This window comes from Scyliorhinus torazame, chromosome 16 (assembly GCF_047496885.1).
Source record: "Scyliorhinus torazame isolate Kashiwa2021f chromosome 16, sScyTor2.1, whole genome shotgun sequence".
Classification (NCBI taxonomy): Eukaryota; Metazoa; Chordata; class Chondrichthyes; order Carcharhiniformes; family Scyliorhinidae; genus Scyliorhinus; species Scyliorhinus torazame.
The window spans coordinates 175,419,236-175,707,593 of NC_092722.1; the positions used below are offsets into that span (position 1 = coordinate 175,419,236).

The following is a 288,358-nucleotide window of genomic DNA, read 5'->3' on the forward strand; positions in this document are numbered from 1 at the left end:
GCTGCTTGGCCCATACTTGAATGTCTCATCTGCAGAGAGAAGTTGGCAAGCGCTGCGATGTTACCAAGTAGGTTAAAACACCATTTGCAGACAAAACATCCATCTCTTACGAGCAAAGACGTTCAGTACTTCAAGCGCTTTAAAGAACAAAACATGAAGTAGACCCAAAATCCGATGGGAGTGTGCGCGGGATTCGCAAAAAGCTCAAGAGGCTAGTTACCTGGTAAATGTAAGTAAATTGGACATTTATGAACAATTGATTCAGCTGAAAGCAACTGAGTGTGCCATGTGTTTGTTTGTCTCAGTGAACCGTGCCATGTTATTGAAAAGGTTGGGGACCACTGTCCTGGATGAAATGAAATGAATGAAAATTGCTTTTTGTCACAAGTAGGCTTCAAATGAAGTTACTGTGAAAAGACCCTAGTCGCCACATTCCGGCGCCTGTTCAGGGAGGCTGTTACGGGAATTGAACCATGCTGCTGGCCTGTCTTGGTTTGCTTTCAAAGCCAGCAATTTAGCCCAGTGTGCTAAACAGCCCCTAATGGTAGTGGTTGTGGGATTGGAAGATGCTGTTGAAGGGGTCTTAGTGAGTTCCTGTTGCTGTTTCTACAGATCTTATGATTAGTTTGATGTTCATAGAATCGACCGTGTAGAAGGAGGCCATTCGGCCCATTGAGTCTGCACGGCCCTTGGAAAGAGCACCCTAATTAAACCCACACCTCCTCCCTATCCCCGTAACCCCACCTAATATTTTTAAATTTATCATGGCTAATCCACCTAACCTGTACATCTTTGGGCTGTGGGAGGAAACCGGAGCATCCAGAGGAAACTCATGCAGACATGGGGAGAAAGTGCAGTCTCCGCACAGACAGTGACGCAAGCTGGGAATCGAACCCGGGACCATGGAGCTGTGAAACAACAGTGCTAACCACTGTGCTACTGTGCCGTCCATCTTCATTTACTTTTATCTAGGTGATGTGTTGAGAAGGTCACACGAAGGAGAGGTAGGGTCTTTAATGAGGTAAATGATTTCTGTTCACATGGTGCTTGTACAGACTGAATCACTGTCTGGTTGGTGTCTGTCTATATTGGGCATTTACATCACCACCCAGATCACCAACATTAATACATTGACGACAGATCACCTAGGATAAATAGACAAAAGAGTATCTGACCAATGCACGTAATACGCAAGCATTGGCCTTTTTATATATTTTGTGTTTTTAAACAAACAATAGCAATGTTTGAGAACGTGTGGCAGGTACAAGGAAAAGGTAAAAAGTCTTAAGATGTCTCAGCTGTTAAAGTTTTTGTTGCTATTCGGGGACAATATACAGAAAAAATGTTGCATGTCGATATTTTTAACAGCTAATTTTAAACAGTGAGAATCGCTGTCATTTGCCACAATGTTAATCAAATGCAGGAAACATTTGTCACAAGGGGGGGGGGGGGGGCGGTGGGTCATTGATTATCCTAAGGTTTTTTTCCTTGTCAGGTGTCTGCATTTTTTGTTTATTTTATTGGCACAATCGTTTCGTTTCTATTCAGAAGGCTCATGTTTTGAGCTCGCAAACAGAAACCAGGTTTTTAAAATAATCCTTCCAGCCTTGAAGAAGATTCACTCCTCCAGAGTGGCATTTCCTTGTACGCCTCCACACGGTCAACTCAGTTCCTGCACAGTCATGAATGTATATATATATATTTTTTAAATTGTCAGTGCTAAGGCGGACAGTTTTTAACTGGGACACCCGAGGTCCTGAAAGATAACAGCGAGTCTGTACGTTTCAGGCTCAAAACCGCTGCTTCTGGACTAGACCAGTTAAAGAGTAATAAGTTGAGGGAAGATTTTATATTAAGGACAGGAGCTAAAAGTCACAGTGACAACATCTGTATGTGTTAAGACGATTGACATTCACAGGGGTTGTACGTTACACTGCCCCTGGTTACATTGTATCAGTGGCAGCGCAGCAATGGTTACAGCGAGCAACGTACAGTAACAGTCTCGTTTACGTCTACAGTAGTTTCTTGTCCAACTCCTGCTGCTGAAGAGTTGTTTCAGAGGGAGTGTTACCCCCCGCCCCCCCTCACATTGATTCAATGAGCTGACGGCGAGGCTGGGTACAGACCATGGCTGAGACGCCTCTGATGCTGAGTGTGGGGCTGGTCGGTAAGGGTCGGCAGACGTGGAGCCTGCTCTGGATAATGTGTTTACCCTGAACTCTTGCTTGCTCTGTACTAACGCTGTGCTGAACGGTAGCCGCTTGTCTGGTCTCTATGGTTTGACACCACAGGTTTGCGTTTTGCATTCCGGCCTGTCTCTCTCCCGGGGTGTGCACAAAAACGCCAAAGACCCCGCTGTGCAGATTGAATCAATCCAATGCTTCTTATTCAAATATAAACAGCGTTTGCATATGTGCTCAAGAAGTACTGCAGCTCTGTTTCCGGCATCGAAGTGGTTGATCCATGTTTCAAACAGATATGTGTTCGAAATGGGATTTCCGTGTTTCCTATTCGGTCACATGATGCTGGTTTGAGAACTCAAGGCCTGGTGCTCACAAAGCTTTAGTTTATAGAACAATCTGTCTCACAGAGAAATTGAGGCATTGTCACAGCCAGATACACCTTGTGCTCGGTACTAAAACCTGCTCATCATATGTGGAGGAGCACCCCTTCATTCCTTTTGATTCATTGATCATGTCTCGCCCACATCACCCCAGGAATTTGTATAATTGTGTTCAACTTCACCGACTGCTCTTGAAACGTGGTATTTATACCCTAAGATTTTAAATTCTGTAACCACCCCCCCCCCCCCCCATCAAAATCAAATGTGGTAATCAAACTTGCACAGGAGGGCAGCAGGGTAGCACAGAGGGCAGCACGGTAGCACAGTGGTTATCACTGTTGCTTCACAGTGCCAGGGTCCCAGGTTCGATTCCCAGCTTGGGTCACTGTCTGTGCAGAGTCTGCACGTTCTCCCCGTGTCTGCGTGGGTTTCCTCCGGGTGCTCCGGTTTCCTCCCACAAGTCCTGAAAGCCGCGCTGTTAGGTAATTTGGACATTCTGAATTCTCCGTCTGTGTACCTGAACGGGCGCTGGAATGTGGCGACTAGGGGATTTTCACTGTAACTTCATTGCACTGTTAATTAAGCCTATTTGTGGCAATAAAAGATTATTATTATTAGTTTATAAAGGACTGTATTTAAAGAATGCCATAGGATTGCAATTATTGTAACTCAATGCTGATGTAGTAATTGGTCAATTACCAAGTTCATCTTTGTGTGTGTTCAGATTCTGTAAACACCTTTTATGGTCAAGGACATCAGAGATGATAAATAACATGTTTCACAGATCCTTGATAATTTAAGGGGCAGATTGATTTAAGTAGTGACAGCCATTAATCTGGGTGGCCACCTCAGCACAGTTCTGCATGCTAATCGAATCATTTCACCATAGATCATAGAATTCACAGTGCAGAAGGAGGCCATTCAGCCCATCGAGTGCACCAGCTCTTGGAAAGAGCACCCTACCTAACTGCACATCTCCACCCTATCCCCATAACCCAGTAACCCCACCCAACACTAAGGGCAACTTTGGACACTAAGGGCAATTTAGCATGGCCAATCCACCTAACCTGCACATCTTTGGACTGTGGGAGGAAACCGGAGCACCCGGAGGAAACCCACGCACACACGGGGAGGATGTGCAGACTCCGCACAGACAGTGGCCCAAGCCGGGAATCGAACCAGGGACCCTGGAGCTGTGAAGCAATTGAGCTAATCACTATGCTACCGTGCTGCCCACAGCCTGTTCAGGAATTTGTCTGCGAAAGTCCCTTGTACTATACTGTTGACACGTCCATCTAATTCTTAGCAACACATTTGATTTTCATAAAGCATACCGATGAGGAAAGGGAGAGCTGCTGCTTTAAAGGCGACTTTCCCAACAGAGCTTGTGTTAAATACATCTTTTTAACGTCAGTGCCCCTCCTCAACCCACTGACAATGAATGTCCTTCTTTCTTAGAAAAAGACACAAATGGTGATGCACTGTGGGTGTGGTGCTATCCAACTGTCACAGAGGAACTCCGAGTACTGCTTTTAAGGAAATGCTGTCTTTCTGGTGAAAATGATGTCCTTCACACCTTTGTCTTTGGCCAGTTCAAAAGAACCTGGTATTATATCATAACTACACAAGTCCAGGATCCCACCACATTGTCAAAGGTACGTAAGTTTATAGATGTTTTTTTTAATATAAATTTAGAGTACCCAATTCATTTTTTCCAATTAAGGGGCAATTTAGCGTGGCCGATCCACCTAGCATGCACATCTTTTTGGGTTGTGGGGGCGAAATCCACGCAGACACGGGGAGAATGTGCAAACTCCACACGGACCGTGACCCAGAGCCGGGATCGAACCTGGGACCTCGGCGCCATGAGTTTGCAGGGCTAACCCACTGCACCGCCGTGCTGCCCTAGTTTATAGATGTTTTAACCTGAGGACAAACTTTCTTCTCTTCCCCTCCGTCAATGTCAGTCTCCCTGGTTTATGTAGAAATTGACCTGCTCTCGGGACAGTGTTGTTTTGCTACTGATGGACACACAGACGACATAAAAGGTAGAGCTCTCTGCAGGAGAGGGGGAGGGAATTTCAGAGTCAGCCAAATAGTGCCATACTAGTGCATCTCCTAGAAGCTGGTTGACGAATGGAATTCCTGGAGGCCACGGAAAAAGTTATCCCCTCAACAACTTGGGGCAAGCAGGGATCCCTTTAATGCAGATGTGTAATAAATTGTAAACCTGTTTAAACTTTGATACATGTGGTACACAGAGGGAATCTTCCTAGCGACTAGGGGCTTTTCACAGTAACTTCATTTGAAGTCTACTTGTGACAATAAGCGATTTTCATTTCATTTCATTTCACTTGGTGCTAGTATAGTTTTGATTTAAGTGTGGAGAAAAACAAAATCCTTTTTTGAATGAATAACTTGGATAAAAGGCCACTTTTCAGCAAAGTTGAGAATCGATCATTCATAACTCCTTCTATTTCCTCAAAGTAACTTTAGAGGAGAGAAGGTGCATTGTTTCATATAAAGAACAACTTTTCATTTTTTTTAATAGCACAGTTTTGGAAAGGAAACAAAAAGGTATTCCTTTGAACACTAACAATTATATCCTTACTAAGCTGCTTCCAAATGCTGCTTTGTGTTACAAAGGCAGAGTAGTAACAATGATGTTTGGTATCCTGCTTTAGTAGAATATAAGCACAATGACTAAAAAACTGCACTGTCAGTCATGTTTCATGGTTCTCGATTATTTCTTGATGTTTGTTGTTCAAAGAAACAAGGTTAAAGAATTTACTGTGTTAGAACCCTTTCTAAAGAACAAGAAAATGACCAAACCCATAGAGGTGGTTTGCAAGGTAAACAGAGTGATTTGACTGAGTTGGAGCTGATAAAGAATCAAGTTCAGGAGACAGAGTGCAGAGCTTTGAAGAAGTCAAACTGAAAGGTGGCAAATACGTGAACAAGGCATTCAGTGATAGTCGGGATAAGCAAGGTGGAGGCTGGTGATGTTGCAGATGTCACATCCAAACTTAGCTGTGGATATTTAAAAAATAAATTTAGAGTACCCAATTCATTTTTTCCAATTAAGGGACAATTTAGCATAGCCAATCCACCGACCCTGCACATCTTTGGGTTGTGGGGACGAAAACTATGCAAACACGGGGAGAATGTCCAAACTCCACAAGGACAGTGACCCAGAGCCGGGATCAAACCTGGGACCTCGGCGCCGTGAGATAGCAGTACTAACCACTGCGCCACCATGCTGCCCTAGTTGTGGATATTCTTAAATGAATACAGCATAGACATGTTGAATGGCCTTGCTGCAAATACTGTTTAATATGCCAGTGAATATGGAGAATGTTATGATCTCATAGCCATATTAACTTTCACTCTTAAAATTCTATTTCCTATTTTGCATAAGAATTGAAATAAAAGTGTTACAATGATGCATATGAAATATATCGTCTTTTTCATTCTTACCATAGGTGACCCATTTTTCTTTAGTTCTAACTGCCAGAGACTTTAACCCAGAGAAATATGCATCTTTCGGGAGAGTGTTATGTAGGTGAGTTGCAAGTTTTGACACAATGTTGCACCTTATGTCATTGTCATTATGGATCTGTCTGAAGATTGCTTATGCAGCAATATCCTACTTTGCTGGGTACAATTCATATACTCAATTGCTCATGGCTAAAAATAATCATAAATGATCGCTTTACATACATAGAAAGAAAGCACTTATATTTAATCAGCTTCCTTGGGTGGCTTAGCAGATAAGTTCACTGTACAGTGAGAAGAAAGATAATTTTAATTCATGTAGCACCTTTCACATGACCTCAGGACATCCCAAAAGGTGTTACAACTAATGAACCATTTTCTTAAGTGTCTCATTGTCAGTCAACTTGCAATAAGATTAGATAGTAAATGCATTGGTTTTAATTTTCCAAAATTGCCGAGATTCTGGAAAGGTCCCACCAGTTTGGAAAATTGCAAATGTGACTCCTCTATTCAAGAAAGGAAGCAGACAGAAAGCAGGAAACCACAGGCCAGTTAGCGTAACATCTGTCTGAGGAACATTGCTGGGATCTCTTATTAAGGAGGTTATAGTGGTGGACTTAGAAAATCTCAGTGCAATCAAGCAAAATCAACATGGTTTTGTGAAAGGGAAATCATGTTTGACTAATTTGTTGGAGTTCTTTGAGGAATAAACAAGCAAAATGGATAAAGGGGAACACGTGGTTGTGATGTACTTACATTTCGGAAGGCATTTGACAAAGTACCCCATCAATGGTTACTATGCAAAAAAGGTTCATGGCATAGGGAGTAACAGATTAGCATGAATAGAGGATTGGTTAGTCAACAGGAATCAGTCGGGAAAAATTGGCCTTTTTCTGATTGGTAAGATGTGGCAACTTTTGCTAAATTTGCTGATGACATAAAGATAGTTCGGGGCGGCATGGTGGCACAGTGGCTAGCACTGCTGCCTCATGGCACCAAGGACCTGGGTTCGATCCCAGCCTCGGGTCACTGTCCATGTAGAGTTTGCACATTCTCCCCATTAGCCTCAGCCCACAATCCAAAGGTGTGCAGCGTGGGTGGACTGGCCACGCTAAATTGCCCCTTAATTGGGAAAAAAAGAATTGGGTAATACATTTTTTAAAAAAATGGCAACATAATGGAATGTTGTCATTTATTGCTTGGAGATTGGAATATAAAATTACAGATGCTTTGCTACAGTTGTACAGGGCATCGGTGAGACTAGAACTGGAGTACCCTATACCATTTCCGTCTCCATATTTAAGAAGGGATATAAATACGTTTGAAGCAAAGAACAAAGAACAAAGAAAGGTACAGCACAGGAACAGGCCCGTCGGCCCTCCAAGCCTGCGTCGACCATGCTGCCCATCTAAATTAAAATCTTCTACATTTCTGGGGTCCGTATCCCTCTATTCCCATCCTATTCATGTATTTGTCAAGATTCCCCTTAAACGTCACTATTGTCCCTGCTTCCAACATCTCCTCCGGCAGCGAGTTCCAGGCACCCACTACCCTCTTTGTAAAAAATTTGCCTCGTACATCTCCTCTAAACCTTGCCCCTCGCACCTTAAACCTATTCCCCCTAGTAATTGACCCCTCTACCCTGGGAAAAAGTCTCTGACTATCCACTCTGTCTATGCCCCTCATAATTTTGTAGACCTCTATCAGGTCGCCCCTCAACCTCCGTCGTTCCAGTGAGAACAAACCAAATTTATTCAACGTCTCCTCATAGCTAATGCCCTCCATACCAGGCAACATCCTGGTAAATCTCTTCCGCACCCTCTCTAAAGCCTCCGCATCCTTCTGGTAGTATGGTGACCAGAATTGAACACAATACTCCAAGTGCGGCCTAACTAAGGTTCTATACAGCTGCAACAATACTTGCCAATTTTTATACTCAATGCCCTGGCCAATGAAGGCAAGCATGCCGTATGCCTTCTTGACTACCTTCTCCACCTGTGTTGCCCCTTTCAGTGACCTGTGGACCTGTACACACAAATCTCTCTGACTGTCAATACTCTTGAGGGTTCAGGTGTTTAGTGTAGTTTCCAAGGTGGTGCGTGTGAAACTGGACCCGGGTCCCCAGGAGGCCATATTCAGGGTGTCGGACCAGCCAGGGTTGGAAACGGGTGCGGAAGCAGATATCATAGCCTTTGCCTCGTTGATCGCCTGAAGGCGGATCCTGCTAGGATGGAGAGCAGCCTCTCCACCCAGTGCCCTGGCGTGGCGGGGGGACCTGTTGGAATACTTGACCCTTGAGAAGGTTAAGTTCGAACTGAGGGGAAGCTCGGAGGGGTTCTACAAGTCACGGGCACTATTTATTATGCGCTTTCAAGAACAGGATAACATCGAACATTAGTTGGGAGGGGGGGATGGGTGGGAGGGTTGGTGGGGGGAGGGGGGCTGTGTATATTAAGGGTGACTATGGGTAATCCCTGATTCCTTTTTGTCATTTGTTCATGTAAACATGCGGGCTGATGTTTGGGGGTTGGTGGGAGGATGGGATCGTTGTTATTGTTATGGGGATTAACATATCTGTTGCTGATTATTGTTTATTGTTGATGGGTGTAAATGCGGGAGAAAATGTGAAAAAGGAGAATAAAAATATATATTTTTAAAAAATACTCGTGAGGGTTCTTCCATTCACTGTATATTCCCTACCTGTATTAGACCTTCCAAAATGCATTACCTCACATTTGTCTGGATTAAACTCCATCTGCCATCTCTCCGCCCAAGTCTCCAAGAAGCAGATCAGAGGAATTCACGGGATTGATACCTGGGATGGTGGGGCTATCTTATGAGGAAAGGTTGGACAGCCTGGGCCCGTATCCACTCGAGTTTAGAAGAATGAGAGGTGATCATATTGAAAATATAAAATTTGGGGGGACCTGACAGGGTGGATGCTGAAAGGATGTTCCCCTTAGAGGGACACAGTTTAAAAATAAGATAATGGTCTCCCATTTAAGATAAAGATGAGAAGATTTTTTCTCTCAGAAACTTATGAATCATTGGAAGTCGCCACCAGACAGTGGTGGAGGCAGGATCAATGGATATATTTAAGGCAGAGAAAGAGAGATTCCTGACTAACAAGGAAGTCAAAGACTATCGGGGGGTAGGCACAATGTGAAGTTGAGGCCACAATTAGATCTGTCATGGTGTTATTGATCGACGGAGAAGGCTTGAGGGGCCAAATGGCTTACTCCTAATTCATATATATGTATGGATAAATATTGCGCAGAACATTCTTGAACTTGAAAGGGGGTCCATTGAAAGCTAAACAGCGGAAGCATTGTGCTCAATGTTAACACCCCGTCCTCCCCAGCCGTTCCCAATGGGTCAAAGGGGATTGAGTGTGGTGGGTGGAAGGGATCATAGAATTTACAGTGCAGAAGGAGGCCATTCGGCCCATCGGGTTTGCACCAGCCCTTGGAAAGAACACCCCATTTAAGCCCACGCCACCACCTTATCCCCGTAACCCAGTAACCCCACCTGACATTTTTGGACACTAAGGGCAATTTAGCATGGTCAATCCACCTTACCTGCACATCTTTGGACTGTGGGAGGAAACCGGAGCACCCGGAGGAAACCCACGCAGACACGGGGAGAACGTGCAGACTCTGCACAGACAGTGACCCAAGCCGGAAATCGAACCTGGGACCCCAGAGCTGTGAAACAACAGTGCTAACCAGTGTGCTACCTTGCTGCCCTATGATTACATAGTGAAATGCACGCTTCTTTACCACAACGTGCTGTACATGCACCCACCGCCACTTTTACAGTGACGGATATTGGTGCATCTGACTGTTTTGCCTTGGAGAGGCTGCACATTGATTAACATATTTATCGGGGTCTTCCAATGCAGTTGGGAGCCCAGGTTGAAATTTGAACTGCTGGGCCACAAGTTTACCAGGGGTTGTAAAACCCAACAGTGAAATAGAGGCAGGAGTTGTCGACTTCCTCCGTTCAATGGCTCCCTCAGCATTCTCTCAGTGGAATTTAGTTTTGACTTCAGGAGCAACTTGGGGGAGGGGGTGAGTGGTGTAGTTCTGACCACATTTTGAACTCCCTCTGATTATGTCAGGAGCAGGGATGGTTGAGAATGGCCTTCCCACCAGGAGGACATCAGCTGAGGTCCTTAAGTGGAGGGGAGCCCTACACCACATGGGTATGTCATCCAGTAAAAGCTAGTAGCCTCCTTATGGTTGAAAGCAAATTACTGCAGATGCTGGAATCTGAAACAAAAGAGAAAATGCTGGAAAATCTCAGCAAGTCTGGCAGCATCTGCAGGGAGAGAAAAGAGCTAACGTTTCGAGTCCGATGACTCTTTGTCAAAGCTGTCATCGGACTCGAAACGTTAGCTCTTTTCTCTCCCTACAGATGCTGCCAGACTTGCTGAGATTTTCCAGCATTTTCTCTTTAGCCTCCTTATGGTCTTGGGTGATGACTTTCGACCTTTCGAAGTGTTCACAACACTTTCCACCAATGGGGGTTTTTCCTAACCTCAAGCCTGGGTCAGTTATGGACTAATTGATAGATATTGCTGACCATATTATGGCTTGACCAAACAATGTTTTCTGTGCATTGCATTATGTGGTGCACATAATTATACTGCATTTCTGAATTATGTAGTTAATATCTGCGTGGTCGCATAGATAAGACACGATTGATATAAATTGGGCTTGAAATGTATTTGCCTGGCAGGTTTTTAAAAAAAAATCACCTTGATGAATAACCTCAGCCCGTACGGGGATTGAAACTGCGCTGTTGGCTTCTCCGGTCCCCGGAGAATCGGCGCGAATCGCGTGCGCGCGGTCTACGTGGCGCGGGTCGAGGGCCATTGACAGAGACCGCCGCGGCGATTCTCCGACGTAAACTGGCCGAGTTCCCGACGGCGTAGTTCTAACCACGTTTTGCCTGTCAGGAACGGCCAGTGGCGGCTGCGGAGTCAGTCCGCGGCCGCCCTGGTGGGGGGGCGGGGGTATCTTTCACTGGGGGGGGGGCCTCACAGGCGGTCAGGCTATCGATCGTGGGCCACCGATCCGCGGGCGTGCGATCTTGGGGGTCCTATCTTTTTGGTGTGGGTCCGCCATAAGACCTTAAGACCATAAGACATAGGGGCAGAATTAGGCCACTCGGCCCATTGAGTCTGCTCCGCCATTCAATCATAGCTGATATTTTCTCATCCCCATTCTGTTGCCTTCTCCCCATAACCCCTGATCCCCTTATTAATCAAGAACCTATCTATCTCTGCCTTAAATTCACTCAGTGATTTGGCCTCCACAGCCTTCTGCGGCAAAGAGTTCCACAGATTCACCACCCTCTGGCTGAAAAAAATTACCCCTCATCTCTGTTTTAAAGGATCATCCTTTTAATTTGAAATGGTGTGCGCTGCTTCTAGTTTTTCCTACAAGTGGAAACATCCGCTCACTTCCACTCTATCCAGGCCTCGCAGTTTCCTGCAAGTTTCAATAAGATCCTCCTCATCCGTCTGAACTCCCAACGAATACAGACCCAGAGTCCTCAACCGTTCCTCATATGACAAGTTCTTCATTCCAGGGATTATTCTTGTGAACCTCCTCTGGACACTTTCCAAGGCCAGCACATCCTTCCTTAGACACAGAGCCCAAAACTGCTCACAATACTCCAAATGGGATCTGACCAGAGCCATGTCGCGCGGGGCGGCCGACGCAGGGCCCCGTATCGGCAGCCGGAGCTGCGAGGACTACATCGGGGCCCTGCTAGCCCTCTCCAGGTAGGAGAATCACTCTGGACCAAAGTCCAGAGTGAAACCCCTGCGTTTTGATGCTGGAGTGGGGACATAGCCCCATTATTGGAGAATCCCGCCCCTGGTGTCCAGCCAACTGAGCTAAACTGGCCCACCTTCTCAACCATGCTCCTCGCCAGAGGTGTGATGATCCTCAGGTTAAATCACCATCAGTCAGCTCTCCCCTCAAAGGGGCAAGCAGCCAATGGTCATCTGGGACTATGGCAACTTTACTTACTTTAAAAAAAATTCATTCATGGGATACGGACATCAGCAGCAAGGTCAGTATTTATTTCACATCCCGCACTGCCCTTGAGAAGGTGGTGATGAACCACCTTCTTGAACAGCTGATGTAGGCATACCGACAGCTAGGGGAGGAAGTCCCAGCACTTTAACACAGCAGCATTTGGTATAGAGGAAGCACAACCTCAGTATCGGGAATTCAAATCTGAAAATTGACCCGCTTTTGGCCTTTAGAAAGATTAACCTTTGGATTCCATGTTCTCACTTGGGGAGTGGGGGGACCTTTCCAGTGTGTGTCTTTCTGTACAGCTCCAGTCATTAAATACTTATTTCCTCTCGTAAAAATGTTGACAAATGTAAATATTAAATCTCATCATTTTAATTTTTCTGAAGGAGCTACATGAAATATGGTAGCCCAGCCAGGATGATGGAAGGTTATATTTCTGTTCTAACCAATGGCATCTGTCAAAGTGAAGAGAATGGATCATTTCTTATGAAGGATTACGATTCAAGAAAGGCATATCTTGCTGGATCCATTAAAGGTAAACACAAAAATGTTATGCTTTTGTTTTATGACATAAACATATGAATCAGCTTTAAGTACTGAGTACGGTTGAGGTTCAATCCAGTTCAGTCATGTTGTTGTCTGATCTTGTCTGCTCTTTCTCTTGGACTGTGATATGGAGCATGGTACGTTGTCTGGGAGAACTGCAGGAGCCCAGGACACGATAAAGCTCTGAAATGGGGCTGTTAGTTAGGAAAGAGGTTATTGGTTAGCATTGTTGCTTCACAGCGCCAGGGTCCCAGGTTCGGTTCCCGCTTGGGCCACTGTCTGTGCGGAGTCTGCACACTCGCCATGTGTCTGTGTGGGTTTCCCCCGGGTGCTCCGGTTTCCTCTCACAAGTCCTGAAAGACGTGCTTGTTAGGTGAATTGGACATTCTGAATTCTCTCTCCCTCTGTACTCGGACAGGTGCTGGAATATGGCGACAAGGGGCTTTCCACAATAACTTCATTGCAGTGTTAATAATAAAGATCATTATTCCATTTATCTACTTGTTCTTGTGCAATAGGCAACGTAGAGTACGTGCAAAAGCATTTATTTCTGAGCAAATATGATCACCTACAGGTATTAATGCCTGCTCTGTTTGAACCCTGCACTTTGTGTTCCATGCAATATTGGCCGGAATTCTCTGGCTGTTGGGATTCTTCGTATTCGCTGGCAGCTCACCCCCTGCCCGTGGGTTTCCTGGCGGCATGGGGTGGCTTCAATTAGAAATCCCATTGACAAGCAGTGAGAGTAGAGAATCCCGTCACTACCCAACAGCGCACCACTGAGAAACAGGTGGCTGGGGAACCGGGGAATCCCGTCCACTGTGTCATTTTCTTCCAAGCAGATCCTTCAAACCATTATTATCTTAAGCTACTGTGTCAAAAAAGGTAATTAACTACTGTTATGTTACTGTTATGTTAACTTCCCGTAACAGCCTCCCCGAACAGGTGCCGAAATGTGGCGACTAGGGGCTTTTCACAGTAACTTCATTGAAGCCTACTTGTGACAATAAGCAATTTTCATTCATTTTCATTTCATTTCATTTCATTACGGGCCACGGTTTAGAGAACACCAAAGTGTATCATGAAGTTCACCTCACCCACAACGTTTAATAGATTGGACTTCCGGTTGCAACTATGCGGAGCTAAGTCGTACATTCAGCGGCTCCCGCAAAAACTGACTTTTGGGCTCTTTTTAGGGCCCCCAACGGCACTTTATCGACGTTTCCCGGTGTGGGAAGGAGTTTATAACAGCTCCCCGTCAGTATATGGCTTCAACTAGGAGCGGGGCGACAGAAAAGGTGGTGGTGGACCCGAAGAAGGTGCGAGGCAAGAAGGACAAAATGGCGGCGGGCAGAGACCAGGCAGCGTGGATGCAGTGGGCGGAGGAGCAGCAGGAGGGTATCCAGCGCTGCTTCAGAGAGATTAAAACGGACTTGTTAGAGCTGATGAAGGCTTCTATTGATAAGCTGCTGGAGACACAGACGGCCCAGGGGGTGGCGATCCACGAGGCTCGACAAAAGATCTCTGACAATGAGGACGAGATCTTAGGCCTGGCGGTAAAGGTGGAGGCGAACAAGGCGCTCCACAAGAAATGGCAGGAGCGGTTTGAGGAGATGGAGAATCGGTCGAGGCGGAAGAATCTGCGGATTCTGAGCCTCCCGGAGGGGCTGGAGTGGCCGGATCTGGGGGCCTATGTGGTCACCATGTTGAACTCGCTGATGGGAGCGGGGTCCTTCCAGGGGCCCCTGGAGCTGGAAGGGGCCCATAGAGTGCTGGCGAGGAGGCCCAAGGCTAACGAGCCTCCGTGGGTGGTGCTGGTGAGGTTCCATCGGTTCGTCGATTGGGACTGTGTGCTCAGGTGGGCCAAGAAGGAGAGGAGCAGCAGGTGGGAGAACGCGGAGGTTCGGATATATCAGGACTGGAGTGCGGAGGTGGCGAAGAGGAGGGCCGGGTACAATCGAGCGAAGGAGGCGCTGCACAGGAAGGGGGTGAAGTTTGGCATGTTGCAGCCGGCGCGACTGTGGGTTACCTACAAGGACCGGCACCATTATTTTGAGTCTCCGGAGGCGGCGTGGGCCTTTGTTTAGGCCGAGAAGTTGGACACAGATTGAGGGTCGGGATGGGCGATTGGGGACTGCGGTTTATATGTTATGTTTATTTTATATTCTTCCGGGGGGGGGGGGGGCCTTTGTATTGCTCCGGGTTTCTTTTTCTCTGTGTTTTTCTCTTTCGGGTCGGTGACAGTGGTTGGGGCAGGTTGGGCACTGTTTTGGTTGGGTTGGTCGGGGGGCTCTTGGAGGGGGGTAGGTAAACGGAACAGGGGTGGTGGCCGGTGGTGAGATGGGGCCCTGCGGGGAGGGGGAGGCCCGAGTCAGGGGTGAGGGAACTGGGCCTGTAAAAGGAGCTGCGTCAGAGGTGGCAGGGCCGGGTAGGTGGAAAGCGCAGGCTTTTTCCCGCGCTGAAGACTGGAGGGGGCGCGGCCGGAGCGGGGAAGCGAGGGTTGTTTCTCGCGCTTAGAACGGAAGGGGGAGGAGGGAGAGCCTATGGATGGGGAGCGGGAGAGGAGGGTGTGCCACGCAATGGGAGGAGTCGAAGGAGAGGCAGGAGTGGCCAGGGTCAGCAGGAGTCAGCTGACTTGCGGAAGTGCAATGGGGGGAGTAAATTAGCTAGGATGGGTCTTAGCCAGGGGGGGGGATCGAGTTGATGCTGCTATGGTCAAGGAGGAGCTGGAGCGAGTGGGGGGGGGTCGAGACGGGGGTATGCCGCTGTGGGGAACGGGTCGAGGAGGGGTCATGGCTAGTCGGCGGGGGAGGGGGGCGGGTAGCCCCCCTGATCCGGCTGATAACCTGGAATGTAAGGGGACTGAATGTGCCGGTTAAGCGGGCCCGCGTGTTCGTGCACCTGAAGGGGCTCAAGGCGGATGTGGTTATGCTTCAGGAGACACACCTGAAGGTGGCAGACCAGGTAAGATTGAGGAAAGGGTGGGTAAGTCAGGTGTTTCACTCGGGGCTAGATGCCAAAAATCGAGGGGTGGCGATCTTGGTGGGAAAGAAGGTGTCATTCGAGGCGTCGAGCATTGTGGCAGATAATGGCGGTAGGTACATAATGGTAAGTGGTAAGCTGCAGGGAGAGGGGGTGGTACTGGTCAATGTGTATGCTCCGAACTGGGACGATGCGGGTTTTATGCGACGTATGTTGGGTCGGATCCCAGACGTGGAAGTGGGGTGCCTGATAATGGGGGGGGGAGACTTTAACACGGTGCTGGATCCGGCACTGGATCGCTACAGGTCTAGGACAGGTAGGGAGCCGGCGGCGGCTAGAGTGCTGAGGGGGTTTGTGGACCAGATGGGAGGGGTGGACCCTTGGAGATTTGCAAGGCCGGGGGCTCGGGAATTTTCATTCTTCTCATGTCCATAAGGCTTATTCCCGAATCGACTTTTTCATTTTGAGTAGGGCGCTGATATCGAGAGTAGAGGATACTGAGTATTCGGCAATAGCCATTTCGGACCACGCCCCGCATTGGGTGGACTTGGAGATGGGGGAGGAGAGGGACCAGCGCCCGCTGTGGCGCTTGGAGGTGGGGCTGTTGGCGGACGCGGAGGTGAGCGAGCGGGTCCGAGGAAGTATAGAGAGGTACTTGGAGTCCAACGACAACGGGGAGGTCCGAGTTAGGATGGTATGGGAGGCACTGAAGGCGGTGGTGAGGGGAGAGCTGAATTCCATTAGGGCCCACAAGGAGCGGGGGGAGAGGGAGAGGCTGGTGGGGGAGATGGTGAGGGTGGACAGGAGGTATGCGGAGAAGCCCGAGGAAGGATTGTTGAAGAAGAGGCGTAGCCTCCAGGCTGAATTTGACCTGGTAACCACCAGGAAGGCGGAGGTGCAGTGGAGGAAGGCCCAGGGGGCGATTTACGAGTATGGGGAAGAGGCAAGCCGGATGCTGGCGCATCAGCTTCGGAGGCGGGACGCAGCTAGAGAGATCGGGGGAGTTAAGGACAGGGGAGGGAGTGTGGGGCGGAGTGGGGTTGGCATCAATGGGGTCTTTTATGAGGAATTGTACTGATCCGAGTGCCCACGGGCGGAGGGAGGGATGGGCCGCTTCCTGGACCAATTGAGGTTTCCAAAGGTGGAAGAGGGACTGGTGGCAAGATTGGGGCCCCCGATTGGGCTGGAGGAGCTGATTAAAGGGATAGGAAGCATGCAGGCGGGGAAGGCACCGGGGCCGGACGGTTTCCCAGTTGAATTCTATAAAAAATATATGGACCTGTTGGGCCCGCTGTTAGTCAAGACCTTTAATGAGGCAAGGGAGGGGGTGGCTTTGCCCGGGCACTGATCTCCTTGATCCTGAAGCGGGACAAGGATCCCCTGCAATGTGGGTCTTACAGACCGATTTCCTTGTTAAATGTAGATGCGAAGGTGCTGGCGAAGGTCTTCGCCACGAGGATTGAGGATTGTGTGCCGCAGATCATCCATGAGGACCAGACGGGGTTTGTGAAGGGGAGACAGTTGAACGCGAATGTGCAGAGGCTTTTGAACATTATCATGATGCCGGCGAAGGAGGGGGAGGCGGAGATAGTGGTGGCGATGGACACTGAGAAAGCCTTTGACAGGGTAGAGTGGGGGTACCTGTGGGAGGTGCTGAAGAGGTTCGGGTTTGGGGAGGGGTTTGTCATTGGGTTAGGCTGCTGTATGAGGTCCCGATGACGAGTGTGGCCACAAACAGGAGGAGGTCAGAGTACTTTTGGTTGCACCGAGGGACGAGACAGGGGTGCCCCTTGTCCCCCCTACTCTTCGCACTGGCGATTGAACCCCTGGCTATGGCACTGAGGGAGTCAAGGAACTGGAGGGGGTTGGTGCGGGGTGGGGAGGAGCATAGGGTGTCACTTTATGCGGACGACCTGCTGCTGTGTGTGGCGGGCCCGGTGGGAGGAATGCTGGAGGTAATGAGGATTCTTAGGGAATTCGGGGACTTTTTGGGGTACAAGCTCAACATGGGGAAGAGTGAGCTGTTCGTAGTTCATCCAGGGGACCAGGAGAGGGGGATTGGCGAGCTCCCATTAAAAAGGGCGGAGAGGAGCTTCAGGTATTTGGGGATCCAGGTGGCCAGGAGCTGGGGGGCCCTGCATAGGCTTAATTTTACAAGGCTGGTGGAACAAATGGAGGAGGAGTTCAAGAGGTGGGACGCGTTGCCGCTGTCCTTGGCGGGTAGGGTGCAGTCAATCAAAATGACGGTGCTCCCAAGGTTTTTGTTCCTGTTCCAGTGCCTCCCCATGTTTATCCCGAAGGCTTTTTTCAGGCGGGTTAACAGGAGTATAATGGGGTTTGTGTGGGCGCGAGGGACTCCGAGGGTGAGAAGGGTGTTCCTGGAGTGGAGTAGAGATAGGGGGCGACTGGCGCTGCCCAACCTCTGTGGGTAATACTGGGCCGCCAATGCGACGATGATGCGCAAGTGGGTGATGGAGGGGGAGGGGGCTGCATGGAAGAGGCTGGAGACGGCATCTTGTGTGGGTACGCGTCTGGGGGCGCTGGTAACGGCGCCGCTGCCGCTCCCTCCAAGGAGGTATACCACGAGTCCGGTGGTGGTGGCTGCCCTGAAAATTTGGGGGCAGTGGAGGCGGCACAGGGGGGGAAGTTGGGCCCTCGGTGTGGACCCCAATAGGGGGGAATCACCGGTTCGCCCCAGGAAGAACAGGTGGAGGGTTTGCGGGGTGGCACAGGGCAGGAATATGAAAGTTGGGGGACCTGTTTGTGGACGGGAAGTTCACAAGCCTGGGTGGGCTGGAGGAGAAGTACGGGCTTCCCCCGGGGAACACCTTCAGGTACTTACAGGTAAGGGCGTTTGCCAGACGGCAGGTGGTGGAATTCCCGCGGCTACTGCGACACACAGTACAGGACAGGGTGCTCTCGGGGGGGGGGGGGGGGGGGGGGGGGGGGGGGGGGGAGTGGGGAAGATCTCGGAAACTTACCAGGTGATGCAGGAGGAGGAGGAGGCTTCGGTGGTGGAGGTAAAAGGTAAGTGGGAGGAGGAGTTGGGAGAGGAAATTGAGGAAGGGACGTGGGCAGATGCCCTGGGGAGGGTGAACTCTTCCTCATCGTGCACGAGGCTCAGCCTCATATAGTTTAAGGTGCTTCACAGGGCACACATGACCGGGACAAGGGTGAGCCGGTTTTTTGGGGGTGAGGACAGGTGTGTTAGGTGCTCAGGGAGCCCAGCAAACCACACCCATATGTTCTGGGCATGCCCAGCGCTGGAGGAATTTTGGAAGGGCATAGCGAGGATGGTGTCGAGCGTGGTAGGATCCAGGGTGAAACCAGGCTGGGGGTTCGCAATATTTGGGGTGGCAGAGAAGCCGGGAGTGCGGGAGGCGAAAGAGGCCGGAATGCTGGCCTTTGCGTCCCTGGTAGCCCGGCGAAGGATTCTTCTTCAGTGGAAAGATACGAGGCCCCCAAACGTGGAATCCTGGATCAGTGATATGGCAGGGTTCATTAAATTGGAGAGGGTGAAATTCGCCTTGAGAGGGTCGGTACAAGGGTTCTTTAGGCGGTGGCAACCGTTCTTAGACTTCCTGGCAGAACGATAGACAGCAGCAGCTCGGCGGGGGGGGGGGTTATTTTATTATTGTTTTTGTTATTTACACTGAAGGGTCTAAGGGGGTGTATATACCTGTTGTGTTAAGCCGGGGTATTAATGTTAATTTATTATTTATGTACGGGGGGGGGGTTTGGGGGGATGCTTTTCTAGATTGTGTTTTGTACTTAACTCTGTTGGTTTTTTTTTTTCATTTTGTTATTGTTATTTTATGAAAACCTGTAATAAAAATTATTTTTTGAAAAACTTTTAATAGATTGTGGTATCATAGATTATCATAGAATTTACAGTGCAGAAGGAGGCCATTCGGCCCATCGAGTCTGCACCGGCTCTTGGAAAGAGCACCCTTCCCAAGGTCAACACCTCCACCCTATCCCCATAACCCAGTAACCCCACCCAACACTAAGGGCAATTTTGGACACTAAAGGCAATTTATCATGGCCAATCCACCTAACCTGCACATCTTTGGATTGTGGGAGAAAACCGGAGCACCCGGAGGAAACTCACGCACACACGGGGAGGATGTGCAGACTCCGCACAGACAGTGACCCAAGCCGGAATCGAACCTGGGACCCTGGAGCTGTGAAGCAATTGTGCTATCCACAATGCTACCGTGCTGCCCACAAATGGGGAGCACATGACCCACTCTACAGGTGTGGTACAGCAGAAATGGAAAAGTATTTTTTAAAGCAAAACAATGTTTATTCTATGAACTCAAGTTAACCTTTTTAAAACACACAGTGACCATCTTAGCAACCATTAATTCAAATACAACCCCCAAAGAATACAACACTAAGTAATCCTTTAAGCTTTCCTTTTAACATCCATAAGACTTAAACCACCTTTTACCAGAAGCACATTAGGTTTACATTCACTACTGAGAACATTTATAATTCTGAATTCACCAAATGATCAAGAGATAGTCTTTTCATGGCAGAGAGATCAACAGTGCACCTGCTCTGTCTGGCTTCAGCTCCAACACTGAAAACGAAAGTAAAAGACCCCCTGCAGCAAACAGCCTGCTCAAAAATGAAAGTAAAAAGCTGACAGACAGCCCAGCTCCACCCATTCTCTGACATCGCTGCAGTAATAAACACCCATTTCTTAAAGGTACTCTCACATGACACTACAATAGTAGAAACAGCTTCTTCAAACTTATATCTGGAATTGTTTATTTTTGAACCGGCTTTATTTTAGCTTAACTATTTTACATATGATCCATTATCCATAATTTAGTAACTATTCTTATTTTCATTTTACACGCAGCCTCTCTTGAAAGTGGATAGCCACCAGCTATCCACTGATATCACACCCACGCCCACATCCACCTCGGGGTACATCAACATAATGGTTATGTCACTAGACTAATAATTAGAGATGTGAGTTCAAAGACTGCTATGGTAGCTATGGAATTTAAATTCAGTTAATGAGGTAACTTTGGACATCAATCATTCAGGGATGTCGGTGTCGCTGGCTAGACCAGCATTTATTGTCCATCCCTAATTGCCCTTGAGAAGGAGGTGGTGAGCTGCCTTCTTGAACCCCTGCAGTCTGTGTGGTGTAGGTACATCGAAAGAGCTGTGAGGGAAGAGGTTCTAGGATTTTGACCCAGCGACAGTGAAGCAACATTGATATATTTCTAAGTCAGGATGGTGAGCGGCTTGGAGGGGAAATTCCACGGTGGTGGTGTTTGCAGGTACCTGCTGCCCTTGTCCTTCTAGATGGTAGTGGGTTGTGAGTTTGGAAGGTTCTATCTAAGGAGCCTTGGTGTGTTTCTACAGTGCATCTTGTAGATGGTACACATGGCTGCTACTCTGCGTCAGCGGTGGAGGGAGTGAATATTTGTTGATGGGCTGCCAATCAAGTGGGCTACTTTGGCCTGGATGGTGCCAAGCTTCTTGAGTGCTGCCAGAGCTGCACCCAAACTGGCAAAGGGAAAGTATCCCATTACACTCCTGATTTGTGGACAGGCTTTGGTGAATAAGGAACCCACCACAGAATTCCCAGCCTCCGTCCTGCTCTTGCAGCCACAGTATTAATATGGCTCGTCCAGTTCAGTTTTTAGTCAATGGTAACCCCCAGGATGTTGATTGTGGTGGTTCAGCAATGATAATGCCAGTGAATGTCAAGGGACGATGGCTTGATTCCCTCTGATTGGAGGTGGTCATTGTCTAGCCCTTGTGTGGCGCGAATGTAACTTGCTCTATTGGCTGTTTCATTCCTTGTGAAATGAAATGAAAATCGCTTGTCACAAGTAGGCTTCAAATGAAGTTACTGTGAAACGCCCCTAGTTGCCACATTCCGGCGCCTGTTCGGGGAGGCTGGTACGGGAATTGAACCGTGCTGCTGGCTTGCCTTGGTCTGCTTTCAAAGCCAGCGATTTAGCCCTGTGCTAGACAGCTCCCCCTCTCTTTAGTGGTTTGATAGAACAGAGTGGCTTGCTCGGCCATTTTAGAGGGCATTTAAGTGTCAACCACATTGCTGTGGGTCTGTAGCCTTAAGTCTCATGTACACCAGACCACGTCAGGATGGCAGATTTCCTTCTCTAAAGGGCGTTTGTGAACGAGATGGGTTGTTATGACAATCGGCAATGGTTTCATGGTCATCATTAGATGTTTAATTCTGGATTGTTTATTGATTTCAAATTCCACCAGCTACCATCATGGGATTCAAACCCAGGTCCCTTGTGCATTCCCCGGGTTCTTTGAATTACTTGCCCAGTGACAATATCACTATGCCACTGCCTCCACCTTCTGCCATGCCCAGAAATGCCAAAGCCTCAAGTCAAATCCCAACTGAGAGCAATTAACTCAACACTGACTGGGAATCAAACCTTGGGTCATGGTGGCACCAAGTGATTCCTTTCAAGAGAGCTAGGATTCTTCGACTCCCCATGATAGCCTTATTTTGCACTATTCAATGTTCAATATAAAACAAGCTTTCTTCTGGTGATGTTGCAAAATGCTCTTTTTTCCCCCAGATGTGGTAATTCAGTTTGGAATGGAAACCATTATCCTGTACACTGCACTGATGCTAAAGAAAAGGATTGTGGTCTACCATCCTCACATCGAAGCATTGCAGGAGTTTACCAGGTAGAATTATGCACACGGAACAAATGATGACACATCGAGTGAGATTTTCCCAGAAATCAACAAACGCCAAAGCAGGCGGGAGCAGCGCATTCACGTCACTGTCAGCAATGGCGGCTTTCTGTACCGTATTGTCCGCTACAGAGAAATAAATATCAAGGGGCGGGTCCCACGATGTATTACTGGTGGGGCGGCCTCTGATTCGCTTGCCCTATCAGCAACTTTGCATCGGGCAGCAATTTATAAAGACCGCCCCAACACAAAGAAGTCCAGCCTGGAATGTACCCCCTGGTACGGCACCAGGACCGGGACCAGTGCCCAGGAATGACCACCCCTCCCCAAGTGATGCACTCATCTGAACTCCCTTAGGTCTCCTTTCCAGGCACACTCCTTGGGAGACAAGTTATGTTTCACACCTTTCTGTCCTCATGCCGACATTAATGTTTTTTTTTTATGGGGTGGGGCGGTGATGTGTGATGAATCAGGCAGGGGGACTTGTTACTGACATGTTAATGAATGAAAGTGATGTACCCGACATTGAATGTCAGCAAGCGTGCCCCCTCACTGACAGCGGGAGGGGCAATCGTTTCACACGTGTACATCAATGTAAAATGCGATTTGGCTGCTCTCGCGGGATTTTCCAATCCCGCCAAACCTGCCCGACACGAGCGGGAGCAGAAAATCCCGGCCACAGTGTTTCACAATGTTTGCTTTTATATTTCACACCTCCTAAACTCACTCTTTTGGTTGCCACACCAATTTGACACAATTTTCCGTCACTCTTGCCTGTGATTTTAGAAACATAGAAAATAGAAGCAGGAGGAAGCCATTCGGCCCTTCGAGCCTGCTCCGCCATTCATTATGATCTTAGCTGATCATCCAACTAAATACCCTGATCCTGCCTTTCCCCATATCTATTTCGAGCTGCTTCTTGAAAACATACAATGTTTTGGCCTCAGCTTTCTGTGATAACAAATTCCACAGGCTCCCCACTCTCTGGGTGAAGGAATTTCTCCTCATCTCTGTCCTAAATGGTCTACCCCATATCCTCAGACTGTGACCCCTGGATCTGGACACACCCACCATCGGGAACATCCTTCCTGCATCTGCCCTGTCCAGTCCTGTTAGAATTTTATAGGTCGCTATGAAATCTCCTATCATTCTTCTAAACTCCAGCGTATACAATCCTTTTTCTTTACTTTTTCCAATTAAGGAGCAATTTACCATGGCCAACCCATCTACCCTGCACATCTTTGGGTTGGGGGGGGGGGGGGGTGTGAGGCCCACGCAGACATGGGGAGAATGTGCAAACTCCACACGGACAATGACCTAGGGCTAGGATTGAACCTGGGTCCTCAAAGCTGTGAGGCAGCAGTGCTAACCACTGCGCCCTCGAATACAATCCTAACCAACTCAATCTCTCCTGACACGTCAGGAATCAGTCTGGTAAACCTTCGCTGAACTCCCGCTAGAGCAAGAACATCCTCCTTAGATAAGGAGACTAAAACTGTCCACAATTTGGTGTGACCTCACCAAAGCCCTATATTATTGCAGCAAGACATCCCAGCTCCTGTACTTGAATCCTCGCGCTATGACGGCAAACATACCATTTGCCTTCTTTACCTCCTGCTGCACCTGCATGCTTACCTTCAGCGACTGGTGTACGAGGACACCCAGGTCTCGTTACACGTTCCCCTCTCCTAATTTATGGCCATTCAGATAATAGTCTGCCTTCCCGTTTTTCCTATCGAAGTCTATAACCTCGTATTTATCCAAATTGTACCGTTCATTTGCCCACTCACTCAACTTGTCCAAATTGCATGGAACAATCTCTGCATCCTCCTCACAGCTCACCCTCCCATCCAGCTTTATGTCATATGGAAATGTAAAGATATTACATTTTGTTCCCTCATCTAAATCGTTAATATACATTGTGAATAGCTGGGGTCCCAGCACCTATCCTTGCAGTACCCCACAAGTAAAACGCTGAAATGGAAAACGCTGAGGAACCCCAGATGGAGAAGCATGTTAATAGAGGATAATATCTAGTTTGACACTTCAAAGCACGCTGACAGAGAAGTGTGACAGATATTACTTTGTTTTCCAGGACTTTGCCTACATTAATTTGGCACAGGCAGGACTGGTCAATACTTCATCCTTACGTGCATTTAAACCAAGATGAGATTGAGGCCTTGAAGACTTGCACCGGTGAGAAGATATTTTTCTTTTTCAAAACTACATAGAAAATAATTTTTGTTGGCTAATCCTGCAATATCTACTTCCACTTGGAACTGCAGTAATTTGATAGAAACATTTAAACTCTGGGATGTGTAAAGTGCTTATGAATTTCCGGCTGAACTCTGATATAATTTCCCCAATAATAGCGGGCAAATATCCGCAGCCTTCAATAACAGCTGTTTTCACTTCACACCTAGGTTACGTAGCTGGTTTCACAGTTTTGAAGGTGACAGACCGCCCGGACATCTATGATGTGTTTGTGAACCTGGTAGAAAGTGAAATCATTGTTGCGCCACATGCTAAAGGTATCGCTGGTGTTTTACTGCTTCACTGCAATTCTGGTTTCAGTGGGGACCAGTTTAGCTCAGTTGGCTGGACAGATGGTTTGTGATGCAGAGCGAGGCCAATTCCCGTTCCCGCTGAGATTATTCATGCAGGCCCCACCTTCTCAACCTTGCCCCCCCCCCCCCCGCCCCGCCTGAGGTGTGATGATCCTCAAGTTAAGTCACCACCAGTCAGCTCTCCCCCTCAAAGGGGAAAGCATCATCTGGGACGCTGGCGACTTCACTTATTACTTACTGTTTCAGTAAAGTCCCGTTGATCTATCACCCATGTGCTGGCTCACCTACATTGCCTCTTGGTCAAACGATGCCTCGATTCTAAAATTGTCGAGCCCCATCATGGCCTCGTCCCTCCCTGTCTCTCTAACCTTCTCTAACCTGTAATGCTGCACAGTCTCTGCGCCTCTCCAATCTGGCCTCTTGTTCGGTCTCAATTTTCATCGCTGCAACTGTTGAGGCCATGTCTTCAGCAGGAGGCCCTGAGCTGTTGGAATTTCCTCCTGCAATCTCTCTGCCTGCTTAACTCTCTCTCCTACTTTAAGATGTCCCCAGGAATGTGTCTTTTTAACTAGGCTAATGGCCACACGTCCTCACATCCGCTTACTCTGTTTAATAGCAGCTCTTGCGAGGTTTTTTGAGATGTTTTACAACTTTAAAGCCTCGACGTAAACTTTCAATGGACTTAGTGTTGGCACTAAGATTTCATATAGGACTGGACGATATGCTCCCTGACCAGTGGGTATGATGGCAGGGGAATTGCAAAATCCAGGCGGTGGCCTGCCTGCCACCTACCACGATTTAACCCTAAGTGCCCCAATTAATGCCCACTTGAGGGATCCCACTGCCATTGGAACTTAGTGCTGGTGGTGTGCAGGGGGAGGGTTCTACTTTAAGGGACCCTCTTCAACAGAGAGACCTCCCGAACGTGTTATCCCACCAGGTTCCCCTGCGCCCTCACAAACCCCGACCCCCCCTTTCCCTCGGTTGGGCCTTTGAGTGTGTCATCTGTGGAGACCCCAACTCACCTGCTGGGCTAGATCTAGCACAGCTCGCCTCCTCAGCTCTGGGTACACTATCAGCAATGGCCACCGTTCCCAGTGGCACTGCTAGTATTGGAGAGCTGGTTGCCTCTGATCAGACAGCAGATGTTTTGGGAGCTGCATATCTGTCACTGGTAGCGTTTGGAGTAATTTGAGGTAGTTGGTTAAGAATACTGTAAACATACTGGTAAAATATGAAAGCATTGGTTTAAGTGTGATTTTATTTTTTGCAGGGCATTTGTATAATCTCGCTATTGTTAACAAGATATTGTTCAGTTTTGTGTTTTTTAAATATTTGCAGCAGCTTTATACTCACTGCCATCAATATGTATTATGTTCAGAGAATTAGGCTTTGTACTTATTTTGAACCAATGTATAGCATTGGACTGATCTCAGAAGAAAGAAGTCCAGTAACACATCAGGGGTTTCAAAAAATTGAAAGTAAAAGGTTTATTTATGAGACGGAAAGAAAACTTAAGCACACAAGATTACAGGTAAATAGTTAAAATTAGTTTTCAGAACATTCCACCCCCACCCCGCAAATACACTCTACTTGGTCAGATTCACAATAAAACCTTCCAGGCAACACTCCCTTAGAGATATAAAAGCAGGTGTTGGAAACCTGATAAAAAAACCCAGAAGATGCTGAAAAAACTGAGCAGGTCTGGCAGTATATGTGGAGAGAGACAGAGATAATGTTTCGAGTTCGGATGTCTCTTTCCCAGCGCTCCACAGGTGCTGCCAGACCTACTGAGTTTTTCTAGCATTTTCTGTTTTTATTCTTTATTTTAAAAGAAAATTTAGAGTACCCAATTAATATTTTCCAATTAAGGGGCAATTTAGCGTGGCCAATCCACCTAGCCTACATATCTTTGGGTTGTGGGGGCGAAATCCATGCAACAACGGGGAGAATGTCCAAACTCCACACGGACAGTGACCCAGAGCCGGGATCGGACCTGGGACCTCGGCGTCATGAGGCAGCAGTGCTAATCACTGCACCACCGTGCTGCCCGCTCTATTTTTACTCTTGTTATAGATGTTTAACCATTAAAAAAATCCAGTCATTTTTAAAAGTAAATTTAGAGTACCCAATTCATTTTTTTCCAATTAAGGGGCAATTTTAGCGTGTTCAATCCACCTGCCTTGCACATCTTTGGGTTGTGGGGGCGAAACCCACGCAAACACGGGGAGAATGTGCAAACTCCACACGGACAGTGACCCAGAGCCGGGATCGAACCTGGGACTCTTTTTAAAAAAAAATATATTGATTAAAGTTTTTTAACACAATTTTTCTCCCTTACAAACAATAACCCCCCCTCCTCGTAACAAAAAAAAAAAACGAGAAATCGCGCAGAGCAAGATATATACATGGCAAAATGTACACTGGCCCTCACCCGTACGTGCCAGTTACCCCAACCCTTCATGTTATCTCTTGCTCATCCACCCTCCCAGGCAGTCCCCCCTTCCACCCCCCTCCCAGGACGTCCCCTCCACCCCTCGCCCCCCTCCCCCCCCAAAGTTGCTGCTGCTGCTGACCGACCTTCCTCTAACGCTCCGCGAGATAGTCTAGGAACGGTTGCCTCCGCCTGTAGAACCCCTGCGCAGACCCTCTCAAGGCAAACTTAATCCTCTCCAACTTTATGAACCCAGCCATATCATTTATCCAGGCCTCCAGGCTGGGGGGCTTCGCCTCCTTCCACATTAGTAAGATCATTCGCAGGGCTACTAGGGACGCAAAGGCCAGAATGCCGGCCTCTTTCGCCTCCTGCACTCCCGGTTCGTCCACTACTCCAAATATTGCTAGCCCCCAGCTTGGCTTGACCTGGACTTTCACCACCTGAGATATTGCTCCCGCCACTCCTCTCCAGAACCCCTCCAGTGCCGGACATGACCAAAACATATGGACATGGTTCGCCGGGCTCCCTGAGCACCTTCCACATCTGTCCTCTACCCCAAAGAACCTACTCAACCTCGCCCCCGTCAAGTGCACTCTGTGGACCACCTTAAATTGTATCAGGCTGAGCCTGGCACACGAGGAGGAGGAGGAATTAACCCTACCTAGGGCATCAGCCCACAGACCTTCCTCGATCTCCTCCCCCAGCTCCTCCTCCCATTTACCCTTCAACTCTTCTACCAGCGCTTCCCCCTCTTTCAACTCCTGGTGGATTTCCGACACCTTGCCCTCCCCGGCCCATACACCCGAGATCACCCTATCTTGAACTTCTTGTGCCGGGAGCAACGGGAATTCCCTCACCTGTCGCCTCACAAAAGCCCTCACCTGCATATATCTAAAGGCATTTCCCGGGGGTAACTCGAACTTCTCCTCCAGTGCCCCTAGGCTCGCAAACGTCCCATCGATGAACAGTTCCCCCATTCTTCCAATCTCGCCCGATGCCAGCTCTGGAAACCCCCGTCCATCTTCCCCAGGACAAACCGGTGGTTACCCCTGATCGGGGACCACACTGATGCTCCCATTGCACCCCGGTGCCGTCTCCACTGGCCCCAGATCCTTAGCGTTGCCGCCACCACCGGGCACGTGGTATACTTTGCCGGTGAGAGCGGCAGCGGTGCCGTCATCAACGCCCCCAGGCTCGTTCCTTTACAGGACGCCATCTCCATCCTCTTCCATGCCGCCCCATCTCCCTCCATAACCCACTTGCGGATCATCGCCACATTTGCTGCCCAGTAGTAGCTCCCCAGGATTGGCAGCGCCAACCCTCCTCGGTCCCTACTGCGTTCCAGGAACCCTCTCCTTACTCTCGGGGTCTTATTCGCCCACACAAACCCCATAATACTCCTGCCTGCTCTCTTAAAAAAGGCCTTAGTGATCACGATGGGAAGGCACTGAAACACAAACAGAAACCTCAGAAGGACCACCATTTTGACCGACTGCACTCTACCCGCCAGCGAGAGCGGTAACATGTCCCATCTTTTGAAATCCTCCTCCATTTGCTCCACCAACCTCGTCAGATTCAGTTCATGTAGGGTCCCCCAATTCCTGGCTATCTGGATCCCCAGATAGCGAATGCTCCCCTCCGCCCTCCTCAGCGGTAGGTCCCCTATCCCTCTTTCTTGGTCCCCCGCCTGTAATACAAAGAGCTCACTCTTCCCTACATTGAGCTTATTAGCCCGAAAACTCCCCAAACTCCCTTAGAGTCTGCATGACCTCCACCATCCCCCACATTGGATCCGCCACGTACAGCAACAGGTCATCCGCATATAGCGACACCCGATGCTCTTCTCCCCCTCGGACCACGCCCCTCCATTTATTAGACTCCCTCAATGACATGGCCAATGGTTCGATCGCCAATGCGAACAGGGGGGACAGGGGGCACCCCTGCCTCGTCCCTCGGTACAGTCGAAAGTACTCCGACCTCCGCCGGTATGTCAGTACACTCACCATCGGGGCTCTGTAAAGGAGCTTAACCCAATTGATAAACCCTACCCTGAACCCAAACCTACACAGCACCTCCCAGAGGTACTCCCACTCTACTCGGTCAAAGGCCTTCTCCGCGTCCATAGCTGCCACTATCTCCGCCTCTCCCTCCTCCGATGGCATCATTATCACGTTTAAGAGCCGCCGCACATTGGTGTTTAGTTGCCTGCCCTTTACAAATCCCGTCTGGTCCTCGTGGATTACCCCCGGGACACAGTCCTCGATCCTCGTGGCCAGCACTTTTGCCAGCAACTTTGCATCCACATTGAGGAGCGAGATCGGCCTGTACAATCCACATTGCAGTGGGTCCTTGTCCCACTTTAGGATCAAAGAAATTGTCGCTTCCGACATTGTCGGGGGCAGGGTCCCCTCCTCTCTTGCCTCATTAAAGGTCCTCACCAGTAGCGGGGCCAACAGGTCTGCATACTTCCTGTCGAACTCCACCGGGAATCCGTCCAGTCCCGGGGCCTTCCCCGCCTGCATGCTCCCCAAACCCTTGCTCAGCTCCTCCAACCCACTTGGTGCCCCCAAACCAGCCACCTCTTGCTCCTCCACCCTCGGGAATCTCAGCTGATCTAGGAATCGTCTTATCCCCTCTTCCCCCGCTGGGGACTGGGATCTGTACAGCTCTTCATAAAAGAATTTGAATACCTTGTTTATTTTCGTCGCACTCTGAACCGTGGCTCCCCTTCCATCTTTGACTCCCCCTATTTCCCTCGCTGCCATCCTCTTACGGAGCTGGTGTGCCAGCATTGGATTAGCCTTTTCCCCATACTCGTAGGTCGCCCCCTGCGCTTTCCTCCACTGTGCCTTCGCCTTCCCTGTGGTCAACAGGTCAAACTCTGTCTGGAGCCGTCGTCTTTCCCCAAGTAATCTTTCCTCTGGGGCCTCTGCGTATCTCCTGTCCACTCTCAAAATCTCCCCCACTAACCTCTCCCTTTCCGTACCCTCTGTCTTCTCCCTATGAGCCCTAATGGAAATTAGCTCTCCCCTGATCACCGCCTTCAACGCCTCCCATACCACCCCCACCCGCACCTCCCCGTTGTCGTTGGCCTCCAAGTACCTTTCGATACACCCACTCACCTTCCCACACACCACCTCGTCCGCCAGCTGTCCCACATCCAGCCGCCACAACGGGCGTTGGTCCCTCTCCTCTCCCAGCTCCAGTTCCACCCAGTGCGGGGCATGGTCCGAAACGGCTATAGCCGAATACTCCGTCCCCTCCACTCTCGGGATGAGCGCCCTACCCAGAACAAAGAAATCTATCCGGGAGTAGGCTTTGTGTACATGGGAGAAGAAAGAAAATTCCCTGGCCTGCGGCCTTGCAAACCGCCATGGGTCCACTCCCCCCATCTGATCCATAAACCCCCTAAGTACCTTGACCGCCGCCGGCCTCTTTCCAGTCCTTGGTTTGGAGCGGTCCAGTGCTGGATCCAACACTGTATTGAAGTCCCCTCCCATTATCAGGCCTCCTATCTCCAGGTCCGGAATGCGCCCCAACATGCGCTTCATGAATCCTGCATCATCCCAGTTCGGGGCGTATACGTTTACCAACACCACCTACGTCCCTTGCAGCCTACCGCTCACCATTACATATCGCCCTCCATTGTCTGCTACAATAGTCTTGGCCTCAAATGACACCCGCTTTCCCACCAATATTGCCACCCCTCTATTCTTCGCGTCCAGTCCCGAGTGGAATACCTGTCCTACCCATCCCTTTCTTAACCTGACCTGGTCCGCCACCTTCAGATGTGTCTCTTGGAGCATCACCACGTCCGCCTTCAGTCCCTTTAAGTGCGCGAACACTCGAGCCCTCTTCACCGGCCCATTCAGGCCCCTCACATTCCACGTTATCAGCCGGATTGGAGGGGCTCTCACCCCCCCCCCCCACACGCCCCACCGACTAGCCATCTCCTTTTCTGGGCCAGTCCCGTGTCCACGCCTCCCTCACCCCCAGTCGCCCAGAGGGGGGACTCCCGTCCCGACCACCTCTTCTGTGTCCCATTCCCTTTCGGCCAGTGCAGCAGCAACCCCCCCCCCCCCCCCCCCCCCCCGCTAGACCCCTGTCTAGCTTTTTTGCTCCCCCCATGTCACTCCCGTAAGTCAACTGACGCCTGCTGACCCCGGCTTCCCCCGCCGTCCCATTGACCTCCCCGCGTGGGAGTCTCCCAATCCATATGCATTCCTTCGTTCCCCTTCCCACCTTTCTTCCCGCGCGCGGGAAAACACCCCACGCTTTCCAAAGCCCGCTCCACCCCCTCTGGCGCAGCTCCTGTCGCGGCCTTGTCTCTCTCCCCCAGCCCATGTAACATTTCCTGCGCGTGATTGGCCCCCTATATACAACAACCATCACACATCAAACCCCAAAACATCCCCCCCACCCTCACAAACCCTCAGTTAGAGTCCAACTTTTCGGCTTGTACAAAGGTCCACGCCTCTTCAGGCGTTTCAAAGTAATAGTGTTGGCCCTTGTATGTGACCCACAGTCGCGCTGGCTGCAGCATTCCGAATTTCACTTCTTTCCGGTACAACGCCGCTTTGGCCCGGTTGAAACCCGCTCTCCGCTTTGCAACCTCCGTGCTCCAGTCCGGGTATATTCGGATCTCTGCATTGTCCCACTTACTGCTCCGCTCCTTCTTGGCCCATCTCAGGACCCACTCTCTGTCCGTGAACCGGTGGAACCTCACCACCATCGCCCTTGGCGGCTCATTTGCCTGGGGCTTCTTCGCCAGCACCCGATGTGCCCCGTCCAACTCCAGCGGCCTCGAAGGGGCCTTCGTGCCCATCATCGCCTCGAGCATCGTGCTCGCGTATGCCCCGGCATCAGCCCCCTCCACTCCCTCAGGGAGACCCACGATTCGCAGATTCTTTCTCCTCGACCTGTTCTCCAGGTCTTCGAGTCTTCCCGCCCACCTCTTGTGTAGCGCCTCGTTCTGCTCCACTCTCACCGCCAGGCCCACGAGCTCGTCCTCGTTCTGACTGACTCTTTTCTGTACCTCCTGGATCTTAGCTTCATGGGCCTTCTGCGTGATCCCGAGTCCTTCAATTGCCGAAAGCATAGGCGCCAACATCTCCTTGCGCATCTCCTCGCGCTGCTCCTCGAAGCAGCGCTTGATGAACTCCTGCAGCTCCCTTTGTCCCTGGCCGCCGCCATTTTGTTTTCTTTCCCTCGCTTCTCCCGTTGCTCCAGTGCCGCTCCTTTGGCCGTTACACTTCTGGTCCGTTTCATAGAAGTTGGCAGTGTTTGCTTCACCAGTCTGCCCCAAAAAGTCTATGGAAACTCCTGAAAAAGGTCTGAGAGTCGGTTCCAGACGGGAGCTGCTGAATGCGCAACCTACTCCTCCATGGCCGCCACCGGAAGCCTCGTCCCTGCTTCTTCAATGGCCTTGGTAGATCTTTTCACAGTTGTTCCCTCTGCTGCTAGAATTCACCTTTGATAGAGTCAAGTCAGATTGCATCTTTAAGCTTGCCCTTCCCCCGCCTGCATGCTGGAAGAGGCTTTTGTCTAAACCTGCAGCCAAAGCCAAATCTTTTACTGTTTCTGCCGGGTCTGGCAGCCAAAAGACATAACATTCCTGGGGGACACTGTCAGGGGAATGCTGCAGTCTTCTTCCCACACCGGAAAATGTCAAACAAATGCCGTGGGGGCCCTGTAAAAGAGCCCAAAAGTCCGTTCCAAGCGGGAGCTGCCGAATATGCGACCTAGCCCTGCATAGCCGCGCCCGGAAGCCTCAATGTGATTGACTCTTAAGTGCCACTCTCTCTAAGGGCAGTTAGGGATGGGCAATAAATACTGGCCTAGCCAACGATGCCGACATCCATGAATGAATTAAAAAAATTAACAGCTTTGAAAAAGGTCCATATGTATCTCCTGATGCAAATTTCTAAACCTAGCCTATTTGCTTATGAAACCACTTGACCGTAGCATGCATTTAGCACCTTCCCTCCTTTTCATGCCCCAGTTCCCATAGGTAACTATTACCCTTATCCCATCTTAATTAAATCATACACTCATATACACACACACACTCCTCCGTCTTCACAGAATAACACAATATTCCCCCCAAAATATTTTTTAAATAACATCCATTCTCACAACAACATCTCAGGGAGATCTACTAACACAGAATTAAATTATTACAGTTTGATGAAATAGGTGGAACTTTTTAACTCTCTCTCTCCCCATAGAAACAATGACAATGGGTAAACTGCACAAGGACATTGGACAACTCATTGTCCAGTCAGCCAGTGACTCTGATAAATCAGATGGTCAAGTGATTAAGGTAATTATTTGCTACAATATTTTTGTCTGCAGAACTTTGGAGAGTACATAGTGTCTGTTCCATTCATTAGTAGTTATTTGGTTCAGACTTATTTTCTTCTTTTAGACCCCTGCCACTGAGTATTCCTTCTTTCAGTTCACAAATGCTTTTCTGCTTGATAACCATACTTATGCTCACATTAAATGATGAAGGGAAAAGCCAAACCTCATGAGTTCGCAATCTCAACAAATGTTCAGGAGTGATAAGGAGAAAAGAAATTACAAAAGAGGGGTTGGGTAAATGGTTTTGGAAGATCTAACGCAGATAGGGAATATACAGTGGGTAGAACCCTCAAGAGTATTGAAAGTCAGAGAGATCTAGGAGTACAGGTCCACAGGTCACTGAAAGGGGCAACACAGGTGGAGAAGGTAGTCAAGAAGGCATGCTTGCCTTCATTGGCCGTACCAGCCTCCCCGAACAGGCGCCGGAATGTGGTGACTAGGGGCTTTTCACAGTAACTTTATTTGAAGCCTACTTGTGACAATAAGCGATTTTCATTTCATTTTTTTCATTTCATGAGTATAAGAATTGGCAAGTCATGTTGCAGCTGTATAGAACCTTAGTTAGGCCACACTTGGAGTATAGTGTTCAATTCTGGTCGCCACACTACCAGAAGGATGTGGAGGCTTTAGAGAGGGTGCAGAATAGATTTACCAGGATGTTGCCTGGTATGGAGGGCATTAGCTATCAGGAGCGGTTGAATAAACTCGGTTTGTTCTCACTGGAACGACGGAGGTTGAGGGGCGACCTGATAGAGGTCTACAAAATTATGAGGGGCATAGACAGAGTGGATAGTAATAGGCTTTTCCCCAGGATAGAGGGGTCAATTACTAGGGGGCATAGGTTTAAGGTGCGAGGGGCAAGGTTTAGAGATGTACGAGGCAAGTTTTGTACACAGAGGGTAGTGGGTGCCTGGAACTCGCTGCCGGAGGTGGTGGAAGCAGGGACGATGGTGACGTTTAAGGGGCATCTTGACAAATACATGAATAGGATGGGAATTGAGGGATACGGACCCAGGAAGTGTAGAAGATTGTAGTTTAGATGGGCAGCATGGTCGGCACGGGCTTGGAGGGCCGAAGGGCCTGTTCCTGTGCTGTACTTTTCTTTGTTCTTTGTTATGGTAGAGGACTAGTAATCTGAAGGTCAATTTCCAATTCTACTAAGTCAGTTGTTGTTGTGTTGCAATGAATTCAATAAATTTGCCAACAGAAAGCACAATCATGAACGCTCTGACATTATCATCAAATCAAGTAAACCTGCCTCGTTTGTTTTACATGTGATGCCTAATGTTCCTGTTACGATCCCTATAGAGAGCAGTAACGTTTAGAAAAATAATTAAATTTCCAATGGCTGACAGAATCACTTGGCAAGATTTCAAGTTTTAAAGCTTTTACTGTATAAAAAAATGAAAAGCAACATTGTCTAAACACAATTCAGTAGACAGCGTAGACTCTAAATGATTGAAAAGATCTATTTTCAATGACAGAAAGTCCCGCTCCACGATTATACTTTACTCTATTCCTCAAGTGGACACTTAGTTCTTCAGGTTTTCAGTCCAAAGCTATTCTCAGCTCCCGATGCCTTGCTTCCTTTTCCCCCCTTCCCAGCAGGATAACATCTAACCCCAGAACTGACTTTCATGGTGAAGGTCAAATTGGACATTCTTCCCTCTAGTCAAGCTCTTCAAATTTCCAGTCTCCTTTAGATCTTCACGAGCTTGGACTCTTCAATTGAAGCCCGAGCTCCCAATTGCATTTTGCATGTTGACCATCAGGGCCATAATTTTCTCTCCTAAAGATGCAGTACGAGCTGCCTGTCTCTCTCTGCTCGCTTTCAAAAATTATGGCAGACCCGTCTGTGAGTTTCAGGGATTTCTAACAAAACACCCCGAAACCTGATACTGCAGTGGTGCTATGGGCTCTTTCCCTCTCAAAGCCAATCTCCATGCCATAAGGGCCTTGTATCCAAGTAAAAATGCTAAATAGCTATCCCTATTTGACCCCTAATGCTCTTCTATCTTGCAAATAAATAGACAGTTTAAAGTATAATCGCATACAGAACTTGACATTCCTAACATCCCTCCGTGAGTTGGAGACGAAGGGCGGGATTCTCTGGCCTCCCAGCCACACCTTTCTCGGCAGCGGGATGCGGCGCGTCATTTGCTGGTGGTGGGATCCTGTTACCGCCGCTGTCAATGGGTTTTCATATTGAAGTCACCCTGTGCAGTCGGGAAATTCGCAGGCAGGGTTGGACCAGAGAATCCTGCTGCCAGCAAACAGACAAAGAGAATTCCAGCCTAACATTACTTAAAACTAATGAGTTTGTTTCAGGTTGCAGCTCCATAACTTGCTTGTAATTCCTTTCCTCCCTCCCCCTCCTGAAAGTGTTGAATCGTATGCTGGGGTGTAATTTGTATTCGTGCCTTACCCACATTGGCATTCATACATGAACCTTAATGTATTTGTCTGTATTGCTGGGCCTTTAAGGCATGGTTGACGTCACAGTCAGTATTAAGTCCCCATATGTAAACTTCCTCGGGTGGTTGCTGATCGTGACACACTAAGCAGGAGCTTATGCTGACTTCCCATGGTTCAGGTCACTGAGGCCAATTGTAGCTTATCCGCCACAGTCCCAGTTAACATCAGCCTCTTCAGTTCGGGTTCGAGATTAACTTCCAGACCTTGTTGGTTTGAATGAGTTGCACAATCCACTTGCAGAGCCACCAGGTAGCTGAGGGTAAAAATTTAAATTGAAAAGGTTAAAATAATAAATTACAGACTTATTCGTCTTGGTGCTGACTCCCATTTTGATTGTTCCTTTCAGGATATTTCACAGAAAACAAAGGAAATTTTGGCCAACTTAGCCTCGTTGGCACCAGATGAAGGGGGGAAGCCCAAAATCACTCTGGAGATCCTGAAGGGACGGCGCTTCCCACCAGCGACCGAGAGTTTCTTGTATCACTTAGCAGCTGCGGAGCAAATGCTTCAGATCTGACCTTTGCTGTTCACATTGTTACCTTTACCATATTGGACCAACGTGAATTGTTGGAGACAAACAATATCCAGCTTAAGAACTACTTTGTGTAAATGAAAAAAAAGGTTTGAATTTCAACCTGCACACATCATGTTGCTTCCTGGTTTCGCAGTAAAGCAACTTGGATTCCCAGTTGCCCCATCAGTCCAATGAAAGTGTTCATTTACATTTGTATTTGTAGGACCACATGAAGTTCGGAATTAGGGAATCTACATGCAAGTTCAAATATTTGTTAAAAATTTGTATTTTAGGGCAGCACGGTAGCATAGTGAAGCACAATTGCTTCACAGCTCCAGGGTCCCAGGTCCCGACATGCCTCCTCCACTGGCCCCAGATCCGAAGAGCCGCCACCACTATCGGGCTGGTGGAGTATCGTACCGGCGGAAGCGCCGTGACCAGTGTTGCTAAGCTAGTGCCCCTGCACGAAGCAGCCTCCATCCGCTCCCAAACCGACCCCACACCCACCATCCATTTCCTTATCATCGCTATGTTGGCTGCCCAGTAATAGTTGCTGAAGTTCAGCAACGCCAGCCCCCCTTCTTCTCTGTTCCTTTCAAGCATCACCCTCTTCATCCGCGGGGACTTCCCTGCCCATACAAATCCCAGAATAATTTATTCAGCCTCTTAAAGAAGGACCGTGGGATAAAGATGAGACACTGAAAAACAAACAAGAACCGCGGGAGAATCGTCATCTTAACAGTCTGCACCCTCCCCGCCAATGACAGTGGGAGCGCATCCCACCTCCGGACCTCCTCCCTCACTCGTTCCACCAGTCGGGACAGGTTGAGCTGGTGCAACCTGCCCCAGTCCCGTGCCACCTGAATCCCCAAATATCGGAAACTCTCCCCACTAGCCTGAACGACAACCCCTTCAGCCTACTCTCCTGCCCCCTCGCCGGAATTACAAACAACTCGCTCTTAGCCATGTTCAATTTATATCCTGAGAACCGGCCAAATTCCCTCAGGGTTTCCATAATACCGTCCATCCCCGCCATTGGGTCCGATATAGATAACAGCAGACTCTATGTTCCGTTCCCCCACGGACCAGCCCTTTCCAGCCCCTAGAAGCTCTCAGTGCAATTACTAGCGGCTCTATGGCCAGCGCAAACAGCAGAGGGGAGAGAGGGCAGCCCTGTCTTGTCCCACGGTGCAGTCTAAAGTAGTCCAATGTCATCCTGGTAGTCCTTACATTCACCTCCGGGGCCTGATATAAGAGCCTAACCCAGTCGATGAACCCCGCCCCGAACCCGAACCGTCCTAGTACCTCCCACAGATAATCCCACTCGACCCGGTCAAAAGCCTTTTCAGCATCCATGGCTACCACTATCTCTACCTCCCTACTCTCCGGGGGCATCATAATCACATTGAGCATCCTTCTTAGATTGGCCGCCAGCTGCCTCCCCTTTACAAACCCGGTTTGGTCCTCCACAATTACATCCGGTACACAGTCCTCAATTCTGGTCGCCAAGATCTTGGCCAGTAACTTGGCGTCTACATTGATCAAAGAAATCGGCCCGTATGACCCACAAGCCTCCGGGTCCTTATCCCGTTTCAGAATAAGCGAGATGGTGGCCTGCGACACGGTCGGGGGTAAACTCCCCCGGTCTCTTGCCTCGTTAAAGACCCTGAATAGCACCGGCCCCACTATCCCGGCAAATCTTTTGTAAAACTCCACCGGATACCCGTCCGGCCCCGGGGCTTTGCCCGACTGCATGACCTTCAGGCCCCCCAATACCTCTTCGATCCTGACCAGGGCCCCAGTCTGTCCACCAACCCCCTCCCCACTCTTGGGAGGATCAGTCCGTCCAGGAATCGCCTCGTCCCCCCCGGTCCCCCAGGGGGTTCCGAAGTGTACAGCTTCCTATAAAAGTCCCTAAAGACCTTATTCAGCCCTGCCAGGTCACCCACTAGATTACCCTCCCTATTTCCCTAGCCGCTTCCCTCTTCCTTAGTTGTTGCGCAAGCATTCTACTGGCCTTCTCCCCATGCTCATGAATCGCACCGTTTACCTTTCTAAGCTGCTCTACAGCCTTGTCTGTAGTCAGCACCACAAATTTGGCCTGCAGCCTCTGTCGTTTCCTGAGTAGCTCTGGCCTCGGGGATTCCACGTAACTCCTGTGCGTCCGTCGAATTTCCGTAATCAGTCGGTCCGTCTCTGCCCTGCCTGTGCAGTCGCTGTACGCCTGGATTGAAATCAGCTCCCCTCTCACCGCTGCCGAGACTTCTCCAGTATCGTTCACCTGCAGGTAATTCTGCATGCATTTCCTCAGCTTCTCACACACTGCCTCGTCCGCGAGTAATCCAACTTCCAGCCTCCATGGTGGGCACTGAAAGCTGTCCTTACAAAACTGCAGGTCTACCCAGTGTGGAGCATGGTCCGATATGGCAATTGTCGAGTATTCTGTCCCCACCATTCCGGCCAGCAGGTCCCTACTCACAACAAAGTAGTCAATTCGGGAATACATCTTGTGGACGTGGGAGTAGTACGAGAACTCGGCCGGCTAAATCTCCACGGATCTGCTCCCCCCATTTGCTCCATGAACCCTCGCAGTTCCTTTGCCACCGCTGGCAACCTGCCCGTTTTTGAACATGACCGGTCCAGGCTCGGGTCCAGGACTGAATTAAAGTCCCCCCCCAATGATCAGCTTACGCGAGTCCAATTCGGGATCTTCCCTAGCATACTCCTAATAAAATCCACATCGTCCCAATTAGGGGCATACACACTGACCAGGACTACTCTCATCCCTTCGAGCTTATCCCTCACCATAACGAACCTGCCACCCCCACCCACGACTGCGCCCTCCGCCTCAAATTGTACCCTTTTATTAATCAGGATCGCAACCCCCCTCGTCTTAGAATCAAGCCCCGAATGAAAGACCTGACTGACCCAGCCCTTCCTTAACCTAACCTGGTCTGCCACTTTCAGGTGAGTCTCCTGCAGCATGACTATGTCCGCCTTCAGAACCCGGATACGCGCTCTCTTCACTGGCCCGTTTAATCCTCTAACATTCCAGGTGATCATCATGGTTGGGGGCACATCGCCGCCCCATCCCCCCCACTTTGCCGATCAGCCATCCCGTTTCCTTGGCCAGCCCCCCAGCCAAGTGTCGCGCTTCATCTGGCCCGCCTCCTGACCGGCTCCACCCATGACCTCCTCACTGTTGCCATGCCCAGTTTCCATCCCCATCAGCAGAACGATCCCCCTCCCCCCTCCATAGCAACACCATCCTATCACCTAACCCCTGCTCTAATCTAATTATATGCACACCCCCCACCTCGGCTTCCATTGATTAGCGCCACTCAGCTAGCCTGGGCGTCCCAGCCTCGGCGCCAGCGCGTCTCCCACCCATTGTTCCCAGTCACCCCGACCCATCCATACCATTTCCCCAGATCAGCCCTACTTAAGCAAACACTCTATACAAGTCATAAACAGCCCCCACAATAGCACAATTCAAGTTAAACAAGACAAACAAAAGAAAAAGATTAGTAATAGGCACTCTCTGTCCTTCCTATACAGACACAGAAAAGATTGCTCAAAGTTTCCGTAAAGCATCCCTCTTAACCCAACCCTTTTAACTGTTATCTTTATTATTTTCCCCCCAGCCAAGCTCCAACTAATCAAAGAGCCCAAAACAGAAACATTCAGGTAAACCACGCAAAGAAACGACAAAAACAGACCCAAACATACAGGCAATTTTCAAAACGGGAGAGACACCATATATGCTTACAAGTTCTAACAGGAGTCCAAACGCCCTCAGCTCAGGGCCAGCCCTTGCTTCTTAATGAAGTCCATCGCCTCCTCGAGTTCCTCAAAATAGCGGTGCTGACCCTCATACATAATCTAGTCGCGCCGGAAAAAGCAGCCCGAATTTCACCTTGTTTTTATACAGTATCTCCTTCATCTGCCTGTAGCCTCCCCTCCTCCTGGCCACCTCAGCGCTCAAATCTTGGTAAACACGCAGGGTGGTATTGTCGCAAGTGCAGCTTTGTGTGCTCTTTGCCCATTGCAGCACCCGTACCTTGTCCAGGTGCCTGTGAAAGCGTACCACCATCGCTCATGGGGGACCCCCTCGTCGCGGCTGCCTCACCTGCAGTCTGTGTGCCCTGTCCACCACGGCGGGCGCGGGAACACCTCGTTCCCCAGCAACTTCTGAAACATCCCTCCACAAACACGGCAGCGTCTAGCCTCTCTGCCCCCTCCGGGAGGCCCACGATTCTCACGTTCTGCCGACGAGATCTGATGTCCAGGTCCTCCAGCCTTTCCAGAAGCACTTTTTGCTGGTCCCTCAACCTCAGAATCTCCACATCCGCCACCATTTGAAAGTCAGCCTGCTCCTCCACTGACTTCTCCAACTGCTGGAGATTTTCCGCCTGATCATCCAGCCTTTTTCCTATCCGGTCAATCGACTTCTGTAGCGGCTCCTAGTTGTTATGCTTCAGGGCCGAAAAGCCCTCCTGCATAGTCTGCAGCAGCTGCTCCATTGTGGGCTGGGCTGACGGTGCCTTGCTCTGAACACCAGCCATGCTGGTCTCTCTCACAGCCTCCACTGTGCCCTTATTCAACCCTTCCTCTGCTGTTTACAGTCCCTCCGGCTTCTTAGGTCCATACAATTCTGTATGGGTCCTGTGCCTGAGTACTATTGCTTTCCAGTTCCGCGCTCAAAAGCGCAAAAAAGTCGGGGGGGAAAGGTCCAAAAGTCCGACCGAGACGGGAGCCACCAAACGTGTGACCTACTCCCTCATAGCCGCCACCGGAAGTATTTCTAATCTTCAGTTGACTTCAATAATTTAGAAAAGAAATGGCTGATTACAATGATAGCTGTGATTGATTGTTACGACCCCGCTGATGTTAATACTGGACAAGTCAGATCTTCACTCAGAGGGTGCTGAATCTTTGGAGTTCTCTGCCCCATGGGCTGTGGAAGCTCAATTATTGACCATGTTCAAGCCAGAAATTGAGGCACATCAGGATAGCGGAGTAAAATGGTGCAGAGGTAGATAATCAGCCATGATCTGTTTGAATGGGAGAGCAGGATGGTGGGCCCAATGGCCTACTCTTGCTGTTATGTTCCTAAAAGTGTTTATCATAAAAATGTGATTTTACATTTAATTCGGACTGAAAAGGCAGCAAAATTAAAAATTCATAACAGGAGAAAGATTACTCTGCTGCACTATCAAGCTGCACTATCAAGCTTACCAATGTAAAATAATGTGACTTTACAGCACTGGCTTCAAGCCTGTGGTGTGACCCCTATCCATCTCCACCATGCAATAACTGGCGATTACTCCCCTTTATTATTACCCATACAATTTTTAAAAATTGGTTCGATATTTAAATCTAAAATTTATGCTGTTAATTAAGTACATATTCAGAACTAAGTTGTTATCTCACCATTAGCCCCACAGTTTAGAATGGTTAGGCGCACCTCGGGATTAAACAGCATATACAAAACAAGGTGGTGCAACTTGCCTCCAGAGATCAGCAGCACCAAATGTGAAACGGATGCTGAGCACTATATATTTCCATTTGACTCGGGGAATGAGCATTTACTTTCAGTTTGTTGGTACAGGTTAACAATTCAGTTTACATAATTCAGATGGGTGGGGATCATACTCTCAAACCTGCAGGGATTTTGAAGAATTATATCCTCACAAGATCAGTGGTTGGGGTTGCTGTTGGTACGCTAAATCTTCCCTAGAACATAAAGGCCACATAAATAGATTCATAGCACTTATCACACACCATGAAAATTAATTCTATTTCCATTGCTGTTGATTTTTCTTAAAAAACAGAACATGTGACTAACTCCCTGGAGCAGACAAGAGTAAGGTGCTTACCTTCAGCACAGACCATCATTACTTCTTTAACCTTCAAGCAATTGTATGCGTGGTTGGGATCAATAACCCCTCTTCCAATTATATTAGAATCGACTCTATTTTACATCAGAAATAGTGGTGGTTAATCATGATTGTGGGCTGGCTGACTCGCTCAGTAGGCTGGACGGCTAGTGTGTGGATCAGCTCAGTGCCAACAGGACGGGTTCCAATCATTGTTCCAGATGATGTAGATTTGGAGCCTGCCTCATGCTGCACACAAAGAGCCGTGGTACTTTGCTCTGGTTTTTGTGACCTGCCTTCAGGCATAGAACTAAAGAAGAATCATGATTATATCAAACAACTTTAAAAGCATTGATGGTGAGACTCAATTCAAACTCAATTGACTTATTGAACCCATTTGGGTATTCGAACAATCACCTTAATGTAAAATGGATTGTTTTCAATGAGCACTCAAAGAATCAGCGATTGAAGTGCCTTTGTTAGTTAAGAGTGCCACAAATGAACTTTTACTTACTTTATTACAACAGTTGGAACTTAAAATACAACAATAATTTATACATTTTGACAATTAGAACATAGAACGATACAGCGCAGTACAGGCCCTTCGGCCCACGATGTTGCACCGAAACAAAAGCCATCTAACCTACACTCTGCCATTATCATCCATATGTTTATCCAATAAACTTTTAAATGCCCTCAATGTTGGCGAGTTCACTACTGTTGCAGGTAGGGCATTCCACGGCCTCAGTACTCTTTGCGTAAAGAACCTACCTCTGACCTCTGTCCTATATCTATTACCCCTCAGTTTAAAGCTATGTCCCCTCGTGCCAGCCATTTCCATCCGCAGGAGAAGGCTCTCACTGTCCACCCTACCTTTTGTATGCCTCTATTAAGTCTCCTCTTAACCTTCTTCTCTCCAACGAAAACAACCTCAAGTCCATCAGCCTTTCCTCATAAGATTTTCCCTCCATACCAGGCAACATTCTGGTAAATCTCCTCTGCACCCGCTCCAAAGCCTCCACATCCTTCCTATAATGCGGTGACCAGAACTGTACGCAATACTCCAAATGCGGCCGTACCAGAGTTTTGTACAGCTGCAAAATGACCTCCTGACTCCGGAACTCAATCCCTCTACCAATAAAGGCCAACACTCCATAGGCCTTCTTCACAACCCTATCAACCTGGGTGGCAACTTTCAGGGATCTATGTACATGGACACCTAGATCCCTCTGCTCATCCACACTTCCAAGAACTTTACCATTAGCCAAATATTCCGCATTCCTGTTACTCCTTCCAAAGTGAATCACCTCACACTTCTCTACATTAAACTCCATTTGCCACCTCTCAGCCCAGCCCTGCAGCTTATCTATATCCCTCTGTAACCTGCTACATCCTTCCACACTGTCAACAACACCACCGACTTTAGTGTCGTCTGCAAATTTACTCACCCACCCTTCTGCGCCTTCCTCTAGGTCATTGATAAAAATGACAAACAGCAACGGCCCCAGAACAGATCCTTGTTTTACGCCACTTGTAACTGAACTCCATTCTGAACATTTCCCATCAACCACCACCCTCTGTCTTCTTTCAGCTAGCCAATTTCTGATCCACATCTCTAAATCACCCTCAACCAGCCTCCGTATTTTCTGCAATAGCCTACCGTGGGGAACCTTATCAAACGCTTTACTGAAATCCATATACACCACATCAACTGCTCTACCCTCGTCTACCTGTTCAGTCACCTTCTCAAAGAACTCGATAAGGTTTGTGAGGCATGATCTACCCTTCACAAAGCCATGCTGACTATCCCTGATCATATTATTCCTATCTAGATGATTATAAATCTTGTCTCTTATAATCCCCTCCAAGAATTTACCCACTACAGACGTGAGGCTCACCGGTCTATAGTTGCCGGGGTTGTCTCTGCTCCCCTTTTTGAACAAAGGGACCACATTTGCTATCCTCCAGTCCTCTGGCACTATTCCTGTAGCCAATGATGACATAAAAATCAAAGCCAAAGGTCCAGCAATCTCTTCCCTGGCCTCCCAGAGAATCCTAGGATAAATCCCATCAGGCCCTGGGGACTTATCTATTTTCAGCCTGTCCAGAATTGCCAACACCTCTTCCCTACATACCTCAATGCCATCTATTCTAATAGCCTGGGTCTCAGCATTCTCCTCCACAACATTATCTTTTTCCTGAGTGAATACTGACGAAAAATATTCATTTAGTATCTCGCCTATCTCTTCAGACTCCACACACAACTTCCCATCCCTGTCCTTGACTGGTCCTACTCTTTCCCTAGTCATTCGCTTATTCCTGACATACCTATAGAAAGCTTTTGGGTTTTCCTTGATCCTACCTGCCAAATACTTCTCATGTCCCCTCCTTGCTCGTCTTAGCTCTCTCTTTAGATCCTTCCTCGCTACCTTGTAACTATCCATCGCCCCAACTGAAACTTCACACCTCATCTTCACATAGGCCTCCTTCCTCCTCTTAACAAGAGATTTCACTTCTTTGGTAAACCACAGTTCCCTTGCTCTACGCCTTCCTCCCTGCCTGACCGGTACATACTTATCAAGAACACGCAGTAGCTGATCCTTGAACAAGTTCCACTTATCCAGTGTGCCCAACACTTGCAGCCTACTTCTCCACCCTACCCCCCCCCCCCCCCCAAGTCACGTCTAATGGCATCATAATTGCCCTTCCCCCAGCTATAACTCTTGCCCTACGGTGTATACTTATCCCTTTCCATCATTAACGTAAACGTCACCGAATTGTGGTCACTGTCCCCAAAGTGCTCTCCTACCTCCAAATCCAACACCTAGCCTGGTTCATTACCCAAAACCAAATCCAACGTGGCCTCGCCTCTTGTTGGCCTGTCAACATATTGTCAGGAAACCCTCCTGCACACACTGTACAAAAAACGACCCATCTAATGTACTCGAACTATATCTTTTCCAGTCAATATTTGGAAAGTTAAAGTCTCCCATAATAACTACCCTGTTACTTTCGCTCTTCTCCAGGCTCATCCTCGCCATCCTTGTTCACAGACACATCTCGAGTCTCATTTGCAAATTGACAACAATCTGTGGATGCCAACCTGGTATCCAGAGGCAACTGACTGATTTCAACCAGCTACTTCCCCTGCAAAGGCCCACAGGCAGGCCCTGGGTGGGAGGAGGGAGGAGATTGTGAGGGTGCAGGTGTACAGGATCCAGCACCTTTTTCAGCCAGGGGCCCTGAACACCTATTGGAAGCTTTACCAATGTGTCACCCACCATTTTGGATGCTTAGGTGCACACAACCGCAATTAATTTCAAGGCCATAATGTCTTTGCCCTCGGAAAGGGAAAACCGCATACTTCTCAACAACTCCATGATTAAATAAACTGTCCAATGTGGTGCTGAGCTACACCTACAGGCCAGAAATGTCCCTCATTTGGTTTGAGCTGTCATTCAAGACAGCACTATGTGACAGGCTTCTATACTTTGAAACCAGGGAAATAGAGCACAGCTATTGGTCTTCATTATCCAGTGACCACTGTTGGTTAGTACATGCATGGATGTTGAGTGAGGAGATGATGGGGATGCAGACTGCGATGTCTCTCTGATCACGTTTTCCCCAAAATGACTAAGCACACGTACAAACGTTTCACAGTTCCGAGGTAGTAGAGGGCTCCAAGCATGGAACTGCATTAAAGCACAAGTCAGCACCTTAAAGAGAAGGTGGGAAAAATCTTGGAAACCCAACATAAGTCAAGGTATTGGACAACTGTTGATTAAAATCAGAGGAGCACGATCTCAGAACCCAACAAGATGACCATGGCCCTTTGCCTTTTAAGTGCCGAAAATAGAGAGAAGTAAAACTGACTTTTGGGTTAACGTATTTATTTAGTCAACATAATTGCAATAAAATTCAGTGTTTTACACATTATTAACAGTTCTCCATCAAGTAAAATTTCTCCTGCATTCAGGCCTCCGCGATCTCGTTTTGTGATAGCATCTGTCCTCAGTGGGATCTGTCCATGTGAACAAATTGACTCCAGACAGAATACAACTTATTTTGTGACTCTCTTTCACAACCCTCTGTTGTAATAAAGGTCCTCTTCTGTGGTGGCCGACTGGATCAAAGGTTCAAGATTGCTCCGTTTTATCTGAAATAAAATTAAGAGTGAGCTTAGATTTTAAAAAATCAGCGTTACTTTGCTTGGAGAGTGCATTTCTAAATGAGCTATCTTTCATTTTTCTAGTGTCTTTGCCCCCAGCCGCCCCAAACCCATGACTGGATAATTTCCACTGGCTCCCTGCTGCTTCACTCACAAAGTTCTACATCAAAACGGTAGCATTTTGGATAGCACAATTGCTTCACAGCTCCAAGGTCCCAGGTTCGATTCCGGCTTGGGTCACTGTCTGTGCGGAGTCTGCACATCCTCCCCGTGTGTGCGGAGTCTGCACATCCTCCCAGTGTGTGCGTGGGTTTCCTCCGGGTGCTCCCACAGTCCAAAGATGTGCAGGTTAGGTGGATTGGCCATTCTAAATTGCCCTTAGTGTCCAAAATTGCCCTTAGTGTTGGGTGGGGTTACTCGGTTATGGGGATAGGGTGGAGGTATGGATCTTGGGTAGGGTGCTCTTTCCGAGAGCCAGTGCAGACTCGATGGGCCGAATGGCCTCCTTCTGCACTGTAAATTCTATGAAACCATTACTGAGATACTGGCACTGCAACTGGAGGTGGAGCAAGGAGGAGCATCAGCGGTTTTGTGGTTAATGATGTTTTTCAGGCTGGAGGAAGGTTTGGATTGGAGCTCCCCAAGGGTCGGTGTTGGAAACTCTTGTTTTTCCTGATTTATATTAATGATATATATTATCTTGGTGTACAGGGTGCAATTTCAAAGTTTGCAGATGATACAAAACGTTTAGGAGGATAGTGTTGAAATTCAAAAGGGTACAGACAAGTAGGTGGAATGGACAGGCAGATTATGTTCAATGCAGAGAAATGTGAAGTGACTCATTCTGGTAGAACATGGTACCAATATAAACTAGAAGGTACAACACTGGGTGCAGGAGTAGATGCATACGCCATTGAAGGTGTCAGGACAGGTTGAGAGAGTGGCTAATACAGTGGGGCAGCACGGTAGATAGCACAATTGCTTCACAGCTCCAGGGTCCCAGGTTCGATTTCCCGCTGGGTCATTGTCTGTGCGGAGTTTTGCACGTTCTCCCCGTGTCTGCGTGGGTTTCCTCCGGGTGCTCCGGTTTCCTCCCACAGTCCAAAGATGTGCAGGTTAGGTGGATTGGCCATGCTAAATTGCCCTTAGTATCCAAAATTGCCCTTAGTGCTGGGTGGGGTTACTGGGTTATGGGGATAGGGTGGAGGTGTGGACTTGGGTAGGGTGCTCTTTCCAAGAGCCGGTGCAGACTCGATGGGCCGAATGGCCTCCTTCTGCACCGTAAATTCTATGTAATCTATGTAATAATGTGCCCTCAGTTTTATTACTAAGGGCCTAGAGTACAAGAGCAAGGATATTATGTTGATATTGCCTAAATCATTCGTTTGGCTTCAGCTGGAATATTGCATCCAGTTCCGGGTGCTGTACTTTTAAGAAGGATGTGAAGGCCTGTGAAGAAGTGCTGAAATGATTCATGAGCATTAAGTTCCTCATCTCACAAACTAGTTATGAAGGTAGATTGGAGAAGTTAGGACTGTTTCACTTAGAGAACACCAGGTTAAAGTCCAACAGGTTTATTTGGAATCACGAGCTTTCGGAGCGTAGCTCCTTCATCAGGTGAGTCACGCATCTCCACATCATCACTTAGAGAAAAGTAGATCGAGAGGAGATTTGTTAGAGGCATTCAAAATTATGAGGGGTCCGATCAGAGTAGTTGGGGAGAAAGTGTTCTCATTTGTGAAAGGATCGAGAATGAGGGGGCACAGATTTAAAGTTATTAGATTTGAAGAAGCAAAACAAAACATTTTCACACAGCGAGTGGTTGGGGCCTGGAATGCTCACTTTATTCCTCTTCCTCGAGGAATACTGAAGTCAGCTATGAGATTTTCCCAACACTGAACTGATTGCCATCAGCAAACTCCTCGCAAACAAAGGATCAACCGTCAGCCATTTCTAATCTGGAAACCTGGGTACCTGGGCACAGAGGGCTGCTACATGGTAGCACAGTAGTTAGCACTGTTGCTTCACAGCGCCAGGATCCCAGGTTCGATTCCCGGCTTGGGTCACTGTGCAGAGTCTGCATGTTCACCCCGTGTCTGCGTGGGTTTCCTCCTGGTGCTCCGGTTTCCTCCCATAAGTCCCAAAAGACGTGCTTTTTAGGTGAATTGGACATTCTGAATTCTCCCTCCGTGTACCCGAATGCCGGAATGTGGCGACTCGGGACTTTTCACAGTAACTTCATTGCAGTGTTAATGTAAGACTACTTGTGACAATAATAATAAAGATTAAAAAGTTTACAAGATTACATATTGAACTGTTGGGCAAGACAAATTCCATTTCTGAATTATAAACTTCGCCCTTCAAATTCAACTGCCTTGAATTATCAAAGTCACCTTGTGCCACAAAATCCGAGTGTCAACACTAAATGCTGCTATCTAAATGATCATTAGGAGACATGTAAAAGATCTTAAATAAAAGCAAATTATGTGGATGCTGGAATCTGAAACAAAAACAGAAAATACTGGGCAATCTCAAGCAAGGCTTGACAGCATCTGTGGAGAGGAAAGGGAGCTAACGTTTTGAGTCTGGATGACTCTTTGTCAAAGCTTTTTAAAAGATCTTCTTCTGACCTAATCAACCTCCTTTCAGCCCAAGGTTAAAATGCATTATCCCGCCTGATTGCCTAACCCACTATCAAAGAAGGGCAGCATGCCCCTTCAATTCTGGCCTTGGGTGACTGACTGTGTGCAGTTTGCACGTTCTCCCCGTGTCTGCGTAGGTTTCCTCCGGTATCCTCCCGCAGTCTAAAGATGTGCAGGTTAGGTGGATTGGCCATGCTAAATTGCCCCTTAGTGTCCAAAGATGTACAGTCTAGATGGGATTATGGGGATGGCCGGGGGAATGGGCCTTGGTAGGGCGTTCTTTCAGTGGGTCAGTGCAGACTCAATGGGCCGAATGTCCTCCTTCTGCACTGTAGGGATTCTATGAGCTCAAAATATGGGAATCCCCGCACTGCCGACAATACATTATGTATTAAAAGATCAGCAACATAATCATTAACACATTTTTCAATTTGATCCATTGCAAGTTTTGCAATTATTCTCAGAGTTACAACTCAAGATTATCTAGTGTATCCCCCTGCACTTAAATACCAACACACTGAATATCTTGTTATGTAGTTTGAAAAGCTTTGCAAATTTTACCTTATCACCTCAAAATTGAGCTTTCCTGTGTCGGTCACTATCTGCAAATATTGACACTCAAGGAGGTGGACAACAAGGGAGAAAAAGAAAGAGATTGCAGATACCTCAGGGACCCTCTGTAAATACGGACACAATCCAGAGATCACAAGTCCAAACCAGATAAATCCAGCATCAGCTACCGTAAGGAAAGCGAAACACTCTTGCCTGAGTCAGAAGGCCAGGGATTCAAAACCTGCTCCAGAGACTGGAGCACAAAAACCCAGGCTGGCACTCCAGTGCAGGACTCTGTGAATGCTGCATGGTTAGAGGTGCTGTAATTTGGGGGCAACATTAAACCAAGGCTCGGTCTGCTCTCTCAAGTGGACATTAAAGATGCCACTGCACTTTCTCGAAGAGCAGGGAGAAATCACTTGTGTCCTGACCAATGCTTATCCCTTAACATCTCTTCAAAAATAAAAAAAATCAGATTTACATTGCTGTGTGTGGGAGATTGCTGTGTGCAAGTTGGCGCCAAATGTTCTATGTTCAAATCTCACATTACACTACACTACAGAAGTACCTCATTGGCTGTAAAGCACTTAGGGACGCCCTGAGGTCATGTAAGGTGTTATATAAATGCAAGTTCATTCTTTTTAATTCTGTCTAAGTTACAGCAAGAAATAATAGCACTAAATCAACAAATCCAGTAAAACACAGACAAGTGGAAAACAATCTGATAACCTCAGACATCAAAAGACTGGCGATGGAACGGGAATGGCTGGCAATCTACACAATAACTAAGTTAGGAGTAGCATATACAGAAACTCATCACATACCTTCCCCGTCTGAGGATACAGGCTGAAGGCGATGGGTACCATTAGTCCGAATACAAAGGCAGTCATTATATGTCTAATAGGAGCAAGACCAAATGGAAATCTTTTTATGAAATTCGTTCTACAGGAGAAATAAAAATTGAGCACTTAATAATAAAAATGCACGATATATATATATATATAAACACATCACAAAAATGGCACTTGTATGCATTTTGTTTCAGTTGCTTGGGCCCCAAACTCGGCAATTCCCTCCCTAAATCCCTCCTCCTCTCTTTCCTCGTTGAAGACACCCCCATGCGTCAGCCTTGGTTCAGTCAGTAGCAATCTCGGGTGGGATTCACCGGTCCCCCAGCCGCATGTTTCTCGGCCGCATTAAAACCCCCCCACCCCACTGGGAAGCCCGCTGGTAGAAGTACGCTGCCAGCGGAACAGAGAATCCAGCCGGCGGAGAATTCACCCCCTCATCTTTGAGTCAGAAGATTCGGAGGTGTTCAAGTCCCACAAAAATGAAGACTGGCACTCCAGTGAAGTACTGAGGAAGTGTGGCACTGTTGGAATTGGGGGACTTCCAGTTGAGGGGCCAAATCAGCCTGTTCAGGTGCATGTAAAAGATCCCATGAAACTAATTTGAAGAATGAGGGTATCTATCCCATGACCTGGCCAATATTTATCCATCAATCAACATCACAAAATAACAAAGTATCTGGGCATTATCTCATGGATGTTTGCTACGTGTAAATTGGCTGTTGTCACAATACTATGGCGACAAGTGTAGTCACAATCCTGGCTACACTTCAAAAAGTACATTGTCAGCTCTAAAGCACTTTGGGACTGCCAATGCTTGTGAAAGACGCTATAAAAATCCCAGTCTTTCTTTGTTTCCTTGTGAATATTGTAGAAAAGCAAAAAGAGACAAAGGTAGGGAAAAACAAAATCAAACTGACTTTAAATTAATGCTAATTAACTTAAATAATTGTAATTGTCGCAACATTAAGAAGTGTTTAGCAAACAATATAGATGCATAACTTGGACTGAGTCTGTCAAGAAATCCAAGACTGTTTCAAAAATATTTCCTACCTTTGTAAATAGCTGACAAGTATGTTGGGTGCAGTTACTGTAGCTCCAACTAATACTGCTCGAGAGAGCGCCGTCTCTTTTATTGCCTTGATAGGAGTAAATACAGTTTGAAAATTTTTCAGCTAATCTCAAAGATGCAACTTTTAAAAGCCTTTTGATTTTCATGCATACCTTGACTTAACTCTTTATTATACTTAAAACACAGCAAAATCTTCAGATTACTGTACTTCAGGGTATTTAGAGGTCAATCAACAGAAATGAACTAAATATTAATTAAGATTAACCAAAGAATTTCATCCTCCCTCAGACTGTGAATAATTATGTGGAACTCAACTTGTACCAAAGATCCATATTAGGAGTCCAAGTAAAAATGTCAGAAAACATCAGTGTTAAATAGCACTGTTACTGAAAGAGTATCTGATTTACTACAATTTTAACAGCTTTTTGCACCAACAGAATACATTTAAAAACATTTTTTTAATTGCCCAATTCTTTTTTTTCCAATCAAGGGGCAATTTAGCCTGGCCAATTCACCTACCCTGCACATCTTTGGGTTGTGGGGGTGAGACCCACGCAGACACAGGGAGAATGTGCAAACTCCACACAGAAAAATGTCTTAGCACACTTCAGAGATTGAGGAAAATGGATGTCAATCCAATGGTCGAATAGGAGGATGATAAAAGGTTTGGTCAATTTCGGAGGGTCTTATAAATGGAAAGAAGAGAATGTGGTCAGAGTTTGAGAGGGGTATTGAGTGATGACTGCATAGAACAAGGTCCAATTCTGTCCTCACCCAATGCCCTTTTACCTTTCTAGTAATGAAGACTGGTCAAGTCCAGTAACTGTCTTATTCCCCTACTTATCTCAGGATGACTGGGAGCCATTGTAGCATCTTAATTACTGCTTAGGCATAGATGTATTGGCTTAGCATAGGTTGAAAATGCAACCGGAAACATTAATGTTTGTTCTGTGTCTGTCAGAACGTTTTGAGTAACTTTCCAAATGACCCTTTGAGGGAGCTTACAATTTTTCATTATTTTTTGTTCATTGCATTGGTTGAAGTTAAGTACATACAGGTGGTGGGCATAGATTGGATTCTTAGTTGTGCACTTGGAAAGAGGCACTTACTGACAAAGGCGTGGAGTGTAGTCAGGAGACATATACCTGCAATGATTCATGCTGTGAATAAATCTATTCCAAGTAAAGACTGGCTTTGGATTCTTCCTTTTCCAACTGACTATAAGGAATATAATATTCCTTGTTCTTTCTAGCTTTAATTCCATCTTAATACATTGAAGAAGGTAACCCTCAAATAGAGCCAACAATATCAGCAATTATCGAAACGTGGGACTCAAGGACAAACTGGATTTGGAGAAATTAATTAAGAAATCATTACAGGCTACTATCTCATGATCACCCTGAGAAAACATAACTTTCAAACCTTTGGCTTTGCTTATGTGGAACTGTCGACACACAGTGACAAAAGGTGCATTCTTCTTTTAAATAGGGTGGATTAAGGTCTTGGGATGTGGGTGACGATGGAAGGGTTGCCTTTAGAAAGTGAACATGCCTTCTTCTTGCGTGTAACAATTGTTTGCGAAGTCACTTCAGAGGGCACTCGGGAGAAACAGAGGTCTGAAGAGGCTTAGGGGACCAGAAAACTAGATCACTGAAATGTCACAAACAGGTACAGAAAATACTACAACAGTAGAATTAAAAAGGGTACAAATTATACCAGTTATGCAAAGTCCTGGTTCGATCACATCTCGAGGACTGTGAGCAATTCTGGGCACCATACCTTAGAAAGGATTATATTGGCTAAGGAGGCAGAACAGCATAAATTTAGAGCCAGAACTTTCAGGAGTGACCTTAAAGAACATGCCGACACACAAAAGGTGGTAGAGTTCGGAGCTTTCGTCTGCAAACGGCAATTGATGTTTAATCAATTGTTAAATTTAGATCTTAGATGGGCATATTTTTATTGCCCAAAGGTATATGAGGGGTATGGGGCATATAAGAAGTTATTGTTGCTGTCGATCAGCCATCACCTCTTTGAAAGGAGAAACAGTCTCACGGGGCTAAATGGCCTACTCCAGTTCCTATGCTTTTATAAGTAGTCAACAGACAAGAGTGAACTAGACCCATGTGTAAAGAAAACTGTGCAGAGTCCGATGGTAATTTTTAGGGTTATTTTTTTTGGTGTTAGCTTACAGATTGAATTCAACTTCACAAAATGACATGACGAGGTGTGACTTTGCAAACTCTAGTCTGTCAGTCCACAAACATAACCACTACACTTAAAACTTTACCTTAGTCCCAGCTAGTTGAGAGACTCCGACCACATTTCCATTTATATCCGCAACTTCAATTCCTTTATCAAATTCAAAGCCTCTAACTATTGCCACATTCAGAGCACTTGCAAATGCTGTTGGGAAAAAGAGCAGTGAAATCAAAACAAGCCTCGAACAAGTATCAAAATCAAACATTTTAAGTAATTCGTAGCTCATCTTATACTGCGAATCCTTCTTGAACATGAATCTTAAAACATGATAAGACACCAATAATTTGCAGCTGGTCAAGACTGGACACTTGCCCAGAAAAATTGATGGGGAAGTCATCTCTTTCTAGTAGTGATTAAAAAGTAGAGGAAGAGAAAAATTAAGACCCACCCCTTCAATCTCTGGAGTGAGACAGTCAATTTAGCATTCATTCTACCAATCCTCACCAGACAAAAGCCAAAGGCTTGTGTTAGGAAAACAATGTTTTAAGGGATTTATTATATTTGTATTGGTAAACATTAGAAATAAGGTACAGTTTGAAGGGGTTCAATTTAACGATTCTGCACCTAGGAGGGGTAAAATCTATTGTTAGATTCATTCTGGATGAAGGTGTTTGTATGAACAAAGAACAATTCAGCACAGAAACAGGCCCTTCGGCCCTCCAAGCCGGCACCAATCACGTGTCTATCTAGACCAACCGCCTGTATCATCTGTTCATGTGTCTCTCTAGATAAGTCTTAAAGTTCGCTAATGTATCTACCTCAACCACCTGACTTGGCAGTGCATTCGAGGCCACCACCACCCTCTGTGTAAAAGGTTTCCCCCGTATATCGCCACTGAACCCCCCCCTCACCTTCAACTTGTGCCCCATGGAATTGTCATTTCCGTCCTGGGAAAATGCCTCCAACTGTTCACCCTATCTATACCCCATATAATTTTATAAACTTCCATTGGGTCGCTCTTCAGCCTCCGTCTTTCTAGGGCGAACAATCCCAGTTTATTCAATGTGTGGGGGGTTGCTTTCAATTTCAGCCATATTTCTATTGTGCTTAGAGAGGATTACAGCATGAAGAGTAAATAGATGCTGGCAGAAGTTGCTTAGCCAGTGGGGGCTGTGTAACATAGAATGGCTTTTAAATTTAGTTTTACCTGAATTTGTCAGCAGTTGAAGACATTCCCCCGTGAGGGAACATCTCTCAACTCTGCCAGGAAAAGCTGGACAGGACAAGGGAGCAGCAAAGAGACAAGCATCCCAAAGAACCAGATACAGTCCAGAAAACCAGTGAAGTTAAGAGAACAGAGACCAAGGTATTGCTCAGAGGAGAATTCAGAGGGAGAAGCAGACAAAGTGTTGTGAGTGAAAGTGGGAACACAGACTTCAGGGGCAAATCAAAAGTTTGATGCCATTTCCATAGAGCCTGGGAATCGATAATTAAAGCAATTGTGAATTATCAGGTAGACTAGTGCAGATGTGAAGTAAGGAACCCTTCAACAATATTCTTTTATCTGAGCGTCCTACTGCACCAACCTGCCATTCTGATTCCCAAAGAACCCAATCCTAATGCCCTGCCTGACTGCTCCAACAACGGTCTACTTACCAAGTACAGGAACTGGCAGAATCTTTTTGAACACAGTGTACATTACAGGACTGTTTGATGCATAGCGGTGCATCACAAACTGAGGGAAAACCTACATTTAAAAAGATTTTAAAAAATAGTAATTTAGAATCAAAGATGGATGCAAACTATTCCAAATGTTTCATGCACAATGTAAAACACACTTGGGATTATTGAAGTAACAATAGACACAGGCAAATAGCCACAGTCATTTCTGAATTGTTATTTCCCATCAAGCAATCCATTCTGAAGCGTATGTGGTTATCAGATGAGGACAACATTGGACTATGCGGTCCTCCTTTGTTGAACTGCAGGACAACGTTCATTGGTTAAGCTAATAAATGAAGAACATCTTTGGTTGGCACTGCCAACACCTGTGGAGCCACTTCATAGCACAAGTTAGTACTTTTCTGAAGTGGTTGCACAAAAAATATGCGGGGGAAAGTTGTGAGACTGTTAGTGATAGGTACCAGTGTTCCAGCACTCAAGCCACAAAGGAAATAGCATGGGTACATCCTTTCCATTTGATCAAATGCCTTCACAGCATGTAATCTTTCTAAAAGCACTTTCTGCCAAAAGAAAATTGAATGGTGTTGAAGAGAATGGCAAAAATGAAATAGCCGTAGGCAGTAGATAATAGAGAAACCTATAATGAGCTCAGAGCATTTTGTTAAAAGCATTTTGTCAAGCACAAAGACAGAGAAAAAAGGCAATATGCTCACAATCTGGATTTTGCAAAAGGCCATCATTGGCATTTAGCACGAACCCAGCTCAGTGTAATCAAAAAGGAAAATATTTCTCACACTTTATCTGTTTAAGTAATGACAACAAGATTTTTCTTTCCAGCCCAACATACACTAATCACCAATATAAATGCTCCTTGAAACAATTGCTAAAATCAGATAATTTTTCATAAAACACATACTATTTTGATTACATACTCCCAAACATGTAGTGTAGGTCACAGCTCCAAACAATAGGAGAACTTGTTTTAGAGGAACCTTTTCATCCTAAAAAGAAATTTTTGAAAGCATTAGTTTGGTTTCAAACGCAGTATGCAGATAAAATAATTGACAATTGAAATATTTTTGAAGCACATTCGTATCTTGAAATAGTTTAATCGTTTTCTTAGATTTAAATGATTATAGTTCTAGAGACTCAGTAATGTAGAGTTCAAGAGCTGGGAGGTCTGAAGAGACAATCTTTCCGAGACTGAAAGAATGAATTATAATTATACAGAGTAGGTGGCTGCGTGACGAGTTACGCTGCCCTCTTTGCTATGAACATCAATTTTAATGCCTTCAGATTTCAGGTGTCCTCCACACGCTGGCAGCTAACTTCAACTTTTGTTCCCAAATACCATGGCATTCTTTTTCTACGTCTGTGGAATACCCCTCCCAACTTCGGCACTCGTCCCCAGATGTTAGCAATGAGGATTTGGTGGGGTTCACTGGGCTGGCTGCATCTTCATTGTGCCCGGGTTCGATACCTAGGTCTCGGCTCAGTGGTTCATCCAGTCTTATCCTTCTTTGTAGAGGCTCAATGAAACTGTGTGGCTTGCTAGGCTACTTAAAAGTCAACAAGATTAGTGTGGAATTCTAGTCACATACAGGCCAGACAGAAGGAGTTCACCATGTTGAATTCAACGGGAATAAGGCGAGGCTGGATGGCCTCTACTTCAATGCTCGGAGTATTATAGGTAAGATTGATGAGTCAAGGGCATGGATTGACACGTGGAATTGAGGGAGGGGCAGGACTGGCAATTCAACATTCCTGGGTATAGGTTCTTCAGGCGAGATGGGAAGGGTGTAAGAGAGGTAATGTTGCATTATTAATTAAAAAGTCAGTTACTCGAGTAAGGAAGGACAATATCTTATAAGAGTCTTCAAAAGAGGTTTTGTGGGTAGAGCTTCAGAATAAAAAGGAGGCAGTCACATTGCTGGGAGTGTATTAGAGGCTCCCAAATAGTCAGTGGGCAATAGAGGAGAGATATGAAGGCAATTCACAACAATGAAAGGGAAATTATATTAGGCGATTTAGAATTGCTGCTGTGCAGAACGTAGTCCGTACTGACCCTCTGAAAAAGCACTGGTAGGCCAATTCCCCCGACCCAGCCCCATAACTCCACCTAACCCGCAGACTTTTTGGACAATAAAGGGCAGTTTAGCATGAGGGTAGTACAGTTGATATGGATTTCAGCAAAGGTAACACATGGGAGACTGATAAAGAAGGTAAAAGCACATAGGATCCAGGGTAAGTTGGCAAGCTGAATCCAAAACTGGCTTAGTGATAGGAGATAGGGGGTGTTGGTAGAGGCTGTTTGAGAGACTGGAGGCCGGTGTCCAGTGGCATACCACAGGGATCAGTTTTAGGTCCCTTATTTTTTGTGATATGTCTAAACGTTATAGATGAGAACTTAGGCAGGTGGGGGATGATAAGTACGTTTGTGGATGACACAAAGATTAGCAGGGTGACTAATAGTCAGGAAGAAGAACTTGGGTTGCAGGAAGATATAGACAGGGTGGATAGATGGGCAGATCAATGGCAGACAGAATTTAACCCTGAAAAGTGTGAGATGATGCATTGTGGAAGGAGTAACAACACAAGGAAGTATTCAATGAATGGTAGGACACTAGGAAGCTCAGAGGAACAGAGGGATCTTGGGGTGCTTGTCCGCAGATCCCTGAACACAGCAAGGCAGGTTAATAGTGTAGTTAAGAAGGCTTACGGGACACTTGCTTTCATCAGTCGTGGCACAGATTATAAGAGCATGTTGGAGCTGTACAGGACTTTGGTTAGGCCACAGCTGGAGTACTGTGTGTAGTTCTGGTCACCTCGCTATAGGAAGGATGTGATTGCAGTGGAGAGGATGCAGATGAGATTCACCATAATGTTACCTGGGATGGAGCAGTGGAGAGGCCGGGTAGGTTTGGATTATTTTCTTTTGAGCAGAGAAAGGTTGGATAGGACGCAGCTGTTCCCTTCGTTGAAAGTGTAGTTTTATTGGTGCAGACTCGATGAGCCGAAGGGCCTCTTCTGTACTGTATGACTCAATGACTGGCTATGGATGACAAGGCTCCCTCCCCAAAGAACAATCTTTGATTATGATGATCTGACAATTTCCACTTTTGATTGTGGTGGGCAGAATCGGCAGCAGGATTTCCCGTTGCATTGGTCCCTGCCCCTGTCAATGATGAAACAGCAATTTGGATGTTCAACATGGGGATTCTTATTTCAATACATTTAAATGTCATAATTCGACCTTTACGCCAAATAATTCTCCCCGTTAGATTGTCCATTCACATCAGCGCGAGATCACACAAAATGAATCATGAACAGTTTCTCAGGGTGGGCACCTGGCCAGCAGAACACACCAGAAGAGTTCAGGGAAGTGTATCGCTCAAGGGGAGGGTCATGCCCAGGGACTACCCCCTGCCCCTGCTGAGGGATTACCCCCTGCCCAGGGATGTTCCTGAATAGGGGTGGGGAGGTTCTATTTACAATTTCTTGCATCGGGGCACACTTCTTAAAAATAAATTTAAAGTACCCAATCTTTTTCTTCCAATTAAGGGGCAATTTAACGTAACCAATCCACCTACCCTGCACATCTTTTTGGGTTGTGGGGGTGAGACCCACGCAGACACGGGGAGATTGTGCAAACTTCAACGGGCTAGTGACCCGGGGTCGGGATCGAACCCGAGGCACCACGAGGCAGCCGTACTAACCAGAGCACCCTTCTTTAAAAGTCGAGGTTGCTGGCAGCCCGCAAACCAAGGTGGCGTGATTGGATCTGCCCCTTTACTTGGGGAAAGCTGCCTTTATGGCTGGTGGTCTCTTTGCTGTTTTTCCCACTCGCTAAGTCATTCTGCCTCTTTTTGGGGAAAATGCTGGCCGTAGATTTCGGGAACCATTGTACACAGTAAAAGTACCCATTTGATCCAAGTTAAAAGCAATGGCACACTTACTTTACAGGTGGTTTTATTTCTGTGTACCAAGTTATAACCTGCACTGTATGACTGAAACAGGAACTATAAACAAAAGGAGGAAAAGAATGTTAATCTCTTTTCTTTCGGTAAGCTTTGTTGAATACAGTAAACTGAAATTTGTTTTTAAGTTTATTTAAAAAAATTCTCAATAAAAATTATACAAAACAGTTAACAAAAGTTACAAAATAAAAGGAGCAAGACTAACAAGCACATATTAACTTAACCCCCAAAACTAAACTAAACACTAACAGCTGACAGTGACCAGCTCCTTAAAAATGAATGGCTGCCATTTTCACAGAATAATAGTGCAGAAAAGGCCCTTCAGCCCATCGAGTCTGCACCGCCACATGCAAGGCACCTGCTCTGCCAATCCTAATCCCATTTGTCAGTACTTGGCCAATATCCCAGAATGTTAAAGCGTGCCAAGTGCTCATCCAGGTACTTTTTAAAGGATGTGAGGCTCCCCACCTCTACCAATGTCCCAGGCAGTGCGTACATACGTCACCACCCTCTGGGTAAAAAGGTTCTTCCTCAAGTCCCCCCCTCACCTCCCGCCACTCACCTTGAACTTGTGTCCCCTCATAACCGACCCTTCAACTAAGAGGAACAGCTGATCCCTATCTACCCTGTCCATGTCCCCATAATCTTGTACGCCTCGATCAGGTCACCCCTCAGTCTTCCCTGCTCCAGGAAAAACAACCCAAGGCTATTAAACCTCTCTTCTAGCAGTGGGGGCCCGATACAATAATCAAATCCAGCAGATAAGGTTCTTTCCAAAACCAACGCTTCCAAGAATCTCAAACAGATATTCCCACTCCACTCTATCAAACGCCTGGGAAACAATCACCTCTGGTACGGCCACCAAGGAGAGGAAAAGGACAATGTTTAGCAGGAGATCTATATTGACTGACAATTATCGACTCTTAATGAAGCCTGTCTGATCCTCGGAGATCACCTCTGGGAGACAGGGCTCCAGCTGCAGCGCCAGCACTTTGGCAAGTAACTTAATGTCTGCATTAAGTGAGATAGGTTGATATGTTGGGTCTTTGTCCTTCTTAAAAATCAAGGAGATAGAGGCCTGTGTGAGAGTAGAGGGCAATGAACCCTGGGATAAGGAATCATTAAACATATCCAAAATTAAAGTTACAAACTGCTCCGCAAACCTCTTATAAAATTCAATGGGGAAGCTATCTGGGCCAGGGGTTTTAGCAGTCTGCATCAACCCAATGCATTTCATAATTTCCTCTGGGCCCAATGGTGCTTCTAATTCCTCACTCCTCTCCCTCTCCACAGCTGGAATGGATATGCTGTCCAAAAAATCAATCATGACCTATCTCCGATCTAGAACCCTGAGAAAACAATTCAAAAGCTGCATTGACCTGGGCAGGGATGGAAACCAGGCTGCCACTTGAATTATGTACTTGCACGATCTTCCGGGAGGCTGCCTGTCGCTTCAGTTGGTGAGCTAAGAGGCAACTGGCCGTCTCCTCCTATGCATAAAACATGCCCGTCTAGCATCATAGCTGGCCCACCGCTCTGTCTATTAACAGCAGTTCAAATTATGTTGGCAGCTTTTCCTACTTGCCAACTCAGGGGGTTGGGGTAAGTGAATACTGGTGGTCCACCTCAAGAATGGAGTCCGCCAGCCTTTGATGCTCCACCCTTGCGGTCTTCACCATTTGCACTTTGTAGGAGATAATCTCCCCCTTGACCACCTTAAGGGCTTCCCACAGCGTAGAAGGTGACTCACTTTTATATATTCCCCAATGGTGGACGACATGCGTTTGCAAAATTTCTTGTCAAAGCTTTGTGTTGTGTCCAACTTCCATGGCGGACACTGGGAGTGTCCTGACTAGTGCCAAATCAACCAAGTGCGGGCGTGGTCCAAAAGTCGCAGAGTAACCAGCCGCCACCACAAAAGGGAGAGACCTATTCACCACAAAAAAAAAACCTCAAGAATACCTGATACACTTGAGTAAAATGAAAAATCTTTATCACTTGGATGCAAAAAGTGCCATGGATCTACCTTCTCCCCACCCCATTCCATGAAAAACAACAAAGCTCTGGCCATCCCTAATGGGAGTCAAGAGATTTGGGTTTGGACCAATCCAGACGAGGGTTCAGATCACAATTTAAGACCCCACCCAAAATAAGCTGGTGCAAATCCAAATCAGGGAGGGCGACCAGCAAATTATTAATAAAATTCATATTGTTTCAGTTTGGAGTACAGATATTAACTAGAACTACTGGAGTGCCCACCAGAGAGCCACAGACAATAAAATGTTTGCCATTCGGGTTGGCCAAGACCGTAGCAGCAAAAAACGGAACCCTTTTATGAATTAATATTGTCGTGCCCTGCGCCCAACCATCATAGCCTGAATGAAACACTTGCCCCACCCAGCCCTTACACAGTCATCTCTGGTTTCTGACCCACAAATGAGTCTCTTGCAAAAACAGTACTTTGGAATTTAAACTTACGGTGAACAAATACTCTCTATCTTTTCACTGGGTCATTCAACCCCGACATTCCAGGTGATCAAATGAATTGGGGGTCTCCCAACTCCCTTAATCTGGCGGTAGTTAGCCATTTCCACAAAAGAGAGATTACCCAAAATAGCAAAGCTTTGTGTTGTGTCCAACTTCCATGGCGGCATGGGTCCAGCAACCAGGCCCACCCAAGATGGCCGCCAAACCAAATCTCAAGAGTAAACAAAGAAAAATCTGCAGTCACCGTCAGCAAACTACCCCAACCCTTCTCCCTCCCCCTCAAAATACTACCACACCCAAATACACATACAGATCGTAGCAAGTCGAACATAAACAAATAAAATCTACCTCTAACATACCTAAACAAAACAAGAGCTGCAAGTTCATTAAAACTGCTATAATAAGCTGCAGTCAACCCTTCAACATTGCTGCAGTTAGTGAACTCTTATGTCAGCAGGGTGGCTCCTAACTAGAGTGGAGCAAATGGATGCAAACAACAATAACACCCCATAATTCATTGTGCTCCAACAGGTACCTATATATTTTCAGAACAAACAGAACAGAACCCCACATAAAACTAAACCCCAAACCTAAGCCCAAACATGAACAGGAAAGTGCAAACATTAACACAGACCCCCAAGAATTCAACATGCCCATCCCCAACACTCAAAAAAGCTCAAACACCCCGCGCCCAACCCGTGTTTTTTTACAAAGAAGTTTGCCTGTCCCGGCGAATCAAATAAATAGTCCTTTTCCCTTGAAAGTCACTCTTAACTGCCCCAGATACACCACACTGAAACAGACTCCGCATTTGTACAGGGCGACCTTGACTTTGTTGATTTCAGCCCTCTTATTCGCCAGCTCTGGTCCCAGGTCTTGGTAAAACCTGATGGTGTGGCCTTCCCATTTGAAGTCATGATGCTCCCTCACCCATCACAGGACCTGCTCTTTCTCTTTGAAGTTATGGAACTTCACTATTATTCCAAATGGTGAATCCTCGAGGACGAGGCCTCTGCCTCTGCACGATGGGCTCAGTTCCACTCCGGAGACGACGCAAATCCACCCTCCCCCAAAATCTTAGCGTACATCTCTGCAAAGTACTCCGTGGCCATCGCGTCTTCCATTCCCTCCGACAGCCCCATAATTCGAACGTTTTGCCTCCTGGACTAATTCTCCAATCATTCACCTTGGCCTTCAGCGATTTATTCACTTCGGTCACCAGAGATATCTTCGCTTCCAGCGAGGCAATCCGATCACCATGTCTCAAAAGGGCATCTTCCATGTCTTTTAACATGGTTCCATGGGCTTTCAAGGTTTTGTTGGTCTTCTCTAGAGCCACTTGGATGTTGGGGGGAGCAAAGCCTCCTCCATCGATTTGAGGAGGTCCTCCAACACAACCCGCCAGCGAGAATTAAACGTTCTCGCCAAGGTACTCGAAAGTACCTCGCCCCTTAGTGGAGTGGCCAGAGCCCACAGGTTGCGTCTGTCATCTTTTCTGCCGACAAGCCCCGAGAGGCCACCGATTCTGTCGACGAACTTCTACTGTCTGCCTTTTTTCCCCTGACCTTTCTGGGCATTTCACCGATATATTATTAATTCTGTGCGTTTTCAAAAGAAAATACCCCCTTAAACGAAGAAAAAGGGCAAAATGTGCAGTACTGTAGCGGGAGCCACCTTGTCCCTCTATATAGCAGCACCGGGAGTTCATAAACTGAAATTATGTTGCAGGTAGCTACTGCAAGCACTTCAGAACCAGCAGTCTAGTGGGAGAGTGCAGAAAACAGGAAATATATTTGGACTTTGTTTAGTATTTCTGTTCATTGGTTAAATCTATGTTCTGTAAAATTAAGAGTTTGGAACTAGAATGAGACTGAAAATGGTGAAAACACTCAGCAGATCAGACAGCATCGGAGGAGAGGCCACACAAGTTAACATTTCACCCGAGAAATGGAAGTGCAGGAAAAGTTTTACAGAAGAACAGTATGCCCATTTTTGTAGCATTTGATGTAGCAAAGATAATTGCTCCACAATTCAGTCACGACCCCCAATAAAGTTTTGTTCTCGGTTTTATGATTCTATACCTTTTAATGTAATTTATGTCAAAGTTTAAATATAAAGGTTACACAAACATTCAAGTGTTAAATGAATCCGTTTCACCTGTAAAGCCAAATTACTTTATCTGTGCTTCAAGTTGATGATAATGGATCAGTGTCAATTTTGTTTTCGATACTTAACCTAAATGTTACCCACAATGGTAAGACAATGCTTTTTAAAAATGTATTTTGGTTAACAGGACCATAAGACCATAAGACATAGGAGCAGAATTAGGCCACTCGGCCCATCGAGTCTGCTCCATCATTCAATCATGACTGATATTTTCTCATCCCAATTCTCCTGCCTTCTCCCCATAACCCCTGATCCCCTTATTAATCAAGAACCTATCTATCTCTGACTTAAAGACACTCAGTGATTTGGCCTCCACAGCCTTCTGCGGCAAAGAGTTCCACAGATTCACCACCCTCTGGCTGAAGAAATTCCTCCTCATCTACAACTACACAGGAAGCTGAATTCTTCACAAATACACATACAATGCTACAATTACTGGGGCGAATGGGCACTAGGGTCAAATTTCTCACCCCCCTGCTTGTATGCCTGCTTCTTGGCACATTTAGTGAGCTGTCTTTTAAACTATTTTTCACATTGTTATGTTTTCAATGTTTCACTTGAAAATGACATTTTTTTTTAATAAACGTTGCTCACTTTGATTGGATTGTATGAGAATAGCTGGGCAAATTCTTCCAGTTGCTGGCTTCCCACAGAAATGCCACGCTATTCACACTCATTTATATATTTGAATAGTGGGAAGCAAAATTGGCTCAGCCAGGAACCATCATTACCTGCCAAAATACTGCTGGTTTCATTCCTTTGTGCGGCAGAAGCATAGCCACAACCTGAAAGGAAAATTAGTTAGATCATTTGGCATTGTACAATAGGCATGTTTTATTAAGATTATATATTCATAGCAGGCTACAAGTTTAAATCCACAGAATTCAGTGAAAAAGCATCACATGCCCAAATACATTTTTCTGTTTAATAAGCAGTTTACATATTAAAAGTTACAGCTTTACAAGGCATTACTACATCATCTTAAAATAGGAGCATTGTTTACTGTGGAATTAAAAAGTTACAGCTTTACAAGGCATTACTACATCATCTTAAAATAGGAGCATTGTTTACTGCGGAATAGTCAAGAATTTGGAAACTGCTATATTAAATTGACATTATTAGGAAAACAAAGGTAGTTTTAAGGGATTTATATTTGTAAGGGAAACACCAGAAATGAGGCACAGTTTCAAGTTGTTTTGATTTAAGGTTTCTGTTCCTGGGAGGATAAAACCTATAGCTAGATTCATGCTGGACAAAGGTGTTTGTGTGTGGGGGTTGCTTAATTTCTATTGTGCTGAGAAAAGCCTACAGCTTGAAGAATAAATAAACGGCATAAGCATGAAAGGACGTTTTAGCAACTGGAGGCCTTTGTAAGGATAAAAAAAGCTTTCAAGTTTTAGTTGAGCTCATTTGTTTGCAGTTGGAGATAGGTAGTGAGAGAAAAGGCAGCTCTCACAGCTCTGTTAGAAGCAGTTGGTTTAGAAGGCTCGAGAGTTGAAGAGTCATTTGTAATGCAAACCGCTAAGGGGAAGCATAATTATGAGAAAAGACTTTAAAGGATATTTTTGGAAGTTTGGAAACTCTCCTGTGACCATCATCTGGGGGGGGATTCGGAAGAGAAAACCACAGACATTCACTTGCTTTCAGAGAAGAGTGTTCTTATCAGTCCTCTTGTGTGCTTAAAAGGGACTTTGTGTTAATGAGACCATTGTAGCTTAAGATGTACTTTGTAATGCATGTTAATGTTTAAATCTTGTGCATTTGTCAAGATAAGGGGGAGTAAAGGAGTACAGTATTATAATCAAATTTTACTGTATTATAATCCATGTTTAATAAATGTTTTTTTTTCTTGTTGGTGAAACTAATTAGCGGTCCTGTGACTCTGTTCCTCCATGCTTTAATCAAAGACAATTAATAATGTTACGGTCTTTTGAGCCAGGGTTCCATTCTGGGATCTTCTCGACCAGTCACAACGTCAACTGGTTTTGTAACAACATCTCAAAGAGGAGAAGCAAATTATTAATCTAAATGTAAAACTATTTAAGAGTAGGGAGTCCATGGCAAATTGAGCCATTCAACTGGTCACATATTAGAATTTTAGCTCTTACCAAAGGGGTAGCAAATGGCATGAATGCTGGGAGAAAGAAAGAAAGAAAACCAACATTAGAAACAAAGAAACATTTATGGCACAGCAGAAGGTCATTCAGCCACCATGGCTGTGCCAGTTCAAACTTTTTTTCCGGGGACCCATTTTTACCAACCGGCCAACCTTCGGGACCCAACCCGGCCGACCTTCGCGACCCACACCGGCCGACCTGTGCGACCCACCATTTTCTCTTAACTTGTTTGCTGCTGACAAAAGTGGAGGAAATGGTTTTGGGTCCCTTTGGTCCTCGTACACACTCCTCCAATGGAACCTGTTGGATGAAGGTGAAGCCTTCCGGTGTCGGAAAGTATGGAGTCTCCATCTGTCCAAAGTTCTGCATATTTTTCCTGTAAAATTTTATCCACTAAAACCCCCCCAAACTTGTAAAACAAAAGAATAAAATAAATGAATAAAATGAATAAAACCCCCCCGAACTTGTAAAACAAAAAGCTGCGACCGTTTTAAAAAAAGTGGCCGCACTGCGCATGCGTGCCCGATCGTTGGCGTGCATTCGCATAGTTTTGCGCATGCGTGCCGACGATCTGGCACGCGTGCGCAGTGCGGGCGCATTTTTTTTTATTTTTTTACATGATTGCGGCCATTTTCAAGGCCGCTTGCAACCGCCGTTATTTTATTTTTTAATTTAGAGTACCCAATTCATTTTTATCCAATTAAGGGGCAATTTTAGTGTGACCAATCCACCTAACCTACACATCTTTTGGGTTGTGGGGGTGAAACCCACACGGACACGGGGAGAATGTGCAAACTCCACACTGACAGTGACCCAGGGCCGGGATTCGAACCCGGGTCCTCAGCGCCGTAGGCAGCAATGCTAACCACTGTGTCACCGTTAACAGCCGGCTGCTGCGCCTGTTGCGCGCAGGTTTGCGCGTTTGGGATCGCTGCGACGGACAGCTCCGCGACCCTCCCGACACCCGCCCGCGGGTCGCGCCCCCGAGTTTGACAATGCCTGGTCTAATCCCACCCTCAAACTCTTGACCTGTAACGTTACTGGTTATAGCATCTGAAGTGTATAGCCAAGTCTTCTTTAAATGTGATGAGGATCTGCCTGTATCACTTTTTCATGCAGTGAGTTCCAGACTCCCACTGACCTCTGGTTGAAAGAAAAAATACTTAATCCATCTCCTATCCTTTCACTAATCTCCTCAAATGCATGCTCTTGACCTCTCTGCGAATGGAAAGACGTCCTTCCGAACCACCCTACCTAGACTCCGCATAACTGTATACGCCTCGATTCAATCCTTTGTACCGAAGAAAGGAACGCCAACCGACCCATCGCATTAAAAAAATTCTATTCCTAGCCACAGCCACACAAATCTCCTCTGTATCTTCTTTGTTGCAATTACATTGTTCTTAAAATGTAGCAACCTGAACAACAGTCTGACGAGTGTTCCATAAAGTTGTAACTCTTACTTTCCTTTGTTCACTGAGGTATAGAGTGCATCTCATTTTCCTCCTTAAACACCCTACCATTCTGCTATCTTCAAGGATCTATGGGCATGCACTAAGATCCACTGCTCCACTAAACTTCCCAGCATTCAACCATTTATCGTGCATTCCCTGGCCTTGTTAGCATCACCTCACACTTCTCGGGATGGTATTCCATTTGTCACTGTTCCATCAAACCGACCGGTCTCTTGATATCTTCTCGCAGTTTGTAGTTTTCTTCCTCGTTATACTTAAATGTTAGGATGTGAATTAATCACATATTGTCAGACATTCTAGCTTGCAGAACAAGCCAGTCATTTTAAACTGGTTTCTTTTGACCTTGAAGAGCAATCAGGGATTTACAAGAAGTTGCCAATCTGCAGAAAAGCATTTCCAGCAGTTAGCCCCAGACTGGTCTTCTGGGTGTGCTAACTTACAGCAACCGGACCTTTTGACTTTGAATGGGTTAGGCCAGGTTGGCAAGCATTCATCGCAACCGGGTTTCCCGTCGCAGTAAATCACTTCTGATCTTGCAAGAAGAGGAATACGAGAAAAGGAAGTCCACAAATATTGAACAAGACTGACCTGAAGCACGGAATATCGTTGGCAGCACATCGGCAGTATCTGGATGAATCGAAGACTGAAGAGACAAGGAGGTAAAGAAACGGGCATTGCATTAACAGCATCATTGGTGGACACTGGTAAAAATGCTAAGGTTTAAAGAGAGACCATTTGAGTATTTTTTGCCAAATTGCATGGTACATGTAATGAGAAGCAATTGTATTTTGCAAAAATCAGACTTAATTTAAGACTGCCATTTGTATCAGTAACAAGATGTATAAAGTCACACAAAGATTTTCACCTACACCAACATCGTATCAAGTGCTTTCTAAATGGAGAGCAGATGCTGTGACTGTTCTCTTACAGAGAAAAGAATTGTGTGTGAAGGTGAATAGAATGTTAAGTCTTTATCACAAAGTGTTGTAAATACAAAGGGGAAGAAATTACGCGTTGGTTGTATCGAGCTTTGTAGGTACCTCACCAGGAATATTTCAAGTACGAAAAACTGAAGAATAATCTAATCAAGCTTTTAAAATGCTAAGAGTGTTGGATACAAAGAAACCATTCCCTCTGGTTGGGGAATCTAGAGTCTGGTAACATAGTCTTAAAATTCAAGTCAGCCGTTCAGGAGCAAAGCACTTTCTCCACACAAAAATCTGGACCCCTTTATCGAAAGGGTTTGGATGCCCGGACCATTTGAGTTTTCAAGACTGAGAAACAGATTTTTGTTAGCCAAGGGTATTAAGGGACAGTGGGTAAATGAAGCTGAGGTGCAGATCAAACACGAGTGGTGGAGCTAATTGTGTAGTTAAATGGTCGACTCCTGTTCCTAACCCTCAACAGTTCAGACAGTGCACGTTCATTCTGTTTATCAGATTTTAGCCTCTTTTCCCAAGTAGCTCACTTTGCCAAATTTATGGAATCAGTTGACAATTCTCTTGTCCCTGTTTTGCATCACTGCTTGCATCAGAGAGCAAACCTCGTCCTCTGCCCATGAAAACGCTTCTCGGAATGATGTCTTTGAGAAATGTGAAGAAGCAGAAGAGTACAGAGGTGCAAACTACACATTTACCAATTCCCCGTGTGAAGAAACGGTGAATCCCCACACCAAAACAAATTCAGCGCTAATGTTGCAATGTGGGAATTACAGGTCCACCAAGTTGACAATCTGAAGGCCAAAATCTTTGGTTTTAAGGAAGTGAGGTGTTTAACTATCATTCAGGAGGACCAGGCCAGAATTCAAAGCATTCTATTGAAAGGTATCTTTTACCAGCTGGCTGATTGCTGTTCAAATGGGCACACTACATTTATTGCTTAGCTAAAATGACCAAAGATTGATTATCTCAATGCTGTCTGTGGGAACTTGACAGCCCATCAGCCACTGCAGAATCACAGAATCTTTACAATGCAGTCAGAGCCCATTTGGCCCATCTAAATCTGCACGGACAGTCTGAAAGATGTTTCTATGTTGCGCTTCAAAAAGTCACTCATTGGCTGGGAAGGAACATTTGAAGGGTGTTAAAGGCAGTATAAAGATGCTCGTTGATAGAAATTCTAACACAGAAACCAGCCATTCATAATTTGTACGCGCGTATCCTTTCTTTCACATGCCCATCATTAACGCATCACTGATATTCTTGTATATCAATGAGCATTGGTGGTTATAAAGAGGATCTTAGACAGAGATTTAATGTGCCCTTGACGAACTCAGCCAGCATTCAGGAAATTTTGCTCACCAGAGTAAGTTTCAAAGCTTCTTTAATCTGAAAGAGAAAAGGGTAATGATTTAAAAAACAAATAGAACAGATAAACCCAAAACAAGGTACAGAAATAAATAAACGATAAAATGAAAACCTCCGAGAAGGTGGCTATCACTAACAGCAGCGGATTCCTGCGGTCTGCCTCGCTCACCTTTTCATCCCTCACGGTTTCCTTCAGGCTCGGGAGGCTGCCCTGAAGCAGAGTTAGAGCGTTTTCTATTTCCTTCTGTTGAAGAATACACAAATACAGTTTGTAGTAACAGTTTGGATATCTTTACTTCAGCCAAAACAACCATCTATAAATTATCTCTGACAAACTTCCACTCATTAATTTGAACACTGCACAGTGTCATGCGGTATCCTCAAATCACTTCCATTAATCCTAACACCTCGAGTTCCTTTGTTCATCGTGTGGCCACAGGGAATGCATCAGGATCAAAGGTGTGTTCCATTAGGTGGAAGGACACGGGTTCATGCCACAAGATTCCACTGTGGGGTTGAAGGCAAGGAGGTGACTCGCTTTGCCAATGATGTTGCAGCAGGATGACCTGGACAGATGAGTGTGTTTCAAAGTCAGGAAAATGCCAAGGGAATATCCTGACACCACTTGGGGGTAGCATGGAAACAGGAAAGACAGCAGACCACCTGCTCCTCTCCATTGCAGTCACATGGAGAGAGCCTCAGATAGATTACAGGCAATGAATATGTATAGATAATTCTACCTACTAGATTGGGCAAAAAGGGGGAAACAGAAGTCTGTTCTTTTACCTTCCTATCCTGTCACAAAAGCCGAAAGAGCTGATAATATCACCTCTAAAGACAGCAAGTGGCAACATAATTTGATTATCGCCTCCCCTACATGTTCAAAAAGTAAATGCAGTGTGGGGAGCAAGACTGAATGACAGATATTTCCCTTGCATTGAAGGTTACAGGTTAAGAGATGAACTCTCAACAGATTTAGCATGGCTTTACTCATGGTAAATTTGGACATTGGTATCTGCGAAATGCATAGTGTCTCATACTCTTTTCAATTAGTTTATCTTTTAAAAAAAAAATATATTTATTAAAGTTTTTTAACACAAATTTTCTCCCTTACAAACAATAACCCCCCCCCCTCGTAACAAAAAAAAAAAGAGAAATCGCGCAAAGATATATACATGGCAAAATGATATATTTACACAGCTATGTACACTGGCCCTCACCCGTACGTGCCAGTTTCCCCAACCCTTCATGTTATCTCTTGCTCATCCACCCTCCCAGGATGTCCCCCCTTCCCCCCCACCCCCCCCAAGGTTGCGGCTGCTGCTGACCGACCTTCCTCTAACGCTCCGCGAGATAGTCTAGGAACGGTTGCCTCCGCCTGTAGAACCCCTGCGCAGACCCTCTCAAGGCAAACTTAATCCTCTCCAACTTTACGAACCCAGCCATATAATTTATCCAGGCCTCCAGGCTGGGGGGCTTCGCCTCCTTCCACATTAGCAAGATCCTTCGCCGGGCTACTAGGGACGCAAAGGCCAGAATGCCGGCCTCTTTCGCCTCCTGCACTCCCGGTTCGTCCGCTATTCAATGAGTTTATCAAGAGCAAAAGGGGCTCATTGTTTACTCAAAGCCTGCAAAGGTAGCAATCCTGGGGTGAATAATAATTTTGTAATAATAGGCTCAATGAACACAGTGCAAAGCCGCCTCATACTCTGTGGATAAAACGTTGCAGTTTATAGGAAATATGAGCTGTCCTTGATTCCTTCGGATTTGTTAATTGTCACGTGTACCGAGGTACAGTGAAAAGAATTTTTCTGCGAGCAGCTCAACAGATCATTAAGTACATGGGAAGAAAAGGGAATAAAAGAAAATACATAATAGGGCAACACAAGGTACACAATGTAACTACATAAACACCGGCATCGGATGAAGCATACAGGGTGTAGTGTTAATGAGGTCAGTCCATAAGAGAGGGTCATTTAGGAGTCTGGTAACAGCGGGGAAGAAGCTGTTTTTGAGTCTGTTCGTGCGTGTTCTCAGACTTCTGTATCTCCTGCCTGATGGAAGAAGTTGGAAGAGTAAGCCGGGTGGGAGGGGTCTTTGATTATGCTGCCAGCTTTCCCCAGGCAGCAGGAGGTGCAGATGGAGTCAATGGATGGGAGGCAGGTTCGTGTGATGGACTGGGCGGTGTTCATGACTCTCTGAAGTTTCTTGCGGTCCTGGGCCGAGCAGTTGCCATACCAGGCTGTGATGCAGCCCGATATGATGCTTTCTATGGTGCATCTGTAAAAGTTGGTAAGAGTCAATGTGGACATGCCGAATTTCCTTAGTTTCCTGAGGAAGTATAGGCGCTGTTGTGCTTTCTTGGTGGTAGCGTCGACGTGGGTGGACCAGGACAGTTTTTGGAGACGTGCACTCCTAGGAATTTGAAACTGCTAACCATCTCCACCTTGGCCCCGTTGATGCTGACAGGGGTGTGTACAGTACTTTGCTTCCTGAAGTCAATAACCAGCTCTTTAGTTTTGCTGGCATTGAGGGAGAGATTGTTGTCGCTGCACCACTCCACTAGGTTCTCCATCTCCCTTCTGTATTCTGACTCGTCGTTATTCGAGATCCGGCCCACGATGGTCGTATCGTCAGCAAACTTGTAGATGGAGTTGGAACCAAATTTTGCCACGCAGTCGTGTGTGTACAGGGAGTAGAGTAGGGGGCTAGGTACGCAGCCTTGCAGGGCCCCGGTATTGAGGACTATTGTGGAGGAGGTGTTGTTGTTCATTCTTACTGATTGGGGTCTGTTGGTCAGAAAATCGAGGATCCAGTTGCAGAGTGGGGAGCCAAGTCCTAGGTTTTGGAGCTTTGATATGAGCTTGGCTAGGATTATGGTGTTGAAGGCGGAGCTGTAGTCAATAAATAGGAGTCTGATGTAGGAGTCCTTGTTGTCGAGATGCTCTAGGGATGAGTGTAGGGCCAGGGAAATGGCGTCTGCTGTGGACCGGTTGCGACGGTATGCAAATTGCAGTGGATCACGGCGTTCTGGGAGTATGGAGGTGATGCGCTTCATGATCAACCTCTCGAAGCACTTCATTACGACTGAAGTCAGGGCCACTGGACGGTAGTCATTGTGGCACGTTGCCTGGTTCTTCTTTGGCACCGTATGATGGTGGTCTTCTTGAAGGTTGTGGAGACCTCGGAGTGGAGTAGGGACAGGTTAAAGATGTCTGCGAACACCTCTGCCAGCTGGTCCGCGCAGGCTCGGAGTGCACAACCAGGGATCCCGTCTGGGCCCTTCCAAGGGTTCACTTTCAGGAAGGTCGATCTGACTTTGGAAGCTGTGATGGTGGGTATGGGTGAGTTATGGGCTGCTGGAGCACTCGACAGCGGATTGTTGGTTTCCTGCTCGTACCGAGCATAGAATGCATTGAGTTCATCGGGGAGGGGTGCACTGCTGCCGGAGATACTGCTCGGCTTCGCTTTGTAGCCCGGTATCTTGTTTAGTCCTTGCCGAGAATCCGTCTGTGACTCTAGCTTGGTTTGATATTCTCTCTTGGCATCTCGGATGGCTTTGCGGAGGTCGTACCTAGATTTCTTGTATAGGTCAGGGTTGTCTGACTTGAACGCCTCAGATCGGTCCTTCAGTCGGGAGTCAATCTCGCGATTGAGCCATTGTTTCCGCGGAGTTGGGGAACGTACGTACTGCTTTCTTCGGCACGCAGTTGTCCACACATTTGCTGATGAAGTCTGTGACGGTGGTGCATACTCATTTAAGTTGGTCGCTGAGTTCTTAAATATGGACAGGGCCACTGTCTCTAAGCAGTCACGTAAGAGCTCTTCTGTTTCCTCGGACCAGTACTGCACGACCTGCTTAGCTGGATTCTCCCGCTTGTGTTTCTGCTTGTACGCTGGTAGAAGGAGCACCGTCTTACAGTCTGATTTCCCAAAGTGTGGTCGGGGGATGGAACGGTAGACACCCTTGATTTTTGAGTAGCAGTGGTCAAGAGTGTTGTCGCCCCTGGTGGGACAGATGTGCTGGTGGAATTTTGGCAGTACATTCTTGAGGTTGGCCTTGTTCAGATCTCCGGCCACGATGAACAAGGCCTCCGGGTGTTCGGTTTCATAGTTGTTTATAATTGTGTACAGTTCGTCCAGCGCCTTCCTCACTCTGCCTGGGGCAGGATGTAGACCGCTGTGATAATGGTTGAAGTGAACTCACGTGGAAGATAGTATGGGTGGCACTTCATGGTCAGGTATTCCAGGTCCGGGGAGCAGTAGGTCGCCACATCCAAGCACCAGGAGGAATGGATGAGGAGAGAAAACCCTCCACCCTTCACTTTGCCTGATGACGCGGTGCGGTCCACCCGGTGAATTGAGAAGCCTTCAGGTTGTATGGCACAGTCCAGTAAGGCAGGGGTGAGCTATGTCTCTGTGAAACAGAGCACACAGCAGTCTCTTACTTCCCGCAAAGAGGCAAGTCTGGCGTTAAGTTCATCCAGTTTGTTTTCGATCGCTTGGACGTTTGCTAGGAGTATGCTGGGGAGAGGGGTCTTGAAACCGCATTTGTACTTGGCAAATGGGAATGTGGCACAGTGGTTAGCACTGCTGCCTCACAGCTCCAGGGTCCCGGATTCAATTCCGGCCTCGGCTGACTGTGTGGAGTTTGCACTTTCTCGCCGTGGCTGCAAGGGTTTCCTCCCACAGTCCAAAGGTGAGCCGCTTAGCTGGATTGGCCATGCTAGGGTGGAGGTGTGGGCTTAAGCAGGGTGCACTTGGCAGCACGGTGGCGCAGTGGTTAGCATTGCTGCCTCACGGCGCTGAGGTCCCAGGTTCGATCCCGGCTCTGGGTCACTGTCCGTGTGGAGTTTGCACATTCTCCCCATGTGTGCGTGGGTCTCGCCCCCACAACCCAAAGATGTGCAGGATAGGTGGATTGGCCACGCTAAATTGCCCCTTAATTGGAAAAAATGAATTGGGTACACTAAATTTTTAAAAAAAGTAGGGTGCACTTTCCAAAGGCCGGTGCAAATACGATGGGCCAAACAACCTTCTTCTGCACTGTAAATTCTATGATAATTTTGTGAGTATTTCTAACATGCCAATCGAACAATTTGGGGTTTTGGCCCACAGACTGGAATACCCTGGGTGTTCCAACACTGATTCAGAGTGGCTGTCTATCAATCGATTCAAGCAGCAACTCAGAAATAAAGTCTCTGCAACTGAACTCATGCTTCCTAATTAGATTACAAGACAGGCATCCACCAACAAAGAGTTTGGTTCAAAATAATCCAATTTCCTGTGGATGAAATTATCCTGAAATGGCGATGACATAAGCCGCCTTCAGTCAACGTTACTTCAGTTCCGATTTGAACTTTCATCATCGTGACTTCCATTTTGCTCTCAGCTGAATACAGATGTGGCATTGTTCAGAGTCAGCTGATCCGTTACATTATGACAACAGGAACATTTAGCATATGATTTGCAATGCATTGTGCTGAACGAGAAAGGAAAGCTTGCGTTTATATTGTGTCTTTCATGACCTTAGTGCATCCCAAAGCACTTTACAGCCAATGAAGTAATGGTAAAGTGTAGTTGCTGGGGTAACATCAGTAATATGAAAACCAAATGATACACTGCAAGCTGCCACAACAATGTGATAATGATCACAAGCTGCTTCTGCAATGTTGACGGAGGGATAAATAATGGCTTGGCTAACTCCACTGCTCTTTTTAAAAATAGATCTTTTACATTCACCTGAGCGGGAAGATGGGGCCTCAAGTTTTACATTTCATCTGAAAGACAGCACCTGTGTCAGTGCAGCATTGAGTGATACCCACTGACCCACAGCTAAAAAAAAAAGTGCAGCATGGGAGCACAGTGGTTAGCACAGTTGCTTCACAGCTCCAGGGTCCCAGGTTCGATTCCCCGCTGGGTCACTGTCTGTGCGCCGTCTGCACGTTCTCCCCGTGCCTGCGTGGGTTTCCTCCGGGTGCTCCGGTTTCCTCCCACAGTCCAAAGATGTGCAGGTTAGGTGGATTGGCCATGCTAAATTGCCCTTAGTATCCAAAACCGTTGAGTGGGGTTACAGGGATAGGGTGGAGGTGTGGGCTTAGGTAGGGTGCTCTTTCCAAGAACCCGTGCAGACTCAATGGGCCGAATGGCCTGTAAATTCCATGATTCTAACAGGGTGCTGAAGTAGAGCTGCATGTATTCTGGGACTGACCCTTTAAGTCTGCAAAAGAAAATGTTTAAAAACATTTCAATTCAGATCTTTCATTTTATATAATAAAAAAAAAACAGAATAAAACACTGGCACAACATAAAGTCCCCAAAACATTGCCTACCCTCGCCCACAACCTAACCCCTTCTCCCCGCTCCTCCCCATAACAACTAATGGTGACCAACTCCTTAAAATAAACAATGAATGGCTGCCACCTTCGGTAAAACCACTCAATTGCACCCCTCTCAGTGTACTTAACTTTCTCAAGGTATAGGAACACCCATCAGATCTCCCGCTACACTGAGGCACTGGGCATGTGCAGAGAAAGAGACCTCCACCCCTGCAGTATTCGCCTCTGAGCAGTCAACGAGGTGACGACCAAGACATTGCGCCACCCCTCCCCCGCTCATCTGCAGCACTGGCGAGTCTGCCCCATTCCCTCCACCCCCCCCCCCCCCCCCCCCCCCCCCACCCCCGCCCTGGTGAGTCTGACACCCCAAACACGGCTACCAAGGGACAGGGCTCCAGCTCTAGCTGTTGGGTCCTTGTACAACAGTCGTTTCCAAGACACAAACTTGGGAGCCAACCCAAACTTCTCCATGACTGCAAAAAGATACCCCCATTCTACTCCATCGAATCCCTTCTCGGCATCTAATGCAATGACTACCTCTGGAACAGGCCCCTCAGACGGAGAAAGCACCACATTTAGCAATCGCTGCACGTTATGCAACAATTGCCGGCCTTTGACAAAACCCAGCTGATCTTCCCCGATAACGTGAGGAAGACATAGTTAAACCTTCAGTGCCAACACGTTGGCCGATACCTTGGGGTCCACATTAAGCAGAGAAATAGGGTGGTACGACCCACATTCCACGGGGTCCTTATCCTGGATTAATAAAAGTGAAACTGTTGCCTGCATCAGCGTCTCAGTCAGATGTTCCAGGCCATCACCAACAAAAGAGAATCTAACCCCCCCCCCGCCGACCACCCCCCCATGACATTCAACCGATGTTACCGGGCTGGATTCTCAGTCTGTTCAAGGCACCCGGGTTCTCCTGTCCCACTTCAGTGAATGAGAGATTTGGCTCAGCCCCACATTCTCCGTCACGCTAGCAGTGGCAGCGAGGCCGACTCGTAACGGAGAATCCCGATCACCATTGCTGAAAGCCCCGTATCAAAATTCTCTGGGTTACCATTGACCAGAAACTGAACTGGACGAGCCATATAAATACTGTGGCTACAAGGGCAGGTCAGATGCTGGGAATTCTGTAGCGAGTAATTCACCTCCTGATTCCCAAAAGCTTCTCCACAATCTACAAGACTCAAGACAGGAATGTGATGGAAATCTCCATTTGCCTGGATGAGTGCAGCTTCAACAACATTCAAAGATGCTCGACACCATCCAGGACAAATCAGGCCACTTGATTGGCACCCCTTCCACAAACATTCCCTCCCTCCACCACCGACACACAAGGGCAGCCGTGAGAACCAACTACAAAATGCATGACAGGAACTCACCGAGGCTCCTTAGGCAGCACTGTCCAAACCCACCACTGCTAACATCTAGAAGGACAAGGGCAGCAGACACGTGGGAACACCATCACCTGCAAATTCCCCTCCAAGCCACTCAATCCTGATTTGGAAAATATCAGCGTTCCTTCACTGTCGCTGGGTCAAAATCCTGGAACTCCCTCCCCAACAGCACTGTGGGTGTACCAGACGTTCCAAGAAGGCAGCTCCCCGCCCGCCACCTTCTCAAGGGCGATTCGGGATAGAAAACAAATGTTGGCCTAGTCAGCGACGCCCACACCCCGTGAAAGAAATTTAAATCATGAGGCCATTTAGATTTCTTGCTACTGTTGAGATAGGTTTGCAAAAAATCAGATGTTTAATCAGATGCTCCATTAGCTTAGAAGAAGCCAGCATGAAATGAGTAACTTTGATATGAATGTATTGGTCATATTTAAAACTTATCCAGTCTGGTTATTTAACTCATTAAGTTTGTGGGATCTTGCTGTGTGCAAACTGATGTTGTTCTAGATTGCAACAGAGATTATAATTAAAAAGTATTTGATTTGCTGCAAGGAACTTCCCGCGGCTGTGAAGGGTGCTATAAAAATGCATGTCTTTCCTGTGGGATTTAGATATAAAACACTGAATTGGAGTATGTGAAAACATTTACAAACCAACGAAAGCTTTCTTTCTATTTCGATAGAGAGCTGTAATAACAGTGCGATGCTTGAGGGAGGTTCTATTACATGCTATTAAGCCAAGAGATGAAGTATGGGACTGGAGCCAATCTTTACATACGTTCATAGGCATTTACTTAGAGAGATGCACATTACTCGCATGAACATCTGAACCGAACAATCACAGTATCAGTCTGCTCCTATTAATATTCCTTTCTCAGAGTTTACAAAGCCAATGCGGAGAGTGGACAAGACAAGCCCTTAATCCATCCCCTTGCTCCCTCCAAAAACAAATTCAAATTGAATCCAATTGATGGTGCCCCACAAGAGACACACTAGATCCAAGCTGTCAGGAACAGGTGTTCTCACACCAGGTCCTACGCTGGATCTTAGCCAAGAGGCCGAGAAGCACAAGTGAGTCCCCAGTTAATGGCCACCACCTGCCTACAACTAAACACAATTAATATAAAATTGACACTCACTGCCTCATGTTTCAGCAGATTAAAGGGACTCGGGCCATCACTTGCGACTTCATTTGAGTGCACTTTCACTTCTTCGACACATGTCGGGACTGTCCCATACCCAAATACTTCACTTCCTCTTTCCAGTGGTTGGAAACCAAGATTGGTGAAGTCGAGTTGTGGGACGATCACTCAACACTCTGTTTTATGAGGAGATCAATTAAAAGTCACAGATGACAAAAGGTTAGATGGGCGGCACAGGTGCACAGTGGTTAGCACTATTGCTTCACAACGGCAGGGGCCAAGGTTCGATTCCTGGCTGGAGTCACTGTCTGTGTGGAATCTGCACGTTCTCCCAGTGTCTGCGTGCATTTCCTCCGGGTGCTCCGGTTTCCTCCCACAAGTCCTGAAAGATGTGCTTGTTAAGTGAATTGGACATTCTGAATTCTCCCTCTGAGTACCCGAACAGGCGCCGGAATGTGGCGACTAGGGGATTTTCACAGTAACTTCATTGCAGTGCTAATGTAAACCTACTTGTGACAATTATAAAGATTATAGAGTATCGGTACCGTGACACCCACTGGTTCACAGCAGCAACTTGTACTTATTTAGCCCCTTAAATGTATTAAACATCTCAAGGCGTTTCAAAGGAGCATTATAAAGCAAAGCTTGACATTGAACAGCATCAGGCGTTATGAAGGACAGATGAACCAGGGTTTGATCAAAGATGGGTTTTGAGGAATGTTTTAAAGTAGACAAATGAGATAGGGAGGCGGAAAGATTTAGGGAGCTTAGCACCCAGGCAGCTGATGGTGCAGCAACTCGAATTGGGGTTCTCAAGAGACCAGAATCGGAGGAGCGTAGATCTCTCGGAGGCTCGTGGAGCTAGAAGAGATGACAGAAACAGGGAGGGACGAGGCCATGGACAGGTGTGGCAGCAACAAAGAGAATTTCAGATCATTAAAAAACATTTGAACCCCTTCAATAAAAACAAGCACATACGATTATTCATAACACTATGTGTAATCAACTCGGTTTTAAATAAAACTCTGCTTACATTTGATGCTAATAATGTTGTCGGGTCCAGAATATCCAACCATTGAAGTAACCTGTGGAAGAAGGACTGCAAAACACAACAATCAAACAAAATGCAATAAATACAACATAAGCATAAGTTAATTTATAAAATAATGATAAAAGCAAATTACTGCGGATGCTGGAATCTGAAACAAAAACAGAAAATACTGGACAATCTGAGCAGGTCTGGTAGCATCTATGGAGAGAGAAGGGAGCTAACATTTCACGTCTGGATGACTCTTTGTCAAAGCTGGAGAGAACTGGAGTAGGATCAGATTTCTACTGTAGTGGGGAGGTGTGGAGTGGTGGGGCTGGACAAGATGCTGTTCCTTCAGTTTGTGCTGGGCTTCACTGGAACATTGCAGCAGGCCAAGGAGGACATGTGGATGTGTGAGCAGGACGGTGAGTTGAAATAGCAAGTGACAGGAAGGTCTGGGTCCTGCTTGTGGATGGACCGGGGGGTCACCCAGTCTGCGTTTAGTCTCTCCAATGGAGAGTAGACCCCACTGGGAGCAGGGAATGCAATAGACCAGATTGAAGGAGGCGCACGTGAATTGCTGCCTCACTTGAAAAGAGTGTTTAGGGCCCGAGATGGTGAGCAGGGAGGAGGTAAAGGGTGCCGTAGGAAGATGGCGAGGTGTTGGGGGTGATGGAGGAGTGGACCAGTTTATCCAAGAGGGAACGGCCCCTGTAAAATGCTGACAAGCGGAGTGAGGGGAAGATGTGTTTGGTGGTGGAATCATGCTGGAGTTGGCGGAACTGGCGGAGTCTGATTCTTTGATTGTGGAGGTTGGTGTGGTGAAAAGTGAGGACAAGGGGGAGGGAGGAGAGTGGGTGAGAGCAGAGGTGCGGAAGATGGGTCAGGCATGGTTGGGGGCCCTGTCGACCACAGTGGGTGGGAAGCAAGAATGAAGACATGTCAGCAGCGCTGTTCTGGAAAGCGACATCATCAACAAGTCACTGATCTATTATTTGTGGACAGTGAACATTTCCTCCAGAAAATACAGTGCAGTCAAAAGCCAGCATCAGCATTCTCATTAAGCTGTTTTTCTTGTTCGTTGCAAACATTTGTCCTGAACACTCTTTCCAAATCAACTCAGTAGTTCATAAAGCTTGGTTGGGTGGACAGATGCCCATAGTGGGGAAGACACTGGCGTTGTGGTAATATCATCAGGCTGGTAATCTGGAAGCCCAGGCTAATGGTCTGGGGACATGGATTCAAATCCATGGCAGCTAGTGCCCACTGATCTCGTGGCAACTGCGGTCAGGAGGAAACCATCACCCGCCTCCGTCTGGAATGTGCATTAACCAAAAGAGTCTGGAGAGAGATGTAATGCTTTTTGTCATAACTCAGGGCTCTGCACTTTATGGACTATTCCCAGAGACAGACACAGAAATAAATATTGACTGCTCCAGGCAGTACGGTAGCACAATGGTTAGTACTGTTGCTTCACAGCGCCAGGGTCCCAGGTTCGATTCCCATTTGGGTCACTATCTGTGCAGAGTCTGCACGTTCTCCCCATGTCTGCCTGGGTTTCCGCCCACAAATCCTGAAAAACGTGCTTTGTTAGGTGAATTGGACATTCTGAATTCTCCCTCAGTGCACCCAAACAGGCTGCGGAGTATGGCGAATAGGGGATTTTCACAGTAACGTCATTGCAGTGTTAATGTAAGCCTACTTGTGACAATAATAAAGATTATTATTATTAGAAAGCTATTAACTCGGTGGAAGAGACCCTTGAATGCACCCGAAACTTGGATGGTCTGTCAGTACAAAGTGCTATCCGCAAACAAATGTTGCAGACTCACACATCCCAAGGTCTCGGATTGCACGTCGAGGGACACACTGAAGCTTGGTGCAGTTGCCAAAGGCCACGCTTGAATTCAGGGTCACTACACCAGAGCAAAGCCGTGTGGCCGGAACCACTGTGAAACCCTCTGGGGCTGCACACAGACAACGTTTGAGACAATGCAACCTTGGCTGATCTGTATTGCACCAAGTAACTTGCAACTTCTAAATTGTGCTGCAATGTACCTTGAACAGGGCTTATTTTGCCAACAATAGAGAGTACAAGGAGAGCAGGTACAATAACCCATGCCCCAGAAGAGTGGAGGGAGGGACGGGGCTTGTTGGTTGCAGAGATGAAGGAGTGAAGCGAAGTAATGTTGTAATGAGGAGGCAGGTTTTGTATTATTTGAAGAAAGGCGAATCGAGCAAGCGTTTAGGGGCTGGTATTGGGGTAAAGCATTAATCAGCGACACCGTTACCTGTTCCCCTCTCCATTGGTGCACGTTCACCTCCATGGTGTTTGGAATGAAGCACCATTAACCCCCTCCTGGCTCAGACTGGGCTGCCGGCTGCTCAGAGCCTGCCCACAGCCGCCATCTTGAAGTGTGAGGTAGGCCGCAAGGACACGGGAATAACACCCGCCAATAACACGGAGCGCGCTCTCCATCTCGGGGTTACCTGTTTACAATTTTAAAATGCAAAAGTAAATTAATAACTTCCAGATCCCATCAGATTAAACAAATTAAAATTAAATTGGTCGGAGCCCAGGACAGCGACATAATGCGGCTGGGAGGAGCACACACAGCGGCCCCGTGCGGCTGGGAGGAGCGCACACAGCGGCCCCGTGCGGCTGGGAGGAGCGCACACAGCGGCCCCGTGCGGCTGGGAGGAGCGCACACAGCGGCCCCGTGCGGCTGGGAGGAGCGCACACAGCGGCCCCGTGCGGCTGGGAGGAGCGCACACAGCGGCCCCGTGCGGCTGGGAGGAGCGCACACAGCGGCCCCGTGCGGCTGGGAGGAGCGCACACAGCGGCCCCGTGCGGCTGGGAGGAGCGCACACAGCGGCCCCGTGCGGCTGGGAGGAGTGGACATAGCGCCACTGTCTGCTGGGAGGAGTGGACACAGCATCGTGCGGCTGGGAGGAGTGGACACAGCATCCCGCTGCGGCGAGGAGGAGCACACACATCGCCACTATGTGGCTGGGAGGAGCGGGCGCAGCGCCACCGCGCGGCAGGGAGGAGTAGGCGCAGGGAGATCCGCCTCTTCCATGCAGTTCGGAGTGTCCGCGCTGAGTGTCAGGCAGCTCCGGTGAGGCCGAGCCGGCGGCGGCAGGATGGCATGTGGGTGAAGGGTCTGTCGGTGGCAGATTGTGAAGCTGGGGCCTTTGGCTATTGCTGAGAGCCGCAGCATGTCCTGAGGAGCGGCCGGAGGTGAGTGCGGCCTGGGCCGTGCGGGGCAACCGGGGGAATCTGAGCTCCCGGGCTGGCACCGCCGGGAGTGAGGGAGGGAGTGAGAGGGTGAGGGCGGGAGTGAGAGGGTGAGGGCGGGAGTGAGAGGGTGAGGGCGGGAGTGAGAGGGTGAGGGAGGGAGTGAGAGGGTGAGGGAAGGGGGTGAGGGGATGAGGGAGGGAGTGAGTGAGAGGGTGAGGGAGGGAGTGAGTGGGAGGGAGTGAGAGGGTGAGGGAGGGAGGGAGTGAGTGAGAGGGTGAGGGAGGGAGGGAGTGAGAGGGTGAGGGGATGAGGGAGGGAGGGAGGGAGAGTGAATGAGGGGGATAGAGTGAGAGAGTGTGTGCAGTGAAGAACAGAGATTGAGAGAGAAATAGAGGATAGAGAGAATAGAGGGATAGAGAGAGAGAGACACTCCCAGAAATGGTGAGGGTGAGAATCAGGACAAAGGGCAGACTTTGACAGAAACACAAAAAAGGAAGATATTGAGGGTGAGCAGCTGTAATTTAGAAAATCTTCAAAAGATAGGATAGAGGGGCAGCACGGTAGCGCAGTGGGTTAGCCCTGGTGCCTCAAGGCGCCGAGGACCCAGGTTCGATCCCGGCTGTGGGTCACTGTCTGTGTGGAGTTTGCACATTCTCCTGTTTGCGTGGGTTTCGCCCCCTCAACCCAAAGATGTGCAAGCTAGGTGGATTGAACACACTAAATTGCCCCTTCATTGGAAAAAATAAATAATTGGGTACTCTAAATTTATATCAAAAAAAAGATAGGATAGAGTAGAACGAGAAGCCCCAAGAAATGAGGTTGGAGAGAGAGTGAGAAATCTCCAACAATGAAAAAAGTCAATAGAAAGGCCACAATAATGGACAGGGACTGATGGGGAGAGAACCCCAGTAACCGGGCGGCTGTCCCTTAATCTCAGGGAAAATGAGAGTGAAGATTCATCAGGAAGGATATTAGAGGAGGGCCACTGACAGCATGATAACTAACACGAGTGGGGTTAAAATATTGGTGACGTTTCTAATCAGTGAGAATGACCAATTCCAAACCCATTCAAGGTTAACAAACATGCACAGAGGTGTGTATGTATGTATAAAGGGTGTGTGACACGGAATGTGTTAAATAGCGGTTAAAGTGCATCTCATTGGAAAATTGACACACACAAAACTCTTACCACCATGTGTAAGTTTTGTGAATTGCCAATAAATCTTTAGTGGTGTCGCTTGTGAAAAATCTGGAACGTTTTTTAAAAATCAGTACTTCACCAAAGATTGTTTCAAAATTGCTTGGATTTTGTTGTTGGGCTAAGGGACATTTTGATCCCAATGATATTATGTGCTTATATCACAGAAACAAAATACTGTGGATCTTGGAAGTCCGAAATTAAAAACAAATTGCTGGAAATACTCAGGTTAGGTGATATCTGTATTCAGTCACAGTCACTGTATTCAGCTTCAATTTGTCTTATCATTACCATCAAGCCAGTGGACAACCCTGTTTCAATAAGGAGTGCTGGAGGGCATGTCAGATGTAGCACTGGCACACCTAAAATAAAAAGTACCTATGACTACATAATGACTACAGAGCTGTAGGAGGCCATTCGGCCTATCGAGTCTGCACCAACCCGCTGAGAGAGCACCCTACGTAGGCCAACTATCCCTGCCCCATACGCTTAACTCCACACGACCTGCACATCCTTCTACAACAAGGGGCAATCTTAGCATGGTCAATCCATCTAACCTGCACATTTTTGGACAGTAAACCGGAGTACCCGGAGGAAACCCACGCAGACGGGGGGAGAATGTGAAAACTCCACTCACAACGCCCCAGGGCCTGTAATTGAACCCGGGTCCCTGGCGCTGTGAGGCACCAGTGCCTCACCATTGTGCCCGGTTATTTAGAATGCCGAAAACACATTCATCAAGCTGAGTCACAATGTCTTAAAGAAAGGAATCAAACCCTGAACTCTGGATCCCGTTACCTCATGGGACAACCTGCCCCATTAGCCCAAAAACCTGCGTGTTGAGTATCGGTGTGTTCAGCTGTGTGAAAACCTATGGCAGAACCTTGCATCGCTGGTCTGACGTTACCCTCGCGGGATAGAATTGGCAGTTCCCAAGACCATGCTTCATTTTTGTATGAGGTAAAGATTCCGTTTTTGGATTTTGTTGGATAATTATTATTTGCTCTTTAATTTTAATACGCCTTTACGTGATTGGAAACTCTCTCTTGAGGCAGCTTTTACTTTGGGGAATTTCTTTTAAAAATTGGAAAGCCCGCAAAATGAATTTCCTCATAGACATTTTTGTGAAACTTGCAGAAAGGAAGTGTAGCATCCGCAAGAGCAAAGCCAATAGACAATGAAAATCGCTTATTGTCACAAGTAGGCTTCAAATGAAGTTACTGTGAAAAGCCCCTAGTCGCCACATTACGGCGCTTGTTCGGGGAGGCTGGTACGGGAATTGAATCGTGCTGCTGGCCTGCCTTGGTCTGCTTTAAAAGCCGGCGATTTAGCCCTGTGCTAAACAGCCAATCAATCTTTTTTAGAAAACGATTTAGAGTGCCCAATTCCTTTTTTCCCCCCAATTAAGGGGAAATTTAGTAGGGCCAATCCACCGACCCCGCACATCTTTTTTGGTTTGTGGGGCTGTCAATCTACAATCAAGGGGTCAAATCAAAGCGCTTATTGTATTGAATGGCGCAGCAGGCTCGAGGGGCTGAATTGCCTAGTCCTGCTCCTAGTTATGTTATGATCTTGCGTTATAAAAGAACAAAGAAATGTACAGCACAGGAACAGGCCCTTCGGCCCTCCAAGCCCGTGCCGACCATGCTGCCCGACTAAACTACAATCTTCTACACTTCCTGGGTCTGTATCCTTCTATTCCCATCCTATTCATGTATTTGTCAAGATGCCCCTTCAATGTCACTATCGTCCCTGCTTCCACTACCTCCTCCGGTAGCGAGTTCCAGGCACCCACTACCCTCTGCGTAAAAAACTTGCCTCGTACATCTACTCTAAACCTTGCCCCTCTCACCTTAAAACCTATGCCCCCTAGTAATTGACCCCTCTACCCTGGGGAAAAGCCTCTGACTATCCACTCTGTCTATGCCCCTCATAATTTTGTATACCTCTATCAGGTCTCCCCTCAACCTCCTTCGTTCCAGTGAGAACAAACCGAGTTTATTCAACCGCTCCTCATAGCTAATGCCCCCCATACCAGGCAACATTCTGGTAAATCTCTTCTGCACCCTCTCTAAAGCCTCCACATCCTTCTGGTAGTGTGGCGACCAGAATTGAACACTATACTCCAAGTGTGGCCTAACTAAGGTTCTATACAGCTGCAACATGACTTGCCAATTCTTATACTCAATGCCCCGGCCAATGAAGGCAAGCATGCCGTATGCCTTCTTGACTACCTTCTCCACCTGTGTTGCCCCTTTCAATGACCTGTGGACCTGTACTCCTAGGTCTCTTTGACTTTCAATACTCTTGAGGGTTCTACCATTCACTGTATATTCCCTACCTGCATTAGACCTTCCAAAATGCATTACCTCACATTTGTCCGGATTAAACTCCATCTGCCATCTCTCCGCCCAAGTCTCCAGACAATCTAAATCCTGCTGTATCCTCCGACAGTCCTCATCGCTATCCGCAATTCCACCAACCTTTGTGTCGTCTGCAAACTTACTAATCAGACCAGTTACATTTTCCTCCAAATCATTTATATATACTACAAAGAGCAAAGGTTCCAGCACTGATCCCTGTGGAACACCACTGGTCACAGCCCTCCAATTAGAAAAGCATCCCTCCATTGCTACTCTCTGCCTTCTATGGCCTAGCCAGTTCTGTATCCACCTTGCCAGCTCACCCCTGATCCCGTGTGACTTCACCTTTTGTACTAGTTATACTGCGACATCCTTCATTTCAATGGTGGTGGACAATTAAGCAACTAACTGGAAGAGAAGCTTCCACAAACACCCCTATCCTCAATGGTGGGCGAGCCCAGCACAACAGTGCAAAGTACAAAAGTGAAGTATTTGTTAGAACTATATAAGGCATCAGTTAGACCACACCTGGAATACTGTGAACAGTTTTGCTCCCCTTATCTAAGGAAAGATATACTGGCATTGGAGGCAGTCCATGGAAGGTTCACCAAATTGATCCAGGGATTTTTATATCAGGAGAGGTTGGGTAGGTTGGGACTTCACTCATTGGAGTTTAGAAGAATGAGAGGCCACCTTATTGAGACATCTAGGATTCTCAGGGGGCTTGACAGGGTAGATGCTGTGAGGTTGTTTCCCCTTGTGGGAGAGTCTAGGACCAGAGGGCATAATCTCAGAGTAAAGGATCACCCATTTAAGACAGAGATGAGGAGGGATTTCTTCTCTGAGACTAGTGAGTCTGTGGAATTCTTTACCACAGAGAGCTGTAGAGGCTGAGGGTCGTTAAGTATGTTCAAGGCTGAGATAGTCAGACTTTTTAATCTGTAAGGGAATCCAGAGTTACGGGGGTAAGGCTGGAAAGTGGTGTTGAGGATTATCTCAGATTGGTCATCATCTCATTGAATGGCGGAGCAGCCTCGATGGGCCCAATGGCCTATTTCTGCCCTTATGTCTTATGGCCTTATTTTCAACCATCTCCAGTCAGAGGTGCTGGGTGGATGATTCATCTGGGACCCTTGAGATTCCCAGCATCACAGCTGACAATTTTCAGCCAGCTGAATTGAGTCCATTGCAAAGATTCTAAGCCATTGCAATCCCAGCTGTAATACTGAAGACTTGTGCTCCAGAACTCACCGCAGCCTGAGTCAAACTGCTCAAGTGCAATCTGCCCGGCATTGTGGAGAATTGTCTGGGTATATCCTGTTCGTAAAAAGCAGGACAAGTCCAATCCAACTAATTACTGTCCCATCATTTGACAGCATTTGACTGAGCCTTGGCAAACCTGAAGTCAGTGGAAGTCATGGGAAAAGCTCTCCACTGGCTGGGGTCAGCCCCAGGACATCATTGCAAGTGTTCCTTAGGGTCGTGTCCTAGGCCTAACCATCTTCTGTTGCTTCATCTGTGATCTTCCTGCTGTCATAAGGTCAGGAGTCCAGATATTTGCTGATGATTACAGAGTGTTCATCATTCGTGACACCTCAGAATGTGAAGCAGTCGATATCTGCACTTGGAAAGACCTGGACAACATTTGGCTGATGAGTGGCAAGTGACATTCAAACCCATGTAAATACCAGGAAATGATCTTCTCTAACAAGGGGGAATCTAACCATCTACCCTTGACATTCAGTGACATTGCTATTGCTGAATTACCCACCAATATCCTGGGGTTTACCATGACCAAAATTGAACTGGACTAGCCACATAAACACCGTGGCTACAAGAGCAGGTCGGAAACTAAGAATCCTGTGGCGAGCGACTCTTCTCTCGATTCCCCAAAGCCTGTCCACCATCTACAAGACTCAAGTCAGGAGTGTATTTGAATAGTCGTCACTTGCCTGGATGAGTGCATCTCTAACAGCACCCATAAAGCTTGACATCATCCAAGAAAAGGTATCCTATCTACCACCTTAAACATTCAGTCCCTCCATCAGCAATGCAGCAGCTTGTACCATCTACAAGATGCACTGCAGGAACTCACCAAGGCTGCTTTGACAGCATCTTCTGAGCTTGCGGACCTGGAAAGATGAGCAGCTGATGCATGAGAACGCCACTACCTGTCGCAGAAAACTGGTATGCAGGTACAGCAGGTAATAAGGAAGCCAAATGGAATTTTGGCCTTTACAGCTGAAGGGATACAGTACAAAAAGTAGGGAAGTGTTGCTGCCAACTGTGCAATGCATTGGTGAGACCGCACCTGGAGTGCTGAGTATAGTTTTGGTCCTCTTATTTGAGGAGGGATGTAGTTGCATTGCAGGCAGTTCAGAGGAGATTCACGAGATTGATGCCAGAGACGATGGATTGACTTATGAAGAGCGATTGAGCAGTTTAGGCTTATGCTGTCGCGAGTTTCAAAGAATGACAGGAGATCTAATTGAGGTATATAAAATGATAAATGGTATTGACAAAGTAGACGTAAAGCAGATACTTCCTCTTGTGGGGCAATCTAGAACGAGTGGTCATCGTTTTAGGGTAAGGAGTGACAGATTTAAAACCGAGATGAGAAGAAATTGTTTCTCTCCAAGGGTCGTGAATCTGTGGAATTCACTACTCCAGAAGCGTGGTGGATGCCAGCACATTGAGTACATGTGGGAACGTTTTTGATCGGGTGGAGTGGAGGTACCTCCTTGAGGTTCTGGGATGTCTGCGTTTGAACTAACATTTGTCTCTTGGATGAAACTGTTGTACAGTGTCCCCACGGCGAGTGACCAGACTAATGCGCGAACTCAGGGTATTTCGGCTGGGATGCCCGTTGTCCCCATTGTTGTTCGTGCTGGCAATCAAACCTTTGGCCATCGCGCTTCAGTCTCTGAATGGGGGAGATGTATTGAGAGAGGGGGCAAGGAGCATAGGCTGTCCCTTTATGCAGACGATCTGTTGTTGTCACTTATCCAGGCAGGCCTGGCAGCTTCTGTGAAGAGAGAAACACCCCTAACATTTTGAGTCATGTATGACTCCAGGTGTATTCAACTTGAAGTGTTGACTCTGTTTCTCTCTCCCCAGATGCTGCCAGGCCTGCTGAGCGTTTCCAGTGTTTCTGTTTTTATTTCAGCTCTCCAGCATCTGCAATGTTTTGCTTTTCTTTTCATCCATGTTTCTTTTGGGCAGGGTGGGGAAGGCTTCCCGAATGCTGCCCCTTTATCCTGCCTTCCCTGTGGGTAAAGAGCTTGACTCAGCCTGACAGTGGAAATCGGCACCAGCAGTCTAGAAGCTGGCGCTGAGAATGAGATTCATTCGGCAGTCGACCTGCATCCTGTTTGCATTCCAAATAGAAAAGGCTGCCGTATCTAATTAAGCTGCTGTGTGTCTGTGCTGACGCACGTTTTGTGTCAGTGACCCCCTTCAGCTGGCTCAGAGGTTTGCTTGGAATGTTGGAAATGTGACCCGCTCTAAATGTGCTCGTTTGCAGTTTTAAGATGCACATATATATATTAAAAGAAGAGCTTTGTCTTACCACGATGACCTTCCGTTTAAAGTAGCTGCATTGTATTGTAGCTTGGCTGAAGTGTAAATACCGAAGGGGGGGTTGCTGTAAACGAAAATGCTGCATCTTTGAAAGTTCCAAAGGACTGGATACAAGGAGGATTTGAAAGAAGAGTTTAAGTAAGTGAGCAAAGCGTTGATTGAAGGGGTGGGTTTATAGGTATTTTTGGAAGCTGGGAAAAGTTGTTAGTGTGCAAGGACATGCCGGTTAAAACCTGTGCAATTGATGGTGGGGATTCTGCAATAGTGAGCCTTACGCTCGTTTGTGGAGGCTGCGAGTCAAACCTTTTGCGATGACGTCTCGGGAGTGAACGTTTTTTCAACCATCTTTATGTCAATCAACATTTCGATTTAATTAAAGTGCTGGAGCAAGACTTGTTTAGGCTACAGTAAAGCTGTGATGCACTCTAACCCAATTCTCAGCATCATTGGCGTTACTGCGGCAGTCATCCTATTTATAGTTGAATGGTTATCTTAAAATATAAAAACATAAGAGTAATCGAGAAGCTTTGTCATGATTTTACGCCGACAGATTTGCTTCCCATGGCAAATAATCGACTTATTCAGTCGTTTCGAAAGGCTTTTGAGCTGCAAACAGTTTAATCTGAATTTTCTGCTCCAGTATTTCACAATGGCTGCTTTGATTAACTGCATCAAATAACTCTCAATAACTACTTGGTTTGCAGCCTGTTCATACAGCAAGTTTAGCTTTGGTATGAAGTCATTGCAGCTGTGCATTCCTGCTAAACGTGTGTGTAAACTAAATCATTCCGAGTCCAGAACACAAGACTGAAATGCACCCAGAGTGTCCTAGTGAGTTTGCTGAAAACGGGGGCTGAGCCTTGAGACCAAGGTTGTGCCGAGTTTGACCTTTCTCTGTTGCGAGTCGATCCCCTTGCAGGGTTGTGGATGCTGGAGGGCATGGGTACACTGCAGTGTGCACTAGCGGCCTGAAGGTCGTAAGAATAACAATCGAATGATAGTGGATCCAGCAATCTACAGATCCACGTGGTTCCAGCCTGTGGAGCAGTGATTTGTGGAATTTGAATGGTCATGTTAAATCCTGGAGTTTCATTTGAGCACCTTGGCTATTGGAAGATTGTTCTGAATTTCCTCCTAAAGCTGTCACCTGCGAATGTCACCTGTACTCAAGAGATTAAGTAATGGGGAGAGTATTATCGAGCAAACTAAATGTGTCATAAACCAGCTTCCTAATAGCATTCCGTGCTTCTAATTTCTGAGTAGCAAATAAAAGGGGCACCAAACCGCAGCATGGTCAGCATCCCAGAGCCAGAAAGGCTGCAAATGGAGGGCCCCATGAAGCTATGAGATTGCCAAAGAACCACAGCTGATGGGGTTCAGATGGGCATCGGACAGGCACACGAGGTTCACATCTACATTTGGCCAATTGAAAGGGGCGGGCTTGATTGCTCAAACTTTGTTTTCATTCTGAAGTAAAAATTTTATTTTACAGTAAGAAGTTCCTTCGGCGAGTTAAAAACAAAGAGTCCTTGAAGTAGGTTCCTTAAAGACTAGTCAGTAAAGGAAGTGATCGTCTTGAGTTGCTCAGGCCAAGGGAGATTCCAGGTTTCATTCTGCTCCATGTGGGTTAGATGGTCAGAAGGAGGATGACGTGGTGAGGAAAGATGTGATTCTTTCTAGTTGGGCAGCATGGCTGCACAGTGGTTAGCACTGTTGCTTCACAGCGCCAGGGACCCAGGTTCGATTCCCGGCTTGGGTCACTGTCTGTGCGCAGTCTGCACGTTCTCCCAGTCTGTGTGGGTTTCCTCGGGGTGCTCCGGTTTCCTCCCACAAGTCCCAAAAGATGTGCTTGTTAGGTGAATTGGACATTCTGAATTCTCCCTCATTGTAACCGAATAGGCGCCGGAGTGTGGCGACTAGGGGATTTTCGCAGTAACTTCATTGCAGTGTTAATGTAAGCCTACTTGTGACACTAGTAAAGGTTAACGGTTAGTTGTTTATGAAATCCCTTGACGAAGAAATGTCAAAATTAAACATACACGAGCACTTGCATATGGTGGCTATTCGATTTCATTTTACTTTTCCATTTTTCTCATGCCCCATTTCTGTATCTTAAAGAAGGATGACACTTAAGAGTAAATGTTATGGCCCGTGGTTAGTCATTATCCCGCTCTGTTAAAGTCATTTCCAACACCGAAAGAGACCAGTTATTGAAATAGCCCTATGACGCGATTGGATTTTTGACAGGAGCCGGAGGAAGGAACTTCAAATAGAAATTACGAATTGTAGATAGAGATGTGAGAGTGGCTCCAGCCAAGTCTGTCTTCATGGTTGTGACCTTCAGTTCAATGTTACTGATGTCTCTGGTACACTGAATAAACCTGATATTGTTTGAACTGACAATATGAGCTTTGTGTTGTACACCAATGTCAGTTAATCCCAGGGGTAGCATAGTGTTTAGCACGGTTGCTTCACAGAGCCAGGGTCCCATGTTCGATTCCTGGGTCACTGTCTGTGCAAAGTCTGTACATTCTCCCCGTGTCTGCGTGGGTTTCCTCCAGGTGCTCCGGTTTCCTCCCACAATCCAAAGATGTGCGGGTTAGGTGGATCGGCCATATTAAATTGCCCTTTGTGTCCAGAAAGTGGGGGTTACGGGGATAGGGCTTCAGTGCTCTTTGTAAGGGCCGGTGCAAACTCGATGGGCCGAATGGCCTCCTTCTGCACTGTAAATTCTATGATCAGCACATGTTAATAAATGAGGCATAACTAGCATAACGTCATGAGGGAACCTGGTGGAGTAAACAGGTGGCCAGCTAGTCCAGTCTGGTGCTTGGTTAGCCTTGGTTCTTGGATGCACCTTCTTCACCTCCAGAGTAAGTTGTGCACACCTTCTTAATCACTGTTGCCCCGATAAAGAGCGAGAATGTCTGGCAATTTAAAGATCCACTTCTTTCTCGTGTATTAAGCATTATTCAATTGTGTAATCAGAACTTGCTTCACCAGTAACTTGAATGGCAGTGGCCCAAAGTCACTTTACTTCTGATGGTCAAAATGTAGGCCATGGATTGATTTTCATATGCCTTGAGGTTGTCAGCATTGATTGGGAGACTGGATGCCTTCAAATTATCCCATTAGGCTGCTGTTTCTGCACAACTACTTCAGTTATAGAGTCAACAGATGTGCAGGTTAGGTGGATTGGCCATGATAACATTGCCCTTAGTGTCCAGGGATGTACCATTAGGTGGAGTTACGGTCATAGGACGGGGGAATGGGGAACTCTTTCAGAGGACCCGTGCAGACTCAATGGGCCGAATGGCATCCTTCTGCTCTGTAGAAATTCGATGATTGTACTGTCGTTGCAGGGCTCAACGTGAGCCCTTCTTTCCAGAAGTCTCTCTGAACTCCCGAGGTGGTTCAGTGAGTGTACACCTGTGAATGTCGATAATCTTTATTAGTGTCACAGTCGGCTTACATTAACACTGCAATGAAGTTACTATGAAAATCTCCTAGTTGCCACACTCCGGTGCCTGTTCGGGTACACTTAGGGAGAATTCAGAATGTCCAATTCACCTAACAAGCTCATCTTTCGGGATTCGTGGGAAGAAACCGGAGCACCGGAGGAAACCCACGGAGACACGTGCAGACTCCGCACAGACAGTGACGCAAACCGGGAATCGAACCCGGGTCCCTGGCGCTGTGAAGCCACAGTGCTAACCACTGTGCTACCGTGCAGGCATGGATCAGGAAAGTCTTGGTTTCAACCTGATCTGCAGGTGAGGCTGTCTTGACCAATGTGGTGGTCGGGGATACAACGGTACACTTACTTAACAGTACAGTGCGAATGTTTCTCACTCCCAGCTGCCCCCTGTATCAGATATACATTTTCTTTGTGGACGCTGACAAGGATGGAATGCAACTTAGTTGTGGTTAGCTCCTTGATTGAACAGCCTACTGATGTCCAGTATCTCGGTTAATAAATAATAACACATTTGAGGCAAACGCAGGTCTTTGGTCTCCTTGACACTGCACCTCGGCAATGCCAGGTGACATCTGACAAGAAGGTTCAGAAATTAGGAGATAGTGAGACAGTGACCATATCAAATTAATCTAGATTTGAAGCATGATTGTTAATTGTAGTTTGCCCATTGTGAAAAATTATGATTTGTCCATGTTCGATTTTGGATTCATTCATAATTCTCGACTGATCATCCTGTCTTCCAGTGACATTGCACAAGCTAACACTGCCTCTGTCCATTCAGCATTCAAGAGCCTGCAGCATTCTGCAGCAAACTCCTTCAGTGAACTACCTGGTCAGCAAAAGAAGATTAACGCTGCACAGAGGACTGCGAGCTGCACTGTCTGCTGCTCATCTTGCCTTTTTGGGTTGAGTCACTGAGAAGCTGCAAAACTGTCTTAGCCTTTGAAGATAAAATGATTTACCTGTGTGTAATTCATGATGTAAAAAAATGTTTCTTGGCTTCCTTTGCCTGCAAGTGCTGAATCATCCTGAGGGCTGCAGCTGGCCACCAGCATTGCACTCAATCGGTCTTTCTTTGTGCATGGGCACAGACAGTGAGGTTATTGAACTGCCGGTGGCATCACAGACAAGCTCAATCATGCCCTCAGCTCGCATCCTTAAATACTTATGATCTAACAATTGGATTGGGATCAGGAGCAGGAGGTGCCCTTAGCTGTATGTTCCCCCTCTCCAGTCCAAGGGTTGAAGCCAATTGCAATGCCTGAACTGCAGTCTCAAATCAACAAGCTTAGCGTGGATCAGGAATCGACGCCGAAATTGTGATTCGAGTGCCTGAGTGTCACGTGTAATGACTGCAATTACTCGCCCGTACAAAGCAATGGTAAGCTGAGCAATTTTGAAAGAGGGACTTGAAGTTGAGAGCTTTAAATTAAATGCAGGACAGCAGCTGCATTTTGGACATGGTGGAATTCATGGCACACAGACAAGAAGGCCAGCAAGGATTGTATTGGAATCATTGAATCCGGAGGTGGGGAAAGAAGACACGAGCGCTGAGGCAAGGCATTGCTGCGGATGTGGCAATGAGCAGTTTTGTAATGAGAAGGGTGTGGGATTGGAAGCACAGTTTCGAGTCAAAATGATGCCAACGGAGTCATTGGCGGTGGATACATGTCTTTAAGGGTTCCAACAGTGTGCATTGTTCCACTGAAAGTGATGAGATGCACTGGGGTCGGGGGCAAACCTAAAATACATCCTGATTCAGTGTCTAAGCTCAGACATACTGAGAAACTCTCATGCTGATCAGTGAGATAGCTAGCCACCATGGTGAGTTTTCAGGGAGAAAGAATTCCGATTTGTTACTCACTGGCTTGAATTCAGACGTCCATTTAAGACTTCAGCCACAATATGTGCGTGCCTTTTTACTAATTATCCTGCATAATTTGTCATGGTTTCCCAGATACTGATATCTTTGCAGTAATTCAGAAGTAAATTTAAAGTGAGCTGGACAGTACTAGTGTTTAAAATGGGAATTATAGTCGTGCTAGTACAGTATTGTTCCTGAGAAATGGAGCAGGGTCTCTGCCTATGAGCCTGTGACGATTTGGAATAAATGTGCAGGGCTGAGCTTGTGTGTCAGCCCACAGTGCTGAGGAGTTGTAAGATGTGAACTTGCAGACACCTTTCCTTTTGACTCTCCTGTAGTTTGGAGCACAGGAGGGCAATGCTGGCCGACAGCTCTCTTCGGCCACATTACTACACCAGCTGTTTTATGACAACAGCCCAGTTTTCAGCTCTTGTTTTTGCTACAATAATGGAGCCAGTTTTTGTTAGCACATGTGTTCATCCAATGTTTGCATAGGGTTGTGTAAAATAACTACCCGTGTAATCCTGATCACATGCTCTCTTCCACATCCCTCCCTTGGCGATTTCACACGAAAAAAGGTGCAAAGGTTTTCCTTCTAAGACATTGGTCACAGGTTGGCAGGCAGCTGGGCTAGGATACAGGTCAGTAAGCAGCAATTTCTAAAGTGTGCCATAGAATTCTTCTGTTAGAATTCTTTGAGGAGGTAATGAAGAAGTTAGACAAAGGACAACCAGTGGACGTGATCTATTTGGATTTCCAGAAGAACCTTTGAAAAGGTGACATACAGGAGGCTGCTAATAAGATAAGAGCTCATGGTGTCAGGGGCAAGGTCGTGGCATGGATAGAGGATTGACTGCCTGGCAGAAGACAGAGAGTGAGGATAAAGGGGTCCTATTCAGAATGGCAGCAGGTGACTAATGGTGTTTTGCAGGGGGTCAATGTTCGGACTACAGCTATTGACGATATACATTAATGATCTGGGGAAGAAGGAACTGAGGGCATTGTTGCTAAGTTTTCAGGTGATACAAAGACATATAGAGGGACAGGTTGTGTTGAGGAAGCAGAGAGGCTGCTGAAGGACCTGGGCAGGCTAGGAGAATGAGCAAAGAAGTGGCAAATGGAATACAATTTGGAAAAGTGTGAGGTTATGCACTTTGGTAGGAAGCATAGAGGCATAGACTTTTATAAATGGGAAAAGGCTTCGGAAATCATAAGCACAAAGGGACTTGAGAGCCCTAGTTCTGGATTCTCTTACGGTTAACTTGCAGGTTAAGTTGGCAGTTAGGGAGGCAAATGCAATGTTGGCATTCATGTCGAGTGGGCTAAAATACAAGAGCAAGGATGTACTGTTGAGGTTATATACGGCTCTGGTCAGACCTTATTTGGAATATTGTGAGCAGGTTTGGGCACTGTATGTAAGGAAGGATGTGCTGACCATGGAGAGGGTCCAGAGGAGGTTCACACAAATTAATCCTGGAATGAAGGAATCATATGAGGAGCGGTTGGGGACCCTCGGTCTGTACTCAATGGAGTTTAGAAGGATAATTGAAACATAGAATACTGAGAGGCCTAGATAGAATGAATGTGGAGAGCATGTTTCCACTACTAGTGAGAAAGTAGAACGTGAGGGCACAGCATCAGACTGAAGGGACGATCCTGTAAAGCAGATGAGGAGGAATTTCTTCAGCCAGAGAGTGGTGAATCTGTGGAACTCTTTGCCGCAGAAGGCTGTGGAGGTCAAATCACTGAGTTTCTTTAAGACAGAGATAGATAGGTTAATAAGGGGATCAGGTGTTATGGGGAGAAGGCAGGAGATTGGGGATGAGGAACATATCAGCCATGTTTGAATAGTCAGCAGAGTAGTCTCAATGGGCCGAATGGCCCACTTCTGCTCCTATGGTCTTATGGTCGATGCCATCATATGTAAAATTACCAGATTCAAGCATTTGTTGAGTTTAATTTTAGCCAGTTGTTTGCTAGTGCCAAATCCATTCATTGTCGCTTTGCGCCTCAACTTTAATCTTCCCTTCTAATAATAATCTTTATTAGTATCACAAGTAGGCTTTCATTAACACTGCAATGAAGTTACTGTGAAAATCCACAGTTGTCACACTCTGGCGCCTGTTCGGGTACACTGAGGGAGAATTCAGAATGTCCAATTCACCTAACAGCACGTCTTTCGGGACTTGTGGGAGGAAACCGGAGGAAACACACGCAGACACAGGGAGAACGTGCAGACTCCAGCCAGACAGTGACCCAATCCGGGAATCAAACCTGGGACCCTGGCACTGTGAAGCAACAGTGCTACCCACTGTACTTAAAATATTCAGAAGAAGCGTATCAGCCTCGTTTTGTACCTCGTGGGGATCAAGTATTAAAACAAAGGAGGGTTGTGAAATGGAGAGTCGAAGGTTCTGTTCGAACTCTGCTCTTCAGCTTCACTTGCCATTTTCTGAGTTAAGTATTTGTGTTTCAGAACTTTCATAACAGAATTAAAAGATTTTGTTAACACATTAACCAACAAGTCCTCGGCAGAACAGGGAGTGGGATAGGCGGCCAGTGGAAAATCAGAAGGAATACTTTTCAAAAAGATATTAAAATCAGTGGGCGGTGTGGGGCGGTGTCACCATGTTTTATTGCCTTAACCTCAAAAACATGAAACCCAGATTATATGTGCATGTATAAACTCCAAATTTAACTTGCAAAAATTAACAAAATGAGAGTATTATACCAAATGGACAGCTTAGTGGAGCATGAATCGGAGGCTATGATGATTGGAACATATCATGCGAGCTGTGTCTCATTCTTCTCAACAAGATAAAAAGGAAACTTTAGACCAAGGACATGATAACAGAGGAGGCTGGCCCTTTTAGCTCAGGACTGAGCTATGAGTAAGCAGCGAAGGAACTTGGGCATTTTCACCCGTAAAAGAAGGGAATGCAGAATAATTTATGGTAGTAACGTGCAGCTTTAAATTAAATCCCTGGAAGTCGGACAGAGCACACAGGTTTGGACTAAACAAAATACAAGTTTACGGTTAAAGTCTGGAAGTTCTTTACAAACCGTTATTAGCGTTTCTTATCTCAGTAGTTCAACAGCCTCGATTAGCATGTCGTCTACCTGTTCTTTTGTATCTCTCGATGACCTCACACCTCACCGTCTCTGCAACCTCCTTGAGCGTTACAAGCTTTCGAGATCTTGGTGCTCCTCTGATTCTAGCCTCTCGTGCATATCCGATTTTCACCACTGGTAACCGTGCCTTCAGCTTCTTTGATCCGAAGCTTTGGAATTCCCTCTCTGCCCCTCCACCACCCTTTCTTTCATGGAAACTCACTTCAAAACTTACCGCGCTGACCAAATCTCAGTGACAAAACGTTTTTTTTTTACATATGGTTCTTGCTAACTGTCCTGGGACTTTTCTTTTTCTGACAGAGAATGAAACCTTGTAATTATTGAACAAACATTTGGATTGGTGATTTCTGGATGGAACTCAGTTGGGCTGTATTGCCTTTCTAATCTCCCTGTGCTCTCTTCCCCCTTGACTTTCACTCATTGGTTTTATTCCATCTTTTTCCTCTATGCCAATAGTGTTTGTGTCCTAACCAAAGTGTAATAAAGATTTGTTTCGCCAATACTTTTATTCCAAAATTGACTTGCCGGCCTTAAATGTCCACTGTGTAGGAGTGGGAAAGGGTAAAGCCAAAGCTTCAGTTTATTTAGACTCATAGTTGGTCAAATGCATTTATGGTTCTTAAAACCAATTTTTTTTTTAAGTACCTAGCCAAATTGGTAGTTATTTCAAGTTGCATATCACTGTAACTCATTGAGCGAGGTCAGTTTATCTATCCTCTTTCTCAGTACTCTGATCAGTGCTGGAATGTAGACGTTAGATCCCATTGGATCGGTACAATACAATGAAAATATTTTGAGGAAATCTGCTCTTTCACAGAGTAAGTTACTTGGCGATTGTGCTTATATGGCACAAAATCATCATCTTCCAATTCAAATCGCTGACCTATTAGTTGAAGCGAAGTACAAATTAAACCAAAAGATCCCTGGGAAAAGGAGGTTTGCGTGTAGTTTTGTCCTTGTTTACAGTAATTACACACTGTACTTTTGACATACGGTCAGCCATAGAATCTTACAGCACAGAAGTCCTTTTGGCCTATTGTATCTTGTGTTTGCACTGTGAAAGAGCTATTCAATTAGTGTCCTGCTCTTTCCCTCATGCACTCCAAAATTTAGCTATTCAAGTATATAGAATCCCTACAGTACAGAAGAAGGCCATTTGGCCCATTGGGTATGCACTGACCCTCTGAAAGACCACACCCGCCAGGTCCACTACCCCACTCTCTCCTCATAACCTTGCAACTCCAATAAACCTTTGGAAACTAAGGGGCAATTCTGCATGGCCAATCCACCTATTCTACACATCTTTGGACTGTGGGAGGAAACCGAAGCACCCGGAGGAAACCCACGCAGAGACGAGGAGAATGTGCAAACTCCACACCGACCGTCACCCAAGATCAGAATCGAGCCTGACTCCCTGGTGCTTGAGGCAGCAGTGCTAACCATTGGGCCACCCTGCCACCCTAATTCCATTCCGTTTTCAATTACATTTTGAAAGTTAGTATTGAATCTGCTTCCACCTCTCCTCTGCTGTTGTCAGGTCATTCCGTAGTTAAATTTACCTAGTTTAGAAAATGTTTATATGTTATAATGACCTGTTTACAAATCGGTTCTAATTCCAGAAATTTGAAGCAATCCTGTTAATTCTTGAGAACTGACTTTAAAAGTATTCGCATTTTGGTAACTTGAAGTAAAACAAAATGTTACAGGTAAAGTAATGGTAGCAGTTTGCTCCGTTTTACCAGATCTGTTTACAATTACATTTTTAATTATTATCTGGAAGCATATTTGACTTTAAAAAAAAAAAAATTGTGTGTTTGGCAATAAGCCAGATCATTTGTAGGATGGATAAGCTCAGCAGGAGAAGGAGCCAATGGTAACTCAGTTAGCAAGGGCTGGTGCAGTTCATTTAAAAATTCCAGCAAAAGGTTATTGTAGTTTACCTCTTCAGTCAGCACTGAATTTGAAGTCTTTAAAATACACCATGAGCACATACTTTCAACATATAAACTGAGGTATTATTGGAACCCTAACTGACGATTTGAGAATTTATTTTGTTTAAGAATGTCTGACTCTGCTGAACTTTTTGAAAGCTCAATTTTCAACCTAGTGGCAAGTCTGTGGTGCTCCCTTTGATACTTCTGGAACATTAAGTGCTCCTTTTTAGACCCAGTCGTTCTGTAACCTTGTATATAGAACATTGATAAGGACAGTGGGACATGTAACATCTGTGAAGTTAATTAACAGTGGTGGCAAACGCCATCATTTAATGTAAAAGAACATCTTGGGACATTTCATAAACGGTGGAGTGGATTCACAGTCAGAATTGGGAAGGGGAGGCCCCGAGGAGAGATTTGAAGGTGCTGAGTGATGCAGTAAGGCAGAGGATTTGTAAAGAGAATTGTAGAATGCAGGCACGTGATAGCTATAGGTTTTGCCACTAATGGTGGAGGAGAGAGCGGAGGATATGCATTAGTCCAGACCCAGAACAGTGGTGTGGGGGGTAGAGAGAGAACGACACACATTGTGATGAAGGTCCAATGGAGGATGCAGAAGGAAGAAAGATCTGTAACGAGGGAGGAGAATTTCAAAATTAAAATTAATGGGGCTGAGGAGTTGAGGGCCCCAGTGGGAACCGGTCAGAAAGGATTGGTCAATATAAACATGATTTTTTAAAAAAGAAAGAGAAAGGCATCAGTAATGAAATTGGCTGTTAATTGTAATTTCATGTCACTTGACAAATCATGCCATCACTGTCAGCCAGTCAGATGTCAACTTGAGGCAGATGTAGGCTCTTGTCACTGAACATACGACCTTTCAAAAAAACCTTTTGGACAGAAGACTAGGAAAACGTGCCAACTGTGTTGAAATACTGACCGCTGTACTAAGAGCATCAGCTAGTCTGGGACAGGCATCATTTCATGTCTGGTAACTTACAGTTGAAATTCAGTTATCTGCCTTCCTAATTAGCTGCTTGAATTTGGATGAACAGCTGAGCCAGAATCATCTGCTAAACGGGAGTTTGGTGAGAGTTGGAATTTACTGGTAAGCAGTACTGATAGTTCTAGTTATTTCAATCTGATACTAGGGGCATACTGAAGTAAAAGCATACATATTGTATATGCAGAGAGACTGTTAAGCAGAATAATGGCCAGCGGTGACCAATTGCCCACAATTACTGCCCTACGTAGGAACTCCAGGACGTTTGTATGTCTCTGACATGTTTCTTCTTCCTGAGTTCTCTGCCTGAAGGCCGGTCCGACCCATAGTGCCAGGACCTCCACCTCAGGTAGGACAAGGAGGCAGGTCCCGAATCCACCCCAGCCAGAATGGACATCAAACCCCCATGCTATTGGCACCAATCCGATCCACAACTGCCCAACAAGGAGCCGGAGTTGCTATGGCAACATATACTTTTACATGCATGTTGCAACCTGTTGGTATGAATAATAATGGTGGAGGTCTAATTTCTGCCCTTCACATGGCTGAACAGGAACCTCGCCCGCTCTTGCCGCTTGTCATTGGTGTATGTTGGAAGGATTTACAAGTTAATACTCAATCTGTTCGGCGCGTTCCTTGGCCATCAAATCCTGGACTTGAACACGGAACTTTTGGCTCAGAGGTCAATAGCATGGGGGTTTGATCATACCCACTGTGCCACGAGACCTCTATTTCTTGGATCACCACATGTAAAGAAAGTGCCTTGAGGTTGAGGTCACGGTTCCTGTGTTTGAGGAGCGGAGGCATTCCTGCCGGACATATGGGAGGCTAAGAATTTTCCGGAGTGCGCGTTCCGAGGGTTAACCATCCCACAGCAACTGAGAGTTTGAGAAAAATAAGTGGGTGGCGACCTGGCAGGGTAGGAAAAGGTGGAGTTCTCTTAGGGTGTGGCACTTTTAAACCACTTTCCAGTGCTGAATACCAGTGAAAATGACAACACCTTAAGGGGTTAAAGTCTAGAGCACACCTGTGGCACTGTGGGGAAAATGACTGAGCAGAGGAGCACAGTAAATTGTCAAGATAGAGCCGTCATAGGGGATTTGATAGTCAGGATATAGATAAACATTTTTGCACCCACCGATTTGAGTCCTGCATGGTATGTTGGTCTGGTGGATGCCAGGGCGAAGGCTGTGAAAAACTTTAAGGTTGGGAAACGGGGGAACAGCCAGAATGGGGACCCATGTGGGAACCAATGATATAAAAGAGTTGAGGTCTGCAATCCGAATTTCCGGAGCACAGGAAGAAATTGAAGAGCAGTGATTGGCAAAAGAGCCAGAGGCAATATGAGCAGATTATTTTTCCACAATGAGCTATTGTGATCTGGAATGTGCGGTGTGGTGGGAGGAGATTCAGTAGTAACTTTCCAAAACGAATTGGATAAATACTTGAAAGGGAAAGACAATTTGCTGGGTTATGGGGAAACAGCAGGGAAGTGGGACCAATTGGTGAAGTCTTCCAAAGTCCTGGCACAGGCGCGATGGCCATATGGCTTCTTTCTGTGCAGTATCACTCTTACCTCTAAAGCTTGTGCAAGGTATGGCATTCACTGCAAAGCTTATTGACACAAATCATCTCCTTCTGACAGCCCTAGAAAGATTACTGCCACTTTGTGTTTTTATGATAAATTCTTCATTCCTGAGTGTAGGATATTGTTTGTTAGTTATGACAGATTATTGTAGCAGATAAGAGGTTCTGTTCTTCTAATCTCCTTTCGACCCCTTGTCTTGAAAGTGCTCATTTATGCTGCAGTGCGTCCCATGGTTGCCAGCACCCTTAGTGGCCATATTCGGTGTGTAAATCTGGATTTGTAAATGCTGGAGGATTAACAGCTGAGCCCAAGCTTTTCTTGTGCACCTTACAGCATGGTTCTCTAGTTAGCAGAGAGAGAGGAGCCCTGACTTGCGTTCTTTACTCTCCATTGCCGGGCTGTGCCAGTGTCTACCACAGAGGCACCACTGCTGCTCTGGCTGAGGTCAGTTAACACGGCACAGACTTGGGATGGATATTGGAGTGCTGTGCCAAACCATTGTGTGTGCTGAGTCTGTAATTTTGTATTTCTACTGTCCTTTGCCTGAGATATTAAAACTGATACCATGCATGCCTGTTTCAGTGCTTCTGCTATTGCACCATTCAAAGAAGAGCTGGGGATTCACCTCGTGTCCTGTCAGGCATTCAACCTTCAACAAACACGAGCAAAAGCTGGTTAAACCAGCCATTCATCTCTTTATCGTTGTGGGAGTTTTGTGCGTCCAAAAGATTCCTCCCATAACAACTACACTTTAAAGTAATTCATCAAATAAAGTATATGTAAAATATAAGTAAAGTACCGTGCCAACCATGGCTCAGTTGGCAGCACATTTACCTTTGTTCATGTCCCGCTTCCGTACTTGAGCACAAAAATTAAGGTTGACACTCCAGTGCAGTACTGAGGGAGTGCTGCGCTGTCTGAGATACCTGTCAGTCCTCTTTGTGTTATATGTAAAAGATCCCTGGCACTATTTTGAAAACAACCAGGAAAGCTGTCCCCGGTATCCTGACCATTATCCCTCAATTAACACGACAAAAAATAACGATCATTTGGTCAGTGTCACATTGTTGTTTGTGGCAGCTTGCTGTGCACAAATTGGCTGCTACGTTTCCCACATTCCAACAATGACTGCACTTCAGAAATGCTTAATTTGCCGTGAAGCACTTTGGGACGCCGTGTGGTTGTGTGAGGTGCGTTATAAATGCAAGTCCTTTCTTTTATTGTTTGTGCAATGAAGTGCCTGAAGCTATTTCTAGAATGAAATGCACTGAAAATTATGAACATTTCTTGTTAAGGAGCAAAACAGGGATTTTATTTTCTCAAATGAGTGACTTTATTACATATCTACAGTTTTACACTAAACATGATTTGAGCTTCTCACCAACTTGCTGATCACCAGTTGAGTTTCACAGGACAAGGTGCAGCAGCTACATTGGAGCTGAGATCACAGTGGAGTCTGATTGAGGTCAGTGACCAATCTTACATCCTCACAGTGCTGCAGCAGTGTCTGTAGACCAGTTCCAACGAACAAAATGTAGTCCTGAGTCCAATGGTGGAATAATGTGTGCAGTTTAAAATTATTTCCCTGGCAGTGTAAGGTAAGTGAAGTGTGAAATTAAGCCTGCCAAATGCTTGTCTGTGCGTAGTCCTGCTGGAAAACAAACCGGCCATTCATATTAAGAGCCAGCTTGAGTATTTGTGGCCCTTCTGTGTTTATGTTTGTATACTTAAAGGCACTGCCCTTCCCGCTCACAGTAGCTGTTATACTCAGGAAGTCTTTAATTATTTACTTCATAGAAAATACAGCACAGAACAGGCCCTTCGGCCCACGATGTTGTGCCGAACCTTTGTCCTAGATTAATCATATATTATCATTGAATTTACAGTGCAGAAGGAGACCATTCGGCCCTTTGAGTCTGCACCGACTCTTGGAAAGAGCACCCTACCCAAACTCAACACCTCCACCCAACACCAAGGGCAATTTTGGACACTAAGGGCAATTTATCATGGCCAATCCACCTAACCTGCACATCTTTGGACTGTGGGAGGAAACCGGAGCACCCGGAGGAAACCCACGCAGACACGGGAGGATATGCAGACTCCGCACAGACAGTGACCCAAGCCGGAATCGAACCTGGGACCCTGGAGCTGTGAAGCAATTGTGCTATCCACAATGCTACCGTGCTGCCGTTAAGAACAAATAAATCTACACTATATCATTTTACCGTAATCCATGTACCTATCCAACAGCTGCTTGAAGGTCCCTAATGTTTCCGACTCAACTACTTCCACAGGCAGTGCATTCCATGCCCCCATTACTCTCTGGGTAAAGAACCTACCTCTGATATCCCTCCTATATCTTCCACCTTTCACCTTAAATTTATGTCCCCTTGTAATGGTTTGTTCCACCCGGGGGGAAAGTCTCTGACTGTCTATTCTATCTATTCCCCTGATCATCTTATAAACCTCTATCAAGTCGCCCCTCATCCTTCTCCGTTCTAATGAGAAAAGGCCTAGCACCCTCAACCTTTCCTCGTAAGACCTACTCTCCATTCCAGGCAACATCCCGGTAAACCTTCTTTGCACCTTTTCCAAAGCTTCCACATCCTTCCTAAAATGAGGCGACCAGAACTGTACACAGTACTCCAAATGTGGCCGTACCAAGGTTTTGTACAGCTGCATCATCACCTCACGGTTCTTAAATTCAATCCCTCTGTTAATGAACGCGAGCACACCATAGGTCTTCTTCACAGCTCTATCCACTTGAGTGGCAACTTTCAAAGATGTATGAACATAGACCCCAAGATCTCTCTGCTCCTCCACATTGCCAAGAACTCTACCGTTAACCCTGTATTCCGCATTCATATTTATCCTTCCAAAATGGACAACCTCACACTTTTCAGGGTTAAACTCCATCTGCCACTTCTCAGCCCAGCTCTGCATCCTACCTATGTCTCTTTGCAGCCGACAACAGCCCTCCTTACTATCCACAACTCCACCAATCTTCGTATCATCTGCAAATTTACTGACCCACCCTTCAACTCCCTCATCCAAGTCATTAATGAAAATCACAAACAGCAGAGGACCCAGAACTGATCCTTGCGGTACGCCACTGGTAACTGGGATCCAGGCTGAATATTTGCCATCCACCACCACTCTCTGACTTCTATCGGTTAGCCATTTTGTTATCCAACTGGCCAAATTTCCCACTATCCCATGCCTCCTTACTTTCTGCAGAAGCCTACCATGGGGAACCTTATCAAATGCCTTACTAAAATCCATGTACACTACATCCACTGCTTTACCTTCATCCACCTGCTTGGTCACCTCAAAGAATTCAATAAGACTTGTAAGGCAAGACCTACCCCTCATCCGTGCTGACTATCCCTAATCAAGCAGTGTCTTTCCAGATGCTCAGAAATCCTATCCTTCAGTACCCTTTCCATTACTTTGCCTACCACCAAAGTAAGACTAACTGGCCTGTAATTCCCAGGGTTATCCCTAGTCCCTTTTTTGAACAGGGGCACAACATTCGCCACTCTTCAATCCCCTGGTACCACCCCTGTTGACAGTGAGGATGAAAAGATCATTGCCAACGGCTCTGCAATTTCATCTCTTGCTTCCCATAGAATCCTTGGATATATCCCGTCAGGCCCGGGGGACTTGTCTATCCTCAAGTTTTTCAAAATGCCCAACACATCTTCCTTCCTAACAAGTATTTCCTCGAGCTTACCAATCTGTTTCACACTATCCTCTCCAACAATATCGCCCCTCTCATTTGTAAATACAGAAGAAAAGTACTCGTTCAAGACCTCTCCTATCTCTTCAGACTCAATACACAATCTCCCGCTACTGTCCTTGATCGGACCTACCCTCGCTCTAGTCATTCTCATATTTCTCACATCTGTGTAAAAGGCCTTGGGGTTTTCCTTGATCCTACCCGCCAAAGATTGTTCATGCCCTCTCTTGGCTCTCATAATCCCTTTCTTCAGTTCCCTCCTGGCTATCTTGTATCCCTCCAATGCCCTGTCTGAACCTTGTTTCCTCAGCCTTACATAAGTCTCCTTTTTCCTCTTAACAAGACATTCAACCTCTCTTTTCAACCATGGTTCCCTCACTCGACCATCTCTTCCCTGCCTGACAGGGTCATACATAACAAGGACACGTAGTACCTTTTCCTTGAACAAGTTCCACATTTCACTTGTGTCCTTCCCTGACAGCCTATGTTCCCAACTTATGCACTTCAATTCTTGTCTGACAACATTGTATTTACCCTTCCCCCAATTGTAAACCTTGCCCTGTTGCACGCACCTATCCCTCTCCATTACTAAAGTGAAAGTCACAGAATTGTGGTCACTATCTCCAAAATGCTCCCCCACTAACAAATCTATCACTTGCCCTGGTTCATTACCAAGTACTAAATCCAATATTGCCCCTCCTCTGGTCGGACAATCTACATACTGTGTTAGAAAAGCTTCCTGGACACACTGCACAAACACCACCCCATCCAAACTATTTGATCTAAAGAGTTTCCACTCAATGTTTGGGAAGTTAAAGTCACCCATGACTACTACCCTGTGACTTCTGCACCTTTCCAAAATCTGTTTCCCAATCTGTTCCTCCACATCTCTGCTACTATTGGGGGGCCTATAGAAAACTCCTAACAAGGTGACTGCTCCTTTCCTATTTCTGACTTCAACCCATACTGCCTCAGTAGGGTGATACTCCTCGAACTGCTTTTCTGCAGCTGTTATACTATCTCTAATTAACAATGCCACCCCCCCCCCCACCTCTTTTACCACCCTCCCTAATCTTATTGAAACATCTATAACCAGGGACCTCCAACAACCATTTCTGCCCCTCTTCTATCCAAGTTTCCGTGATGGCCACCACATCGTAGTCCCACGTACCGATCCATGCCTTAAGTTCACCCACCTTATTCCTGATGCTTCTTGCGTTGAAGTATACACACTTCAACCTATCTCCGTGCCTGCAAGTACTCTCCCTTCTCCACTGCCTCATTACACGCTTTGGCGTCCTGAATATCGGCTACCTTAGTTGCTAGACTACAAATCCGGTTCCCATTCCCCTGCCAAATTAGTTTAAACCCTCCCGAAGAGTACTAGAAAACCTCCCTCCCAGGATATTGGTGCCCCTCTGGTTCAGATGCAACCCGTCCTGCTTGTACAGGTCCCACCTTCCCCAGAATGCACTCCAATTATCCAAATACCTGAAGCCCTCCCTCCTACGCCATTCCTGCAGCCACGTGTTCAACTGCACTCTCTCCCTATTCCTAGCCTCGCTATCACGTGGCTAGGAATAGGGAGGGAGTGCAGTTGAAATCACTTCAATTGCAAGTATTACAATTCATCGCTGTAATTAATGAGAATATTCTATAACTGATCCAAGTAACTGACCACACTTCAATGTAATAGCCATAAATATTCCCCGAAGTTTAATAAACGTCCCTTATGCATGCATATATAAAAATGCATTTCGATGCCAAGTTACATTTGTGAGCAACTTAGTGCTGTCCCTCAAACTAATTAGGAAGAAATTCACTTTTTTGAAGTTGTTTTCTTTTCCTAATTAAGGGGCAATTTAATGTGGCCAATGCAGCTACCCGGCACATTTTTGGGTTGCGGGGGTGATATCCATGCAGATATGGGGAGAATATGCAAACATCATGCAGACAGTTAATCGGGGTCGGGATCAAACCCGGATCCTCGGCGCCATAAGGCAGCAGTGCTAACCACTACGCCACTGTGCCGCCCCAGAAATTCACTGTTATAGTGTGCTGTAATCTAGTCCAAATAAAGATTAATATAGTACTTTATCGTGAGCCTCAGAACCATTCTGAAGTGATCTCATAGAATTCATTCATTTGAATTGCGGTGTCTGTAGTTTTGTGGTAAATGTGGCAGACATGTTTGCACAGTAAGGCTCCAGACATATAAGTTAATTAACCGTTTAGTCTATTTGTGGTAGCATTTGTTGAGAAAAGTGCATTAGCTAGGATACTGGGAGAACGCTCTGTTTTTTATGTTGTGCCTTGGTCTAAGCATTGGCCTGAACCATCAGAACGGACATTGAGACCTTGGTTTAACCTCAGACCATGCAGCCATTTCTGTTCCGAGGGGCTATTCGAATACGCGTTCACATGCCGAAACAGGATTTCAGAACCCACAAACCTCAGGCTCCGATTGCTCCCAATTGAAGCAAAGAAAACTCCCATCAATGTGTTAGTGGTGTTTTTAAAAAAAAATTTAGAGTACCCACCCAATTCATTTTTCCAATTAAGGGGCAATTTAGCGTGGCCAATCCACCTACCCTGCACATCTTTGGGTTGTGTGGGCGAAACCCACGCAAACAGGGGGAGAATGTGCAAACTCCACACAGACAGTGACCCAGAGCCGGGATCGAGCCTGGGACCTCAGCGCCGTGAGGCAGCAGTGCTAACCTCTGCGCCACCGTGCTGCCCCTATGTTTCAGTGGTTCTGACGGTGCAGATTAATTGAATTTATCTAAGACTGCTGACAAAACAAGGAACTCCAGGCTCCCTGGATTAGCTGCTTTTTTAAAAAACAAATTAAAATCTTTTCCGCTTGCACAAACATGCTAAAGTAAGACCTTAAATAACAGAAATACAACTTCTCAAATGTCAGGAATAGCTTTATTCCAATTATTTTTTTTACAATTAGAATATGCTATTAGAAATATTGAAGATTGTACTTCTCCTTGCCAGACTCTCTTCCCTTCTGTTTATTACAAATCCATTCAAAACCAGAAATGGCTGAACACTTTTACTAAAGTCTTGGATTCCACCATCCACTGTCACTGAGGCATATATTAACATTTGATGCAACTTTTATGTCAAGTACAGCTTACCAGCATCAAATGGATTATCTTGTCTGTGAAGCTCAATAATGCGTGGTCAGGTTAACTTGTCCATTGCGCTTTAAGTAAAGGTTAATACATTTTTTAAAAATTGAAGTAAATCACTTACTTTGTTGCTCTGAATCACTTTCTGTGGCTCCTCAGGTCATTGCGTCAGTGTTCTCTAATAAGTCAAAAGGCCCTTGGGTGGTTAGATTTCTGAGTTAGTATTTTACTGCTATACTTTTACACTGTAATCATATAATCTATACATATAATGGGTATAGGAACATAGTTACATATTGAGTTGTGTTATTAACAATGTTATGCACATTTAAAGGCATTACTACACATGTGGTTACCCTTGAGCAAGGAATTGTGGCCATTGAGTTTATCTTTTTAGGAGAGGCTCAAGTGAACAGTCTTGAGCAGATGGACAGCTAGATTATTTTCAATCTACTCTACAAAAGGAGCATTGAAATGTATTTCTTTTGTTCCTTTGCAAATTGGCATACTGTCTGCGTTGGCTGAAAAATGCCACCGGAATGTGCTTGCAATGTTAAAATGCCGAATGCTCATCAGATCTGAAATGAGTGACGCTGTGTTGGTGTGTTAAATTCAACTTTAATGACATTCTTTCAAACAAGGTCGGAACACGGCAGCTGGGGCAAATTTTGTATTCACTACTTTGTGTCAAAAAACAGAATTGATTCATGTTTTCTATTTGTTATGGACTTCAGTTGGGAGGGAAGCTGTCATGAAACTGGTCGATGAGTGGGGAAAGCTGCCCAGTTTGGACATCACAAATGGTTTCAAAGAATGCAGTGCGATTAGGAATAAACCACTAGTCAAAAAGGAGATGGGGGGGGGGGGGGGGTGCGGGGTAACGGTAGAAGAATTGAATTTGGAAGTAGTTTGCATCTAGTCTTTGAAATCCAAGCTCATCCAAGTAAATAAGCTTTAAATGAGAGGGTGTGTTTCCACCCAAATAAGTCACCTGTCATCCAACCTTTTAACCAGAGGATGTGTTCATGGTCAATGTGGAAAAGGATACCTGTAAGCAAAAACTTGATTGGGCAATTTTTCAATACAGTATTTATCTACCAGAACCCTGCTGACACTAGCCCCGACTGCCGTGACAACAAATGGATGCGATGTTGTTGCGTACGGAAGTTCTGACCTATTGAACAGAGGTGGCTTCCAGTGCTGTTTTCAGATGTTGCTACCTTTTCCAGGATGTAATAGTAATAATAATTGCAATGTTGCGCCGACCTGTGAAACCACTCTAAAGCCCATCTACACTATTCCCTTATTGTCCATATGTCTATCCAATGGCCATTTGAATGCCCTTAGTGTTGGTGAGTCCACTACTGTTGCAGGCAGGGCTTTCCACGCCCTTACCACTCTCTGAGTAAAGAACCTACCTCTGACATCTGTCTTATATCTATCTCCCCTCAATTTAAAGGTATATCCCCTTGTGCTAGACATCACCATCTGAGGAAAAAGGCTCTCACTGTCCACCCTATCCAATCCTCTGATCATCTTGTATGCCTCAATTAAGTCACCTCTTAACCTTCTTCTCTCTAACGAAAAAGCCTCAAGTCCCTCAGCCTTTCCTCATAAGATCTTCCCTACATACCAGTCAACATTCTGATAAATCTCCTCTGCACCCTTTCCAATCCTTCCACATCCTTCCTATAATGCGGCGACCAGAATTGCACGTAATACTCCATATGTGGCCGCACCAGAGTTTTGTACAGCTGCAACATGACCTCATGGCTCCGAAACTCAATCCCTCTACCAATAAAGGCTAACACACCGTACGCCTTCTTAACAACCCTCTCAACCTGGGTGGCAACTTTCAGGGATCTATGTACATGGACACCGAGATCTCTCTGCTCATCCACACTGCCAAGAATCTTACCATTAGCCCAGTACTCTGTCTTCCTGTTATTCCTTCCAAAATGAATCACCTCACACTTTTCTGCATTATACTCCATTTGCCAACTCTGAGCCCAGCGCATCAGCTTATCTATGTCCCTCTGTAACTTGTAACATCCTTCCGCACTGTCCACAACTCCACCGACTTTAGTGTCATCTGCAAATTTATTCACCCTTCCTTCTATGCCCTCCTCCAGGTCATTTATAAAAATGACAAACAGCAGTGGCCCCAAAACAGATCCTTGTGGTACACCACTAGTAACTGGACTCCAGTCTGAACATTTCCCATCAACCATCACCCTTTGTCTTCTTCCAGCCAGCCAATTTCTGATCCAAACTGCATTTACTACCTTTGTCGATGTGACGTGAACTTGATGGCTTGCACTAATCCTCTACAGCCATCAAGGAAGGCTAGAAAAACATACAGGATGAATCAATGCGAAAGGCGATGCACCTAGAATTATAAATCAATAGAAGGAATCAATTTGGCCCATTATGCCTGTGCTGGCTCTTCGAGAGAGAGTCCAATTTCATCCCAAACCCATAGCTTTTTCCCCACAGGCCTCCAAATTAATCCTCTAATTACATATCCAAAAACCTTTTAAAAGCACAGTGCATCCTCGATCATAACAACTTCCAGTGTGAAGAAATTTTTCAACTAATTTCCCCTCTAGTTCTTATACCAATTATTTTAAATCTAAGCTCTAGTTACTGAGCCACTTTGGACATAATTTGTCTATACCTGAAGGGTCAAAACAACTTGGGAATTTTGATATCCTCCATTAGACCTCCCCTTAACCTTCTTTACTCTAAGGATAAAGTGGGGAGGCACGGCAGCACAGTGGTTAGCACTGTTGCTTCACAGCTCAAGGGTCCCAGGTACGATTCATGGCTTCGGTAGCTGTCTGCGGAGTCTGCACGTTCTCCCCGTGTCTGCGTGGGTTTCCTTCGGGTTCTCTGGTTTCCTCCCACAGACCAACGGTGTGCAGGTTAGATGGATTGGCCAATGCAAATTGTCCTTTGTGTCCAAAAAGGTTGGGTGGTGTTACAGGGATAGGGTGGAGGTGTGGGCTTGAGCAGGGTGCACTTTCCAAGGGTCAGTGCAGACTCAATGGGCCTCCTTCTGCACTGATTCTATGATAACAATTGTAGCTTCTCTACTGAACTGAATATTCCCATCCCGGATATCATCCTGGTAAATCTCCTCTGTGCCCTCAAGGCACCCACCTTTATGCGTGGTACCTAGGATTGCACACAGCACTCCAGCTGAGGCATGTTGTGGCACTTTGAATGAGTAAAAGAGAAAGGAGATGAATTGGAAAGTTGGGATTAGGTGAATCTAATCTTTGACTTCAGAAGTCTGAAGACCGTAGGAGGAAGCATTGAGGTCAAACATTCCACGGTTGAATGGAAATGCTGAAATTGAATAGCTTGTTCTGTTAAGTTTATCCTGCAGTGTAAATAAGATGGAACAGCACGTCACCAACATCCTTGAGATAAATATCAACCCACCTTGTGCTCATTTACTGATACTTTTGGAGGCCTTAGAGCTGCTCTTCCTTTTGCGACATGCAGTCAGTTTCAGATTTAGGTCACACCCTGAAGGATTGGAGAATGCCACATTCCTTTTTGATCAGTCTTTTATTTAAAAAAAAAGCATTTTCAAGTTTTAAAGTAAATGTGTGACTGTCCTTGAAGTTTTACTTGGCCAAATTATCTTGCTGGTTGGTGACATTTTCTGCCAGGAAGTAAGATTGCATTGTAAGAAGATTTCAATGTGTTGCCACGGGATATGTGATAAATATAAAGGGTTTTTTATTGCTTAATTTCTCCCACTCAAGACTAACAATGGTATTGTTATTCTACTGTACTGCAATTAAGGATTGAGGCGAGTCGCCTTATCTTTTTGAAGCGTAAGTACAGATCACATATTCTAAGCATTTTTTTCTGTTAGGGGGAATGGTGGGTGGGGCAGGGGGACGCCTACACGGAGAATTGGCATTAATTATCATACGAATGATTGCCTGGCTTTCGTGGTTGTTTTGAAATAAACAACGTCAAGCTCTTTTACTTGCTGGGCATAATTCTAGCTCCAATGGTGTGATTCACGCAGCAAATATTTTAAGAAGAGTCTCACAGTGAGTCCAAGGTTCAGAGAAAGTAACTTGGACTGCAGCGAGTTTTTCAAAATATAACTCTCTTTTGCGGGATTGTGTAAGCATTGTTGTTACAAGACCTTTTTCTAAATATGTTTTAATTTATAGTATTTCCAAATTGGGTGGGCAGAAGCAGTTTTAACTTGAAATGTTTGCTCTCTTGAAGATATTAACTTCTTGATGGGGTAGGTTTCACAGTTGGCGGCAGAAACTGGTTGCAGAGGTTGGGCACTGAGTATCGACCAGTTTGACGTCATTGGATAGCAATCGAGACTTAAAATCCAGGCTGTTTTATTTCCCTGCTTCTCAGCCCAGAGTTTTGGCACAGTTGCTTAAACAGTTGAATTTGTTAGGTGCATTAGAAAGCGTAACTCACTATGTCGATGGATTAATGTTAAAATCAACAAACTTGCCCTTGCACACTTGGCTTATTAGTTCAGCAGAATGTTAGTACTGGTTCGTGTTCAACCAAAATGAGATTTGATTGCATAAACTCTGTCGGCCTATTTTGCAATGCGATTTGTGCTCAAACTTGTAGGTTGGCTCCATTCCAGGATCATACCCACAAAGTAGGTTGAAGCTGTATTAAACATTGTGTAACTGGAGGACCATCATTCAGATGAGGAATTAAACTGAACTCTTCACAGTTTAATAGTCAAGAATAATAACTCAATAGTCCCATGGCACTATTTGAAACCCTGGCCAACAATTTTCCATCATCTAACATCCCCAGAACGATCAACAAGCATTCATCACCGTTTGTTATTTGTTGGACTTTGCTGTGCACGAGTTGGTTGCTACATTTGCCTACATGTCAGCAGCGACTGCATTTCAAGAGTAATTCATTGGCTGTGAGATGCTTTGGAATAGCTGAAGACATGATAAATCTCTGGGCAGTTCTTTGTTACTTCTTCCCTCACTCTATCAGTGTTTTAACTTGCGTTATGGTTCCATGGATTGGTACCAGTCCACTGATACCTCACTTATAATATTAGTTCACAAATAAAACTAGACAGTTAGGCTATTTGACCAAAGATAGCATCACCTTGTGTATCTTCTCCTATCGAACATACTGCTGCGACACCCTGGGCTAGTGCAGTCAATTCCAGTCCCACTGGACCCGGAGTCACAATGCAGGTGAAATTAGATTTTATTTGAAATATCCGAGGTCTTTGGTTGAGCCCAATAAACTGCAGGCACCAGGTTTGTAACTTTAACACAAGTAATCTTTTGTTATGTGCAGTATTATAATTAAACAGACAGAAAATATAACTAACTATCTATTACCTCTTTCCTAACCCGCCCACCGTGTACACACAAAAACACAGAGGGGAAAGGGTTGTAGATCTTTGATGCACTGGGACGACTTCCAGTCAATGTCTTTCTGAGGTTCAGGCTTTTGTTTTGATACTTTTTCCTTCTAGGCTTGAGATGGTTTTCTCTGGCAAGGTTGTCTACTTTCTCTGCAGACTCAGTATCATTTCAGGTTTAAAACAAAGAATGTACCAGGCACACTCTGCTTTCAGAACAATAGAGCAGATCTTTCACTTCAATAAGCAGGAGGGAGAGTTCCTTTCACTTCTGTCCAGTTCTCTCAGAAAGCATCATGCAGGAACTAATCACTGACTGTTGTCAGACAGAACTCTGTCCCTGGCCAACCCACTGTTGCCAGTTAACCAATCAAACCAACACCCTCCAAAGCTGGTTCTTAAGATCTGCCTCGGTGCCAAAGTGTCTTGGCTTTTCTTTTCCAAAATACAAAACCTGGGAACATAAATGTCCTGGCAAGCAGGCTGCTTCAACTTTGAATCTTATGCTTAAAGGCACATCCTGATTATGACCAAAAAATTAAATAAAAGAAATGGGAACAAAGGAAATAAACAGGAAGGAGTCTTCCAATACCTACTTTTTTCAGTATTGTGCTAAAATACCACCGGACTGAGTAATGTCCTCCAGTCTCTGGAGTGGCGCTCAAATCTTCTATCTTAGAGATGAGAGTGCTCCAACTGAGCCAGTGCTAACAGGCCAGTGCTAACAGTTTTTTATCAATAACTAAGAAATCAATTGTGTATCATGTCGAGTAGAAGTGGATTCAGTTTAATGCCTGATCTGAAAAACATCAACCCTGACAAACCAGCACTCCCGTAGCACTGCATTGAAGATTCAGCCTAATTTATTTGCACCTCTGTTTGATACTGAGCTGTGCAGACCAGGATGATCTTGAATCTCACCTTGGCCAAAAAAATTACAAGACACTGCCACCCTCGCTGAGATCAATAAGTACAGACCAAGAGTTGGACTGGGAGCTTCCTGACTTGTATTGTTCATCTACAACTTGCATTAAGCATTGATGAAGCCCCTTCATTAAAAAGAAATAAATTCCAAGTAACATTTAGTAAGTTTGTAGTTGGCATGAATGTTGAATTGATAGCCGTCAGGCTCACAAACAAGACATTGGTTTAATTGTAATGGACGGTAACAGGGCTCAATGGTTAGTTCAGGTACTTTGGATAAATCTCTAGAAGAGTGTGAGCTCATTGCATTTGTTGAATACTTAAGACAATGTTCTCAATGCAACAAGATAATTTTGTCTTTTTTATTGATGAAAATCTGTTTTTCCCTCCCCAAAGGGACACGGAGCTGAGATACCTTTAACTTTTACCTCACAAATTGCTTTACATATTACCTGAAAATTGCTGTGCCAGTATTGTTGGGCAAAGTTTATTGGGTTATAAAGAGTTAAATCCTTAACAATGGAAGTGAACTTTCAACTTGATCAGAAATCTCTGATTAAGTGAACCATGCTTAATGATTATACGGTGCACTGTAGCAGCTAGTCCAGTTTGCGCAGTGCCTGTATGTAAGATTGCAATCCGACACCACCCCTGAGTTTACAATGATACTTTGATTGAATAATGTACAGTTCTAACAGGAAAGGTCACAAAGTCTGTCCTTCATGCCTTCCATGTGGTCAGTGTATTTTAATTCATACAATTGTGCCAAATCTCTGCTCACTGTGTACAGTGAACTTGCATTGTTTGATCTCTTGCAACTTCTTATCTGATCCTTGCTATTATAGCTCTCTCGCTAACAGAGCTAGCGGATAGAATACATTACTAAAGCAGTCCTTGAGATGCCATACTTTGCACAGTACAGTGCAATCTCCTTTATGCCCTTTTCCTCATGACAGAAAAGGAACTGTTACTTATAGAAAATCCCTTGCTCAGGATGTCCTAAATTGCATTACAGCTAATTAAATGATTCTAAAATGCAGTTGCTATTGTAGCATAGGCGATCTGACAATTAATTTACGCACAGCAAGGTCCCACAGCAGTCTTTTTTTTTAATTTAGAGTACCCAATTATTTTTTTTTTCCAATTAAGGGGCAATTTAGCATGGCCAATCCACCTAACCTGCACATCTTTGGGTTGTGGGGTGAAACCCATGCAGACATGGAGAGAATGTGCAAACTCCACACAAACAGTGACCCAGGGTCGGGATCTGAACCCGGGTCCTCAGCGCCGCAGTCCCAGTGCTAACCACTGTGCTGCATGCCACCCTGTCCCACAGCAGTCAGGAGCCACACTATTAGATAATCTGTTTTAACATTGTTGGCCGATGTATAAATATTGATCAGGGCACCATGGAGAACTTCCTCACTCTTTTAAAAATGCCATATGATCTTATGCATCCAGTTAAGAGAGCATTCGGGCCTCAGTTTAACCTTTCATCCTCCAAGTGTACAGCACTCCGTCAGTATTACCCTAAAGTGCCAGCCTCAGGGATGTGCTCAGGTCTCTGAAGTGGAACATTCTGTCTCAGAGGTGACAATGTTACCACTGAGTCAAGACTAACAGGTTTATCAGTAACTAAGGAATCAGTTTGTAAGAATACATGCAAGTTAAATATTTCCCGTACAATTTTTCATACCTTTTATATTGAAGACAAACATTGTTTTGAAATTTGCATCTTCATTTACAGTATTCGAGTGGGTAAGCGACATGGCTGAGTCGGTGCTGATTTCTTCTGTGATGGACGCTGCCTGTTTGCCAAACACAAGAGCACAGAGTGGCAACAGAATGAAAAATTCCAATGATGAGCAGGTAAGCAAGCGTGTGCAAATTATCTGTTTCTGCACTAATGCGTATAAGTTGTAAAATATGTCAGAATTTCAATGTAGCACAGGATTTTTACTATGGGGTCCCCCAGAAAGATAAATATTACAAATTCCACTGCAATTATTTATTTCTCCCTCTTCCCCAAAATATTGAAATCCAGAATATATTTTCATTTAATCATAAATTTGGTAATGAGTTCTGTAAAGCCCTTGCATCTCAACTCATGGTTCAGTATAAATGGGAAGAAAACCCATTTTACAGGAAGGAATGTACTGTTTGTTTCAAATGGTCCTCCAGAATTTACTTAAAAATACATTTAATTAATACTCCTTGCCATTTGTCAGAAATGTTAGTTTTCAGGTGTTCTTCCCTTCAGGCTACCCCTGGTGGTTAAGGGTTCCATTTGCCCAGTAATCATTGCATTGATTACTTCGGGGGGCTGCATTTTTGATATCAGCTGGGCATATCTAACTAGTATGATTCCCCAGACAGGGCAGGCCCAGCTAAGCTTCTGAAGTCACATGACCCCATTATAGTAGATCTCCGTGATGCATCCATAACATCAGCAGGGTGGCTTAGAGGTAATTAGATGCAAACAAAATTGGTTTCAGTGGTTGTAAAACTTGGATCATTTTCCGAAATATACACGTGCAAATAGCCACCAGGGGAAAAACTTGAATAAAAATGTACTTCCCTTAACTTTCTCTTCAAGCAAATTTCAGAGGGTGTTGTTAAGAACCTGCGAGAATGTGTCTCTCTCGGAGGATAACTTGAAACATTGGTTCTTAGTGGTGTATATTTGTTTGGAATAATATGATAAACAACGTACAACCCAGTGAGAAGCAGTCCAGTTGTAGTGTAAACAATTGATAAAGAATATTTATTAAAGTAAAAGAAAAGAAATGACAAAAAGAATATACACTATAACAGTGTTTTTCAAAGTGCGGAGGGGAGGGGGTGTCAGAAGGGTCGCAGAGTTAAGGGTCGTGGTGTTCCAAATTGATCGAATTGCTTCTTGCTGCGCGCATCAGCCGCCTGCATCATTGAGACTGAGAATTGCTGCATAATCAGCAGTGCAGGCTCTGACAATGAGCGGCAATAGTGAGCAGGTCAGCGCGTCCTGCTAGTTCACTTGGCGCCAAGCACCCTGTAGATACGTGTTTTTGGTGCAAATTCATTTGGAGGCCAGCTTCTTTCACTTTCGACCAAGGCAAGAGAACTGCGAAAATGAATTGTTTGGTTACAAGTAAGAAATGGCCAGAGACACAAATCGGCAGTGTAGCTACTATCCAGGATCTCACATTGGAATCTGCTGGGGCGAGCTGTTCAGGAGAGTCCAGGACAGGAGAGAACAGTGGTAGCTTTGTACGGAACCCCAGGGCCTCTGGTGAACATTCTACAAATCAATCTGGAAAAAAGCAGTATAAAGATGATTTTCTTAAAGTATGATTCTGTTAATTGTGCTAATGCAAAACAGGATGCAAAGACCAATAGTGTCTTATATGCAGGGAAATACTGTTGAATAAGAGTTTGAAACCCTCAACTGCAAACATCTGGAGACTAAGCATGGCGAGCTAGGAAATAAACCTCTTAAATTTTTGTCAAAGAATGTAATGAGAACTGAAATCATCAGCTGAAATCCTTGGCGGAAATGTAACATTGAATGGCTAAGCACAATTAATCTCTTACATGATAATTACCACATGGTTAAAAAGAAATGCCCCATGCTGTTGCAGAAAGATTAATTCTCCCTGCGGCATGAGACATGGCTCTCATGGTCCTAGTTGAGGGGTCAGCTAAAAGTCTGAAATGCGCCCGCTTAGTGATAACACAGTGCTTCACTGAATTTGTGATATTGCTTGAGAATTTAGAAGTACAGCTTATTTCTCATTTAAAGTTAGCACAGGAGTTCTCAATAGAACTGGATGAAAGTACAGGGGTGAAATTCTCCCGAAACGGCGCGATGTCCGCCGACTGGTGCCCAAATCGGCGCCAATCAGACGGGCATCGCGCCGCCCCAAAGGTGCGGAATGCTCCGCATCTTTGGGGGCCGAGCCCCAACATTGAGGGGCTAGGCCGGCGCCGGAGGAATTTCCGCCCCGCCAGCTGGCGGAAACGGCCTTTGTTGCCCCGCCAGCTGGCGCGGAAATGACATCCCCGGGCGGTGCATGCGCGGGAGCGTCAGCAGCCGCTGACAGTTTCCCACGCATGCGCAGTGGAGGGAGTCTCTTCCACCTCTGCCATGGTGGAGACCGTGGCGGAGGCGGAAGGGAAAGAGTGCCCCCACGGCACAGGCCCGCCCGCGGATCGGTGGGCCCCGATCGTGGGCCAGGCCACCGTGGGGGCACCCCCCGGGGCCAGATCACCCCGCGCACCCCCCCCCCCCCAGGACCCCGGAGCCCGCCCACGCCGCCTTGTCCCGCCGTTCAAAAGGTGGTTTAATCCACGCCGGCGGGACAGGCAATTTATCGGCGGGACTTCGGCCCGTACGGACCGGAGAATTGAGCGGGGGGGCCCGCCAACCGGCGCGGCATGATTCCGATTCCCCGGCGGGGGTCGGAGAATGACGCCCCTGATGTTTCAGATTGTGGAATCTTGCTAGTTTACGTCATGTATGTTTGGCATAATTAACTTGTTGAGGATTTCCTGTTCTTCCTGACATTACCTTTTTTTTTATTAAATATTTTATTGAAAATTTTTGGTCAACCAACACAGTACATTGTGCATCCTTTACACAATATTATAACAACACAAATAACAATGACCTATTTTATAAACAAAAAATGAATAAATAATAAATAACAAAAATGAAAACTAGCCCTAATTGGCAACTGCCTGGTCACAAGTAACACTCTCCAAAAATATAATTTAACAGTCCAATATATAATTATCTGTAGCAACGACCTATACATACTATACAGTATAAATTAACAACCCTGAGAGTCCTTCTGGTTCCTCCTCCAGGATCCCTGCCATTGACAGGGATACCATATCCCATCTCTTGAAATCCTCCTCCATCTGTTCCACCAACCGCGTTAAATTTAACCTATGCAATGTGCCCCAATTCTTAGCTATCTGGATCCCCAGGTAACGAAAGTCCCTTGTTACCTTCCTCAACGGTAGGTCCTCTATTTCTCTACTCTGCTCCCCTGGATGCACCACAAACAACTCACTTTTCCCCATGTTCAATTTATACCCTGAAAACTCCCCAAACTCCCCAAGTATCCGCATTATTTCTGGCATCCCCTCCGCCGGGTCCGCCACGTATAGTAGCAAATCGTCCGCATACAAAGATACCCGGTGCTCTTCTCCTCCCCTAAGTACTCCCCTCCACTTCTTGGAACCCCTCAACGCTATCGCCAGGGGCTCAATCGCCAGTGCAAACAATAATGGGGACAGAGGGCATCCCTGCCTTGTCCCTCTATGGAGCCGAAAATATGCAGATCCCCGTCCATTCGTGACCACGCTCGCCACTGGGGCCCTATACAACAGCTGCACCCATCTAACATACCCCTCTCCAAAACCAAATCTCCTCAACACCTCCCACAAATAATCCCACTCCACTCTATCAAATGCTTTCTCGGCATCCATCGCCACTACTATCTCCGTTTCTCCCTCTGGTGGGGCCATCATCATTACCCCTAACAACCTCCGTATATTCGTGTTCAGCTGTCTCCCCTTCACAAACCCAGTTTGGTCCTCGTGGACCACCCCCGGGACACATTCCTCTATTCTCATTGCCATTACCTTGGCCAGGACCTTGGCATCTACATTTAGGAGGGAAATAGGTCTATAGGACCCGCATTGTAGCGGGTCCTTTTCCTTCTTTAAGAGAAGCGATATCGTTGCTTCAGACATAGTCGGGGGCAGTTGTCCCCTTTCCTTTGCCTCATTAAAGGTCCTCGTCAGTACCGGGGCGAGCAAGTCCACATATTTTCTATAGAATTCGACTGGGAATCCATCCGGTCCCGGGGCCTTTCCCGCCTGCATGCTCCTAATTCCTTTCACCACTTCTTCTACCTCGATCTGTGCTCCCAGTCCCACCCTTTCCTGCTCTTCCACCTTGGGAAATTCCAGCCGATCCAAGAAGCCCATCATTCTCTCCCTCCCATCCGGGGGTTGAGCTTCATATAATTTTTTATAAAATGTCTTGAACACTCCATTCACTCTCTCCGCTCCCCGCTCCATCTCTCCTTCCTCATCCCTCACTCCCCCTATTTCCCTCGCTGCTCCCCTTTTCCTCAATTGGTGTGCCAGCAACCTGCTCGCCTTCTCCCCATATTCGTACTGTACACCCTGTGCCTTCCTCCATTGTGCCTCTGCAGTGCCTGTAGTCAGCAAGTCAAATTCTACATGTAGCCTTTGCCTTTCCCTGTACAGTCCCCCCTCCGGTGCTTCCGCATATTGTCTGTCCACCCTCAAAAGTTCTTGCAGCAACCGCTCCCGTTCCTTACTCTCCTGCTTCCCTTTATGTGCCCTTATTGATATCAGCTCCCCTCTAACCACCGCCTTCAACGCCTCCCAGACCACTCCCACCTGGACCTCCCCATTATCATTGAGTTCCAAGTACTTTTCAATGCACCCCCTCACCCTTAGACACACCCCCTCATCTGCCATTAGTCCCATGTCCATTCTCCAGGGTGGGCGCCCTCCTGTTTCCTCCCCTATCTCCAAGTCCACCCAGTGTGGAGTGTGATCCGAAATGGCTATAGCCGTATACTCCGTTCCCCTCACCTTCGGGATCAATGCCCTACCCAGCACAAAAAAGTCTATTTGCGAGTAGACTTTATGGACATAGGAGAAAAACGAGAACTCCTTACTCCTAGGTCTGCTAAATCTCCACGGGTCTACACCTCCCATCTGCTCCATAAAATCTTTAAGTACCTTGGCTGCTGCCGGCCTCCTTCCAGTCCTGGACTTCGACCTATCCAGCCCTGGTTCCAACACCGTATTAAAATCTCCCCCCATTATCAGCTTTCCCATCTCTAGGTCCGGAATGCGTCCTAGCATCCGCCTCATAAAATTGGCATCATCCCAGTTCGGGGCATATACGTTTACCAAAACCACCGTCTCCCCCTGTAGTTTGCCACTCACCATCACGTATCTGCCCCCGTTATCCGCCACTATAGTCTTTGCCTCGAACATTACCCGCTTCCCCACTAATATAGCCACCCCCCTGTTTTTCGCATCTAGCCCCGAATGGAACACCTGCCCCACCCATCCTTTGCGTAGCCTAACCTGGTCTATCAGTTTCAGGTGCGTTTCCTGTAACATAACCACATCTGCCTTAAGTTTCTTAAGGTGTGCGAGTACCCGTGCCCTCTTTATCGGCCCGTTCAGCCCTCTCACGTTCCACGTGATCAGCCGAGTTGGGGGGCTTCCTACCCCCCCCCCTTGTCGATTAGCCATCACCTTTTTCCAGCTCCTCACCCGGTTCCCACGCAGCTGTATCTCCCCCAGGCGGTGCCCCCCCGCCCATCCTCTCCCATACCAGCTCCCCCCTCTCCCCAGCAGCAGCAACCCAGTAATTCCCCCCTCCCACCCCCCCCGCTAGATCCCCCGCTAGCGTAATTACTCCCCCCATGTTGCTCCCAGAAGTCAGCAAACTCTGGCTGACCTCGGCTTCCCCCCGTGACCTCGGCTCGCACCGTGCGACGCCCCCTCCTTCCTGCTTCTCTATTCCCGCCATGATTATCATAGCGCGGGAACCAAGCCCGCGCTTCTCCCTTGGCCCCGCCCCCAATGGCCAACGCCCCATCTCCTCCACCTCCCCTCCTCCCCCCATCACCACCTGTGGGAGAGAGAAAAGTTACCACATCGCAGGATTAGTACATAAAACCCCTCTTTTCCCCCCACATTCGCCCACCACTTTGTTCGAACGTTCTTTTTAATAACCCGCTCATTCCAGTTTTTCTTCCACAATAAAAGTCCACGCTTCATCCGCCGTCTCAAAGTAGTGGTGCCTCCCTCGATATGTGACCCACAGTCTTGCCGGTTGCAGCATTCCAAATTTTATCTTATTTTTATGAAGCACCGCCTTGGCCCGATTAAAGCTCGCCCTCCTTCTCGCCACCTCCGCACTCCAGTCTTGATAAACGCGGATCACCGCGTTCTCCCATTTACTGCTCCGAGTTTTCTTCGCCCATCTAAGGACCATTTCTCTATCCTTAAAACGGAGGAATCTCACCACTATGGCTCTAGGAATTTCTCCTGCTCTCGGTCCTCGCGCCATCACTCGGTATGCTCCCTCCACCTCCAACGGACCCGCCGGGGCCTCCGCTCCCATTAACGAGTGCAGCATCGTGCTCACATATGCCCCGACGTCCGCTCCCTCCACACCTTCAGGAAGACCAAGAATCCTCAGTTCCTGACATTACCAACCAGTGCGACTGGCGCACAGATTTTTGAAGCATTGAATAATTGCGTGGTTGGAAACCACGGGCTTAACTGCGGTCATTGCAGAGAAATCAGAAGCGATAGAGCAACCAACATGACTGGGTAAAGAGCGGAGTTATAATAAGGATTAAGGAGGCAACTGGTCACAACACATTTTTGGAATTAGTGTTTAGTTAACCATGAAGCATTTGCATCAGAAGGAATTCCATCCGATCTTGAAATGGTGTTGAAAGGAATTGTGAAAGTTGTGACTTTAATTAGATGCAGCGCACTCAATGTTAGGCTTTCCAAGGCTCTGATCTGATATAGGTGCCGAGCACACACTTATTGTTGAATCAGAGGTACGTTGGCTGTCAACTTGGCAGAGTTTACAAACTGAGGTATGAAATCCACGCTTTCTTCTTTGAGAAATCGTCCCTTCTGGCTGATTTGTTTGGTGATGAAAGTTGGGTGCTATATCTGTCTTGCCTTGCAGACACCTTTTCAATTCTAAACAAACTTAACCTCAAATTGCAAGGAAAGGATGATGATTGCTTTCGGCACTGTGAAGAAATAGTTTTAGTAACTGTCCAGGTAAAATCCAGCAAAAGGTTACCACACAATACTGCTTAAGTGACCAAATCCAGGAAAACATCTCTTCTTTGTTCACCAAAGGCACGGAACTACTTCTTTTGAGGAGAATACCTGCAGTCTGCTGTGGCTCTAAATATTAGATGGAACAGGCCTCCAAATCAAAGATGGAACTAGCCTGTCTGACCATTGGATGGCGAACTAGCCTTCTTCCCCAATGAGGATGCTAGCAGTCATACTGTCTCTTTGATATTCCGCCCTGTGGATTTGGCTATCTACATCTCTTAATTTCCTTGCCGTTTAAAGTTATCATTTGTACAGCACCACTGACCTCTGATAAACAATGTCTCTAGATGGCTGCTAATCTTTTTACTGGGCAAACCGCATCTCATTATTCCTCTCGGTGCCTGCTCTTCTTGTTATTTGTGTGTTAACCTTGTTACTTTCCCAAATTCCTAAGTGTGCTTAGACATTTTACCGTGCTTAAGCCCTATAGGCTTTTTAATTTCAGTTGTATTCTTCGTCGAGACTCTCCTTCATGCCCCTTCTATTCTGTTGTAATATTTTACAGGTAGAGTACAGCCCTAGTTCTGCTGTGTTTCGATCTGCAGCTGCTACTGGAAAAGAGTCACTTCTGAGCAGAAAGCGACCATTTGTTGGACGGTGCTGCCACGTGTGCTCTCCAATAAGCAGGGTAATTGTACTGACTCATTAAGCATGAAGCATTGATAAAAAAATACCTTTTAACCATTACTCTCGATCATGTGCAAATTGTTTAACACTTGGATGGTTAATATGTGTGTGTTTGACCCGATCATTTAATTAAGGCATGTAAATGATGTAATAACGAGTCACCAGACCTAAGCAAGAGAATTTTCTTTTGACGACTGAGGCAGAACTGATCCTTTAAATTTATTGACTTGTTAATTTGGCTTTTTTTATTTGGGGAGCAGTATTCCCAAGGGGGAACATGGGAGTTAAAGCATAAATCAGTCTGATCCCTCTTGCACATTTCTTAGAGGCTGATTCTCAGAAGCCGAAGAACAATATTTCTCCTGCCTTTTGAAAGTAGTCTATGGAACAGAGAGAATAAGAATGCTGAAAATTACACTGTAGTACAGGAAGAATTATTTGACATAAAGTGTGTGTTCTTTTAATTGAGAAAGTTAGGAGACGGCCAGGGCCACAGGTTAGAACATAAACAAGGCTATGAGTCGAGAGAAGGGAAGATAAATTGAGAAATACCAGTTAGAACATGTAGAGCAGACTGATGCATAGTACAGTTAGTGCTGCGATGCTAGATTTTTACAGAATCATAGAATGGTTACTGCACAGAAGGAGGCCATGTGAAACCTTGACTTATTTCTGGTATGAGAAGTTATAAAGCAGGTTCATTGGGAAGGCGGGGAGAGAATATGAGCACAATCAGGGATGAGAGGGGAAGTTGAAATCACCTACTATTATTACCCTATTATTTTTATACTTCTCTGAGATTTGCCTATTTATCTGCTCTTCTGTCTCCCTGAACTAGAGTACACTCCCAGAAAAGTGATTGCCCCCTTTTTTCTTTACAGACCCAGGGATTCAGGAAACTAAAGCCCTCCCTCCTGCACCTTCTCTTCAGCCATGTATTCATCTGCTCTGTCTTCCTATACTCACTAGCATGTGGCACTGGGAATAATGCAGAGATTACAACCTTTGAGATCCTGCTTTTCAATCTACTACCTAGCTCCCTAAATTCTTGTTGCAAAACCTTAATCCTCTTTCCACCTATGCCATTGGTACCATCGTGGGCAGCACAGTAGCATAGTGGTTAGCATGGTGGCTTCATAGCTCCAGGGTCCCTGGTTCGATTCCCGGCTGGGTCACTGTCTGTGCGGAGTCTGCACGTTCTCCTCGTGTCTGCGTGGGTTTCCTCCGGTTTCCTCCCACAGTCCAAAGAAGTGCGGGTTAGATGGATTGCCCATGCTAAATTGCCCTTAGTGTCCAAAATAAATGTTCCGTGGGGGTTATGGGGATAGGGTAGATTTGTGGACTTCAGTAAGGTGCTCTTTGTAAGGGCCGATGCAGACTTGATGGGCTGAATGACCTCCTTCTGCACTGTAAATTCTCTAATTCTATAAATTCTATGACCATGTGACGCACGGCCTCTGACTGCTCCCCTCCCCCTTCCCAAGTTCAGTGACGTCCTTGATTTTGGTAGCAGGGAGGCATTTTGGTACCCTCGGGTCATGTCTGCGGCTGCATAAACGCCTGTCTGCACCCCTCACTATCGAGTCTTCTATCACTATTGCTTTTCCCCCTCTTACTCCCCCCCCCCCCCCCCTCCCCCTTGCCTGCCAGTCCCCCCTTCTTCTGCCTGTTGGTCACCCATGCACTTCCTGACTGCAGGATGACCACATCTTACAACTGTGTTATTGGTCAACCTCTCAGCCTCTGTGCCTACAGCCGGCACTCCGAAACCCGGCCCTCAAGCTGGTCAAACCGGTGGAACTTCTGCACATGTGGTCATCCAGACTGCAAGGAGGGTCAAACAATCCGGCAGGACGAACAAATCACTGAACTTAGTTCCCCAGTCATCTTTTAGCTTAAAGGATTCTTACCTTCAATTTATGCCAAATAGAACCCATAGTGTCTCCACAGTGCAGGAGGCTGTTCAACCCTTCCGAAACAGCACTCTACCTAGGCCCACTCTCCCGCCCTATCCCCGTAACCATGCGTATTGATCACAGTCTGTCCACCTAACCTGTACATCTTTGGAAAAGTTTTTTTGAAGAAGCTAGAACTCTTACCTTTCCTTTAATTTTAAAGTTGAGAAAGCAACTTGCCCGCTACCGACCAGTCAGCTGTCTCCCTTGTACTGACATCACGTTTCAAATCCAGTTTGCTGTGATGTCACGCTTGGCTTTTCTTCCCCCACTGTTTCCTCCCAGCAGCTGAAGCATTCCACCAATGACTAGCCCTCTTCTCCTGTCGCAGGGCAGGACCACTTTCTGAACATGGAACAGTTAGAAAGCAAAGGATCACCTCTTCCCCATTGCACTAAATGCCCACTTTGCTCCAAATTCTTAAATATACTCCCTGATACTTAATCTTGTGTATTAGAGCGTTCTCCAGATTTTGTGCTTGTCAATGTAAGTAATTTCTGAGTTAATGGATGGAACGGTTTCCACATTGTGCACGCTGTGACAGTGTGGAGCCCTCAGAGTTCAGGCGCAGTCTAGGTTAAATGCAGAATTAAACATTGCTTCAACTACCCATTTGTTTCCTTATAAATTTCTTTTCTCTCTTTCTCTCCTGAAGGCATTTACTCCTTGCTGTGGTGTGGATCCAAGGGCTCTGGGAACTCTGCCCTAATGCCCATTATTTGTATCTAAGCCTTCATAGACTGAGCAGGCTGGCCAGTCAGTGTCATGAAATGTAAAATGAAATGAAAATCGCTTATTGTCACAAGTAGGCTTCAAATGAAGTTACTGTGAAAAGCCCCTAGTCGCCACATTCCGCCGCCTGTTCGGGGAGGCTGGTACGGGAATTGAACCGTGCTGCTGGCTGCCTTGGTCTGCTTTCAAAGCCAGCGATTTAGCCCTGTGCTAAACAGCCCCTGTCATAGTTCTCTTTTTGCTTGATGTCCACACATGCACAATTGCAGTCGCTTTTGGTGAATATCTAAGGGAAACCTGGCTTATTTTCATTTCCTTCACCCGGGGAACCAACATCATTATAGAGTCCCGAGCACCATCCTGACTGAAATCGGGTAATTCATCACAGACCAGAGATAAAAATCTGCCTGGTTATGATTGACAGTGTGCCCTCTTTATTGTATACACCAGCTAGCTGTCTGTCTCTGATTGAGATTGCTAATTTATTACCAAATTATGGAAGGTTTGAGAATGACCAAGCTCATTTTGCTTGGAACCCTTGCTTAGAAGCCAGCAGAGAGGAAATGTTTGTATCGTACAAGTGTCTGGATTCCAACCCACCTCAGAGTCGAAAGGGTACTATGCTTTAGCCAACCTGATCAATGTGTTTTAACTCACTATTCTGAATCTTAATTTGCAGTCACAATAAAAAGTTTGAAAGAGGCTACTTTTCTGTGATTGAACAATTTGTCCAGATGTTTGAAAGCCGTGCGGGAATGTGACGTCAGTGTTTTGTTCTTTGCCATCCAGGATAAACTTTTCAATGCCAGCATCCCATCCCAGGGCTTACGGAACGTGATCTATATTAATGAAACTCACACCAGGTATGATCTGAATCTGTGATCTGGAAATTAACCAGCTTGATTTGGATGATTTTTTTCTCTTTAATTAATAGATAAGTTTTCCCCGGCTAGTTTTAATGTGCCTCGTTCCATTCTTACACAATGGCTTCTGAGACTGTGCTTCTTTGTAGGTTGTGTGAACATAGCCAGTTTCACCCACAATCTTTTTAAGAGTGGGTTGAGATACCACATGTGACTTGGGTATAATTGTGGAGCATTGAGTTGAGGAAAAGAACACAACCTCCTTTACAGTGAAAAAACAAATGGCTGCCTTGAAGGAGATTTCATGCTTGATTGACAGTGAAGAAAAAATGTACACTGTGCCCATCAGTAGTTCAGAGTAATGTTAAATGTTCGGATGACTTCAGATTTGAAATCTGAAGTGACAACATAATTGAACTCCGTAATGAGCATCACATTAAGCTTGCTCGAGCTGAACAGCAGGTTCCAACTTGTTTGTTGGAAAAATGAGATACATTGAGTTCTTCTACTGCCGAATCTTTCACCTGGCTGGTTCAGTTGTCTGAAATTTTAAAAAGAAATGCGGGCTAATTCATGATGGTAATCGGTTTGGCAGGGATAAACTGTACTAAATTTGTACTGTTGCAGATGCGTAGCATGGTGGGTTTGCACCTATGATTGCCAGAACATCTCTGCCTCTGAGGGTGGCATCAATTGGGAGGCCAGGCAGTTTCTTCTAGGTCAGCCACATTAGATGGAATCAAAAGCCAGTCTGGTTATTCTCAAGCATTTCCTAATAGTCCGTTGGGAATAACGTTATCAAAGGTTTGAATACAGGTTGTCTGCGCCCTCATTTTCTTGATTGGGAAATGGTGTGTGGCGATGTGGGATCTAAAGAGAGAAACCAAACAACTAATAATGGGGGGAAAAAAATAACCTGAATTGCAGCAGTCAGCTGTCGTATATTTGTTGCCAATTACTCTTGAGAGTTTAACAATGCGTAAGATGGAAAATATTTATTTTTTAAATTGTGGATCAGCAGCATTTTCATTACTGAAAATTGCCTAGGTGTGTCCTGTACACAAGAAACAGGACAAATTCAAGCAGGCCAATTATTGCCCCATCAGTCTACTCTCAATCATCAGTAAAGTGATGAAAGGAATCATCAACAGTGCTATAAAGTGACACTTGCTTAGCAATAACCTGCTCACTGATACTCAGTTTGGGTTCCGCCAGGGCCACTCAGCTGCTGACTTCATTACAGCCTTGGTTCAAACATGGACAACAGAGCTGAAATCAAGAGGTGAGGTGAGAGTGACTGCCCTTAATATCAAGGCAGCATTTGACCGGGTTTGGCATCAAGAAGCCCTAGCAAAGCTGGAGTCAGTGGGAATTGGGGAAACCCTCTGCTGGTAGTCGAGTCATACCTGGCAGAAAGGAAAATGGTTGTGCTGATTGGAGGTCAATAATCTCAGCTCCAAGACATCACTGCAGGAATTCATCAGGGTAATGTCCTAGGCCCAACCATCTTCAGCTGCTTCATCAATGACTTTCCTTCCATCATAAGGTCAGAAGTGGGAATGTTCGCTGAGATTGCATAATGTTCAACACCATTCACGACTCCTCAGATATTGAAATAGTCTCCTTGTCAAATGCGGCAAGGGACAATATCCAGGCTTGGAGTGACAAGTGGCAAGTAACATTTGCGCCATGCAAAGGGGTAGGCAGTAGCCATCTCCAACAAGAGAGGAAAAAGATTTTTCCTTTTGTTAAAATCAGTTTTGAAGTTGAATTCTGATGAGGCGAGCAAGAAGAAAGGCTCTATGTTGAAAGTGAATAGTGCGCGCACTGTAAGCTCCAGTATACGTTACATTGGGGAGGCGATGAAATTGCTCATATTTACCACGTGCTTTTTTGGGGATTTAGGTACCGAGGTTGGCTGGCACGTCGCCTCTGCTATGTCTTGTTTGTTCAGGAAAGAGATGTGCATCGTGACATGTTTCCAAGGAACGTGATTGAGAACGTTTTGAACAACAACAGGTATGGAAGACTTCGCGTTGGCATTCAAAAACGTTACAAAGGCACGGGATAGCATTGCACGTTGACTTACCAACTGATAACCTAACTTTTTGTTTTGGAAACCGCAAGTATCATGAAGAACTGTCACTATTACCATATAAATAATGGGGGCAGTTATGACTGGCTGGTCAGATGGGCTGGTCAATGGCAAATGGAATTCAACCCAGTTAAGTGTGAGGTGATGAACTTGGGCAGGACAAAGAAAGCAAGGAAATTCATGATGAACTGCAGGACCCTGGGAAGTACTGAGGATCAGAGGGATCTTGATGTGCATGCACATCAGTGCCTTAAGATAGCAGGGCAGGTGGATACAGTGGTCAAGAAGGCATATGGTATACTTGCCTTTATTAGCCGAGGCGTAGCGTTTAAGAGCCAAGCAGGTTATGCTGGAACTGCATAAAACGTTGGTTAGACCACAGCTAGAGTATTGTTATCCAGTTCTGGAATCCACATTATAGATGTGATAGCACTGGAAAGGGTGCACAGGAGATTTACCGGGATGTTGCCTAGGCTGCAGAGTTTTAGTTAGGAAGAGAGATTGGATAGACTGGGGTTGTTTTCCTTGGAGCAGAGGAGACTGAATGGGAGACATGTATGAAATTATGAGGGGCATAGATAGAGTGGACAGGAAGAAACTTTTCCCCTTGGTGGAGGATTCAATGACCAGGGGGCGTAGATTTAAGGTGAGGGGATGAGAGGAAACGCTTTTTCACCCAGAGGGTGGTGGGAGCCTGGAACCCGCTGCCTGAAAGGGTGTTGGAGGCACAGAACCTCAAAACATTTGAGAAGCATTTACATGTGCACTTGCGATGTCAAAGCATGCAAGACAATGGGCCAAGTGCTAGAAAATGGAATTAGAATGCTGAGGTGATTGTTTCCACAGCTCCAGGGTCCCAGGTTCGATTCCCCACTGGGTCACTGTCTTTGTGGAGTCTGCATGTTTTTCCCGTGTCTGCGTGGGTTTCCTCCGGGTGCTCTGGTTTCCTCCCACAAGTCCCGAAAGACATGCTGTTGGGTTATTTGGACATTCTGAATTCTCCCTCAGTGTAGCATTGACAACGTGGGTTTGCACGAACGAGGCCATGACAGCTCAATCAATCCTCAGCCAAACGGAGCACATTTTCAACCAGTGTCCTCTGGATAGCAATCACAAAACAAAGTCCTGGCTGATTCCAAACTTTATTATCCGGTAGCACTGTGGCCTATTGTAGCAGCCTTGCTTCACTCCAGGTGAGAACAGGTGAAGCCTGAAACCGCTAATGCTGAAATGGAGGCTTCGAAAGGGATACAGCAGCGGAGTGATATCTTGGCATAAAGGGTTAAATTATGTGACAGGTTGCATAAATCTGGATTGTATTTCCTTGCGTTTAAAAGGCTGAAGGGCTCTTTGGGATAGAAGATGGGTGTCTTTGGGGTAGAAGATGGTTGTCTTTGGTGTAGAAGATAGGCACGCAAGGTGTGTGTGTGTGTGGGGGGGCGGGGGGGGGGGGGAGCAGTGAACCATGTCCACATGTTTTGATCTGATCCAAAATAATACCAAAAATTCTGACAATATTCAGAAAGTCGGGCAGCATTAGTGGAAAGAGAAACCAGTTAATGTTTCGAGTGGATGACTTCCATCAGAACTGGGAAAAGTTAGAGGTGTAATGGACTTTAAGCGAGAGTTGGGGGAACGTGGGTAATGAGCAAAAGGGAAGCTCTGTGATAGGATCGAGAACAGGAGAGATTAAATGATGAAAAGAGTTAGTGATATAAGGCCAATGGGAGAAGTAAAGAAACAAAAGATGTGTCTAGAGGAGGTGTAAATGGCAGTATGATGAACAGTTGCTGTCCAAAAAAAATGACAAGAGAAGAACAGTAAGATGGAAACACGCAGTGAAAAAGAAACAAAATGGAGGCAGAGATTATGATCTGAAACTTGGTGTTGAGGCCAGAAGACTATAAAGTGCCGAATCAAAAGATGAGGTGCTATTCTTTGAGCTTATTTTGTGCTTCATTGGAACATTGCGGTAAACAAGTGTCCTCAGCCTGAGAACAAGGTGGAGAATTAAAATCTCAGGCGATCAGAATCTCAGGGTCACATTTGTAGGCTGAATGGAGTATTCCTCAAAGCAGTTATCCAATCTGTATTTTGTCTCTCCAGTGTAGAGCAAACTACATTTTGAGCAATGGATACAATATACTAAATTGAAAGAAGTACAAGTAAATCACTATTTCACCTGGAAGTGTGTTTGAACTTTAGAAGGTGAAGAGAGAGAATGTTACATCTCTTGTATTTTCATGGAAATGTACTATTGTCGGTGGGGAGGGTTGTGTGGGGGGGAATAATGGCGTGATGCTCAGTGGGGGGCTCATAGCCAGGGAGGCAGGAGAAAGTGTGGAGGAGTTGCCATTCGGCCTCTGCTAGATATAAGATAGAACACCAGACAACTGCCCCACCCTTGCCAGCAAGTTTGATGATAGTGGCAGGTTGGACCTGAGGGAATGGAGTGCAGCAAGTTCAGAGGCAGACAAGTTAAGAGTGAGTGAGGGAAGCAGAGAAATTGAGATCTCCATTGCTTTGCCAGCATTGCTCAATGCAAAGATCAAGAGATGGTCAGAGGCCCGAGGAAGGGTCGAGCCAAAGGGAGAATACTGCAAATGAATAAAAGGTCTACTTTGCAGAGGAAGGACTTCAGGCCAAAGAAGTGCATGGGTAACGGAGTTCATGGAAGAAGAGTTCAATCTGTTGGTTGTGGGATCACTTAGCTCTGTCTGCAGCATGCTGCTTCCGCTGTCCAGCATGCATGTAGTCTTGTGTTGTAGCTTCGCCAGGTTTGCCTGTTCAGACATGCTCTCTTGCACTCCTCACTGAACCAGGATTGGTCCCTGGCTTGATAATGTAAACTTAAGGATAAGCGGTCCATGAGGGTACAAATTCTGCTTTTAACCTACAATGCCTCATGTATGCTCATTTTTAAGCTGCTCGAACTGTTATTAGTCTATCCCATTTAACACAATAGAAGTGCCATACAACACCATGGAGCAATCAGTGTGGAAGATTGGACATGGTCTCCACATGGACTGTGCTATGGTCACTCCTACCAACACCCTCATGGACAATGCATCTGTGACGGGCAGATTGGACAAGGTCAAGTAGGTTTTACCCTTGTGCAGGTTCACTCAACCTGCTGCAGCCCAGTCTGACCGATATGTCCTTAAGGACTCAGCCAGTTTGCTCAGCAGTGGCGCTAATGGGCCAATGTTGGTGATGGATGGGGAGAATATGCAAACTCCACACGGACAGTGACCTGGAGGCGGGATCGAACCCGGGCTTTCAGCGCCGTGAGGCAGCAGTGCTAACCGGTGCGCCCTCGTATTTGAGCTTGTATCTTGAGCTGGGCTTCTGGTTTACTAGTCTAGTAACATTGCCACTATGCTACCATTTCCACTATCTATAATACGGGTAGACAGCATTGACGATATTCGTAAATTCTATGTTCCAGAGAGCATTTACAATACTTGCAAAACACACAGAAAATTGAAATGTAACTTTAGATGCTTGTAAGCATTATAATTTATTTTGTAGGACTCAATTGTGAGTATTTCCAATGCTGTATCAATGGCATTAGGGTAGAGCTTGGTTCTTTTGAAATATGTTTTTTTTTGTGATGCATTTTTATTTCTGTGAACTGTTGACTAGAGTGCAAGTGGCCATTATGGAGACGGTAGCCGAAAGGATGCCAGCGGAGACTCTTGCTCAACCAGACTCCAAAGCTGTGGGTAAAGTAAAACGAAAAGCTAGAGGAATCCTGCAGCAAATGGTGGCCAATATCTCACCTGTTGTGATCAGGTAATTAATGAGATTGTAACAAAAGCAGTGTTCAATTTTATCAGTAGTAATTAACATAGAAGTTTGAAAAATTGTTCAAAACTTTCTGCATTATCTTTCTGGTGTCCTCCTGTGTTTTGTTTAAAATGTCTGTTAGGTGGGTACCTGATCTAAAAGGCTGCACCTCTGACAATGCAATATTTTCTTAGTCCGACACTGAAATGCCAGCCTATATCATGCACTAAAATCTTTGAGTGAGGTTTCCAACTCATGCACTTCACACAGAAGCAAGAACTCTGCCAAGTGAGCAAAGCTCTCACACAAGCTTTGCACTCTTAAGCCCTGAATTTTGGTAGTCAATGGAAGTTACTTTGCATTTGGAGTATTTGGGAAATAATTTATGGTGACAATAGGTTATCACCACTTTGCCTTCACAATTGAAGATAAAATGACAGTGGCTGTTGGCAGTGCAGTTGGATTGTTTATTCTGATCTTGCACTCCAGTATTGCCTTTGGCAAACCTTCTTCAGGAATGGATTCAAGGTCATGAGCACGTCAAACAGGCTTGCTGATCATTGTTTCATTGTGTTTTGTTTCTTTTCAGGCTTTTCCTCTTGTGTATCTCTCTCTCTCTTCTCTTCTCTCCCCCCCCCCCCCCCCCATATCAATGGCAAAGCCATTGTAATAAAAATTACATTAATTGTACAAAATCACAATATTGCCAGCACAAACAGAAAACAGCGGAGCAGCTGATCTTAATCACTCCAGATTGCACACTCTTCTCATTTGTTCCCACAGAGAAAGCAAATAGATTGATAATCAGTAACTAGCTAAGAGCTTCTTACAATTCATCAGAGGTTTACTCCGGTCTCTTGCTGACTCATTGCATAAAAAGATTGGAACTGGGTCATTAGGAGGCCCCCTTTCTGATCTTTGCAAAGTTTGTTGACCTCACTCAGAACAGGAGTAAAGGGTCATGGTTCTCCTGGGTTATGGAGGGTTCCCACTTCACATTGCTAATCAGTGACCCCTCCCAAAAAGGATAATTGAAGAATGTGGGTGAATCCACAATTCTAATTCTCTTCACTGTTGAATAGACCCCTGGAACTTCCTACTTGGGCCCACGTGGAAAGGATGTCCACTTGGCCAGAATGCCCACTTGGCCAAAGCACTGAAGGATATCTCGCATTGTGAAATATGGCATGAGTCACTACATTATAGTTGTGGAAGGGGGAAACTAGAGTGAGTGAAGTGGAAGAAATGTTCATTGTCACTGGTGCAAAACGCTGGAACTGCCGACCTTGCAGCACTGCGGGAAGAACCTTCGTCACAAAGGCAGTAGCACTTCAAGAAGGAGGCTCACCGCCATCTCTTTGAGGGCAGTTGAGGATGGGCAACACCGCCACCACCATCGACACACAGTGGCAGGAATGTGTACCATCTACAAGATGCACTGCAGCTACTCAGCAAGGCCCTTTGACAACCTTCCAAACTCCGCAACCTCTACCACCTAGAAGGACAAGGGCAGCAGATGCATGGGAACACCACCACCTGGACGTTCCCCTCCAAGTCACTCACCCACCTGACTTGGAAATATATCATCATTCTTTCACTGTCACTGGGTCAAAATCCTAGAACTCCCTCCCTAATATCTCTGTGGGTGTTACTGCAACACAACGACTCCGAGCTTCAAGAAGGTGGCTTATCACCACCTTCTCAAGGGCAATTGGGGATGGGCAGTAAATGCTGGTCTGGCTAGCGAAGCCTGCATCCCAAGAATGAATGAAAAATGAATAAATGATTGCCTTCCTCGTGAAGCTTTTATCTTGAGAATGAATTAAAAAAAATAATCCACCTTGGTGGGTTAAACTCTTTATGTTCTGGCTATGTTTGATTTTCACAAAGCGTAATCGACGCTCATACCCTTTAACATTCCCATTTTCTGTCTGTCACCCCACTGAACTCTCATTGATATCCACAAGATTTTCATTTTTTTATAAATGTTTTTTATTGGGTTTTTGAACAAAGTATATTTTCCGTTATGTACAGAGGATATGATATATATAGAAGAGAAGGGCACACACACACAAATCACAAAGGGAAAGGAAAAAAAAGGTAACAACACGAGAGAAATACAAAATCAATTATTTACACACAAGTGGGAATCTGTTTGGGGGGGCTGGATGGGGGGAGCAGATATACATTTGGGTGCTGGAGAGACAATTTTTGGCTTCAGATTCTGCATGGAATGAGAGTGAAAGTGTAAAGGATAGCCTACATCGAATAGGAGTTGGCTTTAATAACCCATGTTTTGTTTTCTTAGATTGACAGGTTGGGTGCTGCTAAAACTGTTCAATGGCTTCTTTTGGAGCATTCAGATTCACAAGGGGCAGCTTGAAATGGTTAAGAAAGCTGCAGCTGAGGTAAGCAATTACAAATGAACAGAAATCTAATGAAGTGCAGTGTTGAGTCGGGCATTATATCTGCTTTCCTTGTTAGTTGCTAAGCGGAGAGTGAGAGTGATGAGGATGACAAGCCTGTTGTGTTGGGAAACATCTGGAACCCGCACGCACGGCGCCTCCTGATGAATTGTTTGCCGTTGCTCACTTGTTCTATGGGGAATCGAGAGACATTTACCATGTTGTTGTTCAGGTATCTGGTTGGTAACTGAGATGCTGACAGTTCTGCAACACTCCACAGCTACTTATTGCTTGTTGAGGGTTAACATCCCCAGAGATAAGCATTTCACAGGCCTGACACCAATGATTGTGAACATTTTCCTTGGATTCAGCATCAGTGAAAATGCCGATCTTTCAGCATACTTCAAATGAGTTCAGCTTTCTTTCACCTGGTAATTTTCCAGTGGAACTTACCAACCCTATAATACTGCCATAATAAAATATCACTCACTAGTTATTAACTAGTAACAAAGGTTCATTTTTTGACACTAAGGTTTTAACTCTGCTACACAAATGATTGCCCTTGGGTAATGATTATGGTTATAATTGGAATAGGTTTGCAAACGTGGCAGAATTACAGGCACAAACTTGAAAGTGAGCTGATTGAGCGTAGCAGGTGACCCAAATACTTTTATCTGGTGTTAATCTAAGCAAAGTCAGTGCTGTGACAGAGCGATCTTAAATAACCTGGCGAAATAAGAGGCTTTCTTAGAGTAGAGGAGGAGCGTGTCTTCCTTCAGCTTCTTTTGTGATCTTTTTATTTAAAATCTGCCCTTTTCTCTTTGTTGGGTACTAGCGCAGTTTCTAATGTCAGACTTTCTGATTGGCCAAGAGTAGATATGTGGGTGAAGCTCAAATCTTCTCAGATGCCAACGATACCCATGTTGAGTTTAACTGAAAGGAGATGTACTGGTACAACATAGATCCTTTGCCTTATCGCTTTGCCTTCTCCACTGTACAATACTCCCCTCTAATGGTCCAGTTAGAAATAGAAAAACCTCTCTGAGGGTGGGGAGGTGGAAAAGTCACTTGATAGTGAGGTTTCAGATCCTGTCCAGCCATCCATCTCTTCTCTTTCTCTCCCCCCCCCCCCCCCCCCATTCTCCACCGAAGCAGCCTAGCTTTATCAAAAAAGCTGTTTGATTTCCCAGGCCCACTCTGTTCTATTTAAAGTTGCATCTCGGTGTGGCATCAAGGCATTAGCTCCATCGTTTCCCTTTGTTAACTTGAAATGTTTTGGAGAAGCTTGTCAGTGACATGCACCTTCTTGCTGCCAAGGACAGATCTTTGCCAGCCTAGAGCAAACCGTGGATGAGGAAATGGCAAAGAGTTAAAATGAGTGAAGCTGCATTTTCTTCCGACGGGTGGGAGGGGTTGTCGGCTGATGGTGTGGGGCAGAGGAGAGAGGGAGAGCAGCCAAGGAGTGCAATGAGATTGAGCAGTTTGAATTTTTAGAAAACTGTTTTACTGAAGTAAATTCTTGGCAGCTCAGTAACATCACCTGAACTGTCTAACTCTAACCGGATACATTGAACTGCCATGAAGTAAAAGCATTGAGCTGCAAGGAACAAAATGTAGCTGATTATATTTAACTTGTAATAGTTTTCATTTGGGCATTGCAACTATTCGAACTTGAGGTAAAAATCATGGTTCTCCAATGTGGGGCTCCAGACACAGAGCACTATTTGATGGTAACCAGTGATTTTGTTCCAAACCTGATTTACCTATTAAATAAATGTTGCATTCATTCGTGTAAATGCAATTTGGGAGTTGCCAGTTTAATTAAAGGTTGTTAATTCCCAATGATTGGCGCCTGTTAATTGTAGAATATTGTACATTGGGAGCAGTTTAAATTTCTAATCTAATTGAGGTATTTAATAACATTCTAAATTGAGAACAATGCTTAAATGCCTTTTAACCATCGTCTGAATTTCAGAAGTTAAATTATTCTTATTCTCTTTAATACCATATTTATGAGGGCAGCACGGTGGCGCAGTGGGTTAGCCCTGTTGCCTCACGGCGCCGAGGTCCCAGGTTCGATCCCAGCTCTGGGTCACTGTCTGTGTGGAGTTTGCACATTCTCCCCGTGTTTGCATGGGTTTCGTCCCCTTAACCCAAAAGATGTGCAGGATAGGTGAATTGATCATGCTAAATTGCCCCTTAATTGGAAAAAATGAATTGGGTACTCTAAATTTAAAAAAATAATAATATCATATTTATTTCATTTGCTATATGTTCCCCGGCCGTAGATCATGTGTTAATTGTACAGGAATTGAGCAACTAATTATATACAGGTGGTGGTCATTAACTGAGGATTTACATCTCATATATAGGAACAAACTGAAACTATAGTTGTGGGGTTTGGAGGTGCTTGTTTGGTATGTGTCCTTCTAAATAAAAGTTTATAAGTGTAAACATTAGATTCCAGTCCTGTCCTTCACACCTGACTATCTGAAATAGAGCAACATAAACTTTGTGCTTCTACTTAATTGATCACACTGACAAATTTCTGTTGGTAGCTGGTAGGCATCTGTACCACCACCTCCCACTGGCCCGGGACCCCGGGAGATGCCTGATCCTGCCTGTCGATGATCTCGGTGGTGGGATCAGGGCAGGCCCTGGGTTGGTTGCTGGGCCTGTGTCGCCTGCCGCACTCAGTGTGGTGGAGGATTCTGGCCCGGAGGGCAGCTGTCCGAAGGCTGTCAGCCGCCCAGTGTTGGGAGCGCAGGATGCACATGAGGTTCTCTGCAGTGGGGTGCAGGGATCACTCTGCCTGACACTGTGTCTCCCGTCACCCCCTCTGGAGGACTCCTGGAACCTGGCACATCATAATTGAAGGTTCTTTTGTTTTTTCTGCCTCCGTAGATAGTTCAGGCAGTGTCCTATTGGGCCCCCCTCCACCAACACCCCAACTCCTTCCCTCCCCACCACCCTCCTTTCCCCTCTCTCCCCACCAACCCCCTTCCTTTCCCATCTGTTGGTACAGAGGCAAGGGTATCTGGTCTCCAGCATGATGTTTAGTGCTTGTACCATTTGTTTTTTGTAGAAATGTGTTGTGAACTGTTTTAATAATCAGAGTATGATAGCTGGTAGGATTTATCATTGTCATGTTAGATTGCGTAATGATTATACTGAAGTATTTTATATACACATGGATAATAATTGACATTTAGACATGAGTGTAGGGTGGTGATACTCGTCTGCAGTCTGAGATGAGATACCAAAAAGTTGAAATCATATATATATTTTGCGAAATATATCTGATGCAGGGTCAATCTATGCAATCTTAAGCTTGTTTTAATCTAGTTAATGGTGCATGATTTGCAGATCTTCATGCAGTTTGTGTGAAGATTTGGCCATTGAACAATTTGTAGTTCTGATATTACTGCTAGCTTATACTCAAGATAGTTATAGGAAAATGAGTTCTACCACTCATTTCCCAGTTATAATGGTAGAGTGCACATTGCAAATGAAGGGTGAATATATTGCTTTCATTTGACCAGGTTTTGGCCTCATGTCGAAAGGGTCTCTGATATTTCTCAAGTAGCAGTTTCTATTCCATTGATCTCATGTTTTCTGCTCTCTCTGCAGCAGAATGTCCCGTTGATCTTCCTGCCAGTTCACAAATCGCACATTGACTACCTGCTGCTCACTTTCATTCTGTTCTGTCATAATATCAAAGCGCCACACATTGCTGCTGGAAATAATCTGAATATCCCCATTTTCAGGTGAGTTTGTTGAATCCAAACGCTCTTTTTCTTCTTCTCGGCTCCTGCTGAATGCAAGAAGGCCAGGCAGCACCGTTGTATTGTCAGCAACCCGAAGCTTCCTGCGAAACCTCTGCTCACAAATGATTTGTATGTTTGTTCTGAACTTTTAGAGAAATTAAAAATCTTCACCCAGAGGAATTCATGTTTTAGAAGGTCTTAGGTGCTGAATCAGTTGGTGTTTAAGAAAGCGATTGATACTTGATTGGAAAGCAAAAAGAGCAAGATATTGCAATTAAAAGGACAAGGCAATCTCAGCTAACAAGGTAGAGCAGACTGAAAGGGATGAATGACCTGTGTTTTATTTCTTTATCCATAAGTTTGGGCAGTAAAGGCGTTGGCATGAATTTTAAAATCCAAAACAGCAAAGTGCAATCCACCGGGTACACTTTGAACTATAGTTTTCATTGATGGGCTTACGTTGTCTTTTCATTGTGGCACGGAAGGATTCTGTGAAACAGGTTTGAGGAACTGGCTCCAGTTCTTGGTGGAAATGGGTCTCGCGGCCTGAGACTGCCTTTACTTTGGTGTAAATTAGCATTCTTACAAAACAAACTCCGATAGTGGTTGCTGTGGGAAATGGAAATGTCACACAGGCTCGTACGTACACTGGAGGTTTGGGTTAAAGGTTAGCTTTAGTCTGCATATGGTTCATGCTGTCTTAATCTGGTTCCTAGCAGTGATTCTGCATTCCATTGTGTGACTCTGCATTGAATAGAAGGTGATTCATTGCTCTAGTCTATTGACTAGTTTTAAAATGTAAAGCTTTAAAATGACAGGTAAATGCAGTTCATTGTAATTGTCAGTAGCCGTGAGGAACTTGCCTTTTTGGGGGGATTGTTTTATTGAGTTATTTTATATCCAATAAATTATACATTATCAAAAAAAATCTGTGCAAAAACCAACACTTATCTTTACAAGAAAGCATCTTCATAACAACAACCAGGTGGTGCACAGAACACACCTAACCAGAACTCGAATGATAGTACCAGGGAGGACCAGCCAACCAAACCCACATGTTTAGGGTTTGCCCCAGGCTGTCGGGTATTGGACACCCTTCTTCCAGGCCAAGTCCAGGGTTGTGGGAGTGAGTGTGGAGCCATGCCCAAATGTAACGATCTTCGGGGCATCAGATCAGCCAGAGTTCTTCATGGGGAGGGAGGGGGGGTCGGGGAGGGGCGTGGGGGCATGATGCCTTAGCCTTTACCTCCAGCCAGCAACCAGTAGAGCAGGGGGTGGGAGGAGGGAGGGGGGGGGGGGGGGGGTGCGGTGGGAGGGGGAGGTGGGGGGAGTTGGGAGGAGGGGGGGGGGGTTGACGGCAAACAAAAAGGAACCCCAGGTACGAGCAGGATGGACAAAGCCGCAAAGGACCGGTCCGATGTCAAGTGAAGGCCCAAACCAAATTGTATATAAATGCCTCTAAATATGTGTCTCGGCCATATTGGGGAATGTAAAATATGTGTTGGGGGAGGGTTATTGGAACATGTCTTTTCTGACACGGCAGACTAGAAAGGATGCTGCTTTAAATTGAAGTTGGGAAGTTCATCTACACTTCAGGAGTGTTTAGATGCCTGAAATATGGCACTGAAATTAGTTTGTTGTAGCCATTACAATTAAAATATTTTAAGATAGTATGTGTTGATCTTCCAGCACACTCATACGAAAACTAGGTGGCTTCTTCATCCGTCGAAAGTTGGATATTTGTGCAGATGGACGGAAGGATATCCTATATCGAGCTGTCCTACGTGTGGTAAGTTTTGATGTGCAAAATTGGAAACAAATCTTTGGAAGAATTAACAGTATGTCCACTGGGACCCTGCTATAATGCGGTCCACAGGATCTATATCTTGAGACCATGTTCTAACTGGTACCAGTGAATTTAGTCCAACTGGGTATTAAAGGTAAGTTTTGTTTCCTAGATCAATCAGCATTTCCTCCCATGGTAGCTCGATATGTGCGTGAATTGGACCCAACGTGTCTGCTCTTGGTGCCCAGTTCTCAGGCCTACACTATCCGGCAGGGCTGACTGGGCAGCCAACAGCAGCACCAGGTAGGTTTTCCTCTTTCCTCTTTCCTAATGTAGGGGAACGCTGCCTCAGCAGAGCTCAGTTACTGAGCTGAAGCCTCCCCGACTTGTGCGGTTTAATATCACACTGGGCAAACCCTACATTTTGGGATCCACGATGGACCTGCACGAATTCTGCACTATTGGTGGACCACGTTATGGAAGGATCCAAATTTATTTTCTACAGTTATGCAGCTATGCTGCTGACTAAACTCTCAATCTCGCACCTTTTGTTACCACAAACACATTTTTAGTTTTATTCACAGTGGAAAAGATCTGAATTGTTTTTTCTCGTACTGTATTGTATAGTTCTAATTTATCATCAATCCAGACTGGATTCTGCTGCCTACTGGCATGCAACCTCCTGGAGGAAGTTTTATTGTTGCATTAATTTGTGGTTTTGGTCTTCCCACAGTTTTAAGGTGTAGCTTAAGTAAACTGAGTTTAAGATGTTGCCTGGCAGTCCATTGGACCAACGGGAACCGTCTAAACTTGAATTATCTTTTGTGTTGGGAAGAGCCTGTTCTTTTAAGTTGGTGCCTTTACTATCCAAAGTTTCATCCTAGCCAGCGAAGTCCACAAACCGTGAAAGGATTTTTAAAAAGAAAATCCGCTGGTCTGTGGAACAGTGCTTTGTGTATCTGTATTCATTTATTTTTGAACATGAAAATAAGTGTTCAAAAATGAATGGTGCAAGGAGTTAGTGGGCAGCCGTACAGTTGTGTATGAGTAAGCAATGGTGTGACTGATTTATTTTTAATTGAGTGTTATCTGTTCCATTTCGTAGTACATCGCGGAACTTCTCCGTCAGCAGCAGTTTATGGAGATATTTGTGGAAGGCACGCGGTCTCGGAGTGGTAAACCATACATGGCAATGACGGGCCTTCTTTCTATCGTGGTCGATAGCCTCTATGAAAACACTGTTGCTGATGTTATGATTATTCCAGTGGGAATCTCGTATGACAGGATCATTGAAGGCAATTACAACAGTGAACAGCTGGTGGGTAACATTAATGCTGTTTTGATTATAACCGAGAGTGCTTTCGCGGAACTGTTTTTTGCTTTGCTATAGTGTAGACTGGAAGTGAAAACATTTATTATAGGTTGTTTAATATAAATAATGCAGCATTGCATCAGGGCACAAAGAAACATCTGTTCCAATTGTACCACCTCATTCATGCGTTAACTTTACAGAGGGCACACCAAGAGAAATACCATCAAACTTGGACAACTATTTCAGTATTTACTGTTATAAAGATATGTTTTAGTTCAGAGCGTATAGGTCGAGCTATGGTCAAATATTCTCTGCCTGTTCAGTTGTCGTAGTTTCATATGTTGAACCTTGGGAATTGCTGCTTAATTTCAGGAACCAATTGTAGCGCACAATGACTTACGAGAGAGACGAGAAGTGATGAAGTCGATTCAGGCTTTATTAAGCGAGACTTGTCCCCAGCAGTTCAGCAACAGAATGAAGCGGCGGGGAGAAGCTCGGGTTCTTATACTCTGCCTTCAGGGCGGAGCCAGGAGTCAGCAGCCAACCAGGACCCGGGATCTGTCAGCCAATAGCATCACGGCTTCACAGTCCCACATGACCCCTAATACATACCACCACATTCACCCCTTGTTAAAAGGGAACCCGGCGGGGTGGTGGTTCGCATGGTGGTAGGGGTTTACAAGGCTGGTCCTGAGAGGAAAATTTCGGACATGTTACTACAGTTTTAGCCCTACACTGGGCTATGTACAAAGTTTGTGAAACTATTTACAATATTAGTAAGCAAAATAAAATTTTTTTGTTACAATACAACAACATTCTTGGTGACACGCGGATGCCACGAGTCGAGCGGGCGGTCTGGTCTTCCTCGTCGATCGCCTCAGCCCCGGTGGTGGTGCAGGTGCTTGCTCAGGCGTTGTCGTCTCCGGGAGCATTTCGGTGTTTGTTCCTGTTTTACTCCTGGGCGGGCACGGGAGGAGGTCCGATCCCCCCGGGAAGGGGGCGGTCGTGGGGTGCGCCGGTGGTAGGGAGGGGATGATCGGTGTCGGGGGGGGGGGGGTGTTGCCGGCGGGCGCCAGGTCCCGCAGGGAGACCGTGTCCTGTCTGCCGTCGGGGTACGCCCATAGGCGTACTGCGGGTTCGCGAGGAGAAGGTGAACCCTCTCGACCAACGGATCTGATTTGTGCGCCCGCACATGTTTCCGGAGCAAGATGGGTCCTGGGGCCGCCAGCCAGGTCGGCAGTGACGTTCCGGAGGAGGACTTCCTGGGGAAGACAAGGACGCGCTCATGAGGCGTTTGGTTAGTGGTGGTACACAGCAGCGACCGGATGGAGTGGAGAGCATCCAGGAGTACCTCCTGCCACCGGGAAACTGGGAGATCCCTGGACCGTAGGGCCAGCAGGACGGTCTTCCAGACCGTGCCGTTCCCCCGGGGGTTGTAGCTGATCGTCCTGCTCGAGGCTATGCCCTTGCTGAGCAGGAACTGGCGCAGCTCGTCACTCAGGAAGGAGGATCCCCTGTCGCTATGGATATATGTTGGGCAACCGAACAGTGTGAATATGGTGCCAAGGGCTTTAATGACTGTGGCCGCTGTCATGTCGGGGCAGGGGATGGCGAAGGGGAAACGAGAGTACTCGTCCACCACGTTCAGGAAGTATGCGTAGCGGTCGGTGGAGAGGAGGGGCCCTTTGAAATCCAGACTGAGGCGTACAAAGGGGCGGGAAGCCTTGATCAGGTGCGCTCTATCCGGCCTGAAAAAGTGCGGTTTGCACTCTGCGCAGATGTGGCAGTTCCTGGTGACTGTACGGACCTCCTCCACAGAGTAGGGGAGGTTGCGGGACTTTATGAAATGGTAGAACCGAGTGACCCCCCGGGTGGCAGAGGTCCTCGTGGAGGGCTTGGAGATGGTCTATTTGTGCGTTGGCACATGTGCTGCGGGATAGAGCATCGGACGGCTCGTTCAGCTTTCCGGGACGGTACAAGATCTCGTAGTTGAAGGTGGAGAGCTCGATCTTCCACCTTAAGATCGTGTCATTTTTAATTTTGCCCCGCTGTGCATTATCGAACATGAAGGCTACCGACCGTTGGTCGGTGAGGAGAGTGAATCTCCTGCCGGCCAGGTAATGCCTCCAATGTCGCACAGCTTCCACTATGGCTTGGGCTTCCTTTTCCACTGAGGAGTGGCGGATTTCTGAGGCGTGGAGGGTTCGGGAGAAAAAGGCCACGGGTCTGCCCGCTTGGTTAAGGGTGACCGCCAGAGCTACGTCGGATGCGTCGCTCTCGACCTGGAAGGGGAGGGACTCGTCGATGGCGCGCAGCGTGGCCTTTGCGATATCCGCTTTGATGCGGCTGAAGGCCTGGCGAGCCTCTGTCGACAGGGGGAAGGTAGTGGTCTGTATTAGCGGGCGGGCCTTGTCTGCATACTGGGGGACCCACTGGGCGTAATATGAAAAGAACCCCAGGCAACGTTTCAGGGCTTTGGAGCGGTGGGGGAGGGGAAATTCCATAAGGGGGCGCATGCGTTCGGGATCGGGGCCTATTATCCCATTGCGCACTACGTATCCCAGGATGGCCAACCGGTTTGTGCTAAAAACGCACTTTTCCTCGTTGTATGTGAGGTTCAGGGCGTTAGTGGTCTGGAGGAATTTTTGAAGGTTGGCGTCGTTGTCCTGCTGATCGTGGCCGCAGATGGTTACGTTGTCGAGATACGGGAACGTGGCCTGCAACCCGTGCTGGTCAACCATTCGGTCCATCTCCCGTTGGAAGACCGAGACCCCGTTCGTGACACCAAATGGGACCCTTAGGAAGTGGTATAGACGCCCGTCTGCCTCGAAGGTTGTGTACTTGCGGCCACCTGGGCGGATGGGGAGCTGGTGGTAGGCGGACCTGAGGTCCACGGTGGAGAAAACCTTATACTGGGCAATCCGATTTACCATGTCGGATATGTGGGGGAGAGGGTACGCATCTAGCTGTGTGTACCTGTTGATGGTCTGGCTATAGTCTATGACCATCCTTTGCTTCTCCCCGGTCTTAACTACTACCACCTGGGCTCTCCAGGGACTATTGCTGGCCTGGATTATGCCTTCCTTCAGCAACCGCTGGACTTCAGACCAAATAAATATCCGGTCCTGGGCGCTGTACCGTCTGCTCCTAGTGGCGACGGGTTTGCAATCCGGGGTGAGGTTTGCAAACAAGGACGGCGGTTCAACCTTGAGAGTTGCGAGGCCGCAGATAGTGAGTGGGGGTATTGGGCCGCCGAATTGAAATGTTAGGCTCTGCAGGTTACACTGGAAATCTAATCACAGTAATGTGGGCGCGCAGAGTTGGGGAAGGACGTAGAGCCTGTAGTTCTTAAACTCCCTTCCTTGCACCGTTAGGTTCACGATGCAGAACCCTTTGATCTCTACGGAGTGGGATCCTGCAGCTAGGGAAATTTTTTGCGTACTTGGATGGATGGTCAGAAAACAGCGTCTTACCGTGTCTGGGTGAATGAAACTTTCGGTGCTCCCGGAGTCGATCAAGCATGATGTCTCGTGTCCGTTGATCAGCACCGTTGTTGTCGTCGTCTGGAGCATCCGGGGCCGTGATTGATCCAGAGTCACCGAAGCCAGTCGTGGTAGTAGTGTCGCGGCGTCTTCTTCTGACCCCGTGGAGCCGTCGATGCTGGGGTCCTTTGTTGTCATCCAAGATGGTGGCGTCCATGAATCGCATGCGGCCGGGGGTGGACAAAATGGCCGCCCCCATGGATCGCACGTGGTCGGGGGTGGACAAATTGCTGGGGACAAGTTCACTGTTGCTGAACTGCTGGGGACAAGTCTCGCTTAATAAATTGTAGCGCACAATGACTTACGAGAGAGACGAGAAGTGATGAAGTCGATTCAGGCTTTATTAAGCGAGACTTGTCCCCAGCAGTTCAGCAACAGAATGAAGCGGCGGGGAGAAGCTCGGGTTCTTATACTCCGCCTTCAGGGCGTAGCCAGGAGTCAGCAGCCAACCAGGACCCGGGATCTGTCAGCCAATAGCATCACGGTTCACAGTCCCACATGACCCCTAACACATACCACCACACCAATGAGAGCCAGATTCTACATCGTTGGCGTAACATAAAGCTTAATGTCAAAAGATAGTTTTTTGAGGGACTGAGCAGCTTTTGTTAGTTTAGTTCTGTGGCAAGAAACCCGCAGCGTTCTTTTTAAACTAAAATGGTTCAGTAGCTGGTTCAATCCTGAATTAACTATCGAAATGCTAAAAAGAAATTATTATTTTCTAGGGAAAACCCAAAAAGAAAGAGAGTCTTTGGGGTGTTGCACAAGGTGTCTTCAGAATGCTTCGGAAAAACTTTGGCTGCGTCCGAGTAGACTTTGGACAGCCGTTCTCTGTTAAGGTGAGTGATAAAATTGGAAAATCTCCTGAATATAGTGCTTAAAAATGTGACCTATTCAACGTTGTTGAACCAATCATTCCACATACTGATTTATTCTCCCGATTAACGGAAATGTATACATTGTGATTCGTTTGAGATTACGGAGTAGCAAAACCGTGCAATTCAAATGTGACGTTTGCAACGCAAAAGAAAATGGGGTTATGTGGTATGAAAGAACATACTTTGCGTTCTGGGAACATCAACTAGGATGAATGATAATATTGCTTTATTTTCCCTGCATGGATCATTGCGTTTTCTTAATTGTTGTACATTGTGCGTCCTCTGAATACCTACAGGGAATGTCAGTTTCTTGCACCTCACATACTGCTTCTGGTCTCTTCATCAACTGTTTTTCTTTCCTCAAGAAGATTTTACATGTTGCTTTACGAGTTAAGTCTTCGTTTATTATCAGATAAAAACAGGACTTAATAGTGTAATTATTTTGCCAACTCTTGATTATTGGCTCTTTAAAAATAAGTGCCTCGGAATTATGCTCTTCAAATATTACCGTTTGCTTAAGTTCCTTTGTCTGCTATTTTAATGAAGAAAATGACTCATTTAAAGGCTATGACAATGACTAGTCAAAGTAAAAACCAAAATGTAATTTTTGCTACTGCAGGAATACATCGATGCTCAAAGAAACCGTCCATTACCTGCTGCCCTCTCCCTTGAGGAAATCCTTCTGCCGTCTATTATTACTGATAGGTAAGGTTTGCAGTACTTGGCTTCTGGAGTGAAATGAAATGCCCACTTATGTTGTCTGTATTCAACAACAAACTGAATTCCATCGTGCAAAAGAAGCGATTACGAACCACACCTTGAACTGCGACCCTGCCTCCCACAGCAGCAAACTGGCCTACCTGCAGAGACATGACCATGTTTTTTGACTGCAGGCACTTGAAGCAAGTTAGAATGCTCGGGTCTGTCCCATATAAGGCCAGCAAGCATAATTACTCTGATGGCCTGCACAGACGTTTCATTAACAACAGTAGACCTGTTAGGAAATGGTAACTGTTTGCAAAGAAATTTTAAAACTTCCCATATTCAAGTTAGCATTGTTTCAGTGTAGATTTGACTGTTGTGGGAACTGTTTCAAAGGAGCTTCAGGATAGGATTCAGTAACATAAATGCTGGTTGACTGTAAATGATGCCCCTGACATAGATAGCAGGTGACACCAATTGGTACTGCTTCAATGAACATCACCCAAAAAGGTTATTCATCCATGATTTGCTGGCTCTTAATTTTTTTAAAATGTTGAATGCTAATGTACACGCAAATTTCCATTTCATCTTTATTTTCCTTTCCACTCAAATGGATGCCATATGCTGACCATGAAATTAGACAAGGGAGCCTGTTCCCAGGCCTCTACCGATGTTGCTCTGTAGCTCTGCCTCAAGGAGATTTGACTTATCTTTACTGTATCTGTTGTATTTCATGTTTGTTCCTAGTTGGAAGCGGGTCACTTTAAGAGCCCGATCACTTGACCGACCAATGGCATCATCGCAGTTTAGGCGGGCTAACAGTCAGTCTAAACTAGCAGCCTGTGTGACAACACCTTCCCAATAAAGTTCTTGTTTATTTTGTACCTCCGTGGTCTGCAAGCTTCTCTTTTAAAATACCACAGTGTCTTTATGGTTGTTTGATCCAGATTGGGAATTCAGTCTATGGGGAATTACATGTGTGAGCCTGTGATTTAACCACATTGTGCCACAGTACATGTGAACTTCTATTATACACTATCACATTACGATCTTATACTGCATTAATTGACAATCTCTACATTAATTAATAATCTCTGAAGGTTTTTTCCAAAAACATTTATTGTTTTTTGAATATTATTCTGTTCAATCTGGCTAGAAATGATTCTACTGTCCAAACGTTACACTATCAGTGAGTTTCTATGATTCAAAGCTTTCAAGGAGCTAAGAGACCAAATTTACATGAAGAAAAATTTTCTATTTTAATTTCGATTCCTTTTTTTACCATTGGTAAATTTCTGCATTTCAGTTGACAACCTGCCCATTAGACAGTGTTTTCATAATTTTCTATTTTGATCTGTGACTATCTTATATAATGAAATAAGAATTATTTTATCCCTATGTTATTGCACTATGCTCTGTTTTGTCCATGCAGACCAGGCCTTGACTATGCTGAACCCGACCAGGTTCCAATTATAAATTCCAGAGATTTTTCAGATGAACAATACAGGCGCCAGTTGATTTCCAATGTAGCCAAACATGCATTGTTCAGTAAGTGTTGACTTTAATCATTTGAGCATTGACATTTTGTTTGCAACTTTCAAATTATACACCCTGTTTTATCTGAAACAAAACAATGCTGTTTTATGAATTAGCAATGCAAATAAAAATGTAAACACAGGACGTATGGGTAAAATTGCAGGACATGTTTTAGTTGACGGTCCCAAATTCAAATTGAATGTGGCGCTTCCTACCACACCAAGCAGTTGAGTTGAATGCCATTGATAAATGTAGGGGGAAACTGGATACGTACACAAGGATAAAAGGAGTAGTCGGAAATGCTGATAAGGGTTAAAAGATAAGGCTGCAAACGGCTTGTGTGCAGTATAAACACTGGCATTGGCCGGTTGGGCTGAATGGCCTGTTTCTGTGCTATAACTTTCATGCAATTCTGTATAACCTCTGTTGGATTAGCCAAACTCAGATAAGGCAACCATTGGGTATTCTACAGTTGATTCTGTTGGATCCTTGAGTGATAATTCAGGAGTCCCCCTTCCTGTTTGCTGTTAAGTGTCGCCGACTTAAAATATGTTGGCTAGGAAAGGATCAGGCTCAACCTGTGATGGACATTACCACCCCACAGTTGAACAGCCTTTTGCCATACACTGTTGTTGGCATAGGCAGCTGACTAAGGTAATAACGAGATATTAATGCCTGTTACATTATGGTATGAGTTATTGCCTTCAGTCGAGGAAGAGAAAAACATGCCAATTTAACGCAACTTCTTTCCAAATGGTTTGTGGAGTAATGTTTTACCATCTCCTTCATTATTCTAGCCTACCTTCAAAATAATAATAATCTTTATTAGTGTCACAGGTAGGCTTACATTAACACTGCAATGAAGTTACTGCGAAAATCCCCTAGTCGCCACACTCCGGCGCCTGTTCGGGTACACTGAGGGAGAATTCAGAATGTCCAATTCACCTAACAGCACGTCTTTCGGGACTTTGTGGGAGGAAACCGGAGCACCCGGAGGAAACCCACGCAGACACTGGGAGAACATGCAGACTCCGCACAGACAGTGACCCAAGCCGGGAATTGAACCCGGGTCTCTGGCGCTGTGAAGCAACAGTGCTAACCAATGTGCTGCCCCGCCGCCCATTACCATCAGCAAATCCTTTGGTTATTACTCATTCAGGTTTCTTTTAGAAAGAAATTGAAAACAAATACTTTTGGGAAAAGTTAAACATCATCAATCATGTCTACTAAATAGTGTATGAATCATCTCCAAATTGTCTTGTGGCATTGTATTTAAGTATCTCCATTTGATTTATAATTTCCAGCTGCCAGTAGATGCTCTGCTGTGATGTCCACTCACATTGTTGCCTGTTTGTTGCTTTACAGGCACAGGAAGGTGAGAGCTTTTCATTTGTGAGCCATGTATCGAGGCTGGCATGTGATGCCATGGGCAAAGGTTGCAAGGTTTATTAAGCATAGCTTCGGTACACAGCTGCAGAGAAAGTCTGTGGGGACGATGACTCTAAAATGATTGGTCACATGTTGCTTTTAAATTACTTGACTAAATCTTTATCGTCCCCGTGCTTGGAGCATTGCACATGGGAGCATAAACTGAAGGTGGCAACAATTTACAACAAATGTGTGCACATCTTCCAAATTCCCATCCTGCCACAAGCAGCCTGCAATGCAGAATACTGCAGTTGCACGAAAGAAAATCAAAAGGCCACACAAAAGACTTGTCCATGCACGGAATCTAGTTATTTTCCATACATTAACACTTCAGAAAGTAAAAATGCAAACGCATCGAAGGGATATGTTTACATAAAATTGATATTTGGAAGTAAGTCGAAGTGCATCAGGCCATTCTAATATACGTTCCCAGTTATAAAATTCACTGCTGTTTGCATGCTGTATTCGTGCATCCAGTAAAGTAATTGTACGATGCTTTATGCATACCGTTTTGCAGCCTCTACTGGCATTCCTTATCACGATCTAGCCACACATTATAATTAATCTTACAATAGAAAAATCTTGCATTAGATACCTTAGATACCTGGAAGACAAATGCATAATCTAGTTTTCATTTTTTTCTTAAAAGTACCAACATTGTACAAGCAGTGTGAGGTTGGACGAAATTTTTATTCCACAAACATAATGGGCCAAGCAGCAAGTCCGTTCTGTGCTGAACAGCCTTATGTTTGTGTATGATTCAGTGATTCTAAGTGACATTGAACCTGTGAAGTTTTCTGTCCGTACACAAGTTGAACCTGTTTCAGCGAAACAAAATAGTGACTGCCATTCAATGATTCGTCCCCCAGGGAAATACCTTGACCAATCAGGGTCAAGCTGCCTGGTTTTCACTTTCAAACAATGTTTGGCAATTATCTGTCAATCATTATCAACTGGTGCATTCTCCATGGCAACACCTCTACTAATCAGAGTCAACTTGCCAACCAATTATCACTTTCTTTTCATGCAGTATATATTGTTGTTTTCCATTTATGTTGGTAATCTTGTGAATATTCTATTGTCTAATGAGTGCAAGACAGAAAACTTTGTTACATCTATTTTGAGTAATACTCAAGTTCTGTTTTAATTCCTGGGTGGATTAACTCAGCATAATTAATATAATGGGTCTTTCAGACTGATAAATATGAATCTCCTGGATTTTGGCTTCCCAGCATTCACTGTGCAGAATAACTTTACTGAATACATCTTACATCAAGGAATATTGGGATAGTAGGAAAAATGGTGTGAGAAGTAGTCGATCAGCTACGATCTGTTTGAATGGTGGAGCAGGCTCGGTGGGCCGAATGGCCAACTCCTGCGCTGATTTCCAACGTTCTTATGTACTGTTACATTGCTCCCCCATTAAAGGGGCAAAATCATCAAAATCAGGAATGATACATGCTGTCCCTTCCCAATTTCATTGTATGATTTTGATCTGGGCTGAATGCTCTCCCCGAATAAACTGTGTGCACTTCTTGCCTGACCTAGTAAGGATCACGAGCTCCAAATAGTGATGGTCTTTGACATAATAACTATCAGCATTATATATAACCATACTCAGCGATATAAGCAACATACTTTGCTCATAATTCTTGTAATTTCTCAAATCGGTAACCATAATAGTAAATGTGATTGTATCTGATTTGCAAGGGTTTTACTTAATTGGGTGATTTACTTTTCTTGAATTGCAACTTTTATTCAGGGTGTCCATTTATCTAAGTTGGTAGAAGATTTCTTCTCTATGAAGGAGGTGGTACTGGCTCGGGATTTTGACCTGGGTTTCTCTGGAAATTCAGAAGATGTTGTTATGCATGCGCTGCACTTGCTGGGTGACTGCGTCAATGTCAGAAGCTCCCGGCGCAACAGTGAGTTCTTTATTGCTCCAACCACGACAATTCCAGCCCTGTTCGAGCTGAATTTCTACAGCAATGGCATTTTCCAGGTTTTTCTCACAGAAGCAATACTTGGTAAGTGCTAAGTGTCAAGGTGTCAGCACTGGATGGCAGTTCAGCCTCTTCTCTTGCCCACTGATTGCTTCAACTTAATTTTCCAGCGAAGCTATTTTGATAATCAAAATGTTCAAGCTACCAAACAAATGATGTACTTGGAGAATCTAGGGGAGTCTTGGTACAGGTGTGTGTGTGTTTGAAATATGAGCGTTTTTCAATCTGATGGAGTGTTACTGGGGTGAAGTTTAATTCTGCCAGTCCATACGCTCCTCCATTAAAGCATTGACGCTGAAGAGTGTTAACTATGTATCTTGCGAATTCCTTTCATTATTTTGAACATCATAATCAATTCACCCCTTGAGCAAAGGTTGACGGGGCTATATGCAAAGACCGAAGGAGTGTGACTAATTGGATACCTCTTTCAAAACATGGCAAAAGAAGGGTTGGCCGAATGGCTTCCTATGCCATAAGATTTGATTAACTTCTCCATAGCTGTAGAGAATGCAAGCTGGGTTTCCCCAAGCTCGCATTGTAGCTCGGTCCCTTCATTGCAGGTATCATCGTGATGAAATGCCACTCTGAGGCCAAAAGGCCGTGGATCCTTGAAACTCGGGGGCTGTGGGTGCCCAGTTGTTAAATATGTTCAAACCAGTGATTGATAGATTTTTGGGGTACTAAGGGGATGAAAGGATATGCTGCAGTGCAGGAAGGCGAAATTGAGGTCGAAGATCAACCATGATTGAATTGAACGTCAGAGGAGGCTGTCAGGGGAGTTATCCTGCCAAAACTGGGAGCATGATATTCCACATCCTGTCTGGCCAGTATTTATTCAGGAGAAGTGGAAAGGAAATAGTTTTTCTTCACTAGACTCTTGGAACTTGGTTCTTAATAAACTTATTCTTAGACATTTGCCATTTTTACTTATCAATGCAGCATTGATAAGATTCGCACCCGCCCATTTAGCACAAAGTTTCAGTGGGTTCACTTCATGAATGTTTCATATTATGTAAGCTTATTTGATGTAAAGAAAAAGTAAATCTGACAAAGGAAAATTAAGTTTAAAACAAAAAGTGATATGTGCTTTACTTTGTTTCATAATTGTAGAACGTTTCCAAGGCAGTCTAAGAGGTGTCTTTTGGTACATGCTTTCTTCGAGCGGAATAATTCTTCCATGTAACTTGGCAGTCCCACAGTTCTGTTCGTAGTCAGTTGTCATTCTTACTTTCACTGTGTTTCAGCCTGTTCCCTCTGTGCTATTCTGAAGGAGAAGATTACAGAGCCAAGCCAAATGGAGCTAACGGTCAGCCAAGAAAGACTTATTCGCACAGCTGCTAGTCTGTGCCACCTCCTTTCCAATGAAGTGGCAGTAGCGTTGGTAAGTGCAAAAATGAGGTGCACAAGCTTTATGGTGTAATCAATAACTACGGACATTCCAATAATTATGGCTTAAAGGGGAGAATTGTGATCAGTTATGAATAACTGGAATGAGGTGTGCAGGTATATAATTTTTGTAAGGTACGTAGATTTTGGTAGCAATGTCATAGTGATTTATATGCAAATTTATCTGATCCTTTCCATTTCTAGCCCTGTCAGGCAGTGTACCAGGTTTGCCATGATGCTGTCGGAAAGTTTATTCAGTACGGCATCCTGATGGTGGCAGAGGTGAGCAAACAATCTATTTTAAACACACATGCACAAAAACCAATCATTTGTGAATTCAACCACAGCTGAAAAGGAAAAAAGTGGAGCATAATGCTGCACCCACCATTTGTTTTTTCCCTATACCAGTGGTAATTTGCTGGGAAACAATGATGTTGAGTTTACAGAAATGCAGGTTGAGCCACAAAAGAAAACATTGGCGATGCCGTGCTCTTGGTTTCCGTGACTTTGTACATAACTTTAGTTCTTTAGGCAAGTTTCTTAAAGATTTTGGCTATGGTTTTCAAATGGAACCCATCAATTATCCAAAATTGATTTGAACAGTTCATACTTCCTTACAATGTTGCTGAGTAAACTCCACAACTAAATCAAACAGCTCAGAAGGTTAATTCCCACTTCGCTGTGCCGGCCGCCTTTTAGTGTCACACAAACTTTTTCAATGTTTTTTCTTCCAGTGATTTGCCATTCTAATTCATGACACCCTAAAGGGTATCTTGTAATTCATTCTGTTACAATGCACACACACAACACGTGCACAAAAACACATGCGCACACAGATCATATATATTATATATAGAGCAATTGATAGAGATGGAGAAATAGAGACAGTTTTCTCCTGATACAGGTGGATATGTACTTCACATCCAACTGTCTGTGTTATGGTTATAATGCAATGCAATCAACTATAGAACATAGAACATTACAGCGCAGTACAGGCCCTTCGGCCCTTGATGTTGCGCCGACCTGTGAAACCACTCTAAAGCCCATTTACACTATTCCCTTATCGTCCATATGTCTATCCAATGACCATTTGATACATGGCACATGTGTTTTTCAAATCATAACCAGATCTTTATTTATTAAATGATCAGGAGGATTTGAGCCCCAGTCCTACAGAGGAGACATGGGCTAATAAATATCCAGATGGTCTATCGTGGAGAAGTGATGAAGAAGATGACAGTGATTATGGGGAAGAGCAGCGAGACCGTTATCTAAAGGTGTGGTATTACAAAATCAATTCGTTAGAAATGTAAAATTTCAACAATTTAATTCTAGGTCGTAGTTTGGTGCTCAAAACAAAGTTCAGAGGTGTTTACACACATACTTATGGTTGCTGCTGCAAAGGAAGCAATACTTTCTTAGTTGCGTCATTGTGCTGGAGATATTAAAGAAAAAATATTACTTCTTTACCTGTGTAACATTTGTTGATCAAAGTTTAGTGCAACTCTTTGATCTCTCCGAACCACATTGCTTAAGTCTCCCATCTGATTGATCCATGCTAAATGCATTAAATTGGTCCCTGCTAATCATCTAGATTGATTTTCTATTCATGCTATCATTTTCGGGGACAGTATGAGAGGGAAGCTGTGGTACTCGGTGTGTACTATGAAATGTTCAAGATCAATTCAAAACATTGCCCGTGAGCAATACCACGCAAGATCAATTAGCGCATTAAGATATTGTTTATACAACTGCAGATTATTCTAAAATTTAACTGTTCTAGGTGAGCCAATCTCAGGATCATCAGGAGTTCATCACCTTCCTACAGAGACTGTTGGGCCCTTTGTTGGAAGCTTACTTTGCAGCTGCTGTTTTCATTCAAAGCTTTAGAGTTCCAGTTGAAGGTAGGTTTTACTGAGGACGTCAACTGCTCACTTGTATTTGTGACTTTTGAAATATGTATAAGAGCATAAGGTGGAGGAGCAGAAGTAGACCATTTGGCCTCATCGATTCTGCTCTGCCATTCAATGAGATCATGGCTGATCGGATATGAATCCTCAACTCCACTTTCTTGCCTTATCCCCATAACTTTTGAACCCCTTACTGATTAAAAATCTGTCTATCTCAGTATCTAATGATCCAGCCTCTACAGCTCTCTGCGGTAAAGAATTCCATAGATTCACTGCCCTCCTTACTCTGTCTTAAATGGGTGACCCTTACTCTGAGATTATGCCCTTTGGTCCTAGACTCTCCCATGGGGGGGGAGGGGGGGAGACATCCTCTCAGCATCTACTCTGTCACTAAGCCCCCTCAATAAGGTTGCTTCTCATTCTTCAAAACGCCAATGTGTGCAGGGCCAACCTATTCAACCTCTCCTCAAACGAAAACCACTCCATACCCGGGATCAACCTAGTGAACATTTCCTAGACTGCCTCTAACGCTAGTATAACTTTCCTTGGATAGGGGGATCAAAACTGTTCAACAAGTTACAGTCACAGTTTGTGAGGGTTGCTGTTAAGGCCAGTGTTTATTTCCCTTCCCTGATTCTTCTTCATCGAAGGTTTATTTATTTAACTTTCACCGCGGCCAAGAACCAAAGTGAGGTAAGGTTTGCAATCTATAATTCTTCCAAGTAAAATACAAAAGAAATGATTGAGCAAAGTAAAATAACATCTTGATTGTTAGATTACGGTCTTTGTTATCAGGATTCAAAGTTTAAAAATCATTGGAGTTTATTCATTGTGCCGATCAAATATGGCATTGAACTATTCTTAACGCTTGTTGTTTCTGGTCTTCATTCAGTTAGTTATTTTGAGATCGTTAGCTGATAGACACTGAGCTCTGCCTGTTGGTGGCAAGTAATGACGTTTGGCAGTGATCTTGCATTAGAATGGCTGAATCGATTGTATCTGTTCTTGAGTGAGTCAAGATAGGTATTGTGTAATGCATTGTAGCAAAAATGGTAGGTAGAATGACTCGGTAATCTAGAATGACTCGGCAATCTCTTCTCTGAACACCTTCAATGGCTTTGCTGCTTTGTGATTCTGCTTGACCGCCAAGGTGCCCATTTTCCAATACTGAGCAAACAAACGATGCGTAATTGCCCTTGGGAAGGTGGTGGTGAGCAGCTGCAGTTCATATGGTGTCGGTGCATCCAAAATGTTGTTGGATAGGGAGTCCCAGGTGGTGACAGACATGGAAAGGGAACTTGGGAAGTGGTGTGTTCTTATGTGCCCTTGTCCTTCTCGGTGGTATATGTTGAGGTGTGAGAGGTGCTGTTGACGAAGCCTTGGCAGCTTGTCACGGTGTACTTTGTAGATTGTGTGCCCCGGTGAGGCAGTTTGACGTTTAAGGTGGTGCATGGCATGCCAATCAAGTGGGCTGCTTTGATCGAGGCGGTGTCCAGACCCATGAGAATTGCTGGGGCTGCACTGATCCAGGGTTCTGCAGAGTATTCCTTTATAGTGCTCTTTTGTGCCTTGCAAATGGTGAAAAGGGAAGACTGGAAAAGAGTTACTTGCTGCAGAATTCCAAGCTTCTGGCATACGCTTGTAGTCACAGTATTAACCTGGCTGGTTCAATTACATTTCCGATCAATAGTGATTGACAGGAAGCAAGAGTCTTTCAATTTTCATTGAATACCTTTGATCACTGAATAAGCAAACAATTACATTGGGTTAGGCTTACTTGCTAAAAGGAGCATTAATCAAGCGAAGCAGAATGCCTTTTATTGATGTGGTTATCAGGGTGCTCAGAAATGTATGGAGATTTTGGAAAAGAACTGGGAATGCTCTTAACGTTTTGGAAGTATTATAACAGAAATCTCCAAAGATTAGTCATAAAAGCCATATTTATCAGCTGACCATGAATGCTTACACAGTAATGAGGAAAGTTGAGGCTAGTCATGGGGTCAGTATATTGTTGTAATAGCTTTACGTTCCTCAGTCAGTGATTAGTCTGGAAACCAGCTGCATCACATCATTTCTCAAAATTCAGCATTAATAAGACCAGCTACAAAAATGGAGCTGCATTCATTCAGGAGGTTTTTTTTCCATAATATATGCAGGATATAAAAGAGTTATTGTGCTTTTTATCCCTTCCCTTTCCAAACAATGGTTTATTCATCTGTATGTGATGGCTGATTGAATGCTGCTCAAAATGGAGGAAGGCCCAAAATATGCAATCTAATCTTCTGTCATAAATTATTTTCTTGGGTCAGTGACTATGTTAACAGTTTTTAAAAAAAAATGCTGTTGGTTTTCAGAAATGGAATACATCAGCAAGTTTCACAAGTATCTGTTATCCAGAACAGAAATGAAGATTGCAGTATTTGGTGAGTTCTGTTATGTTACTGTTATTCCAATTTCAATCCTTTTTCAAAGTGAGTGCAAACCACATCTGTGATCTTGGGAAGTAAATGATTATTGGTAACTTCTCCACATGTTTCAGATCCTATTATTTCTAGTGATTTGTGTTCGCTCGTCAAAGTAGAAATCCTATCAACGGTTTTTAAAGGACCAATTAAATTTTGGCTTAACATCTAATCCATCGGATAACCCACCTGGAAATGCAACATTGCTTCAGCACAGATGTAACGCATTGACCCAGATTTTCTGTTCAAACCCTGTAGTTGGACTCAAACCCACAACATTCTGACTCTCCATGGGACCAATTCCACATCATCCTATGAAAAAAAGAGTCAAAATTATTTTGGACAAAAGAGCACAAAAGGCTGTCATCTCGTGATTAGAGACAAAGCCAACTCAATTCGCAATGTCCCTAACAACTGAACTGCTAATTAACCCCAGACAACAATTAGACTTTGTGGTCTTAACTGGGACAAGTCAGCATAAACTGCTTCATCTTCTCAGCGGAGTAATACACCCTGCACTCCACTATATAATGTGCCTAAGCCTACTAGTATATATGTATTAAGTGGTTTGTAAGCGTGTGGTCCATTTTAGGCGTTGCACCTAATCCGACAGAAACAAGGGAGAGGCACCATTCCATCTGAAGCTGAAAGTACAGAAGGGCAATCCCATCTGCAAATTTCTCCCGCCAAATAGACGTTAAACTCTGATATTCAACCAGTGTTTTCTTACAGCAATTAGATTTGTGGGCTTTAAAGGAACACAACTCCGTCTTAACGCTAGTATAGCACATTGTGCATTGTATGGTGTATCACTCCTGTTGCATTGTGTATCCTCCAACTTGCCATGTGTAACACCAGAGGAGATCTGCTGGTTCACCATGTTTTCTTTGTCCTGCAGGTGAGAGTGCCACCTTCTGTCTTGCAAAAAGTGCGGTGAAGACTCTTAAAGATCTTGGGGTAGGCAATCCTTTCCACGGTCACTTTCACTTGAGTTCTGTGCTGCCGCGTGACTGGTTTCTTAACTGAGTTAATGTATATTATTACTTGCTAAGAGTGTGAAATGCAGGCAAAAAACTGTAAAGTTGCACCCCATTTAATTTATCAGTTAGTGAAGCCGAGATCCTAGATCTTCCAGAAGCATTGTGCACCACCAATCAGGTTGTGATAAACATGGGGTTCTTACAGTAACAGAGGCACGCACATATTTTGGTAGTGACTGACTTGGTGCTCAAGTAGTTACAGTCTTTACTTACTGGTCAGAAAAGTTGTGTCACCGCTGTTGCTTACATAGTACCTGCCCATGATCTTTTTTTATTAAACCGTGGTCCCTGGAAATAAGACCACAAGACATAGGAGCAGAATTAGGCCACTCGGCCCATCGAGTCTGCTCCACCATTCAATCATAGCTGATATTTTTCTCATCCCAATTCTCCTGACTTCTCACCATAACCCCTGATCCCCTTATTAATCAAGAACCTATCTATATCTGTCTTAAAGACACTCTGATTGACCTCCACAGCCTTCTGTGGCAAAGAGTTCCACAGATTCACCACCCTCTGGCTGAAGAAACTCCTCCTCATCTCTGTTTTGAAGGATCGCCCATTTAGTCTGAGACTGTGCCCTCTGATTCTAGTTTTTCCTACAAGTGGAAACACCCTTTCCACGTCCGCTTTATCCAGGCCTCGCAGTATCCTGTAAGTTTCAATAAGATCTCTCTTTCCCCCCCCCCCTCATCCTTCTAAACTCCAAGAGTACAAACCCAGAGACCTCAACCGTTCCTCATAAGACGAGCGCTAAGCTTTCAAAACTGCTGATGGTGTCGTCGGCTTTTAATAACATTATCAGAGCTACAGCGTTATGAGATTGTGTTCAGATGTAATTGTGAGAAGGGAATATTACGGCGGCTGCAAGCTGCGTGCCTGCATAAAGAATTTCAAGCAGTTTACATGTAATGTGAACAACTCTGCCTCTCCAGGTTTTCAAAGCGCAGAAAAGCGGGAGCTCCACCTTGGAACTGAGCAACACTTTTCTACCTCTCATCAATCGACAAAAACTGCTGGAGTACATCCTTAATTTCACCATAGCATAGAAGTTGCTGGGCAAGGTGATGCAGATGGTGATTTGCTGACATGGACTGATCAATCCATTTGAATTGGATAATTGACATTTAAAAACAGAAATGAATACTTGCTGCGTTCTCTCATTTGTTTTCTTTTTCACTGTTTTAATGAAGGGCACATGGCTGAATGCCCTCCCTCCTCCCCCACTCCCTCACCTGTCCTATGCAGTCTGAACTAACGTACCATTCCATTCAGTGTCGCCTCTTTTGTGTCTTCTGATGCGAGTACATGAAAACGTATCCCACTACCAGCCTCCCCGAACAGGCGCCGGAATGTGGCGACTAGGGGCTTTTCACCGTAACTTCATTGAAGCCTACTCGTGACAATAAGCAATTTTCATTTCATTTCATTCACTAAAAGACGACGGCCATCATTGCTGCTGGCTTGTTGAATACACTGATGTTTTATGATATCCCTAGAAACTGCAAAAGTTTGTCTGACCTTTCGTGCTTTTGTAATTTATGCTTGTTATTTAAGTTGAGATTTTACACTATTCCTGAGAGGTTGTGGTCATAGGCCAGAGATTGTAGTGTCAAATTCAGCAATAACGAATGAGGTATCAAATTATACTGGGTTCTTGGGACACTGGGGAGCATTGTTGCCATGCAAAGAAAGCCATTTGCTAAAACATTCTGCTGTGCTAAAACCTAAGTGATCCGACACTGTGAGTTCTATTGAGATTAGGTTGTGGACTTCCCGTGCAAAACCTTTAGGCTGGTATCTGCCATTCTCCAGACTTCATTTCAGTACTTTTGATACAGCACGATTGTTCTGTGCTCAGGAGTGAATCTGTGCGCATGCTGGGCTTTATAAGAGGTCTTCACCCAAACCTATCTTTAACATCAACCACCTTCTACTGAAAGATCAGCTATTTGCAATAACTTAAAACATTGCAAACATAGAATTGGAATAACTTAAAACATTGCAATCATAGAATGTATGCTACCTAATGTACTTTCAATAGATCTGTTACCTTCAGTGAATCTCTTAATGCTGATATATGGCTCCGATTCTTCCAGTTGGTTGACATTGGTCATATTTCAGATATCTTAATAAAGATATCCTTCCACCCTGTGGTTGCAACCCATTGGTAGCTAAATAGGGACAGCATCTGACTTGGCCTCTGCTTTCTGCGGTGCTGCATGATACAGCTATACCAAGAACTATATAACAAATTTGGGGGTTGATGTTGCCTCAGCTGTGAGGAGAATTATCCAGATTGATATATGCTCCTCCTTCCCCATGTACAGCTTTTTCTTTTTCTTTTTCTTTCCTCTCTCTTTCTTTAATATCCCCCCCGCCGCCCGCGGCCTCACCTGTTCCTGAGCCTGGCCACATTGACATTGGGAACTTGCTGCTTGAGGATTCAAAATTGCCGATCCAGGCTGAACCACACTGCCCTGCATTATTAATGATTAATTGTAGTGACAATTATTTGATCTGTACTTTGTGTGCGCCGGACCTCAGATTACAGACTGCTTTAGGTTTGCTGAAAACACACTCAGCATAAGTACTTTGATTAAATCTGAAGTACACAGTGACCAAGAAACAAGCCATATAACTTCAAAAAGGCCAAATGTTTACAATAGACATGAATTGTACCTTGGCAGTAAGGTAGTACTCCCAGTAGTTATATCTATTTTGTGACGAGCAACTTGCTGTAAGAATAGTGTGCATGGCTACTAACCTTTAACTTCAAATCCCAGCCTTGATGGCTATCGGAACTGGCCATCCATCACAAGGTGCCTCCCCAAACATTCAGATTTCCCATTGTGTGGTAACAATGTATTTTGCCGATTGGGGGGGGATGGGACATAAGCAATCCCAAGTTATTGAATGTGCATCTGTTGCTGGATGATTACAGATCGACCTTGTACCTGTGAAGTCTGCAGCATTAGCACTGATGGTTTTCAAAATACTGCAAACGATGGTGTTAGCGAGTGGAGCCACTTTGAGCTGTGCATTATCTTATTGAAGCAATATAGAGTCCAACTCATTTCTCTGATGACATTTGTCAACCTGAAATTTAAGTGTATTTGCCATTACTACTGTCTAGCATAAAAGCCGTACAGTGCACAATATTTTGTCATGTCCCTCCTAAAAAGAGAGACTTTCTAACCACAGGTTTTATGCTGGGAATACCATGACTAAGAGAAGTTAATTTCTGTGAGCTGCCTTTCCAGCTTGAATCCCTGTCAAGAACAAATGGTAACTCCTAGAATTGTGGACCACCTCATACTGAGGAAATATGAATAAAAACGCACTTCAATATCATTTATAAAGGCTGGGATTCGGAAACCACTTTGTTGCTGTGAAATCTGTAAATACTGTAGTACATTAACATTTTTGTACATGTTATTTTGTTGTGTATCTATTTATTGAAGGTCTCAGCTATTCCCTCTTCACAGGGTTGACACAAACACTCATGCTGATTGAATCTTGGGAGAAACGAAGTTGGGCCTTAATGGCTAATGCTCCATCCACATTATATAACTAAATAACTACCCAAATCATTCTTGTGGAAAACATCACCTCTGTGTTAGACCAAAGAGTTTTCACAACTTAGTTGCACTGTATTTTAGCACATTTTTGTTCATTTTTTGTGTACGTCCCATTTTTAAAATATGCAATATGTTATATGTAAAAACTACATGCTGCATTAATTTGATGTTTCAAATTATTGAGTGAGTGATTGCGGGACTCGAGTTGATTTTCTGCCTCGTACTTGGATGGGGGTAGAATTGCATCACTTGCTTCTGGCGCAGGAAGGGGGTTAGAGGGAAAGAAAATACATGCTGTAAATGCGCAATAAAAAGAGAAACTTTGACCTGTATTTCCTCTTTCAGATGCTGGCAAACCTGCTGGAGTATTTCCAGCAGTTTTTGTTCAGACTCCTAGTTTGTTTATATCCCAAGTGTCTTTGCTTTTGACTTGTTTTGAAATAAGTTTTGAATTACAGTACCCAGGGTAAGGAAAGAGCAATGGTTTTCCTTCTAGCGATAGGATATTATGAAGGTATGGACAGCTTAAAGGTATTGGGTCATATAAGTTTTGTTTTTGTCGTGTGCGTTGGTGAGAACACGGTTCTCACATTCTCTAAAGCAGTGATATAAATTCAGATATATTTTATATCATGAGGCGAACGTGCAGGAGGTTTTGACTAGCTGAAGAGCATTAGCTGGAAACAATTGCACTGATTTGTTAGGCTCAGGACTGTGAAATAACCTAGATTACTAGAAGCCTTAATTATATGGTGCTTCCACAAGTAAGGGAGCTCCAATCATTATTAAAGCCATACAGGAAATAAATGTGTCAAGGATAAAAACACGCAAAACATTAATAGCAGTTCACTGTCTTTTTACCATATTTACTGTGTTGTCTGCATTTTGGTATGTTCTGGTTCTTTAAAAAAGAATAGTCTGAATCTATTTCAAGACCTTTTTAGTTTTGTGGAAGTGACTGTGAAGATGACCCTCTCACCATTTTAAATTGGTATCTGTTTTCAACATAGCAGTCGCCACAAGTTCAGCTAACCAATGGGCTATTTTTGAGCTAACACCGGTAAACAAGTCCTGAGATAAAGTAATTCCCCTGCCCGGCACCAGTTTTTTTTTTTTTTTTTAACCCTTTGCTTCCTGAAGGTTTTGAAACTGGGATACTGTATCATGAATTCCATCGGCTATCGAGTACCCCTAGAAAGTGGCTTCATTTCTTAAACAGGCTTGGTTATTGAGCATGGGCTTATATCAACCATTAAGGTTTTGCAGGCCCTATCCTGCCCTTGCTTGACAGCAGCAACTGCATACGCCCAAACAGATGGTCTTTGCAGTGGAGACAGGAGTGATCGGATTGAGATCAAGAGCAGAAATCCCTACCAGTTTTATTTCTCCCCCCCCCCCCCCCCCCCCCCCCAACCCTCGCCCAGCAACACAGGCTGCGAAGAGCTGAAACAGCACAGACTAGGAATTTAAACCTTATTGTCGGAAACATTTGATTATAGCACATTGTATGTTTAGTGAACCACCGAGGGAATTCCATCGAATGCATGTTAGAAGATAGCTGAATGTTTCACCATGTTCTGTACTTATAAGTTTCCAATGTATACTAATTACATTACAACAACTTTAGCAACATTCGTCATATGAAGTGAATAAATATAGGTAAAAGTACAAAACAAAAAAAAGGAATAACTCCATCTTTAGGGTGTTAGGTTAGTGATCTTACGTATGTTCTAGTGGATGAGCTTGACCAAGTTGACAACTCCAAGGACAAACTCTTCCATCCATTTAGAAAACAAAGTTGGATTTTGCCTTACCAGGTCAATCCCTTTCGCACTGCTGTATGTAACCAGACACTTTTTTCAGTTCTGTTTTGGTGAGGGACACGATTAATTGAGGAGGTTGCTGTTTTCTTTATGGTGCAAAGTGGCGATAGGCTGGCATAGTATGATAATTGCAAAATTTGTATTTAAAAAAAAAAAATAATAATTCAGCCCAAGGATGTTGCAAATTAGTAATGGATGGATACTAAAATGTTAAGATGAGACATTAAGAATTAAGGTTGCAGTGTTCTTGGACCCAGAGGAGTTGGACTTGGCCTAGTTTGCTGCCAGCACGTTGACTGCAGTATTCACATCCGTTCTGGTCTAAGCTACTACATGGAATTAGCTTTTGTCTGTTGATTAACGCCTGTTGAAAGTTGCAACTATTAATAAGGGGAATAATGTATATTCTTTCAGATTTGCACCTTTTCTGGTTGTATGGATGATTATATAAGCATAGTTATTTTACCCTTTTTTAGATGGGTGTATAGTTTGTACCACAAAACTACTTTAGGGCAGTGCGTTGCATTTTGAAGATTACTAACCACTAAAGTTCATTTGTGCAAAAACAAAGCCGCTTTTGCCCTGGGCAGGAGTCTTGAGAACGTTTGGGACTGTGACACAAAAACGTAATTATTGCTCAGGACATAATCATTACTGCAAAATCAAAAAGAGCTGTGACATTATTTCTGTACAGCTTTGGGCCTTTTGTCCATTTGTATGTTGTTTCATTTCTGGGGATGGGCAAGAGGAGAATGAGAATATTTGCAAGCGCTGAAACATTCTTTTGACGATTAATTGTGATCTTGATGTTTTGAAATGCAATTTGCAGGAGATGGATCTCAAAGATCACATCTGGTTTGAGGAGAACTGTTTGACACTTTTATAAAATAAAAATTAATAAAAGAGGTTTGTGCTGCTTTCTTTCAGTTTTCTGGTCCACCAGTTACTTGTCGGTGGTTTGTACATTACTCAATTTGCACCCTAAGTTTCCGACATCAGCTGGTTTTCAGTAACAATCCATCTAAAAATATAGGGCACGGATTGTTCTTTTCAGGATCTACCCACAAGAGAAGAGCTTTAGTGTGCATTGACGTCTGCCTCCATTTTTCCATTTACTCCCATGTGAAGAGCATTTGGGCTAAAGCACAAGTGGAAGCTTTGCTCTGCAGTGACCCAACAAAATAGGAAATTAGCTCTTGGCCAAATTTTGAGGTTATAGTTATGAAGAAAGACTTGTAAAATTGAAGAGTTTAAAAAAAAAAACTGGTGCAGAGAAGGTTCACTGTTTCCGATTGAGGGTTTTGAAGGATAAATAGATATGGGTAGAATTTTGTGGGGGATCTCCGACTTTCTGTAACTGGAAACCATGGAGAAACTATCTTTAGTACGCAGATTGTCATTTCCGGGAGATTTCTGACAAAGTTACAGTGAGAGGTCCGAAGAACACCTCATTTAAAATAAAATCAACTTTGCTGTTTCCTTTGTTGGCAAATCAGTAACAATGAAGCTCGGGCTCAGGGTTATTACTTGAAAAATAAGAATATAAAAATTAAAAGGGAATTAGAATTCCTTTTATGCGGAATGGGTTTACTGGATTATTTTCTTGTGACATCAATAAAGCAGAGACTACAGCATTAAGAAAATAAACTCGATAAATAGTTAAAAAGAGCAAAATAAAACAGTAGAGGGCAATGGAGTAGATTGGGCTAGTTTCAGTTGAGCTGCCGCTGGTGAGAGGGACCAAATTATCTTTATCTGTACTACATTTTCTGATTCTTGTCAAAATAAATTTCATACATTGTTGACCAACCTAATGACACTGTTAATCATTTGTGTTGCAATAATACTTCTGTAGATCGTGGTTGCCTTCAGGGTCTTTGACCATTTTTCTACAGTTATACTTAAGGATTGCGTTTAAAGCAAAAAGTATACTCGGGGTTTAGACAGAAAGGCACGGAGAGAAAAATTGGTTAAAGCGTAAGTTTTTCAAAAAGGCACTAAAACTGAGGTTTTTTTTAAGCTTATCTCCAGTAATTGATGAGGACCTCGCACCAATTGGGAAGTCTCTGATCCGGGCAGGGCTTCCTTTTTGGTTATGAACACAATTCTGGAATAAAAACAATTTTGAAAAACTGAGGCAGGTTTTAGTCGGTTAAGAAATTCAGCATGCATGCAGGCAGGTAGGTAGGAGCTATTTTGTTAAGTAAAGGCCCCATTTCTATGGGGAAGTACGGCATGTTTATTATTCTGTATTGTACGAAGATGAGTTGTACTGATTGAAATAAGTGAACCAATGAAAACTTCTGTATGTTCACTTGCTGTAAAATAAAGCAGCTTAACAATTCTTATGAAGTCTGTCTTGACATGTGTTTGCTCATCTACCCTCAGATTCCAAACACTTGATGTTGGATTCAAAAGACTGGATATCTGGTCACATTATTAAGCACCTCGGTTTACATTGTCACTTCGGGTAATATGACCACCCCCCTAAATAATAGATGTTCAGAAACACTGGCATGAATGGCAAACTCCCCAAGAAGGTTTCTGAAGTAAAACTCTAAGACTTGTAACAACAATTTTTTTATTCCTTCACAGGATGTGTGCATCGCAGGCTAGGCTAGCATTGGTTGCCCACCCCTAATTACCCATGAGAAGCTGATGGTGAGCCGCCGCTTTGAACCACCGCAGAGTAGGTATTGCACAGCGTGGTATTAGAAAGAGAATTCCAAGACTTTGATCCAGTGAAGGAGCGGTGATATAGTTCCAAGTCAGGATGATGTTTGGAGTGGAGTGGAACTTGCAGGTGTTGGTACTCCCATGTGTCTACTGTCCTCGCTCTGGGCGGTAGACGGCACAGATTTGGACGGTGCTGTTGAAAGAGGCTTGATGATTTGCTGCAGTGCATCTCGTAAATGGTATACACTACTGCCACTGTGTCTTGTCAGGTGGAGGGAGTGAATGTTTAAGGTGGTATATGGGTGCCAGTCAAGCAGGCTGCTTTGTCCTGGATGGTGTCCTCAGCTTTGACAAAGGGTCATCTGGACTCAAAACGTTAGCTCTTTTCTCTCCCGACAGATGCTGCCAGACCTGCTGAGATTTTCCAGCATTTTCGTTTTGGTGTCGAGCTTCTTGAGTACTCTTAAAACTTCATTCACTCAGGCAGGTAGAGAGTATTCCATCGCACTCCTAGCTTGTGTCTTGTAGATGGTGGATAGGAACTGCGGAGTCGGGAGGTGGATTACTTGCTGCAGAATTCTCCGCCTCTGACCTCTTGTCATGGCATTTATATGGCTGGTTGAGTTCAGTTTCTGGTCAGTGGTAACTCCCAGGTTGTTAGTGGGGGATTCAGCGATGGTAATGCCATTGAATGTGCATCTGGAGAGATGGTTCGATCATATCTTTAGAGATGGTAATCGCCTGGCGCTTGTGTGGCGTGAATATTACTCACTGCTTATCAAACCAAATCTGAATATTGTCAAGGTCTTGCTGCATTTGGACATGGATTCCTTCAGTATCTGAGGAGTCACGAATGGTGCCGAACATAGTGCAATCATCAATGAACATCCCAACATCAATGAACAGCCCCACTTATAATCTTTTGATGAAAGGCAGGTCATTGCTGAAGCAGATGAAGATGGTTGGGCCTGGGACACTACCCTGACGAACCCCCCCCCTGCAGCAATGTCCCAGGACTGAGGTGATTGACCTCTAATAACCACAACCTCTTTGTTTGTGTGAGGTATGTCTCCAAGCAGTAGCCCAACTGTTGCACTGGCAAAGATGAACAAACTTAGCACAGACCAAATTTCAGACCTGGTCTGCACAATCCAGTTTCTTGCCGTAGAATGGCTGAGCCATTGGGCGAGCTAAATCGGATAAGATCTAATGCACGTTGATCCAAATTGTAATGGGAATCACATAAGATATGCAAGGAAGTCTTTTTTTTTAAATTTAGAGTGCACAATTCATTTTTTCCAATTAAGAGGCAATTTAGTGTGGCTAATCCACCTAGCCTGCACATCTTTGGGTTGTGGGGGCGAAACCCACGCAAACACGGGGAGAATGTGCAAACTCCACACACAGTGACCAAGAGCCGGGATCGAGCCTGGGACCTTGGAGCCGGGATCGAGCCTGGGACCTTGGCGCCGTGAGGAAGCAGTGCTAACCACTGTGCTGACCAAGGAAGTCATTTTGAAGATACATATGCAAGGAAGTAATTTTGAAGATACAAAGTGGAATCATTAAAAGCCAGCAGTATAGATGAAGGATGTTACATACTCCAATGCGTTCAAACCTGATTGGGTTTTTTTCAAAATAACCTGTGTATCTATTTTCCACTTCTAGGCATACTCAGTGATGCGATACAGTATTATCTAATGTCAGATTGGACACAAATCCTGGTGTTTGTTTTGCCTTAAACATTGCATTCAATTAACACGGTGATGGACTGAGAGATTCTAATCTTGCTCCTGCAATGTGGCATGGCAAATGTAGCATTTCAAGGTAATCCGAGACTGAAGCAATTTGCACAGTAGACGTATAAAAGCAAATGGTATCACTGCACAGATGATGAACATTTGTCATTTAAGAAAAAGGCAAACAATAACTTTACTGATGCCATCCCAGATATTTATTACCCTTTTCCCACTTAGCCCTTCTCATATCCCCGAGAGTTGCTTTGTAAGAGGCTTAGTAGCACAGCACTGCCTGCTTATCTAGAGAAAGGCATGACAGACTATGGAAAATAAATTGGTAAGTATTGTACAAAATGTGACGAGGGTAAACCGTGGTTGACCATTCATAATCGATGTGTCAATCTATCAGTTTCCAGGCTGGGCACTCGAGAGAGCCTTCCTATTCTGAAGAGTATTTTGTTCACTGAATCCTACAAAAAATGTGCAGGTGATGCTAGCTAATGCTACTTTATAATTCAGCCAATGAGCTGTTTGCTTGTACTTTGTTTCCTTACACTCACTAAATACTCAAAATACTGTCATTTGAGCCTCCGAGAAACAGTTTTGAGAAAAGTAAAAAGAGATTTGATATGGATGACATAGGCTTTTCGATAAATCGATGGATTAGGTCTGAGCAGATACCAACCTGAATTTCCATAGGGCTTTTCCTGATGATCTTCAACTTAGCGAAAGATTGGCAGAAGCCCCAAATAAATTACTTGGGAATCTTAGCAAAACTGAAGTCAGTGGGAATTTGGGAAGCTCGCCCACTAGTTGGAATGGTACCTAGCCCAAAGGAAGATAATTGAGTCAGAGGTTACTTATCTCAGCCCCAGGACGTTGCTGCAGGAGTTCCTCCGGGTAGTGTTCCCGACCGAACCAACTTCAGCTGGTTTATAATAGACCACTCCATCACATGCCTGAAGTGGGGCTGTTCGCTGGTGATTGCATATTGTTCAATACCATTCACAACTCCTCAAATACCGAAGCAGTCGATGTCCATATGCAGCAATGCCTGGTCAACATTCAGGCTTGAGCGGGAACTTCCGGTGGTGGCACATAGGAGAAGGTCGCACATAAGGTAGCTCCCACCAGCGTTCTTGTTTTTGGCCCTTTTTGCCCCGTTCCCGGGGAAATTGGTTGACAAACCCGACCCGTCTAATATTATTTGAAGAAAGGATGTCGAAGGCCGCGAAAAAGATTTAGAAAGAAGGGTATGAGTGATAGTCCTTCGACGGAGCCAGAAAAAGTGCAAAGCTCACTGGGAGGAAAGATGGTGGAGACAACCTCGACTGGTATAGCCGCTCCCTTTACAGTAGAAACGCTGACTTGGCAATCGAATTTGAAAAACAAGTCGGTGAGCACTTTGAAAGACAAAGAAGGGAGATGATGGAGACCCTCAAAAAGTCTATTGAGGATGCGCTGGACACGATAATAGAGAGGTTAGGAAGGACTTCGGAGGCCGTAATAGAGCATAGAGAGATACTGAAGTAGTGGAGGAGACCTTGGCGCTGCATAACGATCAAACAGCCTCGCTAGAAGCTGAGATGCCGATGGTGGAGGAGAGGAATAAAGCCCAGAGGGTGAAGGTTGAGAAACTGGAGAGCAGGTTGAAGAGGCAGAACCTCAGGATCGTGGGGTTGCCGGAGGGGGAGGAGAGCCTGAGGCTAACCGAGTACTTTGCCCAGATGTTTGCAAAGTTGGTGGGGGGTGGTGACGAGCAGATGTGCGATGTCCCCTCCTGAGTTGGATAGAGCCCACTGTACGCTCTGGCAGAGGCCCCAGGCGAATGAGTTGCCACGGGTGGCGATGGTTTGTTTCCGTAGCTTCTAGAAGAAGGATACTGGAAGTCTGCAGAGGGATTTGGATAGGCTAAGTGAATGAGCTAGGGTCTGGCAGATGGAATACAATGTTGACAAATGTGAGGTTATCCATTTTGGTAGGAATAACAGCAAAAGGGATTATTATTTAAATGATAAAATATTAAAACATGCTGCTGTGCAGCGAGACCTGGGTGTGCTAGTGCATGAGTCACAAAAAGTTGGTTTACAGGTGCAACAGGTGATTAAGAAGGCAAATGGAATTTTGTCCTTCATTGCTAGAGGGATGGAGTTTAAGACTAGGGAGGTTCTGCTGCAATTTTATAAGGTGTTAGTGAGGCCACACCTGGAGTATTGTGTTCAGTTGTGGTCTCCTTACTTGAGAAAGGACGTACTGTCACTGGAGGGTGTGCAGAGGAGATTCACTAGGTTAATCCCAGAGCTGAAGGGGTTGGATTATGAGGAGAGGTTGAGTAGACTGGGACTGTACTCGTTGGAATTTAGAAGGATGAGGGGGGATCTTATAGAAACATATAAGATTATGAAGGGAATAGATAGGATAGATGCGGGCAGGTTGTTTCCACTGGCGGGTGAAAGCAGAACTAGGGGGCATAGCCTCAAAATAAGGGGAAGTAGATTTAGGACTGTGTAGGAGGAACTTCTTCACCCAAAGGGTTGTGAATCTATGGAATTCCTTGCCCAGTGAAGCAGTAGAGGCTCCTTCATTAAATGTTTTTAAGATAAAAATAGATAGTTTTTTTGAAGAATAAAGGGATTAAGGGTTATGGTGTTCGGGCTGGAAAGTGGAGCTGAGTCCACAAAAGATCAGCCATGATCTCATTGAATGGTGGAGCAGGCTCGAGGGGCCAGATGGCCTACTCCTGCTCCTAGTTCTTATGTTCTAAGAAGTGGACCCAGAAATGGGCCAAAGAGAACTGGGATGTGAGGATGTGGGAAGGAAGCAGCTTCCGAATTTATCAAGATGTCTGGGCAGAGCCAGCAAAGAGGTGTGCGGCCTTCAGTAAGGTGAAGTCGTGGGTGCGCATGGAGGCGGCTTCATGTAAGGGCACCAGTTTGGGGGCATTGGTAACCGCCCCTGCTGTTCCCGCCGGCACGGTACTCCACCAGTCCAGTGGTAGTGGCGGCCCTGAGAGTCTGGGGCCAGTGGAGGCTGCATGTGGAAGCAGTGGAGGCATCGGTTTGGGCCCCAATCTGTGATAATCACCGGTTTGCCCCGGGGAGTAGGGATGGGGGGCTCCGGTTATGGCGGAGAGCGGGGATTGAGAGGATGGGGGATATGTTCATAGAGGGGAGCTTTCCAAGTTTGTGCTGGAGGAGAAGTTTGGGTTAGCGAGGGTAAACAAATTCAGGTATCTGCAGGTGCGGGACTTCCTACGTAAACTGGTGTCAATCTTCCCGCTCCTACTGCTAAGGGGGATTCAGGACAGGGTAGTTTCCAGAGGGTGGGTAGGAGCAGGGAGCGTCTCTGACATTTACAAGGAGCTTATGGGGTCAGAGGAGACGCAGACCGAGGAGCTGAAGTGCAAGTGGGAGGAGGAGCTGGGAGGTGAGATAGAGGATGGTCTATGGGCGGACGCGTTGAGTCAACTCAACGCGTCCGCAACATATGCCAGGCTCAGCCTGATACAATTTAAGCTTGTTCACCGGGCTCACATGACAGTGGCCCGGATGAGCAGATTCTTTGGGGTGGAGGACAGGTGCGCAAAATGTGCGGGAGGACTGGCGAACCATGTCCACATGTTTTGGACATTTCCAAAGCTTAGAGAATTTTGGCAGGGGTTTGCGGACGTCATGTCCACGGTGTTAAAGGCAAGGGTGGCGCTGAGTCCAGAGGTGGTGATTTTTGGGGTGTCAGAAGACCCGGGAATCCAAGAGGAGAAAGAGGCAGATGTTCTGGCCTTTGCTTCCCTGGTAGCCCGGAGACGGATACTATTAGCATGGAGAGACTCAAAGCCCCCAAAGTTGGAGACCTGGCTATCGGACATGGCTAGCTTTCTCTGCTTGGAGAAAATCAAGTTCGCCTTGAGAGGGTCACTGTTGGGGATCACCCGGAGGTGGCAACCGTTCGTCAACTTCGTTGCGGGAAATTAATCGTCAGCAGACGGGGGAGTAGTTTAGATTAGAGTAGGGGGTCAATAAGGGTGGGACCTGTACGAGAGGTAAATGGCTTTTGCAATATGTTTATGGTTTTAATGTATATTGTTTATTTTGTTGTTGTTACTATACCGAAAATACCTCAATAAAATGTTTATTAACAAATAAATATATATATTTAAAAATAAGGTGAAGTCGGAGCTATATAAAAGTGGACTGCGTTTTAGTGTGGTATAGCTGGTGAGGCTGAGATTTACGCATATCTCAAAAGATTATTTTTTTCAAGACGGTGGAGGAGGCGGTGGCATTCGTCAAGGAACAAGGACTTGGACTTAATTGAAAGGGTTTGAATGGGACTTTAATGGGGGTTGATGGGACGGGAGTGTTAGGGGATGTATCTATCTTGTACATATATTTGCTTAACTGGGGTTTATTGTTCTGTATTGGAGTGTATACATTGTTGGAGATTGATGGGGGGCAAATGTAATTGGGGGTAATGGTTAAGGCAACAATGTAGACAATATATGGCTCATGGTGGTGTGTTGAGAATTGTAAACGGTTTAATCTTGATTATTCTTTTGTGGCAGGGAAGGTTTTGCCTCTGGTAGTCGGTATTAGGGGTATTACAGTACCTAGGTTGAGGCTGTAAGATCATTGGTGTGGGAGGTACCTGAGACAGGAAGATCATTGGTGAAGCCTGCCTGCTGGTTCCGCCCAGTAAGGCGGAGTATAAGAGCCTGTGTCTCCCTAGCAGCTGCATTCTGTACCTGCGCTGCTGGGGAAACATCTAGTCCAATAATGCCTTCAATTGTCATCCAATCTCGCTTCTGGAGTCATTGATAGAGCATCAATTTATTGGACTGGATTTTAAAGAATGGAGCTCCGAATCAAGCCGGAGTGTCTGCAACTCAGCCCCCACGTGGCAGACTCAGCAGCAACCTTCAAACACTGGCTGGCGTGCTTCAACGGATACCTCAGGACGGCCACGACTGCACCCACGGAGGACCAGAAGATGCAAGTTCTCCACTCGAGGGTGAGCCCAGAGATCTACACCCTCATCGAGGATGCGGACGATTTCGAGGCTGCGATGGTCCTGTTGAAAGGACACTATATTCGCACAGTAAACCAGGTTTACGCCCGACATCTGCTAGCGACAAGGCGTCAAATCCTGGGAATGCTGGATGAATTCTACCGCGTGCTCCTGGTACGAGGTAGGAACTGTGACTGCCCACAAGTTTCAGCCAGGGACCACACAGAACTTACAATCCGGGACGCATTCGTTGCGGCTGCTGGAGAGACACTAGGCCTCAAGGAGGCACGGGCCCTTGCTAGCTCCCTGGATGTGGCCTCCCGAAACGCCCACGCGTATGTTCCCGACCGCACGGCAACCCCTTGGGCAGCGTGGAACCAACCCGCGGCCAACCCCGATGCATCCCCCATCCCCCCACAAGCTCCGCGCGGCTACCAGGCAACCCCGGGATGCCCCGCTGTTATTTTTGCGGGCAAGCCAAGCACCCCCGGCAGCGCTGCTCGGCCTGCTCCTCCACCTGCAAAGGTTGTGGTAAAAAGGGCCACTTTGTAGTGGCATGCCAGGCCCGGGTGGTCGCCGCTGTCTCTGGGGGCGAACCGGGGCCGCCACCACAACTCTCTCCACAGGCCGCGGGCGCCGCCATCTTCATTTTCCCGAGCCACGTGCGGGCCCCGGGCATCTTGTTCCCCAGGGACCACGCGCGATGCGTGGGCACTGCCATCTTGCCCACCCCCAGCCATGTGTGACCCATGGGCACCGCCATCTTGGCTGGAGTCTCAGGACCCCAATTCGGATGACCACACATCGCCCGAGGAAAATCTTCAACTTTTACCACGACTCGCCTCGGTGACCCTGGACCAGTCTCGGCCCCGAAAGCTCTCGACCGCGACTACAACCATGCTCATCAACGGGCGAAAAACATCCTGCCTGATCGACTCCGGGAGCACAGAGAGCTTCATACACCCCAACATGGTAAGGCGCTGTTCTCTTCCCACACACCCAGTTAACCAAAGAATCTCCCTGGCCGCCGGGTCACACTCTGTAGAGATCAAGGGGTTCTGCGTAGCGAACCTCACGGTCCAGGGAAGAGAATTAAAAACTTTCCGACTCTACGTCCTCACTCACCTCTGCGCTGCCATGCACCTGGGATTGGACTTCCAATGCAACCTCCAGAGCTTAACCTTTAAATTCGGCGGCCCTATACCCCCCCCCTCACTGTCTGCAGCCTCATGACCCTCAAGGTCAACCCGCCTTCCCTTTTTGTGAACCTCACCCCGGATTGCAAACCTGTCGCCACCAGGAGCAGACGGTACAGTGCCCAGGACCGGACCTTCATTAGGTCGGAAGTCCAGCGGCTACTGAAGGAAGGTATTATCGAGGCTAGCAACAGCCCCTGGAGAGCTCAAGTAGTGGTTGTAAAGACCGGGGAGAAGTACAGGATGGTCATCGATTATAGTCAGACCGCAGCTCGACGCGTACCCTCTCCCCCGCATATCTGATTTGGTCAATCAGATTGCACAATACAAGGTCTTTTCCACGGTGGACCTCAAATCCGCATACCACCAGCTCCCCATCTGCCCGGGCGACTGCATGTACACTGCATTCAAAGCAGATGGGCGGCTCTACCACTTCTGAAGTGTTCCTTCTGTGTCACAAATAGAGTCTCGGTCTTCCAACGGAAGATGGACCGAATGGTTGACTGGTACGGTTTGCGGGCCACGTTTCCGTACCTCAACAACGTCACCATCTGCAAATTCCTCCATACCACAAAAACCCTTAACTTAACCTACAACAAGGACAAATGCGTGTTCAGCACCGACCGTCTAGCCATCCTCGGCTACGTAGTGCATGGTGGAGTCATAGGCCCAGATCCCGAACGCATGCGCCCCATCATGGAGTTTCCCCTCCCCCACTGCTCTAAGGCCCTGAAACGCTGCCTGGGATTTTTTTTGATATTACGCCCAATGGGGCCCCAATTATGCGGACAAGGCCTGCCCACTAATCCAATCTTCAGTATTCCCTCTCTCGGCAGAGGCCCGCCAGGCCTTCAGCTGCATAAAGGTGGACATCGCAAAGGCCACGATGTGCACCATCGACGAGTCCCTCCCCTTACAGGTCGAGAGCGATGCGTCCGACGTAGCTCTGGCGGCCACCCTCAACCAAGCGGGCAGGCTCGTGGCTTTCTTCTCCCGCACCCTTCATGCTTCCGACATCCGTGAAAAGGAGGCCCAGGCCATTGTAGAAGCTGTGCGACACTGGAGGCATTTCTTGGCCGGCAGGAGATTCACTCTCCTCACGGACCAACGGTCGGGTGCCTTCATGTTGATAATGCACAGCGGGACAAGATTAAGAACGACAAGATCTTGTGGTGGAGGATAGAACTCTCCACCTACAATTACGAGATCTTCTCCGTCCCGGGAAGCTGAACGAGCCTCCTGATGCCCTGCCACCACACAAGTGGACCGCCTCCGATCCCTCCACGAGGACCTCTGCCACCCGGGGCTCACTCGTTTCTTTCATTTTATCAAGACCCGCAACCTGCCCTACTCCATCGAGGAGGTCAGGACATGCACCAGGGACTGCCAAATCTGCGCGGAGTGCAAACCGCACTTCTACCGGCCAGAGAGGGCGCACCTGATAAAGGCTTCCCGTCCCTTTGAACACCTCAGCATGGATTTCAATGGCCCCCTCCCCTCCACCGACTGCAACACGTACTTCCTAAACTGATTGACGGGTAATCCCATTTCCCATTCGCCATCCCCTGCCCAGACATGACCACAACCACCGTCATCAAGGCCCTCCAGGGAATCTTTATACTGTTTGGTTTCCCCGCATACATTCACAGTGATAGGGGGTCCTCCTTTATGAGTGACGAACTGTGTCAATTCCTGCTCAGCAAAGGCATCGCCTCGAGCAGGACGACCAGTTACAACCCCCGGGGAAACGGGCAGGTTGAGAGGGAGAACGGCACTGTCTGGAAGACCGTCCTGCTGGCCCTAAGGTCTAGGAATCTCCCAGTCTCCCGCTGGCAGGACGTCCTCCCGGTGGCCCTTCACTCCATCCAGTCGCTGCTCTCTACTACCACAAATCAGACACCTCATGAACGTCTCCTTGTTTTCCCCAGGAAGTCCTCCTCCGGGACCTTGCACTCAACCTGGCTAGCGACACTCGGACCCATCCTGCTTCGGAGACATGTAAGGGCGCACAAGTAGGACCCGTTGGTCGAGAGGGTCCACCTGCTGCACGCCAACCCCCAGTACGCCTATGTAGCGTTCCCTGATGGCCGCCAAGACACGGGCTCCCTTCGGGACCTGGCTCCCGCTGGAGTCCCACGCGCACCTGCACCATTGCCCCACCCCACCCTCCACGCAGCACCTGACCGGAGGGTCAGTACTCCTGCCGCCTCTACCTAGGCCCGAACAAGCACCGACGCCCCCTACAGGCGCCCCTCCCCCTGCCCACTTTTCGCCCCAACAGCGCCGTCTAGGGGTGACGAAGCTGCCTGGGAGGACGACATCACGTTCCCGGAGTCACAACCGCCGGGGCCCCCATCAGGATCACCGCCGAAGCCCAGACGCTGCAGAAGGACAACCAGGCCACCCGATCGACTGATTGCTGCACCATGAACACCCTCGACATCATGGCACCTCCATACCTGGTCCTACCATGCGAAAGGCGACATTAACGCTGGCCATCACCCCGCCGGGTTCTTTTTAACAGAGGGTGAATGTGGTAATACCAGGTATTGCGGTACCTGAGAGGTGGATGACCATCGGCTAGACCCAGGAGTCTACCATTGGCTGATGTACATAGCTCCGCCCTGAGAGGCGGAGTATAAGAACCGATGCCGTCCCAGCAGCCTTCACTTTCTGTATCGAAGCTGCTGGGGCACAGTTCTAGCAGATTAAAGCCTATTAGTTATGACTCACCTTGTCTCGAGAGTAATTGATTGCGCATCAGTGGCAATGGTGTTGTTGCCGTTTATGGAGGAGATGGCGGGGAGGGGGGGGTGTCAGACCTGTGGCGGTTTATGCACCCTGGGGGGTAAAGAACTTTTGTTTCTCTCCCCAATCCATGAAGTACACTCGAGGATAGATTTTTTTATTCCTGATGGGAAGATCTCTTCCTCCTGGGGTGAGGAAAGCTGAGTATTCGGCAACTTCCCGACCACGCTCCACATCTTGTAGATTTGGTATTGGAGCTGGGTTTGGTTCAGCACCTGGCATGGAGGCTGGATGTGGGGTTATCAGCGGACATGGAGTTCTGTGGATGGATATCGAGGGCGATTGACGAGTATGTGGGGTTTATTGGGAATGGGTTGGTCTCTCCCTCTGCTCTATGGGAGGCACTGAAAGCAGTGATAATCTTTATTAGTGTCACAAGTAGGCTTACATTAACACTGCAATGAAGTTACTGTGAAAATCCCCTAGTCGCCACACCCCAGCGCCTGATTGGTTACACTGAGGGAGAATTCAGAATGTCCAATTCACTTAACACACACGTCTTTCGAGACTTGTGGGAGGAAACCGGAGCACCCGGAGGAAACCCACGCAGACACGGGGAGAACGTGCAGACTCCGCACAGACAGAGACCCAAACTGGGAATCGAATCTGGGACTCTGGTGCTGTGAAGCAACAGTGCTAACCACTATACTACCGTGCTGCCCTGGGGATTAGAGGGGAGATCATATTGCACACAGCACATATAGATAGGGAGGCTAGAGAGAAACGGTAAATGTTGGTGGATGACATTCTGGAAGTAGACCGCAGGTATCTGAATGACCTGTCTCCAGAGCTCCTGGCAAGGAGGAAAATGCTGCAGATGCAGTTTGACCTGTTATCCACGGATAAGGCTGTGCACCAGTTGCAGCGCTCGAGGAGGGCTATTTATGAGTACGGGGAGAAGGCCAGCCATCTCTTGCCTTACCAGTTGAGGCAGCAGGCGACCATCCAGGTCAGAGACTTGAGTTGGTATTTTGATGCAGGAGCCATGCAAGTACAAATGGAAAAGAGGTCGTGTAGGGGGTCTGGTCGCGGGATATTGGCGGCGGCTTCTTTCCCATACTCACCAATAAAGTATTCGGTCAATCCAGTGGTTTTCTCCACTTAGATATGGAGACAATTTTAAGTTAGGATCGGTGTTGAAGCTGCCTTACATTTGTGGTAACCATCTGTTCGAGCTGGCACGATTAGATGCCGAGTTCGGGGGAAGGGAAGGACCTGGAGAGAGTGGGTTATCTGTTCCTGGAGGAACGGTTTGCCAGTGTAGAGGAATTGAAGGAAAAGTTTGGGCTCCTGAGATCAGATTTATTCCGATATCTTCACATTTCCCCGACATTCCCCATGGCCTCGGTAACATCACTAATGGAGAGGGTTCTTTGGCTTGTCGGGTTGGAGGAAGGGAGCACTTCCGACATTTATGGATGGATAATGTATGAGGATTCGGTGTTAATGGAGGGGTTAAGACCAGGTAGGAGGAGGAGTTGGGCCCTATATTGGATGATGAGGTGTAGAGCGAGGTCCTTTGCAGGGTAAATGCCATGTCCTCGTGGGCGAGACTTGGTTTAATCTAACTTAATGTAATTTTCAGGGTGTACCTGACCAAATCCAGAATGTGTCATTTCTTGGTAGGGGGTGGAGGACAGGCTAACCATGCACACATGTCCTGACCTTGTCCCAAGCTCATGGGTTTCTGTGTCTCCTTCTTTAGCACCACGTTGGTGATTCTGAAGATTGAGCTGGGCCCTTAACGGCCATAGGTGGGGTGTCAGACCCACTGGATCTGCAGATGGGCACAGGGGCCAATGTCCTGGACTTCGCCTCGCTGATTGCCGGGAGGCGTGTACTGCTGGGGCGGAGGCCAACGTCTCCAACCAGTGCCTCAGAGTGGCTGGGAGATTGACTATACCTCGAGAATGTCAAGCACCATCAGGGGAGCAATCAAGGGGTTCTATCGGAGGTGGCAGACGTTTATTGTCACCATTAGTTGCTAATGGTGGGGAGGGGGCAGAGAAGGGAAGCAAGGGAGAGGTTAGGCTGTGTGAAGGTTTTATTTTAAGGATGTATTTGTGTTTATTCTTGTTATTCTGTGTTATATAAAATGACAAATTTGAATAAAAATATTTTAAAAAACATTCAGGCTTGACTTGGAAAAAAAGGAAAGTAGCATGGGTGATACACAAGTTCCAGCCAATGACTATCTTCAACAAGAACACATCTAACCACCCTTGACAAGCAGTGGCACTGCCACCACTTAATTATCCCACTATCAGCATCCTGGGTGTTACCATTACCAGAACCTATCTGGACTAGCCTTATAAATACTGTGACTGCAAGAGCAGGTCAGAGACAACTGACTCATCAACAACCGTAGCAAGCAACTCACCAAGCCTCCTTCAACAACACCTTCCAAACTCATGACCGCTACCACCTCGAAGGGCAAGGGCAGCAGATACCTGGAAACCCCACCACCTGGAGGTTCCCCTCCACATCACTTAGCATCCTGACTTGGAAATATGTCACCGTTCCTTCACTGTCGCTGGGTCAAAATCATGGAGCTCCCTTTCGAACAGCCCCATGGGGACGCCTACGCCCCGTGAATTGCAGTAGTGCAAGAAGGCGGCTCACCATCACCTCGAGCGCATTTCAGGATGATCAACAAATGCTATCCGAGACAGCAGTGTCCACAAAGTGTGAAAAAATAAAAAAGCTGCCTACATCATTTTTGCAAAGCCTTTGCCTGAATTACAGCAACTGTAGAAATTCTCCACTGAGGTGCAGATGGGGGGGGGGGGGGGGGGGTGGGGGGGGAGGAGGGGGGGGGGGGCAGGCAATGAAACCATAAAGGAAGGCAGTTGAGGTGATTGATTTACTATCAACTTGGGAGCTTTTCTAAATTTATTTAAGTAGTCCAGGATAACCAATGAGAGTACCATTTTCCTGGTACATATAATATAAGGTTGAGTCTCTTCATTTAGTAAAATGCTGAGAATGATGAGACGCTGCATTAGAAACTAGATGGCACTAGATCATCATTACTGAACTGAAGCGTAATGTTCTAAATGTACAAGACCAGCTTGGGGCATAAAAAAATGAAATGGAATCTACCTGTCTGAGCACAACATAGTAAAAATGTGGAAGAAACTTAAATTATTTCTGGACACGAAACTTAACCCTTGATTCTTTCACTACCAACTCACTCTTTGAACCCTTATCCCTGACAAACTCCCGCTTCCCCTTTGCTCTTACCGCCCAAAGTATGCCACCAAAAACCCTCCCCTCAACACTGGCTCCCACCCACCCTCACTCCGAACACAAGGCCTAAGCTGTAAGATATGGAAGTTTATCTATGGAATTCCTTGCCCAGTGAAGCAGTTGAGGCTCCTTCATTAAATGTTTTTTAAGATAAAGATAGATGTTTTTTTGAAGAATTGAGGGTTATGGTGTTCGGGCCGGAAAGTGGAGCTGAGTCCACAAAAGATCAGCCATGATCTCATTGAGTGGCGGAGCAGGCTCGATGGGCCAGATGGCCTACTCCTGCTCCTAGTTTTTATGTTCTCATAATTAAAGGTGCTTCAACCTCATACTGTGTGAAGTGTGAAGAGAGAAGTGAGAGTCTTAAATTGCAAAGTTAGCACGAGTGGTATTGCAAGGTGATGTCTTACTTGTATAATGGGAAGGTTTGTTCTTGTGGGGCATCCATGTTTTGCGAATGTGACTGCAGTATTAATGTTGCTTTCCCTAAAGCAATGAGGTGAATGAGCCACCATTGTTGTCTTACTAACTCATTCTTCTCCTTTATTTTATTTATTTTTCATATTTTTATGAAAGTTTGAATTTTAACACCGTACAAGAAATGGTTGAAACGGGTATAATATACAATTTATACGATGTTCCTTTTCCACCCCCCCCCCCCCCCCCCCCCCCGCTACCCCACCCTCCCTCCCTCCCCACCCCCCCGGGTCCTATACTAGGCCCTACCCTTCACCCAAGATGGTTTGTTTTACTCCTCTGGCTTTGTGAGGGGCCCTCTGGTCCCCATGTCGGTCTCTCCCTGGGTTCCCCTTTGGCGTTTCCTTGGGTCTCACCCCCCAGTTCATTCCCCCCATTCCTGTTTGCTTTCTGCGGCCCTGGCGGTTCCTGTACATCCCCCAGCGCCTTCCCCCCCCATTCTATCCATTGTTGGCTTCGAACAGGTCTTGAAACAGGTTGATGAATGGCACCCAGGATTTGTGGAAGCCTTCTTCCGACCCCCGCATGGTCTATTTGATCTTCTCCAGATGGAGAAATTCTTTTTTTAAAATACATTTAGAGTACCTAATTCTTTTTTTCCAATTAAGGGCCAATTTAGTGTGGCCAATTCACCTACCCTGCGCATCCTTTTGGGTTTTGGGGGTGCGACCCACGCAGACACGGGAGAATGTGTAAACTCCACACGGACAGTGACCCAGGGCCGGGATTGAACCGGGTCCTCTCTCGGGCACGCTCCACCCTTACCCCCACAACCTTAGACATCGTCTCGACGAAGGCTGTCCAAAACCTGACAAGTCTGTGGCAGGCCCAGAACATGTGGGTGTGGTTGGCCAAGCCACCCTGGCACCGGTCACGTTTGTCCTCCACCTCCGGGAAGAACCTGCTCATTCGGGTTCTGGTCAGGTGAGCTCTGTGCACCACTTTGAGCTGCATGAGGCTTAGCCTTGCACAGGAGGAGGTGGAGTTGGCCCTGCTCAGTGCTTCGCTCCAGGATCGCCACCCTACCTCCGTCGCTAATTCTTCCTCCCATTTCTCCCTTGTTCCCTCCAGTTGAGACCAGTTCTTTTTTTCCAGACTGTCAGTAACCAGTACCTCCTCCAACATTGTATCTCTCGGAGCCCTAGGATACCTCGTCATCTCCCTGCGGAGAAAGATTTTGATTTATAAATGGCGGAGTTCCTATCTGTTCGGTAGTTCCAGTCTCGCCATCAGCTCTTCTGAGGTCGCAAGTCTGTCCCCTGTGTCGAAGTCCTTAACCACAAGCAACCTCCAGTCCTGTCTCCACCTCTTAAAAGGTGTCGTCTGGCATGGCTGGTGGAAACCTGTGGTTGCTGCAGATGGGGGCCATGGTCGACACCTCGTTTAAGCCAAAGATCTGTCTCATCTAGATCCAGGCTCTTTAGTTTTGCTACTACCACTGGGCTCGTTGTGTGCTTTGCCGGCAGAGTTGGGAGCGCTGTCATGGCAAGGGATCAGAGGGTCATTATCCTCCACCCTCACCCATTCCATGTTTGGTTCCTTTACCCACCCCTCACTCTCTCGGCTGTTGCTGCCCAGTGGTAGTATTGCAAGTTTGGGAGGGCCAGGCCTCCCATGCTTCTTCTCCTTTGCAGTGATGTCTTAGGGATTCTTGAATTCTCTCCCCCCCCCCCCCAAAGACACACACAATTTCCACAATAATTTTGTCTTCTTTATTTCACAGAAGTCAGCTCTTACCTTGAATTGCATACTCGACATTGACACTAACATTTTATAACATCGGCAAGTTGTCTACAAGGACAGCCTGTCGGGGCTGTAGATTGGTTCCACATCATCAATCTCCCTCCAAGTTACATGTTTGCAGCACGCTTATTTCCTTTTACTGGCAAAACCTCTTGACTTGCCTCTGAACTGGAGCTGAGAGACCTCAAAGAAACGGTCAGTTAAGTTACTGAATTATGGTGCAATACAGTGCTCCATCCATTATGGTATCTGGTCTTGGAGAATTTGATTTTTGCTGATGTCTGGTGTTTGCAACCAATAAAAGGGTTGCAGCTGTTGAAGGGCAATTGATAAATGTAAAGGATAAATGTGCTGTTGTCTAATATATCAATCGTGCAATTTTCTGTTGTCAAATGTCAGAATTTGATGAATGGAATCCTGTAGCCATTGTTTCCATAAATCTAGTCATTGGATAACTTGCAAGCAATAAAACAAGCTCCTCTAATCGGATAGTGAGTCACACACATGGCAACTTAGAAAATCAGCAAACGTTGACCAATAACTTCAACAAGATATGATGTGGAGATGCCGGCGTTGGACTGGGGTGAGCACAGTAAGAAGTCTTACAACACCAGGTTAAAGTACATCAATGACATTTTTTTCCTTTGGACCCACGGCGAAGAATCACTGAAACGACTACACGATGACATCAATAAGTTCCATCCAACCATCAGACTCACCATGGACTACTCTCCAAAATCAGTTGCACTCTTGGACACACTCGTCTCCATCAAGGACGGTCACCTCAGCACTTCGCTTTACCGCAAACCCACGGATAACCTCGCGATGTTCCACTTCTCTAGCTTCCACCCTAAACACATTAAAGAAGCCATCCCCTATGGACAAGCTCTCCGTATACACAGGATCTGCTCAGACGAGGAGGAGCGTAACAGACATCTACAGACGTTGAAAGATGCCCTCGTACGAATGGGATATGGCGCTCGACTCATCGATCGACAGTTCCAGTGCGCCACAGCAAAAAACCGCACCGACCTCCTCAGAAGGCAAACCTGGGACACAACCGACAGAGTACCCTTCGTCGTCCAGTACTTACCCGGAGCGGAGAAACCACGACATCTTCTTCACAGCCTTCAACACGTCATCGATGAAGATGAACATCTTGCCAAGGTCATCCCCACACCCCCACTACTTGCCTTCAAACAACCGCGCAACCTCAAACAAACCATTGTTTGCAGCAAACTAGCCAGCCTTCAGAACAGTGACCACGACACCACAGCAACCCTGCCATGGCAATCTCTGCAAGACATGCCAGATCATCGACATGGATACCACCATTACACATGAGAACACCATCCACCAGGTACGCGGCACATACTCATGCGACTCGGCCAACATTGACTACCTCATACGCTGCAGGAAAGGATGTCCCGAAGCGTGGTACATTGGCGAGACCATGCAGACACTGTGACAACGAATGAACGGACATCGCGCGACAATCACCAGGCAGGAATGTTCCCGTCCAGTCAGGGAACACTTCAGCAGTCAAGGGCATTCAGCCTCTGAGCTCCGGGTAAGCGTTCTCCGAGGCGGCCTTCAGGACGCGCGACGACGCAGAATCGCCGAGCAGAAACTTATAGCCAAGTTCCGCACACATGAGTGCGGCCTCAACCGGGACCTGGGATTCATGTCACATTACATTCATCCCCCACCATCTGGCCTGTGAAATCCTACCAACTGTCCTGGTTTGACACAATTCACACCTCTTTAACCTGGGGTTACCCCATCTCTGGATCTGTAAAGATTTAATCACCTGCTAATGCTCGTATTCCAAGCATTGTCTGGCATCTTTGAATCTGTCTATATATATGTTTCTGGAACATACCTCTTCATTCACCTGAGGAAGGAGCAGCGCTTCAAAAGCTCGTGACATCAAAACAAACCTGTTGGACTTCAACAAGATAATACAATAATGGCCCTGATTATATACATTTGACAGATGAAATCCCATACCAACATGGGCTTCATGGGTATACCCTGCATTCCTTCAACTTGTACTAAAGATAGAAACACAAGTATATGAACCCATGAAGTGAGTTACAAAATATCGATGACGTTAGTGATGTATTCCTAGGGGTATCATGAGATATACTCCTTGTATTCTACTGTCATGATGATGCAGAAACCCCCCCGAATTAGGTGCAGACAGACTGAACATTTAAATAAATAAGACCTGTGGTTTTGAAAACAGTCATATGAGCTAAAGATCGCTGATGATGTATTTTCAGTCACTGGCTGAGTTGCTGGAGCTATTAAGAGAGAGAGAGAGAGACAATAGAATCACACCCTGTATCCAGAAAGTGAGGCAACAAAAGCACAAAAGTCATACATAAACTAACTGACATCTCCTGTGGAGATAATGGGAGCTGTTTATCATCTCAGAAATGACTTGCAGGCTGAATTCTCCGCTTCCCAACGGCGGCAGCGAGAATCGTGATCGGGTAGAGATTCGCGCAATGGAAAAATCATGATTTGCACCTGATTCCTTTGCCATTTTCCAGTCCCATGCAGGCGGCATTACAGAGGTCTGCACCCCACGGCGGTGGGTCCATGCAAAAACCATTATTTGCATGGATTTAAATCGCATTAGCGGACCAGGCACTTCATGCTCCACCTCTTCATGATGCTCCGCCCCCTTGGGAAGAAGTCACGTGGGTGAGAACTGGTGCAAGCATTTATAAGTGGGGCTCAGGTGCCATGACTATTGACGGAGAGTGGGAGGCTAAAAAAACTCTCAAGAATTGTCATTACTACTGGGGTGGGTAGGGGGTGGAGAAACGACTTGGTGCTAAGTCGGTGAACTCGGGGCGTCTCCCTCTGGATTGGGATGGCCTGGCTCAGATGGCCATTACAGCAGCCTGTAGATAAAAATGCACCCCTTTGGTCCTCCTGGCTGTTCACATTGCTGACTGCTCAGTGTGTCCTGTAAATGTGCAGAGAGCCTCTGGTGATGTGGAAGGCCCTCTGGAAACTCCCCACCCCAGCAGTATCATCAAAGGGATGGGTGTGGCCATGTTCAATCAGTGGTGTTGACAGTCCTCCGAAGTGCTGCCCCACTGCAGAGGAAGCAGGGGACTAGCAGAACTCACTCTAACCAGAGGACACCTGCAACATGGCCTTTGGAACCTTCTCTGGGGACCCTCACCCTCAGGATAACAAGCTGTCTCTTGGTGAGGGTGGCAGCACTGATTGCCTCTGCCACCACCTCCCAGGTGCTATTAAGGCGGGTGGGCTTGAGTCTGTGGCGCATCCTGGGGAGGAGGGCGTCCCTCCTCTCCTCAATGGCATCGAGAAGTGGGTCCACCTCGGACTCCCAAAATCTGGGGGCAGGTCTTCTCTGCAATGAGTGTGTGGTGAGGAGCGCTTACAGCCACTCCAGCTGTCAGGCTCTTTAGCGCTAATTCCAGTCTCAGTGATTGCACCACCTGCTGGGCCGGGAACGGATCTCAATTCTTGCTGGCCGAGTGCTGACCCTGTGTCGCGGAACGAATAGCGCCCCCAAAGGAAATGTGAATCGCACGCTATTCAGTCCCGGCGAGAACACTGTCTCCCAAATGGAGAATCCAGCCCCCTGTGAGCAATGTCCCAGGCCTCTTTGCCTTTCGGGAATACTCAAAGACTGGGATAAAAGCCAACTGCGAAGCCTGGTCAGGGTGGACTGGTGTTGGGTGTGTCAGCGTGCGACACAGGAAGAAAGACAGCAGCAGGCCACTGTAATAGTTTTGCAGGTAACTCTCTCCCTCTGATTGCTGAAACGAGCCAAATTGGCAAAGCTGCAGCCGAAAAGGAACCAGGGGAGGTTCTCAGCCAAACCGCAGTACACAGGAATCTCGCAACCGACTGTCACCCACTGAAGTCAACACTACTGGAATCTGGAATCAGGAATCACAACAGCGGCAACATTCTACCATCTCCTCACACATACATCAAAGACTGACTCCTATATATTTTTTTTTACTTACTTTAGGACTGAATTCTCATTTCTAACCTTGTAAATGCAGATACATGCGACTTATCATTTTTCTTATATTTAGTAGCCAGTAAACTCACGTTTTAACTCTTAAAAAGTCCGGTTAAATTGGCTCCTTTTAAATCATTGAGCTGGGAAAAGATATCCACAAAGGCTGCGATACTTTTTTGAATTAATCTTGTTACAAACAACCAAGGAGGTTGAATAAAGAAAGGGAGCCAGTTCCTCCCTCCTCACCTGGGGCATAACAATTTGGGGGTATCCCCTCAGGAAGTGAACCAATTGAGGGATCTTGTCCAGGATAACAAATTTGGCGAACAAATTTGGTTGCAAAGCTGGTTAACACTCTGATTCAACTTTTGCCCCTTTACTGGGCCCAGTTGGTTTCCTTCAAGCTCCCAATTCATTCCAGCACTCCTCTCCCTCTTGCTGATGATTCAAGTGGACATGTTCCCTTTCATGTCTTCACTCTATTCAAGCTAATGTTTTCCTCCCACCCCATCACAACTCTTCCTGACTTTCGTGAGGGCCATGAAGAATCCAGCACGAGTTGTAGAATAGAAAGAAATAACATTTATGTACAATAATATATACAACAGCAGCAGTAACTCCCTCGCTGCTCACTCCTCTCTCGCTGGTTCCATACTGGCCAGCTTTATTTATGCAGGGACTCTGCTAATGATTTCTCTGCCCCCCTCATTGGGGAAGCTCATACTCCCTAAATATTGCAGGATTTCCATTAGTCCCCAGCCAGTAGTAATCAGGCTGGTTATAACATCCCTCCCCCCCTAAAGTCAAAGGAATCCAGCGAAGACCCTGGCGAAGGAGGGTGTCGGACTCGTTTTGCCGCAGGCCAGACACCATTTGCACGAGGCGCTGGATCGGGCGGCGTGTAACGAGACGCAGAACAGCCCTTCCGTGATGAACGGCGTAATGGTTGTACATCCGCGGCCTGTGGGCCCGAGGGCCCCCCCTCTAAGGCATTCTGTGCCTCCATGTCGGAGTCCACTGCCTCCGTCATGTCGGCGTCCGTATCTCCACGCGGTTCTGCAACGGCTTGCGCAGACTTTGAGTGATTGTGAGGAAGATTCTGAGGAATACTCTCCACTGTGTCTGGTCTCTATGGCTGTAGAAGTGAGCTCCGGGGGCAGGGAAACTTTGGAAGAAATGGTCTTCTGGACTGAACGTGGTCTACATGCTTGCGCTGGAGACGACCCTGGGCTTGCACCTGGTAAGAGATAGGGCCCATTCGGCGAAAGATTATGGCAGGGACCCACTGGGCACCACCAGCAAAATTTTGAACGAACACTGTGTCACTGGGCGCAAGCTGCCTAATCGCCCAATGCCGAGAAAGGCCATGTCCCTGCCGTTCTTGAGTGCGCCGTACTTTTGAGCCAATGCCCGGGAAAACCATCCTAAGGCGGGTGCGAAGTCTCCGGCCCATTAGGCGTTCCGCGGGAGCTACCCCAGTCACCGCATGTGGTGTGGTCCTGTATGAAAACAAAAGACGAGCCAGTCTCGTGTCCATAGACCCGGAAGACTGCTTTAGGCCCCGTTTGAATGTCTGCACTGCGTGCTCCGCCAACCCATTGGAAGCCGGGTGGTATGGGGCAGTGCGGATATGGCGTATGCCGTTCATCTTCATGAACCTCGCAAACTCCTCACTTGTGAATGGAGTGCTGTTGTCCGTGACCAGCACTTCGGGGAGGCCATGCGTACTGAAAGACAAACGCATCTTCTCGATTGTTGCGCAGGATGTTGTGCATCTTATGCACCTCTAACCATTTAGACTGGGCATTGATTAATAGAAGGAACATTGATCCTTGAAAAGGGCCAGCGAAATCCACATGCAAGTGAGCCCAAGGCCGCCCTGGCCATTCTCAGTGATGTAGGGGCGCGGCCGGCGGAAGCTTCTGATGCTCCTGGCAAATGGAGCAGTTCTGGGCCACCTTCTCAATGTCGGTGTCGAGGCCTGGCCACCAGACATAACTCCAAGCCAACATTTTCATTTTGGTCACACCCGGATGCCCATTGTGCAAGTCCTTTAGTATCAGCTCCTGGCCTTTTTCCGGGACAATCACACGTGTCCCCCACAAGAGGATACCGTCTTCCACGCTAAATTCTGACAGGCTCACAACTCGCCTGGGATCTGTCTATGCTGCCCACCATGCAGGACTATGTGCCGAAGCTTTGACAGGACTGGCTCCATCTGGGTCCACTCAGGGATCTGTGATGCCGTGACAGGCAAGGAGTCCATAAAATTTAGGGTTGTAACCACCTCACTGGTCGTGGAGGTCGCATGGGGCCGGTCGACAAAGGCAATCGGCTCAGTGCGCCGGCATTCACTATCTGTGTCCCTGGTTTATGCTCCAGAGAATACACGTTAGCAGCGAGCAACAAAGCCCAGCATTGGATCCGTGCAGAAGCAATGGGCGGTATTGGCTTATCCTCTCGGAAAAGTCCCAGCAGAGGCTTATGATCAGTCACGATAGTGAAGTGACGGCCATACACATACTGGTGGGAGCATTTCACCGCAAAGACCACCGCCAGGCCCTCCTTCTTGATCTGCACGCACTTCTTTACCGCTGCAGTCAATGTGCGGGAGGCAAAAGCTACGGCCGCTCGGCCCCGTTCTCCATCTTGTGGGACAGGACGGCCCCAATACCATACGGGGATGCATAACAGGATCATAGTGGGTTAGTAACCCAGACAACGACAATTGTTGTTTTACCCGCCGGAAAGCGGTTTCTTGCGGCTGACCCCAAACCCAAGTGTGATTCTTCTTTAGCAGAAGGTGCAACGGGACCAGCGTAGTTGCTAGATTGGGGAGGAACTTCCCGTAACAGTTTACGAGGCCGAGAAAAAAACGAAGATGCGAAGTATCAGTCAGGTTGGGGGCCTGTTGAATTGCTCGCACCTTCTCTGCGACAGGGTGCAAACCTTCGCGGTCCACCCGATAACCCAGGCAGACTACTTCCTTCGCCAGAAAGATGCACTTTGTATGACGTAAATGGACTCCAGCCTCTGAAAAGCGTCTAAGGACAGCCTCCAAATTTTACAAATGTTCCTGCTCCGACGTCCCTGTAATCAAAACGTCGTCTAAGTAGACAGCGACACGCGGTAAACCTCTCAAGATCCCCTCCTTGACGCGTTGAAAGATAGCGCAGGCAGAGGATACCCCAAAGGGCAACCATGCATATTCATATAGGCGCCGGTGTGTATTAATAGTTACATATGGCCAAGAGGCAGGGCCCAGCTCCAACTGTAGGTAGGCATGTCTCATATCTAATTTTGTGAACAAGAGTCCACCTGCAAGCTTCGCGTAGAGATCTTCTATGCGAGGCATTGGCTATCGGTCGAGCCGGGAAGCCATATTCACTGTAGGTTTATAGTCGGCGTACAAGCGAACTGTGGCATCTGGCTTCATTACAGGTACAATTGGCGCTGCCCAGTCAGCGAAATGGATGGGCCTGATAATATCGAAGGACTCCAAACGAGTGAGCTCCCCTTCTACCTTCTTGAGCAAGACGTAAGGCACCGGGCGTGCCCGAAAATAGTGCGGCGTGGCTCCTGATTCGACTCGGATACAGGCTACGGCTGTTTTATTTTCCCCAAATCGGGCTGGAATACATCTGGATACCGTCCTAGCACCTCAATCAACCCTCCAGAAACTGTTTGGGGGATGTGCTGCCACTGCAGCTGCAAATGGCGCAACCAAACCCGACCCATCAATCTGGGCCCGTGGCCGCGCACCACGATAAGTGGGAAACGCCCCTCCAGGCGTCCATAAACAACAGGGGTCATCGTAGTTCCAGCAATGTCCAATGGTTCCCCTGTGTATGTGGCCAACCTGGCCTGTGTGTCGGTTAATGTAATGGTCTGTATACCCTGCTTGATGCGGTCGAATGTCCTCTGGGCGATCACGGAGACCGCTGCGCCAGTGTCCAACTCCATCTCAAGCGGGTGACCATTGACCCATACTGTCACCATAATGGGGGCCACACGGAGAGCTGCAGGCAGTTGCCCTCCATCTCCACATCCTCGGAAGTAGTCGCCGCAGGTTCATCCAAATGGAAGGTACGGCCCCTGGGCTGGCCCCAGTTTCTGTCGGAACGCCAGCGCCTCTGTCGCCCCCAGGACCGGCGTCCGCGACAGGTTCAGCGCCAACAAGTCCGACACTGACATGGCTCCTGATCCATTGGTTCTGGAGAAGTCTCCCTTCAGGGAGAAATGTCCGGCGGCCACTGCCATCTATCCGGACACCGCCCCGCCCAAGGTACCGCAGGGGTGCAGGGAGACGGTTTTGGGCGAAAGGAGTTGCGCCCCAAGGCATGCACCTCCATTCCCTGAAGCTCCTGTACTCCCCGTTCTGCGCTCTCTCGGGACAATACTATTTGAATGGCCTGTTGAAAAGTCAATATTGGCTCAGCTAACAACTTTCTCTGGGTGGCAGCATTGTTAATACCGCAAACCAAATGGTTGTGTAACATTTCTGACAAGGTCTCACCATAGTCACAGTACTCCGCAATCCTGCGTAGCCTGGATAGAAACTCTGCAAGGGATTCTCCCGGGGTCCTCTCAGCGGTATTAAGCAGGTAACGCTGGACTATAGTGGACCGGGTTGGGTTAAAATGTTGCCCCACTAAGGTCACAAGTTCATCAAACGTCTTGGTGTCCGGCACAGCTGGGTACGTAAGGCTCCTAATCACCCCAAACGTATCTGGGCCGCAGGCGGTGAGCAAAATGGCCACCTGGCACTCGTTCTCGGTGATATTGTTTGCCTGAAAATAGTAACTTATCCGTTGTGCGTACTGTTCCAACTTTCCAGCGCAGCATCAAAGACACCCAAACATCCATAAAGATGCATGGTGTAACAGAAAAAAAACTTCCAATCTGTATCCAACAAAAATCTAGGGATGTGGCTTCAGCAGTATAGACAGCTATTCACTTTAACCCTCGTCGCCAGTTTTGTGAGGGCCACGAAGCATCCAGCATGAGTTGTAGAATAGAAAGAAATAACATTTATTTACAATAACATATATATATATATATATACAACAGCAGCAGTACTCCCTTGCTGCTCACTCCTCTCTAGCTGGTTCCATACTGACCAGCTCTATTTATGCAGGGACTCTGCTAATGATTTCTCCGCCCCCCTCATTGGGGAAGCTCATACTCCCTAAGGATTGTGGGATTTCCATTAGTTCCCAGACAGTGGTAAGCAGGCAGGTTATAACACTGACATTCCTATTCTTCCCCCTCTTTCCCACCCCCACTTCAATTTGATTCCTTTCTTCCTGCCACTCTGCCCCTCCCCCCCAAAAAAACTCCAATGCCTTTTAGGGATAGAAATTCTGGCTGATGAGGAAATGTTCGGATAGCAAATGAGCCTTAAGGCCACAGGATGGCGCAGCAGAAGTAGGCCACTCGGCCCATCGAGTCTGCTCCGTCATTCAATGAGATCGTGGCTGATCTGGTCTAATTCTCAACTCCGCTTTCCCATCCCCATACCCCTTGATTCTCTTACTGATTCTGCCAGATGAACGCAGAACGTTGGAATGAAACTACAAGAAAAGGGAGGAGCAATTATACAGGCTCACTATAGATCAGGAATAGTGTTGAAAACTTTAATGGAAAACCTCACTGAACCCTGCAAGCAGTCATCATAGATTGTCAAAGGGATTTTGAGAGGAGAAAACAGGGGATTTTCATGGAAATAAAAATGGAGCAGCTTCTATAAGTGATGGTCAATAAACTGCCAGTTTATTATCAAAGCAATGAAGGTCAAAATGGTGTTTTCAATTAAAAAAAAAAGATGCTATTCATCTTAATGAGCCAAAGTATCCACCAAAATATAAACAGCATAATCAGGTTTTAGATGCTGCTTATACCACTTGATTGTTAAAAACCCGATGCGCCTTTAGGTTAAGTATACATCATATTGAATTGAGAACTCCTTTTGACACCACTGAGAGATGAAGCTATTTGATACAATCAAATGGCTGCCTTGCTGGATCATTACTGTCTACATCAGTGGAAAGGACAGACTGAAAGTGGAAACCATCCAAGTTTATTTTAGCTGGGGTTTCTTTTTCTGGAAATCTATTCAAAGGTTCCAGTGAACGTTAGGGGAAAGGAACACTTGTGAAGATGCAAAGAAAGATTTGCAAGGATGATACCATAACTGAGAGGTGAGAATATATCAGGAAAGACTGAACGGGTTGGAACTGCTTTTCTGAAGGCTGAGGGTGACCTAGTCGGGGTCTTATGAAGGCCAGATCATGAAAGGGATTTTTAGGGTAGAAATAGGCTGAAACATTTCTTACAAAGCGGAAACCAAAATTAGGGGTAATAAATGTAGGTCCCCACACTGATCCCGAGGGAATTCCACTACAAACCTTCCTCCAATCAATGTGGGCAGCATGGTAGCACAGTGGTTAGCACTTTTGCTTCACAATGCCAGGGTCCCAGGTTCGATTTCCGGCTTGGGTCGCTGTCTGTGCGGAGTCTGCACTTTCTCCCCGTGTCTGCGTGGGTTTCCTCCGGTTTCCTCCCACAAGTCCCGAAAGACGTGCTGTTAGGTGGATTGGACATTCTGAATTCTCCCTCTGTGTACCCGAACAGGTGCCGGAGTGTGGCGACTAGGGGATTTTCACATCAACTTCATTGCAGTGTTAATGTAAGCCTACTTGTGACAATAAAGATTATTATTTTTAAGCCAAAAAACATACATTAACCACGAGTCGCTGATTCCTGTCACTCAGCCAATTTTCTATCCATGTTGCTACATTCCCCTTTAATCCATGAATTCTAACAAGTCTTTTGTGCGGCATGAATTTAAATGTCTTTTGGAAGTCCAGGTACATCGCATCAACAGCATTACCCTCACCAGCAATCTCCAATACCTCTGCAAAAAATACAGCAAGCTAGTTAATCACACTTTTCCATTAATAAATCCATGTTGGCTTTCCTACAATAACCTGCATTTGTTCATGTGACTATTGATTTTGCTCTTCATTATTGTTCCTAGAAATTTCCCCACCACCAAACTTAAACTGATTGGTCTGCTGGGCTGATTTCCACATCATTTTGTACAAGGAAGTAACATTTACAATTTTCCAGTCTTTTGGTGAAAGGAGAGTTACACAAATTCCATTCTCACTTCCCTGAGTGTCCTGGAATGCTTCCCATCTGGACCTGGTACTTTACCAATTTTTTGTATCGACAACTTATTACCCAATTCTTTTTTCCAATTAGGGGACAATTTAGCGTGGCCAATCCACTTACCCTGCAGATCTTTGGGTTGTGGGGTGAGATTCACGCAGACACGGGGAGAATGTGCAAACTCCACACGGACAGTGATCCAGAGCCGGGATCGAACACGGATCCTCAGTGCTTTGAAGCAGCAGTGCTAACCACTGCATCACAATGCTACCCACAATGATTGGCTACAATGTTGAGGTAAAACATAAATTGGTATTCCAGTGGGCATGCTGTCAGTCATTGGCGATTGAACCCCGTCAACAGCTTATCTAATACCTTCTTCTTATCAATTTTAAATCATTCTAGTGTTTACAGTACTTCCTCTTTTACCAAGGCCTGGATATCACTTTCTTCATTGCTAAAGATAGATACAAAGTATTCATTGATTACCTTATCTAGATAATTCCACCAAAGAGACAAAGTAGGCCTTATGGACTAAACCATGCTATTTTCTCCTGCACAATTCTATATGGCGTGGTAACCAAAGAACACATACTTAACGCATGTGAAGAAGGTCCTCAGGAGAACGTATGCTTCTGCCATGATGTTTTAACTCAATTAGGCAGCTCTTCCATGAGACTTTTCCCTACCTGGTTGATACTTGGTAACTACAAACGAAAAAAATAATTATTTTTAAGAGCTTCCATCTTACTTGGGAGGCTTCAAGCCAAACTATATCCAGCAACCTGCTTTGAAAACTCTGCTCACATTTTGACAGCTATGCCAAATTCCACCACAGCAGCTGAGACAATCCACAACATTCCAAAATAATTAAGCAAATGAAACCGGACGCACCGCCCAACATCGACCAAGGTACCGGAAACGACAATTGTACATGTGACCTGTCGGCCCTGCAAATCCTTCTTACTAACATCTGGGAGCGAGCGCCAAAATTGTGAGACCTGTTTCACAGACTAGTCAAGCAATAGCCTGATGTAGTCATCCTCAGGGAATCATACTTTACAGACAACGTCCTAGACACCACCCTCACCATCCTTGGGCATGTCTTGTCCCACCAGCAGCTCTGCAGTCCTGCCACATCCAGCCATGGAAGGTAGCGGACAATTAAACAACTCACCCGAGGAGGAGTCTCCACAAATATTTCCATCCTCAATGCTGGGGGACCCAAAACATCAGTACAAAAGATAAAGCTGAATAATTTGTTCGCCCTTTCAGCCAGGAGTGCCGGGTTTAGTGTCCAATCCTAGTGTCCAAAGATTAGGTGGGGTTACACTGATAGGGTGGGGTAGTGGATCTAGGTGGGGTGCCCTTTTGGAGGGTGGGTGCAGACTGGATGGGCCAAATGGCCTCCTTCTGCCATTCTATGTCGGGATTCCATGATTCTAAGGTCAGGAGTGGAAATGTTTGCTGATGATTGCACAGCATGTGCGGGCGTACCTGCCCCACATGGACTGCAGCGGTTCAAGAAGGCAGCTCACTTCTCAAAGGCAATTAGGAATGGGCATTAAATGCTGGCCTACCCAGCGATGCCCACATTTCAGAAGGAAATAAACATTCTAAAGAAAACAACCCACGACATTCTAAATGAATGCCAATTCGTTCTATCTCCCAAAGTTAACGGATGCTTCAAAACAATTCCAGGATCCGCATCTTCGCCAAGAATGAATCAGTTCTTCCTTGGGCCATAACCTTTTTGTTGAAAGCATCCATTGGTTTTGAGATATATTGTTTTCAGAGGATCAGACTAACGAACATAGGAATTCGGAGCAGATGAAGGCAATCCGGTCTTCGAGCGTGCTCCGCCAATCAGATCATGGCAAAACCATTAGTGTACAAAACATTACCTCCGCCCACTTTCACCGGCAGGCGTAATAACTGACACAAATTCCAGGAGAGAAATTAAGAGAAATATTTTTTACAGAGCGAGTAGCTATGATTAGGAATACACTTCCTGCAAAGCAGATTAATAGTGACTCTCAAAAGGGAATTGGATATATATTACAAAGGAGTAATTCACAGGGCTAAGGGCAAAGAGCAACAGAGTGGGATTAGTCACCGTTCTTTCAAATAGCTGACACAGGCCGCCTTCTGTGTTGGACGTGTCTATGAATTAAGAGCTCCCGCAGTCTTGGTTGCTGGCTTTTTCGCTGTGCCTTTGAATTAACGCTGAACATTAAGTTACCGAAGTGACAGATGCTACTGAAGATAGCTCGAAGCAGATTCTACCAGGCGAAAGTATTCACCCCAACCACAATCTCTACTATTATCCATTAAATCATTATCAAAGCTAGATTTCATTAAGCTATTTGTACATGCAAGCCTGACCGAATCTACCTGACCACAGGCTCATGGGAGGATTTCACTTTTAGCAGCTTATAAATTCAATATAAAATAAAGGCCTGATATTGGATAGCTCTTCTTTATATAAAAGGTGATTAATATTTATATCAGATATTTCCAAATTCAGACTGGAAATGAAAATGTTCAATTTATTTTTGAAAAAGCAATGAGTGCGGTCAAGTCTCAGAGCTTTGTGAATAGTGCCCACCTTTTTAAAAATGCATTTACGGGATATGGCCGTCGCTGGCTAGGCCAGCATTTATTGCCCACCCCTAGTGGGAGCTGCCTTCTTGAACCGCTGCGGCCCCTGAGATGTAGGTACACCCACAGTGCCGTTGGGGAGGCAATTCCAGATTTTGACCCAGTGAAGGAACGGCGATATATTTCCGAGTCAGGAGGGTGAGTGACTTGGAGGGGACCTTCCAGGTGGTGGGTTCCCAGGTATCTGCTCCTCTTATCCTTCTAGATGGTAGTGGTTGTGGGTTTGGAGGGCGCTGTCTAAGGAACCTTGATGAGTTCCTGCAGAGCATCTTGCAGATGGTACATTCGGCTGCCACTCTTCGCCAGTGGTGGAGGAATTGAATGTTTGAGGAAGGGGGCCCAATCAAGCAGGCTATTTTGGCTTGGATGGTGTATTTTTTTATACATTTAGAGCACCCAATTCTATTTTTCCAGTTAAGGGGCAATTTAGCGTGGCCAATTCACCTACCCTGCACACCTTTTTGTGTTGTGGGGATGAGACACACGCAGACATGGGGAGAATTTTAAAACCCCACACGGACAGTGACCCAGGGCCGGGACCGAACCTAGGTCCTCGGCGCCGTGAGGCAGCAGTGCTAACCACTGCGCCGCTGTGCTGCCCTTGTCTTGGATGGTGTTGAGCTTCTTGAGTGTTGTTGGAGCTGCTCTGCTTAAGTGGAGAGTATTCCATTACACTCCTGACTTGTGCCTTGTAGATGGACGACAGGCTTTGGGAGTCAGGAGGTGAGCTACTCACCACAGGATTCCGAGCCTTTGACCTGCTTTGACAGCCCCAGCACTTATATGGCTAATCCAAGTCAGTTCCTGTTCAATGGTAACCCGCAGGATGTTGATAGTGGGGCAATCAGTGATGGTAGTAAGAACATAAGAACTAGGAGCAGGAGTAGGCCATCTGGCCCCTCGAGCCTGCTCCACCATTCAATGAGATCATGGCTGATCTTTTGTGAACTCAGCTCCACTTTCCCGCCCAAACACCATAACCCTTAATCCCTTTATTCTTCAAAAAACTATCTATCTTTATCTTAAAAACATTTAATGAAGGAGCCTCTACTGCTTCACTGGGCAAGGAATTCCATAGTTTCACAACCCTTTGGGTGAAGAAGTTCCTCCTAAACTCAGTCCTAAATCTACTTCCCCTTATTTTGGGGCTATGCCCCCTAGTTCTGCTTTCACCCGCCAGTGGAAACAACCTGCCCGCATCTGTCCTATCTATTCTCTTCATAATCTTATATGTTTCTATAAGATCCTCCCTCATCCTTCTAAATTCCAACGAGTACAGTCCCAGTCTACTCAACCTCTCCTCGTAATCCAACCCCTTCAGCTCTGGGATTAACCTAGTGAATCTCCTCTGCACACCCTCCAGTGCCAGTAGGTCCTTTCTCAAGTAAGGAGACCAAAACTGAACACAATACTCCAGGTGTGGCCTTACCAACACCTTATACAATTGCAGCATAACCTCACTAGTCTTAAACTCCATCCCTCTAGCAATGAAGGACAAAATTCCATTTGCCTTCTTAATCACCTGTTGCACCTGTAAACCAACTTTTTGCGACTCATGCACTAGCACACCCAGGTCTCGCTGCACAGCAGCATGTTTTAATATTTTATCATTTAAATAATAATCCTTTTTGCTGTTATTCCTCCCAAAATGGATAACCTCACATTTGTCAACATTGTATTCCATCTGCCAGACCCTAGCCCATTCACTTAGCCTATCCAAATCCCTCTGCAGACTTCCAGTATCCTCTGCACTTTTTGCTTTACCACTTATCTTAGTGTCGTCTGCAAACTTGGACACATTGCCCTTGGTCCCCAACTCCAAATCATCTATGTAAATTGTGAACAGTTGTGGGCCCAACACTGATCCCTGAGGGACACCACTAGCAACTGATTGCCAACCAGAGAAACACCCATTAATCCCCACTCTTTGCTTTCTATTAATTAACCAATCATATTAATGCCACTGAATGTCAAGGGGCGATGGTTAGATTCTCTCTTATTGGACATGGTCATTGCCTGGCACCTGCGTGGTGCGAATCCCACTTGTCAGCCCAACGCAACAAACATCACAAGGATTAAGACAACGCTGTCTTCCACTGCAAATATTTCAAGAGTTAATCCAATCAAGATGAAACTCAGTCCAATTGGCCTTGTGATTTTTCACCCAGTCTGAGGGAAAAAAATTGTCAGAGTTTTGTCTCCTTATCTTCGTCCAATGATGCTACCTGCAAGTGTCTGCATTTGGATCTCGAATGAGGAAAGTAAAGTGTCCAACTATGATGGATCCATAGTCACAAACTCTGTAGGTGTCCGTTGCCCAGATTCACACAAGAATGGTCGCTTGGAGCAGGTATGGTTAACCAAACCGTGGGACTTACCCGAGGAAATGTCGCTTTCTTCAGAGGTCACCGGACAGTGATCAAGAGCAGAACAAGAGGAAATTGTAAAGGAGTAAAACATTAGTCATACCAAAGGTTTGTTGGTTGTTCTTCCCTTATTGTGTAGTTGACTGCAGATCTATTCATGACACAGAGTATAGCGTTTGAGAATACCTTTCTTTTTGCATTATTGAATACAGACTGGTCTGTACAAATGGATGTATTTTTTTAAGAAAAAGTCTTTGTGGTAGCTTAATAAGGAAGTATGACAATTGTTGTAGCACTGTTAAAAGCTTATTCATGACTAATGCATGTTACTGAAGTATAGAGTAGGGAGATTTCAGGTAGGGTCTGAGAAGGTTTGTTTCATGTGCAGCATGGTTTGATAATCTGCCCCGTCATTCTTGGGCTAATGAAGGGTCATCCATCAGGATTCTTGCTCTTGGCTTCTGATTGGTTGGGCCCTTGCTTTTGAAGGAAGAAAGGAATGTATTAAATGTGATTTTGATATCACAGTTGAAGAGTCGATCCTGAACGTCTCGGTGCACCCATTTGCTGAGATACCGAAAGGTCGATGGCACTGAATTCTCCAACAACAACAACAACCTGCATTTACATATTGACTTTAAAGTAGTAAAACATCTCAAAATGCTTCACAGAAATGTTGCCAAATTAAATTTGACACCAAGTCACTTGGAGGGCAGAATGTGGGCAGCCGGCCAGGAGATCATTGAAATACCACTTGTAGAGTTTACAGTGGCAAAAATTGAGTTTTCTGCAGGAGATGAGCTGGGGCAGCGGTAGAGTCAGGTGGCTAAAGAGGTGGAAATAGGCAGTGTTGGAGATGGTGAGGATATGTGGATGGAAGCTCACCTCAGGGTGGAATATGACACAAAGTGGCATGGTGGCACAGTGGTTAGCACTGCTGCCTCACAGCGCCAGGGACCTGGGTTCAATTCCGGCCCCTGTCTGTCTTGAGTTTGTATGTTCTCCCTGTGTCTGTGTGGGTTTCCTCCGGGGGCACCGATTTCCTCCCACAGTCCAAAGATGTGCAGGTTAGGTGGATTGGCCATGATAAATTGCACCTTGGTGTCCAGGGCTGCACAGATCAGGTTCTGGATTACCGGGATAGGGCGGGGTGGACATGGAGTGTAATTGGGTATAGTTATCATTCGAAGGATCGGTGCAGACTCGATGGGCCGAATGGCCTCCTTCTGCACTATAGGGTCTATGATATATAGGAGAGGAAAGTGAGAGAATGGGAGGAACGGGAAGACAAACAGACAAAAAAAAATGGAAATGAAGACTTGATATGTCTGTTGGGCAGCACGGTAGCATTGTGGATAGCACAACTGCTTCACTGCTTCACAGCTCCAGGGTCCCAGGTTCGATTCCGGCTTGGGTCACTGTCTGTGCGGAGTCTGCACATCCTCCCCGTGTGTGCGTGGGTTTCCTCCGGGTGCTCCGGTTTCTTCCCAGTCCAAAGATGTGCGGGTTAGGTGGATTTGTCATGATAAATTGCCCTTAGTGTCCAAAATTGCCCTTAGTGTTGGGTGGGGTTACTGGGTTATGGGGATAGGGTGGAGGTGCTGAACTTGGGTAGGGTGCTCTTTCCAAGAGCCGGTGCAGACTCGATGGGCCGAATGGCCTCCTTCTGCACTGTAAATTCTATGATTTCTGGTGAACCTATAAAGAACCAGAGGGGTAAATGAAAGCTTTGTGAAAAAAAATCATATATGTTTGATCCTATTAATGGAAACCAAATAGTGTTTTATACTTTCAAGTTCTTGTAATTGATACTGAATATGGAAATGAACAATAGTAATGAGCAGCACTTGGCAGTTTAACCAATTCGGCTCAATCGCCAATGATTGACAGCATGCCCACTGGAATACCAATTTATGTTTTACCTCAACATTGTAGCCAGTCACCGTGGGTAGCATGGTGGTGCAGCGGTTAGCACTGCTGCCTCACGGTGCCGAGGTCCCAGGTGCGATCCCGGCTCTGAGTCACTGTCCGTGTGGAGTGTGCATATTCTCCCCGTGTTTGCATGGGTTTCGCCCAAGCAACCCAAAGATGTGCAGGGTAGGTGGATTGGCCACGCTAAATTGCCCCTTAATTGGAAAAAATGAATTGGGTACGCTAAATTTATAAAAAATAAATCATTGTAGCCAATCAACATGTGTAGCTTGATAATGCTTGGTCACGACTTCCGGGTGCGGCAATGACCAGCTGAGTCGCACGTTTCGGCACCTCCCGTTGGAACGGACTTTTGGGCTCTTAATAGGAGCACCCAACGGCAATTTAAACGGCCAAAAACACTGTGCGGTAAACCAGAAGGGAATCCCCCCGGACACGCATGGAAAAAGGAGAGGATAGCGGCCGGATTGCAGAAGATCCTCTGGAGCAGCGGCAAGGAAGGGAAGCTCGAAGCAAGATGGCGTCGGAAGGTGGCCGTTTGTTATGGGGCCCGGAGCAACAAGAGTTCCTGCGGCGCTGTGTGGAAGAGCTGAAGAAGGAGTTGAAGAAGTAAGTGTTGGCCCCGATATTACAGGCGATTGAAGGGCTAAAGGAGGAGCAGAGGACCCAGGAGCTGGAGCTTCGGGTCGTGAAGGCAAAGACTGCTGAAAACGAGGATGAAATACAGGGCCTGGTGGTGAAGGCAGAGACGCACGAGGCACAGCACAAAAGGTGTGTGGAGAGGTTGGAAGTATTGGAGAATAACTCGAGGAGGAAGAATTTAAGAGTCCTGGGTCTTCCCGAAGGCGCAGAGGGGGCGGACGTCGGGACATATGTGAGCACGATGCTTCACTCGCTAATGGGATCGGAGGCCCCGACGGGCCCTTTGGAGGTGGAGGGAGCCTATCGAGTTCTGGCGCGAAGACCAAAGGTTGGAGAAATACCTCGAGCCATAGTGGTGAGGTTTCTCCGCTACAATGACAGAGAGACGGTCCTCAGATGGGCGAAGAAAACGCGGAGCTGCAGGTGGGAGAACGCGGTGATCCGCGTATACCAGGATTGGAGTGCGGAGGTGGCGAGAAGGAGGGCAAGTTTCAATCGGGCTAAGGCGGTGCTTCACAAAAAGAAGGTTCAATTTGGAATGTTGCAACCGGCGAGACTGTGGGTCACACACCAAGGGAAGCACCACTACTTTGAGACGGCAGAAGAGGCGTGGACATTCATTGTGGATGAGAAGCTGGAATAGTCTGGCGAGAGAAAGAGCTTCTGGGACAAAGTGGTGGGGTGATTATGTGGGGCGAGTAAGGGGAAGGGGGGGGGGGAGATGATTTTTCAATTTGTTAATTCTATGATCCTGTAACTTTTATCTCTTCCCCATGCTGGGGGGGGGGGGAAGAGTATGAGGAACTGTGGGCGCCGGTGGGACGGAAAGGGGAAGGAGAAGGGAAATGCGCTATTAGGGGCGGGTCCGAGTGGGAAACTCGGGCTTTGCTCCCGCGCTATGGTAATTGTGGCGGGAACAGGGACACAGGAAGGAGGGGGCCTCGCACAGTGGGGGCCGAGGGCAAGGGGGGAAGCCGAGGTCAGCCAGAGTTCGCTGACTTCTGGGAGCAACATGGGGGGTGCAACTACACTAGAGGGGGATCTAGCGGAGGGAGGGGGGGTTAACTGGGTTGCTGCTGCTAAGGAGAAGGGGGAGCAGTTATGGGACGGGGTGGTCGAGACGGGGGGGGGGGGGTGGGGCACCGTCGGTGGGATATACAGGTACGTGGGAACCGGGTGAGGAGCTGGGTTAAAAAAGGGGATGGCTAGTCGACAAGTGGGGGGGGGGGTAAAGAGCCCCCCAACCCGGCTGATCACGTGGAACGTGAGAGGGCTGAACAGGCCGATTAAAAGGGCACGGGTACTCGCACACCTAAAGAAATTAAAGGCAGATGTGGTTATGTTGCAGGAGACGCACCTGAAACTGACAGACCAGGTCAGACTAACTAAAGGATGGGTGGGACAGGTGTTTCATTCAGGTTTGGATGCGAAGAATAGGGGGGTGGCTATCTTAGTGGGGAAACGGGTACTGTTTGAGGCAAAGACCATAGTGGCGGACAGTGGGGGTAGATACGTGATGGTGAGTGGCAGATTGCAAGGGGAGGCGGTGGTTCTGGTGAACGTATACACCCCGAACTGGGATGATGCAAATTTTATGAGGCGTATGCTGGGGCGTATCCCGGACCTGGAGTAGGGAAAGTTGGTAATGGGGGGAGACTTCAATACGGTGCTTGATCCAGGGCTGGACCGGTCGAGGTCCAGGACCGGGAGGAGGCCGGCAGCGCCAGGGTGCTCAAGGACTTCATGGAGCAGATGGGAGGAGTAGACCCCTGGAGATTTATTAGGCCTAGGAGTAAGGAGTTCTCATTTTTCTCCTATGTTCACAAGGTATACTCACGGATAGACTTTTTTGTCTTGGGAAGGGCACTGATTCCGAAGGTGACAGGGACGGAGTATACGGCCATAGCCATTTCGGACCACGCTCCACATTGGGTAGACCTGGAGGTAGGAGAGGAAAAAGAACAGCACCCACTCTGGAGAATGGATATGGGCTTATTGGCGGATGAGGGGGTATGTCTAAGGGTGAGGGGGTGTATCAAAAGGTACTTGGAGCTTAATGACAATGGAGAGGTTCAGGTGGGAGTGGTCTGGGAGGCGTTGAAGGCGGTGGTCAGAGGGGAACTGATATCCATAAGGGCACATAAAGGGAATCAAGAGGGTAAAGAAAGGGAGCGATTGTTGAGAGAACTTCTGAGGGTGGACAGGCAATATGCAGAGGCACCGGAGGAGGGACTGTACAGGGAAAGACAAAGGTTACATGTGGAATTTGACCTGCTGACCACGGGTAAGGCAGAGGCACAGTGGAGGAGGGCACAGGGTGTACAGTATGAGTATGGAGAGAAGGCGAGTCGGCTACTGGCCCACCAATTGAGGAAGAGGGGAGCGGCGAGGGAGATAGGTGGGGTGAGAGATGAGGAGGGAGAGATGGAACGGGGAGCGGAGAGAGTGAACGGGGTGTTCAAGGCATTCTATGAGAGTTATATAAGGTTCAGCCCTCGGAAGGGAAGGAGGGAATGATGTGTTTCCTGGATCAGCTGGAATTCCCGAAGGTGGAGGAGCAGGAGAGGGCGGGACTGGGAGCACAGATTGAGATGGAGGAGGTGGTAAAGGGGATTGGGAGCATGCAGGGAAGGCCCCGGGACCGGATGGATTCCCAGTGGAATTTTATTGGAAATATATGGACCTACTGGCCCCGCTTTTGACGAGAACCTTTAATGAGGCCAGGGAAAGGGGGAAGTTGCCCCCGACTATGTCGGAGGCGACGATATCGCTACTTTTGAAGAAGGAAAAAGACCCGCTGCAGTGTGGGTCCTACAGGCCCATTTCCCTTTTAAACGTAGATGCTAAGCTCCTGGCCAAGGTGATGGCGACGAGGATAGAGGACTGTGTCCCGGGGTGGTCCACGAGGATCAAACTGGGTTCGTTAAGGGGAGACAGCTGAACACGAACATACGGAGGCTGCTAGGGGTGATGATGATGCCCCCACCAGAGGTGGAGGCGGAGATAATGGTGGCGATGGACGCCGAGAAAGCATTCGACAGAGTGGAGTGGGACTATCTGTGGGAAGTGTTGAGGAGATTTGGTTTTGGAGAAGGGTTTATTGGATAGGTACAGCTGCTATATAGGGCCCCGGTGGCAAGTGTGGTCACGAACAGGCAGAGGTCTGACTACTTCCGTCTTTATAGAGGGACGAGGCAGGGGTGTCCCCTGTCTCCGTTACTGTTTGCATTGGCAATTGAGCCCCTGGCCATAGCACTGAGGGGCTCCAGGAAGTGGAGGGGAGTACTCAGGGGAGGAGAAGAACACCGGGTATCATTGTATGCAGATGATTTATTGCTGTATGTTGCGGACCCAGTGGAGGGGATGCCCGAGATAATGCAGACACTCAGGGAGTTTGGGGAATTCTCGGGGTACAAATTGAATATGGGGAAGAGTGAGTTGTTTGTGGTGCATCCGGGGGAGCAGAGCAGGGGAATAGATGATTTACCGCTGAGGAAGGTAACAAGAGATTTCCGGTACTTAGGGATTCAGATAGCCAGGAGTTGGGGAACCTTACATAGGCTTAATCTAACACGATTGGTGGAACAGATGGAGGAGGATTTTAAGAGATGGGACATGGTGCCCCTGTCACTGGTGGGTAGGGTGCAGGCGGTCAAAATGGTAGTCCTCCCGAGATTCCTTTTTGTGTTTCAGTGCCTCCCGGTGATGGTCACGAAGGCTTTTTTCAAGAAAATCGAGAAAAGTGTCATGAGTTTTTTGTGGGCTGGGAAGACCCCGAAAGTGAGGAAGGGGTTTTTGCAGCGTAGCAGGGATAGGGGGGGACTGGCACTACCGAGCTTAAGTGAGTACTACTGGGCCGCCAATATCTCAATGGTGTGTAAGTGGATGGGAGAAGGGGAGGGAGTGGCGTGGAAGAGATTGGAGATGGCGTCCTGCAAAGGAACCAGCCCACAAGCACTGGCGACGGCGCCGTTGCCGTTCTCCCCGATGAAATACACCACAAGTCCAGTGGTGGTGGCAACACTGAAAATTTGGGGGCAGTGGAGACGGCATAGGGGAAGGACGGGAGCCTCGGTGCGGTCCCCGATAAGAAATAATCATAGGTTTGTCCCGGGGAGAATAGATGGGGGATTTGGAGCATGGCAGAGAGCTGGGATTGTGCAACTGAGAGATCTGTTCTTAGACGGGACGTTTGCGAGTCTGGGAGTGCTGATGGAAAAATATGGGTTGCCCCAAGGGAATGCATTTCGGTACATGCAACTGAGGGCTTTTGCGAGGCAACAGGTGAGGGAATTCCCGCAGCTCCCGACGCAGGAGATTCAGGATAGAGTGATCTCAGGGACATGGGTGGGGGATGGTAGGGTATATACAGGGAAATGAGGGACGAGGGGGAGATAATGGTGGATGAGCTGAAGGGAAAATGGGAAGAAGAGCTGGGGGAAGAGATTGAAGAGGGGCTGTGGGCACATGCCCTACGTAGGGTAAACTATTCGTCCTCGTGCGCCAGGCTAATCCTGATACAATTCAAGGTTTTGCACAGGGCGCATATGACCGGAGCAAGGCTCAGTAAATTTTTTGGGGTAGAGGATAGGTGTGGGAGATGCGCGAGAGGCCCAGCAAACCACACCCACATGTTTTGGTCATGCCCGGCACTGTAGGGGTTCTGGGTGGGGGTGGCGAATGTGCTTTCGAAGGTGGTGGGGGTCCGGGTCGAGCCAAGCTGGGGGTTGGCTATATTTGGGGTTGCAGAAGAGCCGGGAGTGCAGGAGGCGAGAGAGGCTGATATTTTGGCCTTTGCGTCCCTAGTAGCCCGGCAAAGGATATTGCATATGTGGAAGGAAGCCAAACACCCGGGCTTGGAGACCTGGATAAACGACATGGCAGGGTTTATAAAAGTAGAACAGATAAAGTTTGTATTAAGGGGTTCGGCTCAAGGGTTCACCAGGCCGTGGCAACCGTTCATTAACTACCTTGCAGAACGATAAAGGAAATGGGAAGGTAACAGCAGCAACCCAGGGGGGAGGGGGGGCGGGGGGGGGGGGGGGCTCGGGTGGGTCCTCAGGGGTGTTTTTGTATAGATATTTGTACTTGGCTGTGTATATTGGACTGTTTGATTTTATTATCTGGGAGAGTTATTATTTTTGTTATGGCAGTTGCCATTTAGTTTATATATTATTTATTTATTTGTTAAAAACGGTCACTGTTATTTATATTGTTTTATTGTTGAAAAAGGGAAAAACCTTTGTATTGTTTTGTTTGGCCGAAAAATTTGAATAAAATATATTTTTAAAAAAAAAGATAATGCTTGGTCACGGAGAGCAGAGTTAATGAAAAATAACTGAAACTCCTTCCCATCAGCTGCTTGCACGAATCTCATGAGAGCTTCTTTTGAAATCTGCCTGACCTTGCTTAATGGAAAACCTTTGAGCACCTTGATATAAGCAGCTGGAACATGAAATGGATTTATCATCTTTCGGAAAGTGTTTGCATCAGGGTACCTGTTAAAACCAGGACATCCCACAGCTGACAGCCAGGCAAGAGGGTAATAGAACACTTGTAGCTCCTGGATGTCTGCTTCCCAGAGAGTGCAGAATCTCCTGTGCCTAGGCAGTGAGTGCGAAGAACATGTGAAATGGATTACTCGTCACTCCAGGATCCAGTCCTGCTGTGTTTATGGAACAAAGTGCTAATTACATTTCTCAAAATACCTGAGCTCCAGCTTTGAGAGGTTTAAAAGCCTTTGTACGCGCCTGTTCTTCAGCGTCAATCTTCTACTAACAATGAATCATACATGATATAATGGAAATGCAAATACTCCCCCTCCCCTTACTGAGAAATATCAGAAGTCACTGAATTTATGCTGTGCTGATCTCTGGCAATCAGAAGAGTTTACATTTTTAAAAATCCCAATAAACCAATAATCATCCAAGGGAGAGAAGACTTCAAACCTAATGATAATATCAGGCGGGTGACTGAATTAAATGGCGCGCATTGTCCAGGCCGTGGCAATGTTCGGCCTGGGAAATTTTAACGGCCAGGCATCATTAATCTCCCAATAACATTCAGCAGGATCATGATCTGAAGGCATCAGGAATTCCACCACTGGATCTTGAAAGGATGGTGCCCAAGACTCAGCTAAGTGTTTGGATGGGATGCTTCTGGAGAAGCTTGCAGTTGGGGGAGGCCTAAACTTGCCTTGTAGAACTCCGAGCACTCCTGCTCCTCCTGCATGACCCTTGAAGAAAAGTCAGGCACAACAGATCGGTCTGTGAAGGAAACCAAAAGGCTTCCACACCCAGGCCCTGGGTTCAAATTGTAGTCAAGCCCAAGTGACATCATCGAACCCCATCGGCAAAATTAGAGAAGGACCCGAGTGTTTAGGGTGGTTCGTGCCTTGCCTGCTCAGAATAGTAGGTTAAGACTGGACTCCAGAGGCAATTTCAACGCCCTCTGACCTATTTGGATGGGTTGGGTTAAAATTGGTCTTTTACTTTCATTTTTGGATGAGTTCCAAATGGTTATCCTGTTTATTGCTGCTATTGTACCTCTGCATTGTCCCCACCAGCTCCTCTGCTGGTAGACCTATTTCAAATTCCAAATTACAATAAGCTCAAAACCCAGAGATTTCAATATTAGTATACAATTTTTTAATACAACTGTTTAGCATTCACAGGAAATAACTTTGTCTCTGTTCTTAAAAGAGATGATCTTAAATGAATCAACTCTGCTGTTAAAATGGTGGACTATTCACAGCAGCAATGCTTTAAGCGTTTGAGACCTAATGTAGGGCAATTTAATTTCTAGATTCTGGTATTTATGGCTGAAGATCAGGTTCCAGAATAGACTGGCACAACGTGCAGCACAGTGTCTAATGTTGCTGTCACTGTCCTTTTTGTCAGCATTCTGTATTCACCTTCAAACATATTGACCCCTGTGCCAAGTCCCCACTCTCAGTAAGGACAGCATTAAAGAGACTTCCTTGTGCTCTTACCAATGCTTCCCCCTCAACTATTATAGACATTCATTTCACTGAGAGTATGGTATAACCAAATTGATTTGCTTCCCTCGCCCACATACAAGTCTCGGTAATGCAAATGAGTTCATTGCATGAGGAAATTGATAAAGTACTTTGTAAAGTAAAGCCTTTCTTTTCTTCTATCCATTTCATAGAATCACAGAATTTGCAGTGCAGAAGGAGGCCATTTGGCCCATCGAGTCTGCACCGGCCCTTGGAAAGAGCACCCAACTAAGCCTGCAGCTCCATCCTATCCTGGTAACAACCCCTAACCTTTTTTGAAATGAAATGAAAATCGCTTATCGTCACAAGTAGGCTTCAATGAAGTTACTGTGAAAAGCCCCTAGTCGCCACACTCCGGCGCCTGTTCGGCGAGGCTGGTACGGGAATTGAACCGTGCTGCTTGCCTGCTTGGTCCGCTTTAAAAGCCAGCGATTTAGCCCAGCGTGCTAAACCAGCCCCCTTTTTTTGTACACTAGAATAGTCAATCCACCTAACTTGCAAATTTTTGGACTGTGGGAGGAAACCGGAGCACCCGGAGTAAACCCACGCAGACACGGGGAGAACGTGCAGACTCCGCACAGACAGTGACCCAAGCGGGAATCGAACCTGGGACCCTGGCCCTGTGAAGAAACTGTGCTAACCACTGTGCTACCGTGCTGCCCAGTTCTACAAGCCCAAGTTACGGATAAAATCCATGCTTCATCAAGTGCCGTTCATTCGGGACATAGGAACAGGAGTAGACCATTGGGCCCTACCCACCAGTAAGATCCTCCGGTCCTGCCGAAGGTGACCCCCCCCCCCCCCCCCCCCCCGAATGTTTCCCCGACGACACGGCCGACGAGCATCGCACATGGCCACTGACTTCAGCGGGACCAAACGATCCCGCCAACAGCTAATGATGATCTGCCTCTGCCACCGGAAAATCCACTGTGGGGTGGGGGGAGGACTGGGCCGGAAATCCCAGCCCTAGGGTTATTTTTGTCATGGTAGCTCCATCTTTTAAATCCCAACTTGCTGCCCTTTCTCCGTATTCTTCAAGCCTTACTGAGTGAAGTGCCTGCCCCACTTACTGACTATATGTTTAGGGTGATCAAAGCTGAGAATTAAGGGGAAGCAGTGATTGATGTGCCATCAATGAACACACGACGAGTGGTGAACGTAACTGAGGCGTTAATACACTAAACAGAAAGCTTCCTGGCCTCTGATCCCGAAATGGATCAGAGGCGGAGACCAGCCACCTTTATACATGAGCCTGAGGGGAGGCCACAGGCGGGGCCAGCAGGGACAAGCCCAGGCATGTAACAATACAATACAATGCAATACAGTGGTTTACCACAGTAGTGTTGTGGTATTGTCGCTGGACTAGTAACCCAAGAGACCCAGAGTCATTTTCTGGGGACCTGGGTTCAAATCCCGCCATGGCAGATGGCGAAATTCGAATTCAATAAAAATCTGGAATTAAAGGTGACCATGAAACCATAGTCGATTGTCATAAAAACCCATTTGGTTCACTAATGTCCTTTAGGGAAGGAAATCTGTTGTCCTTACCTGGTCTGGCCTACACGTGACTCCAGACCCACAGCATTGTGGTTGACTCTTAAATGCCCTCAGGGATGGGGCAATAAATGCTGGCCCCAGCCAGTGATATCCACATTCCATGAACAATTTTTTAAAAATCCCACATTCCCATAATCCTTTGTGTGAAGAAGAGCGTTTTCCCTGGATGTGCTTAATTTGGGCTAGGCATATTTGGACAATGGTATCCAAAACAAGATCTAATCAATACAAGACTGGAAGACAAAACTGGTCCAAGTTTTGACTGGCGAAGCTGATAGGTCAATTTGGATTTTGCTCTTGGCAGATGAAAGCAGAGCCTTTGGCCAAAGTAGCAGCAATTTACACTCTCCTTTGTTTCCACTAGTAAACCATCCCAATTACCAGCACCAATTGGAAGAATTTGCCCTAAACTCTTTACTTGAGACAGCTGGCATGAGACGCGTTTGGTGTTATTTTGTAATTTTAATAATATTTTGATGACTACCAGGCAGGTTTTTAAAAATCTGTTTGTAGCTTTAAGTGCAACAGTACTGTAGTGTAAGGGCCTGGCGCATACAGGGTTAATGTGAGTCTGAGTACAATGCTACCCACACAGTGATGTAAGAAAATATATGACCGAGTTCTAGAGTCAATTTGGTGTTGAGCAGATAGATGCAGAGACCTAGACCAGGAGAAAACTCCTTTCCTGGACCTTTTAATGTATGTATGCATATACATGATAAAGCAGCTGATAAAGACTTGTTGTTAACCTACTGAAGATTGCTAATTCTTCTTTAAGAGGCACTCTTCTGTAATCAAAACCCTTCCAACATATACTGTTCAGCTTTGTGAATAATGCTATGTTACTGAGTCCTTTACCAGTGGAAAGATTGAAGTCAGGCTAATTTTACATTGAGATTAGAATATAGAACAGAGACGACTTCCGGGTGCGGCGATGACCAGCTAAGTCGCACGTTTCGGCAGCTCCCGGTGGAACGGACTTTTGGGCTCTTAATAGGAGCCCCATCGGCAATTTTAACGGCAAATAACACTGTGCGGTAAACCAGAAGGGAATCCCCCTTGGACACGGATGGAAAAAAGAGAGGAAAGTGGCCGGATTGTGGTGGATCCTCTAGAGCAGCGGTCAGGAAGGCAGGCACAAAGCAAGATGGCGTCGGAAGGAGGCAGTTTAATATGGGGCCCTGACCAACAAGAGTTCCTGCGGTGTTGCGTAGATGAACTCAAAAAGAAGATGAAGAAGGAGCTGTTGGCCGTGATATTACAAGCGATTGAGGGGCTAAAGGAGGAGCAAAAAACCCAGGAACAGGAGCTTCGGGTCGTGAAGGCAAAGGCTGCTGAGAATGAGGACGACATACAGGGCCTGGTGGTGAAAACGGAGATCCACGAGGCACAACACAAAAGATGTGTGGAAAGGCTGGAGAATAATGCGAGGAGGAAGAACCTAAGGATTCTTGGTCTTCCCGAAGGTGCAGAAGGGGCGGACGTTGGGGCATATGGGAGCACGATGCTGCACTCGTTAATGGGATCGGAGGCCCCGACGGGTCCGCTGGAGGTGGAGGGAGCCTATCAGGTTACGGCGCGAAGACCGAGGGCTGGAGAAATTCCTCGAGCAATAGTGGTGAGATTTCTCCAATACAAGGACAGAGAGATGGTCCTCAGATGGGCAAAGAAAACTCGGAGCAGTAGGTGGGAGAACGCGGTGATCCGCGTATATCAAGATTGGAGTGCGGAGGTGGCAAGAAGGAGGGCAAGCTTTAATCGGGCCAAGGCGGTGTTGCATACAAGGAAGGTCAAATTCGGAATGCTGCAACCGGCAAGACTGTGGGTCACACACCTCGGGAAACACCACTACTTCGAAACGGCAGATGAGGCGTGGACATTTATTGTCGAGGAGAAGCTGGAGTGAGCGGGCCAGAAAAAGAATGTTTGGGACAAAAGTGGGGGGGTGAATATGTGGGATGAAGGGGGGAAAAGGGGGAAGAGATGACTTCCCAAGTTGTTAAACCTGCAAACTTCTCTCTCTTCCCCATGTTGTGGGGGAGGGGGTGAGGGAGGATGAGGAGCTGAGGGCGCCGGCCATTGGGGGTGGGACCAAAAGGGAAGCGCGGGCTTTGTTCCCGCGCTATGGTAATCATGGCGGGAACAGGGAAGCAGGAAGGAGGGGGCCTCGCACAGTGTGAGCCGAGGTCACGGGGGGAAGCCAAGGTCGGCCAGAGTTTGCTGACTTCTGGGAGCAACATGGGGGGTGCAATTACGCTAGCTTGGGATCTAGCGGGGGGGGGGGGGGGCGGTTAACTGGGTTGCTGCTGCTGGGGAGAAGGGGGAGCTGGTATGGGAGGGGGGGGTCGGGGCGGGGGGGGCGCCGCCTGGGGGGGATGCAGCTACGTGGGAACCGGGTGAGGAGCTGGATTGGAAAAGGAAATGGCTAGTCGTCAAGGGGGGGGGGTAAAGAGCCCCCCAACCCGGTTGATCACGTGGAATGTGAGAGGGCTGAACGGGCCGATTAATAGGGCACGGGTACTCGCACACCTAAAGAAACTTAAGGCAGATGTGGTTATGCTTCAGGAGACGCATCTGAAGCTGATAGACCAGGTTAGACTACGCAAAGGATGGGTGGGGCAGGTGTTTCATTCGGGGCTAGACGCAAAAAACAGGGGGGTGGCCATACTAGTGGGAAAGCGGGTAATGTTTGAGGCAAAGACTATAGTGGTGGATAGTGGGGGCAGATACGTGATGGTGAGTGGCAAACTGCAAGGGGAGGCGGTGGTATTAGTGAACGTGTATGCCCCGAACTGGGATGATGCCAACTTTATGAGGCACATGTTAGGACGAATCCCGGACCTAGAAGTGGGGAAGTTGGTAATGGGTGGAGACTTTAATACGGTGCTGGACCCAGGGCTGGACAGATCGAGGTCCAGGACCGGAAGGAGGCCGGCTGCAGCTAGGGTGCTTAAGGATTTTATGGAGCAGATGGGAGGAGTAGATCCCTGGAGATTTAGTAGACCTAGGAGTAAGGAGTTTTCGTTTTTCTCCTATGTGCACAAAGTATTTTCACGAATAGATTTTTTTGTTTTGGGAAGGGCACTGATCCCAAAGGTGACGGGGACGGAGTACACGGCTATAGCCATCTTGGATCATGCTCCACACTGGGTGGACCTGGAGATAGGGGAAGAAAAACAACAGCTTCCACCCTGGAGAATGGACATGGGATTATTGGCAGATGAGGGGGTGTGTTTAAGGGTGAGGGGGTGTATTGAAAGGTACTTGGAACTTTATGATAATGGAGAGGTACAGGTGGGAGTGGTCTGGGAGGCGCTGAAGGCAGTGGTTAGAGGGGAGCTGATATCTATTAGGGCACATAAAGGAAAGCAGGAGGGTAGGGAAAGGGAGCGGTTGTTGAAAGAACTTCTGAGGGTGGACAGACAATACGCGGAGGCACCGGAGGAGGGACTGTACAGGGAAAGGCAAAGGCTACATGTAGAATTTGACTTGTTGACTACAGGTAATGCAGAGGCACAATGGAGGAAGGCACAGGGTGTACAGTACGAATATGGGGAGAAGGCGAGTAGGTTGTTGGCCCACCAACTGAGGAAAAGGGGAGCAGCGAGGGAGATAGGGGGGGTGAGAGAGGAGGAGGGAGAGATGGAGCGGGGAGCGGAGAGAGTGAATGGAGTGTTCAAGGCATTTTACGAAAGATTATATGAAGCTCAGCCCCCGGACGGGAAGAAGAGAATGATGTGCTTTCTGGATCAGCTGGAATTTCCTAAGGTGGAGGAGCAGGAGAGGGTGGGACTGGGAGTACAGATTGAGACGGAGGAAGTGGTGAAAGGGATTGGGAGCATGCAGGCGGGGAAGGCCCCGGGACAAGACGGATTCCCAGTTGAATTCTATAAGAAATATTTGGACTTGCTGGCCCCGCTACTGATGAGAACCTTTAATGAGGCGAGGGAAAGGGGACAGCTGCCCCCGACTATGTCAGAGGCAACAATATCGCTCCTCCTAAAGAAGGAAAAAGACCCGCTGCAATGCGGGTCATACAGGCCCATTTCCCTCCTGAATGTGGATGCTAAGGTTCTGGCCAAGGTAATGGCAATGAGGATAGAGGATTGTGTCCCGGGGGTGGTTCATGAGGACCAAACTGGGTTTGTGAAGGGGAGACAGCTAAATACAAATATACGGAGGCTGCTAGGGGTAATGATGATGCCCCCACCAGAGGGGGATGCAGAGATAGTAGTGGCGATGGATGCCGAGAAAGCATTTGATAGAGTGGAGTGGGATTATTTGTGGGAGGTGTTGAGGAGATTTGGCTTTGGGCATGGTGGGTACAGTTGCTGTATAGGGCCCCGATGGCAAGCGTGGTCACGAATGGATGGGGTTCTGACTATTTTCGGCTCCATAGAGGGACGAGGCAGGGATGTCCTCTGTCCCCGTTATTGTTTGCACTGCCGATTGAACCCCTGGCCATAGCACTGAGGGGTTCCAAGAAGTGGAGGGGAGTACTTAGGGGGGAGAAGAACTCCGGGTATCTCTGTATGCGGATGATTTGTTGCTATATGTGGCGGACCCGACGGAGGGGATGCCAGAGATAATGCGGATACTTGGGGAGTTTGGGGATTTTTCAGGGTATAAACTGAACATGGGGAAAAGTGAGTTATTTGTGGTGCATCCGGGGGAGCAGAGCAGAGAGATAGAGGATTTACCGTTGAGGAAGTTAACAAGGGACTTCCGGTACCTGGGGATCCAGATAGCCAAGAATTGGGGTACATTACATAGGCTTAATTTAACACGGTTGGTGGAACAGATGGAGGAGGATTTCAAGAGATGGGACATGGTGTCCCTGTCATTGGCAGGTAGGGTGCAGGCGGTTAAAATGGTGGTCCTCCCGAGATTCCTTTTTGTGTTCCAGTGCCTCCCGGTGGTGATCACGAAGGCTTTTTTCAAAAGAATTGAGAAGAGCATTATGAGTTTTGTGTGGGCTGGGAAGACCCCGAGAGTGAGGCGGGGATTCTTGCAGCGTAGTAGGGACAGGGGGGGACTGGCACTATCGAGCCTAAGTGAGTACTACTGGGCCGCCAATGTTTCAATGGTGTGTAAGTGGATGGGAGAAGGGGAGGGAGCGGAGTGGAAGAGATTGGAGAGGGCGTCCTGCAGGGGGACTAGCCTGCAAGCAATGGTGACGGCGCCGTTGCCGTTCTCACCAAAGAAATACACCACAAGCCCGGTGGTGGTGGCTACATTGAGAATTTGGGGGCAGTGGAGACGGCATAGGGGAGGGACGGGAGCTTCGGTGCGGTCCCCGATAAGAAACAATCATAGGTTCGTTCCGGGGAGAATGGATGGGGGATTTGGAGCATGGCAAAGAGCTGGGGTAGTACAACTAAGAGATCTATTTGTAGATGGGACGTTTGCGAGTCTGGGAGCGCTGACGGAGAAATATGGGTTGCCCCAAGGGAATGCATTTCGGTATATGCAATTGAGGGCTTTTGCGAGGCAACAGGTGAGGCAATTCCCGCAGCTCCCGACGCAGGAAGTGCAGGATAGAGTGATCTCAGAGACATGGGTGGGGGACGGTAAGGTGGCGGACATATACAGGGAGATGAGGGACGAGGGGGAGATCATGGTAGATGAGCTGAAAGGGAAATGGGAAGAAGAACTGGGGGAGGAGATTGAGGAGGGGCTGTGGGCTGATGCCCTACATAGGGTAAACTCATCGTCCTCGTGTGCCAGGCTAAGCCTGGTACAATTTAAGGTGCTACACAGGGCGCATATGACTGGAGCACGGCTTAGTAAATTTCTGGGGGTAGAGGATAGGTGTGCGAGATGCTTGAGAGGCCCAGCGAATCACACCCACATGTTCTGGTCATGCCCGGCACTCCAGGGGTTCTGGGTGGGGGTGGCAAAGGTGCTTTCGAAGGTGGTGGGGGTCCGGGTCGAACCAAGCTGGGGGTTGGCTATATTTGGGGTTGCAGAAGAGCCGGGAGTGCAGGAGGCGAGAGAGGCTGACGTGTTGGCCTTTGCGTCCCTTGTAGCCCGGCGCAGGATATTGTTAATGTGGCAGGAAGCCAAACCCCCGGGTGTGGAGACCTGGATAAACGACATGGCAGGGTTTATAAAGTTAGAACGGATTAAGTTTGTGTTAAGGGGTTCGGCTCAGGGGTTCGCCAGGCGGTGGCAACCGTTCGTCGGCTACCTCACAGAAAGATAGAGGGAATGGAAAAGAAGTAGACAACAGCAGCAACCCAGGGGGGAGTGGGGGGGGGGGGGGGCGGGGGGGGGGGGTGGGGAGGGCGGGGGGAGGAATTGGACGGACTCTCAGGGAAATTATTGTATATGTATAGGTATTTGGTATATGTAATTGTATATTGGATTGTTGGATTGTATTTTTGGAGTGTATTTATTTTGGACAAGGCAGTTGCCATTTAGTTTTGTTTTTGTTTTTGTTTATATATTACTTATTTATTTGTTTAAAACTGGCCACGGTTATCTATATTGCTTTATTGTTGAGTAAAAGAAACGCTACGTATTGTTATGTTTGGCCAAAACACTTGAATAAAATATATTTAAAAAAAAAGAATACAGAACAGATATGATCTCATAGACTAAATTGGCATTGCTATTAACTGGATGCTGTGACATGCCTTAGAAATGAAAATCACTTATTGTCACAAGTAGGCTTCAAACAAAGTTACTGTGAGAAGCCCCTAGTTGCCACATTCCGGCACCTGTTCAGGGAGGCTGTTACAGGAATTGAACCGTGCTGCTGGCCTGCTTTCAAAGCCAGTGATTTAGCCCTGTGCTAAACAGTCCCTACCCCAGATGGTCATTATGACAGTGTTAAACAGAGGAAATGATGTTTGATGGGGTAGTGTTTGGCTAGGATTTTGCAGCACCATTATACAGGTGAGAAATCATTAAGGTAACACAAAGAAAATCACTAAAGTGATGCGATGGGTAATTCGTGGAAGAATAAACAGGTTTATATCAGGGCAAACCAGTTAGCAAGTTGCAACTCTGAAATAAGCACAGACAATGCTGGAAATTTTACAGCATACCAGTTTGTATCCAAGAGAGACCGGTTAAAGTTTCAGGTGAATTTCTTCAGCAGGACTCTCAACTACATTTGCATAAATAAGGCTGAAAGTCTTGAGAAAGGTCAGCTATTTAATTATCCTGGTGTGAGAGCTACACAGTGGGTTTAACGATGGCGAGAGAACAACGGGAAAACCAGTTCAAAATTTTCAGAAATGAGTATAACTGACACCAGTAATGCTGGAGTTAAGTTTAAAGGCAGACAAGACCAGCTAGGGCAAGTTTTACTGGTTTTTCCTTTAAACAGGCAGCCATAAACCCTGCTGCTGATCACTGTGGGTCACCGATTTGCAGTTTACCTGAAATAAGATCTGTAAAATATCTGTGATTAAGAAATGGAATTTCACTTATTCAGACACGGTAAACAATGAGCCTGATTATATGTGGATGGACCTTCAATGACAATAAAAATCACGACTCTTGACAAAATGTGCTGCCAACTCGCTATCATCCATTTTACGACGTTTGTCCCAAAATCTCAAGGCTGCAAGTTTAAGTCCCACTTTGAACACACTGGGCGCGATTCTCCGCTCCCGCGACTAAGTGCCCACGCCGTTGTGAACGAATTCGATGTTCACGACGGCGCGAAACGGCCCCGATCTCGACCGATCCAGGGCCCAAAAATGGGCTAGGATCGGGGCCGCGAGAAACTCAGGGGGCATGTTGCGAAAGCAGCGTTGTCAGCGCGCGCCGGGCATTGGCGCCGCATAAAAGCGGCACTGTGTCATCCGCCGCGTAACTGGCGTCACCCGCGCATGCGCGGGTTGGCTGGCGCCAACCGACGCCAACCCACGCATGCGTGGTTGCCGTCCTCCCCAAGGCCGCCCCGCAAGAAGATGTCGGATGGAGGTCCTCCTTCAGAGAGGCTGGCCCGCCGATCGGTGGGCACCGATCGCGGGCCAGACCCCTTTTGAGTCCTACCCCGGTGATTCCCCAGCGTTCCCGCGCTGTTCCCGCCGGCAGCGACCAGGTGTGGATGGCGCCGGCGGGAAGCCGTCGTTTTGGGCAGGCCGCTCGGCCCATCCGGGCCGGAGAATAGCAGGTGTAGTGGAGAATCGCCATTTTGGGTGTCCCGGGCGATTCTCCAGCCTGCGCCGCGCAGAACTCAACGGGGCCGTTCCGAGGGAGGGCGTCGGACCGGCGTCGCGGGGAAAAATGGTGCGCCAGGTGATTCTCCGAACCGGCGCGGGAGCGAAGAATCACGCCCACTATCTATGCTGCCAACTACAATTTTCCTGAATAAATATAGGCAGAGCGTGAATGCTTTTGCAGGCTTGTCCCCTCTTCTCCAGGCATTAACCAGTGGTCCTTAAAGAAATGACCGGTGGCTTCCCCAGAAAGGTCATTTTTAGGGCTTTTTTTCTCCCAAGGTTTCCATGGGGCCAGGGGCTGGAGCAGTGCCACTGCCAAATGAACAAAATTAGCACACAGCAAGATCTCACAAGCACAAAAAAATGCATCTATTATTTTTGGTCGTATTGGCTCAAGGATACGGGACAGAGAGAGAACTACCCATCATCCTCTACATTCCCAAGTCTTTTGATTTTGTGTTAATCCCAAGTACCTGGGGCGAGATTCTCCACTCCCGCGCCGGTTGGGAGAATCGCCTGGGCCGCCAAAATTTCCCGGGACGCCGGTCTGACGCCCTCCCGCGATTCTCCCAAGCGGCGGGAACGGCCCGGTCGAGTTCTGCGGGCCGCAGGCCGGAGAATCGCCGGAGACACCCAAAATGGCGATTCTCCGGCACCCCCGCTATTCTCAGGCCCGGATGGGCCGAGCGGCCAGGCCAAAACAGCGGGTTCTCCCCGGTGCCGTCCACACCTGGTCGCTGCCGTCGTGAACGGTGCGTGAACGCTTGGGGGGGCCGCCTGCGGGGGGTGGAGGGGGGATCCTGCACCGAGGGGGACCTCAAATGTGGCATGGCCCGCGATCGGTGCCCACCGATCATCGGGCAGTCCTCTCTGAAGGAGGACCTCCTTCCTTCCGCGGCCCCACAAGATCCGTCTGACATCTTCTTGCGGGGCAGACTTAGAGAGGAAAGCAACCACGCATGCGCGGATGACGCCAGTTATGCGGCGCCGGCCGTGTCATCTATGCGGCGCCGCTTTTACGCGGGCGACAAGGTCTGGCGCGTGTAGATGACGCGACCCCGATCCTAGCCCATTGTCAGGGCCTGAATCGGTTGGGTTCGGGGCCGTTTCGCGCCATCGTGAACCTCGACGGCGTTCACGACGGCGCGGCCTCATCGGCGCGGGAGTGGAGAATCCCGCCCCTGGTTTTTATTCCCTCAGATTTAACCCTGCAGAAATGTAGACACCCACAAACATCAACACACCATAATGCAGTCAGCAGGCAATTGAGTAATGAAACGGTGCAGCAACATTAGTGCACCAAAGGAAAATATGATCAAAATTATGATTCTTTTATTGCAACAGTAGTGTGAATTTAGAAATAATTTATGCATGTATCAAACTCATTAATTCTGATTAAGATATTTGCATTGCTAATTTACAGTTGGCGCATTTTAAATGAACTGCAAAGGGCAGTGTGTCCTCACATGAATTTTGGATGACTGTCCTGCTCTTATAATCTTGAAGCCATAAGGACAGGATTTAAAGACATTTGATCTTAATGATCACTGTGTTTGCTCAGTATAGCAACCTTTAAAATAAGGGGATTAATAGTTCCCAATCTGCTGTTGGGAATCGTTAGAAGCAGCAATGGCTCAATTAAATATTGTTTGTATGAAGCATTTGTTCTCAAATGCGATGATTTTTATCAGATTTTACTACAACTCAAAGACATGAGAAATCTTCACTGTTCCTTTCTGCTTCATTTTGAGACTATAAGAATTTTAAGGGTCAGCTTTTCCTTGTCTTGAGTACCTGAGCATAGATTCCTCTGACACTTTGGGAAATAACACTTGTTCCCAGGAAAGTTTGAACAGGCTTAGAATCCTTTTCACTGCAGTTTTCAATTGCCTACGAATCTTAAGAACCAGAAAGTGGCTTTGTGGACTTGGGAACTCATTCCACAGTTCTATAGAATCCCTACTGTGTAGAAGGACGCCATTCATCCCATTGGGTCTGCACCGACCCTCCGAAAGAGCACTCTACCTAGGCCCACTCCCCTGCCCTATCCTTGTAACCTCACCTAACCTGCACATTTCTGGACAGTGGAATGAAACCGGAGCACCCATGCCGATACGGAAGAAAGTGCAAACTTCACGCATACCCAAGGCTGGAATTGAACTCGGGTCCCTGGCGCTGTGATGCAGCAGTGCTAACCACTGTGCCAACATATTTGGCGAGAGAGGCGGTGCAGGGAGCAGGGAGCTCTCATATCCATTGTCCTGTATATTCTGATTTTGTGTTCATCCCAAGTACCTGATTATTATAATTACAATCCTGGACTAAACCTCAACAGTTGCTAGGGTACCGAACAGAAGGCCCAATATTTAATTTAATTTATAAGCCTGTGAGGAAAGGGTACTTCACTCCAGGAGGGACTCCAAGCACAAATAGGGATATGGTACATTAAAACAAACGTTATTATTAACACAGGATTAAATTAACTTTAACATCATGCAAGAAATAGCTTACTATTGCCAGTTAAATGATGCTTAACAATAAAATGAAACACTTTAAACTTCTAACTGCTATCTTTTTATCTCCAATCAAGCAAAACCATCTCAGGTCAAAACCCACTTTTAAATACACTTAGCAAACCCAGGAATATTTGTTGCATAGCGATGTCGTGGATAAACCGATTTAAGAGAGAGAGATCATTAGGAAACAGTTTGCAGATTCTTGCCTGTTTAACTTCCCAGCATTCGGCAAAAAGCTCCTGTTTTGGTCACAGCAAGTTCTTTACCTCAACACTCAACACCTGACTGCTTCAGCCTCCCATTAAGTACATCACCTCTATCACACTAAAAGGGTTATTACCATCTTACTAAGGCTAAAGGCTTTGGGGCAGCACAGTAGCAGTGGTTAGCACAGTTGCTTCACAGCTCCAGGGTCCCAGGTTCGATTCTCGGCTTGGGTCACTATCTGTGTGGAGTCTGAACGTTCTCCCCGTGTGTGCGTGGGTTTCCTCCGGGTGCTCCGGTTTCCTCCCACACTCCAACGATGTGCAGGTTAGGTGGAATGGCCATGTTACATTGCCCTTAGTGTCCAAAAAAAGGTTGGGTGGGGTTAATGGGTTACGGGGATAGGGTGGAGGCATGGGCTTAAGTGGGGTGCTCTTTCCAAGGGCCGGTGCAGACTTAATGGGCCGTGTGGCCTCCTTCTGCTCTGCAAATTCTATGATGAAGGCAATGGGCATGATTCAATGACCCCATTGCACTCAGTGTGGAACAGTGCGAAACAGGTGAACAGTGCGAGAACCTCAGATCTGGCAAGATCCAGGGGCGGGATTCTCCCCTACCCGGCGGGGCGGGGGGTTCCGGCGTAATGGAGTGGCGGGAACCACTCCTGCGTCGGGCCGCCCCAAAGGTGCGGAGACGGGGCCAAGCCCTGATCTTGAGGGGCTAGGCCCGCGGCGGTGTGGTTTGCGCTCCGCCGGCTGGCGGGAAAGGCCTTTGGCGCCACGCCAGCCGGGGCCAAAAGGCCTTCAGCAGGTGACGCATGAGCGGGAGCGTCAGCGGCTGCTAATGTCATCCCTGTGCATGCGCAGGGGAGGGGGTCTCTTCCGCCTCTGCCATAGTGAAGACCATGGCGAAGGTGGAAGAAAAAAAGTGCCCCCACGGCACAGGCCCATCCGCGGATAGGTAGGCCCCGATCGCGGGCCAGGCCACCGTGGGGGCACCCCCACCCCCGGGGTCAGATCACCCCGCGCCCCCCCCCTAGGACCCCGGACTGCCGCCTTGTCCCGCCATTCAAAAGGTGGTTTAATCCACGCTGGCAGGACAAGCATTCCAGCAGCGGGACTTCGGCCCATCGCGGGCCGGAGAAACGGCGGGGTTGCGCCCGCCGACTGGCGCGGCGTGATTCCCGTCCCCGCCGACCGGCGCGGCGCGATTCTCACCCCCGCTGAATCTCTGGTGGCGGAGACTTCGGGACACGGCAGGGGCGGGATTCACACCAGCCCCCGGTGATTCTCCGACCCGGCTGGGGTCGGAGAATCCCGCCCCAGATCTGCATATTTAAATTAGCCTAACAGTTCCTAATGGATTCACCCGGCACCCGGGAGTTGACGGTCATGCCTGGGAGATCTTGCCAGGATGCCGTTTGGTACTGGCCCGCAGAAATGTCGACCGGGCGTAATGGCACATCGGGGGTCTTGCAGGCCATTGGGGAAACCTGGGTGGTCGGGGACAGGAGCTATTTTCTATAGGTAAAAGATAGCTACAGGGCAGGATGGTACTCTGTGTGGTAGTATGTATTAGGGGTCATGTGGGACTGGAAGCCCTAATGTCATTGGCTGACAGATCCCGGGTCCTGGTTGGCCGTTGACCTCTAGCTCCGCCCTGAAGGCGGAGTATAAGAAGCCGGAGTCCTCCCCCGCAGGCCATTCTACTATCGAGCTGCGGGGGAACAGACACGCTTAATAAAGCCTCATCGACTTCACTCTATTCGTCTCACGGAGTCTTTGTGCGCTACAATTTATTAAGCGTGCCTAAAAAGGACTATGGAGCTCAGGATCATCCCGGAATGCCTGAGGATCAGCCCCCACGCAGTGAACGCGGCAGCAGCCTTCAAGCACTGGCAGACGTGTTTCGAGGCCTACCTCAGAACGGCCACCGGCCGGGTCACAGAAGACCAAAAACTACAGGTCCTGCACTCGAGGGTAAGCACGGAGATTTTCTCCCTCATCGAAGACTCGGAGGATTTCCAGACGGCGTTCGCAGCACTGAAAAGTCTCTATGTCCGCCCAGTTAACCAAATCTACGCTCGCTACCAGCTCGCGACGAGACGGCAAGGTCCCGGAGAATCGATGGACGAATTCTACGCCGCGCTGCTGATTTTGGGACGAGCCTGCAGCTGCCCTTCGGTGAACGCAAATGAACACACGGACATGTTAATGCGCGATGCTTTTATGGCAGGTATGAATTCCTCCCAAATCCGCCAAAGACTTCTGGAAAGAGAGTCGCTAGGACTCTCAGAGGCCCGGGCCCTAGCAGCCTTCCTAGACGTGGCCGTACATAATACCCGCGCCTACGGCCCCGACCGCGCGGCAGCCCATTGGGCTCCGTACGTACCCGTCGCGACAAACCCACCCCACCCCCCGGACACCCCACAGGCTTGCGCGGTCCAAACGCCAAGTCGCACCGGGGGCGCCCGCTGCTATTTCTGCGGCCAGGTGAAACACCCCCGACAGCGCTGCCCGGCCCGCGCAGCAATCTGCAAGAGCTGCGGGAAAAAGGGCCATTTCGTGGTTGTGTGCCGGTCCCGCGAGGTCGCCGCTGGCCCGGGAGAACAGGGAGCCCTGCAAGCCGTTTACGCTCCCCAACCCCCCCAGCGCACCATGTACGACCCGCAGGCGCAGCCGCTCTGGGTCCCGACCACCGTGGTCCCGGGAGAACAGGGAGCCCTGCACGCCGCTTACGCTCCCCATCCCCCCCCCCGCACCCCATGTATGACCCGCCGGCACTACCACTTTGGGTCCCGACCACCACTCTCCACGGAGAAGAGGGAGTTCTGCGCGTCTCTAACGCCCCCCCTAACCCCCCCCGCGCCCCACGTCTGACCCGCCGGCGCTACCAACTTGGGTCCCGACCACCGCTGTCCCCAGAGATGAGGGAGCCCCGCGCGGTCCCAACGCTCCCCAACCCCCCCAGCGCCCCATGTGCGACCCGCAGACGCCGCCATTTTGGGTCCCGGCCACCACGAGGGGAGGAAGGGCGCCGCCATCTTGGACCACCCCAGACCTGTACGACGCGTGGGGGCGGCCATTTTGTCCACCCCTGCCGCCATCTTGTGACCCCCCAGCCATGTGCGATGTATGGGGGCGGCCATTTTGTTCATCCCCGACGCCATCTTGGACGGCAACAACGGACCCCACTCCACTACTACAACCACGTCTCGCTTCAATTACGCTCGATCAAGCTCGGCCCCGGACACTCCAGACGACGACGACAACGGTGCTAATAAACGGCCACGAGACACCATGCCTAGTCGACTCCGGGAGCACGGAGAGCTTTATCCACCCCGACACAGTAAGACGCTGTTCCTTGACCACCTATCCCAGCGCACAAAAGATTTCCCTAGCTGCAGGATCCCACTCCGTACAGATCCAAGGTTTCTGCATAGTTACCCTGACGGTGCAGGGGAGGGAGTTCAAAAACTACACGTCCTTCCCCAACTCTGCGCCCCCACTTTACTGGGATTAGATTTCCAGTGCAATCTACAGAGCCTTACGTTCAAATTCGGCGGCCCAATACCCCCACTCACTATCTGCGGCCTCGCAACCTTCAAGGTGCAACCCCCGTCCTTGTTTGCGAACCTCACCCCGGATTGCAAACCCGTCACCACTAGGAGCAGACGGTACAGCGCCCAGGACCGGACCTTCATTCGGTCCGAAGTCCAGCGGCTACTAAAGGAAGGCATAATCCAGGCCAGCAATAGTCCCTGGAGAGCACAGGTGGTAGTAGTGAAGACAGGGGAGAAACAAAGGATGGTCATAGACTATAGCCAGACCATCAACAGGTACACACAACTAGACGCGTACCCTCTCCCCCGCATATCCGACATGGTCAATCGGATTGCCCAATATAAAGTCTTCTCCACCGTGGACCTCAAGTCCGCCTACCATCAGCTCCCCATCCGCCAAAGTGACCGCAAGTACACAGCCTTCGAGGCAGACGGGCGATTATACCATTTCCTAAGGGTCCCATTTGGCGTCACAAACGGGGTCTCGGTCTTCCAACGAGAGATGGACCGAATGGTTGATCAACACGGGTTACGGGCCACGTTCCCGTATCCCGACAATGTAACCATCTGCGGCCACGATCAGCAGGACCACGACGCCAACCTCCAAAAATTCCTCCAGACCGCTAAAGCCTTGAACCTCACGTACAACGAGGACAAGTGCGTCTTTAGCACAAACCGGCTAGCCATCCTGGGCTACGTAGTGCGCAATGGGATAATAGGCCCCGACCCCGAACGTATGCGCGCCCTCATGGAATTTCCCCTCCCGCACTGCTCAAAAGCCCTAAAACGCTGCCTGGGGTTCTTTTCATATTACGCCAGTGGGTCCCCCAGTACGCAGACAAGGCCCGCCCCCTAATACAGACCACGACCTTCCCTCTGTCGACAGAGGCTTGTCAGGCCTTCAGCCGCATCAAAGCGGATATCGCAAAGGCCACGATGCGCGCCATCGACGAGTCCCTCCCCTTCCAGGTCGAGAGCGACGCCTCCGACGTAGCTCTAGCGGCCACCCTTAACCAAGCGGGCAGACCCGTGGCCTTTTTCTCTCGAACCATCCACGGTTCAGAAATCCGCCACTCCTCAGTGGAAAAGGAAGCCCAAGCCATAGTGGAAGCTGTGCGACATTGGAGGCATTACCTGGCCGGCAGGAGATTCACTCTCCTCACCGACCAACGGTCGGTAGCCTTCATGTTCGATAATGCACAGCGGGACAAAATCAAAAACGACAAGATCTTAAGGTGGAGGATCGAGCTCTCCACCTTCAACTACGAGATTTTGTATCGTCCCGGAAAGCTGAACGAGCCGTCCGATGCCCTATCCCGCGGCACATGTGCCAACGCACAAATTAACCGCCTCCAAACCCTCCACGAGGATCTCTGCCACCCGGGGGTCACTCGGTTTTTCCACTTTATCAAGTCCCGCAATCTCCCATACTCTTTAGAGGAGGTCCGTACAGTCACAAGGGACTGCCACATCTGCGCGGAATGCAAACCGCATTTTTTCAGGCCGGATGGTGCGCACCTGATTCAGGCTTCCCGCCCCTTTGAACGCCTTAGTCTCGATTTCAAAGGGCCCCTCCCCTCCACCGACCGCAACACATACTTTCTTAATGTGGTGGACGAATACTCCCGCTTCCCATTCGCCATTCCCTGCTCTGACATGACCGTGGCCACAGTCATTAAAGCCCTGAACACCATCTTCACACTGTTCGGTTGCCCCGCATACGTCCACAGCGACAGGGGATCCTCTTTCATGAGTGACGAGCTGTGCCAGTTCCTGCTCAGCAAGGGCATAGCCTCAAGCAGGACGACCAGCTACAACCCCCGGGAACGGGCAAGTAGAGAGGGAGAACGGCACGGTCTGGAAGACCGTCCTACTGGCCCTACGGTCCAGGGACCTCCCAGTTTCACGGTGGCAGGAGGTCCTCCCGGGCGCTCTCCACTCCATCCGGTCGCTATTATGTACGAGCACTAATCAAACGCCTCATGAGCGTCTCCTTGTCTTCCCTAGGAGGTCCTCCTCTGGAACGTCGCTGCCGACCTGGCTGGCGGCCCCAGGACCCATCTTGCTCCGAAAGCATGTGCGGGCACACAAGGCGGACCCCTTGGTCGAATGGGTTCACCTCCTCCACGCGAACCCGCAGTACGCTTACGTGGAGTACCCCGACGGCTGACAGGACACGGTCTCCCTGCGGGATCTGGCGCCCGCCGGCAACACACACACCCCCCCGACACCATTCACCCAACCCCCCCCCCTTCCTGCCACCGCCGCACCCCGCGACCGCCCCCTTCCCAGGAGGATCGGTTCCCCTCCCCTCAGGCCCGACCAAGAATAAAGCCCAAGCTGAAACCGTAAGGCTCCCGGAGACGACAACACCGGTACAAGCACCACCACCACCACCGGGGCCGAGGCGATCGACACGGACGACCAGACCGCCCGACCGACTCGTGGCGTCGATGTAAATCAATATATGGACTTTTCACAAGAACATTTTGTTTTTCTCCCGATACCTTCTGTAAACAGTTGAAACAGGACAAAATTGTACAATACTGTATTGCCATGTGAATGTTTTCCTCCCAGGACCAGCCCTGTAAACCCTTACCACCATGCGAAGCATCACCCCGCCGGGTTCATTTTTGACAAGGGGTGAATGTGGTAGTATGTATTAGGGGTCATGTGGGACTGGAAGCCCTAATGTCATTGGCTGACAGATCCCGGGTCCTGGTTGGCCGTTGACCTCTAGCAGCTCCGCCCTGAAGGCGGAGTATAAGAAGCCGGAGTCCTCCCCCGCAGGCCATTCTACTATCGAGCTGCGGGGGAACAGACACGCTTAATAAAGCCTCATCGACTTCACTCTATTCGTCTCACGGAGTCTTTGTGCGCTACACTCTGGCACTCCCACTGGCACTGACACCATGTCCACCCAGGTACCCTGACCACCCAGGCTCCCTGGCATTCTTAAATGGCCTACCTCTTGTTCTGAGGTTATGTACCCTTGTTTTAGACTCACCAGCCCAAGTGTAGGCCGATGTACCATTTGACTTCCTAACGGCTGGCTGACCCTACATGCTAGCGTTTGGTGCTTAATGAACAAGGACACCCAGGTCCCTTTGGACACCAGCACTTGCCAATCTCTCACCATTTAAGAAATACTCTGCCTTCTTATTTTTCAAACAGAAGTGAATGACTTCTGGATTCACATTATTCACGTTATATTCCATCTGACATATTCAAGCCCATTCAAGTAGTCTGGCCAAATCCTCGTGAAGGTTTCTTACGTCCTCCTCACAACTTACTTTCCCACCCAGTTTGGTGTCATCAACCAATTTAGAAACAATGATTCGGGAAAATAGTAACAGCCACTTAGAAGCGAGGTAAATTAGAATGGATTTATTCAGGGCAAATTGTGTTTGATTAACTTGATTGAGTTTATCGTTGAGGCAACAGTGTGTGAATGAGGGCAGTTCAGTTGATATTGTTTAAGTGGACTTTTAAAGAGCGCTTGATGAGTTATTTCATATATTGGGCTGGATTCTCCATTGGCGGGATCCTCCGTTTTGCCGACAGTGCACTCAAGCCTGTGGTTTTCCCAACGGCATGGGAGTGCGCACAATGGGAAACTCCATTGGCCGGCTACTGGGACGGAGAATCCCGCTGCCGGCAGAGGTGCGCCAGAAAACGGGTGCGGTGGGACGGAGAATCTGCCCATTGGGTTTTTAAGCAAAATTGAAGCCCACAGGATAAAATGGACACTGGCATCATGAATACAAAAATGGTCAAGGGGTAGTAAACCGAGATTAGCTGGGCTGGTTTAGCACAGAGCTAAATCGCTGGCTTTGAAAGCAGACCAAGGCAGGCCAGCAGCAGGGTTCAATTCCCGTACCAGCCTCCCCGAACAGGCGCCGGAATGTGGCAGCTCGGGGCTTTTCACAGTAACTTCATTTGAAGCCTACTTGTGACAATAAGCGATTTTCATTTCATTTTCATGTGTTATAACTGGCTATTTTGTGGACTGAAGGGAGATCTACAGTGGAGTTCCTCAAGGTTCCGCACTAGATCACTGCTGTTTTGGGTTTTGGGGACATAGACTTGAGAGTGCAGGGCACAATTTCAAAATGTTCAGTGACGTGAAACTTGGAAGGGTTAGCAGACAGTGAGGAAGGTAGTAATAGACTTCAAAAGGACATGGGCAGGCTGCTGGTGGACACAGTAGATGAAGTTGGATTCAGAGATGTGTGAGGTGAAACATTCTGTTAAGAAGAAGAAGAGAATATTCACATGCTGAATAGTAAAATGTTAAAGTGGGTGAAAGAAAATAGAGAGGCCTGGAGTTGCTTGTGCACAAATCTTTGAAGGTGGCAGGTCAGGTTAACAAAGCAGTTGGAAAGCACATGGGATCCCGAGCATTATAGATAGAGTAAGAAGTCTTACAACACCAGGTTAAAGTCCAACAGGTTTGTTTCAAACACTAGCTTTTGGAGCGCTGCTCCTTCCTCAGGTGAATGAAGAGGTATGTTCCAGAAACATATATATAGGCAAATTCAAAGATGCAAGACAATGCTTTGAATGCATTTGCAGGTAATTAAGCCTTTACAGATCCAGAGATAGGGGTAACCCCAGGTTAAAGAGGTGTGAATTGTCTCAAGCCAGGGCTGTTGGTAGGATTTTGCAGGCCAGATGGTGGGGGATGAATGTCATGCGACATGAATCCAAGGTCCCGGTTGAGGCCGTACTCATGTGTGCGGAACTTGACTATAAGTTTCTGCTCGGCGATTTTGCGTTGGCTGGATATGAACCTCATTTCCAGAGGTTCACATCAGTTGTCTACCTCACCACCAAGCTAAATTCTTCAGTGAAGGAGATATGGCTTATTTTATGAATGGACAGGGAAATGCAGTCACCAGTCATGCCCACTGGAGTGGTTCTGGCTGATCTGTCCATGATTTATCAGTCTGTGCAACAGCAAGACAAAGCTTCTTGTCATTAGTGAGTATCCATAAAGCAGTCCGTCATGCTGCCTGCTGAATTCATTGCCTGAAAATTCTTTCTAATAGTGCTGCCCTTAATTATGAGGCTTCATTACCAGGCGGGTTCCTGAAGCTGACTGACTACAACTGTAGAAGGGTCATATGGCCTCAAAACATTAACTCTGTTTCTCTCTCCACAGATTCTGTCAGACCTGCTGAGTCTTTCCAGCATTCTCCGTATTTATTTCAGATTTCCATTATGTGCAGCATTTTGCTTTGGTTTGGGGGTATGATTCTCAGCTGTCTTCTAAAAGCAAAAAGAAAACTTATATAGCATCTTAGACAAGCAAAGGATGTCCCAATAAAATACTTTACAGCCAATGAATTATGTTTATTTGAAGTGTTGTCACTGTGGTAAAATTGGACTTGTGCATGGCCAACTCTCACAAACGGCGATGTGATAATATCTAGAAAATTTGTTTGCTGATGCTGATTGAGGGATACCTACTGTCCTGGCCGCTGAAGGTAACTCCCTTGCTCTTCTTCAGAATAGCGTTGACTACACAAGAGGGGAAATGGAGACTCAGTTTAATGCCTCATCAGAAAGGCAGTATGCCTTACAGTGCGGTATTCCTTCAGTACTGAACCCGAGTGTTGGCTTGGATATTTGCAGCCTGGTTCTGGAGTGAGGTGTGTGATGAATGTTGGATTTTAGATACATTAGATTCTAAGTATTTGGTAAAGTATGGAGTAAAAACCTGGGATAGAGTGTGTTTGACTGCTGCAGTCACGTTTTAAAAATAAGTTTGGTCTGAAAGACAACAAAGCGTTTAGGAGCCCGAGGTGCAATTAACCATCGTAAAAGCTTGGGCCAATGGACTTTTGTTTTGATTGGAGAGAATTCCTGGGGAGTTAATTAGTTTTCAGCTTGATGAGGTAATGTCATTGGTGGGTGGACCTAAGACATCAGGCGTTTTGATTTTCAGTTGAGTTCTGATCTGGCTGAAGCTGAAACCAAGAAAGGCAGTTTATTCTCACTGTAGGACCCTGGTTTTCCAATTCCAGATATACCTGTGACTCCAAACTCTTAATCCAGAAGGCTTTGCGGAGTTTAGAGACTTGGGCACCTTGTTTGTATGGAATAGAGGAAGCCTTACTCTGCTTCCAATTATTCTGTAACAAGTTTATGAGTGCGTGATGCTGACATGATGCCCTGAAATCAGGAAGTGTTATGTCTGATATGGTATTAATGTTGGCCTTCGTTGCAAAAGAATTTGAAATGAAATGAAATGAAAATCGCTTATTGTCACAAGTAGGCTTCAAATGAAGTTACTGTGAAAAGCCCCTAGTCGCCACATTCTGGCACCTGTTCGGGGAGGCTGGTACGGGAGTTGCAGGAGCAAGGATGTCTTACTGCAGCTGAACAGGGCTTTGGTAAGAGCACACCTGTTTGTGTATAGTTTTGGTCTCCTTATCGAAGAAAGAATATACCTGCAATAGCAGTGAAGGTTAACAGGCTGATTTCTGGGAGAGCCATCTTGTCATTTGAGAAGAGATTGGGTCAACTAGGCCTGCATTCACTGGAATTTAAAAGAATTAGAGGGGATGTCATTGAAACGTATACAATTCTGACAGGGCTGGACAGACTGAAGGCAGGGAAGTTGTATACTCTGCGTGGGTTTCCTCCGGCTGCTCCGGTTTCCTCCCACAGTCCAAAGATGTGCAGGTTAGGTGGATTGGTCATGCCAAATTGCCCTTAGGTTAGATGGGGTTGCAGGGTTATGGGGATAGGGTGGAGGTGTGGGGTTAGGTAGGGTGCTCTTTACAAGAGCCGGTGCGGACTCGATGGGCCAAATGGCCTCCTTCTGCACTGTAAATTCTATGATTCTATGATTAAGTGACTGAGCTGAGGAGCAATTTCTTCACTCATGGGTGGTGAACCTGTGGAATTCTCTACTGCAGAAGGCTGTGGAGACCAAATCTTCCTGCTCTTATTTTCTATATTTCCATATATTTGATGCCGTAGATTCACAAAGCGAAATCATAGAATTTACAGTGCAGAAAGAGGCCATTTGGTCCATCGAGTCTGTACTGGCCCTTACAAAGCGCACCCTACTTAAGCCCATGCCTCCACCCTATCCTTGTAACCCAGTAACACTACCTAACCTTTTGGACACTATCCTCGTAACCCAGTTAAACTAATGGTCAATTTATCATGGCCAATCCACCTAACCTGAACATCTTTGGACTGTGGGAGCAAACCAGAGCACCCGGAGGGAACCCATGCAGACACAGGGAGAACGTGCAGACTCCACACAGACAGTCACCCGAGGCCGGAATTGAACTTGCGCTGTGAGGCAGCAGTGCTAACCACTGCCAACGTGCCACCCTGTAAAATAAGAAACTGTATTTCTGGTACGTGTAATGCCCCCTTCACTGTCAGAGCTTTCCTCTTTATCCTGATGCGGAACAACATCTGGCAGTAAAATTCAAAGCATTTCTATACCTACATAATCAGGGCTCCCAAGTTGGTGTAAATTCAATGATGAATAATTTCTCAGATGCATTTCTGTTTAAAAATTTCAGAAGTGCGTCAGAAAATTTGTAACCATCAGATACCTGGTTGTATATTCTCAGAACATTAGCCTCCCCATCCATTTGTTATTTTGACAAAGCATGAATTATGTAATATAAGATTTAGTGTGCATAAATAACATTTGCTCTCAGCCTTCATCTGACTGCAGTAGGTACCTCTTCATTATTTTCAAGGTAACTGAATTTGAACTCAACATCTAGCTATCCAGAAACAATTGCTCTCATATCCATCAACAAACAAAATGTACAAATTCATCTGCTGTAATGAAAATATTGTTGGTCCATGAAAGACAACGGTGTCCATTGTGCAACACGGCGAGATGTAATCATTTCCTGGCGTTGTTTCTGAGGGGCATTATTAACAAGTGCGATGATATATGGTTCTCTATATTTTGTGACAGAGGGACAGCCTCAGTGAGTCCCATTGATGAATCTCTCTGCTCTCAGGCTAACAGTGTGTTAAAATCCTCAGCAGCTCTGATTCAAACGCATTGTTTGCTTCCCTTAATGCACCCAAACCTGCAAAATGAAGTCATGCAGATCCAGAATCATTGCATTTCCTTTTTTTTGTTGCAGTTTTTACAAACAGCCTCCTTTTCTCTCCAATTCTACCAACGTTTGAATAACAGCAACGAGAACAGCAAATGGAACAGTTAAAAGTAAAAGCGTCAGCAGACTACATAACGAGATATTAGAGGAGTTCATCAAAAACCTGGTGAAAGAGGTTGGTTTGAAGGGGTGTCTTCAAGGGTGGGTAGGGGGGGGGGGTGGTAGGGGGGAAGTGAGCTAGAGAGTTGAAGAGATTTAGGGAGGAAACTCCAGAGCATAAACCAAGTGAGCCGGAAGCACAGTCACCAATAGCGGAGTGACTAAAATTGATGATGCTCAAGAGGCTCGAATTAGAGAGGCACAGATATCTTGGATGGTTGTGTGGCTGGAGGAGAGGGCAAAGGTAGCGAGAAGGAAGGTTATGGAGGGATTTGTAAAATAGGACGAGAATTTTAAAATTGAGGCATTGCTTAACTGGGAGCTAATGTAGGTGAGCGAAAATAGGTGTGGTGGGTGAACAGGATTCGGTGCAATTTAGGTTACGGGCTGGAGGGTTTGGGATGACCTCAGGTTTCTGGAGGGTACAATGTGGCAGGCAGTTAGGGATGTGTTGGAAAGGTCACGTCCGGCAGTAACATTGCAGCAGCGAATAAGCTGAAGCCTAGCCCAGTGGTAAAAGGAAGCACCTGGCGTACCATGTACTGATTCAGTGCTAAGAAACGTCGACATTTTTGAGAAGGTTAATCTTCACGCTGGGGAGGCGTCAAGCTATTTGCAAAAATTGCAAAAACGTCATTCTGGATCCGCATGACCTCGTTCTGTAGGTTTGGGTCCATTAAGAGAAGCAATAAATGCATAAATCAAAGCTGCTGAGGATTTTAACACACCGTGTACACCTGAAGTTGGAGAGGTTCATCAGTAAGTCTCATTGAGACTGTCAACAAGGTGGAAATGGATGGTCCTGGTGACATGGCGGATATGTGGTTGAAACTCATCTTAAGGTCAAATATGACACCAAGATTGTGAACGGTCTGGTTGAGTCCCAGGCAGTTGCCAGGGAATGGGATGGAATGGATGGTCGGGACGGATGTCTTCCCGATGTTTAATAGAAGGAGACTTCTGTTCTTCCAGCACTGGATGTCGGGCAAGCAGTCTGACAATTTATTTGGTTACATTTGATTCTATTGCATGAGCCGTAGGACACGAACAGCAGGAGTGCTCTTGATTCTGGATCTTATTTCAGGAGAAGGGTCTCTGTTGAAAGCTAAATGTATCCACAGTCCTTGGATTACAAATTATTGTCTTGCCTCTGACTGCAAGATCTCGCAGGCACTCGGTTTCATTTATTTGATTGAGTGGGCAGAATTTAATGGTCATGGTGGTGGGCTGGAGAGCCAGTAGCAAACCCACCACTGATTTCTGGGTCTGCTGATCCTATTTACTGCCCATCGGGCACATACCTGGTATTACGACACCCTGGGCAAGTGCATGGTGAACTCCAGCCCCAACCGTCCAGGAGTCACAGTACAAGTGAATTAACCAAAAATTCTGATAAAAATCCCTGAAGTCTTTAACCCTTGGCTAACCAATAATTACAGTCACCAGGTTTGTAAGATGAAACACAAAGACTGTTTATTTATAACAAGAATAATGATGAAATGCGCAGCAGATAGAGTTGACTAAATATTAATAAGTACCTAACTCTTAGTTTAACTTGCCTCCCCACCCTCTACACACACACACACACACAAGACAGACAAACACAGAGGGATGGAAAAGGGGGTAAAAAGTTAAGTGAAAGAGAAAAGAGTTTCAGGTGATGCTGCTGAGCATGCTTTCTTCGCAGTAAGCTTGTAAATCACAGTCTTTGTTTCGCAGCCTGCACTGGTTTTTCTGTAGTTTTTAAAAGCCCCATACTCACACCTTTCCTGGAGAGGCAGAGACTTTGCTTACAGTTCATGGTTCATCTGCAGGCTTCTGTGGTGTAGAAAAGGTAGTGCACACAGGCAGTGGCCTCCTGGAGAAAGATTGTCGATTCACACCAGCTTTTCTGGGGAGAATTAACCAAATTCTCCTGGTTGGTTGAAAAGACCTTCAGGTCCACCTTGACAATCTCTCTTCTTTAGCTTTTGGTCTTCCTCAGATGGATTCGCTGTTCTGCTCGGTTGCTATGTTCTATCCGTCCCATGTACCGAGCTATGAGAGCTGACTTTCTCTTCTTTAGCTATTGGTCTTCCTCAGATGGATTCGCTGTTCTGCTCGGTTGCTATGTTCTATTCTTCCCATGACCAAGCTATGAGAGCTGACTCTGCTGGCTGTTCCCTTTTTTGGGGTTTATATACCCCTTCGAGCAGTTATTAAGTTTATATGACATTATCGTAAAGTAACTTTATTTACTCTTGATTGTACAAGATGCCTTAAATCTGAATTGTTTCTAACAAGACTATGTATCCATAATGAGCATGACTTCAGCTCATCGATCTCTGATTACATTGTTTCCTTTGTGATGTTCAAAAGTGCTTTGATCCCAGAGGGGTGTTACATCTGGTTTCTGTCATTTCTGAAGTTGCTTTATTATCAAATAGTGCCCCCAGCTCAGAACTCTGACTCCGATTTGGGTCTAATGTGTGTTCCCGTGGACATGTTGTCCCCAGCTTCCCATATTCACCTGGTGTCAGCAGAATTTCACACCAAAACATTTGTCACCCAATTCAACCGAAATTCCTAGCCATTCTTTTCTAGCTGATTACTAAAATAATTAACTTCAAAGAAGGTGCGAAATATTGTTTTTTCCATATAACTAAAGTTCAATCTGTTGTGACTTAAAAGACATACATCAGTTTTACAGCTTGAATAGTCACAAGCTGTTTTCTTAACGCCTGTTTGATAAAGGCTATCTGCATTTCAAAACATTCTTTTGCAGCTGCTGTAAACCCTTCGTGGGATTTTTCCCTACATTCTCTCATGTAGCCTTAGGTCAGGTATTGCCAGACTTCCATGTTTCAAATGACATATTTTCCCATTTTTTCTTTCACAAAACTGATGTGACGGTTTGAAATTTGGCATTCTTGTCTTTGGCCTGATCTGTATAAGGCAAAGGGCTTCAGCGCAATATGTCTCTCTTTTTGGCAATATTCGAGCTCTGCAATGCCAAGCGACTACTTCTAAATAAAAGAAAATGAAAGTTTGCGCAGGGAAAAATCTGCTGCCAGCTGGTTACCAGCCTGTTCGACACAGCTGCTGCAGACACATTTTCCCCTGTGACTGCCTGCCATGAATGAGGTAAAGCTCATGGCTGGTGTGTGTTGTAACTCTGGTCAGCATGTAATTCCAGTACAAAGACACTGGGTGGCGATGGAGGCATGTTCAAGCCTTCGCCAAGCAAGGAGCAAACTAAGTGTTTTTCGGAACTCCATATTTTGCGGCAAATGCAGAAAATAATCAGCTGTAATAAAATTAGTACTCGGTCTTCCTTTAATATCATATCCAATATGAAACTAGGCACAAGTGTAATATCCCGCATGGGACCTATGGGGTCGGAATGTTTTTCTTCCCCATGTTTCTTGCGGAGTATGAGCCTCCTGCTAGGGGTGGGGTATCTCAATTAACCACCGTATGTAAGAAGAAAGAAAAGTACAGCACAGGAACAGGCCCTTCGGCCCTCCAAGTCTGCACCGGCCATGCTGCCCATCTAACCTAAAACCTTCTACACTTCCGGAGTCTGTATCCCTCTATTCCCATCCTATTCACGTATTTGTCAGGACGCCCCTGAAACATCACTATCGTATCTGCTTCCACTACCTCCTCCAGCAACACATTCTAGGCACCCACTTCCCTCACACATCTCCTCTCAACTTTGCCCCTTGCACCTTAAACCTATGTCTCCAGTAATTGACTCTTCCACAGTGGGAAAAAGCTTCTGGCTATCCTCTCTGTCCATGCCCCTCATAAATTTGTAGACTTCTCAAGCGCCCCTCAACCTCCGTCATTCCAGTGAGAACAAACCGATTTTATCCAACCTCTCCTCGTAGACAATGCCCTCCATACCAAGCAACATCCTGGTAAACCTCTTCTGCACCCGCTCCAAAGCCTCCACATCCTTCTGTTAGAGTGGCGACCAGAATTGAACACTACACTCTAAGTGTGGCCTAACTGAGGTTCTATACAGCTGCAGCATGACTTGCCAATGCTTATACTCAGTGCCCCTGCCGATGAAGGCAAGCATGCCGTATGCCTTCTTGACTACCTTCTCCACCTGCGTTGCTACTTTCAGTGACCTATGGATTTGTACAGCCAGATCCCTCTGTCTGACAATACCCTTAAGGATTCTACCATTTACTGTATATTTCCCACCTTCCAAATCAAAGTACCTCACATTTGTCAGGCCAGTAAGGCAGCAACGAGCGAGGAACCCAGTAGGGATCTACCGGGTAGTGTATATATCATTCTTGTGAATAAAACTTTGATCTTACTTTACGTGGTGCGGGTTCCCTGTGTCCTTATTAAAAAGCAGGATAAAATAAAGGACAAAATTCTAAAAGGGCTGTGGGAGAGGAGGGTACTAGGAGTGTATGTGCAAAAATCATTGAAGTTGGCAAGGCAAGTTCCATTTCTGAAGTGTAAGGAATCCTGGGCTCTATAAATGGGGGCATTGACTTCCTAAAACCTTGTCTGGCCTCGACTGGAATCTGGTCACTACGTTTTAGGGAGGATGTGAAGGCTTCAGAGAAGGTGCTGAAAAGATTGACAAGGATATTTCCAGGGACGAGGAATTTCTGTTATGAGGATGGATGAGGAAATTATTCTCCTCATCCACCTGACTCCCTCAACAATACCCCACCCCCCCCCCCCCTCCAAAAACAAAACACCATTCTGGACCAGAAGTGAAATATTTCCCATTTACTGCAGAAGCAGCATGACTAATGTTACGGATACCTGTTCAGCTCTCAACAGTGGCTAAGAGGCTGGACCAGATGTCATAAGTTTTAAAAGTTTTAATGCGGGGCGGAAAGATCAATTTGTTCTCTCTCTCTCTCATCAAACAAGGTTGTTCTGAATGACAATGGGTTTTGAGTGGATCACCCTGGGTGAACCAGGGCATCCTGTGTATTTCCACTAATGAGGTTAAGTCTGAATGGGACGTGGCAGCACGGTGGCGCAGTGGGTTAGCCCTGCTGCCTCACGGCGCCGAGGTCCCAGGTTCGATCCCGGCTCTGGGTCACTGTCCGTGTGGTTTGCACATTCTCCCCGTGTTTGCGTGCGTTTCGCCCCCCACAACCCAAAAATGTGCAGGGTAGGTGGATTGGCCAGTCTAAATTGCCCCATAATTGGAAAAAATGAATTGGGTACTCTAAATTTTTTTTTTTTTAAAAGACTGAATGGGACAAGGTAACTCAGGCTGTGGGCGTCTCCCTCTAACTCTGTTACTTGCAGTCTTTCCCTTCAGTTTGTTTAACTCCTAAATTGCCTGCTACATCTTACCCCCCATTTCTTGACCCAAGTTACTAATATCTCCCTACCATGACATAAAGCGAGGCAAAAAAACTGTGCTGTTCTGAAGATGCTCGTCAACTGTGTGAGGTAACTCAGCTCATGCTGTTTGACTGAACTACTTTGACCTGACAATTAGCAGAAACTATACCATGTGATTTGAAGCTCAGCTACCCACCAGGCCAGCTCTTCTTTCCCTCTAAGCAACAAACCTGGTTTGTAACACCCCCCCATAACTCCTTTTCCTGGTAGAATTTCAAATGAAAACTGAGCCTGTGTTAGAGAATGTTCCTCTCAATGCTTCCCTGTGGCAGTGGAGCCTAACCCAGCAATATCTCCCCCTAGTCAAACAGGAGGCTGCCCCTTACTGTGCCCTCAACCCATCAGGAATTCTGCTTGTTCCTGCAGGAATTCCAGGCCTAGTAGAGTGATCTTGTGCAACACCAACTTGGGCCCACCTCCTTTCTATCTTTGAGGTAATCTCCCTGCCCACCTCCCCCACCCAATTTCTCTCCATGATCCAGCCTTGTTTCTGTCTTCCTCCTGTCCCATGCCACTCCCACCCCATCCCCTTCCTGCCCACCTTCTCTCATCTCTCTGTGCCTATCACCCATTCTCTATCAACAATGCTGCTCTTCCCAGCTCCTTCTTCTCTCCCACCTCCTTTCCCCCTCACATTCTCACTCGTTCCTCCTTCCCTGTAATCCTTTCATTTCTGGCTGATTTTATTGATTTTATCATATCTACTTATCCTATTAATCAAACACAATTACCACGTGTGTACCATCAAATGGGATCAACCAGTGCACCTGTAATAGTCATAGCTTTTTTTGAATAATAAATGTGTCTCCATTTGTGGTCACTTAAAGCCACATCTTGATTTGTATAACTCCTTTAACAGGGTAAAATGGCCAAAGTCGCTTCACAGAAGCATTTCCAAAATGTATTTGGTACATTGCACGAAAAGGGGACGGTCACCTGTCTGAATATCTCCTCCTAATTGTTAAATAATGTTTGACAATGCAGAGCAACTCCTGCTGTTGGTCATATAACTGAAGCCATAGGTATAGAAACAAACTAAAATATTTGCCTTTTCATCGCACTGGAATTACTTGGGAATGCAAGGAATTCCATTCCTCGGAGAGGACAATAGTGTAAAGGAGTGTCCTCGAACCATACAAGCAGCAGTAGATGTTCGAACCAACACAGACTCTTACCCCATCAATAATGTGACAGCATTCATTCGCAGGAGCGAATATCACAGCCATTTTCCACAAACTACAGATTTTTCTGTCACATTCAATTCAAATAGGGCAGGGAAATATTTCACACAGGCAACTTTCAGCTACAGGCTTGAGCCTTTTATTTTTTGAACTCTTGTGCTTTCTTTCACTGCTGGCATAATTCCTCTTTGCCTTTTCAGCTTTTAAGTCGTACAACAAAAAAAAAGATAATTAGAATCATCTTGAAGTGAAGCCTGAATAAAGTCTTCAATCAAATTTCACAGATTTTGTTCAGGCCCCCAGGATATCAAAGAGGCAGAAAATGTGCTTAATTTCCTTCTGAACTTGTGCTTGCTTTCTTCCACCCATCAATGCAGCTGTTTATTTTAATGAATACATGTAATGTGGGGATGTGTGAGTTTTTGTACTTATCAAGGCAAGAGAACTGAGAACTTCCCATTTCAGAGATAAGTATTAGCATCAATCTCCAAGGCCAGGTACGGCATGATTGTACGAACGGAACGCAAGCCCTATTTTCCTTTAAAGATATCCCATGACCCGCACCAAACTCAGAGGTCTGTTCCCCTACAACAGTGGTTCCCAACCTTTTATACGGCACATCTTTTCACTATAAAAATATTTTGAGGCACACCTCCTATTTTCTCTGCCTTCGCCCCTTACTGGGAGCTTCGTTTTTAACCTCTCCCCGTCTCTCTCTCGCTTCTCCCAGGGTTTTTGCGCCTTTTTTGAGTTTTTGCTTTTTGTGGAGGCGCCGAGTCCTTTGTTTTCAGCTCCATGTCTTTAAGACAAAGATAGATTGGTTCTTTATTAATAAGGGGATCAGGGGCTATGGGGAAAATGCAGGAGAATGGGGATGAGAAAAATATCAGCCATAATTGAATGGCTGAGCAGAATCGATGGGCAAAGTGGCCTAATTCTGTTCCTATGACATATGGTCTTATGGTCATGCACATAGGCGTGACCAACATAAAAATCGAAACCAAGCATGTCCAGCTCTTTCTCAGCTGGTGTATGCGCAGGAGACCTGAGATTTGTTGGGTCTAGGAGATGCCAATCTTGGAGATGCCAACCACAGAGCCGAAGACGAAGGTTAGTTTTATTTCAATTACATGACTTTTGAATCATTCTGAATATTTTTTCGTGGCGCACTTTCAGAGTCTTCCTGGCATACTGTTTGGGAACCACTGCCCAACAAGGCAACTGTGCACTTTATCACAGAATCATAGATGTTACACAGGAGGACAGCGTTCGATCCCCTGTGCTGGCCCTCAGCGAGGGCAAAAGGGACAGTTAGGGTTTTGTGCTTACTGTCCCTATCGCTCAGTCTTGCTGGATGGAAATCATTGTTACTCGACTTTCCACCAAGTTGTCAATCTTCTGTGGATCTTTTGAAATGACGGCTAGGGAATTGGGGTCCGTACTCAAATGATTGGATGCAGTCTAATCCATTCCCGACTCATGGGTTGAAATTTATGGGCATGGTGCAAACTTTCCAGGTGGAAAACAAGCAGAATGCAGACCCAATTAGCAGGCGCTTGCTCGTCCTTCTGCTAAATTCTTGTGGACCATTTTGTAGGTGTCCAGTACTACCAGTTTATTTGTACGTTTTTGCTCATTTTGTAGATTGGCACGTGTGCATCTCATGTTAAATAAGAGCTTTGTATTCCTTTTACCCGCACCACAGAAATGGGCTCAGCACCTTCTAATTTCTACCCCTTTTATTGGATTGGTTGGGACTGGATTTGGAACCAGGTTGCGGAGAGCGAAAGGTCGGTTTGTTCATCGTATCATCTAAACAATCATGTCCAGGAACGGGTTCCACCAGATGTCAATTCAAAAGCCGCATAGGGCATTGATTGCTTAGAAATAATTCATATATTCTCATGATAACTCCTGACTTGATAGCCCTAATACTCTGTATGAGATGCTGATTCAAAAGAACATAATAAAATACTGTGATAGAGTTTGGTCCATTCTAAAACTCTATTACCATTACCCCGCAACACTTCACCCCACATACACACACACAAGTATCAGTATAGACTTGTGTCATGTTATTCAAGATATTTACAGGCTATTAACAGGGGAGATGTTCGAATAATTGGAGGCTAGCGGATCCTGTCATGTTTGATTTTTTTTTTTGGTTCGTTTCAATGATTAGAAAATCATGTGATCTGAGTGCACTGATCTCTCTCCCCCTTGCCAGATTTTCCTAAATGTCATGCAGGGCTTGAGGGCAGAACAGGGTAAAGATCTCCCAGGCCTATTGATGTAAAGGGTTCTGGGAAGTTTCCTATCTTGGCCCCTATCCCCATGAATCCCTCGGTAGAGGTGACCTCATTGTTTCAAGTTTGCAAGGGCTCCGAGAGACAAAATCAAAATGTTGATTTACTTCTTTGCGCACATGAAATGCATATTTCCTCTGGGTTTTCAAACAACTAATGATATTTTAAAAAATCATTACATTATCACAAGAACATGCTGGTTTATTTTCCATTACCCAACATTTGCACGTACAGTGACTGAGATTTTCCCATGTTGAGTAGCCATTTTCTTCTTTCTAAAGATTTTTCACAATGTTTTTCCTCTCTCATTGTGTCTGTTGTCTTCTGAAGATGCTGACATTTGGCTGGGAGAAAGGACATGGGACAAATTGCTTAAATTGTTGCTCTTCAGCAATGAGTGTAGCAAGTTATTGGGTGGCGCTGGCCATCAAATGTTAAGCTATTCTCTAGTGTACTTCACCAATCAAATGTGTACTTTTTCCGCAAGAGCAGAGGGACAGAAGTAGGCCATTTAGTCCCTCGAGCTGGCACTGTCATTCAATTAGATCATGACATATTTTTAGAACATGGGCATCTGTGGTAAGGTCAGCCAGCATTCATTGCCCATCCCTAATTGCCCTTGCAAAGGTGATGGTGATCTACCTTCATGACTCACTACAGTCCACCTGGTTTATGTACACCCACGGTGCTTTTCAAAGTGTTAGCATAGAATTTAAGCACAAGAACTGCACAATTATTTTTTTAAATTCCTTTATTCCACCTACATTAAAATGGTATAAGCTCTCAAGGGAACATGTTACTTCAAGAAACATATTATTTAGAGAGGATATTCATTTCTGATGCTCTTGATCTCGGTCCAATTCGGGGCCTCAGCTCCTCAAGGCACTGACCCGACAGGCTCGATCTGCAGCTTCAACTCCTGGCTGCAGTCCTGCTCTCTCTCCCTCTTCATGAGGTTTCTGGTGAGTCCTTCTTCTCCCAGCTCTGACCCTGCCTCCAGCTTCCATTAGCCCACACCCCGGGCTTTGGCCTTCTTCAGGACTTTGGCTCCTGTTCCAAGGAGAGCGTCCTGGCTGACTGAGGCACCTGCCTGACAGCCTGCCTCTGCTGGCAGGGAATCATGGCCCACAGTTAATGCCACACAGTGTGGGCGGGGCAGCCTCCCGCACGACTCTGAAGTTTGATGCTCTGGAAATCAGGAATACCGGGATGCCAAGGGCCTGCTTACCTCGCCCACTCACTTCCCCTGAGACAGAAGGGAATTCCAGGTTTTGATATAGCTACAGTGAAGTCGTGGCAAAGGTTGATGTGTACCTTAAATTAATTTGCCAAATCCATCCAGTTCTCTATCCCTTGATATCCTGACCTAAGCAAAAGTCTAACCATCTCGTCCTTGTAAGTTCCGTTGTGCTATCGTCCATCGGCCAGAGTATTCCTGCTTTCCAGAGCCACTTAGTGATGATCGGGAGCGAGAATCATGACTAATTACTCACTAACTTCATAATCATACCACGACTGAGATGAGCTAACTATTAGGTCTTGACCTAGGTTTGAGCCTGGAAGATTAACGGTCAAGATGCCTCATGTTCTACATTGAGTGGTGCAATAATGAAACGGGCCTCCGGGAGACTACTGCAATCTGTCTCTGGAAAGTTATTCCAATGTGCCAGGCAGCTGGATTCTTCATGTGTAATTTTTCAGATGAGCCCCGGAGCCCTTGCTTTTAGGATAGAATCTTGCTGTATTGAAAAATCTTTCTTTCAATCTGATGTTTAAATCTCGACTTGCTTGCTGAGAGGAGTTCTCTCCGCGGTCAATTTATTCCGCTGTGAAATTCTTTAAGATATTCCGTAAGTTTTAAAGACAATAACCGGTGAAGCTGAATCAAGATGTACCTATTTTCCACGCACAACTTAAAAGGATTCAGTCCACATAAAAAAAGAACTTTTTAATTTTCAGGATCTGTACTTTTTAAAATTTTGTGTGCAAGGTGTCAGTTAACGAAAGGAAGATATAAAAAAAAGGATTAAGTGATCATGAAAAATGATGAATGGTTCCTGGCGGTACCCAGAAAATTGATTTTTTTTTCTCCTTTGGATCAAAGTAGTTTTATAGTCAGATGCTAGCCAGCTTTGATCTTGAATGCTTTTAGTTCTGTGTCGACATGTCAGGAGAAGCTCGAGCGGGAGTATCAGCAGTCGGCTGGCTAAGTCTTGTTTTGAGTTTGAATTCCTCAACTTTTATTACTTTTCACCAAAAATGCAACAGGTTTTCACTATTATCAGGCACCGCTTTATGATTACTGAAGGTGTCTATTGTGGAAGGTAATGGGGTAAAATTTCCAATCAGCAAAGTTAACTTATAAACATTTGATACGCTTCTGCTTTTATACAAGTGTTGACATATTTATTATGATACACACAGGAATGCAGTGGAAATACATTAAGTGCTTGTTTCAAAAAAATATTCATGCTCTGGATGTGGCCATAGGCATAGCAGCATAAGTAGGCCATTCAGCCTATCGAATCTGCCCTGCCATTCAATGAAATCATTATCTGATGTGATAATCCTCAACACTTCCGCCTTATCCCCATAACCCTTGATTCCCTTACTGATTAAAAATCTGTCGATCTCAGCCTTGAACATACTCAACGACTCAGCCACTGCAGCTCTCTGCAGTAAAGAATTCCACAGGCTCACTACCCACTGAGACAAGAAATTCCTTTTCATCTCTGTCATAATGGGTGATCTCTTACTCTAGAGATTATGCCCTCTGGTCCCAGACTGTCCCACAAGGGGAAACATCCTCTCAGCATTTACCCTGTCAAACCCCTTGAGAATCCTATATGTCTCAGGTTGTCCGCAGCTGGCAAGACCAGCATTTATTGTCCCTCCCTAGTTGCCCTTGAGAAGGAGGTGGTGTGCCATGTTCGTGAGATGCTATAGCCCGTGTAGTGAAGATGTTCCCACCCTGTTTGTTATGCAGGAAGTTCCAGAATTTTAACTCAATGAGAATGAATAAATCATCACTTTATGCCAAGCCAGGATGGAGTGTAACCTGTAGGAGAACTTGGAGATGGTGCTGTTCACATGCGTCTGCTGCTGTTATCACTCCAGGAGGTGGAGATCTTGGCCTGGAAGATGCTGTCCAGGAACTCTTGGTGAGTTGTTGCAGAGCATCATGCTGATGGTACGCACTGCAGCCAGGGTGCCAATTGGAATTTCTTACAAAGTCGTCACAAACATAATTCCCTCAAGTTATCCCATTTATCATGTTCTGTGGGTTTTATATATAAGGTGTTGTACTTTCAGTGCTTTCTTCTCGAGAAACCATTATGAAGAACAAACGCACTGAGCCAAGGCTGAAAAGCGTAGGCGGGAAAATGAGGCCGATCAAAAATGGATGACCTAGAGATGACAAGAAAGAGTTTCAAAAGCAAATATTTCAGGAACTGAAGCAGGGGAGCAGTTTATTCAGCATATTCTACACATATCCACAGATGGGTTTGGACCGAGGTTTTTATCTTAAACTGCAGGGGTCGATTTAACACCGCTTGCTCAAGAGCCTGTTGAGTTTGTTGAAGTAAAGGAGATGAGTGAAGGGGAGAAAATGTCTGCATTCTACTGGCCCCTCCTGATTCTCAGTTACTGCCGTGGCTCGGTGCTTAAGCTGAGTCACAAGCTACAATATTCAACAGATGGCTATTTCAAATTATGAGTCAATAACTTGGGCTGCGAATGTCTCGCTGAACATCTGACATTCTGTTGCCATGGTGTTTTGTTTTACTGTTGTGGACACTTAACACTAGAAAAAATAAATTGAGATGTGAAGCGACTGCATCCCGGTTATAATTGAGGAAAAGATGAGATGTGATCCATCAGTAAGTAGACAATTGCAATTGACTTAATCCATTCAGAATGAAGTCACTTCCTGTGCACCTTTGTTCTCCCCCTCACCTGTCGCCTTTCATTTTGATTTCTCTCACTGTAGCACAAAAGAATGGCATAGATATTAAGTTAGCTTTGTCATAGTATATTATCCTTCCCAATGACAGGGAGATGAAGTTCAGTGCGGAGAAATGTAAAGTAATTCATTTTGATAGGAAGAACATAGAGATACAATATAAAAGCATGGTGGCGCAGTGGATTAGCTCTGCTGCCTCACGGCGCCGAGGGCCCAGGTTCGATCCCGGCTCTGGGTCACTGTCCGTGTGGAGTTTGCACATTCTTCCCGTGTTTGCGTGGGTTTCGCCCCCCACAACCCAAAGATGTGCAGGCTAGGTGGATTGGCCATGCTAAATTGCCCCTTAATTGGAAAAACGAATTGGGTACTCTAAATTTATTTAAAAATAAATAAATAAAAGAAAGGGTACTGATGTGCATTCATGGTGTTTCCAGTGTTTCCTCACTGTTGCAATGGAACAGGGCACTTTAAGCAACTGATCACATGACGTCAGCAGAGTTGACATCACCAGCCTTTTGCGCGAGGCAAACAGGCAGTGTAACATAACAGTCTCCGGTGTTAACATCTCCTGGATAAAGCTTGCCGTTTGTTTGAACCTTTGAAGCCTGCAGACCTAATTTTAAAAGCACCACATAAAAACTGGGCGACGAGGTGGGTGGACAGCATTTGTCGGTGACGAATGTGATATAAAATAGTTACTTTAGAGATATTAGTTACTGTAATGTAGAGATAGGCCAGTCTCATTCTGGTGAGTTCACAGACAAAGGATTTCAGACCGCATGGCAAAGCAAGGAGGAGGTGTGTCCACCAAAGGAGGAGAAAAGGATGCTGGGTAATAAGGGGGCCAGAGGAAGGGATGAGAAGTGAGCCAATCAGAATGTATGACCAGGTCAGGAGGGGTATAGGATGACCTATGGGAATCGTGTATGTGAAACTTGATACCATTTGAATTGATTTGCAGAGATCCCTTTCTCGCTTTGTTCATTCGCTTTCCGGGGTGTAGGAGACTAGATGTGTCTTATGCCTTTGTGAAATGAATCAGGCTTGCAAGCCAAATAAAATAACTAATGCTGTACCTGCAAATCCATCTCGACTTTTATTGAGGCCAGACTGACGGGTAAAGAAATTTGGGATTTGTCATCGGCACCTAAAAAAAAAGTCGAACAGCGTTTGTAGGCACCCGGAAAGAGAAATAAATAAACAAGATCGGCGCTATGTGAAAGCTAGGGACAGGGGGATCCTAATGACGGTTGCAACCACCGGAGGAACCGGAAAATCATTGAGGAATCCGAAGAAAGCAACTTTGGAAAGAAGCTCGCCACGTGCTCTGCCTGAAATGAACTCAGTTGGCTTGAGTAGCAAGTACCCTGCTACGACATATTTGGAGCTGGGGGTGTAAAACACAAAGATAACCAGACTGAGCTCAGGTTTGCCTTGTTTTGTGGAGAAAGGAAGCAAGCTTGTGCTAAACATTTGTGGCACATCGTGCACACGCAGGTGTGAAAATGGTGGGGGTTGTGGTGCTCTGGGACCGTTTGATGAGGGCGATGGAGCTCATATACAGAGATTTGATTATTCTGTTCAAGGAAACAAGATAGCAGCAGATATATAAGTCCCAACTTTCCTGAGCATATTGAGGGGTGGGGGGGGGGAGAGAATTTAACCTCCTGAGGAGTCTGGTACAGCTTGAAAAACCAGGCACAAAAACCTACCATGAAATAGTGGAAATATTACAGGGTCACCATTCATCAAAACCATTATTTATCGCAGAAAGGTTTAGATTTCATCAGCGCAACCAAGAAAAACGTGAATTGATTGCATAGTTTGTCGCTACCCTAAAAAGACTGACTGAACATAGCAAATTCAGGGATTTGTTATATGATACCATCAGAGATAGATTAGTCTGTGGTTTAAGGAGGTATGTGAAGTGTTCTGCTAATGGACTATAGTTTACCTTTAACGGACAAATGGGGTGTAGATAATTTATAAGGGGTTTGTGTTTGGTCCTGGCTAAACAGGTCATCGAGATCTTATGGGAGGAGGCAGAAGAGTGCCTTATGCTTTGGGTACAGCTGATGTAATTAAGGGAAGGATCCAGATTTGTCTGAAAGTTAGTTATTCCTAGGTTTTAATCTGAACAGAAGTGTTTCATTTTTGGTCCTGAAAGATTCTCTCTCCAAAGATTCTGCACCGAGAAAAGCAAGTAGAAACCTGATTGTAAACTTTATTCATGAGTGGTATTTGGACTATTTGGAGTGGTTTGCTTAATTGGAATACAGAGGCAGGTTTAGGAAGTAAGTTAAAGTTTCTCCTTTTACTTAAAAACTGCTGTAAAGATATTTCTCTGTTGTTAATGTGTTTAATTCTGCGTAAATTAAAGTTTCTTTAACATCAAATATGCCAATGGTCAGTGTTATCATCCCTGTGGTGCAGTGACATTTCCTCACAGTTTCACAAATTGCAAATAATTGGGTTCTCATCCGTGATCCTAACTCAAGTCGCGTTTGAAAGCCAAAGCCACTACCGAGGTCCTCGCACCTCAAAACCCACTTTGATTTTTCTTAGGCTTACTGTTAGGTGGATGTACCTTTAAGAAGTGGGTGTTTATCAAATAGCTGCAATGATGTCCGTGTGTGGGTGGAGCGGGGCTGTCTGTCTTTCACTTTTGTTTTGAGCTGGGAGCTGCAGTGATTTTGGTTTCGTTTTCAGAGTTGGAGAGCTGTATTCAAAGCAAGCAGATATGTAAAATGATCTTTCTCTCGACAAGCTAAAGAATGTCTTCAGCTCATTGATGATTTCAAAGTAATACCTGTTTCTGTAGAGAATTTAAACCTGTTGTCTTTGTTTAAAAAGGTTTTAACTTATGGATGTTGTTTGGAAAGTTATTAAGGGTTATCTACAGTGTACTGTATCTTTTGGGGGTTGGTCAGGGTTGATAGTTGATAAACTGTTTACTGTGTGTTTATAAAATGTTAACTGGATTCATAGAATAAACATTGTTTTGTTTTAAAAATACTTTTTAGATCTCTGTTGCATCACACCTGTAAAGTGGTGCCTTGTGCTTCCCATAACCAAAATCTATTAAAAGTTGTGGGTCAGGTGAACTCCATGATATATTTTGGGTAATATTACTAAATTATGATGGAAGGTTTGCCCCTAATCTGGCTACTATTTTAAAACCCTTACACAATTTGTTGTGTCAAATTAAAACGTGAACATGGGTGGATCAATGTGAGAGAGCATTCGTGCAAGCCAAAGAGGCGCTACTCCAGTCAGAAGTCTTGACACATTTTCATCCAAATTTACATCTACGCCTGGCATCTGACGCATCACCTTATGGGATTGCGGCGGTGGTTTCCCACATAATGGCCACAGGTGAAGAGAAGCCAAAAGCCTTTGCAAACAGGACCTTGAATAAGGCTGAAAGTAATGAGGCGCAGGCAGAAAAAGAAGCCCTAGCAACCATCAATAAAACCAATTCCTGTATGGGAGTAAATTCTCTTTATTGACAGACCACCATTCACCAACAATGATTCTTGGACCTCATACTGTGATTCCATCAATGGTGGTGAGCAGGATGCAGAGTTGGGCATCGCTCTTATCAGCACACACATACACTATCAAGTATCGCCAGTTAAACCTTCATGGGAACACAGATGGACTCTCCCGATTACACTTACCAAATAACTTGTTGATAAGCCCTTCGTGTGGAAACATTTTCTATTACGAGCAAGTAAATAACACTTCTGTAATAACAGGACAAGTTAAAAAGAATACCAGAAATGATCCCAGTACTGTCTGAGATTATGGACATGGGTCTTCGAGGCAAGACCTCAGGAGTAAATTCTGAGTTGGATCCATATTCTGCTCGAAGACTTGAATTACCTGTGCAGGCAGGTTGTCTCCTCTGTGGAATGAATGTCATCATTCCACCACTTCAAAAAACTGTATGAAATCAATGACACAAAGGCCATGTAGTATTGTAAAGGTGAAGGAGAAGCAGAGGGACAGTTAGTATTGAGGAAGCAGGGGGGCTGTAGGAGGACTTGGACAGGCAAGAGTTGGTATGCTACTTGAAGAAGATGGAAATTCAACACATCCGATCCACTCCTTATCACCCTGCCACAAATGGGCTGGCAGAACGTTTTGTACAGACAATGAAACATTGGTAAAGGTGACTAGTGAACAAGGTTCATTGTCTAAACGTTTGAGTCAATTCCTGATCACATATAGGAATACTGCACGCTCAAAAACCCAAATTTCTCCAGGGTTGCTAATGGTTAGTTATCAACTACCTATAAGATTCAATTTGCTAAAACCACCCAAGGCAAAAGAAATTGTCGAGAAAAAGCGGCAGGATCAGGTCCTACGTGGTTAGCACTGTTGCTTCACAGCAGCAGGGATATGGGTTTGATTCCTGACTTGGGTCACTGTCTGCACATTCTCCGTGTCTGCATGGGTTTCCTCCGGGTGCTCCGGTTTGCAGGTTAGGTGGACTGGCCAAGCTAAATTGTCCTTAGTGTCCAAAAAAGTTAGGTGGGGTTGCTGAGTTAGGGTGGAGTTGTGGGCTTAAGTAGGGTGCTCGTTCCACGGGCCAGTTCAGACTGGATGGGCCAAAAGGCCTCCTTCTGCACTGTAAATTCTATGATTCTATGTTTCAGAGACTAAATGCTGAAGCCGGGGCTGATTCGGTGGTGTTCTACGATCCCGAAAATGGTGCCAGTCCGGGAGCAATTCAGGATCCGTTAATGGGCTAGCAACGGTGCCACGCGGGAATAGTGCAATCCCTGTCATGGACAGCCCTGTACCAGAGCCACCTGGACATTGCAGCGGTGCTCCGGAGCTTGACCCAGTCACAATGGCTCACGGCTGCGGGCATAGAAAGTATTTCCCGGATGTTGGTTGTGCTGAATTTTATTGAATTCAAATTTCACCATCTGCCAAGGTGGGACTTGAACCCAGACCCCCAGAACAGATTATCAGCCTCTCCATTCAATGCCTCCATTGGGCTGGATTCTCCGTCAGTGAGATCCTCCGCTTCGCCGACAGCGCACTCATGCCGGCAGATTTCCCGGCGGCGTGGGGGTGGGGGTGGGTGGGGGGGGGGGGGGGTGCACACCAGATAACAGGTGCGGCGGGATGGAGAATCCCGCCCAGTGTGTTTTTAAAAACTGAGGGCGTAGCGAGCTGGACAATAAATCTATCAATGATCCAGAAATTTTAAAAACGAGGAGTGGTACAAGATTATAGAACGACAAGCACAGAAGCAGGCCATTCATTCCATCAGGTTTGTGTCAAACATTGGTAGAGCTGTAGGAAGCAAACTACTGAGAGTGTTTTAGATCTGAAATAATCACAATAAAGGCTGGAGTGGCAGCATGTGTGGAGAAAGAAATAAGAGTTAACATTTCAAGTCAAGACCTTTCACCAGTTCTGGTGGTGGAGTTACTCAACTTGACCCACTCCCCTACTCTTTCCCCCATAGACCTGCAGATCTTTTACGCTCTCCCAAATTTTTATCTGATTCCTTTGGAGAATTACTATTGTATCTGCTTCCATTGCCCTTCCGGGCAATATAGTCCAGATCTCTGTGTAATAACGTCCTCCTCATGTTGCCTCTGGTTGTTTTACCAGTCACCTTATACCCGTGTCCTCTGGTTATGATTCCTTCTACCCAGTGGAAACGATTTCTCTGTATGTACTCTATCAGAACACTTCATGGTTTTGAACACTTCTCTCCTCAAATCCCCTCAATGGATTAAGGCTTTTCCCACTGAAATGAATGACAAAGTTTTCAAGGTCTAAGTAACAGCAGCTATCGATATAGAACATAGAACATACAGAGCAGAAGGAGGCCATTCAGTCCATCGAGTCTGCACTGACCCACTTAAGCCCTCACTTCCACCCTATCCCCGTAACCCAATAACCCCTCCTAACCTCTTTAGTCACTAAGGGCAATTTATCATGGCCAATCCACCTAACCTGCACGTCTTTGGACTGTGGGAGGAAACCGGAGCACCCGGAGGAGACCCACGCGGACACGGGGAGAACGTGCAGACTCCGCACAGACAGTGACCCAGCAGAGAATCGAACCTGGCACCCTGGCGCTGTGAAGCCACAGTGCTATCCACTTGTGCTACCATGATATGACTGATTTGAATATAGATAACCTGTTTCAATCGGATTCCTTTGCTACTTTGTCATTTCCGTCCAGCGTTGAGGTATCTCAGCTGCTGGTGATGTACATCAGATAACCACAGACACGCTCCCAGTGATTTTCAAACGTTATCTGAACATATGTATAAAAGCATTCTACAAATATGTATTTTTTATTCAAGTCAGTACATCATGTTTCATGAGATTTACTTATGGTTAAAGCTATTTATGACTAAACCTTGCTTACATTGTGTTGGCATGTCGATTTAGTTAACATTTTGTGGACGCTGTTGAATTCTTCAACATTCAAGGTTCAGCCAGGAGGTCCATCAAGATGGTAAATGCTGCAGTGATGCTGTGTTAATACTGTGTGTGGGACCTAGTCATTCCTTGTAGCTCTCACCCACCACTCTCAGTACAAGGTAAATTTGTCAGGTCTGCTTGTGGATGACACTAGTGTCATCTGACTGTTCCTTTCAGAAAGGTTTTGTTTGACCACATGGCTTGCAGCACGGCTTCAATTATGTCATTTGTCGGTGGAGCTGGGCTGTGGCTGTCAGGTGAGAGGGGGTTTAAGTTTTTGGGTTTCAGTTTTGGTTTGTTTTACATATGTTAACTAGATTTTTATAATAAACTTTGATTTGATAAAAGCGCATAGGAAGTCTGATGAATCACACCTGAAGTGAAGGCTCTTGTGTTCATCCTAGCCAAAATCAACATCAAAGTTATAGGTCAGGTGAACTTCATAATACACTTTGGAGTTTCTAAGCCCTGGCCCATAACACTACACTAGGCAGATCCAGCTTAAGGCAGACACACTCTACATTGCAACAGTTTGAAGAAACTCTTTTCCCCTTGTGAAATATCAAATATGATTTGTATTTCCTGGATATTTGTGCTACAGATGCATTGCCTTATATTGCTTAAGCCATTCTAACAGTACAAAAAAAATGATGGGATGGAGGTTTTTTTAAAAAGACACTTGGTACAGAACCCATCTCATAGGCAATCTTTATGAAAGGAAAGTGGTATAATATTGTAGTTGAGTTTAAGTCAGATTCAGCTGCACTGCCTCTAGCCAGGGTAGTGACTTAGCCATGGTGATGTGTAATGTCCTAACTTGAATTCAATAATCAGAATTGGCACCAAACCTGGGGCTGTCTCCCTTGTGGGGGAACAGCAAACACAAAATAACCAAATTTACCAAAAGATCCCTCAATGGATAAATTACCAACAAAGCTTTCATATTCTGCAACTTTGATTTTAACATCTATCAGAATCAATGTAATTTACACTCGAATTAGCGAATGATACTTCAAATGAAAAGGTAAACTCCACTTTGGATAGACAGTACAACAGAGATACGCCTTACGCAGCCAGAATCACTGAATCACTCCCCGCACAAACGTGGTACTGTGTGCAACCTCACAATCTTTCCAACTCAACCTCGGGTATGTAGGATCTCTCACTTGACCGATCAGTCAGTTGAGCTCTTTAGTTACCTTCGCTGGCAGCTGTATTCCATCCAATGTGCCGAGATATGGTTCACACGGACAAGACAAATGTCTATGAAATCTTTCTCACCTGGGTTATGCTAACCCTGATGGCGTAGCTTTCTAGAGTTTCTGTTCAACTGACCAACCAATTTTCCGTGACCTGGTCCTCCGATACAAACTCTCAGCTCTTTCACGTGCCTGAACTATTTACATCATTTTTACGATTCAGTCTTTTTTATGGGGCTCAGATATTACCCAAAGAGTTTCTGGAATTTGATTTTTCTTCTTACTGCCAAACAGAAAGCTGACATCTTTGTAGCGAGCTCGGCTTACTCCTGACGGTGGTACAGTGGTTAGCACTTCTGCCTCACTGCTCCAGGGTCCCAGGTTCAATTCCGGCCTCGGGTGACTGTCTGTGTGGAGTTTGTACGTTCTTCCCGTGCCTGTGTGGGTTTCCTCCGGGTACTCCAGTTTCCTCCCATAATCCAGAGTTGTGCAGGTTAGGTGGATTGGCCATGTTAAATTGCCCCTTAGTTTCCAAAGATGTGTAGATTAGGTGGATTGGCCATGCTAAATTGCCCCTTAGTGTCCAATAAAAAAAGGATTAGGCGGGGTCACTGGGTTACAGGTATAGGGTGGAGGCATGGGCTTGGGTGGGGTGCAGACTCAATGGGCCGAATGGCATCCTTCTGCACTGTAAATTTTATGAACAGAGGTGGAGTATGATCACCGTGTCCTGTTATACCGCTGCTTGTGTGTGCTGATCACCTCCTGCCTCCAGCTCTCCTTTGTTTCTGCAGCTCCCCTTTGTGCCTGGCCGCTTGGCTTCTGAATGTTAACTTCCTTCCTGTTGGTACAGCTTCCAGGTCAAAGTTGCCATGTCACATGGAACAGTATTTCCAATGCTCAGAATTAGTGTCAGCCGTGGTTGAGTTGGTGACAATCGTATGTCTGAGTTACAAGATTCTGGGTTCAAGCCCTCTTCTATAACTTGAACACAAAGATTTAGGCTGTCACTCCAGTGCACCAATGTGGGAATGCTGCACTGTTGGAGGTGCTGTTTGTTTTTTGGACGCGATGTTTAAACTGGAGCCCTACCTGTCTGCTTGAGTGGATGTGAAAGGTCCCATGGTGGTATTTTGAAAAAGAGCAGGAGTGTCCCCGCTCAAACTTAATTCCTCAGTCGACATCACAAGAGCAGCTTATCTAGTCATTATCACACTGCCTGTTTGTGGGAGCTGGCTTGTGTATATTGACTGCTGCACTTCCTGCTTTAAAAAAAAGAGGCAGGACTTCAAAAGTGCATCATTGGCTGTAAAGCACATTGAGCAGTCTTTGAGGCCGTGAGAAATCCAATACTCAATTCTTGCTGCCATTAGGGAGGATTGAGGTTGTTCAACCACCACTGGAATTTAGACAGCGTAGATTCTGGCAGAGGCAGCAACAGAAGATGCTGGAGTTGCACAGCAGGTCTGTCAGCACCCATGGGGAGAAACAAGTTAACATTTTGGACGCCAGTCTTTTATCCAAACAAATTGATATGTCAGGCATGCTCCTGGGCCAAGGAGGCCTAGTTCACTGGAGATGATTCTGGCAGCCAACCTGAGGTTTCTAACTCCAGCAGCTTCTAAATTTGTGGCTCCCTGTAAGTATCTTACATCGCTACTCCCCAATCGGAGCCTCACAGTGCTGCACATCCAGAATGCATGACCACGAAGGATTAGTGTCACAAGTAGGCTTACATTAACCCTGCAATGACGTTACTGTGAAAATCCCCTAGTTGCCACACCCCGGCGCCTGTTTGGGGACACAGAGGGAGAATTCAGAATGTCCACTTCGCCTAACAAGCACGTCTTTCGGGACTTGGTGGGAGGAAAACGGAGCACCCGGAGGAAACCCACGCAGACACGGGGAGAATGTGCAGACTCCGCACAGACAATGACCCAAGCCGGGAATCGAACCCGGGTCCCTGGCGCTATGAAGCAACAGTGCTAACCACTGTCCTACCGTGCCGCCCCTACAAAATCTTGAGTTCTCGAGAAAGCCACCACTGTCGTGTGTGGGGCATGCAGTCTCGTCATCGCTTGCTCAATCTGTGATAGCTGCAGCATGATTATTCAGCTTGAATTCCCTTTGGAGAACTGATTATACTGTTCAATAATCCGCAAATGCATCTCTTTCCTTTCCTTAAACTAAATTGTACAATCGTAGAATTGCAGAGTGATTACAGCACAGAAGGAGGCCATTCGCCCTGTTGTTCCCATGCTGGCTCTGCAAAACCAATTCAGCCAGTCCCATTGCCTCTGCAATTCTTATCTCTTCAGGTGCATATCCAATTCACTTCTGAAAGGCAGGATTGAATCTACCTCCACCACGCTCTCAACCACTTCCTACCACGTGCTGCCAGTAAAGGTTTTTCCTCATGTCGCCGATTAAATTCCACAAATGGGAACAGTTTCTCCCTATCTATTTCTCTCTCCACCTTATCATTTTGAACATGATTTTGGAATAAACGAAGTGATAGACCCTTCAGCCAAAAGCATTGCACCACTCAAATTCTTCGCCAGGAAGCATCATTACTGACAGAGAGAACAGATAGAATACTATCGTGATTTCCATTCATGTAAAATGTCTGCTTCTGCAACTGCACTGAGTGGAATTGCACTTGTTCCAGGCCAGTGTTTCATCACCATCTTGATTTAGAGCTGCAAATATTCAGTGAGCTTGAAAAGGCAATAGCGTCAGCAAAGGCTGCAAGAAACGATGGAATACCAACTAAATTACAGAAGTAGAGAGGACAAGCTATGCTTAAACATGCATGCTTGGGGGTAAGTAGGGGTGCCACAAGACATGAATCAGGATGTCAACATCATTCCGTTATGGAAAGATAAAAGAGATCGGAATGATTGACAAGGGAATTTTTCCCTTGAGGATTGCTGGTAAGGCATTGACAAGGGGCGTTCTCACAAGACTGCAAATACTTCTTGAATGTATTTGCCCAGTCTGTCAATACAGTTCAGAGTCAGTAGATCACCTTGTCCAATCGAGCAGAGGGGGGCATGTTTCAAAACCTCTGAAATATGGTTCCCGAGGTAACGCAGCAGCCCTTTCGTGTTGCACTGTGGTCTTGGTGTACATTACGTGCTCGTGTGTGCAATCAAATGCGTCAGCCATTTTGTCTGGGGCAATGACCTCAATATGAGAATTGCAGAGTTAATCTACCTTTTGCTGTGTTGTTTGGGGAAGGAATGTTGGACAGGACTCCAGGAGAACTCCTTGCTCTTCATTGAAATGCACTATGAGCTCTTTGATGCTCACTTTTCCAGTTGAATGGACTGCGTAGCACATGTATAGCAGATCAAATAGCATTCCTTATTCGCACAGATGTTGGCTGACCCTGCTGGATATTTTCCACTATTTTCTCCTTTTACTTCAGACAGCCACGGATTTTTTTGTTTTATTTAAAACCAAAGCGATGAGTGGACAGAAATTCAGCCAAACACTCATAAAAGGACGATTGGAAATGTGCCAAACTTACATTATTTCAGGGATAATTTATCTCAAGATAGCTTTGATCTCTGTTTTACATAACGGTGCAGGAACATGGAGATAAAAGACTTTCAGTCTCAAAGATTGCTTTTATATTTATTACCGAAATCCTAAACAAATATCCCGAATCTCCAATTAAGGAACCGAGTATGAAGACATTCATCATGTTTTTAATAAAGCTTTGAGAGCTAAATATCTTTTGAATCTCATGGTATGAGATGGGATGTCTCAATAAAAAATAATAACATTAAATTATTTTATGAAGGAGAAACAAATGAAAAAAAAAGTGAATGATGCTGTAATATCTGGTATAGTTTGCATGTAAACCTCCTGAGTATTATTTCATTAAGTATCAAAGTATCATTAACACTCCCTAACTTTTGTTCCAACAAAGCATGGAACATAGATCATTGCTGGATTTATATTCCCTCTCAGGGTAGGATCTGATCCCTCCACTCCACCCCTTCCCCATTATTCAGACTCATTAAATCATAGACAGCGTGTAATGTGAGAATGGGAATGCATTACAGCAAAGTTAGCAGAGCCAACCAAATCCCGATCGTTCACATTTGGAGCACATTCATAACTTGTGTTAAGGCAATATCGATGATGGGCCAGCACTTGTACAATGCGCCTGCTCACCGTTTTCATTCAAATCTGTGTATCGCAGAAAGAGCAGCAATGTTACAGGTTGTGTGTGAAGACTCACATTGCTTTAGGAGGGGGCAGCCCGATGCAGTCTGTCACAACCCCCTGAGCCAGTGCCCGGTCAATTCCAGCCCCACTTGACCCAGAGTTGCAACACAATTGAATTAACCTCTTTTCCCAAACACTCCCCTCCTGTTAACGTCACGTATGTGCCCACATTAGGTGAGTTTCCTCGGTATCACTGCCGTAAACAAGTTCCTCTACACATTTGCTTTCTTGCGCAACCACTCATTTGTCCCCATTGCCATCCATGACATACATAATATCCGACTGAGGTCTTTTATTTCAAATGCTCTTTTTCAAGCCTTGTAGCTCTTCTTCACGGTTCTGCTTTCACGGTCAAATATTGTCAGTGGTAACCTCCAAGATGTTGATAGTGGGGGGGCGGATTCAGTGATGGTGATGCCATTGAGAAGGTTAAAGGATGCTAATGAAGATGGTCCCATAGGGTTGACACTCGTGAGTTTAATTTGGGCTGCTTCATTTCTATCTTGGAGGTGGAGGTCTGTTTGGATTGGAGAGAGTTAAACAGGGAGTTGCAGGAAAGATGGATGTACATCAGTTGGAGAGGAAAGGAATGCTGGAGATTGGGCAATAGATTGTAAGAACAGGGATCGAGGCCACGATTCAGTGGCTGTGTTATCCTCAGGTGCAATTTTCCTAACATCTTCGAAATCTCGTGAGATTCTGAAAACGCGATTCTCGGTGGCGAGATTGTGACTTGCGATCTCCCCAGAACCCCTCTGATGAGGCGGTCAGGTTTACACCGGGAAGGGCGCGAGCCTGCTTCACATGCATTATCATCTCATTAGTGGGCGTCACAATGCATCGTCCGCCCCCGCTGTACCTTCACACGCAGCCTGTGGAATGTCCTGCCGCCGCAAATCACTATTGCGCCGAGAGGGAGGTTGAAGGTGAGCATGTATGTCACCACTATCCACTAGGGAATGCAAGGGCAGAGAGGGCACCAGATAGCTCTGGGTGGGGTTGGGGTGGGGGGTGTTAAGGTAATTAAGAAGCGGGTAGCGGTCAGGGGTCTGAGATTGTCCTGGTGGGGGTCTGTAAGTCCTTTTGTGGGGTCTGTGAGCTCAGCGGAGGCCTGAGAGGACGGGAGTGTTTTCGTCTGTGCCATGCAGCCCAGCCGGCTGGGCAGGGCGTGTGTGTGCCCACAAGACAATGTTTGTTGGAACCCACTCTTTGGGGGGGGGTGGGGGGGGGGGAAGCTGGATAAAGCTGAGGATTTACTATCCAGTGATTATTATGTCGGGATGACAGCAATGAGCTCCCTGATGGCGGCTGTTGAGTTGCCAGGGTGCACATTAGCACAACCTGACTCTGAGGGAGGAATCAATTATGCCCAATTAGTAGGCTGGAATCTCTGCTTGTGACACTGACTGGCCCTCAGGAGTTAACCCTTTGCACCAGCAGCTCCCCACAGCTCTACATCCAAGGCTGAGCCTCAGCTCTCAGTGAGAGGGCTGGCAGACCTAGAGCCTCGGAAACAACTGAGGGTTCACTTCTCTCCAGGACCCCCCCAGCTCCCCCATGAGCAATCCCATTGGATTTCCCCCAACTCCCCGATGCCCACCTCATCATGTAGGAAGCCAGGTGCGAAGCCTTCATTGGTCCCACTGGTCCCACGTTTATGGACAGTTGGGCTAGAGACACCCTCATCATGACAGGGTTCCAGAAGGTCCAGGATTCTGGAAGGCGCTTGGGTTCGGCTACAGGATTCTCTGTATCATTACTGAATCCAGTCAGTGTGAGGGGAGCACATTTACTGAGGCAGCATTATCCCGGAGAGCGTATGGAAGCAGTGCATAAGGCCGAATGCATCCCTAACATTAGATGTGCCTATCAGTCACCTATCAGTGGAGATTGGGCAGCCTAAAAGTGGTTAACAAAGGTGAGTTTTAATACATAGTGAGGTCAAATATTTACAAATGTCAGTGCTTCACATTCCTCAGTGCTTAATGTCACTTGTACCCACACTGTGCAACAATTTCTGAACTTTCCTAAACACACCGCTACATCTAGGTGTCTCCCCAGGATCCACATCTGAGGTTGAGGCAGCCTGCTGTCTGTCATGCCCTGCTGCCTGAGATGCTATTGGCGGGTGTCCTCTGGAGAGCTGGGACCTGGAGGGCACCGGCCTACTAGCGAGTGGCACAACTGTTGTGCCAGTCTTCTCTGTCTGCTGGGCTGGGGGCACCTACGGGTAAATAGTTGCTGTAATAATTGCACGCTATAGATGGATCTCAAAGGTTATTTATGCACTCAAAGGCACAAGTCAGGAATGTAATAGAATACTCTCCACTTGCCTGGATGAGTGCAGCTCTAATAACACTCAAGAAGCTCGACACCATCCAGGACGAAGCAGGCCACTTGATTGGCAACCCTTCCGCAAACATTCACTCCCTCCGCCACTGACGAACAGTGGCAGCCGTGTGTACCATCTACACGATTCACCCGGAGGAAACCCACGCAGACACAGGGAGCACGTGCAGGCTCTGACCCAAGCGGGAATCGAACCTGGTACCCTCACAAGGTTCCTTAGGCAGCACCTTCCAAACCCTCAAACACTACCGTCCAGAAGGGTCAAAACCCTGGTACTCCCTCCCTAACAGCACTGTAGGTGTGCCTATACCACATGGACTGCAGCGGTTCAAGAAGGCAGCTCTCCACCAACTTCTCAAGGGCAAATAGTGGGGCAACAAATGCTGACCTAGCCAGTGAGACCCACATCCCGTAAAGAAATCAATTAAAACAAAAATGAGTTGGGCACCTATAACTCATCTTTGAGGGCTTTTTCTGTTTCTTGTAGAATGGTGATGGCTCATTGTTGAGATCTTGAGGCTTCTGTATTTAAACGTACACATTTTTACTGGTAGATTTTCGCAATTTGGTAATTCTCCGCCGGCGGGATGCTCTGTTTTGCCGGCAGCCTGGGGCGTGGGGCTGCCCCACAATGGGAAACCCCATTGACCAGCTGGTATAACGGAGCATCCTGCCTGCGTGCTGAAACAGAAATGTGGCGATAAAGGCAGAGAACCCAGCCCAAGGTCATGCATGGAGCTCTTCCAGGCAAGGCTTGCTGCTTGTCCATTCCTGTGACCTGTTTCTGACGAGGTAATCTCCGTTTCCTTCTCCGTCTGAATCGTTGATTCCGCTGTCAGTTTCAATGTTTTTACCTCTTCGGTTAATTTCTCTTTGTCAAGTTTCCTGTCTTCAAGTTCTTATTGGCCTGATTCAATTCTTCACTGGATTTTTCTTATTTTCTGGTTGCTTGCCATGAATTGCAGCTTATTCTCCATTTTCCCCATTAGTTTCTCCATCTTCTTAAACTTCATTTTGGCAACTTTTTCAACGTTTCCACCTTGGTGTTTCAATGTCTTCTCTAGAGTTTCAATTCTTTTTGCTGGTTCCTCTTTATGTTTAATAGTTCCTAGTTTCTTGAGAAGTTTTTAGTTTCTGCATTTCTTCCAAGGTGAACGCACCGTGTTCTTAGTGGACATCCAGGTTTCAAATGGGACCTCAGTTCTACTTGTCTTAACTCCAACTAAACCCTTTTCGGCTTCACTGTTGGTCAGGTTTGTCTCCGACGAAGTATTCTGCAATTCTCTCGTTGATCTTCATTTGATCATTATGTGGCTTTCAGACCTCCTTCCGGGGTCTTCATTGCCCCTTTCCCTGAGGTCTTCCATTACCGAACAGCACATCTTTCGGGACTTTTGGGAGGAAACCCACGCAGACACAGGGAGCACGTGCAGACTCTGCACAGACAGATACCCAAGCGGGAATCGAACCTGGGACCCTGGCGATGTGAAGCAACAGTGCTAACCACTGTGCTACCGTGCCACCCATATTTCAACCCAGAGAACGTAGTTTCTTTTTTTACACAAGTTTAGAGTACCCAATTCATTTTTTCCCCCCAATTAAGGCGCAATTTAGCATGGCCAATCCACCTACCCTACACATCTTTGGGTTGTGGGGGTGATGCCACCAGCAGTTCACGCGAGACAGAGAGTTGAAGTGAACAGTGGCTTTAATCGACTAGAACAGTGCCTGCCTGTGACTGCTCTGCAAGTGAGAGCCACCTACAGGGCAGCTGTTCTTTATACTTCCCCTCAGGGGGGCGGAGCCAGGGGCGGAGCCCACAAGGGTTGTGACGGTTGAGGAGTATTTATCTAAGATCTGCCTGAGTAGTCGAGGTTGTAAGCTACGAGACAAGATCTTGTTTATATCTAAAGTAAGACTCGCTATATGGGAGATCTAATTATAGTATACACAATGTGCCTTGCATTCACTACCTTCAGTGTACAGAAAGACCGTGCCTTAGATGACTATCTTATCCTTAACGTGACTAAATATTTCTAATTCCTGAGAGCTAGGCATGGGCACGTGACCCTCCAGATAGCCTCAGAGGGTGAGAATTATGATGTGTCTTAGTTAAATGTCACACTTATTTATTGAAATAGACACGGATCTGTATGGTAAAATATATACGCAATTTATTTGAAGAGAAAAGGGTAATACAAGTGTTTTGATAAATGATACAGTTTGACAAATACAGGTAGCCTCTGACCTTCTAACCTACATAATTGATTAAGCTACAAACATTTCATACTCACAACGACTAGTTGCCTCGGAATTCGATGCTCAATCGAAAGCAGAATTCTATGAGTCGAGATTGCAGTTTAAACACCCAGTAATATCCTAAACAGCTCTCCAAGCGAAACTCTCCCTTTCGCAGCTTGTGTTTGAATATTTATATTGTTTTTACTCTCAGGGAGAGCTAGGGAGTTGGAGGGGAGTTTTAGCATAGCCCCTTTTTCTGAAAAACAAGTTAACTCCCCAGTTATTTTGAGACAAAGAACCACCTCTCTCTTGGTTGGCATGGCCTTAATTTCAGGGAGGCCAACAGGGCACCTGTTTCTAAAGATACGAGGTTGATACCTCCAGTAGCTATCTCCAGAAAAACACCAGCCTCCCTTCTTGGCAGGGTCTCTTGCCAAGCAGTAGCCTCCCTTAGTGGCAAGGCGACTAGTCAAGCAATAACCTCCCTCAATGGCAAGGCCACAAGACTTAATGAGTTCACTGCATCTGGACTCTTACAAAGATAATACATATTTAAAAAACATTATTGCAGTAAGTAATGGTTTACATTGATAATGAACTCATCAATCATCAGTTTTTAATATAGGGTTAAATACATGATTTAATATAGCATCAACTCTGATCAGCTTTTAATATAAAGTGAATATATGATTTAATATCAAATCAGTTCTGATCAGCCTTTAATATAGGTCGATACCGCCGCAGGGCACCAACATGATACATTCTGTGTCGTACAGTACAATAGTCCATAGGTGGAGCCCACATGGGCAACAGCATGATACAACGTAATACAGTGGTGAATGGTTAGTACAATATGTTCACCACATTCACTCCCAGTTAAAAAAATTGAAGTCCGGCGGGGGTGAAGGGCTCACAGGTTCAGTCTGTCCGGCGCCCTGACTGTGCGCTGCGATCGCTGGAGCTCTAATTTCGCAGCGGGCACGGGTGTTGAACTCATCGGTGCGGGCATGGGTGGTGAACTCGTCGGTGCGGGCGGGCGTGGACTCCGGGAGCGTGTCTTCAGGAGCTTCATTCCTGTGGGTCGGCGAAGGGGGGAGGGAGTATAGGAGAGGGTGTGGAGGCCATGTAGGGGCGGGGGCGCTGTTCGGTGTAGGTTGGGTGGGGGTGTAGGTTGGGGTGGTGGTAGGGGAACCTGCGGGTATCAGGTCCCGGAGGAAGACCGTATCTTGTTGGCCGTTGGGGTGCTCTACGTACGCATACTGGGGGTTGGAGTGAAGGAGCTGGACCCTCTCGACCAGGGGATCGGACCTATGGCTCCTTGCGTGTTTGCAGAGCAGGACGGGCCCTGGTGTCTTCAGCCAGGACGGAAGCGAGACCCCAGAGGTGGATTTCCTGGGGAACACAAACAGGCGGTCATGAGGGGTCTGGTTTGTGGCTGTGCAAAGGAGGGACCTAATGGAGTGGAGCGCGTCGGGGAGGATCTCCTGCCAGTGGGAAACTGGGAGATTCCTAGACCGTAGGGCCAGGAGGACGGCCTTCCTAACCGTCGCGTTCTCCCTCTCCACCTGTCCGTTTTCCTGGGGTTGCAACTGGTAGTCCTGCTCGAGGCAATGCCCTTACCGAGCAAGTACTGACGTAGTTCGTTGCTCATAAACGAGGAGCCCTGGTCACTGAGGACGTAAGTGGGGAAACCGAACAAGGTGCAGATACTATGTAGGGCCTTAATGACAGTGGCCGTGGTCATGTCGAGGCAGGGGATTGCAAAGGGGAAGTGGAAGAACTCGGCAACGACATTGAGGAAATACGTGTTGCGGTTGGTAGAGGGGAGTAGACGTCGATACTGAGGTGCTCAAAGGGCCGGGATGCCTTCACCAGATCGACCTTCTATCCGGTCGATATAAGTGCGGTTTTCACTCCGCGCAGATCTGGCAGTCCCTGGTCATGGCCCTGACCTCCTCAGTGGAGTAGGGCAGGTTGCGGGCCTTGATGTAGTGGAGAAGGCGGGTGGCAGAGGTCATCGTGGATGGCCCGGAGTCGGTCATCTTGCGAGCTGGCACATGTGCCGCGGGACAGGGCATCTGGGGGCTCTTTGAGCTTCCCAGGATGATACACAATATCGTAATTATAGGTGGAGAGTTCGATCCTCCACCTCAAGATCCTATCGTTCTTGATCTTGCCCCGCTGTCTATTATCGAACATGAAGGCTACCGACCGTTGGTTGGTGATGAGGGTAAACCTCCTACCGGCGAGGTACTGCCTCCAGTGCCGTACAACTTCCACGATGGCTTGGGCTTCTTTTTCGACCGAGGAGACGTTGAGGGACGGAGCCCACAAGCGCACCAACATGATACATTCCGTGTAGTACAGTACAATGGTCCATAGGTGGAGCCCACATGGGCAACAGCGTGATACAATGTAACACAGTGGTGAATGGTTAGTACATACGTTCACCACAAGGGGCGAGACCCATGCAAACACGGGAAGAATGTGCAAACTCCACACAGACTAGGGGCGGGATTCTCCCCTACCCCGCCGGGCAGGGGGTCCTGGCGTGAATGGAGTGGCGGGAACCACTCCGGCGTCGGGTCGCCCCAAAGGTGCGGAGGGCCAAGCCCTCACCTTGATTGCCTTTGGATTTCGGCGGCAGCGGTGCGCAGGGGCCCTCTGGGAGGTGAGTAGTGAATTTAAAAACTCTTACCTTTACAGGAGCAGCCCTTTGGATTTCGGCAGCAGCGGTGCGCAGGGGCCTTCTGGGAGGTGAGTACTTACTTTAAAAAGCCTTGCCTTTACAGGAGCAGCCCTTTGGATTTCGGCGGCAGCGGTGCGCAGGGGCCTTCTGGGAGGTGAGTACTTACTTTAAAAAGCCTTGCCTTTACAGGAGCAGCCCTTTGGATTTTGGCGGCAGCGGTGCGCAGGGGCCCTCTGGGAGGTGAGTTCTTACTTCAAAAAGCCTTACCTGGTCCCGTGTCTGTTCTTCTTTTCTGTTTTATTTGTTTTTATATAAGGCGGGAACGGAAGTTCGACCCGCGGACATCTGGGAAGTCCCCCCCCCCCAACCAATAAATTCTGGTGGAGAGGAAACCCATTGGTGTAAGGTAAGTGCCATATTATATTATTATTATATTATTAGCATTGTGCAGGTCAAGGTTCGGAGGTGGAGGAGCAGTCTCTGTCAGTGAGAGAACCTGAGAACATCTAAGACACTCAGAAGGTAAGAAGGTAAGTAAGTGATTTTTACTTATTTTTACTTTTATACCTTTTTTCAAATTGTGTGTGTCGGGGGGAAACTGAAGTGACATCACAGAAAAGCTGTGGCCAGAGTGGCTGGTTGGGATTCTACCCTAAATTTAAAAAAAAAAATTGAGTATTTGGTAACTAATTAAACATAATAACTTAATTATAATTTAGAGGGATATCTAAGCCAGAGATCGGAGAGTATTATAGTTAGCTATCGCATTTCTATTAGAAATCTAGTGCTAGGAAACAGATAGTTGACAGTAACTTTGAAATTTAAAAAAAAATATTAAAAAAAAAGACAAATTTTAATTTTAATTTTAATTAATTGACGCAATGTCAGTTAGAGGGGTGCTGTGCTCTGACTGTGAGATGTGGCAGGTCCGGGAGGCTTCCAGCGTCCCGGATGGCTTCATCTGCAGAAAGTGCACCCAACTGGAGCTCCTCACAGACCGCATGGTTCGGTTGGAGCAGCAATTGGATGCACTTAGGAGCATGCAGGTGGCGGAAAGCGTCATAGATCGCAGTTATGTAAATGTGGTCGCACCCAAGGTGCAGGCAGAGAAATGGGTGACCACCAGAAAGGGCAGGCAGTCAGTGCAGGAATCCCCTGTGGTTGTCCCCCTCTCGAACAGATATACCCCTTTGGATACTGTCGGGGGGGATAGCCTATCAGGGGAAAACAGCAGCAGCCAGAGCAGTGGCACCACGGCTGGCTCTGATGTTCAGAAGGGAGGGTCAAAGCGCAGAAGAGTAATAGTAATAGGGGACTCTATAGTCAGGGGCACAGATAGGCGCTTCTGTGGACGTGAAAGAGACTCCAGGATGGTATGTTGCCTCCCTGGTGCCAGGGTCCAGGATGTCTCCGAACGGGTAGAGGGAATCCTGAAGGGGGAGGGCAAACAGGCAGAGGTCGTTGTACATATTGGTACTAACGACGTAGGCAGGAAGGGGCATGAGGTCCTGCAGCAGGAGTTCAGGGAGCTAGGCAGAAAGTTAAAAGACAGGACCTCGAGGGTTGTAATCTCGGGATTACTCCCTGTGCCACGTGCCAGTGAGGCTAGAAATAGGAAGATAGAGCAGATAAACACGTGGCTAAACAGCTGATGTAGGAGGGAGGGTTTCCATTATCTGGACCACTGGGAGCTCTTCCGGGGCAGGTGTGACCTGTATAAGAAGGACGGGTTGCATCTAAACCGGAGAGGCATAAATATCCTGGCCGCGAGGTTTGCTAGTGTCACACGGGAGGGTTTAAACTAGTATGGCAGGGGGGTGGGCACGGGAGCAATAGGTCAGAAGGTGAGAGCATTGAGGGAGAACTAGGGAATAGGGACAGTGTGGCTCTGAGGCAGAGCAGACGGGGAGAAGTTGCTGAACACAGCGGGTCTGGTGGCCTGAAGTGCATATGTTTTAATGCAAGGAGCATTACGGGTAAGGCAGATGAACTTAGAGCTTGGATTAGTACTTGGAACTATGATGTTGTTGCCATTACAGAGACCTGGTTGAGGGAAGGGCAGGATTGGCAGCTAAACGTTCCAGGATTTAGATGTTTCAGGCGGGATAGGGGGGATGTAAAAGGGGAGGCGGAGTTGCGCTACTTGTTCGGGAGAATATCACAGCTGTACTGCGAGAGGACACCTCAGAGGGCAGTGAGGCTATATGGGTAGAGATCAGGAATAAGAAGGGTGCAGTCACAATGTTGGGGGTATACTACAGGCCTCCCAACAGCCAGCGGGAGATAGAGGAGCAGATAGGTAGACAGATTTTGGAAAAGAGTAAAAACAACAGGGTTGTGGTGATGGGAGACTTCAACTTCCCCAATATTGACTGGGACTCACTTAGTGCCAGGGGCTTAGACGGGGCGGAGTTTGTAAGGAGCATCCAGGAGGGCTTCTTAAAACAATATGTAGACAGTCCAACTAGGGAAGGGGCGGTACTGGACCTGGTATTGGGGAATGAGCCCGGCCAGATGGTAGATGTTTCAGTAGGGGAGCATTTCGGTAACAGTGACCACAATTCAATAAGTTTTAAAGTACTGGTGGACAAGGATAAGAGTGGTCCGAGGATGAATGTGCTAAATTGGGGGAAGGCTAATTATAACAATATTAGGCGGGAACTGAAGAACATAGATTGGGGGCGGATGTTTGAGGGCAAATCAACATCTGACATGTGGGAGGCTTTCAAGTGGCAGTTGAAAGGAATACAGGACCGGCATGTTCCTGTGAGGAAGAAAGATAAATACGACAATTTTCGGGAACCTTGGATGACGAGTGATATTGTAGGCCTCGTCAAAAAGAGAAAGGAGGCATTTGTCAGGGCTAAAAGGCTGGGAACAGACGAAGCCTGCGTGGAATATAAGGAAAGTAGGAAGGAACTTAAGCAAGTAGTCAGGAAGGCTAGAAGGGGTCATGAAAAGTCATTGGCAAATAGGGTTAAGGAAAATCCCAAGGCTTTTTACACGTACATAAAAAGAAAGAGGGTAGCCAGGGAAAGGGTTGGCCCACTGAAGGATAGGCAAGGGAATCTATGTGTGGAGCCAGAGGAAATGGGCGAGGTACTAAATGAATACTTTGCATCAGTATTCACCAAAGAGAAGGAATTGGTAGATGTTGAGTCTGGAGAAGGGGGTGTAGATAGCCTGGGTCAAATTGTGATCCAAAAAGACGAGGTGTTGGGTGTCTTAAAAAATATTAAGGTAGATAAGTCCCCAGGGCCTGATGGGATCTACCCCAGAATACTGAAGGAGGCTGGAGAGGAAATTGCTGAGGTCTTGACAGAAATCTTTGGATCCTCGCTGTCTTCAGGGGATGTCCCGGAGGACTGGAGAATAGCCAATGTTGTTCCTCTGTTTAAGAAGGGTAGCAAGGATAATCCCGGGAACTACAGGCCGGTGAGCCTTACTTCAGTGGTAGGGAAATTACTGGAGAGAATTCTTCGAGACAGGATCTACTCCCATTTGGAAGCAAATGGACATATTAGTGAGAGGCAGCACGGTTTTGTGAAGGGGAGGTCGTGTCTCACTAACTTGATAGAGTTTTTCGAGGAGGTCACTAAGATGATTGATGCAGGTAGGGCAGTAGATGTTGTCTATATGGACTTCAGTAAGGCCTTTGACAAGGTCCCTCATGGTAGACTAGTACAAAAGGTGAAGTCACACGGGATCAGGGGTGAGCTGGCAAGGTGGATACAGAACTGGCTAGGCCATAGAAGGCAGAGAGTAGCATTGGAGGGATGCTTTTCTAATTGGAGGGCTGTGACCAGTGGTGTTCCACAGGGATCAGTGCTGGGACCTTTGCTCTTTGTAGTATGTATAAATGATTTGGAGGAAAATGTAACTGGTCTGATTAGTAAGTTTGCAGACGACACAAAGGTTGGTGGAATTGCGGATAGCGATGAGGACTGTCGGAGGATACAGCAGGATTTAGATTGTCTGGAGACTTGGGCGGAGAGATGGCAGATGGAGTTTAATCCGGACAAATGTGAGGTAATGCATTTTGGAAGGTCTAATGCAGGTAGGGAATATACAGTGAATGGTAGAACCCTCAAGAGTATTGAAAGTCAAAGAGACCTAGGAGTACAGGTCCACAGGTCATTGAAAGGGGCAACATAGGTGGAGAAGGTAGTCAAGAAGGCATACGGCATGCTTGCCTTCATTGGCCGGGGCATTGAGTATAAGAATTGGCAAGTCATGTTGCAGCTGAACCTTATAGAACCTTAATTAGGCCACACTTGGAGTATAGTGTTCAATTCTGGTCGCCACACTACCAGAAGGATGTGGAGGCTTTAGAGAGGGTGCAGAAGAGATTTACCAGAATGTTGCCTGGTATGGAGGGCATTAGCTATGAGGAGCGATTGAATAAACTCGGTTTGTTCTCACTGGAACGAAGGAGGTTGAGGGGAGACCTGATAGAGGTATACAAAATTATGAGGGGCATAGACAGAGTGGATAGTCAGAGGCTTTTCCCCAGGGTAGAGGGGTCAATTACTAGGGGGCATAGGTTTAAGGTGAGAGGGGCAAGGTTTAGAGTAGATGTACGAGGCAAGTTTTTTACGCAGAGGGTAGTGGGTGCCTGGAACTCGCTACCGGAGGAGGTAGTGGAAGCAGGGACGATAGGGACATTTAAGGGGCATCTTGACAAATATATGAATAGGATGGGAATAGAAGGATACGGACCCAGGAAGTGTAGAAGATTGTAGTTTAGTCGGGCAGCATGGTCGGCACGGGCTTGGAGGGCCGAAGGGCCTGTTCCTGTGCTGTACATTTCTTTGTTCTTTGTTTCTTTGTTCTTTGAGGGGCTAGGCCTGTGCCGGAGTGGTTTCCGCTCCACCGGCTGGCATGGAAGGCCTTTGGCGCCACGCCAGACTGGGCTGAAAGGATTTCGCCGGCCTACGTAAGTCCACGCATGCGCGGGAGCATCTCCGGCTGTTGACGTCATCCCTGCGCACGCGCAGGGGAGGGTGTCTCTTCCGCCTCCGCCATAGTGAAGACCACGGCGAAGGCGGAAGAAAAAGAGTGCCCCCACGGCACAGGCCCGCCCGCGGATAGGTGGGCCCCGATCGTGGGCCGGGCCACCGTGGGGGCACCCCCCCGGGACCAGATTGCCCCGCGACCCCCCCCCCCAGGGCCCCGTAGCCCGCCTGCGCCGCCTGCTCCCGCCAGTGGTTTAATCCACGCCGGCGGGAGAGGGTTGTCAGCGGCGGGACTTCGGCCCATCGCGGGCCGGAGAATCGCAGGGCGTGGGCCTGCTGACTGGTGCGGTGCGATTCCCACCCCCGCCAAATCTCTGGTGGCGGAGAATTCGGGACACGCGGGGGCGGGATTCACACCAGCCCCCGGCGATTCTCCGACCCGGCGGGGGGGTCGGAGAATCCTGCCCAGTGACCCAGAGCCGGGATCGAACCTAGGACCTCGGCGTTGTGAGGCAGCACTGCTAACCACTGCACCACCGTGCTGCCTGAGAATGTAGCTTAATGATTCCAGGAGTTGGGGATAAAACAATGAAATACTTCGGCTGAAAATACACGAAGATGTAAAGTGTGTGCTCATTTTTCCATTTCTCTTCCTGATATTTGTTTGGCATCAATTCTAGTTCAGAGAAGTGGACAAGCCAGGAGAGTGGGCAATGAAGTGGCAAATGAAATACAATGTGGAAAAGTGTGAGGTTATGCACTTTGGAAGGAGGAATTTAGGCATAGACTATTTTCTAAATGGGGAAATGCTTCGGAAATCAGAAGCACAAAGGGACTTGGGAGTCCTTGTTCACACTTCTTTTAAAGTTAATGTGCAGGTTCAGTCGGCAGTTAAGAAGGCAAATGCAATGTTAGCATTCATGTCAAGCGGGCGAGAATACAAGACCAGCGATGCACTTCTGAGGCTGTATAAGGCTCTGGTCAGACCCCATTTGGAGTATTGTGAGCGGTTTTAGGCCCTGTATCTAAGGAAGGATGTGTTGGCCTTGGAAAGGGTCCAGAGGAGGTTCACAAGAATGATCCCTGGAATGAAGAGCTTGTCGTATGATGAACGGTTGAGGATTCTGGGTCTGTACTCAGAGTTTAGAAGGATGAGGGGGGAATCTTATTGAAACTTACAGGATACTGCAAGGCCTGGATAGAGTGGACGTGGAGAGGATGTTTCCACGTAGGAAAAACTCGAACCAGAGGACATCATCGCAGACCAAAAGGACGATCTTTTAAAACAGAGATGGGGAGGAATTTCTTCAGCCAGAGGGCGGTGAATCTGTGGAACTCTTTGCGGCAGAAGGCTGTGGAGGCCAAATCACTTTTAAGACAGAGGTATATAGGTTCTTGATTAATAAGGGGTTCAGGGGTTATGGGGAGAAGGCAGGAGAATGGGAATGAGAGAATATCAGCCATGATTGAATGGTGGAGCAGACTCGGTGGGCTGAGTGGCCTAATTCTGTTCCTATGTCTTATGGTCTACCAGCCTATAGTCCACAGTAGTGAAACCTGGGAATTCAAACTGAGGCTTAATGGATAAGATCTCGCTCTTTTCAATTCAATGGCCTCGTTGTTTATTTCCACGGTGGAAATGAAAACGTGACAATTTTTCATTCCCTGTGCAACGTGAAACAGATTGCTGAAGAAAGCTTTGGAACATAATTACTTTTTCACACCAGGCAGTAAGGCTCGACAAGAGCATTAACCAGCTCAATGGTTAGCTGAAATTTCCGCAAAAACTCATTTTGTTTTCAGCATTGTATAAATGTTTTCTTTTATTTACTGGATATGTAGATCCAACCTATGTGAATTTTTTTTTGCCTAACAAATCTGCCACAAATATTTGTGCACTAATATTGTTGGAGGTGCTGAACATAATATATATATTTTAAAATAATCTTTTGTGTCACAGTAGGCTTACATTAACACTACATTACTGTGAAAAGCTACATTCTGGCGCCTTTTCAGGTTCACGGAGGGACAATTCAGAATGCCCAAGTTACCTAACGACACGTCTTTCGGGACTTGTGGGAGGAAACCGGAGCACCCGGAGGAAACCCACGTAGTCACGGGGAGAACATGCAGACTCCGCACAGTGACCCAAGCCGGGAACCTAACCTGGGACCCTGGAGCTGTGAAGCAACAGTGCTAACCACTGTGCTACCATATGGCCAAACTATAGAGAGCCATGAAAATGAAGTCAGTGATTTATCATGAGAAATAGATGGCAACTCCTTGACTCTCTAACGTCCTGTCTTCGCAGTGCCTCCTGCTGGGGTCAATTGCTTGTACTCAGCAGAAATAAGCCATAGCAAGCAACAATTGCTTCGGAATTTCTGTCAGTGTGAGTGTACTTTTTATGGTGTCTCTTTCCAAAGCATTAAACATGGCGTGATGCCTGATTACAAGAGCAATCTTCTTGTCATGGAACAATTAACTTCAATGTCTTCCTGCTGTTGCGGGAGAAGCAGATTAATTATCTATCTTACTCATCTTTCGGATTGAACCAGTAAATGTTGGAGGTGCGGAATTATTGAGCCACTCAAAGATAAAATGACTTACATTTATATAACACTTTTCACACCCACTGGATGTCTCAAAGCAGCTCACAGCCAACAAAAGTACTTTCTGAAGTGTAGTCATTTATAATGTAGGAGTTACCTGAGGAAGGAGCTGCGCTCTGAAAGCTAGTGATTCGAAACAAACCTGTTGGACTTTCACCTGGTGTTGTAAGACTTCTTACTGTGCCCACCCCAGTCCAACACCGGCATCGCCACATCATATAGGAAATGTGGCAGCAAATTTATGCACAGCAAGCTCCCACAAACAGAAATGTGATATTGGTCAGATAACCTGTGTGTTGTGATGTTGGTTGAGGGATAAATATTGCCCAGAACCCAAGGGATAATATATTTATATCTTTTGCATCCATTTTAGGGAGCAGAAACGCTCTTTGTTTATATCTCACCACCAAATGACAGCATCTGCAACAGTCAGTACTTACTCAGTATTGCACTGGGCTGTCGACCTTGTGCTCATATCCTGGGGTGGGACTTGAAACTGGAGACTCAGAGGTGAAGGAGCTACCTGTACTGAGCCTTGGCTGACATCGATAAGGGCAACGTGAACAGTTGGAGAAACTATTTTATCCATCACCATTTCTAGCCCTCTGCAGCTCTGAAGAAGAATCTTACGGACTGGAAATGTGAACTCTGTTTCTCTCCCCTGCTGAGTTATTCAAGTATTTTCTGTTTTCATTATAAAAGAGAGCCATGTTGGAAAGTAAAATGCAAGTTCAGTGACCGCACATGCCAAGGTCAGTTCTGTGAGTGCATGAACAGGAGGCAGTCAAATCTTTTAGACTGTTAAAGCTGAAGCAAAGACTTGCAGTTCGAGGCATATACAGAGGTATTTACTATATATACCGTTAGAAGGGTATACTGTATTTACAGTTGGAGCAATATATAGTTTGAGGTATATACAGTTTGAGATATATCTTTTTAGAGGCACATACTGTATTTACAGTTTGATGTATATTCACTTAGAGGTATATACAGTTTGAGGTATATACTGTTGTTATATCTGCTAAATCTCAGATACTTCGACCAGTATATCAATCAAAGTTTTACCCAGGTGCCCTCAGTTGCAAGATGGACAAAGGACAAACACAAGTAAAAGTTCGATAAATTTATTAATAATAATACTATTAACCCTTAAATTACCCACATAAAACACGAGGATACCCCAGATTCAAGTATACTACCCGCAAAGATGGTTTGGTAGAACTGAAAGAACGATTCTGTGTGTCTCTCTGGTCCAACGTCATGAAGATGAGTCTCGATGGCAGCTTCTTCCTTCCTTCTCTGGTCGGTCTTCCAGATGGTCAAGGTCATTTCAGTCATTGAGTCTTCGCTCCTGGTGTGCCTGAGATGCGTATCTTTAACCCCCTCCCTCCCTGCCTTTCCAGAAACTTCTCTGGCTGCAGGCCAATGAGGTCTCGGGAGAGGGTCCCAATACCCAGTGGGTTTCTTGATGTCTGCCTGACAGGACACCAGGACCCGCCCCCAGGTGTCCATCTCCATGGTGTTGTTACATGTGACCTGTTGCCATATAAGGTAATGACAGGAACTCTAGATGACAGAAAGTCCGGCCCGATCTGAGCTTCTAACAATAAGACGGTGCATTTCAATGGGGTGCGATGATCTCCTGCTGGGTCTCATTAGAGTGCGATGACCTTTGATGGGTGATTGATGGGACAGACCCAGACATGTTTCTGTGTCTTTGTATAATTGGCCTTAGTCAAGCCTGGCCTGCCCGAGGTTTGACTGTGTTTGATTTTTATACGCCCAATTCTTTAATTTAGGATAACCCATTTAATCGACCTTAAAACTAGGCCCGGATTTTATTGCCACACTGTATATACAGTTCGAGGTATATGCTGTAAATACAATATATACAGTTTGAGGTATATACCGTTGTATACCGTTAGAGGTATATACAATATACACAGGTTGAGGTATATACAGTTGGAAGTATATGCTGGATATTGTCATGAGAATGTCACTTTAAGAAATGGTCAGCTGCTCATGTTACTGCAGTGATGTCAGAGTGTGGGTGGAGATGAGCTCTGGTTCTGCTTTTTAGTTTCACTTTGAGAAAAGCTTGGGTGTGTCTGTCTTTTTGGGTTCGTTTTTCAGTGTGTTGCAGCTGAAGTCAGCCAAAACAGCTGTATTGCTGTTCTCTTTGTCACGAAGGACTATCTCTTAATCATTTGGTGAATTCAGAATTATAAATGTTTTCAGTATTGAATGTAAACTCTGATGTGCTTCTGTTTAAAGGTTTGTTAAGTCTTTGGGTGTAAAAGGAAAGCATACAGGTTACTTAGTGTTGTATTCTTTGGGGGTTATCTTTGAATTAATGGTTGCTAAGATATTCACTGTTTGTTTTAAACAGGTTAACTTGAGTTCATAGAATAAACATTGTTTTGTTTTTAAAAATACTGTTCCATTTCTGATGTACCATACCTGTAGAGTGAGCCGTGTGCTCCCCATACCACAATCTATTAAAGGTTGTGGGTCAGGTGAACTCCATGATAGACTTTGGGATTCTCTAAATCCTGACCCATAACAATTGGGGGCTCGTCCGGGATAAATGTCTATCTATTGGATTGGCTTTGTGAACTTAAAGACAGTGAGGGTTGTGGTTGCTATATCAATTCTACTCTATCTATTCCCCTGATCATCTTATAAACCTCTATCAAGTCGCCCCTCATCCTTCTCCGTTCTAATGAGAAAAGGCCTAGCACCCTCAACCTTTCCTCGTAAGACCTACTCTCCATTCCAGGCAACATCCTGGTAAATCTCCTTTGCACCTTTTCCAAAGCTTCCACATCCTTCCTAAAATGAGGCGACCAGAACTGTACACAGTACTCCAAATGTGGCCTTACCAAAGTTTTGTACAGCTGCATCATCACCTCACGGCTCTTAAATTCAATCCCTCTGTTAATGAACGCTAGCACACCATAGGCCTTCTTCACAGCTCTATCCACTTGAGTGGGAACTTTCAAAGGTGTATGAACATAGACCCCATGATCTCTCTGCTCCTCCACATTGCCAAGAACTCTACCGTTAACCGTGTATTCCGCATTCATATTTGTCCTTCCAAAATGGACAACCTCACACTTTTCAGGGTTAAACTCCATCTGCCACTTCTCAGCCAAGCTCTGCATCCTATCTATGTCTCTTTGCAGCCGACAACAGCCCTCCTCACTATCCACAACTCCACCAATCTTCGTATCGTCTGCAAATTTACTGACCCAGCCTTCAACTCCCTCATCCAAGTCATTAATGAAAATCACAAACAGCAGAGGACCCAGAACTGATCCCTGCGGTACGCCACTGGTAACTGGGATCCAGGCTGAATATTTGCCATCCACCACCACTCTCTGCCTTCTATCGGTTAGCCAGTTCGTTATCCAACTGGCCAAATTTCCCACTATCCCATGCCTCCTTACTTTCTGCATAAGCCTACCATGGGGAACCTTATCAAATGCCTTACTAAAATCCATGTACACTACATCCACTGCTTTACCTTCATCCACATGCTAGGTCACCTCCTCAAAGAATTCAATAAGACTTGTAAGGCAAGACCTATACCTCACAAATCCGTGCTAACTATCCCTAATCAAGCAGATGTAGAAATAAAACGGATGTATCAGAAAGCATACACGGAAGAGGAATCTGCGTGCATACCAGAGTGTTATTATCGTAAAAGTGATGTCTTGATGAAAAAATGGAGACCTTTACATATGCAGGCGAATGAAAAGTGGGCAGAAGTTCATCAAGTAGTATTGCCAGTAGGGTATAGAAAGGAGGTGTTGCGAGTTGCACATGAGGTACCAGTGGGAGATTATTTGTGGATAAGGAAAACTCAAGCTAAAACCCAAAAACATTTTTATTGGCCTGGACTATATAAAGATGTAGTTAAATTTTGTCAATCATGTCACACATGTCAAGTGATAGGGAAATCTCAAGCAGTAATAAAACCAGCACCCTTATTACCCATTCCAGCATTTGAGGAACCTTTTACAAGGGTCCTAATTGATTGCGTAGGACCACTTCCTAAAACAAAAAGTGGGAATCAATATCTTTTGACTATAATGGGTGTGTCTACTAGGTTTCCAGAGGCCATTCCAGTACGTAATATTACAGCTAAAAAGATTGTGGAGGAGTTACTTAAATTCTTTACTAAATTTAGGATGGTTGGTGTAGTGTTCACAAAGACCACAAAATAGCTTTAAATTGAACAAAGCTTTAAATTTCTTAACACTACTAATTTGGATTCGACACTTACTCCTAGATAATACACAGTTGATAATAAACATATAATCTACACTCATCTGTTCTCTAGCCTTCTCCTCAACCTCTCGCCCATGAGGCTTAGCATCAATATCTTATATACTTGTACATCTAGCTCCCTCTAGTGGTTCAGTTAGACATTTCATGAACCCTTGCAGTTATTACATTCATGATAATGTCACACTCAATCTTAACCCCGCTGTAACTCGGGTTGTGCTGTGCGGTCGAGTTAACTTTGGCCCTGGGGTCTTCATAATTGGACTAAAACCAAAGCTGGAAAATAAAGGTTATATTTTATATCATGCAGGGCTGGGGCACAGAGTCTCACTCATTGGGGCATATACCAAATAATTAGACACAGTGATCTTTGACACCAATTCAGATTGTTTGGCTAACAAGAGTAAAAATTAAAATCATTTTAAAAATAATTCACTGGGCACAGTGACCTCAGTGCCTGATTCACACCATCATTGGGAGATACAACAGCCTTGACTCACACAACGACTCATGATCCCTTTATATGAAGGAGATTTAACAACTTGGATGAGCTTCCCAAGGAGTTTGGTTGAGGCCAGGAAACATTTAAGTGAAGCTTGGAACTGTGAAGTCTGCATGACAGTGTGGGTACTTGTAGAGACGGAATCAAAAGGTTGAAAGGACTTTTTCATCGCAAGCTGAATGACAACCTCACAACCGATTTCCTTTAAAATTACAGAACAATTTCTGATTGTTGGAGTTTCATTATTCGCTGAAAATATCCAGAGAGCAATTTAACTCCAATTTAAATCAGAAGACCAGTCAACCTGGAGAAAATAGAAGATATGCCCGCCAACAAATTAATGACTGTGAGATGCCACTTTTAAAAGGGCGCTCAGGAGTATTGCTTATGTTTTTTGATTGACTTAAAAAAAACCCACTGAAATGTTGTTCGTGACATTTATACTCAAAACCATTTATTATTTCCCAGTGGATTCTTAACTCTACCACAGCAGCTAATTAATGACAAATTACTTTAGTAAAAGGCAGCGAATTGATGTGGTGTCTGAAAATGTTTTTTGCCGCAGCATGACAGCACCATTAATGCAATGAATCAGCTGATGGCAGGTCAATGTTACGGACCCCACGCACCCCGGACATACTCTCTTCCACCTTCTTCCGTTAGGAAAAAGATACCAAAGTTTGAGGTCACGTACCAACCGACTCAAGAACAGCTTCTTCCCTGCTGCCATCAGACTGTTGAATGGACCTACCTCGTATTAAGTTGATCTTTTCTCTACACCTTGTTATGACTGTAACATTACAATCTGTAGTCTCTCCTTCCTTCCCTATGCGTGGTATGCGTTGTCTGTATAGCATGCAAGAAACAACACTTTTCACTGTATACTAATACATGTGACAATAATAAATCAAATCAAAAGCAATGTGGTTGACTCTTAAATGCCCTCTGAAATGGCCAAGCAAGCCACTCAGTTGTACGAAAACACAAAAAAGAAATGAAACTGGACGGATCACCCGGCATCGAATCAGGCACCGGAAACGACTACGGCAAACCCAGTCCTGTCGACCCTGCCAAGTTCTCCTCACCAACATCTGGGGACTTGTGCCAAAGTCGGGAGAGCTTCCTCACAGACTAGTCAAGCAACAGCCTCACCAATCTGCCTGCCGCAGAAGCATCTGTCCATGGCAATATGGGTAGAAGTGATCACCGCACAGTCCTTGTGGAGACAAAGTCCCGTCTTCACATTGAGGATGCCCTCCATCGTGTTGTGTGGCACTACCGCTGTGCTAAATGGGATGGACTTCGAACAGATCTAGCAACTCAAGACGGGGCATCCATGAGGCGCTGTGGGCCATTATCAGCAGCAGATTTGTATTTAACCACAATCTGCAACCTCATGGCCCGGCATATCCCCCACTCTACCATTACTACCAAGCCAGGGGATCAATCCTGATTCAATGACGAGTGCAGGAGAGCATGCCAAGAGCAGCACCAGGCATACCCAAAAATGAGGTGTCAACCTGGTGAACAAAGAACAAAGAACAAAGAAAAGTACAGCACAGGAACTGGCCCTTCGGCCCTCCAAGCCTGTGCCAACCATGCTGCCCGCCTCAACTAAAATCTTTGGCACTTCCGGGGTCCGTATCCCTCTCTTCCCATCCTATTCATGTCTTTGTCAAGATGCCCCTTAAACGTCACTTCTTCCACCACCTCCTCTGGCAGTGAGTTTCAGGCACCCACTACCCTTTGAGTAAAAAAACTTACCTCGTACATCTCTAAACCTTGCCCCTCGCACCTTAAACCTATGTACATTGACCCCTCTACCCTGGGAAAAAGTCTCTGACTATCCACTCTGTCTATGCCCCTCATAATATTTTAGACTTCTATCAGGTCGCCCCTCAACCTCCGTCGTTCCAGTGAGAACAAACCAAGTTTATTCAACCGCTCCTCATAGCTAATGCCCTCCATACCAGGCAACATCCTGGTAAATCTCTTCTGCACACTCTCTAAAGTCTCCACATTCTTCTGGTAGTGTGGCTACGAGAATTGAACACTATACTCCAAGTGTGGTCTAACTAAGGTTCTATACAGCTGCAACATGACTTGCCAATTCTTATACTCAATGCCCCGGCCAATGAAGGCAAGCATGCCGTATGCCTTCTTGACTAACTTCTCCACCTGTGTTGCCCCTTTCAGTGACCTATGGACCTGTAGACCTAGATCTCTCTGACTTTCAATACTCTTGAGGGTTCTACCATTCACTGTATATTCCCTACCTGTATTAGACCTTCCAAAATGCATTACATCACATTTGTCCAGATTAAACTCCATCTGCAATCTCGCCGCCCAAGTCTCCAAACAATCTAAATCCTGCTGTATCCTCTGACAGTCCTCATCGCTATCCGCAATTTCACCAACCTTTGTGTCGTCTGCAAACTTACTAATCAGATCAGTTGCATTTTCCTCCAAATCATTTATATATACTACGAACCGCACTGATCCCTGCGGAACACCACTAGTCACAGCCCTCCGATCAGAAAAGCACCCTTCCATTGCTACTCTCTTCCTTCTATGACCTAGCCAGTTCTGTATTCATCTTGCCAGCTCACCTCTGATTCCGTGTGACTTCACCTTTTGTACCAGTCTGCCATGAGGGACCTTGTCAAAGGCCTTACTGAAGTCCATGTAGACAACATCCACTGCCCTACCTGCATCAATCATTTTTGCGACTTCCTCGAAAAACTCAATCAGGTTAGTGAGACGCGACCTCCCATTCTCAAAACCGGGCTGCCTCTCGCTAATACGACCACTTCCTTCCAAATGGGAGTACATCCTGTCTCGAAGAATTCTCTCCAGTAATTTCCCTACCACTGGCGTAAGACAGTTATCCTTTGTTGCTCTTTTTAATGGAATACTATTCACACAAGCTTCACCAATAATGTTGCCAATCGGCACTGGAGTCGCCAATAATGTTGTCGATTAATAATGATCCTCTTTAGAGTCGGCAGGTATCAAATGATACCACCACAAGGCTTTACCGAATATCAATCAAAGCACCACACAACCAGTTAGTCAGTTCAAGTTCAAAGATGGTATATTAACACACAAGGATTACTTCGACATGCAGCACAAGACACTACAAGTTGAACTACACCGAGCAACTACAATAATCTATACTTAACTTCAGGGCAACCGGCCCTATGCAGATGGACAAGGCCTTTGTCCGGATCTTGCGTGGCTGGGTGGAAGAAGTGGCTCTGTTTCGGCTGGGCTCAGCTGTCTGGTAGCGATCGTTGGTCTTGAACTTGTCTGTCTGGTCGCTATGCTGCACTTGGGTTGGCATAGGCCGGATCCAAGATCTTCTTATCCCTCTGGGTTTTCGCGCTCTTTGGGGCGGTCCTTAACTTGGGCCCAATAGTTCGACAGGCTTCGATCACTGCATTTGATTTTGGCCAATAAAGGGGCGGGTGCCTTGATGGCTGGGCGTGTCCTTAGCGGTTTGGGCTCCCTGAGTAAAGGGAGTGACACCGCTTAGTCTGTACCTGTATCGGTTACCTGAGTACAGTTCTTTTGTTCTGGGGAAATGGGCCATTAGAATGCAAACGAGCGGGGATTTCGATCGCGTCTAGCTATCTGGGTTGCAAATACACACACAAGCTCTGAGTCTTTCTGAGTCCTGGGTTGGCCATAATTCCCATGTCCTTTGCAGGTGGCCATCTGAGATGGCTACATCCCGTCCTCTTGATCCTGAACGCGAAGCGTGGTGGATCACACTGTTGATCCCTTATCTATCCCTGGTGTGCCGGTTACCCTTGGTCAAGGGTTGGTTCTACACTACTCTGTCTTATGTTTTTGGAGCATTTACCTAACATTTTTATTAACACATCATACATTCATAATTTCTAACGGGTCACTATAAAACATTTCACTGTTCTGCACAATTGAATATCTAACTAGCACTATGTAAGCTACTCTCATGCTGCTGGTAAATATCAAAAAGAACTTATGTACAATACAAGATTTCAAAACAGCAGCATCACATTCCTACTTAATCGATCAAAGGTACAGAGGTATACGGTCTTTATTTTTATCAGTGATTACAGTGTTTGTTGAGTTGGGTGAATTCCAAAGAAGGGGGCTCGGAGTGTACATATCGGGAAGCGGGAAGCTCTTTTTCGCCATTTGCGGAGTCTAAGTGTCTGGATGACACTGCAGATTATTGCAATTACCAGAAGGGCCTCCACTGTGTATGAAAGGGGGTACCATGTGGCAATGTTTTTGCACCAAGTGGGGGTTTCAGTGTCTATCTCTATGTGTGGTGTGGTGTCCGGGCTAGGGGTGTCATGTTGTGTGGTGGTGTTCGGGGCTGGTGTGGTGTGTGGTACAGAGGCTTGTAACGCGCGCAGTTGTAGGAGCGGGCGGCCAGTTTTATAGAGTTTCGTCATCCCAGGGTCCGGAGGTAGTTCGCGTGTAGCAACATATGTGGCAACCAAGTGTGTCAAATGTGTAAAAAGCAGGTGGGGAACGACCAGAGGGTCGTGGAAGGTAAAGGGATGAGTGTACAGACTGTGGCAAATGGCATTCTTTAAACCACAATGAAAAGCAGAGAAGGGAAAACTAAGACCTGCCAAAGACAGTGAAAAGTGTAAAGAACCATTCCAGAGTACTCGAAGTGACGGGAACATGAGGTGCGTGTGGGTGACGGCAGGGCAAGAATGGGTGGAATCCCCAGGTCGGGCGGTGATCAGTGCCGTTGCTCCACTACCCGAGCTTAACTGACTGGATGTATTTGGGGTCCTCAGGCAGGGCGGGGATTAGTGCCGTTATTCCCTACCTGGGTGACCTAAATGAGCGGAAAGAATTTGTAACACATGTGAGATCCAACAATTGTTCCTTTAACGGCCATTGCTCAGTAAATGGCGTCAGAAGAGTAACTATGACTGTATCAAGAAATTGGGTGTCAGGCCGACATTAATTAAAACCATGTAACAAGAAGAAAGAAAGAGGAGAAATAAAAAGGCGGACAGGCTCCATCAGAAAATAGGACACCGTAATTCTTCTGCGGCATCTTTTTCTCATCATCGGGACACCTCAGGGTTCTGTACCAAACAGCGTTGTAAAAGGATTATTGAAACGAGAGTCAGAATCTGAATCATCACCATCTCCCGGTTGCCAGACTCTTGTCTGCCGTTTTTGTACCGTGGCTGCTTGGGCCGTCGTAGGATCCAAATTGTCGTGTCTAACCAGTCTACAAGAGTTGTCGCGGTGCCAGAAAGGGGTTTGTTGACTTCCGGTTGCGGCTATGCGGAGCTAAGCCGCACGATTCGGCAGCTCCCGCGATTACGGACTTTCGGGCTCGCTAGAGGAGCCGCAACAGAATTTTTTTTACAGACAGCCCGTGGGGAAGAGAAGAAAGAGGTCCCCTACCAACTTTTATGGACCGGACCCGAAGTGCAACGGCCAAAAAAGCGGCATTGGAGCAGCGGGAGAAGCGAGGGAAAAAAACAAAATGGCGGCAGCCGGGGACAAAGAGGAGATGCAGGAATTCGTCAAGCGCTGCTTCGAGGAGCTGCGTAAGGAGATGCTGGCACCTATGCTGGCGGTAATTGAAGGACTAGGGATAACCCAGAAGGCCCACGAGGTGAAGATCCAGGAGGTCCAGAAAAGAGTGAGAGAGAATGAGGACGAACTCGTGGGCCTGGCGGTGAGAGTGGAGCGGCACGAGGCGCTACACAGGAAGTGGGTGGGAAGACTCGAAGACCTGGATAACAGGTCAAGGAGAAATAATCTGAGGATCCTGGGTCTCCCAGAAGGAGTGGAGGGGGCCGATGCCACGGCAGACGCGGGCACGATGATCGGGGTGATGATGGGTGCGGAGGCCCCTTCGAGGGCGCTGGAGCTGGACGGGGCGCACCGGGTGCTGGCGAGGAAGCCCAAGGCAAATAAGCGCCAAGGGCGATGGTGGTGAGATTTCACCGGTTTACGGACAGAGAGAGGGTCCTGAAATGGGCCAAGAAGGAGCGGAGCAGCAAGTAGGACAATGCAGAGATCCGAATATACCCGGACTGGAGCACGGAGGTCGCTAAGCGGAGAGCGGGTTTCAACCGGGCCAAAGCGGTGCTGCATCGGAAAGGAGTGAAATTTGGAATGCTGCAGCCAGCGCGACTGTGGGTTACACATAATGGCCAACACCACTACTTCGAAACGCCTGAAGAGGCATGGGCCTTTATACAAGCTGAAAAGTTGGACTCTAACTGAGGGTTTGTGAAGGTGGGGGGTGTTTGAGGGTTGAAGTATGATGGTTGTTGTATATAGGGGGCCAATCACGCGCAGGAAATGTTATATGGGCTGGGGGAGAGAGACTAGGCCGCATAGGAGCTGCGCCAGAGGGGGCAGGGCAGGCTTTGGAAAGCGCGTTTTTTTTTTCCCCGCGCGCGTGAAGAAAGGCAGGAAGGGGAACGAAGGATTGATTGGGAGACTCCCAAGGGACGGCGGGTGAAGCCGGGGTCAGCAGGTGTCAGCTGACTTACGGGAGTGATATGGGGGGAGCAAAAAGGCTAGACAGGGGTCTAGCGGGGGGAGGGGAGGGGGGGGGGAGGTGGGTTAGGGGGGGAAGGGTTGCTGCTGCACTGGCCGAAAGGGAATGGGACGCAGAAGAGGTGGCCGGGACGGAGGTCCCCCGGCCGGGGGACTGGAGGGCGAGGGAGACGCGGACACGGGATTGGCCCAATTGTAGTGGATAATGGAGGGAGATACGTGATGGTGAGTGGTAGGTTGCAAGGGACGTGGGTGGTGTTGGTAAATGTATACGCCCCAAACTGGGATGATGCTGGATTCATGAAGCGCATGTTGGGGCGCATTCCGGACCTGGAGGTAGGAGGCCTGATAATGGGAGGGGACTTCAATACAGTGATGGACCCAGCACTGGACCGCTCCAGATCAAGGACGGGAAAGAGGCCGGCGGCAGCCAAGGTGCTTAGGGGGTTTATGGATCAGATGGGGGGAGTGGACCCATGGAGGTTTGCAAGACCGCAGGCCAGGGAATTTTCGTTCTTCACCCACGTGCACAAGGCATACTCCCGGATAGACTTCTTTGTGCTGGGCAGGGCGCTCATCCCGAGGGTGGAGGGGACGGAGTATTCGGCCATAGCCGTTTCGGACCACGCCCCGCACTGGGTGGAAATGGGGCTGGGAAAGGAGAGGGACCAACGCCCGCTGTGGAGGCTGGATGTGGGACTGCTGGCGGATGAGGTGGTGTGGGAAGGTAAGGGGGTGTATCGAAAGGTACTTGGAGGCCAACGACAACGGGGAGGTGCGAGTGGGGGTGGTATGGGAGGCGTTGAAGGCGGTGATCAGGGGAGAGCTAATCTCCATCAGGGCTCATAGGGAGAAGACAGAGGGCATGGAAAGGGAGAGGTTAGTGGGGGAGATTTTGAGAGTGGACAGGAGATACACAGAGGCCCTGGAGGAAAGATTACTTGGGGAAAGACGACGGCTCCAGACGGAGATTGACCTGTTGACCACGGGGAAGGCGGAGGCACAGTGGAGGAAGGCGCAGGGGGAGACATACGAGCATGGGGAAAAGGCTAGTTGGATGCTGGCACACCAGCTCCGTAAGAGGACGGCAGCGAGGGAAATAGGGGGAATCAAAGATGGAAGGGGAGCCACGGTTCGGAGTGTCCCAGGGGTGATTCATGAGG

At 46.6% G+C, this 288,358-nt stretch overlaps 3 protein-coding genes across 10 annotated transcripts; 2 read left to right on the forward strand and 1 right to left on the reverse strand.

The window, feature by feature from the left end:
* The first annotated feature begins 1,225 nt into the window (after positions 1–1,225).
* dennd10 (DENN domain containing 10) lies at positions 1,226–36,877 on the forward strand. 2 transcript variants are annotated; one of them, XM_072479510.1, is made up of 9 exons: positions 1,226–1,274; positions 4,022–4,218; positions 6,046–6,125; positions 12,498–12,646; positions 22,224–22,335; positions 24,440–24,540; positions 24,768–24,875; positions 33,576–33,670; positions 36,533–36,877. In XM_072479510.1, exons 1-9 carry the CDS (start codon positions 1,241–1,243, stop codon positions 36,701–36,703), a joined length of 1,047 nt encoding a protein of 348 aa, XP_072335611.1. In that variant the 5' UTR covers positions 1,226–1,240; the 3' UTR covers positions 36,704–36,877. The 2 variants fall into 2 exon arrangements, with proteins under 2 accessions (XP_072335611.1, XP_072335612.1); XM_072479511.1 differs by lacking the exon at positions 1,226–1,274 and adding an exon at positions 1,773–2,167.
* Positions 36,878–46,452: 9,575 nt separating this feature from the next.
* On the reverse strand, positions 46,453–82,811 carry sfxn4 (sideroflexin 4). Of its 2 annotated transcripts, none has more exons than XM_072479513.1 (14): positions 82,478–82,811; positions 80,190–80,255; positions 70,444–70,518; positions 70,269–70,295; positions 68,557–68,611; positions 66,485–66,510; positions 65,108–65,161; positions 59,703–59,765; positions 56,679–56,747; positions 55,720–55,810; positions 54,152–54,267; positions 51,843–51,928; positions 50,766–50,838; positions 46,453–46,735 (listed from the first exon to the last, which is right to left on the reverse strand). In XM_072479513.1, the coding sequence occupies exons 1-14, from the start codon at positions 82,511–82,513 to the stop codon at positions 46,658–46,660; spliced, it is 915 nt and encodes a 304-aa protein (XP_072335614.1). In that variant the 5' UTR covers positions 82,514–82,811; the 3' UTR covers positions 46,453–46,657. The 2 variants fall into 2 exon arrangements, with proteins under 2 accessions (XP_072335614.1, XP_072335613.1); XM_072479512.1 differs by having other exon boundaries at positions 50,766–50,883; positions 82,478–82,808.
* A 352-nt stretch (positions 82,812–83,163) lies between these two features.
* gpam (glycerol-3-phosphate acyltransferase, mitochondrial) lies at positions 83,164–169,655 on the forward strand. 6 transcript variants are annotated; one of them, XM_072479506.1, is made up of 22 exons: positions 83,164–83,427; positions 118,521–118,642; positions 126,195–126,317; positions 129,793–129,866; positions 131,772–131,885; positions 135,607–135,756; positions 138,059–138,158; positions 141,786–141,922; positions 143,612–143,711; positions 144,814–145,026; positions 149,288–149,401; positions 150,060–150,145; positions 151,575–151,690; positions 152,983–153,053; positions 154,869–155,133; positions 156,354–156,490; positions 156,700–156,777; positions 157,647–157,772; positions 158,279–158,399; positions 160,760–160,828; positions 161,766–161,824; positions 162,843–169,655. In XM_072479506.1, exons 2-22 carry the CDS (start codon positions 118,541–118,543, stop codon positions 162,954–162,956), a joined length of 2,469 nt encoding a protein of 822 aa, XP_072335607.1. In that variant the 5' UTR covers positions 83,164–83,427; positions 118,521–118,540; the 3' UTR covers positions 162,957–169,655. The 6 variants fall into 6 exon arrangements, with proteins under 6 accessions (XP_072335607.1, XP_072335610.1, XP_072335609.1 ...); XM_072479509.1 differs by lacking the exon at positions 83,164–83,427 and adding an exon at positions 84,797–84,853; XM_072479508.1 differs by lacking the exon at positions 83,164–83,427 and adding an exon at positions 90,554–90,705.
* Positions 169,656–288,358: the final 118,703 nt, after the last annotated feature.

What these genes read in the sequence shown, in the direction of transcription:
- dennd10 (XM_072479511.1), top strand. Translation starts at nt 2,128, where the DNA reads ATGGCTGAGACGCCTCTGATGCTGAGTGTGGGGCTGGTCG. An exon ending in GCATTGCAGGAGTTTACCAG is followed by an intron (nt 22,336 to 24,439) that starts GTAGAATTATGC and finishes TTTGTTTTCCAG; the next exon opens with GACTTTGCCTACATTAATTT. An exon ending in TGTTGCGCCACATGCTAAAG is followed by an intron (nt 24,876 to 33,575) that starts GTATCGCTGGTG and finishes CTCTCCCCATAG; the next exon opens with AAACAATGACAATGGGTAAA.
- gpam (XM_072479504.1), top strand. Translation starts at nt 117,455, where the DNA reads ATGTACAGTTCTAACAGGAAAGGTCACAAAGTCTGTCCTTCATGCCTT. An exon ending in GCATCCTGATGGTGGCAGAG is followed by an intron (nt 156,778 to 157,646) that starts GTGAGCAAACAA and finishes TTAAATGATCAG; the next exon opens with GAGGATTTGAGCCCCAGTCC. An exon ending in AGACTCTTAAAGATCTTGGG is followed by an intron (nt 161,825 to 162,842) that starts GTAGGCAATCCT and finishes CTGCCTCTCCAG; the next exon opens with GTTTTCAAAGCGCAGAAAAG.
- sfxn4 (XM_072479512.1), bottom strand. Translation starts at nt 82,513, where the DNA reads ATGGAGGTGAACGTGCACCAATGGAGAGGGGAACAG. An exon ending in TGCCATTTGCTACCCCTTTG is followed by an intron (nt 65,162 to 66,484) that starts GTAAGAGCTAAA and finishes TTTTCCTTTCAG; the next exon opens with GTTGTGGCTATGCTTCTGCC. An exon ending in AACCAGCAGTATTTTGGCAG is followed by an intron (nt 59,766 to 65,107) that starts GTAATGATGGTT and finishes TTTTGTTTATAG; the next exon opens with TTCCTGTTTCAGTCATACAG.